Source organism: Microtus pennsylvanicus, chromosome 6 (assembly GCF_037038515.1).
Source record: "Microtus pennsylvanicus isolate mMicPen1 chromosome 6, mMicPen1.hap1, whole genome shotgun sequence".
NCBI lineage: Eukaryota > Metazoa > Chordata > Mammalia > Rodentia > Cricetidae > Microtus > Microtus pennsylvanicus.
The window spans coordinates 53,423,766-53,701,116 of NC_134584.1; the positions used below are offsets into that span (position 1 = coordinate 53,423,766).

General features: G+C 41.5%; 2 protein-coding genes across 3 annotated transcripts; both read right to left on the bottom strand.

Annotated features, from left to right (window-relative positions):
• Positions 1-46,045: 46,045 nt before the first annotated feature.
• On the bottom strand, positions 46,046-72,877 carry Gcnt4 (glucosaminyl (N-acetyl) transferase 4). Of its 2 annotated transcripts, none has more exons than XM_075976262.1 (3): positions 72,744-72,877; positions 58,321-58,437; positions 46,046-48,346 (listed from the first exon to the last, which is right to left on the bottom strand). In XM_075976262.1, the coding sequence occupies exon 3, from the start codon at positions 48,343-48,345 to the stop codon at positions 46,936-46,938; it is 1,410 nt and encodes a 469-aa protein (XP_075832377.1). In that variant the 5' UTR covers position 48,346; positions 58,321-58,437; positions 72,744-72,877; the 3' UTR covers positions 46,046-46,935. The 2 variants fall into 2 exon arrangements, with proteins under 2 accessions (XP_075832377.1, XP_075832378.1); XM_075976263.1 differs by lacking the exon at positions 72,744-72,877 and adding an exon at positions 72,135-72,589.
• A 15,020-nt stretch (positions 72,878-87,897) lies between these two features.
• Ankrd31 (ankyrin repeat domain 31) lies at positions 87,898-240,600 on the bottom strand. The gene is made up of 26 exons (XM_075976264.1): positions 240,275-240,600; positions 231,555-231,628; positions 225,758-225,873; positions 218,339-218,379; positions 204,063-204,070; positions 196,141-196,209; positions 188,459-188,502; positions 182,983-183,570; positions 180,316-180,593; positions 179,702-179,778; positions 173,281-173,436; positions 163,704-163,846; positions 160,078-160,222; positions 159,755-159,807; positions 157,747-159,220; positions 157,047-157,217; positions 149,610-149,747; positions 148,689-148,831; positions 132,791-132,953; positions 130,024-130,139; positions 127,957-128,044; positions 121,559-121,655; positions 113,010-113,925; positions 105,018-105,158; positions 99,584-99,686; positions 87,898-88,193 (listed from the first exon to the last, which is right to left on the bottom strand). The coding sequence occupies exons 1-26, from the start codon at positions 240,376-240,378 to the stop codon at positions 88,048-88,050; spliced, it is 5,592 nt and encodes a 1,863-aa protein (XP_075832379.1). The 5' UTR covers positions 240,379-240,600; the 3' UTR covers positions 87,898-88,047.
• Positions 240,601-277,351: the final 36,751 nt, after the last annotated feature.

Sequence of the window (277,351 nt, forward strand, 5' to 3'; positions counted from 1 at the left end):
CAGATGACGAAGTCTCTCCATCTTTACTGAGGTATACCCTGCCTGGTCCCCCTGTTTACTTACGTTTTTGTCTCTAAATTCCTCTTGCTGACTCTGTTGCATGTGTGTTTTGAGCAGTGGCATACCTTTGGTGGGGCCCACCAAGAGCATCCACCCAATTCCTGCTCACTCTGTGTGTGTTTGTGTGTTCATACATGTAACTTAAATTTAATTATTAAAAACTTTTCATAACAAAAAGAGACAGGTTGGCTCCTAGCAGCAGCACCCTACTTCCTCCAAAGAAGACAGAAGCCAAATGGGCACAAAACAACCAACACCATCCACAATTCGCTTCAACTGCCAAGCGCTGACCACTGGGGAAAACTGCCTTTCATTTAAACGGAATTTCTCCAGATGTGGACAGAATCTCTGGAATCGATAGCCTAGCTGCTCAGGTCAAGGTAGGCTTATTTTCCTACAGATTTCTTAGCCCACAGGATCTTCTGGAGCCTGGCAGGCCCTGCGCTAAACAACAAAAGACAACTATGCCTTCAGCGACCATGGAGGACCCTGAGGAGTCCAACCAAGTAAGGTCTCTGTTGTTTTTTAATCAATAACTCAAGTAAAATTTCATCCTTCTCAAAGATCTCTGATGCAGTTTGACAGCTGAGAGGTTTTGTCAGTTTAAAAGGACAATCTCATCAAACAAATTTCAGTAAAATACAAATATAAGACCTGCAAGTTATAAAGGTGTGAGGACAAATACAGGCTGCCTTCCTAGTCTTAAAAATACTTTTCATTGTGCAAAAACATCTGTCACAGTTATTCTGACATAAATATGCTACTGTTTATATAATGTATATGTCTAAAATTTCTGTTTTCACAAACCCAAAAAATTATTGTGAGTTCCAGGGAGCTGAATTGAAGGATCCACCTTAAACAGATCAGATACATCCCCTCAATTCCCTGGCCCTAAAATTTTTTTTCCTAAACTTAACTTTATCCTCTGTTCTGCCAATACTTTAAACAGGTGTAAGAGACACCAGACATTTCCATACCACAAACACTGGACAGGAACAAACAGACCAGCTATGTCAGGATGTGACTAGCACCCAGATTTCTAAGGTTCCCCCCACCAAGATGACACCCACAAATAAGCAGGAAGCAGTCTTGAGAATCCACTGCCCCAATACCTTTATCCTGTTGTGCCTAAACTTCTGCCTTTTTATTATAAAAAAGAGATGGGAATGTAATGGTCTGCTCTGTTCCTTTAAGAGACAAGTCACCCCTCCCCCTGTTTGCCGAGGCAAACTGATCTTCAGCTTCCAGCCTGAGTCCCTACCTTTTCTGTCTCCCTCTGGAAGAGGCAGCTTCTGTCTCTCTCCATTTCTTCCCTTTCCCCCTTCTGTTTCTCTCTTTTTCTCTCTGCCCCTCTCTCTGCTCTTCTCCCTTCTCCTCTTCCTTTCCATAACCCAGTAACTAAATATCCAACCTCACTCTGCATGGTGGTGTCTGTCTCCCCGCCTGGGACCAGCTGCCTTCGGAGACCTGTGGCGTGATCTCCTGACTCATTGCCCCTCATGGCCCACTGCAGACACTTGGGGAACTGCCGTCCCTGCCTGGAACTGGCTGCTCTTGGGACCCGCTGCGTGCCCCTGCTCGGGGAACCTGCGGCATGGTCTCATGACCCGCTGCCTGCTGCAGCCACTTGGGAACCTGTAGCATTTTACTTAATCCATTACAAATGTCCTAGTCAAATACTTTGCCCCAAGGGGTGCCCCATCACTGAATTTTCTCCTTGGAGCCAACAGATCAGCTGTATCTTTCCTGCTTGTTGCCTCTTTTCCTCATATTTCGGGAACTTTTGCAGTATTGTTTTCCTTTATTTCTTTTTCTTTCTTTTTTCTTCTCTTTTCTTTCTTTTTTTTTGAGATGGGGTGTCTCTGTAGCTTTGGAGCCTGTACTGGAACTAACTCTTGTAGACCAGGCTGGCCTTGAACTCACAGAAATCTGCCTCCCGAGTGCTGGGATTAAAGGCGTGTGACACTGTGTGACACTACCCCCTGGCTTTCTTTTTTAAAAACACATTTATGGTCTGCAGAGATGGCTCAGCGCTTAAGAGCACTGACTACTCTTCTGGAGGTCCTGAGTTCAATTCCCAGCAACCACATGGTGGCTCACAACCATCTGTAATGAGATCTGGTGTCCCCTTCTGGCCTGCAGGCATAACACAGTATATAAAATAAATAAATATTAAAATATTAAAAAAATAAAAACACATTTGTTTTTATTATTATTTTTAAGTGTGTGTGTGAGTGCATGTGTATATGCGTGTGTGCACATGCATGTGTGTGCACGTGTGTAGTGTGTGTGCGCATACATGCATGTGTGTGTGTATGTGTGTAGATATGTGCAAACCTACCTCAGGTCCCAGTAGAGGTCAGAAGAGTTGAAAGTTAAATCCCTCCCCTGTAGCTAGAGTTACAGACAGTTGTGAGCCACCTGGCATCCATATTAGGAACTGAATCTGGAAGAGCAGTGTGGATGTACTCTTCACCACCCTCCCCACCCTTTTCTTTTTGAGAGGGTCTCACTCTGCAGCCCTGGTTGGGACTCACTTTAAAAACAAACCAGGCAGGATTCCACTCATTGTGTTGTGCCTGCTTGTGCCTCCTGAGTGTGAGGATTAAAGGGCCGGCCAGCCTGGCACGGTATTGTGTTTCAGTAGAAAAGGAACCTTGACCCATCAACATCTCTTCAGTGGCGCCTGGTGGCTTGTTCTTTACTTTGGGGCATAATAAACACAAGTCAGCACAAATGAGCTAACGGATGTCACATTTCTTTGTTTTTGTTCCTGGAGGACTAGGTGTGGCTGGCACCACTGGAGACTTCCCTAGGCTTCCGGAATCAGCTATTACCACCAACGTAACCACTTCAGTGGTCCAGGAAATGCTTGATACAAGGTGCTGACTCTGAAGGGAACGGCAGTTACTGCTGGTTTCTCAGCAGCAGCGCTCTTCTGCCTAGCGACCTTAGAGTAGGGACCAACAGCAGGGAGTTAGCTTTCAACTGAACATTTCAGCCACTGCTTTGGTGTTTAAAGACATCCACGGCCTAACTGTCGCCCAGAAAAATAAGGAATTAATTATCCCTCCCACTGAAGCTGGTGGGCACCTAAAGTAGTCATTTCCTGATAGAAACCATGACCACAAAACAAAGTCAATTGATTCCTGCCCACTCCTCCCGATTCACTGCTAATCTTAAAGAACAAAACCGTTCCAAAAGCTGGACCAAAGGTTCCTGCAGAAGGGCTCCAATTTGTCCACTTCTGGGAGCCGGAGGGTGCTCAGGGTACCAGTGGAACCTCGAGTTCCCCTCTCTGGGCTGTCTCCTCTGCTCACCCTTTAGGAAGATGTCCGTTCTACCAGTCCCTCGACGTTCCAGCCCTTCTGAGCGTTTATGCAGTGGTCACATCGATGCTAAACTATAAGTAAGCCTTGCTGCCTCAGACAGGGAACCGTCCCAGCGCTTTGCTAATGTCTGCCAGGAACCCAGAATGTAACATCCAGTCAATCAATGAACTGCCAGCAGGAGATACAGGAAGATTTTCCAAGATTTGGAGCAGAGGGGAGGTTACTCTTCCCTTCTTTCCTAGAGCCACATGCTTCTTCCCTTAGAAGATCTTCAAGGCAAGGTCAGAAATCACACAACCAATACTGGAAGGTTGGCAGTAGATCTAACAATAGGTTAGACTGTGCTTTAAAAAAAAATTATTTTTGATTGATTCTTTGGGAATTCCATATCATGCACCCCAATCCCACTCATCTCTCAGTTCCCCCACATCCACCCCTCACCCTTGTCGGGTCCCCCGCAAAGGAAAAAACTAACAAGGAAATAATAAAAACAAGATAAAAACAATCAAGAAGGAAATAATAAAAAAATATAAATAAGAATATCAACTTCAATTAAAAACAAACAAACAAAACAAAGGAGAAGAAAAACAACAACAAAAGAACAAACACTTTGCTCCGCAGTCTTTGCTTCTCGGTCCCCTTCATTCCTCTTCGCGGCCCTGGGAGCCGCTGTGTGCCATGCAGTAGACCCTGTTGTCCACACAGTTGCCTTGCAAGTGTGCATTGTACGTACAAGGTGCTGTTGGTCAGGTTCACGGCCTTTGGCTTCCACAGATTATACTTTCATTTTGATAGAAACCCCCACTGACTGTAACGTCCACAAAAAAAGAAATATACACACAGTAACCAGTTGCTATCTAAAAACTGAAATTATGGCAGACAGTTAAGTGACAGATAAAGGCATATAGTTTGCGTTATGCCCAGATCTGAGAAGCCCCCCCAAAACCAACAAGGAGAATAAGTCCCGTATGTAAAAACAAAGAGCCTTTATTCTATACAAGTTTGCAGACTCGGACTCTCCATATATTCAGCATGTTGGAGTGATCAGAGAGCCCCGAGCTCAGTTAGAGTTGGGTTTTTATAGTAGTAAAGGTGGGAGCGAGGGATTTCTAAGGTTCAGGACCCCTGATTGGCTGACATTTGTCTAGAGGTGTCCTGGTGAGTGTGTGCTGGCAGGTGATCCTATCTACAAAGGCTGGAAGGTTAGGATTTTCCTTTGGATGATCTGTTCTTGGGTGATACCTGGGAAATCTCAGTTAGTGGTCCTTCCTGCAACCAGGTATTGCCTCAGGGCAAACTACTGAGACTCCGGCCTCTATTAAGCTTATCATGGCTGGGTCCTACACTGACAGGTGATAATGGCTGGATAAAGAGCTTCCTTTGGATGGTCTGTTTCTATTAAGCTTATTATGGTTGGGTCCTACAGATTGCACCCACTTGAAAAACATTACAAAGCCAACAGATCTGTAATCGCAATCTTCTGGAGGTTGAAGCAGGAGACTATTGTAAATCTGAGGTCAGCCAGAACTAGCATAGCAAGACTGTTTTTCAAAATAATAACAACAAAGAAACAAATAAATATCAGCTAATATACAATTAAAACCACAACCTAATAAACAACGTAATAATCATGGCCTCTGAGACACAGGATTTTCCTTGCAGTTGGGTTTGACAAGGATTATTGAATGGCTTCTTCACCACCTCTGCAATAAATCCAATTGAGCCAAATTGAAGGGTAAAAGGCAGGTTTATTCAAGGGATTAGTTGCGAGTCCAAGGCCCCTACCTAGTAGGAGGTTCCTGAAGGTGTGAGGCTGGACGTGCTTAGGGCTTTTGGTTGGAGTTTGGTGAGGTATTAGAATGTTGGCTGGGGTTGGGGGCCTGGTAGGTGTTTGCTGACTCCAGTAGTCACTCTGGAATCTGGAAATAAGTGTCTTTATCCAGCGTTTTGTGCGGACGTTTTGTAAATGCGAGTTTCAGGCAGGAATCCTTTTGTCTTTTTGTGGGTTTAAGCAGGCACTGGCTTCTGGCTGGAAGTGGGGCAGGGACCTTTTTGTCCTGAAACCTCCATCATAACAATTATGACTCTCAAGGATGCTACAATTTGGATCTTGACCACCCCCAAAAGTCCATATATTGAAGTCTTAGTCTCTAGGATGGTGAGCCTCTGTCAAGAAGTAGAGGTCCAGTGGGAGGGGCTATGCCACACGTACCTTGCCAAAGACATGCCCAAGAGACTGATTTCCTTCATTCAGGCCCACCTCCCACATATCCATCACCTCTCAATGGTCTAGGCACAGTTTGGATAAACCACTGAATTAAACCATCCATTAGGTCAGAACCATTAGCATCTGCTTGTCTCTGGACACACCTGTGCAGACACACTCGGAATTGTAACTTACAAGTCTCCTAGGAACTTCTTAGCCCACTCATGCAGACCCTGAGAATTCAGCATCACAGTCCACAAAGTCTTGTCTATTCAAATCTCCCCAGACCTCTGCACTAGCCTTCATTCCTTGGGGTAGAAGGCAGAAGAACATCTGTCATCTTAGAGTATTTTGGGCACAAGAAAGCCACAGTGGCATTTCTCATTTTTTGTGGCTTGCTTCTGCAAGAAGGAATTCTAAGCCCTGACCTACCCGAGAAGGAGGAAATGTGATTTTTGTGACTCCTTTTGAAGGCGAAGAGGTGGAAAGTGAAAGCTGTTGGGAGGTCCCTTCCCCTATCCTCGAAGGTTCTTGGCTGTATCTAAGACCAATCTAACAGGAGAAACACACACACACACACACACACACACACACACACACACACACTAGAAGGGGGGAGAAGATGGGTGGGGAGAGGATTCAGATTGATTTCAGTTTTGTATGGTGTGATGGCTTGAATGAGAAATGTCCCCATAGGCTCAGGTGTCTGGGCACTTGGTCCCCATTTGGTGGCGCTGTTTGGGGGACGGTTGAGCAATGTAGCCATTTCTATTATTTTATATTTTACCACGAGGCTTGTGGCCTACCCGTAAGGTTCCAGCTGGTGGATTGTGTCTTTCTCCTCTTGTGGCTCATGGCTTCTCTCTGTCTCTGCCTTTTTTCTCCCAGCATTCAGTTTAGTTTTCCCACCTAGTTCTATTTCTGTTAAGCCACTGGCCAAAACAGATTTATTTATTAACCAATAAAAGCAACACATATACAGAAGGACTTTCCACACCAAGCCTGGAGGACAGTAAGAAATGCTGAGAGCAAATCCTGCCGTAGAGGCCCCAACTCAAGAGGTTTTAGTAAGAAGCGAGGATTTTTACAGCAACTGGGCTAGAGGCCATTCCTGTGATATTTTGGCAAATAACCAGGCTGACTTCTGCCCTTATTCTAAAAACCTGCAAAAGGCCAAATTGAAAAGCAATGGATTGGCTGAATGACACAGTCTTTAAAGCCAGCACTCTAGAGGCAGAGGCAGGCAGATCTCTGTGAGTTAGAGACCAGCATAGTCTCCTTAGGTTATATAGCGAGATGCTTCTCAAACCAAAATAAAATAACAACAACAAAATAGTAATGGGCCAATTTCTTTGGTGGAGGAAATTTCAAGACAGCATTATACTGGACCTGTGATTACTGATAATGTTTATATAGTTCTCCAATGAGAAAGACCAAGTAGAACAGAAGGAAATACTAAACATACCACTGGGAGAACAAAGAGCACACTAGAAGGCTTAGTGCTGCAGCCAAGGCTTGTACTGAGAGAGGCTGCCGGTTGGGAAGAGAATAACTATAATTCCTGAGAGGCCCCCTGCTCTGCACTAGAATAAAGAGAAGGGCACCTCAGGGTCACACCGCACCCAGCTAAGCTTCCAACTTGTGAAAGAGCCTAAGATGTTTTTTGTTCCTAGGAAGCAAGGAAATAAAATATGTGCTGCGAGTGTGTTTCAAGGAGGCTGGGGTGCATTCCAAGCTAACACTCAGAGTTGGCAGTGTGGTCCATTCAATGCTGGCTTTAGAGGCATGAAGAATGTAAGGGCGAGGTGGGCAGCAGTTGCGGATTCTCTTTCTGTGGTTTCGGAGAGTCACTGAGGGTCACCAGGCAATGTGTGGCAGACGAGACCCTGCTAAAAGAGTCGGAGGCCCTGAGTGGTCACTCTGTGAGGTTATGAAAGTGAAGCCTGGGATGTAGTGGTGATTCCAGGGTGCTGGGGTGCTGGAGCCATCTGCCAAGGAGAGCTGAATACGGGATTAGAACCAGCCTGAGAGAGAGATGTATGTTTCAGGCAGCAAAGCTGGAAAGGTGGAGCCATTGACAATAAGCCCGAGGTGGACCTAGAGGACTTGGTATTTGCCCTGCTGGGCTTTGGTCTGGTATTTTCTCACTGTGCCCCTTCCATCCAGTTAGAATGGTAATGCATATTCTGTGCCTTTGGATGCTGGAGGTGTGTCATTTTTAAAAAAAAATATTTTATTTATTTTTCTTTTTTAAATTTTTTTTTAAAAATTCTATGTGCATTGATATTTTGACTACATGTATGTCTGTGTGAGAGTGTCAACTCTTGGAGTCACAGACAGGTGTGAGCTGCCATGTAGGTGCTGGGAATTGAACACTGGTCCTCTGGAAGAACAGTCAGTGCTCTTAACCACTAAGCCATCTCTCCACTCCCATAATTTTTTTTTTAAACAAGAGGTTACAATTAAAAAATTGATTTGAGTCTCGGAAAAGATTTTTGAACTTAAGAATAGTTTTGTTTTATGTGTATTGAGTGTTTTGATTGCAGGTGTTTGAGTACCAATGTGTGTGGTACCTGTGGAGATCAAAAGATGGTATTGGGTTTCTAGAATTGGAGCACGATGCCATGCAGATGCTAGGAATTGAACCCAGGTCCCCTGGAAGAGAAGCCAGTGCGTTTAACTATTGAACTTTGGATTTTCAAACAGTGTTGAGACTGTGGGAGACTTTTGAATTTGGATTAAACGCACATTGTGTTATGATGTGGCCACAAGCCTTTGGTGGCCAGGGAGTGGAAAATGGTTTGAATAAAATGTCCCCATATGCTCACGTGTTTGGGGAGGCTTAGGTGGTGCAGCCTTGCTGGGTAAAATAGGGCACTGGAGGTGGGCTTTGGGCCTCTTACAGTTCACTTTCTCCGCTTCACACTGTGCTTGAGAAGGTCAGCTCACAGCTCCAGCTGCCGTGCCTGCAGCTTGCTGCTATGTCTCTTCTTCTGGGGTGGACTTTCAGCCCTCTTGAACCTAAACAAAAATAAACTTCTTCCAAAAGTGGCTTTGGCCATGGTGTTTTTCAGTTGCATCAATAGAGAAGAAACGAAGACACATGGCACAGGAGTCCTCACAGAAGAACAAGGTCCCAGGAAGCAGTTAAAACAGGAAGTTACACTGAATTGAACAAAGAACAGTCAGTTGTGTAGAAGCCACTATGCGTGGGGAGGGCTGAAAGAGCAGCTCTTTTCTTATCAAGGACCTTGCACAGCTCTCTGGGTCTCAATAGCTCATCCAGGGAGATGAAAGTTTCTTCTCTTTCTAGAAAAGGGCAAGTGTCTTTCCCACGGGGCTTCATCTGTTGTTAAAAGAAAAAAAGAAAGAAGCAACAAAGTTCAGGATGATCTTGCATCTACTGGGTTTCTGATGCATTTGAAGCCTTAAGTTGTTGACACACCAGAACAGCACATGCTCATCTCCAGTGTGAGGCCCTCCCAACCACAACAGTCCAAAGTGCTCAGCCTGCTGGAGGGCCACACCCTGAGGGTTCAGATTCTGAGCCCAATACTACTACTGTTTCTTTTCTTCTTCTTCCTCTTCCTCCTCCTCCTCCTTTTCCTCCTCTCCTTCTCCTCCTCTTCCTCCTCCTCCTCCTCTTCCTCCTCTTCTTCCTCTTCTCCTTTTTCTCCTCCTTCTAGATTTATTTATTTTAATTTTATGTGTATGAGTGTTTTCTTGCATGTTTGTGTATATGCCATGTGCATGCCCAGCGCCTGTGGGTAGGAGGAGGGGGCACCAGGCTTCTAGAACCAGGGAGTACATACTGTTATGAGCTGTCATGTGGTTTCTGGGGACTAGACCAGGGTCCTTGCAAGAGTAAACACAGCTCTTAACCACTGAGCCATCTCTCCAGTCATTCCACTTAAATGTAGTGATAGCCATTTTAAAAGCTTGCGTTATTTTTATAAAAACTAAAAAATATAAGCTTTAGCGGGTATGGTGGCACATGCCTTTACTCCCAAGCTCTCAGAAGGTAGGTAGCTTTCTGTGGGCTTGAGGCCAGCCTGGTCTACATAGCAAGTTCCAGGCCAACCAAGGCTACACATTGAGACCCTCTCTCAAAAATAAATAAGTAAGCAAAAATAATAACAAGAAAGAAAAACCAGAAAAATCTATGCTTTAAGAAATTTGCTTGTTTGTTTTGATTCTTTTTTTTTTTCAGCATCCTCATCACAATTTTTATTTGTTTTTTTTGTTTTTTTTTGCCTTTTTTTTTACATTTATTTATTTATTAAAGATTTCTGTTTCTTCCCCGCCACCGCCTCCCATTTCCCTCCCTCTCCCCCAATTAAGTCTCCCCCCAGCCCGAAAAGCAATCAGGGTTCCCTGGCCTGTCCTACTGTTTTGATTCTTTGAGACAGGGTTTCCTCTGTAACCCTGACTGTCCTGCAACTCTGTAGATCAGCCTGGCCTCAGAGATCCACCTGCCTCTGCCTAAAAAAGATCATTTTTTATATGTTGATCTGTTTGATATGTTCATCACTTGGGGGCAGAGAAAAGAAATATCAAAGATGAAAACCAAATGTTGAAATGTGTTAGGGACTCTTTTGAAGAATTTTTGAAAGTATATAAAAAAATTGAGAAGCTTAATTTATTTTCTAGTAATCGACAAATCTAAAAAAACAATTAGAAGACAGAATAAGATCTGGAAGACAATGACGAAACCATAGAGAACGAAAGGGAGCCAGTAGTCCAAGTGTGCCCCTGACTGGGACTTTTGGGGTCTTGAGTGGCAGCAAGCAGCGTGAGAGTCACAAAGTTAGCTTAGTGGTCTTGAGAGGTTTTAAAGAGTCACAGGAGGCTGAAAATCAGAACGGCCATGCGCAGACCCCTGGAAATTTGTTTCGGGCATGGAGGAGGCGTGCTGAGCTACCGTACAACCAATCAACAGACTTCAAACTTGGAGTTGAGGTCAGAAGCGTGTCATTGTCCTGATAGGAACTGAGATCTTATTGAGGGAGGCTCCAGAGAACAGAACAACCAGCACAAAGAGGAGGAGCCACACTCAGATGTGATGACCATTCCTTCAAAGGGGAATAAGAAGAAATCGTTACATCTAATCAAGAACTTTATGCTCTGATGCCAAATTGGCATGGCTAGGCTGATGGAGGTGTTTGACCCGTGGCGTGTTCAATACACTATGAATACTTCAGAACCTCCATGTGCCCCACTCCCAAGGAACTGCTCTCCTGCCAAGGCCTTCCCACATCTTCCCACTCTAGCATCGGTTGGAATGTTTTGCTTGGGCTCCACAGGGAGCCCATATGCCTTGCGACCTTGACTGAAAATGACCTTAGGTTTAAAAGTGTTGATGGGTCATTCCCCTTGGGTCAGTGATTCTAGGTAATCCAGCTGAGATAAAATTAAATCATGGGGGGGGCAAGCTATAGGGTTATGGGGGCAGACTATAGGGCTATGGAGGAGGAAGGCAGCTAGTGGTTTGAAATAGAAAACCCAATGTTTTATTAAAACACACATAGCAAGAACACATGGTCTGCTTGAGAAACACTGTAGAAACCGTGGCAGAAACAGGTGAGCTGGGGGCAGAGGGCGGGGTGAATGCAAACCACTGAGTCCTGGAGAGCCCAGGTCACAGGCTGTGATGGAAGGGCAGCCCTGATCTCTGTCGTTAATTAGTGACCAGGACTCTGGAATGCTGCCATGTGTCAGCACCTCACTTCCCAAGAGCATCATGAGGTGGACACACTGAGAGAGAGGGGTGGGTGGGACCACGTGAGAAGAGCAAAATGGGAAGTGTGACAGTCACTTCTGTGCTTCAGGTGTACCTGATATTGATCTCCAAGTCACTGCTGGAAAACAAAGAAGCAAAACACAAAGTTTATGCCTTCCTCAGTTTCTTCTTTGTTCAAGAACACGGGGAAGGAAAATGAGCCTCAAAAAATGCTCAAGTGTGGTATTAGCCGTGCGGGGGCCACAAAAGGAGGGCGCATGCATCTATCTAGAGGAATACAAACGTTTCAGATGGCTAAGAGGGAGATCTGGTGACAGAGGCCTCATCCGCAAGCTCATTTTCCTTCCTTATCTCATCCCTGTTGGTTGGTGGCCACAGGAGCCCGGGGCTGCTGCCTGTCAGGTTCCAAATCTTCCACACTTCAAGCGTCTCTCTCCCTAGGGACACAGGCGCTCAGCCATCCAGTTCTAGGGAGGGATGGGGACTGAGAAGCATTCTGCTCCTTCATTCCCTTGTAGCTCTGAGCCTTGAAAGGAAGGACAGCCTACATGGTAGACAGGGCAGAGAGATTCTAAAACCCCCCAGGGGGTGCCAGACTCACAGACAACATCTGTCCAATATATATTACATGGCTTCTCTCTGCCTATGTTTCCTACATATGCACAAAAGCTTAACAATAGCTAAATGGAGCCGTTATAACACTGGAGAGCGGGTGACATTCTCTCTCCTCCCTCTCTCTCTATTTTGTGCTCTGCTCACCTGGTGCTCACGTGGTGTTGTGATGTCATGCAGTATTTGTGTGATGAGGTGACTTAGGGATGGCGATGTAGCGTTAGAGTATTGTTGGCCTTCTGACAGCCACTTCTCTCTGAAATCTTCCATTTAGTTTTTTTTTGTTTTTTTTGTTTTGGTTTTTCGAGACAGGGTTTCTCTGTGGTTTTGGAGCCTGTCCTGGAACTAGCTGTTGTAGACCAGGCTGGTCTCGAACTCACAGAGATCCGCCTGCCTCTGCCTCCCGAGTGCTGGGATTAAAGGTGTGCGCCACCACCGCCCGGCTAGTTTTTTTTTTTTTTTTTTTAGATCAAATTTAAATGGGTATAACTGAAACCACAGAAAAGAAAATGGAGGATATGGGTTGGGAACCTCCATGAAGCATCCTGTTCAGCCATTAAAAACATCCCCTTCTCTCCATCCCTCCCTCCCTCTCTCTCCTTCATTTCTACAATCAGAGCTTTCTGTCCTCACAAGCGCCTTCAGAAAAGGGCCAGAGTTTCTGCTGACAGGGCCCCAGCATCCCTGCTTGTCACATGAGTGACTTAGAGGATTTGAAAGATCAAAAGCAATTCTAAGCTGGATAGAATCTAGAAGTTTCTAAGGCATGTATAAAATAAAGGAAGTTCCCGGAGGGTTACAGATCTTGGCAGGTATGAAGCATAAACTTCCTTTCAGTGCTGATTGTAGTTGTACGGTTATCTAACCCCCATCCCTTATTCTCTTCCGTTCTTGGCGAAGCGTTTATTCCTGGGCCAAAGTTGAACTGACAAACTCCAGCGCACCTTAGCAAGCAGCCCACAGCTGCATCTACCCCTGGTCTGAGAGCACAGAAGCAGCAGTCAGGGGTGCTCCCTACCCCCACCAAGGAGAAAGCGCCGCAGGAGCTCAGAGCCTGCAGCATCCTGCTGGCCAGAGTTTCCGGGCGCTGTGAGAACTCTTAGGTCTCAAGACACTTTTCTCTGCAAACGGATCATTGCCGAGGTCAAATGGCTTCCATCATATTGCAGCAACTCAGAAGCTCCACCAGAAATAGAAGTACTCCCGAAACCCAGGCAGGAACTTGAACCACCGCAAACCCTAGGAGCAGGAGGAGGGCAGCACCGGCAGAGTCCCTTTTTACAGCACCTGGTAAAATACAAAAGTTCACTCTGGATGTTTAAGAGTGATTCCGGCAACTCGCAATGTGCCACCATTTCCCCCAAGTCCACTGCAACTCTGAAAAGCGCTCCGTCGGAAGCTAAAGATTGCGAAGAATAGGCTAGGGAGCTATGCATTTGCTCAGTGGATCCGCGTGGTTACCTAAATTCCTCAAGCCCAACCGGCCAGGGTGAGAAGGGCTCCAGGCAGCAGGGGTTCTGATGATGAATGAGGGCTTGCAAGTGTTCCCACGAGCTGAATGGTTCACCTGCAGAGACGCTGGGCTCCAAGGGTGGTTGCCTAGTTGTTAGTGGGAGCTGAGGTAAAGCAACAGCAGGACACCGTGGGGGCAAAAAACGCTGCGGAAGCCGGCTGCTGGATTTTGCATTATGTGCGATCTGTGGGACACTGGACAGCTTCATTCTTGTTGCTTGTTTTCCTTGTCTCTAAAAGGACAAACGGGAAAAGCGCCCCGTTTTTGGCGTACAATAAGCGCCATGTAGCTGAACTGTGTTATCTCCTCAGAGGGCTGCTAGGTGACCTTTTAAAGAGGTGGTTATAAATAGCAAGGGCTGGTCACTGTTTAACAGCCAGCTCTCTGGAGAGAGAGCTCTGGGTACAGTGCTGGCTAATTTTCAAGGTTCAAACATTCCCTTCTCGACTGATACCAGGCTACTAATGTGAATGCATTTGTCGCTTACTGTTCCGATATGAAATACAGTGGGGAAGAAGTGATCACAACTGGCACGGGAGAGCTGGTATGCAACAGGTGACAACACACAGGTGCTAAAGGAAAGATGAGATGGGAGGGGCAAGGAGACTGAAGTGGAGACCAGGCCTGAGGAATTGCTGAGTGGACAAAACCAATCAAGTCCCTAGGCGACCTGAGCTCTGATTTGCAGACATAGTGGGAAACTGACCTGAGCTAGTTCTTGCAGACGTTCCCATTGAAGAGAAGCAGGACGTGGGGCTGAGAAGATGGCTCAGAGGATAAAGCGATTGCCACAGAAGGATGAAGAAAGGAGTCAGTTTCACAGAACCCAGGTAAATACCAGTTGGAGATGGCGAGCTACCTGAAATCTCAACACTTGGGGAGTGGACCCAGGGGATCCCTGGAGCAGGCTGGCTGGCTGGACAAGCTGAATCTGTAAGGCTTGGACTCAATATATAAGAGAGGGCTACTGAGGACGACACTGATACCAACTCTGGCCTCTCCAGGCATGAGTACATATGTGCATGCATATGCACACACATATAGATATGCCCACACTGTAGGCTCATATTTCTATATGGTGTGGCAGCCGGGCTCTAAAGCCATAGGCCCCACCTGAGGTGGTCACTTAGCCTTCCAGACAGGCTGCCGCTGCCCTAACAAAAGGTCAGGATGTTGTTCTGCTCTTTTCTTTGTAATTTGGAGGATGCCTGATAGAGTTGCTGATTAAGCCTATGTGACAGCTAACATACAGCTAGCACACAGGTTGTTGTGGATGTGACTAAAAGCCATTCACCTGGTTACCTAGGAGACAGAATGCTAAGGTATTTCCCCTAAGTTACGAAAAGAATTATTTGGGCTGGAGAGATGGCTCAGTGGTTAAGAGCATTGCCTGTTCTTCCAAAGGTCCTGAGTTCAATTCCCAGCTACCACATGGTGGCTCACAACCATTTGTAATGAGGTCTGGTGCCCTCTTCTGGCCTGCAGACATACACACAGACAGAACACTGCATACATAATAAATAAATAAATAAAAGAAAAGAATTAAAAAAAAAGAATTTCTTCAGGATGTAAACTCAGGATTACATGGGGGCTCACTGAGAATCTCCCCCCCGACAAAGCCACGTGAGTTGTGTCTTTATGTGCTTTTACGCCGGACCAGAGAGATAGTTGAAATAATTGAGGGTCTGGGCTAGCACCAGACCCCGACACCACACCACACACAATTGCATGCAAAATAGTTTAACAAACCAGAAGCAGTCAATAAATTTATAATTCTATCACTGGGGCATTTTCCAAATAAACATGCCGTGTAACTGTAGCCCAGCAAGTGTCTCTTTATTTCTGTTTAGTCGTTTTAGCAGTGGGAGGCCTTTAAACCACTGACTTCTGTGGTTCTATTCTTGGAAGTTTGCTCAATGTCCTTCCTACCGCTCCCAGCTTTGTGTGTTGGTACTCTCTTCATGGGAACACAATCCTCAGAGTTCAGCCTAGCTGGGGTGATGGCTAGTGTCAGGACATGGAGAACCAGGCCCTGGAGACTTCCTGCTCTGTCTGGAAGCCCCAAACCTTTGTCCTGTTGGGCTGTGACAATTCCAGAAAGATCAAGGATCACAGGGCAGAGACAGCGGTTACAGGGTTTACCTGGGACATTTCTTTGCATACAAACCGCCTTTACCTGCTGAACCATCTTGCTCTCCCTGTTCTGAGGTCTCCGAGTGTGTGTTTTTGGATGAGTTTAACACTTAACACAAACAGCTGAGTAAAACTATCCTGCCTCAGTGGGTGGTCCTCATCCAGTTAGCTCTGAATAGGGCCAAAGGCTGGCTCTGCCCCAAATAAGAGATAATTCTTCCGTTTTTGGCTCCTTTTCAGCTAACATATAGCTTTCCCGCTGCCTTTGGACTTTGTCTTTGATAGGGTTTCTATGGCTGTGATAAGACACCATGACCAAAACCAACTTGAGGAGGAGATGGTTTATTTTGCTTACATTTCCACAGTCCATCCTGGAAAGAAGGAAGAGTAAGGGAACTGGACAGGAGCCTGGGAGCGGGATTCTGGGGGCGGGGAGTCTGGAGGCGGGAGCCTGGAGGTGGGCTCTGAAGCAGAGGCCATGGAGGAGAGCTGCTTACTGCCTTGCTCAGCCTGTGTGTGCTCACAGGTGTGGCACTGCCTCCCGGGGGATGCCCCCCACCCACATCAATCACTAATTAAAAATTTGCACCAGATGCTTGCTTACAGGCCAGTCTAGCCGGGGACGTTTTCTCAGTTGAGGTTCACTCTTTCCGTAGCCAGCACAGACCTTGAACCGAAGCATCAGCTCTTCCTGGGTCTCAAGCCTGGCCAACTCCCGAGGCACACACCATCACCAGCTATCCTGGGTCTCCATCTTGCTCTGGCAACCCTGTTAGTGTTATGGCTATAGAAGCTGATCGGGTATAAGCCCAGTCTCACCCCTTGCCCCCACTTAAGGCACATACTGTGGCTAGCATATATGATGAGGATCCCATGGAAGGGCTGAGGAAGCCCCAGTTCTAGCCCCTCCTTGTAGCACCACGTCACGGACATGCCTGCAGTGACACAGACAAGCTCCTGCGCTGTCAGTCATTGTATATATATATTACACGGTTCTGTACGCGATAACATATGTAATTCCTGATAAGGATAATAAGTGACTGTGTTAATAGTTTATATAGTTACTAGGCTTTATCTTTATTGTTTTTTAATTACACTTATTTTTAATATTGTTTGAAATCCTACACCTGGAAGCCTGAAGCAGGAAGATTGTAAATTCTAGGCCTCCCCTGGCTACATAACAGTAGCCTGTCTCAAAAAGAAAGAAAGGGAGAAATAGAAAAGAAAACTAAAGGAGGGAGGGAGAGAGGGAGGAAGGGAGGGAGGGAGAGAGGGAGGAAGGGAGGGAGGGAGGGAGAGAGGGAGGGAGGGAAGTAGGAAGGAAGGAGGGAAAGGATAGCTCCTGGTACAGCTGGAACACAGTTTGCATTTGAAAGCCAACAAATTGGGTGACTTAAGATTTCCTTCAGTTTAGAGAGATAGTGATAACATGATATGCTGACTTCTTCGTACCTCAGGAGCCAGAGTTCTGAAAACTTCATTTTATAGGTCATAAGATAAATGGCATTTGTTTCTTTCTGCTGTTACAATCACTACTGCAAATAAATATTATTGTAATCTACTTGTTGGCATTCATTATAAATGTGTATTTGGCACAAGTTCTTAGATTTGGAATTTCAAAGATGTTTTAAACATTACCAACATACATTTATGTCATTAATTATATACAACACTTCCTAGTCAGGCATATTGATTCATGTCTACACTCCTAGCATTTGGGAGGCTGAATGTTCATAAATTCAAGGCCACCTCTGGTTTCTACCCTTCATCCCACATTCTGCTAAAATCTCACTCTTTCTTAGTGTACAATATAGTGACTTTGACAAATGGATTTAGCTGTGTGATGACATCAAGACACAGGACCAGGGAATCACTCCAAAATTTCCCTCACACTCTTCGCTGTCAATCATTGAGATGATTTTATTTCTCATTGAGCCTGCAGGCTCTGTTCCTCCTCTTAGTTAACTAGTGAGATTAGGAGACTTTGTTCACTAAGAAGACTAGTGACCCCAGTCTTTCAGGAGTGGGGACAGAGTCCTAGTTAAGCTTTCTACTGCTGTGAAGAGACACTATGACCACGACAACTCATACAAAGGAAAGCGTTTAGTTGAGGTGACAGTTCACAGTTCCGGAGGTTCAGTCTGTTTTTATCATGGCAGGGAGCGTGGCACCTTACAGGTAGATGTGGTGCTGGAGAAGTAGCTGAGAGTCCTACATCTTGCAGGCAACAAGAAGTGGTCTGAAAAATCACATTAAGGAAAGCTTGAGCAGAAGAGACCTCAAAGCCTGCCCACACAGTGACACACTTCCTCCAGAAAGACTACACTTACTTCAGCAATGCACACCTCCTAACAGTGCTGTTCTCTATGGGCTTATTGGGGACAATACATTCAAACTACCACAGAAGGTCTTTCTCCCTAGAGAAAGAAATGGGCTTTTTTTTTTTTACTGTACCCTGGAGGACTAGAGAGTTCATCAGAAGAAACTGGATGTGCAGTTCGGTGGTGATCAGCCTTCTTCGAGAGCTACAATATGACAAGCCCCTTTAAGGCCACCAGTGTGTGCATATCTCTCAATACTTACGCCAACTCCCTTTAGAGTCTGCACAGATGTCTTTGTTTAGCCGTTGGGAATACTTGAACTTTCTCTGCAGGTACAAACATTAAAAAAGTATGCATGAGTGCGTGTGTGCGTGTGTGTGTGTGTGTGTGAGTGTGTGAGTATGTGTGTTTGTTCAGGTTCCTGTGTTGTTCATGTGTGAAGAGGCAGAGGTGTTTTTCCTCAGGGATGCCACCTACCTTTGAGACAGGGCTCACATTGACCTGTAGTTTACAAAGCATGTATCACTGTGCCAGAGTTTTAATAAGGGTTCTGGGGAGTGAAATCAGGTCCTCAGGCTTGCAAGGCAAATGCTTTGCTGAATGAACCAATGGACCATCCTCCCAGGGCCAGTTTGAACTTTAAAGTCTGAAGTCCATGGTGTGGATGTCTGTGCAGGACATTCCTCCAACAGGTACTTTAAACTGTCATGTGTTTCAGGGCTTTGAAAGAACAGACACTGTAAAACCAACAGATGACTCTGGCCTATGGAAACCCTAACAGAAAGAGCTCCAGAGAGGTTTTCTTTAATTTAGGCAGAGCTGTTGTAAGTGTTGAAGTTTAGGGCTTAGCTGTGGGCTCAGCTGCCATGCAGAGGTGGTAAGGAAACATTAGCCATGGCTCTCACTTCTCCTCCTCTTCCTTTTTCTTATGTTTTTTGAAACAGGGTTTTTCTGTGTATTCCTGGCTGTCCTGGAACTCACTTTGTAGACCAGGCTGGCCTCAAACTCAGAGCTCCACCTGCCTGTCTCCTGAGTGCTGGGATTAAAGGTGTGCACCATCACTGCCTACCGGCTTTCTCTCCTTGCTGGGTACTGCCAAACAATCACTATCCACATTGCAAAAGTTTCAAATGAAGACACACCAGTCAAAAGTGTCACATTCTGGTCGTCAGGGTTTAAAGAGTATTTTGGGAAAAAAGTAAATAAAAATAGGAGTGACTCACTTGAAGGGAATCAGAGCTCTAACTAGGGAGTCTTAGCAGAGAAGGTAGGGAAGGTCTGTCTGTCAGAGACCAGCTCAGGGAACACTGAAGACAAATTCATTTATTGCCTGTTTCCACCAGGCAGAGTTGTAAAACATCACTGGTCTATGTGAGCAAGGCAGATGGAGTCTCGCAAGGACAAAAAACACAGCACCAGCAACTGGCTGATTGCCATATTTGGCAGATTGGAAAATGGTTTCCAAACCCACCTGGATAAGAAACACCTCCCTGTGGGTCCTTATGAGATTTGATTTCTGATTTCCAGGGTGCCAAGAGGCTCTCGGCGGAGAGGGGAAGGGAAAGGTCTGACTGCCCGTCTTCCTGTCTGACCTGCTTCTGTATTGATTGACCTGAGTACTTAGCGCCATTTCCCCACTGAGGAAACTGTAATTGCCCTCGCTCAGCACTCTGAGTCCACTGCTCTCTCAGACAGAGCGGACTGTCTCACTCCTAATTGGAGGTGAACTCCGGGGGAGGCAGCAGGAATCTAATTTATTGGTTTTGCTTTTCCGGTTGCTTTTCTGAGAAGATACATTACTACAATGCAGGACGGCAGTTGCTGATGAGTGATAACAGAGGTGGAAGTAAGAGCAGCCCAGGCTGAGGTACCATGGAGGAGGTGTCTCTCTGTACTGTATCCCATTGGTGCTTGCCCATTGGGGACTTTAGCTGTTGCCACATATCCATGTGGCCACTGTCACGTTAAGAGTACTTATGATGACGCTGTGATACTGGAAGGGTGGGGGTGGGTAGAATTGGAGGATTCTCCGCACTCACACGGAGCCTCCTTTAGCATCTCTCCCAGTTGCCTGAAGAGCATCGGCCTATATAAATATTGTTTCCTGCTATCCTGTTATGCTAATGCAGTTCAGGTCCCTTAGCACCTCTTCCAACCCTGAAGGTTGCCCCATCCCTTCTAGAAAGAAGTTCTGAGGATTGGCACAGACCCCACCCTCACCCCAGGGCTATGATTTAGAGTAGGTTGCTTATTACAGTTATCAGCTAGATGTGGTTATCTTCCAGTTGGAGGCAGATGGATGCCCGCTGCTCAGTCGCGTTCTCTTTTCATCTCTGTTGCTGTGATAAAACACTCACCAAAAGCAATTTAAGGAAGGAAGGAGTTTACTTCAGTTTAGAGGTTGCAGCCTATCGCTGAGGAAAGACTGGGCAGGAACTCGGGCAGGAACCGTGAGGAACACTGCTTGCTGGCTTGCTCAGATTCATGTTTATATATATATAAATCTTTAATCCCAGCACTCAGGAGGCAGAGGAAGAAGGATCTCTGTGAGTTTGAGGCCAGTCTACAGGGTGAGTTCCAGGACAGCCAAGGCTATGCAAAGTTAAACCAAAAAGAAAAAGAAATCTGCTGAGTAAAGTTTAGTTAAGAGAAGTAGATATGGCCTGACTGATGTTCACTGACCAGGCGAACTTTCCTTAGGAGCCTCCACATAGAAACACTCCCCACAGAGGCCTAACGGGTTTGTAGTGTGGTTGATGACGTCAGTTTGAGATTCTAGAGCTTCAGAGATTGCCCTTCAGATGCAATGTCACCCTTGAGGACACCAGCTTAACCATATCCCACGGGACACAGGGACTGTTCTCTGAAATGAAAAGGGGAGAAAGCAGACTATCACAAAAGCCATGGTGGGTTGCATGCAGGGCCAAGAAGAAGTCCTTGAGGAGAGGTAAGCTGATTTTATGCTTCTGAGGAGGGCACTGTTGGCTGTTCGGGCATCTTCCTGTTAGCTATCTATAGAACATCCCATATCACCAATCTTCTTCTCTAGTTTTTGGGGTGATGTAACTGGGGCTGGTGAGGTCACTCATGACAACACTGTTTCTTGCTTCTGCAGACTCCTTTACAAGTGAGGATAGACAGCTGACCTTACTGTGGTCACATGTGCTGGGGGACTTTGGGAAAAGAGTATCCATTGGTAAGGAAATAGACAACAAGCATGTGGTGTTGAGTGCTGAGCAAGATTAAACAGAATTCTCCGTGATACAGCCCTGTCTGTTGGCTATTAAGACCTAAGCACGATGTGAGGTTCCCCTGTGTATGCTGTGAATGTGTTATTGCCATTGGTTAAGGACATTGCTTTGACATTGCCTATGACAGGGTAGAACGTAGCAAGGTGGGAAATCCAAGCAGAGATAGAGGAGGAAAGAAGGTGGAGTGAGGGAGACACCATGTAGCTGCTGAAGGAGAAAGATGCCAGAACCTTACCAGTAAGCCGCAGCCTTGTGGTGATAGACAGATTAATAGAAATGGGTTAATTTAAGATATAAGAGTAGGCTAGGAATATGTCTGAGCCATTGGCCAGACAGTATTGTAATTAACAAAGTTTTTGTCTGATTATTTGGGTCTGGGTAGCCAGAAAATGAAAGAACAGTTTCTGCTTACAGAAAGTGAATTTGTTACTTGCCTCATCAAACACCTTGACCAAATACCTGGTAAACATTGGTAAGCAGCAATGTAGAAGAGAAAAGACTGCTCTGTTCTATGGGTTAAGAGGATATATCCATCACAGGGGAAAGCAGACAGCCGAAGCCACTTGTGGGTGTGGTAGCAGAAACTTGGTAACATCTGGGCAGATGATGAAGCAGGGCAAGGTGGGAGCAAGGCCAGCCTCACACTCAAGGCCTGGCCTCCAGTGGCCCATTTTCTCCATCAAGGCCCTATTTCCTAAAGGTCCCAAAGTGCCTCCCTAAGACATCACCAGCTAGGGACCAAATGTTCAAACATTCAAGATTGTGGGAGAGCCAGGCGGTGGTGGTACACGCCTTTAATCCTAGCACTCGGGAGGTAGAGGCAGGCAGATCTCTGTGAGTTCGAGGCCAGCTTGGTCTACAAGAGCTAGTTCCAGGACAGGAACCAAAAAGCTATGGAGAAACCCTGTCTCGAAAAAATAAAATAAAATAAAATAAACAAATCAAGACTGTGGGAGACATTCCATGTTTAAGCTATGCTATTCCACCCATGGTGCACATAGACTCATGGACATCTTTTTCTTTTAAATAAACTGATTTATTTATTTTATATCCTGGTTGCAGCCCCCCCATCTCCTCCCAGTTTCTTCCCCAACTCCCCTTTGTTTCCACTCTCCAATCTATTCCTCCTCTGTTCTGTTCAGGAAAGGGCAGGTCTCCCATGAGCATCAACAAAACATAGCATATCAAGTTGTAGTAAGACTAAGAACCTCCCCTTGTATTAAGGCTGGACAAGGTATGGGGAGTAGGGTCCCAAAAGTCAGTAAAAGAGTCATAGACAGCCCCTCTTTCCTCTGTGAGGAGTCCCATAAGACAAAGCTACACAACACTGATACACATACCGAAGGCCTATGTCAGTCCCATGCAGGATCCCTGGTTGTTGGTTCAGTCTCTATGAGCCCCTATGAGCCCAGGTTAGTTGATTCTCTGAGTGTTCTTGTGTTGTCCTTGACCCCTCTGACTCCATTAATCCTTTCCCCCGTCTTCTGCAGGATTCTTGAGTTCTGCCTAATGTTTGGCTGTGGGTCTGCAACTGTCTCCATCAGCTGCTGGGTGATGCCTCTCTGATGACCACTAGGCTAGGTACCACTCTGGTCACAGGAGATGGCCAGTTCAGGCTATATGTCTGCTATTGCTAGGACTCTTAGCTGGGGTCATCCTTGTAGACTTCTGGGAGATTCCCTTGCACCAGGTTTTTACCTGATCCCCAAATGCCCCCCTCTTTCCAGTAGTCTCTTTCAGTATTCTCCCTCTCCGTGCCCCCCATAACCTGATCCTTCCTGTTCCCATCTCCACCTGCCCTCAGTCCACTCACAAAAGCTCTTCTATTTCCCCTTCCAGGGAGATCTAGAGATCTGTTTCCCATGAGCACTCCTTGTTCCCTAGTCTCTCTGGGTCTATGGATTGTAGCATAGCTACCTGTTCTTAAAGTCCATGACCTGCTTGGTCAGCAATGGCCCCATTTCTTGGTAACAATTTACTATGATGTCTGTGACCAAATATATGATAAGACACAACTTCATGGAGGAAAAATTTATCTGGGCTCATGATTTAAGGGGATACAGTCATCGTGCTAGGAAAGCCAAGACAGCTGGAGGAGCTCATGGTTGTTACAGCAGAAATCTAATCCATCTAGGCAGATCAGGAAGCAGAAGAGGGTGCTGGAAGCAAGGATGAGTTATAAGCCTCAAGGCCCCTCTAGTTACCCATTTTTCCCAGCTAGGTACTTCCTCCTAAAGGTTTCACAGCCTCCTCAAACACCACCACCAGACAGGGGAAAAAATGTTCACACACATGAGGTTCACAGAATATTTCATACTCAAACCATAATAAAGGTTTTTCCAGAGGTAGATTAAGATTCCAGGCCCTTCGCTGACTTCGGTTTCTAGTCAAAATGAGATAAAAGGTACTTTTTGTTAAAATAAACATAAGCTAAAAAAATACAGGAAATGATAGTTTTTTTTAAAGATACCAAGACATCAGATAGTAAAGAACAGTGATACCAAGAAGCTGTGTGAGAAAAAGATGCTCACCCTGTATGACTGAAGATTCCAAGTCATGAGTGACTTACTGCAGTTCTTCATTAGAGATGATGGTTATTATTAATGAATCATTAAAGATGATTCATTAGGGATAGAGAGATGGTTTCCAGGGCAGAAGAAGCACTGGAGAAGAGGCTGCTGTACTAAAAGAACAGCAGGAAGCTGCAGAGGGCTCTCCTTGGGTTTCAGCCAACCAGCAAGGCATGTTTGCAAAGCACCAGAGGCCAGGAAGAGTCTTCCAGATGGACCACAGTATGCTGTTTGATTGCAGCAGAATCAAAATAGAGACTAATAACAGAAAGCTCTGGAAATTCACCCAAGTATACGGGAACTAAATACCCATAATAAAAGAATTTAAAAAATTGAAAGTAATTTAAACAACAACAACAACACACACAGAAGAAGAGAGAGAGAGATACAATAAGAACATATTGAATGTTGCATAATATCACATAAACATTAGTCATAAGAAACTCATAACACTAAACATACATTTTACCAAAAAAGAAGCTTTTGAAGTAAATATCTCAATTTTTATTGGGTCTCAAAGTGCAGTATCCCAAAAATATGATATGGAAAATGTAACTACACTGCCCCCCCACATACTTCTTTAATAAAGGGTGAACAGATTATTTTGAAAAACTGAGGACCCCAGTACCTCTGAAACGCTGTCCCTCTGTAAAAGAAATACACTCATAAAGGAAGCCTACACCGCGGGTGTTCTGCCACCAGAGATGGCTTTTGTTCACCAAGCATTTCCTTCCTTCTTCCTACAACTCATTTCTGTCACCCCCAGAAGTTCCCAGCCCTTCCTCTTTTTAGTGGTTCAAAATGGTGATATAAGCTTCAGTCATCTGCCCTTTCTCTTGGCCTCATCATTTTGTAGAACTCCTGTGTATACATTCACAGCTTATTCTGTTTTTCCTGTTATTTTATGTCAGTTTAATTCCTAGCCCAACTAAAAGAACCCGAGGCTGCACCCAATCAAAAGATTTTTTTTTCTCTTCCTAATTTATAGTGTTAACTGTTTTTTTTTCCCCACACCCTGATCTATGTCTAATGAGTAACTACACTGGCCCTTTCCCCTGCTAAGTTAGGAGAAAGGCTTCAATGGAAATGGCTGTGATGGAAACTGGCCACACACAAACCAAACATAAACCTCGGCACAGATATGGTTTCTTAGATTCACTGGTTTGGGGTGACTCCATGTCCTCCAGACCAAGATAACATACACAGAGCCCGTGTTCCAGAAGTGTCCATGCCTGAAGACTAGTGAATCACCCTGGTGCCCACCTGCCTGAGACTAAGACAACCTTTCCCCCAAAGCTGCTATATATAACTCATTATGCCAGAAGAACACAAGTTGTGATGGCCATTCTTGGTTATCAAGTTGACTACACCTGGACTTATCAAAACCCCAAGCAGTTGGGTACACCTGTGAGAGATTTTTTTTATTAATTAAATCATGTGAACTATGAAGACCAGATCTTTTCTTGCATTTCTTTATTGTTTTTATTGATCTATACATTTTTCTCCACTCCCCTTTCCCCTTCTGTTCTTTCCTGTGATCCTTATGCTCCCAATTTACTCAGGAGATCTTGTCTTTCCCACCTTCTTATGTAGATCCATGTATGTCTCTCTTAGGGTCCTCTTCGTTGTCTAGGTTCTCTGGGGTTGTGGCCTGTAGGCTGGTTTTTCTTTGCTTTATGAAGACCAGATCTTTTGAGGTGGGAAGCTCCACCTTTAATCTTGGCCACATCTTCTGCTGTCAGCCCATATAAGAGACATGCAAGAAGGAAGCTCTCTCATCTGCTTGCTCGTGCTCTGTCTAGCAAGTCCATTCCTTCACTGGTGTTAGAGCCTCCATCTATGGGATTAGGGTGTATGCTGAGACATTCAGCCTCGCGGATTGAACAACTACTGGAGTTTTTTTGGACCTTCTGTTGGTAGACAGCCATTGCTAGACTAGCTGGACTACAGCTGGTAAGCCATTCTAATAATTTCCATATATATAAAGGCAGGGTCTCTCTATGTGACTGTTCTGAAGTCACTGTGTAGACCAGGATAGCTTTAAACTCACAGAGATCTGCCCACCTCTGTCCTCCAAATGCTGGGATTAAAGGTATGCAGTATGTGTAGAGATTAAAGTTGACAAATTGATTCTAAAACACACTGTAACACAAAAGACTGTGAACAGTTAATCAAACTTTGTGTAAACGGTTTGACTTAATTTATTTTGAGACTTATACAGCTACAACTAGAACAGGAAAATATGAATAAAGCTGGACAAATGGAACTATTTGAATGGAAGGAGAATCTCAGTGTGCACTGACAACTGCTTTCTCATGAAAATACAGAAGGAATTCAATTGAAAAAGCAGTTTTTCTTCAGGACGATGGTGGTGCACACCTTTAATCCCAGCTCTCAGAGGCAGAGGCGGGCGGATCTCTGTGAGTTCAAGGCCAACCTGGTCTACAGAGCTAGTTCCAGGTTGGCCAGAGCTACACAGAGAAACCCTGTCTCAAAAACAAACAAACAAACAAACAAAAAGACCAAGGTAGTTTTTTTAAACAAAAAAATGCTGCATATTCATCTTAAAAAAAAGGAAGGGGGTGGGCACTGTATAAATGGCTCAAGGGTTAAGAGTGTGTTGTGCAATCATGAGAACCGCTGTTTAGATCCTAGCGCAGAGACATAAGCTGGTGTTTCACAAGTGCCTGTTGTCCAGCTCCAACGCAGGGGTGGCAATAGAAGGATGGTTGGAGCTTGCTGGCTTTCAGCCTAGCCGAGAAAACTCAGTCCCCAGGTAGAAAGATTGACCAGCCTCAAAGGAATATGTAGAGTGACAGAGGAGGACCCCGGATGCCCTATTTGGCCCCTCTATGCATATACAAATGCGTGCACTCCACATATGATCACACACTCACATATTAATAAATAAATGACAGGCTGATTCATACCACACTCCATCTACAAAATCGATAGATAAAAACGTGAAGTCTGAACCTCTGAAACTTCCAAGGAAAGATGTAGAGCTTTTGTAATGTGCACCACGAGATTTCTCAGCCACAACAATACAAGCATGGCGCTTCAAGGAAGAGACTGACAAACTGACCCTTTCAAAACCGTGTTTTGAGTGTTTGGGATGTAGCTCAGTGGTAGAGCAATTTCCTAGTAAGTCCAAGGCCCTGGGTTTGGTCCTCAACTCAATAACAACAACAATAACATCAACAATAATAATAAATAACAACAAACAAATTCCCCTTTTGAAAGGTACAATCAAAACACTGTCATATATTAGGAAGCAATATTGCAAATCCTATATCTTATATTAAAGAATTTATGACTCTTAAAACTTGATAGCAATGGACAACAATCAAATACAAACAAGATATTAAAAAGTGGGCAAAGTTTTGGGTAGTCACTTTTCTGAGAAAATGCTCAATGCCCAGCTTGAGAATGGTTAGAGAGAAAGTGTTGGCAAGGATGTAGAACTGGAATTCTAAAGCAGCTGCTGGGGGGATGGAAAATGGCAGAATCAGTTCAGGGGTGCTGTATAGTCCAGGCATCCTTCTCCTAGATACCAAGAAGGAGAAAAGGGATTCTGTGCCCTGACTTTTACCCACATCTATAGCAGGGAAAGACAAGACGCTCCAAACACTCTCCAGTAAAGATACTAGTTACCTCTCTTGCTGCGATAAAACACTGTGACCAAAGGTGACTTGCTGTGGAATATTGCTTTACCTTGTGTGAATACATATTGTTATGATTGGTTTAACAAACAAGCTCACTGACCAATAGCTGAACAGGATGAAGTTAGGTGGGAAAGCCAAACTGCGAATGATAGGATGAGGAAGAGTGGGCAGTCAGATGCAGAGGGAGCAGGAGAGGAACGTGCCATGGGGAAAGAAGATACTACCATGTGGCAGAGAGTAAATAAGGAATATGGGTTAATTTAAATGTAGGAGCTAGTTAGTAACAAGCCTGAGCTACTGGTTGAACATTTATAAGTATAAGATTTAGAGTGGTAATTTGGAAGTGGTTGGTGGGATGGGAAAACTCGCCTACAGCAACTTATGGGAGAGTTTATTTTTGCTAAGGATTCCACAGTGACAAGAAAGTCATGGTAGCTATCAGGCCCCTGCAGCAGAAAGTTGAGAGATTACATCTTCATCTGTAAATAAGCAGAGCGAGTGAAATGGGGGTGTGGTGACATCTTCCTCCATCAAGGCTCCCCTTCATAAATGTTGCATAGGCTCTCCAAACAGCACCCCAAGCTGGAGACCAATGCTTAAATACATAAGCGGATGTGGGACATTCTCATTCAAACCAGCACAATGAATGAATGAACAGATTGCAACATATCCAAAGAACAAAACAGTCTACAAAGCAACCCATTGATACATACCACAGTGCAGATAAAGCTTAACTATGTTGAATGAAAAAGCCAGACAGACTGGAGTACACCCTCTTCATCCCAAATACCTAAAATCCTAGAAGATTTGAACTATTCATACACCTGGTTCCTGAATTTCCTTGATTTGGTATAGGCTGTTCCCCCCCCCCGCCCCCTCAATTTTATGGCGGTACAAAAGTGGTGTGAACTGGCCAAGCTGCCACTCAGATACACAATCGCAAGGTGACCAGCGGAGCTGCAGAGCCCCGCTTGCTAACAGTGAGGTTCATCAGGTTAGGTATAGTGAAAAATTATTGTCTTGCCACAGGCTTAAGTTGAGGCAGGCCTGCAGAAGCGAAAGGCGGGCTCATGGTTGCCTAGGAAGTATAAGGAAAGATGGGAGACTACGCGGGGCAATGAGGGGTTTTTACTGTTTCTACTGTTGTGTTGTTTTCATGCTTATATAAAGGGTCAAAATTTATCAAATTGTACACTTCAACCATGTGAAGTTTACTATCTGCCAATTATACCTATTTAATTATTTAAAAAACTATTTAACACCTGTAGCCATGTTGATGTCATAGGCAGTGCTGCTGGGGGGCCTCGTTAGGGTCCATGGTCCTGTTGCAGAGGGGGGTTATGCTGATGTCTGTGTCCTGTGTTGCCACCTAAGGCCTTGTGGGTGTTGGTGGCCTTTGCTGCAGTCTGAAGTCACCTTGCAATCCATGGCCGGGCTGTGGCTTGTGTTGGCCCAGAAGCCATGTTGACATCCTTGGCCTGTGCTGTGGCAGAGGGCTGTGTTGATGTCTACGGTCAGCACTGGCACTGGAGACCATGTTGAGGTCTGTGGTATGTGCCGACTCCACAGTGGAAGAGCATGGTCCGTGCTCCCCCTGATTGCAAAGGGCAAGGAAGCTACTTTTGCATTGTGTTGGTGACTGCAGACTCACAGTTGAAATAGAGGGACATAGAAGGCTTCTCAAAAAAAGAGTAACAGCTTAAGCAGAAAGTCATTGAAGAGAACTCTTAAAAATTGTGATAAGGGGGGAAACGGTGTGTGTGTGTGTGAAAAGAGGGGTGGGGGGAGAACTGTGGATGGAATGAAAAATGAAATTTAAAAAATAAAATAAATTGTGATAAGGATGCTGAGGTGTAGCCCTCCACAATTGCTGACTTCTAGGGAGGTGGGGATGGGGTGGGGTGGGGTGGAGAAGGACTGAATTTTCTTCAAGGGGTGGCCACTGGGAATTTGACCACACTCCAGTGAGTATATAGGCAATACAAATTGGATTCTTTTTTTCTCTTCTTCCTCCCTCCCTCCCTCCCTCCCTCCCTCCCTCCCTTCCTTTCTTTCCTTCCTTTTCTTTCTTTTCTTTTTTTTTTTTAGTGGGGTGGGGAGGTCATAAGGGAGTGGTGTGGACTGGGAACATTTGGAAGTGGGTGTGATTGGGGTTTAATATGTGAGATTCCCATAAAATTAATAAAAAGTTATGTTGGAAAAAGCTACCTAAAAAAAGACGAAGAATTTATTATTCCTGGCATGGTTGAACCAATAAATCGATGGCATAGCTAGCTCCAAATCCTTTCATTACAAAGAAATCCTCAATAAGCTGGGCAGTGGTGGCGCACACCTTTAATCCCAGGAGGCAGAGGCAGGCGGATCTCTGTGAGTTCGAGACCAGCTTGGTCTACAAGAGCTAGTTCCAAGACAGGCTCCAAAGCTGCAGAGAAACCCTGTCTCCAAAAACCAAAAAAAAAAAAAAAAAAAAAAAAAAAAAGAAATCCTCAATAGTAAAGTCATAGGAAGTCATGTTGTTTTTCTGTTGCTTAAAGCTGGAAGCATAAACTTCTGCTAGGTATGACATCTTGTTCACATACCGAAAACCATAGAATGTTAAAATTTGGCATCCAAAGTCTTCCTCGTGGGTCTGCGACCCATTTAAATAAACACCACATTTATTCATTTGCACACGTGTGTGGATGCACGTGAGTGCTTGCTACAGCACCTGTGGGAAGGTCAGAGGACAACCTGTGGGAGTCCGCTCTCTTCATCTACCGTGTGGGTCCCGGGCTCACACTTGGGTGTTGAACCTCGGAGGCATGCGCTGTCACCTGCTGTGCTATTTGGCCAGCTCTCTTAGGATGGAAACTCCATGCCCGTGATCTTCTCTGTTCTACAGATACAGAAGCAGACACCTAGAGAAATGGAAGGGCTCGCCCAGGGTACACAGTCCCAAAGCCTCAGAGTCCTGACTCCCAAAGCTGGGCGCTTTCCAGTGTGTCTCCCTGAGGTGTGGGTTGTTTTTTTTTTTTTTTTTATCAGTTTTTCATTTCTAACTTTTATTTCTTTCAGATAGCAGAGAGAACACAGGCAGAGTGGGAACTTAATGCGTACAGCTGGAATTACCTACAGAGCCTCTCTCATGTTTTATGAATGAGACAGCAGAGCTGGAGAGTAGCTAGGAGATGGGTATTTTCTCTCAGAGTCACAAAGCCAACACTAAACACCGTTCTCCCGAAACAAAGAAGAGTGACCCTATTTGCCATAAATAATTCTCAGATGTATGACTTACTTAATATACGTGCATTAACTTCAACCAGTCTCTCTCTCTCTCTGCATGTGGGCATGCCTGGAATAGCAACTTTACAGTTTCCCTGGCGTGTGCTAAAAATGAAATGTTGAATTTGTTTTAGGTTAGGCTTACTCATGAGGAACTGTGAGGTTCTTTTTATTTCCGTGATGTTCCCAACTTTGAGCAGCAGCCAAGCAATGAAAATTCTAGCTGAGGCACTAAACGAAAGTTAATATCACTGAGTCAGGGCAGTGGACGCTTTCCCAGTTCCATGTGCTATTAATATCCCATGTGTCAAACAAAGGTTAGGGATTCTTAAGGAAAAAAAATGTCACGGATGCTAGCTAACGCAGGGCAGGAAGACGTGATTCAGGATCATTGCAAGAGGTAAAGCCCGTTACAATAACCTTGCAACCTTGCGGCAGAAGAGAGAGGTTGAGCTTGACATGAGCTGGTAGGAATTGTGACCAAGGAGCAAGGTGGGTGCTGGTGGATGGGAGATTACTAAGAGGAAACATTAGGGATAGGTGCGGGACTGTAGCGAAACTGATTTAACAGATTCTTGATGAAGACAGATGTCTCCTGGGGGAGGTAAGAGTTGAGGAAACTGATCCCATATGGATGGCGATCAAATGTTGGGAGGGTGTTTTGTTATACTCACTTAATTGGGCTCTTATGGACCCTGGATCTTTCCAAGAAATGCTCAGATTGCTCGGGCGTTATATAAACTTGATGATAATTTGGCAAAGACTCTGTCAGAGCCTGTCAGTAAGTGAGATCCTCAAAAATACCCGGGAGCCCACGGGGAGCTGGAAGTCTATGGGGAGCAGGGCATGCAGATTAGTGCCTGTCTGGATGTCTTTTGGCCACCCAAAGGCCAGTCTGTGGACAGACTAGCGCTTCTCTGTATGCCCCTTAGTGTCAGGGGTAGCTTGATGTTGGTTCTGGTGTGAGCACTGGGGCAAAGGTTCCACATCAGGGTAGTATGGGTTTAGGTTTCTGTTTTTAATGTTTTAGAGATGAGGTATTAACACACATGCTGGTCAGAAAGTCAGACAGCATGAAGAAGTCAAATTCTCTGTTTTAAACATAGCGGGGTTGATGACAGGGATTCATCAAGAGTATAACATGAAGATACAGCATCTCCCCTTCACTCACTGGCCAGCTCTGAGAATTTGAAAATTGATGACCATTTAATCACATTCAGGGTTTCTCAGGCTCCAACACTGTGTTGATGTCTGTCTAATTACGTGGAAACTGAAGGCCGCTTTCCTTGGCTGGCTTCACAGGCTTATCTTGTGTATTAAATTCCAAGGGCTGCCACAAGGAAGGGAGCCTCACAAACTGGATAGCTCAAGACCAAAGAAATGTATTCTTTCATTGCCTTAGAGAACAGAAATCTGCAGTCAAAGCACCAGAAGGGCCAGGCTCCCCTTTCTTGCTTCAAGACTCTAGAATGATAACTAAATCTATTTACAATGACCCTGTTTAACTAAATCTTAACTAAATCTATTCACAATGACCCTGCTTCCAAGTGAGTTCACATTCTGAGTTACCAGAGGATGGAATTTTGAGCTATCATTTCTGGGAGCACAACTCACTTGACCATAGCTGCAAGCAGTCTGTTTCCTGCAATGCATGAGCAGTGTGTGCAACTGACCAGAGCCAGCAGCGCCAACCTCGCCTACGGTAATCAGTCTAGACGGCGCTGTACTTTTTCTGGTTCCAGAACTTGTCTTAATGAGTCAAGGAGGAGGAGCACTCCAGAACCTTATAAAGGCTGATGGTCAACTATTTTTATCTTTTGTTTTGACTGAGGACTTAAAGCAAAACAATTCGTGAGCTACAAGTGTCAGGTGTCAGAAGTTGGCATCAGGCACAAGGAATTATTTTCTGGTCTAATGCACCCAAGAAGAGGATGCTAGAATTTATTCAATCCTACCTAACTATATTCATGTCAGAAATGGTCACAGCCTCCCAGACACTACCAGTGAAGGACGTGGCTGGCACAGAACCAGACCTTCCAATTCCTTCTGATTGCTGTATTGGAATTGATACAGCAGCATATTATATTTTTACTTGTTTTTGGGGATATTATGGTTTCGATATGAAGTGTTCTCCAAAGGCTCACGTGTTAATAGCTTAGCTCCTACCTGGCAGGGTCAGTTGTTGAGAGGTGATCAATGAATTAATCCATTGATGGATTAAATCGACTTCTCTGTTAGTAGGTTGCAGGAACTGTGAAAGATGGGGGGGGACGTAGGTCACTAAGGGTGTGGGGGTGGTTTTCTTCTTTTTAGGTTTATTTATTTTATTTATTTATTTTATATTTTGCCTACATATATGTATGTGCACCATGTGTGTGCTTGGTGCCTAAGAGGTCAGAAAAGGGTTGTAGAATCTCATGGAATTTGGGTTAGGGATAGTTGTGAACTCTCATATGGCTGCTGGGAATCAAACCCTGGTCATCTGGAAAAATAGCTAGGACTTTTAACCACTGAACCATCTCTCCAGTCCCAGGTTGGTTTTCTTCAAAGGGTATATCTTGTGCCAGCCCTTTGGCCTCTCTGTAAGGTAAAAAGCTCTGTTTAACCATGTGCTTATTCTGTGGTTCTCTGTCTCACCACAGGCCTAGACATAATGGAGCCAACTGGCCATGGAATGGAACTTCTGAAAACCATGGCAAAGATAGCTCTCTCTCTTGGGTGTTTTTCACAGAAGAAACTATTTGCTTTTAATAGACATTTGTGTAAATTTCATAGTTTAGAACTTATTTGGACTACTTGTTTGTGTGTGTGTGTGGGGGGGGGTGGCAAGCAGCCCAGAGTGGTGGCTTGTGTCACCCTGAATCACCAGGAAAGTACAGAATAATCAGCCTCCAAGGGTGCCTTCCAGAGGGGATCAAAAGAACTGTAGCTGGCCTGTTTTATGTGTGGTTCCTTTCTCCTTGGATTCAACCAACCACAGTTAAAAAATATGTTCTAAAAATGGTATCCGTATATAGACAGTTTTTATAATTACATCCTAAGTAATACAATATAGCAACTATTTATATACATCTACACTGTATTTTATATGAGTAATCTATAAATTATTTAAAGCATCTAAGATGATATCTGCCATTAAAGTTTAAATATTATATCATTTTGTGTAAGAGACTTGGATATATGCAGATTTTCTGTCTCTGGGGGTGGCTGAAATCAATCTTCCACAGATAAGAGGAAGGAATATAGGAAAATAAGTAATAGGGGTGGAGATGCCTAGCATGGATGCTGCGTTCCGTCCCCAGCATTACTTAAAACAACAACAACAAAAAGCTAAAGACATGGTGAAAAGGGTTGCGGATGGGTAGTAAGGTCTTTGGGAAGCAGCATTTTCAGTCTTGTACCCATTTGTTTTTATTCATAAATTACTTTGATTTAAAAATTAAGACATACTAAAGAGAAAAAAGTCTCGAAATTTAGAGTAACAAACACCAAAGACTTACCTTATTTCCCAAAGGATACAATATAACTACCCCACATGCTCTGGTTCCATTGGGCTCTGACAATGTGGGGTCATCCCACATCCACAGCATCGTCTTTCTACCCTGTAGATCTGGACCAGTGGCAGGTAGATGCTAGGGATGCTGGAGCTGTTGAGGTCTGGGGAGCTGTGTATGAATCTGTGGAACTGTATTGCAAGGCCAATCAGCCATTTACAGGGAAGAACACAGCCGTCCAGGATCGTGGGGGAACTCTCATTAACAAACCCAAGGATTTTCTTAATAAGAAAGCATACGTCAGAAATACAATTACATTTAGAGGGCTACTTGCCACAGAGGGAATCAAAACAAAAAAGAGCCTTGTAGATTCCTCAGAAATATTTCATCCAGACCACAAGAGTCTGGGTAGTTAAAGATTTCCTTGAGGAACTTCCAAAGCTCAGCGAATGTTTTCTTTAAAGATCATTCAATACTTCCAGCTTTGTAGGCTGTCTCTGGAAACTATTGACTGTGAACCCTGATATCTATCTCAGACTGGGCACAGATGCTATGTCCTGAACAAGTATGGTTTCCACGGAAGCTTTTCTGGATCCTGTGTACACAGGATTAGGAGCTGATTGCCAGAACTCTTACACCCTGCATGGAGAAATTCTCCTCTCAACACCCTTTCTCGAACTTTTTTCAGTCTGCAATACTTTTAGAAATATTTAGCTTTGAAAATTTTGTGTGTATGTATGTGTGTATGCCTGAGTGTATGTGGTGTGTGCAGTGGCCACAGAGGCCAGAAGAGAGCATCAGGTCCCCTGCAATTAGGGTTAGAGCCAGTTGTGAGCTATTGCATGGGTGCTGGGAACTGAATCCAGTTCTCTGGCAGACCGTCAATCTAATCCTCCCTCCATTTTATAATTTTTTAAATTATACCTTCAGACTTGGAGGAAAGAATTCCTCAGATCTTAGTTCTAAATGGCACCATTTGGGTTAAAGAAAGAAAACTATCTTAAAACCCATATAGTGGATCAGCCTCTGGGATCACCCTGTGGAAATTTATCTAGGGGGGTTACTCATACCTGTGTCTTTTCAGAGAATAGGAATTCTTCTCTCCTCTGCCCCTCCCTCCTTCCCTCCCTCCCTCCCTCCCTCCCTCCCTCCCTCCCTCCCTCCCTGCCTCCTGTCTTGGCCACAGGCCTCTGTATTCCCAGTCATTACCACCACATCTTCTTTGTCTTTACTGTAGATTAGTGGTTCTCAACCTGTGGGGCACAACCTCTCTGGTGGTTGAATGACCCTTTCACAGGGATCACCTAAGATCATCTAAAAACACAGATATTTGTATTATGATTCATAACAGTAGCAAAACTACAATTATGAAGTAGCAACAAAATGATTGTATGGTTTGGGAAACCGTGTTAAAGGGTCGCAGCACTAGGAAGGTTGAGAGCCACTGTTGTAGTAGATGTTATACAAGATGGTACCCAGCCCTTAGGAGACATTTAGATAGGCACATGGTGGTGCCCAGCATTCATTTGCAAGGCATTTGCTGCACATAGGAGAAGGGCTCCCTGGAGGAGCATCACTGTGTGGAACTGTGCTGCGCTGCGAAGTGGCACCAGCAGAGACAGACACGGTAGTCTCCATCTGCACACACTACAACGTCTGTGATTGCACTTGCAAAAAACGCTTCCCAGCCTGTCCTTCACCCTCACAAGAGGATATGTACGGCCTCGAGGTGATAAATTAAAGTGCTTCCCTTATCCCCTTAGAATCACAAGAGCCCATGTTCAAAGCAGGCAAGTGTTCAGAGTCGGGGCTTCTGGCTAGATTACTCAAAGATGGTAAGTGCTCTTCCTCAATTCCCAGGAGTCTCAGAATTGATTCCATGAGCCTGCTTGCCCGGGATTTTATCCCGGGATCACCCAGGATATGTTTTTGAAGCACTTACTTGCTTTTAGAAATTCACATCATATTGATCCAGAGACCTGGCCTCTTGCATATATGTCCAACTCCAACAAGAGGCATCAATCCGAGGGAGAAGCAGATGGTTCAGATGCTTATAAGTGAGCCAGGTACTCTGCGTGAGGGAAGTTTGTTCATTAAAAACATATGTTTTTAATGCCTCCTATCTTCTCAGTGATCGGACCCTAGGAACTAGCAGAACAACAGTAACAGCTGTGAATCTATACTTTATCCTAACGACGTTTAGGCTGTGCGGTGAGGAATACAGCATCACACAGAATAGGCAAAGAAACAGAGTTCAAGGTGATGGGAGGGATGAGGGGAGACAGAGTGGGCCAAGGAGGTTGAGGCCCTTAGAGGCGGGGGAGGGCCGTGGAGTCAGACAGTAGCCAGGGAAGGCTGCTCTGTGTTACTCATGCATTCAAATCCTGTCTTTGGGTTTTTAGGTGGGATCTATGTTCCTGCTTTAGGCAAAGGTCTTTGGTTGTTTTCAGAATCAGAATTGCTATTTATTAGAATAAACAAATTGACACTCTACTTCATAAGTAAGAGATTATAGTTGAGACACATCAATAAATCAATATAGCTCCCAGACATAGAGATTTGTAATATATGAACAGCAATCAATTTAAAAAAATCCATCCCTTTCAGGACTGCACTTTGCATCTTAGAAATGCAGAATTAGGAAACTGGGTGGGAGTCAAATATCCATATGCCAGTCCTGGACGCTTTAGCCTGGGCCTGGGAGAGAATACACGGCCATCACAAGGTGCTGGGAGATGAGCTTGTCTATGGTGAGCAAATGTATGGTGGGGGGGGGGGGAGAGAGAGAGAGAGAGAGAGAGAGAGAGAGAGAGAGAGAGAGAGAGAGAGAGAGAGAGAACAGTTCATGTCCTGTGGATAGAGGCAGATATGAAGGTGAAGACAGTGAGGAGTGGGCTGACCTGGGCAACCTGCATGCCACTCAAGGCCATGGTGCCATCCAGGATGAGCTGCAGCCAACGGCCATGTCTGTGCCCATGGACCCGCCACAGCTGTGGTTGTGTTGATGTCTGTGGCTCCTGTTACCACCAAAAGGCCAAGAGGACAGAGCTGCACAGAGTTGGACCTGCCCCCCATTGACTGCAACACTAGGGAGAACTGGTCCACCCTTCATCAGCTGTAGCCCTGGAGAAAGTGAGCAGGTCCTGCACCTCCCTGGGCATCATGACAGAGCTTATTTTGTTGGGGGTAGGGGTGGGGAGGGAGCTTGGGCTCCTCATCTTCCACATGGTGGTATAGGCAAGGGAAAGATTCCCTCCTCCTCCTCCTCTCTCACTACCTGTGGTAGGCAAGAGAGCTGATCCAGGCCCTCTGTTAGGGAATATTAGTTGAAGATGTGTTATATTTGTTTATGCTGTGGAATATTTGTTCCATGATGCAAAGATGTGTTGCATTCTTTTATGTTGCATTTGTTTAACTCTGTGAAGCTGTGTTACTTTGCCTGCCTAAAACACCTGATTGGTCTAATAAAGATCTGAATGACCAATATCCAGGCAGGAGAGAGATAGGCAGGGCTGCCAGGCAGAGAGGATAAATAGGAGGAGAACGAGAGAAAAGAGGATGAAGAAAAGGAAGAGAGGAGGAAGCAAGGGGGCCAGCTATCCAGCAACATAGCAAGACACTGAATAAGAAGAAAAAAGAAACACAGAAATAGAAAAAGGTAAAAGCCCAGAGCAAAAGGTAGATGGGATAGCTAAAGTTAAGAAAAGCTTGCTAGAAACAAACCAAGGTAAGGCCAGGCATTTAGTAATAATAAGCCTCTGTGTATTTGTTTGGGAGCAGGGTGGTGGGCCCCCAAAGAGTAAAAATTAAAAAACCCAACCACCTACACCCTCACCAACTGCAGCACCAGGGAGATTAGGCCCTGTACCTCACCTAGGCAGCATGGTGCAGATGACCCCGTTGCCAAGGGTGCACCTCATCGGCCATTTGATGGCATGAGTGAGGGAGAGATGTCCCCCCTCCAGCCTCACCACCTATGGCAGGTGGGAGAGCTGGCCCTGAGGTCATGAAAACTGGTGAAGGAAGATGGTCCAGAATCTTACTGGCTGCAGCACCGGAGAGAGCAGGCCCTGTACCTCACCCGAGCCACACAGTAGAGCTGATGCTCCTGGCAATGGCGCGGGGGAGTGTGGGAGAGTTAGCCTCACTGCTGGTCTGTCATGCGCAGGCGCAGGCAGGGGAGCGATATGTTCACTTACCCTTGGCCCCTCACTGCCTACAGCAGAGGGAGAGCTGGCTCCGGGTCATGAGGGTGGAATAGCTGGTCCTACCCCTCGCCAGCAGCTGCACTCAGAAGAGCAGTCCTTGCGCCTCTCCTCAGCACCACAGTCGTGCTGGCCCGGCTGGAGGGGACGTGGGTGAACCTGCCCTGAGGTCGTGAGAGTGAGAGAGCTGGTCCTACATCCCTCCACTGCCATGTGGTGGCGAGGGCGAGGGAAAAATTTACTCCCGGCTCCCTGTTTGTGACCTGTAGCAGACAGAGAGCTGACCCTGCTTCTCACCACACGCAGCAGGCCCTGCACCTTGCCTGGGTAACACAGTAGAGCGGAACCCATTAGCAGGGGTGTGGGTGAGCAGGCTTGAAAATGTAAGCGTGAGACATCCGTCCCGTCCCCTCATTGCCATATGTTGCTGTGGGCAAAGGAGAAGAGCCCCTACCCTATCGCTGCTCAAGGCCTGTGGTAGGTGGAAGAGCTGTCCTGAGGTTACGAGAGTGAAAGAGCTGGCCCGGCCTCTCACAAGTGGTGTTACTGAGCGGAGTGGCCCCTACACCTCCTCTGGGCAACACAGTAGAGCTGGCCCTGCTGGTGTAGGTGTGGGCAAGTTAGCCCTAGGACAGGAGAGCGGAATTGACTCCACTCCTTGCTGCTTACTATATAGGGCTAGATAGACAGAGTGGGGCTGGAGAGCTCACCCTGGTGTTGAGGATGAGGGAGAGCTGGCGGAACGACCAACCCAGCAACCACCAAGACCCCAAACCAGAGCTAGGAACCAGAGCGGGCTGGTCCTGCAGACCCAAAGTAGCAGGAACTCCATGGCATAGGACAACAACAGTCTATCCAAGAGGAGTCCCAGTGAGGGCCCAGTAGCGACAGTGTAGCAAAAACCAGAGACTTCAAACCAGACCAACGACTCATTGCAGTAAACACTGACAAATTATGATGTATGAACTACAGGTGCGCCGTATGACTTGCGACTCACTATGTCACATTACAGCTTCCACGACGAGATTTCTCTTTTCTTTTAAATTTTATTTTGTTTTATCCTTGTTGGGGCGGTTGCTGCAAGGGTAGAGGGCAGATAGGAAGGGATGGGGAGATGAATGGGATCGAGAGGCATGATGTGAAATTCACCAAGAGTCAATAAAAAGTTAAACTGGAAAAAATACATAATTAGGAAATAACTAAAAAAGGAGAAGCTGAATTTGCAAAGCTGTTTACATTACTGCTATCTATGATAGCAAAAAGAAAAAATCAGGTGGTTTACAGCCTAAATGACCGACAACCAAAGAAAGCCTGAATGAATTATATCATAACTGTTATATAGCCGTAAAGGCTGTGAAGCCGCATAGTGAAGTGGGGTCAATATATGGGCAGTGGGGAGAGACATCAGAAGTCTATGTGCCTCAGACTAGAAGAGCATTTAGAGAGGAATAACAGGAATTGAAGAAAGAGAAGTCCAGCTCAAAGGCACAGAAAATATACTCAACAAAATCACAGAAAAATTTTCCAGCCTAAAGAAGGACAAGCCTATGAAAATACAGGAAGCTTACAGAACACCAAATAAACTGGACCAAAAAAATAAAGTCCCCTCACTACATAATAATCAAAACACTAAACATACAGAATAAAGAAAGAATATTAAGAGCTGTAAAGAAAAAAGGTCAAGTAACATATAAAGGCAGACCTATCAGAAGTACACTGACTCCTCAATAGAAACAATGAGAGCCAGAAGGTCCTGGTTAGGCATTATGAGACACTAAGAGACCACAGATGTCAGCCCAAACTACTATGTTCAGCAAAGTTTTCAATCAACATAGTTGGAGAAAACAAGATTTTCCTTGACAAAACTGTATTTAATCAGTATCTACCCACAAATCCAGCCCTACAGAAAGTACTAGAAGGAAAACTCCAACCCAAGGATTAGCTACACCCACAAAAACCACAGGCAATAGATAATCCCACATCAGCAAATCCAAAAGAAGAGAAACACATGCACACACAATACTGTCACCACCAACAAAAACAAAACTAATAGAAACTAGCAATCATTGGTCATTAATATCCCTTAATATCAACGGATTCAATTCACCTATAAAAAGACACAGGCAAACAGATTGGACACAAAACCAAAATCCATCCTTCTGCTGCATACAAGAAACACAACTCAACTACAAAGACAGACATTACCTCAGAGTAAAGGAATTGGAAAAGACTTTTCCAATCAAATGGACCTAAGAAACAAGTTGGGGTAGCTATCCTAATATCTAACAAAATAGACTTCAAACTAAAATTATTCAAAAGAGATGAAGAAGGTCATTTTATATTCATCATAGGAAAAATCCGTTAATATGAAATTCCAGTACTGAACACCTATGCCTTAAATACAAAGGCACCCACATTTGTAAAAAAAAAATATTACTAAAGCTTAAATCACATATCAAGTCCCACACACTAACAGTGGGAGACTTCAACACCCCACTCTCACCACTGAACAGGACAGGTCTGCCAGATAGAAACTTAACAGAAATAAAGGATCTAACAAATATTATGACTCAAATGGGCTTAACAGATAGTTATAGAACATTTCACCCAGACACGAAAGAATATACTTCTCAGTACCTCATGGAACCGTCTCTAAAACTGACCATATACTCAGTAACAAAACAAAGCTCAACAGATACCAAAAAATTGGAATAACCCCCTCCCTGTATCTTAACAGATCACCATGGCTTAAAGTTAGAATTCAACAACACTAGTTGCAGAAAATCCACAAACTCATGAAAACTGAACAATGCTCAACTATATCACCACAGGGCTAAGGAGGAAATAAAGAAATTAAAGACATCCTAAAATTCAATGAAAATGACTACACAACATACTCAAACCTATAAAACATAATGAAAGCAGTGCTAAGAGCAAAGTTCATAGCACGAAATGCCTACATAAAAAAGCTGAAAAAAAATCCCACACTAGTGAATTAACAGAACACCTGAAAACTCTAGAACAAAAAGATGCAAACTCATCCAGAAGGACTAAATGATAGGAAATAATTAAACTGAGAGCTGAATTAGCAAATAGAAACAACAACAACAACAAAACCAATACAAAGAATCAACGAGACAAAGAGTTGATTCTTTGAGAATATCAACAAAATAGATAAACCTTTATCCAAACTAACCAAAAGGCAGAGAGAGAATTTCCAAATTAACATAATCAGGAATGGAAAAGGGGACATAACAACAGACACAAAGGAAGTCCAGAGACTCAACAGGTCATACTTCAAAAACCTATACTCCACAAAAAGAAAAACTTAAAGGAAATGGACAATTTTCTGGATAAGTGACACATACAAAAATTAAATCAAGACCAGCTAAGCAAATTAAATAGACCTATAAGTGCTAAAGAAATAGAAACAGTCGTCAAAAGTCTTCTAAACAGAAAAAGCCCAGTACCAGATGGTTTCAGTGAAGAATTCTTCCAGATTTTCAAAGAAGAACTAATACCAATATTCCTCAAATTGTTTCAAACAATAGAAACAGAAGGAATATTGCCAAACTCTTTTTATGAGGCTACAGGTACACTGATACTCAAACCGCACAATAACACAACTAAGAGAATTACAGACCAATCTCACTCATGAACATTGATGAAAAATACTCAGTAAAATACTGGCAAATCGAATCCAAGAACATCAGAAAAATCACCCATCATGACCAAGGAGGCTTCATCCTAGAGATGCAGGGATGGTTCAACATACTAAAATCTGTCAACATAATCCATCATATAAACAAACTGAAAGAAAAAAAAATCACACAATCAACTCATTAGATGCTGAAAAAGCCTTCAACAAAATTCAACACCCCTTCATGATAAAAGTCTTAAACAGAACAGGTATATAGGAACATACCTAAACATAATTAAGGCAATGTACAGCAAACAAACAGCCAACATCAAACTCAATGGAGAGAAAATCAAAGTGATCCTACTGAAATCAGGAATAAGACAAGGCTGTCAACCGTCTCCATATCTATTAGATATGATTCTTGAGGTCCTAGCTAAAGAAATAGGACAACAAAAGGAAATCAAGGGGATACAAATTAGAAAAGAATAAGTTAAATTTTAACTATTTGCTGATGATATGATAGTATACATAAGTGACGCCAAAAATTCCACCAGGGAAACCCCTGTGGGTACAGTATTAACTCAAAAAACAAAATCAGTAAACTTCTACATACAGATGACAAATGGTCTGAAAAAGAAATTAGAGAAACATCTTCATGCCAGGGTCTCCTCATAACTAGTGTCAGGAAACTATAATTTTCTAATGTGGATACAGATCTATGGATGGCAAGGAGAACAAAAGTGTTTGGAACTTCCCATAGAAATCCAAACATAGTACCTTTTCCTTGTGCATTTGAGATAGTCTCACCATGAAGTGACCAGGCTGGCCACGGAAACTTGCAGTCCTACAGCCTCTGCCTTCCAAGTGCTGGAAATACAGACATACATCACAACCTCTAGCTTAGAGCTTTCGTGATTCTGTACCCACCCACCAGCAAACATGCCCAACATTTCCTGAAGTTCCGATGATTGCATTTGGCGAGAGTTAGACCTACCTTTGGGGGCAGCAGAATGTTTATTTCTCTTCTGTTGATGGTTCCTAAAATGGTCTTGTTGAAAAGGTTCATAATCTATGTGCAGGATATACAAAACCCTTGGGGATTTACAGAAAAGCTAGGTGTGTGACTATTACTGCATTAGCAAAGCCTGCAGACACTGGTGTTGTAGAATATTATTTTAACAAGGTATAGATGTGTTACATATATTTATGCTGTGGAATATTACTTTAGCTATGTGAAGGTGTGTTGCATTTGTTTAATTATGTACAGATGCGTTGCATTTGTTTTACCTTGTCTGTCTTAGGCACCTGATTGGTTTAATAAAAAGCTGAATGGTGATTAGCTAGCCGGGTGAGGAATAGGTGGGGCTGGTGGGCAGAGGGAATAAACAGGAGAAATCTAGGCTCAAGTGAATGAAGAGAACGTGGGGGAAATTGAGGGATACACCTGGGGCTGAAAGCCAGGTAACTGCTAACCAGACATGAAGCAGTGAAAGTAAGACATACAGAAAAAAAGAAAGGTAAAAAGCCCTGGGTCAAAATGTAGATGAAGAGAAACAGTTTAAGTTATAATAGCTGGTGGGAGAAGCATAAGGTAAGGCTGAACATCCATAACTAATAACAAGCGTCATGAGCATCCATAACTAATAAGAAGTGTCATGATTTGGGAGCTGGTTGTTGGCCTAAAAGAAAACATTTGGTCCACACCAGTGGTGGCCAGCCCTGCTTCTCTATGAACTTTCAACGATGATAAGAACTCTTCCAAGGGAAAAAAGTTCCCTTTCTCCAGTGATTAAGGGGCTAAAAAGTGAGCGCTCTTTCCAGAACTTCTGGAAAGTTATTAGGCAAACAAGATAATTAATCTCAGAAACCTAGATAATTAATCTTAGGAGAGGAACCAAAGTGGAGAACGATGACAGGCAAGCCTGGAGGGTTCTTTTGAGCCTTCATCAAATGAAGCGATTGAGTTCCTGGGTCTGTCTCCCGAGTGTGATGCCCTGCAAACCCTTCTCACCTGAGAGAAAAGAGCTCCGCTCTTCACCTGCTAGGCCAGGGAGACCAACCGTGGGGGCCAGCATGTGCACAGACAGGAAAGTGCAACCGCTCACGGAGCTTGATTGGAAGAGCACATTTTATTTTGCAGTGTCAGAGAACCAGCACATACTAGCAGCATAATTAGAACAATAAATCGCTATTTCAAACGCATCCATGGGAAATTTATTACTGAAATGGTAAACACGCACAACACAATCGAAGGAGTTCAGAGAGAGATAAGAAAACAACTGAAGAACACCAGCAACAGAAACGATTTTAATTTACTTAACAACACATTCACTTTACAGTCTCCAGACTGTCATTTTATTTTCTATGAAATATAGAAGCATGTAAATATTCACATTCAGGAAGTCAAGAGAAATCTTTAAGTTTCACCTCATTATGCTATGTGCATGAGTGTTTTGCCTGCATGTATGTCATGTCCATGCGTCATGTGTGTGCCTGGTGCCAGGCCAGAAGAGGATGTTGGATCCCCTGGAACTAGAGTTACAGACAGTTGTGAGCTGCCACGAGGGTGCTGGGAATTGAACTTGGGTCCTCTGGAGGAGCAGCCTGCGCTCTTAACTGCTAGGCATCTCTCCAGCTCTAAAATTTTAACTTTCAATGATATTTTTATTTAAGATAGATGAAACAAAAATAGCAATTCTGGCTTTTCAGTACACACACATCTATGGTACAGTAGCTTGATCACATAATATATTGTGAAGGCTTTCATTATTCTTCTAATATTCACACATGATTTGTAAACTCTCATCTTGGAGTAAATTAGAGTCTAAATTCAATAAATACTATACAAAGAACAATTACAAAGCAGCGTTGAGCAGGCTCAGACTGGGGAAGGGCTTGTATAGCAAAAGGTTTCTGTAAGAATCAGTTCTGAAGGCGAACAGGGAACGTGCAAAGTTCCCAAGACTTTGTTCCCTGTGCTTTGGCAAGTTCCCCAAAACGTGAGCAGCTAATGTTTCTGGGTCCGGAAAAGCATGTCCACAGGGAAAAGAAGGCATTGCCATGTCTTTGTCTGACCACGTCCACTTTCTAATAAACAGGAAGCGGGGCCTTTCTCTCTAGAAAGACAAGGGGCCACGTAGTTGCTTCTCATCTGTTGTACTTACATTCTGTTTGACTAAAGTCATAAAAACAAAAAGAGAATCTTTTTCTTTTTAAACCAAGACCTTTGGAGTTTGACCCTGGATGGCTAGTGAAGTGTATCTTATCCTCATTCCCTGTGTAAACTAGCCAGCCAGCATGTCAATGCTACTGGCTGTAGAAGAAACTCCCATGCCCTGGCAGGGCTTTTTCTCAGACCTGAATTTGGTGACAGAGGTTCCCTCACGGCAGAGGCCTCTCTTTGTGTTTAAGTCTCACAGTAAAGTTGGGACCTGTGTTTGTCTTATACTCTTATCACACTGATATTTCAACATTTCTCTCCACTTTATGTGGCATTTCCCTGGAGTCGCACAAAAACCTGTTAGGAAGCCACAAGTATTTGTGTGCTCAGTGCACAGAAGCCCAGGGAGAGTGGAATGATAGCTTCTTCAGGCCTCACCCTCCAACAGACTTGGGCAGGTTCTCTGCAAAACTCAAACTCAATAAAAATGTATAATTTATTTTTGTGTGTATGTGTGTGTGTGTATGTGTATGCAGATAGGTGTAGGTGCCCTTGGAGGCCAGAAGAGGGCACTCTATTCTCTAGAGCTGGAATTACAGGCAGTTGTGAGCTATCTGGTATTGGGTCTTCTGCAAAAGCAGCAGTTAAGAGCTCTTAACTGTCAAGACACCCTCCAGTTCCCCTGAAACTTATCTGTGTGTGCCCATTAAATGATTCTCTTAAGTGCTAGTATTTGTAAAATAAAGAAAACAATACCCCCTTTGATGCTCAGTTGAGAAAAAGACTACACTAACTTGGAGTGTTTATTATTTTGAATTGAATTTGGATTCCATTTTGCTGAAAAAGAAAAATGTGTAAGCAATCACAATAACTCCCTGGCTGAGTTACCTAAGAAAGAACTAGCAACTCCATCAGAAGCGTGGTACTGTGGCAAGGGCGCCATCACATCCACAATGCCAACCTATCAATGTCAACCTACCTTAGGCCTGAGGTTCTGCTGGGTGACAGTTTGAACTAGTAGTCAGTTTGATTTTCATTAGTATGTGTGCTATAAAGAACAAATGAATTAGAAAGACACCGTTGTGCAAAGGATGAGTAAAGAGGCCCTTTGCTCCTCTTCCGGACATCACCGGTCCCAACCCACCTACCACCCGGGCCCTCTGCCTTCTCAGACAGTCACACCCGACGAATATCACACCAGCAGCATTCCGTCTGCCCTGAATCAAAAAGTGAGGCACCGAAAGGTAAGTTACACTTTGGCAAGCAGGCGATCAGACAATTCTTTGCGTTTCTCTGAGGTAGTGGAATCCTAATAGTCTAACAGTTCAAAAGTGTCTCGGTTGCTGGACTAAGAAACAGGTAGAGAGCTGGCCTCGCACTCACACCCTTTCAGAGACTAGTGGCTGTGATTAGCACATACTCCAAAGTCCTCTCCAGTAGTACCCTCATTGTTACATGGAAAACACGAAAACACCGCAGTTGCCACGTTAGGAGGGTGAGCATCGCTTCCTGAGGGCACAACTCATTATGACTTGAATTTAATCCCTGCATGTCTTTCCATAAAGTGCCTGGAGCAGTGTCAGGTGCTCAATAAATGTGATATCACTAAACATTTGAGATCTCTGACTCAGTAGGAGAACAAGCAAAACCAACATTCAAAACCCAACCAACTGCAGGCTCACAGTCCATGCATGGAATTCTAGAGAAGGTCCAACCTTGGAAAGCATTAAGTTCTGATGTTGTTGGGCAAGGCTTGGGTCCACAATTCCATCTTAACTCTTTGTGTTAGACATTCCCAGCTCCATGGTGCTTTTACGATGGTGTGTGACTCTGGGTTTTCTACCTGTAATGAACTTTTGTGAAGACAAAGTGATGAGCTTTCTCTGTTGTTCTTCAAGTTTTTCTGCTAGACATTTAACCAAGACGGGGTCCACTTTAGAATCAAATTTATTAGCAAACCAATGCCCCTGTTTTATAAGCCATCGTAATTCTGCAGCGCCATAGATACACACACTTCGAAGGTGCGAGCCAGTGCAATTGGGATAGAAGAAGCCTTCATAATAATTCCATTTGACCAGGCGGGTCTTACTCTGTAGGTCAGATACATCCTGGGCCGATCTGGAAATTTCTCCCGGTATTCCTGGTATCCGGGTCAAGGTAGCCCAAAAGTGTTCATCGGGAGAGTATGTATCTTTAGACCAGGCAAAAAAGTCTTCAACGAGGGAGCTATTGAAGATATATTTAACAAATGCCTGACTTAGAACAAAATAGGCACTGCCTACGAACACCTCAATGTTATGAGGTGGAGCCTCCTTGGAGATGTTTGTCCTTACTGGGAGCTTCATGTATTCGTAAGGCACCGATCTGAGCTCATGATGGTAGGTAAACCTTTCCATTTTGCCAGTAGGAGGTTTCACCGTCTCTAACATATTCTGGCCTTGGAGTTTTTTCAGCTCTGACACTAATTCGAAATTTGACTTGAGGGGAAAGTCTTGCCCACACAGGTTGATGACATACTTCCACTGAACTGAAGATTTGAGAAGGTCTGATAGGCAATTCAAGTCAGCCTGGAGCCTGGATATGTGGGCATACTCCACAGCCTCCAGTCTGGAAGCGATGAAGATATTGGAGAAGCACTTAGCTAAGTTGTTCATGGCGGTTTTGAACTCGTTTGGTGACTTCAGGTCATAGTGGATGCAGTAAAGATTGTGCTTGTTGTAAATAGCGTGAATTAGCCTCTCAACCATAATCGCATCTTTGTGGACGACCAGCGAGTAGGCTATTGGGAAGCTCTTTTCCTCTCTTGAAACAAGCTTCTCATGGTACCGTCTGAGGGTCTGATAAATATCACAGTCGCTGGTCATCGCCACAACGTCGCCATCCTCCAGGTCGATGATGTTTTGTCTTCTGATTTCCAAACTCTTGCCGATCTCCAAAGGCTCCTGCTCGTAGATCCCTGAGCAGTTAACTTCATACCTGACTTCATCCCGAATGGGGGGGAACCTGTTCCTCACAAAAGGGGAGGTACTTAGGGAATATTCAACTAAGTAAATGTCTCTTTGAGGGAAGAGGAGCCGGCCCACATTCAGAAGCTTTAACAAGGAGAGCAGCCATAGTGTTAAGAAGAGGACGAAGAGCTTCTGCTGGAGTGTGTATTTAGAGCAACATCTGAATATCTTCATTCTGCAGAGGAGAAAGGGATGGCAGCTGTTATTAACTAATATGAGGAGAAAAATTCAGCTTAATCTAAAGTTTATTGGGTACCACCTACTACATGCCACACAGAGGGCTGAATCCAAAGATAAAGGAAGCAAAGTCCTGAGCAAATCCAGAAATAATGAAATAGAACTATATTGTCAGGGAACTTTGTGAAGGTCGGTGTTAACTGACATTAGCTCATTTAGAGAGATGCTGGTTATCAACCAGAGCGGATGATAATAACCAGCCGTTCACTGGTACAGTGGAGGGCTGGCTCCAGGACTTCCAGGTGATGGGCAAGATCCGCAGAAGCCCAAGTTCCTGAGATAAAATAACTTAATATTTGCATATAACCTATACACAATTTCCTACATGCCTTTCTCTGTTTCTAGGCAACCTACGATACCTAATGCGGAACCCACGCAATGCTTGTTCACGAGGATTCATCACAACACTGGGTTCAGGGCAAATTCAAGTTTTGCTTCTAGGAACTCCCTATAATTTCCCTTTTCAGGTTTTCTAATGAGTTTTGCTGAATTTGCAGACAAGTGGCCCACAGATACGAAAGGTTGATTACACACTGCGTCTCGTACAGTCTGCATCTCGTCTTAGCATATTTGAGGCAGGGTTACCGTGGTTTGGGTAGCAGCTGAGAGAACTAGATGAATCAAGAGACTCTCAGAGATGCAGTGACTCACTTGAAGCCCAAACGATCATTGAGCTTCATCCAACCTTTGGATGTTGACGATGGAGGCCAGAGGTCAGTTAGGAAAAGTTCAGAAAAACCCCACTTCAGGAGTCACATCAGACAGACTGTAAAAACTGCATAAACCTTCTTTCTTTACTTGTTAGTCCCCATTTCCTCATAGGAATTAGCAATATAACCTTCAGATTGGGAAAGGGTCAACACTCGTTCAGGGTAGAGTTATAAAAGTGGCCTTGGATTTACAGTGTGTTGCCTTGAAGCTGAAAGAGTCAGCCCCCCCCCCCCCACAGCTTTGTAATAGTAGGCAGAAACGACCTTGAGCCAGAGTGACCAAGACTCAATTACTGTGTGTATTTGGAAGAGCAAAAACTAAGACCTGACAGTAGACCAAGACCCCCGAGCTGAGGCCCTCATTCAACAAAGATGCTGTCTGGACCTGGCAGTGGCGTGGAGAAGATGGGATAAATCTGAAGCGTGTTTACCACCCGATCTGTGAATGCACACGTGAGCTGAATGGAAGGCGATTACTCTCTCACTAGATTCCGAGTGGATGGCCTCACCATGTGTGGAGACGGACACCAGGACAGCAAGCAGGGCAAGCCCCGTTCTGACTGCACTGATCCCGAGTGCCTTCAGAATTTCCACACGGACATGCCCACCAGGGGACCAGAACGGCCACCACCTAAGTTTGGGTGGGAGGTGAGGGCTGGAGAGAAATGGAGTTGAAAACCGTGGTAGTCAGGCTGAGTACGGAGGAGACAGCAGTGAGCTGAGAAAGGGCCTCCAGGCAGCCGCAGAGCATAGGCTGGGAAGCGGCTCGAGGAAATGGAACCCTGCAGCACAGATGAAGGGCACCAAGTTGCAGACTCGGAAGTCTGAACACACATGTGCAGAGATGCTGTGCTGTGATGAACTGAGACAGGAGATGAGTCGATTCCCAGTGTGCTTTGAGGGTCCCGGCTCTTAATTAGCATAAATTAATCTTTCCCTTGGCCAAGTGAGATGTTTAAAGAGACTGACACAGGCTCCCAGAGCTAGCATGCAGTGGTTGGTTAACCTAACAACCAGCTTCAGATTTACATAAAGAGATAAGGGCCAGCTGTCTGCCTGTTGCCAGGGCCTCAGCATCTACGTTCCTGCCTTTCTTGGGTTCAGTGAGTTTGAGCTGCCAGGAAGCCAGGCAAAACAGGCCAGTCCCAGAGGACTGGGCAATGGCAGGTGGGGTGTGTGTGCTCTAAAAAGCCCTCTGGAACTGGCTCTTACTCTCTGCTCTGGCCTTTTCTGGTCAGGGACAGGGGTGAGTTCCAAAAGAGAAAGGGGAGGCACTGGGACAGCCCAGGCCTGTCCTGGCTCTCTGAATGTCTGTCTGCTCCCCAGAGATCTTTCAGGAAGATAAGCTTGTCTGGCTAGGGCCAGACAAGAGGCACCTTCCAGTATTAGTAACCTGTCCCAAGTCAAAATAAAACTATTCTTATCCCAACCATGGTCCTTTAACTAAAAGCGCCTCAGTGTGGGGGGAAGGACACAAAGCTGGGTGGCTAGGGAAGAGGGGGGACCTGGGAAGAATTGGGGGAAGGAAGGAGAATATGATCAAAGCATGTGGTATAAAATTCACAAAGAACAAGGAAGGAGCTTGCAAAAAGAGGAATTAAGAAAAAAAAAGTAAAAGGCCGCGGAGGTGGCATGCCCTCAGATTTAATGAGTTCCTGCCAGTTCCTAAACAGGGACACTGGCCTGTTTCCAAGCTGCTGGCCGTGCTGAGAAAGCAGTCCTGTATCCTGGGCCCCAGCCGAGGGAAAGCTCCTCTAGGAGGCCCAAGGAGACTAAAATCCCCAGCTTTGGCTTGGCCTTGGCCTTCTCCTGCTCCTGCACTCAGTGAGCTTGAGCTTAGCCAGTGGGCTCTGCAGAGGACAGCATGATCCCACTCGCAGCTGCAGGGGTGAAGGTGAACAGCACCTATAAATTACAGTCCCCCATCCTCCTGTCACCTGCAGCCCAGACCTGGGAGACCCTGGCACCTCAGGTACTGAGGATGTAAAGGAGCCCTGAGACCCTACCTGAGGCTGAAGGGTGGGCTCAGCTAAGCTGTCCCCACCGCTCTCCACTGCTCCCCACTGATCAGGATTCAGTACCTCCTGTAAACAATACGCTGGCCACCTTCCTCTCTAGGCTGGTGGGCAGGCAGCAGCTTGCTGGCTGAGAGTATAAAACAGTTACATTCTGAATGACTTCCAGTAGAAGAAGAGAATGTCCCTTCTTACCTGGGCGGACAAGGAAGTTGTCTTGTGAAGTCTGTCACCATAAAGACATGAGTTCCTAGCCATGACAATCAAACCGGAAAAAGAAAATGACAGCAAGGTTCCTATAATGATTCCGAAGGAGATCATTCCTTACTAAAGTCCCAACAGGAAAAACATGAAGCCTTTCCTCAATCCGCACTCTCCCCAGCTCTCCTGGCATTGCTAGAGCTAGGAGGCAGCAACATTGAGTAACAGGATGCACAGAGTCTAAGAACCAATGCTTGCATGCAGGGCCAAAGGTTACAGTCACCAGCAGCTGTCCAGCCATCTTTGGAGCCCAGGGCCATCGGAGCAAGAGGATGCGCCTTCCTCTGGTGAGGAAGGGGACTAGTAGATCAGGAACAACAGTAAGATGACAGGAGAGAAAAGTACTGAGTAAGTTACAGCTTTTAGGGACCAAGAACTGAGGATTGAAAAGACGGCTCAGTGGTTAAGAACGCGGGCTGCTCTTCCAGAGGACCCAGGTTAGAGCCCCAGCATCCACATGGGAGCTCACAACCATCTGTGACTCTATGTCCAGAGGATTCAATATCCTCTTCTGGCCTCCGAGGGCACTTCACACATGTGGAGCACAGACATGCATATGGGAAAACACCCACGCACATAAAATAAAATAAACAAAGAATTTCATTCTTATAGAGCTTCTCAGGAGCTTACCAGACACGAGAGAGAGAGAGAGAGAGAGAGAGAGAGAGAGAGAGAGAGAGAAGAGAGAGAGAGAAGAGAGAGAAGAGAGAGAGAGAAAGAAAAGAGGAGAGGAGGGAGAGAGAGAAGAGACAGGGGGAGAGAGAGAGAGACAGAGAGACAGAGAGAGAGAGGAGGGAGAGAGAGAAGAGACAGGGAGAGAGAGACAGAGAGAGAGAGAGAGACAGAGAGAGAGAGAAAGAGAGAGAGAGGAGGGAGAGGAGGGAGAGGAGGGAGAGGAGGGAGAGAGAGGAGAGAGAGAGAGAGGGAGGGAGAGAGAAGTGGTGGGTTTTAGGATGTCACGGAGTTTAGCTTGAGGACCCTGGGGAACTCAGTAGCTAGCTGTGTCTAGCTAACCTCTCTGAAGGTCAGCTGTTTTTGCTCAGGACAGGATTTAGAAAGTCAGCCCTCCAGCCCCCAGGGTCTTAAACTGTGTGCTGCATATGGGGGCCCATAGCTGAGTATGGAGCTGAGTATGGAGTTCATGAAACATTTAGTAAAATAAAAGCCTTCCCTTGTTTTCCTGTAAGGCTTCTTCTAACTCATGACCAGCTTGCTTAACACATCTTGGAGCGTTTTCGGTTCTCTCATTATACAGGATTCACTGTGTGTATCTATCTTAAAAGCTTGACTTCTATTTTGTAGTCATGTGTATGCATGTGCACCTGTGTGGGGAAATGTGCCCACCGAGGCCCGAGGAGGGCCTTGGATCTCCTGGAGCCGGAGTTACAGGAGGTTGAGAGCCACCTGACATGGGTGCTGGGAATTGAACTCAGGTCCTCTGCAAGGGCAGTATATGCCCTTAACCACGGAGCCATCTCACCAGCCCCCGGGCTTTTAAAAGCAGAATCTGTAAGGCCATTTTATGTGGACAATGTTAAGAACATGAATGCCCTATTCCTGAACAAGGTAGGAGGTAGCAATGCCACAAGGATGAGTGGCAAACCCTTCCCAAAGCCTAGACTCACAGTTAATGCCTTTTACCTGGGTTTGCAGCACTAGAGACGGAACCCAGAGCCCCATGTAAGCTAGGCCTGTTCCACTGCACCTCCATCTTTTGCCTATCTTCTCAACCTACCCCTGAAGCTTCAATACAAGCCCAGTATTTTAAAGTCAGTGCCCCACAACCTCCAGCTCAAACTCTTTGTTAATTCAATAGCATTGCTCTGGAGGTGGACTTACTCAACGTGGTTCCGGATTTCTATCTGCGTAACTCAATCCCTTCAACAGACTTTATAATGAGATGGTAACTGCCAATATCCATCTTTTTAAAGAAAAGAAACCGAGGCATATGAGACAAATGAAAAACTACCCAAGAACAGGGGTTGAAAGCTCTCCTCCCACAGAGGGGGCCTTTTCCATGATGGTGGTTGCAAAGCTTCTCTGGTCATGGCTGGGTAAGCAGGGATGTCCCTTCCTTGGGCTTTCTCCTTATGTTAAGTCTCCCTGACTCTAAACTCAGTTTTACTAATGTCTCAAATTTAAAAGAAAATCTCCAAAAACAAAAAACAAAACAAAACCCCACATTGTCCAAGAACCAGATATGGAAAGTGTAGTGTTGGAGCTTAGAGCCAGGAAGTCTCGGCACACACAACCCCATCACCTGGATATGAGGAGGAACAGTCTCCAGCTTTCCCATAATAGTTTAGCCCTTGAATGACGTTCCAACTGGAAGTCTTGCATAACTGTCCTAAAGCAGAGATAAATGGATTCCACTCATAAGACACTATACCTGTCTGAGCCAGAACCTGCATGGAGAAGTAACCTTTGGGGACCTAGGTGGTGTCTCCTGAAGCCCCAGGCCCAGGCATCAGTGAGCTGATGAAGATGTTAGCTAGTTTCCAGTCAGTAGGACCCTTTAAAGGAAGAGGAGGGTGCTCACCTAGGATTTAGTCAGGGACGCCTGGCTCAGAGCTTGTCGCTATGCAGTTGGGGCTGTCTGAGAATTCCTGAGTGTTTTTTCAGACTTTCTAGATGAAATCTCTCTCTAGGAAGAGAACATTCCCTCCATGCACGCACCTTTGAGTCTTTACACTTTGTTTTATTATGTGTCAGCTTGAAAAATAGGGCATGAGAAGCTTGTTAAGTTGGGAATGTCAAGATTTGTTTTTTTTTTTTTTCTAAAGCCTTACAAAGTAGAGCCATCATTCATCACACAGGACAGAAATAAAAAAAAAAAATGAGCACATTTAAAAAAAAAAACAAAAGTAAATAAAAACCCAGATCTCCTCCTAGACAGAGGGAATCCGGTGTGCAATGGCCGGATGAGCTAAGGCGCTACCCAGGCGTTTGATCTCAATGAGGCCATGATCCTCATTACCTCACTCATCACCTACCACAGAAAGTTCTGGACTGCGGCCCTCGGGTGGGAGGATGACTCAGCTCCAGCGCGTTTCTGCAACGCCCCCACAGTAACTCAGAGTTGTGCAAAGGAGTTGGAGGACAAGTTTCTCTCCGAGTTTACTCGCTCTTTGTTCTAGTCTAGAAAGAACATGGCAAAGGCCAATGCCTGTCCCAGTGTGGAGCAGGTAAATACAGTACCTATGCAAAACACAAGCGCCTAAAAAACTCCAGGTACATGAAGACAGCCCTGGAAAGGCAAGACCTCATTCTCATTTCATTAAAACAAAACAAAACAAAAAACAACAACTCAGGAAGTCAGAAAAGCCAGTAGTAGGGAACAAAGCTTGCAGTGATCCATAACTTGGCATGACATTCTGCAGACACCATTGGTGTAGGAGGTTCTTCTGTTTATGTGTTGCTTTCATTGGTTAATCAATAAAGAAACTGCTTGGCCTGATAGGGCAGAACTTAGGTAGGCGGAGAAGGCAGAACTGAATTCTGGGAGAAAGAAAGTAGAGAGGGAGAGCCACCATAGAGATGCCAGGTCAGACATGCTAAATCTTTCCTGGTAAGCCACGACCTAGTGGTTATATACAGATTAAAAGAAATGGGTTAAATCAAGATGTGAGAGTTAGCCAATAAGAAGTTAAAGCTAATGGGCCAAGAAGTAATTTAATGAATACAGTTTCTGTGTGATTATTTTGGGTGTAAGCTAGCCGGGCGGCCAAAACACGGGGCCCCGCTCTCCCTACAACACACCATGTCCTTCCAGCCTGGTTTTAAGATGTCCTCCGTGCTCCCCAGGCCCTTAAGGGTGGCTTCACTATACAGGCACTGTCCTACCCTTTTTTTTCACCCACGATAGATACTATGCTTTTCAACAGGAACAAAAACATGCAATCATAGTTTCTTTTTCTAGGTCTTTCCCACCAGTGCTTAATTAACAAATGCACAGTTCCCAAAGAAACCCAAATGAAAAAATCTTGAGACTGAAAAGACTTTCAAGGTGACAGAGACTCCAGTCCTCCAAAGGTGGCTGCCCATCACAGACCCTCACTTCAGGGCTGGGATGCTGGGAACACGTTTTCTCCACTACACATGTGGCTTAGTTTGCTCCCACTGCTATGACAAAATACCATAAATTGGGGAGTTTACCAACAACTGAAACTTCTTTCTCATGGTCCTGGAAGTTGGGAAGCTAAGCTCAAAGTGCAGATCATATCTAGGGCTGGCTCACTCCAACTTTCAAGAGGGTCCCTTATTACTGTGTCGCCCCATGGCAGAGGGCAGGAAGGCATAGGTGTGGGAGAGGTGAGCCACTCCCTCACACCTCCGAGAAGTTCTCTAATTCCCTCCGTGACAGCTCAACCCATTGCATGATGAACTTCCTAGACATCTTCTGTCACACTGGCAGTTAAGTTGTAACACAAATTTTAAGAGGACACATTCAGATTGTAGTGATTTGCGTTTAGCTAACTGTTGCTGGCCATCAAGGGACTCAACAGGGGGCAGGATCCCCTGTCCCTTATGTAGGCTCCTCATGGTGGCATCTAGCACAGTTTGGCTTGACCAGTCACTAAGATGGTCCTTACCAGACAACAAATATCTTCATACTGTCAGAGTCCATGGACTCAGGCCTGTCCCTTCTTAATGGTCTTTGCAGAATGTCAGTGTTAATTGTATGTACTTCCTGGCAGATTGATGGGTTGGGCACTATCACTCTTCCTGCTTTTTCAGATGAGGAAATGAGTCACAGAAGATACACAACCTACTTTGGGTTACAGTGTGTAGAGGAGCCAGGACTTTTCCATCATGACCCAATTATTACAACCACAACCCAACCCTGCCCTTCCAGCCGCTCAGTGGTCTAGCGGAACTGGGACTAATAAATGGCTGATATACGGGTCTACTAAGTGTGCTCAGGAAATGCTAAACTATACAAAGTAGACCCTAGCTAAAGGACCGTCCCTGGTCTTCTCCTCAGGAAGAGTGTGATCCTGCCCAGCAGGCAGGGTGACCCTGTGTGGAGAAAGCAGCAAGGTCTGTGTTGGGATAACTGTGACAATATTTTACATTAGAAACCTCCCCAGTTGTCCAAGAAACCACACTTAGAATTTCTGTCTCTGTGAAACATGTTTAATTGTCCAAAGTGTAGCTTGGGGCCACGAAACTGATGGGGGATTTCAGCTCAGGGCTAGTTCCCTTTGATGCATTAGCCAGAACCAGTCATGTGCTACTATTGAAGATATTTTGTTTATTAATCTCTGAGATTTCATACTGGGAAGGCATATTAGTCCTATACTATAGGAGCCCTTGGTTCTCTTTCCCACTCTGATGGAGTCTCTCTAACCTAAGCCACATCAACTTTGCCTGCATGAGAAACAGCCTCCTACATGGATGGCTTCCTTGTTTCTTCTAGTCCATTCTTATGTCCCTGTGTGCCAAACCCTTCACTGGGTTGCCATTTAACGTATAAAGCCAGAATTCCTTTCCTGTGCCTGCTTTTCTCTAGAAGTCCAGTTTATTCTTTCTCTCTCTCATTGAGCTTCAGGTGACAACCGTCTTCTGAGACCTTCTAGAACCCCTGTCTCTTCATGGCCTCAGGACCGACCTGTGTGATTGTTCCTTAATCTAGACCACCTTTCCCTGGACCCTAGCCTGCTGGGGTTCTCACACTGTAGAAAGACAAAGATATCATTCCCTGGGGTTCTCTCTGATTACCTTTTTCAATTCTCTCTCCAGCCTACCCACACTCATGCACTTTTTCCTGAGCCATCGCCACAGACAATACTCCATTTGCACTTGTTTGTAATCTGTCTTTAGACAGGGACACAAGGACCTCAAAGGCTTTGGCTGTCTGTCCATCCATGTCGTCTCCCCCACCCCCCTGCTCCAGCACCAAGCACATTCATCCTAGTACACTGCAGCTGATCAACAGGACAAAGCCCAAAGACCCAAATTCTAGTCTGGGCTCTCCTATCTAAAGCTTCCTCAAGTGACCCAGCAAGCTATTAATCACAGGTATGTTTTTATGCCCAAAGTGTTAAGCTATTAAGCAGGATAACAGGTTCTCTATTTTACACAGTGATTGTGAAAGTCCTATGATACAGTGCATGCAAAAGCACTATAGGAAAAAGATGTTGGTCTGCAAACATCAGATTTTAGGCTCTCTGTAAGAAGAGTGGGTCTCCAGGGAAACCCAGAGCCAATACTTAGTTCCCTTCTGTCTTCCTGAAGCAGCACGTTCATTGTCACCCCTGTCCTCGCTATCCTAAATGATTCTCCATTCTTTATTCTTCAGCAACATGTTTCTGCTGACAGGAATTTGAACTTAGGTTCAGAATTCTCCCTGGGGTTTCGCAGCCATGTAGACGCAGACCTGCCCCGACTATGAGAGACAGGAGAGAGTAGCTCTAGTTCAGGTTTTGAGGTGGTTCCCCATTTCCTTTGAAACACTGGCTGCCGAGGGATTTCTTCCGAAGGCACCTAGGAGTGCACTGGAGCCCTCCCGAGCAGAGCCTCGGTGGTTCTAGCGCCCCATAGAGCGGTGGTTCTAGCGCCCCATAGAGCGGTGGTTCTAGCGCCCCATAGAGCGGTGCTGGCCATGTTCTATGTAGCAGAAGCTTTAGATCTCTGCTCTCAGCCCCTCCCTAGTCTTTTAGGGGTGACTCTCTGCAGTGGTTCTGTGTTGGCCTCGGTTTGGAAAAGTCATCCCTAAGGACCACATAACCAACAAAACCGTCCCTAGTCTTTTACAGCATTGTGAACACACAAAACACTCACAGACAGGGCCTTTGCTGTACCCTGTCGCAAGGATCACAGCCAGTGCCACTGTCTCAGCATGGTTAACTAGGCTGTCATCCAAAGGGGCGCTTGCCAGGCGAGCTACCACCGACAACTTTCTCGCTATAAAATAGTTACGTTACCTGCAGAGCAACAAGAACAGAGGCCTCAGTGGAAATGCGGGACGTGAAAGTCATTCTCCACACTGCTTCTTTAGAGCACGATTCTTCCTGCAGTGCCTCTTCCGGAGTCTTTCAGGTCTAGGGAGAGTCACAAGATGTGTAAGGTTACATGGGAAATGAGTAATTCATACCAAGATGTTTTGATCACACTGATAGCGGTCCCTTGAGGTTGTGGGATATCTGGGTCGTAGTAATGGAACAGAAAGGCACAGAAACCAGCTACTATTCTGTAGTTACAGCAACCTGGGGAGCCGACTTGATTCTTGGCTTCTCTTATATGGTCTCAAGGTAAATAACAGAAGTAGTTCATGATCCAGCCAGCAAGGTCACCTCAATGCCAAGAGGTCCTAGCAGGAGTCAAAAATGCCAGAGGCTGTGAAGCCAATGAGATTCCCAGTTCATAGCATTCCATGGCCCTTATCATGGAGTAAACTATTGAGTTTTTCCTCCAAAAATTTTTTTAAAAAGGACAGATTCCCCAAATCTATATGCCCTCAAATGTTAAGATTGTTGGGGGCTTGTGTGCCATGCCTTCCTGTCTGGCCACAAGGGACTGCAGAAGAGGAATGGATGGATGCATTAAACCTTTACCCTTGAATTCCTTCCTTCCTTCCTTCCTTCCTTCCTTCCTTCCTTCCTTCCTTCCTTCCTTCCTTTTTTCCTTCCTTCCTTTTTTCCTTCCTTCCTTTTTTCCTTCCTTCCTTTTTTCCTTCCTTCCTTTTTTCCTTCCTTCCTTCCTTCCTTCCTTCCTTCCTTCCTTCCTTCCTTCCTTCCTTCCTTCCTCCACCTCTGTCCATCTCATTTAGCTTAGGTACCAAGAAAATCAAGCTGTGTTTGAAGTTTCATGTTTTAACCTTAAAATGTGGGTCAAGAATATTTTCAATTCCTTGTTCTATAAAGTAGAAAAACAGAATCAAAAAAGCATTAGTTGTGTGTGCGCATGCATTCTTGCATGTGCAGGCAAAGGCCAGAGCAGGAGGGCAGGTGTCTTCCTCCATGGCACTCTCTTTTACTGCCTGGATACAGGATTTCTTTCTTTCTTTCTTTCTTTCTTTCTTTCTTTCTTTCTTTCTTTCTTTCTTTCTTTCTTTCTTTCTTTCTTTCTTTCTTCGGATGCGGGATTTCTCACTGAGCTGGAAGCCCGCTACTTCAACTAGACTGATTGGTCACTGAACACTTGGAATCCAACTATCTCTGCCTCCCAGTGCTAGTTACAGGTACACACAGTCATGTCTGGCTTATTTGGTTTCCAAACGAATGTTGTCAAACTCAGGTCTTCATGTTTTTATACAGCACCTGCTTACCCATTGAGCCACCTCCCCAGCCCTTGCCTATTTTATTAAAATGAACTTTATTGTGTTAGAAAGAAAAGAACTTCCCTCAGCTAATGTGTGCAGGTGTGATGGTTTCTCTCCCCTTATATCTCTGGAAGCATTTATTTTTTGTCATAGAATCAATTCCCTACTTAAAAAACATTTTAAAGCTCTTTGTTTATTCCTATTTTATGTGCATTGGTGCTTTGCTTGCATGCATGTCTGTGTGAGGGTCTCAGATCCTCTAGAACTGCAGTCACAGACATTGTGAGCTGTCATGTGGGTACTGGGAATCGAACCCGGATCTCCTGGAAGATCTCCCAGTGCTCTTAACCACTGAGCCATCTCTCCAACCCCTCAACTCTATATTTTTCTCCTGGAATTAATTCCCCAAAAGCTCTGTAGCTCGCTGAAGACGTGTGAGTGACTGATTTCTGCATGTTCATTTATGTCCTGAAATAACTGCATGGAGGGGAAAGCCCGGGACAAACAGATGTGAATCAGGGTATCTCCATCAGAAATGGCGGAGGCCCAGGCCTTGCCGCTAATGGCTGGCACGAACACACTCTATTTCAAGTTAGAAGAGTTTGCCCGTTTGTTCTCGGGGTTCAGTCTAAACAGTAGGAATCAATGGACATTACTACTGCTTCTGTACTAATCAAGTCAAGATCATCTCGGCACGGTGGCCCACATATGTAATTCTAGCACCCAGGCATCTGAGGCAGCAGGATCATGAGTGAGAGGCCAGCCTAGGCTACACTGTGAGGTTCTCAAAATAAACACACACACCACACACAGGCATCCGTGCACACATTTGTGCATGCACTGGTAAACACCACAGACACACCAACACACATGTGCACCCACATGCACATTCCCATACACTCACAGGCACACACAGACATAGACACGCACATACACATGTGCACACAGACAGAGACACATGTATACTTCTAGGCATGCACACATACACGTATGCGCATATAGAAAGAGAGACACACACATGAGCACACACAATACATGTGCACCAGGAGGGGTCCTTCTGTCATGACTGTACTGTTTAGTCAAAGATGTCGGCTCAGAAGATGCAAACTGCCTTGGAGTCTTGTGTACACACAGAATACTGAGTTAAAACCCAGGAGCTCAAAATTAAGTGGGAGAGATAGAAGAAGATCCGCAGCGGCTGAGTCGATATTGCCAAGATAGGAACTTCCAAAGCAGGGATTTTTAATCTTTGCCGAAGTCCAATCCAGAAAACCCTGTGGTCACTGTGCAGCAGGCATCTCTGGCAAGGGTGCATTGGAACCACAGTTCCCACTTAGACAGTGCCCTGGAACACGCAGGTGGTGAGACAGATGAACACGGGCTTGCTTAGCTTACTAAATGTCTAAGTGAGCCTACACGCCAGTTGCAGAAAGAGCAGAAATCAACAGCCGGAGCCAGTTGTCTGATGGACAGATGTGCTAGAACAGAGGTGTGGTGACATCAGAAACAGCAGGTTAGGGGGGACCTTTCAAACCCACCCTCCCTTTGGTCTCTCAGAGAGTCCCTCTGTGGCTGGTAACAGAAATGAGCAACTTTGAAGACTTTCTTCCCACCTCCCATGCAGAAGAGCCAGAAATGGAAAGACTGAAAGCGGGGAGGTGTGGCTCTCTGTAGGAAGGATGTCCAATTTCTGTCCTTTTCTGGCTTTCTATTTTTCTGCCTGGAACCTAACATGACGCCTAGAGCCATTTTTAAAGAGATGGTACAAGCATACAGACGTACATATGAAAGACGGTTGGTCTCAGCCTACCACGCCTCAAGCCACCGAGCCAATAACAGCAAACACCCCCTGCACTGAGCATTGGTTACATGAGAAAAGCAAGCCCTGACATATTTAGGCAACTTGCACTTTGAAGGATGAACACCGGAAAAGGGTAATGATGCGTCTTGCTCTCTCAAATAGCAAAATTAAATTTAAATCAGGTTGAAGTGAGTACTTGCTCAACAGCACAATTCTGTCCACAGTCAAGTGCAAAAATATGTCTCAAATATGCTGAACTTCTCATCTGTCTAAATTTGGAGGTAGATGGAGGCTTTAGGTAAACATCTGAAGGATGGCAGCCGGCAAGATTTACCAAATTAACTTCAGTGCCGGCGAGAGCTGCAGCTGACTGACTAGACTTCTCTGAGGCACCCTTCACCACATGGCAAGCTTGGTCTCCATGATCACCAGGCAAGGGAGCGGTCCACACAAAGTCCCAGCATCACCCTGTAGGGCTCCCTTCTTGAAAGGCTCTTCTCATACGGGGACTTTAGAGGCAGGTTTTCAATAAAAAGATGTCAGTACCATGTGACTCAAAACCACTCTGAGCAGTTCAGGTCACAGGTGTGCCCCTCACCCTGCCTTCTGGCTGCGTCTCCCTTTTTGCCACCCACTTGCGCCCTCCATCTGACCTTTGGGTACATCCTACAAGTTTGGACCTGGAAATCAATGGTTCTAAATTTGAGTTCCAAGTCTGTCACCAAGGAGATGTCATGACTAGATGGCCTCTCCCTCTTGGGCTAGGGAGGAGCAATAAGAGCTCTGGTTCCCATGGCGATGAGATGGTGAGTTGAGTTGACACCCTTGGTGTGCCGTGACAGGAAAACCAGATAGCTGATGGTTAGGTTAGGTTAAGGCATTTAAAGCAGCTGGTCCAGTGACCAGAACAGGGAGTCCTGCTCAGGGCGCCCTGCCCACTCCATACCCAGAAACTGAATTTGAGAGGTGACCACCATGGGCTCTACAGGCAGCTGAGGCCAAAGTCACAACAAAGGTTTCTACGCTTCTTGTGGTCCAGGGCTGTCAGATAGGGGTCCACAGCTGTATGTACAGCTATCTCTGCAAGCCTGAAAGTTTGAAAATACATTTTTATAAAGTAATCATAGGGATCATGGGAAAGGCAGAATAGACAGGATTAAAACCCTGTTAAAGACCCTGCCCCATGCTGCGACGTGTTTGGTGCCTTGGTTATAAGTCTACTATCATTGCTTCTTTCTCAGTAATTCACGTGGTTATTCCTTCTTTTACTCTAAAACTTCCATTATTCTCTATTTATAAAGTAATTGAGGACCATAATGATCCTTTTTTTTTTTTTTGGAGCTGGCTAGGTCATCTGCTACAGGCACTTGCTATCAAGCTGATGACCTAAGTTCAATACCCAGAATCTACATGACAGAAGGAGAAAAGTGACTGCCACAAACTGTCCTCTGGTCTCCACATGTGCGAACACACACACACACACACACACACACGCACATACACACACAGCACACTAAATGTCATAATTTTAAAAAAGATATGCTTTCTAATTTTGGTGGTAAAATATAGAGAACACAAAATTGATCACTTTAACCATTTTAAAATGCTCAGTTACATGTGAAATTTACATCTTTACATTAGAGACAGTTACTGCTGTTGATGGGGTTAAGCATGCTGCACCTATATACACAGGCACCAAGCATGAGCGGGTGACTTTAGCCAGAGCACAGCTCTGCAGCAGCAAAGACTCCCGTGTGCTGTGCAGCCATCAGCACTATCCGTTTCTGAACTGCATCCCTTCCCAGAGGGACTTCGTGCCTACTGGATACGAGCTCCCAGTTCTCCCGTATGCCCAGCCCATGGGCACCATCCTCCCACTGTTTCTAGGACTTTAACCACTCAAGAATTCACACAACAGGACTCATGCAGCATTTGGCCCAACGTAATGTTTTCAAGATTCACCCATGTTGAAGCATGTGCCCAAACGTCTTCCCTTTTGGAGCCTGAATAATCCCCCCCTGTAGGCCATGACATAGTTCGCTCACTCATTCCAGTCAGTACCTATTGGGCATGCTTCCATGTTGCTGTGACATGGCTGCATGAATAATTTCAGTTACAGCCTTCTTTAGAATATACACCTTATTCCTTGCTTTTCCTAAGGGAGCTTTTAATCAATTTTTGAGATACCATCTTACACCTGTCAGAATAGCTAAAATCAAAAACACCAATGATAGCCTTTGCTGGAGAGGATGTGGAGTAAGGGAAACACTCATCCATTGCTGGTGGAAATGTAGACTTGTACAACCACTCTGGAAATCAGTGTGGTGGTTTCTCAGGAAATTTGGGATCAACCTACCCCAAGATCCAGCAATACCACTCTTGGGAATATACCCAAGAGATGTCCTATCATACTACAAAAGCAGTAGTATGAATAGCCAGAACCTGGAAAAAACCTAGATGCCCGTCAATGGAAGAATGGATGAAGAAAGTATGGAATATATACACATTAGAGTACTACTGAACGGTAAAAAAAACAATGACAATTTTTTTTTATTTTTATGCCATGCACTTTGATCACATTTACCCCTAACTCAGCCCCATTAAGATTAACCTCCACTTCCCCATTTGTCCAGTTTTGTGTCTTTTTTTTTTAATCCAGCTCTCCTATGTGCTGTTCACATATTTTTGGATCTGTGGTTTTTCCATTGCAGTGTGGAAATTACCAGGGGCCACACCCCAAAAGAAAACTGACCCTCCCTCTCTTGGCAGCAATCAACTGCCCCATCATCTCATTGCCCGCCCACCCAAGGAACACATCCTGTGTGCCTACCACACGGTCAGAGGCACCGTGTAGACACATCTGTTTGCTGCGCTGCCTTGAACTTGGAAATGGGAGTGAGGTCCTGGACACACACACCCACGATAAAAGGGACATAAAACAAGCACATACGATGGGGGTGAAGTAGTTAATGAGGGCCATTTGCAAGCTGGAGAGCTGGGGAGCATCCCGGTCCAGTCCTGGTCTGGCTGGGAGACTGGACGTGCCCTGAAGAGCGGCTGGTATTGAGAAAGTCCAAGAGGCTGGAGTCTGGAATCAGCAGAGAATACAGCAGCAAAAGCTGCACTTGTTTAGGGGAGAGAGGAACGGATAGAGCCCTGCTCTGACCTGAGCCCCTTCATCTGGAAGGATCAAGGTGATGGCCGCCCTGAAGATGTGCCATTGCCCCCCATGTCGGTCCTTTTTAAAGATGCATCCACTTTCACAGTTCAGATGACCTCCTCAGTTCAGTCAGTGGCCGACCGAGACCAAGCATCACAGGTAGCAGAGACAAGTTTTACAGACACGTTGGTAGATGGCATTTGGAAATGTCTCTCATGGGTATTTTTCTTGCCGTGGTGTTGACTTTCTTAGGATCCTTTCTCAGGCTCTCTTGTCCCATCCCACACTCTTCCTTCGGCTCTGCCAGCTCCTTATCATCTTGGCCGCATCCCCCGTGTTTTGTCTAGTCTTGGCAGCCTAAACCATGTCCGTCCTGTGTACCATCCCACATCTCTGTTCAGACCCATCTGCTGAAAGTCTCCGAATCTGGCAGTGGGGGGGGGGGCAGGATGGTGCCGGGGGAGAGCCAGGCCCTTAGTCTGCCAGGGTGGAATGTGGGGTGGATGCAGTCAGCCTAGTCTCTCGGCTGTGCCACCTCCATACAGGCAAGCAGAAGGAAGGAAGGAAGGCAGGGAAGCTTGGTGTGCTTTCTGTGCCATTGCCAAGGGTCTGCCATAGCTGCTTCCCCACTGCCCCCACCAGGCGCTGCTCAGTCCTGAATCCTCTCCATCTTGCAGACCGCCAGGAGAAACGACAAGGCTTGCTGACCCCTGAAACAGATCTAAGCTGTGGCTGTAATTCTGGGATGAATGTCTATGCCAAACCCTTCTAACCACAGAACAGGGCTGCTTTCTCAAAACAAGCCATGGCACAGAGCAAGGCCCCGCGCTACCCATGCGCAGGACCAGAAAGGGTTAGCCTTAAAGAGTGTGTTAGCTGCAATCTGTTTTCGACCTTCAGAACACACTGAAGAGAGTCCTAGGCTTTAATGAGCAGCTCAGTCCATCAGGAGTTAGACCCTTAGTGGCTCACGCTACACTGCACAGACAGCCAATCCCATGGAGAGATAACCCATACTAGAAAGCAAAATAATGACACATCCAGATATGAGCCCCACACAGACATCCACCTGATAAGCCCCAGGGCACAGTCACGTTGAAACACTGCTTCAATAGAATCCACGTTTAACTGTAGTCCCTAGGATGCCTTTGTGTAGAGAGTGTCTCTCTACTGTCTTGCTCGCTATAGTTACGCCAGAGTGTATCTAATAAATTCTATTCCTGTCTTTGTTTTGCCTTGTCTTGAATTCTTTCACCACCCACACATCATTGGCCTGTCACCAAAGTCCCCACACAGCATAACCCATCCAAGATAACAGACAGGCTGGTGGGACAAGCCTAAGTGCAATTAGGAGATCTCGGTCAAAGGGACAACCACATTTAACTTCCCTTTCTAGATGAGAAGAAAAAGGTAAAACCTGGATAGCAGAGAGGATTGCCAAGTACAAGAAATAGAAGTTAAGAGCAGTCATGTTTAGGACACAATACGCCACCATCAAATGTCACTCGTTTGGGACCTAATGCACTTGACAGTCAGAGGGGCAAGATCTCTTTAGCCTTCATACTCTTAAAAGCAGGAGGCAAGGGGACTGAAGAGATGGGCAGTGGTTAAAAGCTCTGACTGCTCTTGCAGGGGACCAGGGTCAGGTTCCCAGCATCTCCACAGCAGTTCCAGGGATCTGGCGCCCTCTTCTGGCCTCTGTGGACATCAGGCAGGCATGTGGTATACAGCGTGCGTTCATAACATAAAATAAAAACAACTACTTTTTTTTTTTAAGTTTAGGAGACAAAGTTCCCACACAAAACAAGCAAGTGCCCCGCTTCTTGTGGAAACCACGCAAAGCCTGCTGTGCTCGCTCCTCCTCCACACCGGACATTTTCCTACTCCACCCACCACCTGAGGCCAACTCTCTTGCCTTCGTCCTGTTCTCATAGCTGGAAAGAGTCTGTCAGTTTTTCCTCTCCGCTCTTCCTTTCCTTATGGGATCTCCCTCGCCACATAAGTCTCCTATTGCACGCAGCCATAGCTACTGATCATGCAACAGGGATTCAATCTTAAGGCCTGCAAACCTAAGAGAACAGAAGCGACAAGCCTGACTCCTGCACAGGGGAGATTTACTTCAAATACTAGAAAACTCCATCACCACCAGGTACTTTTCTTTTTGTCTGTTTGTTTTGTTTCGTCTTCTCATCCCAGAAGTAAGGAAGACAGTCCTATCCCAAGAGGTTTAGCGGCAGCTGGGGTGAAGTTTACTGGCAGGGCATGAGTCCAGCATGCCCAAGACTGCACGTTCATCCCAAGCACACAAGACAAAAACAAACAAACCAGAAACAAGGGGGTGGAGGTGGTAGCATCTTGGAGGGAAAACGGAAGCTTGACTTTGGGGATTCTAGATTTTGGTTTAAGTGGAAGTTTTACTGCAAGCAAGGGGAGACTAGCAGGGGGTAAGAACTTCATTACCACGGTGCAGAACTCCAGGCATGGCCATACTCTAGAGAGCCTGGCTAAATGCATTCCTGCTATACAGCTGTTCTGCTGTTTGCCTTTTGAAACTTTATCATTGCTTTTGAGAAAGGATCTCGCTCGCTACTAGTCCTAGTCCTGGCTGCCCTGGCACTCACGACGCAGACCTGAGTGGCCTTGACTCCTGGAGTGCTGGGATTAAAGGCGTGTACCACCACACCCAGCAACCTTAGGATCTTTAAAATGCGTTTTATCATCTAATTGCCCTCCTTTAAGGATCATAGAGGAGCACAGTTTTACACTTAAAATCCTGGATCGTCTGAGACACCCAACTCAATCTAGAGTCCAGCAGAGACACCGAGGCAACACACAGAGGGATTCCAAGGCACGAGTTTCACTTCCTGGATTCACTTTCGCGCCCCGCAGATTCACCCTCCCCCATAGGCCCTAAGCCTATGTAGAGACACTAGCAAGAGAAGCAAGCTGCTCTCACTGGCAGTTGCCCACCAGTGTGACCAGTGGGTACCGGGATGGGGTTACATCAGCAGGGCGGACACAAAAGGAGGACTTTCAGAACAGCAGAGAGACTCAGAGGCAGCTACTGCCAGGACCGACCACAGCCATTCTTCTCGTGCTGGCTCCACAGGACTGCAAAAGAGGCCCTAGTTTTGTGTCGTATTAGTTGTGAGGAGGGCCACTCACAAAGACACTCACATGTCATTAATTCATTGGCCTGGACCTCAGTGACCCAACTGGCAGAGGACACCGGCGTTAGGCGTGGTTTACAGGTCAGCTGATAGGAGCGAGACCCAGACGGTTTTGTGGCACCTGGATCTGGAATGATGAGATTTAAACGCAAGGAGTAAGGCATGGGCCCCAAACATCAGCTGCGCTCCCTCCACGGACCAGCGCTCACTGCAGGGGCATCCGTGGGCGGGCGGGTTGTTCTTTGTTTTGGCTGACTGCATTTGGCATGAGTCACTGTTCAGAATGAAGTTGCCAAAGGGGGAAGAGAAAAAGGTAGCAATACAAAACCGCCATTGCCCTGGATGGCTGAGAACCACAGGCTTGCAGAAGGCTGCCGCCCTAAGGGATCTGAGAAAGCATTCCTCAGGAGGTCGGACCTAGACACCAGGGAGGGACAGCCCACGCTGCTCCGCACTGTCCTGAGCAAATGACCCTAAGGAGTGGCTTTGTGTCTCTCCGTTCAATCCTCGCCAAAGATGGTAAAGGAGGGACCCGAAAGAGCCTATCATGGAGCTGGTGATCCTCAGCAGGGAAACCGGAAGATGAAGAGCCAATGAGTAAAAAAATCAAGAGAAACAAAAGCTGCTGGGAGAATCTAAAGAGTCCATGAAAGCTGGCAGCTGGGCCAGTCACCTGCAGAGGTTCTCACACAGCCCCCGGGCAGTCACAGAAGTCCTGTTTCTCAGTGCTCAGACCACACGGAAGCAGCTGGCCCAGGTCGTGAGCACTGCTCCAACTAAAAGTATCTTTTGTTTTTCAGGCTGTTTATCAGGGTTTTCCTGTGTAGCCCTTGCTGTCCTGGAACTCACTCTGTAGCCGGAGCTGGCCTTGAACTCAGGGATCCCCGCCCCCCCCCCCCCCCCCCCAGTGCTGGAGTGTTGGGATAAGAGGCGCGTGCAGCGATGTCCAGCACAATCCTCATACATTTACATCTAAGATTATAAACTCTCTAACATTCAGAGTGTCCAGCAGAAATCCAGCCTTTCCCTTCCGACCACCTTAGGATTCCTTGTCAGCCCCGCCTCTTAAACAGACCTGCTCTGTTTGTGCGGCACTGCCTGGCATTTTATATAACTCACTTTCCCTCTTCTTTTACGGTTTCCTATATTCTTTTCACTACATGCTCGGCAGAACAAGTTTCATAACATATTAAGGAGTGACCTGCTTTTACCAAATGATATCTGGCTTCCCCACTTCTGAAACCGTAAATACAAACCTAATACTTCCCCCACCCTAAACCCACCATGAACCCACCACTCCTGTCTATTAGGACTGAACTACATTTAATTAAACTGCAGTTAGTTCCCAATTAATTTTATTTTTCCTCTTATCCCTGAAGTTTCAGACTTCAGAGCCTGCTAAGAAAATTACCAGCATATGGGAATGCATATCAAATGACATGCAAAGAGATGCAAATTAATACCCGGTGTAGATGTCTAAAAGGTTTGGGCAAAGTTTGTAAGCCCCCACTAAACCGATGACCTGTCTCACCTGCAGTGGATCCTGTTACCTTCCTTCTTCTTCCTCTTCTTCCTCTTCTTCTTCTTCTTCTCCTCCTTCTTTCTCCTCCTCGTCCTCCTCCTCTTCTTCCTACTCCTCTTCCTCTCCTCCTTCTTTTCTTCCTCCTCCTCCTCCTTCTCCTCCTCCTCTTTTTTGTACTCTAGACTATTCTGGAGCTTTGTAACCCAGCTAGCCGTGACTCCTCCTGCCTCAGCCTCCCGAGTACTGAAGCTACAGATAAGTGTACCGTGTCTGGCTTGGATTCTCTTCTTGCAGCTGTCTCCAGCCACATTCAGTATCTTGACACTGACATGCTGGGGAAAGCACCATGGCTTGGAAACCGTCCAAAGGGACACACAGGCTTTAGCTTGCTGCTTGATGGTTCTGTGGCCTTTGTCATCTCAGAATTCTCCAGGTCTCTGATTATGTATTTGGAAATGATAGTTAAGACAGCATAGGAAGTACATTATCACCATATTTGAATCAGCAGCACAGGGCTTACCGAGTGCTTGCTGTATGCCAGCTACCACACACACGCACGTGCACACACACACGGCACACACTACACATGTGTGCTGTAAACATGAAATCCTTGCAAACAGTCCATGAGGAAGAACAGAGCCCTTAGGTGTGGGGTCACTTCAGAGCCAGGACAAGGAATCACAGAAGCCAGGAAACTTGAGCTAGGAAGCAAGCATGGGACTAACAAAGCCAAGAGACAAGCTGTCACAGCCTCACTCCAGGGACTTTGTCCCCTATCACAGTACAGCTGTGTTCTGCAATCACCTCTGTATTTCTGCCATTATTAAACTTGGATGATCTACAATGTCAAATTGCAGTCACACTTGCTTCAAAACACTGTCTCTTTAAGGCACTGACTGTTGATAGAGTTTGTTTAAACTACCATCACCATAAAACTTTTTTTTTAACTTGCTATTCCAAGAGTAATTCCCACTCTTCTGGGCGCCATTAAATAGCTGCAAAAAGTCATTCCAGCCAGGTGGTGGTGGTGGCGCACGCCGTTAACCCCAGCACTTGGGAGACAGGGGCAGGCGGATCTCTGTGAGTTAGAGGCCAGCCTGGTCTACAAGAGCTAGTTCCAGGACAGGCTCCAAAGCTACAGAGAAACCCTGTCTCGAAAAACCAAAATAAAAAAGTCATTCCTTGGCTTCCTTCTCACCTTGGAAGCAGCCAGCAGAGCTGGCTACCACCTCTCTAGATGCTCTGCCCTCAGGATCCACTCTTCCACCTCTTCATCTCCACTCCTTCCTCTCCACACTTTATCCTGATTGCGGAGCAGCCATCTTGGAAAAATATCCAGATTCTGCTCTATTGGCCACAGGGGCTGCAGGGCTCCTTTCCAGCCTCCGGGGCTGCTCAGACTCAGCAAAACTGAATGTGTCCTCCTTCCTGGAACCTGCTCCCTCTCCGGTGCTCCCTGTTTCTGGAATAGCAGCACCCCAAGTTAAGAACCCTTTCTGCACTCACATCCTCCACAGATGTCCTGCGTGACACGCCCCAGTCCACCCACCAAGTCATCACTACCTCAGTCCCTGCGCCATCTGAGCTCCAACAATTCTCCCACCTCAGCCTCCTGGAGGCTGGGCCTGGAGGTATCTCCACCTGGCCGGGTTTATGAGGAGACTCACAGGTGTGAAGCCTTTAGGAGATCCACCTACCCTATGTGGCTGGCCCCACATTCCACCAGATCTCAGCAGCAGCCGTCTGCACTGTCCCTTCCGGCCCTTGTGGGACTTTCCCAGCACAGCCGGCTCCTGTTCTCTGCTCAGAGGATACACTGACCCCTTTACTTCCCCAATTCCTGAGTTTCAACAGTTCCTACTCATCCTTAGCCCACCTTCCATTCCCCAGTAAGGGGCCTGCACCCCCAAAAGATGAGCTATGCCCATCTGTGCCCCACAGCAAGAGCCCAGCTCACAATAAGTGCACAAGACTTCGGTTTATCCAACTGACTTTATGACCCCAGTGTTGCTCAATTTTTTATTGTCTCAAGGCGGTGTTCCTGCCCAAGTCTAAGAAAAATCTCTGAAGCTTATTCAGCTTAACTCACACAATGCAGGGCTAGTGATAAGCCCCAGGAAACCAGGACGTGCCCAACAACAGTGTGTCCTCAGGTCAGAGCTGAACAGACAGTGTCACATGGAGACTTCCCAGTTCCTTCTGCCTGGAGTATTTCCAGCCTGCCTAGGCCGATGGAACTTACTCACTATCGGGCTAATTTCACCCCTTACCCTGCCCACCTCTGCGGAGTGCATAGCCAGTGTTTAACGAGTAAACCTTTTCTCTCAAAGGAAAGAGGGAGACTCCTTCCCAAGGGAACTCTCCTTCCAGTCTTCGCTGGGCCACACACTTCTTCAGCCATTTCTCTCCGAACACCAATACGCGGTATCCAGCACCATCTGAATCCAGCCCCCTCACAGATCTGGATACTCGTTAAGTGCAACACAGACAGTTCTCCGCAATAACTCACTTTTAAAGACTACTTCCTCCAGGCACTATCAACGGAAGCTGCCAAAACAGACTATTAGTTTCTAGACTAGGCTTTTACGTGGCTTAATAAGTAACAAGGGCACATTATATGCATATAAGATAAAAGGTGATTTCTATGTCTCTCAAACCATGCAATAGACTTTAATTTTATTTCATCTCTCCTTAATTTTCTTGTTTATTGCTCTTAAGTTTTAAAGGTTAAAAAAGGCGTGGAGCATGTGCCCCCACACTGGCATCACCCCTCCACTTGCCTGGCACAGGGACAAACACGTTAAGATTTCTTCCCAGCCTCTACCTGGAAGCTTGGCGGTTTCATTAGCACACCGTGCCCACCCGGGAGGCACGCCCACGTCCTTCGCTCTGGAGTCCCTTCCCTCCGTCTGGGATTCCCCCAGAGGTTCCCAGGCCTCCAGCAAGACGCCTCCACTTTGCAGGGGGGTACGATATCTGGCCCGCACCGCAGCACGAAAACTTGACCTTAAAACACGCAGAAGCTTGTCCCTGCAGTGGCCGTGGGTTGGGACACGAGACCTGAAGCTTGACTTCCCCGGGACCTCTGTCCCCGCCACTCTACGGAGAAGCAGCGCGAGGAGCGGGTCTCGGTGGCCAAAGCCGGGGAGACTCCCACGCGGGAACTTTGCGGCGTCCTACTCCCGGCTGCAGCTGCCGCGTGGGGCTGCGAAGCATCTGCTGGGCGCCCGCTGCAGCCGCCCTTGCCTACTCCAGGGGGGCCCAACGGGCTCCGCCGCCAAGAAGCCTAAACCCAGCTAGTTCCGGATCGCGCCGCCCCCGCCCCATAGCGACAAAGTTTCCCACGAGGGAAAGTGAAAGTGGCGGGCAGGAGGGGTCGCCCCCGCCCCCACCCCAGCGCCCCTCGCTTGCCTATGTGTCCAAGCCGACCTACCGGGGAGCGGGGGCCCGGGGCGGAGATCACCGCCACTGCGCTACACCGGCGCTCCGAGACCGGTTCTCCTCTGCCACGCGCGCTACCCCGGAGTCGCTCTCCCCGGATCAGCGGGACAGCGCGGAGGTCCCCGTGACGCCGGAGAAAGGAGGAGCGCCACCACCACGCTCCCGCAGGGGAAGCTCCGCGCCCTGCTCTAGGGGTCCCCGCGTAAGTTCCGTGGCGCGAACGCCGGCAGGTCGTGGCTCTTGGGCCCCGGTACCGGTTTTCTGCAGCTGCCCCGCCCGCAGGACACACACCAGATGCCGGAGGAACGGGAATGCTAAGTAATTTTGCCCAAAGTCGCCGAGAGGGCGGTGACAAAGCAACTCACGTCTGCTACTCCGGGCTGTCCCCAGCACGCTGGGTTCCGGGCCGGCTGGAGTCTCCTAGATGTAAGTGGGCTCTGAGGGCGAGGCCAGCAATGGCCTGAGCTGCCTGGCGAGCGTTATCAGCAGCGTGGGAAGGTGGAGTCTTGCAGGATAATTAGAGTACAAAGTTGTGTTTTAATCAGTGCCTACATGCGGAGTATGCTTCCTCTTTCCCCTCCAGCGGACGTGAGGGTGGCAGGGGTGATGCTGTATGGGGCTCACAGAATAACTGCATCAAAGAATGGTACACGCCCATTAAATCAGCCGGGCGGGGTCTTTGTAAGGGGTCCTGTGAGTATGCTCACTTTGTAAAGTCTTCTGCGTGGGGTGGGGGTGGGGGTGGGGGTGGACGTGGGGGTAGAGGACTGTTCCTGGAATCTGCCCTAGAGGGCAAGGAGTAACATAAGCAAGTCAGCCCCAACAGGTTTATTCTTTGTTCCATGTTTTGAAACGGACTGAAAGCCTGCAGTATGCTCGGCAGGAGGAGAGGAGCTGAGCAGGACCTAGAATCTAGATCCAGTCAGTTCCAGAGTGCCCACATCAGCAGAGAGCCTCAGTTTCTCTGCCTTGGCTTTAAAAAGTGTTCTGTGTTCAGTGTGCAAGTGTCTTCATGTTCATTTAAAGAGTTACCGAGAGGCAAATAGGCCGGCTTTGCCCACCTCTCCTTCCTGGTGGGACCTCTACTTTCTGGAGAAGTCATTAAATTGGCTCCACAATTCATCTCCCCAATAATTCACCTTTTCCAAGCTGGCGTCATCTGTGAGATTAAGGAGAAGAAAACCAAGGCTTCTAATCGTCCCCGGTTCTGTGCCCCGTTCTCAGCTTTAATGCAGTCTAAGTAGATCGTCACGACCTTATGAAGGGGGAAGAACGGCTTTTACTCCGATTTTTCAGATGAGAAGTGGGGCTCAAGTAACGTGGGTGGGGGTGAGGGTGAGGGGTGGGGTTGGAGAGGCGAGAGCCAGAATGTAGACTTCGTGGTCTTTTGGGTGTGTGCCTTTAACCACAGAGGAACTCACGCTAACAGGGCTGGAATTCATAAGAACCAGCAGCCATCCTCAGGCCCAGCTCAAACCACAGGAGCCTCCAGTGATCTCAGGCAAGGAAGGCATACTAGGAACACACACATGTCTGTTTTTATTATTTTGAACATATCAAAATGGAAACCCATTTACTCCCTAGGTCTCCTAGCCCCAGATCTTTCACCAATCATTTTACTGTAACGCAAGTGGTTTCTATGATGCGCCCTTTGTCTTTTATTTTTTTACATTTATCTATTTGTTTGGGACAAAGAAGTCAGAGGACTACTTTCAGGAATCAGTTCCCTCCCCATACCATGCAGATCCTGGAGATGGACCTCAGGTTGTAAGACTTAGTGGTGAATGCCCCTCCCTGTGAACCATGTCAACAGCCCAGTGATCAAACCTTTGGTTCTAACTTCCTTTCTGTTGCGGTCATAAATACCATGAAAAAGCAACCTGGGGAAGAAAGGGTTTATTTGGCTTATACATTCCCATCACACCCCATGGTTGAGGGAAGTAACAAACAGGAACCGTGGAGGAAAGCTGTTTCTTGGTTGCTTCTATACTACGGACAGTTAGCCTTCTTCTACAGCCTTTCCCAACCTGCCTAGGGATGGTACTGCCCAGAGTGGGCTGTGCCCTTCTGCATCAACTAGAATCAAGAAAGTACCCTACAGATATGCCCACAGGCCAATCCAATGGCAGCATTTCTTCACCTGAGGCTCCTCTGTGGGTGTGCCAAGTTGAAAATCAAAATTAGCCATCAAGGCCATTCAAAAATACCCTTAACTTCATCTTCCTAAACTTTGTTTTAGATTATTGTTATAAATTATTTGGATTATTATTATTTCTACTCAGGTCACAGCCAGTGTTATCTTTCTCTCCATCCATTTCTTTCAGTGACTTAAAAATCTTATTGCAAACAGTCCCCCCAGATCTGAAAGTGGGCTGCCCTAGTGACCTCCAAGGGGGAGTGTCCCTTTCACTTGTATGTCTTATATGCCTACAAACGAGGTGCCTTAACACTCCGCCAGTGTTTTATAGCAGGGCTGTGACTCCTCTGCAGGTTCTGGGTGGAGAATCCTCTGACTCCTCCTGGTGGCCAGGAATCCTTGCTGGTGCTTGGCTCCAAGCTGTAGCCCTCCGATTCTGCCTCCACTGTACTCTGTCTGGCCTTCCTTCTAAGGTTTCTTCTGCTTCCAAATTCCTCTTTGATTTAAGAACAGCAGACATTGGATTGGGAGGCGACTCTAATCCAATACAACCTTGTGTTAACTGGATTACATCTGTGCAGCTTCTCTTTGCAAGCAAGGGTCCATTCATGGGGTTCAAGAGGACACAGATTTGGGGGAAACACTAACCTGGTACAATTCACAAAAGTCAGTTAATGATTCAGTGTTTGAGCTGAGGATGCAAAGGGGCATAAATGAGATGCTGGCTGCCCTCAAAGAAACTCTGGCTACAGAGGTAGGCCTTGCACTAACAACATAAATAACCAAGGAAGGAGATACTAAGAGCCAAAGGACTGGGGCCAAATGACAATCTACGGGCCAAATAACAGCTGTAGGACGGCGGCTAGGGATACCACCAGGAACCTTACTCTAAGGCTAGAGTAATCCAAGCACATTCTCAAAGGGAAAAAGCAAAACAATCAAGGGAAGCTTACTGATGCACACCTCCAAGGGCAAAGTGTGCCTGGCCGCACCCCATGTCTGCAGCACACCCAGAAGTGAGGGGCCGAGGGAACGCAAGCGCTTACTGCACAGAGAGGAAGAACTCCATGAGTTACTGCCATAATAGCATGCTGTGGCATCAGAGTGCTTAAGGTCAGGCCCAAAGGTCCCTCCAATGTCCCACACTCCAAAAGGCATTGGGCTATTCAGAAATGAACTCAGCCTGGGCTATAGGAAGGTTTCTAGTGATTAGCTAAAGCCCAGTGTTCCTATCTACCAAAGGAGTCATTTCCTTTACCTCTAGCAAAAGGGATATAGGGCTCTTCAGTTCACAGACACACCAAGGTCACTGTAGCCTCCAGGCCCCCATCCCTACTCACTTGTTACCCATTTCTGTGAGAGCCCACGACTGTGAGCCTATTCCACCTTGACTGGAGGTCACAGAATTTGCTCTTTCACAGTTGCTGACAACAGACGTGGCTACCAACAAGAGATCCTGACCTAGAGTGAGGTTAATTAGTATTTTGGGTATAAAGGTGTATCGATTCCACCTGGACCAAAGGTCGGAGAATTCAAGTTTATTCCTTATATCATGTTAATGAAGTCTGTTACCTCCCCGGCCCCTTTTGGAGTGAAGTATATTAAGTGTGTGGAAAATAAACGAGGTGGATTCGTATTCACTGAATGTCCCTCCTGATGCTGTTCTGCCTCTCAGTCTCTCATAGCTCTGTTCCTTTTGCTTAATAGTTAGAATCCTCGTGCTCCTACCCTGGAATGTACGAATTCCACCGAGGCTGGTCTTTAACACATTTCACCCTTCTGTGCAGAGGCTTCCAGCAGCTACTTCCTTACAACCCTCGCTGCTCTCACTCTGCTCGCTATTCTCAGCTCCTGCTTCTGTTTTCTCTGTTCTCCACCTCTGGCTGTTCTCCCTTCCCTACACAAAGCCCTGGCCACCTCCAGTCTACTTCTCTCTCTCTGCTCTGAACTCTGCCTACGCCTCTGGCTATGCTCTCTTATTTATAATAAAACCCTTATCCATATAGTGGGGTGCTCATGTCGGCAGCTTTTTAACTGCATCCCCTAGCATATATTGCTCCCTGGACTGAAGGTACAACTCAGCAGCAGAGTGCTGGTTTAGACTCACAAGGCCCTGAGTTCATTCTACAGGATCGGGTAGGGCAAGGGATGGGGAAGCACCCTCAATGCTTTGCTCTTTTAGAAAGTCCTGAGAACTGTCAAAGAGAGAAATGCCATCTCTTATAATCAAGGACCTCAAGGCTTGAAGGAGTTGCATAACTTGCCCGGGCTAAGTCACAGACAGGTCCTAGAATTCTTGTGTGATGCCACTCTGGAGATTGCTTCATCAGGAACCCTGCCACACCTCTCTGCCACACAGGATGATGTTGCTTCCTGGGTTGCTTTCCCAGTACTGACTGTACTGCTCTTGCTCCAAGGAAAAGTCCCTGGAGAAAACACAGACAGCCTCTTATGTGGCATGAGTTCCAGTCGGGAAAGGGACAAGCCTTCCTAGAGACCTGAGCAGGCTTCACCCGAGTGTACTGAAGAGTCCCCATGGGCCTTGCCACTCGGGATAGGATCCTTTCTGCAGAACTTAGTTGCCTTAAGGAAGTGGGGCTGAAGGCGCACAGAGACAGTGGAAGAAGCTGAGCACAGAGGGCGAGAAGACAAGCACTCACTTTCAGTAGTTCCATGGGATCTTCTGACGGTCCAGAGCACTGTTAGAGAGAACAGTGTGTCCTATAATCCAGGATCCCAAGGCCCAAAGGAGTCAGCTGACTAGCCCAGGCTGAACACCGGATCAGAGGTGGTGTGAAACAGCCTGGATGATCCTGTTCAGGACCCTCCACTCTGGAAGGATGTGAGCCAGCAGAACTTGGTGTTCACACCCTAGCGTCTAGTCTTACCCAGGTGAAGCAGCACCCACACAAACAGACCTTGGTGTGACCTTGGTGCAGTTTGAAGATTTTTTCGGAGAGTCTGCAACCATGCCAAGCAGCTGTGGCTAAGCAGAAAGTCTAGCCTGAGGCTGCGGATCTTGTGTATGGTTTTCTGGGTTTTCCTGGATTTTCTTTTACTTAGCAAGCCAGTGACCTGCTGGGCCCCTGCAGGCTGTCTTCACAGAAACAGGCAGGTGAGGTTGACACACTTTTGAGTCTGCTGCTAGCCACTGCATTCTTGCTCCTGCACTGATTCACTGGTTGTTACAAGAGAATATAGAAATATAAAAGACAGTCCCTAACTTTAAGAAAAAACCCTCATTTAATCCAGGAGGCACGAGATAGTTAGACAACATTCTATGTGTATTTGTAAAAGAATTTGTAAGCAGATTCTGTTTCTCAAAATCAGGCTTTCCTTGGCTGCCCTTTAAAATGATTTTTAAAGTGTTTTTGCCATTCTCCTCCACTCTTTTGTTTTGTTTTGAGACAGGGCATTATGTAGCCCAGGTTGGCCTTGAATTCCTGTTTCCACTTTTGGGATTATAGGTGTTCTATACCACGTCCTGGTTTGATTAGCTTCTTAAGTCATGGCCTCCTTCATCCTTGTATCACCTTGGTCCGTTTTTCATGCTTCCTTCACCTTCAGGGCACATAGGTCAAACTAAGTCTGACCTGAGTGTAGCTCTGCAGGGAATTAAGTCAGTACTTACACTGTGAACTGCAGCTTAACCGAGAATGTGAACACCTGGGCATTTGCTTTTGCAAAAAATAGTTGGGTCTCAGCCAACTACAACAGTGAACTATTTAGGCTATATTTAAAAAAGACAAATGCCAAGTTGTGATTGATCCAGGTACTTCTCACTTCTGTTTTCTGCTTGCTGCTTTTGTTTCTCTGGCTGGAAGCGAATGTGCACCTGCAGTGGTATGTGGCTTTCTAAAGGATCATTGTTCTTGGTTTGGACCACTGCCTGACTGGATCTAGGTAAGAGGCAATTGATATCTGCAAATCTGACCTAGGCAGGGTGGTTCTCCTCTCTAATCCCAGCACTGGGGAAGCAGAGGCAGACTAACGTTAGTTCGAAGCCAGGCTGAGCCATATGGCAAATTCCAGGCCAGCCTAGGATACAAAGTGAGTTACTATCTCAGGGTTTCTATTGCTGTGATAAAACACCACAGCCATAAGCAACATGGGGATGAGAGGACTTATTTCACCTTACAGCTTGTGGTCCATCATCTGAACAAGTTAGGACAGGAAGGGACTCCAGGTAAGAACTGAAGCAGAGGCCATGGAGGAGTGCTGCTTACTGGCTTGCTCCCCATGGCTTGTTCAGCCTGCTTCCTTACACAGCTTGGGAAACACTGCACAGGGACGGCACCACCCACAATGGACTGAGCCCTCCTAAAGCAATCACAAATCAAGGAAATGTCCCGAAGACTTACTCACTGGCCAATTGGGTGGGGATATTTTCTCATTCGGGGTTCCCTCTTCCCAAATGACTCTAGATTATGTCAAGTTAACAAAACCCTAGCCAGCACAGGTACCTCCTCTCTGGCCCTTCACCTGTACCCCAAACAACGCCTAAGCCAGGTATTTTGCAATTTCATCTTTTTAAATCTTTATTTTTGAGACAGAGTCTGTGTATGCCAGTCTGGCCTTTAATATACAATGTGGGTGATGACATTGAACTTCTGATCCTTTTGCCCCCACCTCCTGAATGCAAGGGTCCAAGGGATGTATCTCTGTTGAAGAGAGAGGGGGGCCCTTTGTTCCATCCCGCCTGGCTAGGTTACACCAGAAATAACCACACAGAAATTGTATTAATTAAATTACTGCCTGGCCCATTATCTCTAACCTCTTATTGGATAACTCTCACATCTTGATTCAACCCATTTTTAATAATCTGTATGTCACCATGAGGTCGTGGCTTACCAGAAAAGATTCAACATGTCTGACCTGACAGCTCCATAGTGGCTCTCTGTCTGCCTTCTTCCTCCCAGCATTCTGTTCTGTCTACTCTGCCCACCTAAGTGCTTGGCCCTATCAAAAGGCCAAGGCAGTTTCTTTATTCAACCAATGAAAACAACACAAATACAAAAGGACCTCCTGCACCATATCTCACCCCAAAGAGCTGTGATTTTTGTCTAAGAGACACTAAAAATCAGTTGTTTGCTTGTTTCAAGCTTCTTGACATAATACCCACAAGCATATAAACTTTGTCTTGCTCTTGACTCTGTTTCTATAACTTAACACAAGGTTCAGCACATTGTAGATGCGAGCTTAGTAAGTGAATGAATTACAAGTTACTCAACTAAAAATGGTTAATACTTGGGTTCCTGTTTTCATCAGGGCGCAGAACAGTGGCCACTAGAGGCCAGGAAGGAGAGGGGAATGAGGACAGAGGGTTGAGAAATGAAGGCATTCTGCATCTCTCTCCAGAGCCTGGAATAAGGTGGCTACACGCTCACTCAGAAAAGAGAGTGGAGTAAGCCAGAGGGATCTAGAGCACAGTTTCCAACCTGGCTGCATGTTATAACCATCTGGGAAGCTTAAGAAACTAATGATACACAGGCTCATTCTCAAAAATTCTTCTGTACAGGGACAGAATTTCTGTAAAGGAAAAGAATTTGTGTGTATATGTGTGTGTGTAGTGTGGTATGTATCATGTGTGGTATGTGTATGGTGTGTGTGTGGTGTGTCTGTGTGTGCGTGTGTGTGTGTGTGTAGTGTGGTATGTGTGTGGTATGTATCATGTGTGGTATGTGTATGGTGTGTGTGGTGTGTATATGTGTGTGTCTGAGTGTGTGTGTGTGTGCGTGTGTGTGTGTGTGTCTGTGTGTGTGTGTGCATATGTGTGTGTGTGCATATGTGTGTGTGTGCGTGCATACTGTAATACAGCAGACTTCTTTTTCAGGGCTTTAGGAAGAGGGAAGCCAAGGCACATAATTTAATGTCACCCTCATAAGGACAACTATCCTTGAGCAGTTGCTGTGTGTCTGCTACTGAGGCCTACTTCCTAAAGACTCCCTGCAGGACCTCTATGGCTCCATTTACAGACACTGAGCCCCGAGATAAGGGAGAGTTGCAGGCTCTGTAGCTAGCAACTGCAGAGGCCAGGTGCCAGCCTAAAGGCTGTATTCACACCCAGGTGCCAGTCGGCTTCATCAACCAAAGGCAGGTCTGGAAAGGAGCACTGTCTTAGGATGAAACACTATGGCCAAAAGCAAGTTGGGGAGGAAAGGGTTTATTAGGTTCACACTTCCACCTTACTGTTCATCATCAAAGGAAGTCAGGACAGGCACTCAAGCAGGGCAGGAACCTAGAGGCAGGAGCTGATGCAGAGGCCATGGAGGGGTGTTGCTTACTGGCTTACTCCCCATATCTTGGTCAGCCTGGTTTCTTATAGAACCCAGGAGCCCATGCATGGCAGCACCCACAATGGGTTTGGTCCTGTCAAACCCAATCACTAATGCCCTATAGGCTTGCATACAGCTAGCTCTTATGGAAGCCCTCCTTCCCTCCCTCCCTCCTTCCCTCCCTCCCTCCCTCCTACCTTCCCTCCCTTCCTCCTTCCCTCCCTCCCTCCCTCCCTCCCTTCTTCCCTTCTGGTGATTTGTACACTGGTGATTTGCCTGCACATATGTCTGTGTGAGGGTGCTAGATTCCCCGGAACTGGACTTACAGACAGTTGTGAGCTGCCATGTGAGAGCTGAGAATCAACCTGGGTCACCTGGAAGAGCAATCAGTGCTCTTAACCTCTGAGCCATCTCTCCAGCCCCTGAAGGCATTTTCTTAATTGAGGTTCCCTCCTCTCAGATGACTTTGACTAAGTCAAGTTGATGTAAACCTGGCCAGGATGGACACCAAGGAAGAGCTCCTGGAGGAGGTCACATGGCAGAGTTCGCAACCTGCTTTCTGTTGTTGGCTGGGCTGTGTGCTGTATAACTTCTTATCCTTTACCAGCAAACTGGCAATGAAACCTGCTTCATGCAGTTAGGGGCTGGGTGGGAAGATGGCCAAGTGGAGCGAGGCATGAGTGAGGCACCAAGGCAGAGCTGATGGCACCAATGGGACCAGGAACCAGGCTGAGCATCAGGCCAATGGAATGGGAACGCACAGAAGAACAAGGGTGGGACAAGTACGTTGTGGGGCTGGTTGGCTTTGTCCTCTGTGTGGATGGAGAGGCTCACCTCAAACCACCCTACTTGGCTTCTAGAGGAAAAGGACACCCACAATCCCAGGGGCTAGGAGTTCTCTGGGTTTGTACTGTTGAAGAGCGTATCTTTTGTGGCACAGAGCTGGCATCTTCTAAATTGGGTGGGCTATTCTTTTTATGTTTTGCCTAAGAACCACCATTTCTCTTCAGCTGTATCATTTTATCAGCAGTATATTTCTTTTGGGGACACACACATACAAAGACAATTTCGGCTTGTTCTGTTGGCTCAGTTCACAGCAGTTACTGTATAGACCATGGTATGGGGAACGCTCTGCCTGACAATGCCAGCTGACTGGCAAGGCTCAACGACCAGCTAGGAACTTGCTTTACCATTTCCCTGCCTTCAGCTCTGAAGGACATGACCCAAATTCCTATCTCAGACAAACTGTCAGACATCATGGAACTTAGAGGTGTCCTGTGGAAACACAAAAAGCCGCTGCTTTGCCACCAACAAGCGCTTTATTGACATTGCAGCATTTTAAGTGTGCACCTGCTGGGCTTCCCTTTAAACTCCTGGAAAAGGAGGACTGGGCTACAGCTCATTTGATAAGAGTGTTTGCTTGGCATGCACCCCAGCACCACACAAATGGGGTGCTGTGGCATACCTGTAAGGTCAACATCTGGGAGGTAGAGGGAGGGAGATTTAAGGTCATATCCCCAACTACAAGGTGATTTTAAGGCCAGACTACTCGAAAGCAAAACAAAAACTCCTGGTAAAGTAGTACCAAATGAAAGAATATAAACTTACAAGGGCGCTAAGGGATTTAGTAGTTAACCATAGCCCTGCACTTGGGGATTAAATGAAGTCAGGCAAGCTGACTTTGCATGGCCTCCACTCTGATCCTCTTATTTAGTATGTGAGAACACAATGGTTTCAGTGGGACGAAATCACAGTTCTTGGCTTTTACGTGTTTAAGGATAATAAGATTTCTTGTGTTAAATAGGCTTTAACAAACACCACTAAAGCAACAACAACAAAAAAAATTAGGACCAGAATCCAAAAATACATGGGAGGTTAAGTGCTGTTAGTTTCCAATAGACAAGAAATCCAGTATCTTGCAAGCCAGGGCCTATGGGTGCAATCATTCCAAGCAGCAAGACAGTTCTACACAGATTAGTTTGTTCCTATCGAGAACTCTGCATGACAGGAAAACAAAGAACTTCAAGAGCAGATACCAATGCGCTTGTATTAGAACTGGTCAGCTGGAGTGCTGCACTCCCTTGGCTAACAGTGAGAATCAGTCTGTGCTCCTGCGGTGAGCAAATGGACTCCCACAGAATGTGTAGGCAGCAGGAGCCAATGAAATGACCATCACGAGGGTGACACTGTTCCAATAGCCTACTGTGCATTTTGAATTCGGCAACTTTGGTGGAGAGAACAGACACACGGCACATAACGTGAGCTCTGAAGCCAGACTCCTAGGTTTGGTTTCTAGTTCTACCTCTTCGAAGCTGCTCTAACTCTTGGCCAAGTGACATGGTTCTTTCCTCAGTTCACTCATCTCAAAATGAGTGACAACATTTCCTATCTCATATGGTGTGGTGAGGATTATGTGCATGAATATATCAAAAGTGCTTGTAATGTCCACTGTATGAATTATTAATGACATATTGGTTCTTATTCCAACCACTTACACCTACCACCAACTACACTTCCTGTCTCCCCTCCCCTTTGTTTCCTGACCGGTACAGTGGATGATTTGTGCAACTTTCCCACACTTGGGCATGCCTTTCTGTCAGCAAATCAAGGTACCATCACTTCTCCAGGGAGTGACCTACTGAGGAATGGCTGGTGATTCACTGTGGTTGAGGAAAAGCAATTTTCTAAAAAGGTTATATTTATTTGTGTGTGTGCACATGTGTGTGCACATGTTTGTGTGTGCACATGTGTGTGTGTGCATGCCATGAAGGATCACTTGCGGCACTCTGTTCTCTCCTTCACCCACGGAATCTCTAACTCACGTTGCCAGGCTTGTTGGTAAGCACCTGTCTCACCGAGCCATCTTGCCAGACCGTAATACAACTTCCTTGAAATGGCAGTGTTCAGGAGAGCTACTTCCCAAAAGAAGTGCACCGGAAGATACTCGTTTCATTTCAAATGACAGTTTTCTAACTGTAGCAGCAGAACCCCTGTGATGGGAGCGTGGAGAACAAATAATGACGGCATTGCTCAACCAAAACACAGCCATTCCCACGTCCCCACCCCTTGGCTTGTTGAAGTGAAGCTTCCTTACTGCTTAAGCCATTTTTAGTAGGATTCTTCGTTACCGACTTCAAAGTACTGTAACTGACAGGAAGTTCTTAAGTGTCTGCTGTGCTTGAGTTACTTTACAGGAAGCATGAACTATACAGCTGTGAACTGGATTCTCAATAAGGTTTTTGAAATACTTCAGGGAGACAAACTATGAAAACTCAAACTAGGAATAGCAGGCACCAACTATTAAGGGCTTGGATTAAAGATAAACTGACAAGACAATATAGGAGCTCATAAATGAGGAGTGGCCTCATATGTAAACTATATGATGAACTATACGATGACGAACTATACAATGAACTATATAATGTCATAGACAAACTACATGAATTATATGATGAAGTATATGACAAACTATATGATGAACTATATTACAAACTAGATGAACTATATGATGAACTACATGATGAACTATATGATGAAAGCTATAGATGGTCAGGGGAGAGGAGCACAGGGGAGTGAAGGAAGCCCCGAGTGAATTGTGCTGTTGACACAGGCATGTCCATGTGAAGGACTCCAGAGCCTCAGCACCTTGGAGGGATGGCAAAACCTCCCTGCCACCTGGGAGGCTCAGAAGGAAATGGCAGTGCCTTTCTTGAGGAACCAAGTGTGAGTGTTGACAGTGTGTACAGAAAAATGCCCACCATAGCTTCTTCCCTCCCCAGACAGGTATGTCCTGAAGACTGCTCCACAACAGAGATCACTCCTACAGAGAAGAGCTAAGCCTGTCCCCTTGATCTGGCTGTCGACCATAACCCTGTCATTGTTCAACTCTATATACTGAACACTCTGAGCTTCTGGGTGCTGAGGCTTTCCCAGCCGAGAGCCCAGACCACCTGACCCAGCTTCTCCATCTGCCATTTTTTTTTCATTTATTCACCGCCTCAGTTAGATTCAAGTCCTGGGAGCCATGCTGGATGCAGAAGAGAGGGAATGTTCTAGGTGGGGGAAACTGTAAATGAGGGAGAGGGGATTCAGGTTGTATTCATTTCTAGGGTCAACAGCGTGAAAACAGCATATATGGGGTGACTGAAAACAACAGAAATTCATCTTTCAAAATCGTGGTCTACAGTCAGTATCGCTGCTGTCTACTCTGTGCTGGGGCCACTTGTTCACAGACGGATGCCTATTGCTGTGCTCTTACATCCCTGGTGTCTCTCGAGGAAGACGGATCAGAGCCCGCCTTAATTACTTTATCTGACTTAACCAACCTTTTAAAGGCCCTATCTACAAACACAAAATTTGAGAAATTGGGGACTAGAGATTTAACACATCATCTTGAGGGACACAATTCAGTTCAAAACAGGGACCAAAAAGAAAAAAAGGATATTTAAGAGTTAGAGATTATTGGGAGATGAAATTGGAAGACTACATTAGGATTTGAATTGTTGGCCTAGATTTTGTTGTGAGGTATCCATGGGAGAAGACCACTTAGCTGTGGGTTCAAGTCAATAGAAAGCCTTTATTAGCTGGCTGGTGACTACACTGGATGTTTGGGACCTGAGTACAGTCTCAGGGTGAGCTTTTAATTAAGCACAAATCCAAATCCTAGATTAACATACTAAGTCATCAAGAACAGTTAGCCAAAAGTGGACTACAGAAGCCAGAAAGCAAGGTCAGTACACTGAGGGAGTCTCCCAGAACCATGAACTGTGGTGGATGAGGTCTGTGATTCCGGCAGGTGCTGCTCCTATGCGCTGGTTGGTACTAAGGCTGGAGTGGTCTTCCACCACACTGTCAGTGGTGCTAAGGTCTGGGGCCATTACACTTTCACTCTTGCAGCAGTAAAGGGGGCAATGTAGATACTCGAGAATAATTTGTCAGCAGCAGTGCTCACCAACAACCAGCGTAACTGGTTAGAACTGCTGCTGTATAAATAGTCTACACTGGTGCTGATGAGGGCTGAAGTGAGGGGAACGGAGGGCTCAGGTCAACGCATCATAAAAATATTTCAAGAGCCATGTTTATTGCATCACTGTCCACAATAGCAGGTACCCAACGGCAGAAGAATGGGTAAAGAAAATGTACATAGCCACAATGAAAGTGTTTTCAGCTATAAAGAACAAAGTTATACCAATCACAGGTAAATGGAAGTAACCGAAAATAAGGAAATTAAATAAATATGTCTCCTCTCATGAATAGTTTCTATATATTTTAAATAGGTAAAATAATGTTATATAAATATGAAGGGGGAGGCAAGACTCTCTAGGAAAAAGGGGGACTAATGGGAGAGGGGAAGAGGGAAAAAGAGGAAAGAGGCATATGAAAGGTAAAATACCCAATGTCCATCATATTTTTATATGAAAATATCCTTATATAATACAGTACTATGTGCAATGAATATATGCAGTGAATTATTAATAGCAGTCTCACAGAAAGAGCACAAAGATCAAGTAGACTGGATCACTGGACAGTCTTCAGTGTACTGTGTATGGCTGAGGGTCAGAAGCTTGCGAGCTTCACTGAGAACCCAGAATAGACAGAACAGCTTGTAAATGCCCTACACTGTCCTGTGGTCTCTCAGAAGAGTCACGGCAGAGCAGCTCTTGCCAGCTCTGGGTGCAGCAGATCCTCCTGTTCCAAGTTGCCCAGATCTGTGTCCCAGCATCTCAGAGTCAGTTCTCCGCTGCATAGTACAAAGATTTTTTCTAAATGTTCTATGCATTTGAAGAAAGACATCCAAAGCCTATACCATATTCCCCAAACATGGTCTGCTCATTAAAAATGTTGAACAATTATTTTATGTGTATTGGTGTTTTGTGTACATGCATGCCTGTGCAATGCATGCCCAGTGCCCACAGAAGCCAGAGAGCACTGGATCTCCAGGAACTGGAGCTGGAGAGAGGGCTGCAAGCTGCCACATAGGTACTGGAATTCCGCTGAACCATCTCTCCAGCCTTCTAGTGATTTTTATAGCAATTTCCACTTTTCTACATGAGAGAGAAGCAACAGTATAAGAATGTCAGGCCAAAGATTATTTGGGAGCCAGAGAGAATGAAGGATGAGAATAATTTGGTTACCAAAATAGTAAGGAGTTTGGGAAAACTGATAAAGCTCTTGAGTTCTTCCAAATGCTCATGGCAGTGTAGACGTCAAAGGCACATCCTTCAGGGACAGTCAGCCCCAGTCAGCACTGGTCAGTTCTGTTCTAAGATTTAGCACTGTCTATACTAATCTTTTTTTTTTAAGATTTATTTATTTATTATGTGTACAACATTCTGCCTCCATGTGTGCCCACATGCCAGAAGAGGGCGCCAGATCTCATTACAGATGGTTGTGAGCCACCATGTGGTTGCTGGGAATTGAACTCATGACCTCTGGAAGAGCAGCTAGCGCTCTTAACCACTGAGCCATCTCTCCAGCCCCTGCCTATATTAATCTTATATAGAACTTAAATTTCCTTCATAATTATATATATATATTTTTTGATCTAGAGTTCAGAGTAACTGGGGAAAACAACCCAGGGTCTCTTAGGGGATAATTACCTGTGAACCACTTTTACGTGTATCTTCACTTCCCTCACAAGAATTGTTACTCACGCAGAGGCAGACGTGCCGAATGCAAAGTTAGTTTTAAGTTTCTGTCAATAAAACTAAAGCAAGAGACTCACCAGTCTTCTTCAGGAATGCCTTTATTTCACTGGCACGAAAGCACTACCTGGCCTAGCAGTTTTCTTATCACAGTGAATACACAGCTCCCGCCACACAAGATGGGATGGCTGGCTGCTGATTAGAAGAACAATACGAAATAGGCTACCAAGAACCCAGGCTTCAGAATGGTAGTGTCTTACATTCCACATAGAACTTCCAGTGCTGCTCCATTACATGGCTTGGCAGAAGCTCTTGGTCGCTGATTGCAAGTATTTCTTTTATCTGTAGATAATGAGGGAAACTTTGCACTGACTTTCCAGAAGTGCCTGTTAAAACAGGAATCAAAATTAAAGCCAGCCTTTTATAATGTAAGAGTTAAACACAGTTATTACATATTCTAGAATCCAGTCAGTCCATACCCGAACATAGTTGATAAGTTTTCTGACCAGGACGTTCATCATTCCACTTTCTATACCTGAGACAAACCTATGGGAGGGAGGAAAGGAGCATGCACTGGTGGGATCAGAGAGAGGAGGGTAAGAAGGAGGAGAGAGCTGTTTGCAATCTAAAATTATAGCAGAAAAAGCATGAAGGAAACTTTGGAGGGCAGCTGAATAAGGCTTCTTGGCCCTCAATTTCCAATAAGTTGTGAATAAAACAGATGTGAAGACTAAATGAAACTTTGCATGTATACTTGTTACTTGGCAGATGACAAACAAAAAATAACTGTTGCCATTATAATGATCACTATTGACTACTGATTAATTATTAATTAGGCTGTTTCAGAATAGAAGACAGATGACCAATGTTCTAGTCCTTCATCCACCATATATGTGGAGTGTGGTCTCAAGGCAATGATATCACTTCTATAGCTCTTTGATAAGGAAGAGGGTTCTTTTGCCTCTGCTTCTTGAAAGGGTGAATGATGTCAAACTGGTTGCTTCAATCTCCAGTAGTCTCCGAGTTTGGTTATTTGAGTCACTTGTCAATTCCAAATCAAATTTTTCTCCACAGAGATGGTCAGTGTGTTAAAACTTTACCAAGGCAGTTTTAGCTAGACACACCAAGTAGTCCATTGATTTTATCCATATCCTATGGCTACATATGTTTCATAAAGTCAGGTATTTTAGGGGCAGTGGTGCTTCTGATGACCAGTGCCCATCTATATTTCCCCCAGAACTTGCCTGTCTGTGACTTTCCCTTTCACCTGACTTGGCTCATGTGCCTTGGGCTGTATTTATTCTAAACTTCTTGATTCATTTAAATCTGTACAAAATCAGGAGCTAACTCAGTGACAGGAGCACAATCCCTTCAGAGGGAGGTGGGATACAATGAGATCTCTGCCGAGTCTTTGGGGAAGAGTCACAGATAAGTCTCCCTTCTAGACTTGAGCCAACAGGCAGACAGCCTTGGGTAAGGAGAGGCTGTCATTTTTAAAAGTGGTTTCATGCATCCCAGGCTAGCCTGAATTCACCACAAAACAGGATGACCCCAAACTTCTGATTTCCCCTGCATTAACCTCCTGAATGGTAGGATCACGGGTATTTATCACTATACCAGGTTTCTGGGATTGCATTTAGAAGTTGAAAGAGGAAAATTCTGTTTAGTGATGCTGTCTGAAACCTCAATAAAGCCTGTAGATCTTCCCTGGCCTTTACTGACATGTACATGTATCAATAAAATTCCAACTTTAGTGGTTTAGGTCAGTCTGAGTGGGGTTTTAAACTGTCACTTATAGACTGCGGACAGCTCAGTCAGTAACGTTCTCATTTGACTATTGTCATAAAGACCTAAGCTTGATTCCCCAGAACTCAGGGGAAGAAAAGAAAGAAAAGCAAACAAACAAAGCCCCCCATACCAGTCAGAGAGGGCAGTGGTAAATCTTTGTAATCCCAGCAGAGAGGGGGCAGTGATGGCAGGTGGATCCCTACATTGGCCACCCAGCTTAGCTTTCTTGGTAAGTTTCAGGCCAATGAGAATTTGTTGCAAAAGCAAAAACAAACAAACAACAAAAAAACCAAACAACCCAAAACAAAATAAAGCAAAATAAATGAAGGAAAAAAATTAAACAAAATAAAAACTAAGGTAGACAGCAACTGAAGAACAGTAGCCAGGCTAACTTTTAATAAAGACTAAGGTAGACAGCAACTGAAGAACAGTAGCCAGGCTAACTTTTAATAAAGACTAAGGTAGACAGCAGCTGAAGAACAGTAGCCAGGCTAACTTTTACTAAAGACTAAGGTAGACAGCAGCTGAAGAACAGTAGCCAGGCTAACTTTTACTAAAGACTAAGGTAGACAGCAGCTGAAGAACAGTAGCCAGGCTAACTTTTGGCGGCCACATGTGCACACATCTACACACATCTGAGCACACAACCTTACAACAATCGAATGCTTTTTACATTTTAAAATACGTTCCTTATATAAATATATAATTCTCATATTAATTGTAGAGGGCAAAAATACATAGATAAGCACTGGGGAAGCCAGGAAAGTTAAACTCACAGGCATCCTTAAAAGGAAAGAGATGTAGTTTACAACCTGGTGATCCTTTGCTGCCTGATGAGCCAGACTCTGCCTGTATCTCCCAGAATTAATGTTTTATTTATCCCAGATCCTTTCCCTATAAATCCTGAGCACTACTTCTAAGACATAAAACTCATCCTTGGGAGAGATGTTACTTGTACTCTACGACAACCCAAGTGACTTCTATGTCATCTTACGGCCAGGCCGGCCTGACACCTACAGGGATTGTGTTCACCTCAGTCACGCTCCCTACACCCTTATTTTGAACAATGTTTTAAAGTCAACAGAACCCATCTTACAAAGCTGTACGTCCTTTCAAAGAGCTTCAATGTAAACAAGTCTTAAGCTCTGTTGCACTCACCGGTCTGAGTTAACTGTTACATGAAAGCTTCTTCCCAAAATTGTGCCGTGCTTAAATGTGCAAAAACATACAACCTGACATCTGACTCTTGAAGTCTTGGTCCAGCACTGGTTTTCTAAATTGGGCTGAACCGAGTTTCATTCTTCCCTCACCCAGACTGTTTCCCTGCTGGCTGTAAAGCTGTGTTTTCATAGATCTCCAACGGAACAGATGGGCTTTGGGAATCCGGCTCAAGCTCCTAAGTAATTGAGACTTTGGGCATGTATCAACAAACCCCGTTTCCAGAAACAAGGTATCCCACAAAACTTGAGGATGGGAGATATTTCTAAGCTTGTAAAATTCACAACAGTACGGCACTGCCCGTCCTTGTCTCTACAGACAGACACTGCACCTACGTTAGTTATGTTCTGAGTGTTCAAAACATCTGTGACAGTCTGTTTCTAATCTATACTTTATTTCAGTCATGTGCAATTACTTCTGCAGGACTGCTATTTGTAAGCTAAGTGACTAGGCTGTGGATGTGTACATACTTCATATTTCAGACATGTCTGCCAGTGTCCACCTAAAGTCCTCATTTACATCTGCCAGCATATAAGTTATCTATGACGATGCCTATTTTCTTCTCCAAATCCTTATGGACACTGCATAGTATGAATTTTTAAAAGCTATCCCTCTCTGGTTATACAAAATAAAACTACTGTTTTCATTGATACCTTCCTGATGGCTAGCATGAGCATCTTTTACATGAACTTAGTGCCCTTTAAAATCTGTAGACCTAGGAAGGTGCCTGCTAAAGTTTCTGTTGGCAGTGGCTAAGTAGATAGCAAACCAGAGTATGTCGGGAATTTAATCTGTATATGGATCAAAATTCTGCTTTAAAACTGTATTCTCTGCTCACTGGGCATGAGTACAATGCTTAGTTAAATCTGGTGTTTCAAGAGGGAGAAACTTGTTGCATGTCTGCTAACAAGAGACTTGATGCAGCTCTATATACAAGAACAGTTCCAGAGACTCTGTCTCGTGCTCTCATTCTATGGACACTAAAATAAAGGGGGTTTTATTTGTTTATTTTGAGATGAGATCTCATTATACTGCTCAGGCTGGTCTTGAACTTATGGGAGAAACAGGGATCTACTGGTACACCAAACTTGGGGATTCCTGTATGTGGCTTTAAAGGGGCAGAGCAGCAAGGCCCCAGCTGAGAGAACACATACTGATGCCGATGCACAATACCCTACGACCTCAGGCCAAGACTCCTTTATTGACTCAAGCTCTTTACAACTGGTCCAACTCTTAATTATAACATCCTTTAAAAAAATCCAGTGTTCAGACAGGCCCACTGCTTCAATTTCCAGTGTAAAGTTTTTTGTAATATGTGAAATTATCCAACATAATTTGCTGTGTCTAAACTAGTATTTTCTCTATTTACAGTGTTGTGGTGGCTCTCATTTTGAAGAGTTGGTCGCTAGCTGGCAGTGCTAATTTGGGAGGAGCCCTGGTGATGAAGTAGTCACTGAAGGAAGGTCCTAGAGCACATGTCACCCTGGCTACCTCCTCTCCTGCTTGCTGATTCCTGGTCAGCTATGAAGGGACATTTCGGAACCATCGTGTCTTTCTAAAGCACATGGAACTAAGCAGCCATGGACTTGAAACTGTGAGTGGAAAGAAAGCTTGCTCCTCCCCAGCTGTTTCTTTCAGCATTTTACTTCAGTGACATTAAAAGTGACAGGTGTATTTTGCTACCTTAAGAACGCTTTTGGCAGAAACTATTGGTTCGTTCCTTTTTGGCTTTTTCTTCCGCCAGCTGACAGAATGCTGGCTAATACGTTATATGGAAAACTTTCCTGGCAGCTATGTGTGGAATTTGATTAAATCCTGGCCGATGAAGTGTACGCCACAGTTCTGGGTTAGACTTTTGGCACAATTCCTTAAGGTTGCCTCCTAATGTCTAGAGTTCAGATGTGATGGCTCCAGTTGAGCTAAGAACATAGCAAAGACGACAGAGCAGAAATGGTGACTGTGTTGCCATTATACTTGCTGTACATTGCCAATATACAAACTTCCCTCTGACAGACTGTATATATTTTGTGTGTGTGTGTGGTGGGGGCAGGGCATGCAGAAGCCACAGAGCACATGGGGACCATTTCTGGATGTTAGCTCTCTCCTTCTACCCTGTGGGTGTCAGAGATTGAACTCAACTAGTCAGGCTTAGCAGAAAGTACTATCTGGTGAGCCATCACACCAACCAAAAAAATTCCCCTGCCCACTGCCAGTTATATTTTTTCTTTTCCGAAAAAAATGCATATGTAGTTTTGAATGCCTATTTTGAAACAGTCTTTTGAAAAGTAAGTAGTCAGAAACACAGTTCCAGAATTAATGTTTCTTCTGGGACTCCAGTTCGGGCTTGTTCCTATCCTAACACCTACTGTTTTCTGGGATTTTGTTGCTGAGTTTTCAGCTTTAAAAAAACCTTTTTATGGAAAAAAGTTTCATACAGTATTTTGGTCATGTTTTCCCCTTTCCTAATTCCTTCCATGTCTTCCTCACCTCTCTAACCACCCAAATTTATGTTCTTTTTTCTCTTTAGAAAAATAAAACAGAACAAAAACAAAATGACAAAGCCCCAAGAAACACACACAATCCCTACAAACCACACAAATGAAGATAAACATAAACAAAAAAGTGTTCAAACAGAGAAAAATGAGACAAAAAGTCCACAAAAATAAGACTGAGTTCATTTTGTATTGGCCAACTACTCCCGAGCATGGGTCTGCCCTGAAGTGGTTAACTACTCAGTGAGACTCCATCGGTAAAAAGGTAAAAAGGACCCCGTCTGGTGGAAGTCCACGTCCGCTTCCCCCTCTCAGTGCTGGGACCCTGTCTGGTGGAAGTCCACATCCACTTCTCCTTCTCAGTGCTGGGACTCCGTCTGGCTTGAACCTGTGTGGGTCCCGTGAGTGAGGTGCTGCCACAGTCTCTGTGAGACCGAGTGCTCCCAAGTTTCTCACTCTCTGCACATTATCTAGTGATGGATCTCTATGTCAGCTCCTATCTCCTGAAAGGTTCTCTGACGAGGGCCAACCAAGCAAAGCACTGGTTTATGAATATAGGATGTGGTGTCAGGAGTAATTTTATCACCATATTCCTTTAGCAGAATAATATTTTGGGTTTCCTCTAGGTCCATGACCTACCTAGTCTCATGTCCATGGTCATGTTCGCCGTGTCAGGTATAGGTTCCACCTCATCAAGCGGGCCTTAAATCCAACCAGAAAGTTGTTGGTAGCTCCCACACTATTACACCAGTTTATCTTGCAAGCAGGTCACTGTTGCAGGTTGCAGGGATTGTAGCTGGGAGTCACTGTTAATTACTTTTCTCCTCTGGCAATGTGCAGAGTACCTTCCAGGATCATGAATGCTAGTCAACAGGGCTGAGATTTCTAGTCAGGGACCGCATCAACTTTTCCGTGTTCTGCACATGGTTTAGTTTCGGGTCTTTGTGTTAGCTTTCATCTATGGCAAGAAGCTTCTCTGATGAGGGCTGAGGAAGGTTCTGGTCTAGGAGTATAGTGGCCTAACTATACTTGGGGGTTTCCATGGATCTCCTATGTTTAATGACTCAAGATATAACCCATTATTAAATAAAAAAGAAGAACCTCCCTTCTTATCTTATGTCTGTGCGAGGGACAAATTATCAAGAAGTGTTAGTGAAGGATTAAAGAAGAAATTCTGTCTCTGAGAGAATTTTTGTGAATAAAGAGAGGAAGTTAGGACCCTGAGAAGGGATTCAATCCCTTCTTGAGTCAGATGTTGAATATTTTTGTAGTGATGGCCACAACGTTTGCACTGATAGCTGAATTAAGGCAATCATTTGGTTGATAGGTAGAAACACCTTGTCCTTTAATTTTCATTGTTACTGAGGTATAATTCTTAACAGGACTGTTGCGTCCGAGGCCTATAAACAAACAGTAGCACATGCAAGTGAACGCTTAATACTCTTGTCATGCTCCCTTTCCAACAAGGACTGTGCAGGCAAGGACCTGTTACGTCCATGAATTGGGTGGGGAGAAATAAATCTTCCTCAGGTAACAGTACCAGATGCTATTTATTTTACAAGTATATTCAAACTGAATTGCTAGGTTCACTAACTAGGCAAAATAATATAAAGGCAACTTTCATGTTAACTAGTTACCAGAATTAGTAAGTACTTCAGCAGATACGTTAATTTGGTTAGGTTAATGTAATTTTTATTTTTGGCTTTTCCCCCACATGTTTTAGTGTTTTTCACTTGATAGAACAAAAATAAAAATAATCAGATTTGTTTTCCCACCTCAGCTTACTTCTGAAACCTCACTAATCTATCAGTCCTTTTCAATTAACCTAGTTTACCTCTCTAGTTCTTAGACTTATTATCTGTATAGCAGGCCCCAAGTTCATATTTGCATATGGTGAAGTTTAACTCAGACTTCCAGGACTTGGTCTTACGAGATAAGCACTACATTGCATTAGGATTTTGGAATGAAACTTGACTCAGTCTGGTTCTAAATGGAAAACACCGTATTAGACCTACGGATGGATTTCATTCTAATGAGCTCTATTTACCCCCAGCACTTTAGATATTTTGACTTTTGTTATTTTTCCCTCATATCAACTGACCAACTGTCTGACAGCAACTCGATAGCTCTTGTAGTTTGATTCTTGAAGGTCTTCCACAGGCCTTTATGTTGACAGTTCGACTCTACGTAATGGTGTTGAGAGGTGGGGGTGAAACCTCTGAAAAGTGGGGAGTACGTTAAGTAAGGTTCCTAGGATACTGAAGACATGCCCCTGGATCCAGCAGGACCATACCTCCTCTCTCCTTTGCTTCTTGGCAAGCTAGCTATGAGGTAAAAGGGGTTACCCCATGTTCCTGCTATAGCATAACTACCTTTTCACAGGCCTAAAGTAACTGGTTAAATCACTGGCCACTAGTGGTTAACTCAATATTAGCTCTTCTCTTTCATAAAGCCTGAAGATAGAGTTGAAGGCTCTAAGTTTCCAATCAAAGCTTGGTCTCTCTGAAGATCAGCTCCCCTCTTGAAGCTATCCAGGAACCAGTCACAATCCATCTCAGAAAAAGACATTACCATCATCCTTTTCATTTGAGAAATTCCAAAGGCTTAACGAGTTCTGCACCAGGAACCAGAGACAAACCAAATTCTTCCCATGACAAATGTAATTTCTATCACTGACAAATGATCAACAATTATTTCAACAGGTTGCAGGATGCTTGGTGTTCACTGTGAACTTGACAGGATAAAGAGAGAGAGACAGATTGGAGTAATTGATTTGAAATGTAAATTGTTTAGGTTTTTGTCCATTTGATCAAATAGAAAAAAGAAACCCAGAATTACTATAAAGAAGTAAGAGATTTAATATATATACTTCTCAGAGGCTTGTAGACAAGGCAAACCTTCATGTTTGTTCTCTCTCTCTCTGTCTCTCTCTCCAACTTATGAGTTAGGTTCAAGTAGAGTTAATCATGATGTCTGAATGAGAAACTATGATTAAAACAATGAAAAAATTTAGAGTTGTAAATAAGAGCCGGAATAAACAACCTTGGTACTGCTGCTAGGTACTAATCTTCCTTGAGGCTTTGGTTCTTAAGCACACAAAGCAGGAACCCCCCTGACTGTATCAGCGCTCTCACAGACACTTACAGAGAAAGAAAGAAAACCAGCAGCACTGGCATGACTGTCTTCTCGAGTCATTTTTGATAACCTTACCAGTAGATCAACGATCATTTTGTTATAATCTGGAAAAGCACGTTATGATATTTTTCCTGGAAAAGCACATTGTTTCTAAGAGACAAACAAGACATCAGAACTCTATAATACATAATTAGTATGTTAAAGTGATGGCTTCTAAAACATCTATCTCAATGTTCTTTCTCTTTCCTATACATGATTAGCTTAATGTTGATGTATTTTGAGTATCTCAGTACTATACCGACAGGAAACACAAATACATAAAATGGGCCTGCACTTTTTGAGACAGGATCTCACTCCATAGCACAGTCTGGTTTAGAGTTTGCAATCCTCCTGCCTTGGCCTCCTGTGTGCTAGAATTATAAGTTTGCACCACATTCCATATGGCTTCAAGAAAGTCTTAAGATGGCCAGATTAAAAACTTAGAATCTTATTATTTCCATGATTTAAGATTCTCTTGATACAAGTTAAATGATACATACATATATGCACACATGCATGTATACATACATTAAGGAAGATGCTGTGTGTTCTGTAAAATGTTATAGATGTCATCTGATTGTTTTAAATTTAAGAAACAATGATGAACGAAGCTGAAAAGACTTCTCATGAAGAGGAAGAGAGGGAATACAACAGTGAATGTGTGTGCTCTCTAATTTCTGACTGAAAAGATAGGAAGGACCATTACCTCTACCACCCCACAATTAGAGGCAGAAAGAGAAGATACTAACTATGCTGGCAGGATGTGCCAGTAGGTAAAGGACCAGTGTTTGATCCTCTGAACCACATGGTTGATGAAGTGAACTGACTGCTGCTAGCTGTCCATTGACCTCCACATGCACACCATGGCATGCTTGTTATGTGCACAAGTGTACACACACACACACACACACACACACACACACACACACACACACTGAGAGAGAGAATAAATAAATGTTTTAAAAGAGGTAATAGTAACTAAAATTCCATTTACCATTTGTTGAATTCCTTCAAATTCTATTACAGTCTTTGAGATCTTGACATGCTTACTTATTAAGATCATCCAACTAAATCCTGTTTTAACAAAGAGTTCTTTGGATCATATTCATGCTTACATTCATCTATTCATACATTCAATGAATATTAGTTAATAGATATTTATTTGAAGCTAAGGTGTGGTAAACATGGGAGTATATGAAATAAGAGCCTATAAAAATCTTTTTGAACTCGAAGACTTCTTCAATCTCTCAGAAGGATAAAAGCTAGGCAATCAGCAATGATTGATAATAAGAATGACAGGCATAAGGTCTGACACTCTATTTGCAATGTTTTAAGGTCTATATACACTACTTATAAAAGAAGGTGAAAACAGTCTCAGCTTCCCTTCTTCCAGATTTTATTTTCTTAAACAGCAATTTATTTGTCTTTTATACTGAGTCATTGAAGCAATACACTTCTATAATAGTTTTTGTAGCTTAGATATTGCTTTGGTCAAACCTAAATAGATGACCATCTGTTGTGGAATATTCTTTTAGGATGTGATACATTTGTTTATGCTGTGGAATATCTGTTTAATGATGCAAAGATGTGTTGCATTCTTTTATGTTGCATTTGTTTAACTCTGTGAAGCTGTGATTCTTTGCCTGCCTTATACACCTGATGGTCTAATAAAGAGCTGAACGGCCAACAGCTAGGCAGGAGAGAATGATAGGTGGGGCTGGCAGGCAGAGAGAACAAACATAAGGAGAAATCTGAGGGAAGAAGAAGAAAGAGATATCAAGTAGCAAGAAAAGAAGGGGCCAACCACCCAGTCAGCCACCGAGTAAAAGTGAAAGAGTAAGATACACAGAAGTAAGGAAAGTTAAAAGCCCAGGGGCAAAAGATAGATGGGATGATCTAAGTTAAGAAAAGCTGGTTTGGAATAAGCCAAGCTAAGGTTGGGCATTTATAAGAAAGAATAAGACTCCATGTGTGATTAATTTGGGGGCTGGTTGCTGTTCTCTCCCCCCCCAAAAAAAAACCTCAAAAGAATAAGAAGAGCAAATCAACCACCAACAGCTGTCCTAGCTGTAAGAGGTGTAAAATGCTCTTTCTACCTCCCCCTTTTCCTCATTTCTCCAAAAAAAAAAACCACTCTGAAGAATGGTCACTGGAAAGATAAGAGAACAGATTTGGGTTATGGTCTGGGGTGGGCTCATGAGTCCCCACACAGGGTGGTTGGTCTCTACAGTGTCAGAGACAAGTCTTTATTTCCCTAACTTAATGTGCAAGGAAAGAGAAATATTCTCTCTTCAATGTTTCTCTTGCAGTTGGGTTAAAGCATTTTATATTTTTTTTTAAACTTAAACTGTCAGGTATAAAATGAAAAATGTATAGCTCAATAAAATCAATAAAAAAAGAAAACTGAAATGCAACTCCAACAGCAGCCTGTGGCATCTATTAAGGGTCTGTCTGAATTTACAGGCTTAGATCAAGCAGAGAGAAGTTGGATGCCCTGCTGGTACAGCTACAGCTTTCAAATTAGCACACACATTTCTGAAGTATCTGAAGTATCTGAAGTAAAGAAAAATCAGAATTTTTGGAAAGAAATTAATAGTAAGAAATTGTTTATATTATAAGAAATATGGGAACAAATGAGGAGCAGATAGCCATCATGATATAAACAAAAATATACATCTAGCTCTTTTTTGATTTCCAGGTTAGAAAGTAGGAGGAGAAAGGTTTGCTGGACTTTCCTAGACATAGCTGTGGGTGTGATGTGTGTTATAAAAATGACTTGAGAAGATGTCACACCATGGTGCATTAGTCCACTTTATAAAACATTTAGAAGAGCACATCCATTCATGGAAAGCAGCTCCTAGGGATGGGGGATGTGGAGGATGGGGATGTGAGGGATGGGGAGTGACTGCTGACTTGGAAGAGGAGTCTTTGGAGACCACAACAGTGTTCTGAAACTACACAGAGGCAGTGGTTGCTCGCACTGTGAATACACTAAGTATCATTTGATTTTTACGTTAAAATTGGGGAGAAAGAAGTAGGACTTCTCTTGTCAGTTTGGATACTCGCATGCTACAACTACAAAATAGGTATTGGGCTAAATGTACCTGGGAGGCAAGGCTGCTGCTGCTGAGGTGTGTTACATGGCTCTGGAGGAACAGACTCTTCTTCGGAAACATACTTCAAAAGCTCCTTTCCAAGGTATGTTACCTGTGAGGAGTTGAAAACGGAATTTAAAAATCATATATTCTATAAGAGGCAAATATACTTATTTCATGAAAAAGTGTGATTTTTTGTAAACTATTTATTGTTTCATAATATCACAGATCACAGCCATGTCTAACCCGTCCCCTTTATTTTTATTAAAATATTTTGTTGGGATATAGTTCTCATTCATCTGCTTAACATCTCTGGCTTCTTTGGAGCAGCTAGGAGAGAGTTAAGCTCTTGTGGCAGAAATCATGTGTCGGTGAAGCCTGATTATCATCACTATCTGCTCCTGTACAGAAAAAAGTCTGTCAACCTTTGTTTACCACCAATTCTCTCATCACTCACGAGTGTCCAACAGCCAGTAATCTAGTACCTGCTGCTTTATAACCTAAACATGATCATTATAATAAAACCAATCCATGAAACTGAAGTTTTCAAGAAATGAGATAGCTAATTGATCACATTAATAACATTTTTAATATCTAGTTCATTTAATCCTTATAGAAAACCTATGAGGTAGTACAATGGATTAAATGCTTGCAGGCTTTGCCTGGAAGCACTTTCAGTGTCTCATAGAAAGCTGGGTAATCACTAGCCTTTCTCCTTCCTTCCTTCCCGTTTCTCCCCCTTCCTTCCCCCATTTTTTTCTTTTTCTTTTTTGGCTATTATTGTCTTCTCAGATTGGTAGGAAACATATAAAAATTTCCAGAGAGCCAATTGTATAGGGATTGCATTTCATTCTTATTCTATAGCAAAACACTATCCATGTGACTTTTCTTTTTGAGTTAAAAGAATAGACAATTAGACTAAGGAAAAAGAATATATTTTAGTAAGAAAGTAAATAAGCTGGAGAAAAATCATTTTGGTGAAGCTGTGGATTCCCATCAGTCAGTGAGGGTGAGGAACAAGTGTTGACAGAATGACTGTGTGCTGGGGGAAATATCGAAATGAAATGTGGTTAGGTAAGGGGTGTAACCAATGTTGCCTCAAGTATAGTCAGTAATTTTTAAACTGTGACTGATAACATAACAAGCAGTTAAAAATTAAATATGATATAGCTAAAAAAAAGAGACTTGTGTAAATTCTATTAGTAAATTAGTAAAAGCCAACCTGGTCCAGTCAACCTCCCCAGGTTCTTATAAAACCAAAAACAAAATATGCTTCACTACAATATAAATGCTACAAACCAGATTTTTAAATTTGCTTTTTTATTCTCTGTGTATGAGCCTGTGGCCTGCATGCACACATGGCACCACTTTTGTGCTCATGTCCTCGGAGGTTAGAGGGCACTGATTCCCAGACCTGCTTATGAACAGTTGTGAGCAGCCATGTGGGTGCTGTGCATAGAACCTGTGTCTTCTGGAGAGCAGCCAGGGCTCTGAACTACTGAGCCATCTCTCCAGTGACCAAAGCAGATTGTTTAGGGCTGTGAATCTTTCTTTAAAGTGTGAATTTTCAAAATTGCTTTATTGTATTGAACTCAGAAATGATATCACATGGCTGTATTACAGTACCACTCAAGCAAACACTGCCTCGCTCTAAACTATGCATCCCAGAGACCTCTGCACAGTCAGAATGGCCTTCTCAAGGAGCGCTGCTCAGGGTTTTAGACTTCCACTATCAATTAGAAGAAAAAACTATGATGAAGTTAAGGCTGGAAAAACAACTAGCTTTGCATCTTCTCTCGCAGCTCACGTGTCCTGCCTGCATCCCGTAACGTCACCGGAGTCCCCTTTCTTAGTCTCGTGCCATATGCATTTTTTCTTTCTGAATCTGAGTGAGATCAAATAATAACAATAATATTATAATAATATGTATACTCTATCTACTCTGCTTCTACTTTCCTGACTCATTTTTCTTTACAGTTCAATAACAGTCCCTTTGTATGTGCACATTTTCATTATTGAGCCATTTGCTGGTTTCCATCTGTGTTGATTGCATTCCCTTGCTATCTTTAGCAGTGCAGCATTGAACACGAATATGTAGCTGTCTCTATTGGTGGATGTGGAGTGCTCAGAGTATGTGTGCCCAGGAAACAGTGGGGTCACATGGTAGTTCTTTTTAATTTTCTGAGGAAACTCTAAATTGATTTCCACACTGGTCATATTAATTTGAACTCTCACCAGCAGAGAATAAGGGCTCCTCTTCTCCTACATCCTCTCCACATCTGCTTTCAGATGTCCTGACAACAGCACTCTGATTAGAGTAGGAATCATTTCACAGTAGTTGATTTGCATTTCCTGATGACTAGGGATGGCGAACACTTAAAAAATAGTATTGGTCATTTGTGTTTCTTCTTTTGAAAATGGTGTGTTTATGTCGTTAGTCCATTTGTTAACTAGCAATTAGAGGGTATTTCTTTTGGTGTTTAATTTTTGCAGTTCTTTGTAAATTATGGAGATCATCCCTCTGTCTGGAAGCACAGTTCACGGAGATTTTCTCCTATTCTGTGGGCTGTTTGTGTGCTTGCTGAGTTCCATTGGCTGCACAGACCTTTCCTTTCAAGCAGACCATCTCCTGCTACTCTGGCTACTTCCTACACTGCTGGTGCTCTATTCTTGCCGACCCCACTGTCTTGAAGAATATGCTTTATGTTTTCCTTCAATGTTTTAGACATTTCAGGTTTAAATTAAGGTTTCTGATCTATTTCAAACTGACTTTTGTACAAGGTGAAAAACATGTATCTAATTTTATTCTTCTGCAGTTAGATATCCAGTTTCGTTAACACCATATAGTGTGGTCACTGACGCTCATGGTCTGTGGCAAGTGCCCCTCCCCTAATACCACTTCCTGGGCCCTGCAAAGGTTATCAGATCAGAAGCTATGGAACTGGGTCTGGCAGTTTTTATTTTTTGCTTGTTTTGGTTCTTTTGAGGCAAGGTCTAGCTATATAGCTCTACTTGCCCTGAAACTTTCTGTGTAGACCAAAATGACCTCAAATTTATAGAGATCCCCTTGTCTCTGCTTCCCAAGTGCTAAGACTAAGGGTATGAGGCACCACACCTAGCCACTTCTGATTTTTAAAGTGATTAATGTATGGCTGTTGTAAAAACTGTTGCTCTGATCATAACTTAAGAAGAATGGATGAACCAGGCACTAGGGTGATCTGGTCTCTTACCAGAGGTGCCTCTGCCCATTGGAACGAACTAGTCTACCCTCTGTGTGGGAGGTAGAATCAGCTCTGTGCAGTGGCTCTGCCACACTGCGCACGCAGAACAAGCCTTAGTTTCCCGGTGTTTGTACTGGCCAGCTAATCATCCCTGGTTGTATACCATCACCATTCTCAGAACTAGTCAACAGAAATACATACAATTAATTACAAACACAGCAAAAAATCCCTGGCATCCAGAAGTGACTGTGACTTTAGGAGTTCTCCTAAAGTCCAAAGAAGCAAGTTTTATGGTTAAACTTTTATAAACACTTGTAAAACAACAAAAACACCCAACCTCAGAGATGCCATGTTTCTTAGCCTTGAGCATTTACTAAAAGTGCACGAGTGCCCCGTAGGAAGTGTTAAAGCTCTGCTTTCTTCTCTTTTAACAATTTTTAAAGAGTAATACTCTAAGGCTGCTCATACCTGGATAGGTATCTCACATCAAGAACTGTCCTATTTTTAGGGCCCACATTTGCATTTGCTTCACTACCATATAGGTGCTAAAACCACAGGTCTAGCTGACATGAAATTATCAGAAGCAAGATGATACATTAACGAGGCACTAGTATAGCAGAAGAGCCATATGTTATAATCAGTTACTCAAAGGCAGGAAACACAGTAGTAGTTCCAATGCAGGAAAAAAGAGGAGACAGTAAGTCCTCACTGGGTTCACTGTAACATGAGTACGCTGAAGTCAAATGACCTAAAGCAAGCAATCTGCCAGATTCACAACATGAGGAAACAGTCTGTGTCAGCAGAGTATAATCTATCATAATTTTTAAAAATATTGCAATGAAAGGGACTATTATTAAATTATTATTAATATCAAATTATTAAGATGTTGATTGCTAACATTTGTAATGAATTATACATCCATGAAAAGGACTTGGCAAACAAACTAAGGATGAACTGAAAGTAGATATGTGATACCCAAAGGAGGGAGGTGGGTATCCTTTGGTGGAGAGGGGAGTGGAAGGCATGGAAGACAAACTACATAAGGTACAAAATCAAAAATATGCTGATACAAGTGAAGGAGCTAAAATACATTACTAAAACTACTCTGGTAACTGTTTAGAAAAATGCAGAGTTGGGGGCAGAGCAGGAGCTAGGAGGGTGTAAGCAGAGCTAGGCTGGCCAACCTCTGTTAATTTGTGCTTTGAGGCTTGCTGAAGGGGCTAGTGGAATTTAAGTGTATCATCTATTCTTTGAAATGACAATGGCAGTGTTTTAGTTAGGGTTTTTATGGCTGGGATGGCCAAAAAGCAATTTAGGGAGAAAAGGGTTTATTTGACTTACACTTCCATATCACTGTTCATCATCAAAGGAAGTCAGGACAGGAGCTCAAACAGGAGCTGATGCGGAGTCCCAAGACTAGCTTGCTCCCCATGGCTTGCTCAGCCTGTTTTCTTATAGAACCCAGGACCACCAGCCTAGGGATGGTACCACCTACCATGGGCTGGGCCCTCCTGCATTGATCACTAACTGAGAAAATGCCCTACAGGCCTGCCCACAACTAGATCTCATGGAGGCATTTTCTTAATTGAGGTTCCTGCCTCTCAGATGAGTTGAGCTAATGTTGAGTTGACGTAAAACTATCCAGCACAGATGGATTTGATGATGCATGCTTGTCTGGGCCAACTATGGTATAAGATGGTTCTTAAAGTAGTGAGATCTTAGCTGAGTTTGTAATTCAGAAGACAGGACTGAATTAGTAGCCAGGCTACTTAGTCTTAGAGTAAGTGAAAATGAGAAAAATAATCGTGGAGTGATTTGAGGATAGTGCCATGTTCAAAAGGGAAAGTGTAATGGAATGTCTGTAAGCCTCAGGGTTCTCGCCCATCCCCTTTGTACTTAGGGAATTTATTTCATGATACTAGTAAGAACACAGCTACTTTATGATCCCTATTTTCTATATGGATTCAGAAACTTGAAGCTTCTTGGGAGAAAAAAAAGAGGTGCACAGGTGTGATGACGTTTCTGAGAGTAGATAAAAACAAGGAGGGGTGCAGCCAGCTGTGCTACATGCCCTGGGCACTGTGGAAAACAAGTAGCACATCACAGGAGACACACACAGGGCACAAACCAAATCAGCGATCATCCACATTTCTTGTAGAGATGTTTGAAAGTAAAAAATAAACATTTCCTATTTCATTATGAAGTTAAATTTTAAGAATTACCTTACTCCAAGCATAATTCCAGGTCACATAATTGCCACCTCCCAGAAGATCCTTGAGCCAGGTAACTGGGTTCTGATAAATCTGACCGTTTTCTACCTTAAGTTTACCACTCAGTAAAATACTGGCTTTGTGGGTAGTCTCCTGAAGAAAAACAAAAATAAAGATAAACAATTGCTGAAATATATAAACTTTTGTTTCTGGCCATGATGAAATATGAGAGATCGGATTTACACCTGACTCCCCCACCTCCCAAAACCCAACAAAACATACAAAACAATGGCTTGTAAAATGCCAAGTACCGGGCAAAATAACATCCACTGAACACTGAGAAGAACTAAATGTGGGGCCTCCACTGCCTCAGCCTCCTGTCCCAGAGTCCAGATCCCAGGCCTGGCAAGGAAGGGGAATCCAGGCAGGAGTCTAGATTCCCAGGGTCACAGCAGGATGAAGTGCTGCAGAGTCAGATGAAGAGCAATTGTTAGCTCTTCATCGGGGCCTCCTGAAGGGTTCAGCTAAGCAGTGACCGACATCTATATGAGAGGAGATTATCACACTGGCTGAGAATGGAAGAAGAAGAAGCATGTGAAGGGACTGGAAGGCGACACTGGCACTCTCACAGGACAGGGACCAGTGCTTTCTCCACCGTAAAACTAGAAACCCCAAGACTAATGGTGTCATCAAAAAAACTTCGTCAAAAAGTCTTGATTCAGTAGGAAAAAATAATTAGCTCTAAATTTGACACTGCTCAAACAAAACTTAAAAAACAACCTCAAAAGGCCAAAGACTCTCTAAGCAACTTACTTATATTATGGAACAAATATATCAAATAATTGAAAGGATGTAAATATATCCAGCATTCATGAGGCAAGTTTCAGGATGGGATCCAATTAATTTTATTAAAATTAACAGGTGCAAATCCAACAATATTAATAAATTCTTGTTTACTATCTTGTTTAAGTAGCTCATCAAAAGGCAAATGTTGTCAGACTAGACTAAATAAATAAGACCCAACTATATAATATATACAAGAGGCAGACTTTATATTAAAAGAAGTAAGTAAATTGACAATTAAAAGATGGCTAAGCATATCATACAAACAAAAAGCACAAGAAAAATGAACTGGTTATACTAATAGCAGAAATACTTTAAACCAAAAGTTACTAGAAATAGACATTATACAATACTAAAAAGGGTTACTGCATCAGGCAGATACAACAATTATAGACACACGTGTGTGGAAATCCAGAACTCCAAAACACAGGAAAAAAACTTAAGGGAAAAAACAGACAAACCAATATGAAATGTTGGAGACTTCAATGTCTTACTTTCAACAAGGAGGTATAATGATCACATAGGCAAAACAGCAATGCGAGAAGACAAGACTCAACCACTATAAAATTGAACACTAAGCAAGAATATACAGAAATCTCTACGTAAGTGGATTATAGATATACATCTATACTCCCAGCACCCGGGAGGCTGAGAAAGAAGGATTGTGAGTTTAAGGCCAGCCTGGGCTGAAAGCAAAATAACAAAATTATGTATTAAAAACACCAAAGGCTGGTGATATAGCTCAGTGAAATATTATTTTCCTTGCATATACGAGGTTCTCAGCACTGCAAACGAAAATTAGCAAAAAAGAAAGGCAAACCAGTTAACAATAAAATAGTAATTCCTTGTACTGCCTGTGGAATATTATTTAGGAGAGGACACTTGCTAGGTAAGCCATAAAATTAGCCTTACAAAGTTTCAAAAGGAGTGAGACAGTGTAAGGTAGGTTCTCTAACCACAATACAATATGAGTAGGAATTATTAACAGATAATAATAGGAAGCTCACCATTATATAAAAATTAAACATACTCCTAAGTAACCAGTGAATCAAAGACGAAACCAAATTACAAATTAGAAAATACTTGGGATAATGCCCAGTGGATACACAAAGATCCCAGCATCCACATAAAAGCCAGTTGTATCTTTAACACAGCACGGTGTGGGGGCAGATGGATCCTAAGTGCTCTCTGGCCAGATAGCCTAGAAGAGACAGTAAACTCCAGGTCCAGGGACAGACCAGTCTTTTAGAAAAGATGATGGCAATAGAGGAAACACCTGACACTGACTCCTGACACCTACAGTTGCACACACACAAGTACACATACATACAACACACACACACACAGAGATAACTCTAAAATGGATGAAAATGTCTAATATTTTGAATTGTAGAGATGCAGCAAAAGCAGCAGACAACAGGGTGTTCTTTTTTGGTGCAGGGTGGAGTTGGACACAGTTTCAGTATGTAGTTCAAGTTAGCTTAGACTATACCATCCTCCTGCTTCAGTCTACTGTGATTCTACTGGAATCACAAACATGTGCTACCTCACCTAGCTTTAGAATAATGTTTGCAACTGTAAATACAATAATAATACTAAAAAAGAAAATCTCAATCTGATGGTTTAACCTTTAAGGTACTTGAAAAAAACAAAGCAGAAGGAAACAAGTAACTAAAAAAGTAACAAACAGTAAAAACAAAGCAGACAATAAAAAAGCAGTTGAGAAAAAGCAATAGAAAGGTTTTTTAAAAAACATGGACAAAATTGACAAACCTGTAAGCTAGATGACTAAGAAAATCAAGTGAGACAACTCAAATAACGTCAGTCAAAAGAGAAGGAGATACTAATATTGATATTACAGAAATAAGTTGTAAGGGAATACTATTAATAATTATACACTGATAAATTAGATTAGCAAATTCCTCGAAATAAATGAACTGTCAAAACTGACTCAAGAAGAAACAGACATTCTAAAAATACCTGAAGCAAACAAATTAGTAACGAGCATTACAAAGAAAAGCCCAGGTACAAATGGCTTCACTGCTTAATACTGTGAAAATGCTAAAGAAGACTTCACAAACTTTTCCAAAAGTCAGGAGAGAGGAGTGTTTGTGAGCTCATTCTGTTAGGCTAGTGTACTCCTGACACCAAAACCATAGCAGTTCAGTACTCTGGTGCATGCGGATAGAGAAAATCTTTAACATATGCTGGAAAATCAAATTCAACATCACGGAAGAATCCTACACCACAACCAAGTGGAATTTATCTCTGGGATGCAAGGGTTAACACCCAAAAGTCAACTAATGCTGTCTACCATATTGTGTGAACACCCAAAAGTCAACTAATGCTGTCTACCATATGGTGTGAACACCCAAAAGTCAACTAATGCTGTCTACCATATGGTGTGAACACCCAAAAGTCAACTAATGCTGTCTACCATATGGTGTGAACACCCAAAAGTCAACTAATGCTGTCTACCATATGGTGTGAACACCCAAAAGTCAACTAATGCTGTCTACCATATGGTGTGAACACCCAAAAGTCAACTAATGCTGTCTACCATATGGTGTGAACACCCAAAAGTCAACTAATGCTGTCTACCATATGGTGTGAACACCCAAAAGTCAACTAATGCTGTCTACCATATGGTGTGAACACCCAAAAGTCAACTAATGCTGTCTACCATATGGTGTGTCTAGACGAGAAGCTGTGTGTGTAGGGACTGACTGATTAGACGGCAGTGATGTGGACAAGATGGAATGTTGACGGTCCAAAGGACTAATTACCATCATCTTGGGTTAGCTTTAGGCCCTGGGTAGCCATTCATTGTGCACCTCTATGTCAGAACCAAGACCCTGTGACTAATGGATAAAAACCTCTAAAAATCTATTGACTTAGCAGATCACTAGCCTCCACCAACCCAAAACCTCAGACGGCATCTTGGGCCTATAGAAAGCTCCCCCATCCTGCTGTGCCTGCCTTTCTGACACACCCACCCATGTGTTTTTAAACTTGACTTGATTTGTGGCTTTCTTGGTCTGCAAAACTAACAAACTTCCCAAAGCTGCTTCCACGTTGGGACATGGAATTTGAGTTAACCTAAATCTGTGTTTCTGGGCCATGGGCATTTAAAATGACTCCAGAATAAACTGTCTTAGTCCCTTAGATGAAAGATGTGGATTCTGTTTGTTTTCCTGCATTGTAATATCAACAGAACAAAAATAACCCACGGAATCCTCCCAATAAATTAATATAAAGCATCAACAAAATCCCACATCCTTCCTGATAAAAATACCCAATGAACTATGAGTAAAAGAGAACTTTTTCAGGCTGATAAAAAACATCTTTGAAAAATCTAGAGCTAACATATTCTTAATTGTGAAACTAGCTTAGGAAACAGAAGACTGGTTGCTTTTATTCTACCCAATTTGGTCTCTGCAGTAAGGTAACCCCCCCCCCAAAAGGAAGAAAGTTCAGTAAAATTTCCAAACACATTCTATAACTAGTAAGCTTAGAAAAGTTGTAGGAAAATATTTCAATACCCAAAAGTCAATTTCTTGAAACTAGTAATAAGCAACTAGAAATTGAAATTTAAAAACAGATAACTGATGTTATTAAAATATGAAACATTAGCCAGAGGGTGATGGAGTACACCTTTAATCCCTGCATGTGGAAAGCAGAGGTAGAAGGACTTCTATAAATTTGATGCCAGCCTGGTCTACAGAGCGAGTTCCAGGATAGCCATGACAATTACACAGAAAAACTGTCTCAAAAAAAAAAAAACCAAAAAAGATACGAAATATTTATAGACAAATCTAATAAAAGATAAGAAAGACTTGAAAAGTGAGTTACCCCTACACTGCTGAGAAAAATCAAAGACCAAAGTAAATGGATGGACATCATTCATGGGCTTAACAAGACAATATTGCTCAGCTGCCATTTCCTTCCCAACTAATCCACATATGTAATGAAATATCAATGAAAATAATAGCCTTTTTTTATAGTAGAAAAACTCATTCTAAACTTCATATGTGACATAAAATAGCCAAACATGTTTGTAAAAGAACATGATCAGAAGGCTAGCATTAACTTAATTTCAAGGTCTACTATGCAGCAACAATAATCAAGGCAGTTTAATACTGATGTAAATGTAGACAAATAAATAATGAAACAATAGGGAGTCCAGGAATAGAAACACATATGAGCAGCTGATATTTTAAGAGACTCATAGGCAACTCATTGAAACAAAGATGCCTCTTTAAACATACGCTGCTGGACCAACTAGTTATCCAAATTAGGAAATATGAATGGGCCTGGGCATAGTGGGTCACACATGTAATTCCAGAACTTGGAGGGCTAAGACAGGAGGGTCACTGTATGCTAGCCTTGGCTACATAAAGAGTTCCAGGCCAACCTGGGATACAGAATCCTAAAAATAGATAAAATAAAAATTAATTTAGGATGGATCCTAGCCCCAAACTGTAAGAATTATGCTTAATCTTTACCCTGGTGGTAAATTATATCCTTTGAGAAGTATAATTTATGAAGTCATAAGGTCATAAGCACTCACTGTGAAGACACCTACGCACCACCGTCACATCCCCATAACTGCAGCTACTCAATATATTAACTCACTGATTTTGCTTTAAGAAAAAAACTGCCAGAATTCTATGAAAAAACCTTTGTCACTTTGAGTCAGACAAATCATTTTTTTTCACTTTCATTTGGAACACAGATTTTTAAAGAAAATTTTAATTAAAATATAATTCCATCATTTCCTCCCTCCAACCCGTCCTCTCTCTCCATCGTCTTCCACATTTCCTCCCCTATTCCCTCTCAAGTTCATGGTTCCTTTTCTTACATGTGCATGTGATGGCTCATCTTCATTGTCAACTTGATGATGTCTGGAATCAACTAGAGCCCAAATACTGGGCATGCTGTGAGGGACTTTCTTAATTTGATTAAAGTTAAAATCTTACGAACTCATCCTAATCAAATTATTCTTTGATTAAACATAATTTGAGGTAGGAAGAGATACTCAAAATTTGGCCACAGCTTCTAGTGGTGGCCCACAAAAAAGGACAATGAAGAAGAAGCTTCACTTTTTGCCTGTTTGCCTTCACTCTGACTAGCAAATAAATTTGTCTCCTCCTCGGTTGCTGTGCCAAGTATTAAATCCAACTTTTCCAGGACTCCAATGTAGACTGAAAACCAGAAATTCTCCAGGAATCCTCCAGGATTCCAGTACCAGACTGGGAGTGCTAAGGCGTTGAGTTTCATGGACTGAACAATTATAAATTCTTGGTCTTTCTGTTATGAGGCAACAACCATTGTTGGACTATCTAGCAGCATCCTATAGCCAGTCTAGTAAATCTCTTCCATGTCAAGTCTATCAGTTCTGTACCTCTAGAGAACCCTACATACGGCAATGCATAAATACATAAATAAAACCTGATGAATGTTGCTTTTTATGTACATTATTTCAGTGTTGACCATCTGGGGTACCTATCCAAATCTTCAGATGTGAATATATAACCTGGAAACCAGAGAATAAAAAAAAAAAAGAATGACGGGGAGGGGTTTCTAGAGAGGGACTAGCAGAATACAAGCAATATGAAAAGGATATAGGGAAAATGGGGAGGTGGCCTTTAGTTAGGAAGCAGGGAGGGAGGTCAATACAGAAGGAAAAGAAGTAGGGAGGGATAAATAACACACATGCTCACTTTGAATGAAATCTTTTTTTGAGTTGTTTGTTGGTCAGGGAAGTTCAAGACACTCTCAAAACAATGTTTCCTACGACTGTTGCCTTTAGTTGCCTCCCAGAGGTTGGCAGTAAGTCCCTATCACTGAAGACACTATGTACTTGAACTGGCTCTGACCTGAAAGCCCGCTCCCCGAGGACTAGCTTTCACAGTACCAGAAGGTGCTGTGCAAGCTGATGGGGGTGGGGGTGGGGACGACAACCACTAGCCCTAGACGGCTGTGACGCCTCTGAGTCACACAGTGACCAACTGCTAAAGATAACTAAAGAGACGGGGTAGGGTGGGAAAAAGGTTGGGGAGTGGAAGTTTGGTAGGGAGGGGGATCTGGGACGGGTATGTAAAGTAAAAAAGATTGTTTAAAAAAAGAAGAAAAAAAGAAAGCAGGTATTAGAAGTTTCTGGAGCAGATGGATGGTTTATTATTTATGGCAGAATTTCACAGATAATACACACGTCAAACTTGTCAAATACTACACTTTGAGTATGGATAGTGCAACTTCTACAAATTATACCCCAATAAAGATGTTTAAAATGGCTACAATTATGAAAAACTCTACTGAAGATTTATTAAGCTGACCCAGTAACTACACTGTCAAAAATCTGAGGAAACAGAACTAATCTACTAAAAACGGATGTGCTCTGGTCACTGTAAGGCAGGCATTGCTTAATGAATGGGCTGCAGGCAAACTGGAGCACTGAAGGAAATGAGAGCACTGAACTCTAATTGAAATTGTACCATTACACTCTTTTGTTCTTAACTTAGAAGTAAAGCTTCTGAAGTAGGAAAAGTCAGAGTCTAGAAATGGGAAGAGTAGGAAACACAACCATTTAAGTTAAATTCCAGTTAGGCTGGGCTGATTTCTCGAATATTAGTCTACAAGCAAAGAAGCATATTCAATGACTTGGTAATCTTTGCCACTTCTAAATTCCTCTTTAAAAAAGTGGGAATATATGAAGTATTTTAATAGGTATATCTAACAGACCTTTTTCTCATAATTCACTTTTATGCATATATTATATTTTTAACTGAGTTTCTTACTGAAACTTCAAGTCTGTCTTAAACTGAACATCTATGGAAGACAAATTAATACATCCCTAGGAATGGCTTAGCAGTACACTGATAGCTCTTGAACCTAGTGTAGAACTAATAACAGCTCCTATGTCCCGTCTCTGCTCTGAAACCCCTCCTGCTACAAAATAACTGACAGGAGCTGAGAACCAAAAGGTGCTTATAACTGAAACCTATCAAGGAAATTCCAGAATAAGGTGTGGATTTTCTTCCTAAGAATATCATATGTTCCTACATTTAGAAAACAGTCAAATCTTATTTTCCATTTGCCTCTACTATGCTACACCAACACTGCTTATAAATTTTGCAAGACTTTAGAGAAAAAAAATACCTGTGTTTTGAATTCCAGAATGTCCTTTCCTGTATTAATTCTTCCACGTACTAGCAAATCTTTCAGCTGCATATTTTTCTTTTTAGGAGCTGTGCTGTGGTGAGGCGGCTTTTTAATAGGTTGTTGACGAACAGACCCAGAGGAAGGAGGGATCGGAACGCTATTCACATGCTGCACAGTATCAGTGTCTAAGACAGTAACCGCTTGATGAGCCAGAGGTTCTGATGTTCCTACAGATGGTTGATTGGAAGCTACTTTCTTGTTTCTTCTTTTTGGATTACAACGGGAAAGGTCCAAATTCTGAGAAACAGCTGGTGGACAGGCATCATTTTGGGAAAGCACACTTTTATCTTCTGAAATACTTACAGTGCCAGTCACTGCAGGAGAGCCATCAGGTTCATAGCCTTTGACCAGAGTTTCTGTTAAACTACTTTCTGCTTGTGAATTTCCTGCTTGAGGAAAAAAAGCAACAGGCTGGGATGATAATTCAGTTTTCTCAGTGCCATCTGTGAGTCTGGATTTCAACAGTCCATCCAAGGCACAATCCTGGATATTTTGTTTAGAATTCATCTCATTTCCAGAGAGTTCTCTTTCCATTTCCATCGACAATGGTATTTCTTCCATGTTTCTATTGACAGGAGAAATAGCAGAAAGACTGACAGGAGAAAGTAAGTCTGACTGGGGATATACTGAGTTTTTCATACTAGGAGACTCTTGGCTCTTCTTCTCACTAGAGATGTCTGAGCTACATGTACGCTTCCTAATACCAGACAATGGCTTGGAATTCTTATAGTTTTGAATTTTCAGTCTTATCTTTTTCTGTTTCTTTGCCACAACTAAAAGCTTCTTTTGTCTTGTGGCCAAGTTAGACAGTTGTTCTCTCAGGGCCCCATGCTTAAATGACTCCATGGATACCCTATAAGAAAAAGAAAATGAATATTAATGGAAAATTTTCTTCACACACTGTTAATATTAAAGATACTCCCTCAGAGGGAGCAACCACCACGTGAGTAGGCCTGAGCCAGGGACACAGAAGCATGGCCAAGTCAGCAACCTCCACCAGAGCAGGTACGCGAGAGTGATCTCTGAGGGATCAGGCCTGAGACAGTGTCCTCCATGGGACCAGTACTGAGCCAGCGACCTCCACTAGAGCAGACCCAAGCCAGCAACCTCCATGGGACCAGGCCTGAGCCAGACACCTCCTCCACAGGACCAGGCCCCAGTCAGCAACCTGGAGAGGGAGCAGGCCTGAAGATCTCTGGGACTGTAGAGTGACCCCAGGAGTGCCGTGTGACCTCTAGGGTAACTGAAACCATGGCTCCGACTGCACCACAAGGAACAACCATCTAAGACTTGGATCCACTGGCACCAGAGACACAGCCCCAGCTATATAAATCAGAGGGAAAATATTAGTAGACAAGGTAAGAACACACCACAAAGAGCAACACAACACCAACAAAAACTAGTGGCCCTACAACAGCAAGACTTGAACACCCCAATATAGATGAAGCAGAAGAAATGACCTAAAAAATAACTTTAGGAGAATGTTAGAGACCCTAAAAGAGAAAATAAACAATTCCCTCAAAGAAATGGAGAAAAAGACAAGCAAAAAATTGAAAGATATAAATAAACCTTTAAAGAAACAGATGAAAGAAATAATTCAAGACTTGAAAACTAAAATAGAGACAATAAAGAAAACACGAATCAAGAGAATTCTGGAGCTGGAAAATATGGGGAAACTATCAGGAACCACAAATGCAAGCATAAACAGCAAAATACAAGAGATGGAAGAGAAAATTTCAAGTGTTGAAGATACAATAGTCAAAGAAAACATTAAATCTAACAAAAGTTTAACACAAAATATACAGGATATATGGGACACCATGAAAAGACCAAACTTAAGAATAATAGGGATAGAAGTTCAACTCAAAAGCACAGAAAATATATTCTACAAAGTCATAGAAGAAAACATTTCCAACCTAAAGAAAGATATGCATATGAAGATACAAGAAGCATACAGAACACCAAATAGACTGGCTCAAATAAAATCCCCTTGCCACATAATAAGCAAAACACTAAACATACAGAATAAAGAAAAAATATTAAGAGCTGCAAAGGAAAAAGGCCAAGTAACATATAAAGGCAGACCTATCAGATTACATCTGACTTCTTAATGGAAACAATGAAAGCCAGAAGGTCCTGGTCAAGTGTTATGCAGACATTAAGGGACCATGGATGCCAGCCCAGACTACTATACACAGTACTACTTTCTATCACCAAGATATTCCATGACAGAACCATATTTAACCAATACCTAGCCACAAACCCAGCCCTACACAAAGTACTAGAAGGAAAACTTCAACCAAGGAAGTTAGCTACATCCACAAAAACACAGACAATAGAGGATCACACAGCAACAAATCCCAGAGAAGTGAAAAACATAGACAATAACATCACCAGCAATGAAAACTAAAATAACAGGAACTAGCAATCACTGGTCATTAATATCCTTTAATATAAATGAACTCAACCTCACCTATAAAAAGATATAGGCTAACAGATTGGATATGAAAACATAATCCATTCTTCTGCTGCATTCAAGAAACACACTTAGACAATGGGGATATTCTACTGGGAACTCACCAAGACCAGCTGGCCTGGGTCTGGAAAAGCCTGGGATAAAACTGGACTCTCTGAACATAGCAGACAATGAGGACTACTGACAACTCAAGAACAATGGCAATGGGTTTCTGATTCTACTGCACGCACTGGCTTTGTGGGAGCCTAGGCAGTTTGGATGCTCAACTTACTAGACCTGGATGGAGGTGGGGGTTCCTTGGACTTCCCACAGGACAGGGAACCCTGACTGCTTTTCGGGCTGGGGGGGGGACTTAATTGGGGGAGGGGGGAAGGAAATGGGAGGCGGTGGCGGGGAAGAGACAGAAATCTTTAATAAATAAATAAATTTAAAAAAAAAAGAAACACACTTAAACCTCAAAGACAGACATCGCCTCAGATTAAAGGGTTGGGAAAAAATTTCCCTATCAAATGGACCTAAGAAACAGCAGGTGTAGCTATCCACATATCTAACAAAGTAGACTTCAAACTAAAATGAATCAAAAGAGATAAAAAAGATTTCACATTAGTCACAGGAAAAATCCATCAAGAGGAAATCTCAATACTGAACATCTATGCCCCAAATACAAGGGCACCCCCATATGTAAAAGAAACACTACTAAAGCTTAAATCACACATTAAACCCCACAAACTAATAGGAGGAGATTTCAACACCCCATTCTCACCACTGGACAGACATGCCAGACAGAAACTTAACAGAGAAATAAGGGAACTAACAGATGTTATGAATCAAATGAACTTAACAGACATTTATAGAACATTCCACCCAAACATAAAAGAATATAGCTTCTTCTCAGCACCTCATGGAACCTTCTCAAAATTAACCACATACTACTAACAAAGCAAACCTCAACAGATAAAAAAAATGGAATAACCCCATGTATCTTCTCGGATCACCATGGCTTAAAATTAGAATTCAACAGTAACACTAATTTCAGAAAGTCCACAAACACATGGAAATTAAACAATGCTCACTTGAAGCATCAATGGGTTAAGGAAGAAATAAAGGAAGAAATTAAAGATTTACTAAAATTCAATGAAAATGACCATACAACATACCAAAATTCACGGGACACAATAAAAGCAGTGTTAAGGGGAAAGTCCATAGCACTAAATGCCTATATAAAGAAGCTGGAAAAATCCCACACTAGTGCGTTAACACCTGAAAACTCTGGAACAAAACGAAGCAAACTCACCCAGGAGGACTAGAAATAGGCAGGAAATAATCAAATTGAGAGATGAAAGCAACAAAATTGAAAAAAGAAAGCAATACAAAGAATCAATGAGACAAAGAGTTGGTTTTTTGAGAAAATCAACAAAATAGACAAACCTTTATTCAAACTAACCAAAAGGCAGAGAGAGAATATCCAAATTAACAAAATCAGAAATGAAAAGGGGGACATAACAACAGACACAGAGGAAACCTAGAGAATCATCAGGTCATGCTATGAAAACCTGTACTCCACAAAATTGGAAAACTTAAAAGAAATGGACAACTTTCTGGATAAATATCACTTACCAAAATTAAATACCAGATTAGCAAATTAAATAAACCTATAAGAAACAGAAACTGTCATCAAAATTCTCCTAAAAAAAATCCCAGAACCAGATGGTTTCACTCAGAATTCTACCAGAATTTTAAAGAACTAATACTCCTCAAATTGTTCCAAACAATAGAAACAATAGAAACTGCAGGAACATTGCCAAACTCATTTTATGAGGCTACAGGTACCCTGATACCAAAACCAAACAAAGACACAACTGAGAAATAGAATTACAGACCAATCTCACTCATGAATATTGATACAAAAACAATCGAAAAAATACTGGCAACCCAAATCCAAGAACATATCAGAAAAATCATCCACCATGACCAAGTAGTCTTCATCTCAGAGATGCAGGGATGATTCAACATACAAAAATCCATCTATGTAATCTACCATATAAATAAACTGAAAAAACCTACATGATCATTTCATTATATGCTGAAAAAGTCTTTGACAAAATACAACGTCCCTTCATGATAAAGGTCTTGAAGACAGCAGAAATACAGTGAACATATCTGAACATAATAAAGGCAATATACAGCAAGCCAACAGCCAACATCAAACTAAATTGAGAGAAACTCAAAGCAGTCCCACTGAAATCAGGAACAAGACAAGGTTGTCTACTCTCTCCATATCTATTCAATATAGTACTTGAGGTTCTAGCTAGAGCAGTAAGACAACAAAAGGAGATCAAGGGGGTAAAACTTGGGGAAGAAAAAAGAAGTCAAACTCTCACTATTTGCTGATGATATGATAGTTTATATGAGCGACCCCAAAAATTCTACCAAGGAACTTCTACAACTTATAAAAACCTTCAGTAATGTAGCAGGATACAAGATTAACTCAAAATAAACATGAGTAGCTCTTATTTATACAGATGATAAATGGGCTGAGAGAGAAATTAGAGGAACATCACTTTTCACAATAACCACAAATAACATAAAATATTTTGGAGTGATTCTAACCAAATAAGTGGAAGACCTGTATGACAAGAACTTTAAATCTTTGAAGAAAGAAATTGAAGAAGACATCAGAAAATGGAAAGATCTCCCATGCTCTTGGGTAGGTAGAGTTCACATAGTAAAAATGACAATCATACCAAAAGTAATCAACAGATTCAATGCAATGCCTATAAAAATCCCATCAAAATTCTTCATAGACCTTAAAAGAACAATACTCAACTTCATATGGAAAAGCAAAAAACCCAGGATAGCCAAAACAATCCTATACAATAAAAGAACTTCTGAAGGCATCATTACCTCTGACTTCAAACTCTACTACAGAGCTATAGCTCTGAAAACAGCCTACTGTTGGAATCAAAGACCCGAGGACCAATGAAACCAAATCGAAGACTAGGGTATCAATCCACATACCGATGAACACCTGACAAAGAAGCAGAAAATATCAAATGGAAAAAAGCATATTCAATAAATGGTGCTTGCATAACTGGATCTCATTATGTGGAATGAAAATAGATCCATATCTATTGCCATGCACAAAACTCAAATCCAAGTGGATCAAAGACCTCAACATAAAACCAACCATGCTGAAGCTCATGAAAGAGAAAGTGGGAAGTACACTTGAATTCATTGGTACAGGGAACCACTTCCTAAATATAACCCCAGCATCACAGACACTGAGAGAAACAATTAATAAATGGGACCTCCTGAAACTGAAAAGCTTCTGTAAAGCAAAGGACATAGTCAACAAAACAAAACGATAGCCTACAGAATGGGAAAAGATCTTCACTAACCCCACATCAGACAGAGGTCTGATCTCCAAAATATACAAAGAACTCAAGAAATTGGTCATCAAAAGAACAAATAATTTAATAAAAAAATGGATACAGACTTAAACAAAGAACTCTCAACAGAGGAATCTAAAATGGCTGAAAGACACTTAAGGAAATGCTCAACATCCTTAGCCACCAGAGAAATGCAAATCAAGACAACTCTGAGAGTCTATTTTACACCTGTAATAATGGCCAAGATCAAAAACACTGATGACAACTTATGCTGCAGAGGTTGTGAGGTAAAGGGAACACTCCTGCATTGCTGGTGGGAGCGCAAACTGGTACAGCCACTATGGAAATCAGTATTGCGATTTCTCAGAAAATTAGGAAACAACCTACCCCAAGACCTTGATAAACCACTTTTGTGTATATACCCAAAGGATGCTCAATCATACCATAAGGACATGTGCTCAACTATGTTCATAGCAGCATTACTTATCATAGCCAGAACCTGGAAATAACTTAAATGTCCCTGACCAAAGAATGGATAAAAAAGATGCAGTACATTTACACAATGGAGTACAGTGGTAAAAATAATGACATCTTGAAATTTGTGCGGATGGATCTAGAAAACATATTGAGTAAGGTAACCCAGACCTAGAAAGACAAATATCATATTTACTCACTCATAATTGACTTTTAGACACAAAGCAAAGTAAAACAATCCTACAGTTCACAATCTCAGAGAACCTAGACAACAAGAGGATCCGAAGAGAGACATACATAGATATAATCTACATAGGAAGTAGAAAAAGACAAGATCTTTTGAGTAAATTGGAAGCGTGGGGATCATGGGAGAGGGCAGAAGGGGAGGTGAATCTCTGTGAGTTTGAGGCCAGCCTGGTCTACAGAGTGAGTTCCAGGACAGCTAGGGCTACACAGAGAAGCTCTGTCTCAATAACAAAAACAAACAAACAAAAACCTTGAAATTGAATTAATGAAAATTTCAGTAGCTTAGTTAATTTGACCAGTAACCAGACCAAAGACAACACAGGAAAGAAAAGGGTTTATTCAGTTTACAATTCTAAGTTATAATACTCGGAAAACTCACTGAGGCATGAGCTTGGGACAGTTGATCCCACCACTTATGCAGCAAATGGCAGAAAGAAGAGCACGCACCCATGGTTTTCATTAGCATTCTCCTCTCATATAATGCAGGGCCCATCCTCTAAAATGGTGTTGCCTGCCCTGAGCTTGATCCTCCTACATCAATTAACAATCAAGATAATCCCTCACATACATGCCCACAGGCTAACCTGATCTAGATAATTCCTCTGTGAGGCTTTCTTCCCAGGTGACTCCACACTGAGTCAGTTTGATGAAATTAACCATCACATGTAGGAAAGAAACTTAACTCCAGAATTCATGACCAGAAAAAAATTCACAAGCCCATGTAACTTCAGCTACCTCATCTTTGCCAAAGATACTCATTGGAGAGAAGACAGCATGTTCAAGGAATTAATGCTAGAAAAGCTAGATGTCTGTGTGTAGAAGAAGGAAACTAGATCCCCTTTCTCTACTCTACACAAAAATCACCTCCAAGTTTATCAAAGACTACAACATAAAACTCTGAAACTTCTAGAGAAAACATGGGAATAACAGAAATAGAGAAAGACTGTTTAACAGGATTGCAGTCCTTCAGAAAATACATCCAATAACAGACAAATGATAGCTGATGAAATTCAAAACCTTCTGTCCAGCAAGGGAGATTAAGTAGGTGAACAGGCATCCCATACAATAAGAGAAATATCTGCCATCTATATATCCAACAGAGGATTAATTCTACAATATACAAGGAGGAAATAAGCCAAGCATCAAGAAGACAACCTATTTTTTTTAAAAAAATGTACCATGTGTTGGAACAGAGAATTCTCAAAAGAAGAAATACAAATGGCTAATAAACATTTCTAACAAAGTTAAAACACATTTCCTACCAGGGAAATGAAAATTAAAACACTTTTGAGATTCCATCTCACCCTAGTTAGAAAAACAATCTTCAAAAATGACAACCAATACAGGAGAAGATATAGGGACAGAGGAATCCTTGTGTATTACTGTTGGGAGTGAAAACTGGTGCAACCACTATGGGCACTAGTGAGAAGCTTTCTCAAAAGCGAGAAGCTAGAAACTGAAATAATGCTGTCAGAAAACAGATTTAATCAGAGATTTAAAAAAGATATCTCAGCCTAACTACTAATATCACCCAGCTTTCAGTGGCTGTAACAAATCCCCAAATTTGTTTTGGGGTCAGACTTCTAGAGGTTTCAGTCATCACCAGCTTACTATTCTTGTCCTGTGGTGAGGCCACACACCATGGCAAGAGTGTGTGACAAAACAAAGCTATTCACCTTATGGTCAAGATGCAAAAGAGAGGAAGAAGGGGCCAGGGTTCCATCATACAAAAGGTGTCTGTACCCCCAACAAACGGAAAACTTCCTTCTGGGTCCCACCACCTTCTGATAGAGCCAACCTTGAAACTACATTTTTAATACATGGGCCTTTGGGAAACGTTCCAAATCTAAACTCTGGCATTATAATAATTTAAATGGCTCCAAGTCCTTTTCCCTACTCACCTGTATTTTTTAGCTAGATCATCCCTTTCTGTCTTCTGTTGAGCAAGTATATCATCCATAATTTCTTTTATCTCTAACATCTTTCCAATGTATTGTTCTAGAAACACAGTGATAAAATAAAAGGTCAGTTAATTGAAGAACAGTTAAATGCTTAATCTGAATCTGGTCATCCAAGGTTTTTTTTTTTTTTGTTGTTTTTTTTTTTTTTTGAGACAGGGTTTTTCTGTAGCTTTGGAGCCTGTACTGGAACTAGCTCTGTAGATCAGGCTGGTCTCAAACTCACAGAAATCCATCTGCTTCTGCCTCCCAAGTGCTGGGATTAAAGGCATGTGCCACCACCACTCGGCTCAACATCTGTTTTTTGAGTTAGGGTTTAAACTCATTATTCCCAGCCAACTTTCTAACATAAGTGGCCTACATAGTCAAATCAAGGCTTATCTGATTATATCATCCTTATGAAATGCATTGAGGTACTCAGATAACACTGTACCAAGAGAGAGCAGTCCATCTTACATTCTAATTCTGCTGGACCCTATTGACTTACGGTCTAGGAGCTGGGATTCATGGGCTCTCTATGATCAGCTATCTTTTCTTCTTGTCTGTCTTGCATGTGGTGATGTTGTATATATGTGATATATGTAGATGTCTATGTGCAGACAGACAGATACACACACCATACATAGGCATGTGGAGGACAGATGGAATTCAGGTTGCCAGACTTGTGCAACAAGCCCTGAGGGAATTCATTGGATTTCACCTTTTTTTTTTGAGACACGGTCCCTCACTAAAACAAAAGCTTCGACTCCTTACTGAAACTGAAGCTCACTATTTTGGCTAAAATGACTGAATATTAATTTTCCATAAATAAAATGTTATGCACTATAATTTGGAACTCCCAACTATTTTTCAAAAGCATATGAATATCATAAAACAAGGCATTCCCAAACAATCCTCAAGCAAACCACATACAGTGAAAACAAGACAAGGTATTCAGTCTACAGATGAAAGTGATGCATGATGTCAATACATCACGTTTATTATTTCTAGAACAAAGACCATGCTCTCTGAGGAAAATAATGACCACTTCTATGGGAAGCAACTTTCTTTCTAGTTTTTGCAAAAAGACTGATAGTTTATCTATCAGCCTGGAAACATGGCTTAATTAAAGGTCAAAGTTCCATCATTCTTCTTTTTATCCTTCAAGAATTCAACTTTTCTTCAAAGTTTCAAATAATTACACTAACTCTTCTTTTATTTTTAAAGATTATTTTCTACACTACAGAATGGTGACCATGAAAGAGGATAAAAGCATCTTGGATCTATGTTCCTGAGACATTACTTTGGCCCCTGGTCTCAAGGAGCGGACACTGATGATGTATAAAGTGCATTTTCTGGAAGGAGAAAAATGGTACCCAAAGAAAGACAGCAACACAGTATCTCTGGTAGGAGTCTGACTCACATACATAAATGTGGATTATGCCCAAATCCATATTCCCAAGAACTGAAAGGCTGAAATTAATGCATGGCATTCCCACTAATCTACCTGCCATTGATTTAACTTTTGTATTTGTTTCTTAAGATCTTTGTCAATGTTTTTTGAACCGCTGCCCTTTTCTCTTAGATAACTAAACTTAAAATCATTATTTTAAGATGTGTTGCTTTTTTATACTGCATTTAACTGCATGAAGCTGTGATCACCTGATGGTACTAATAAAGAGCTGAATGGCCAATAGTGAGGCAGGAGCATGAATAGGTGGGGCTGGCAGGCAGGGAGTATAAATAGAAGGAGAAACAAGGAAAAGGAAGAAAACAAAAGAACAAAGGGTGGAGGATGTCAGGGACCAGTCACCAAGCCACCCAGCCAGTCATGAATTAAGAAGGATATAAGATATATAGAAGTAAGAAAAGGAAAAAAAATCAAGAGGTAAAAGGTAGTCATGACAATTTAAGTTAATAAAAGCTGGCAAGAAACAAGCCAAGCTAAGGTTGGGCACTTATAATTAAGAATAAGCCTCTGTGTGTGGTTTACTTGGAAGCTGGGTGGTACTCCCCTCTCCCAGCTAAAAGAATAAAAATATCAAAAACAACCAACAACATTTTGGTGCTCAATGTGAGGCTGTATCTCCATGTAGGGCCTAAGAAAACCAAAAAAGTTTAAAAAAAAATTATACAGCTCATTTAAGAGTTTGTGTCTGCTGGCCAGCCCTTGACCAGCCAGTAGATTAAGTAGGAACAACAACAACAACAAAAGAAGTAAAAATGCCTGTGGCATCGCAAGCATCAGCATTCTAGAGCTCTAGGAAGGTTGAATGCAGTTCCTGGTCATGCAACTCCAACTTGGCACAAGCTTTAGGCTTGCCTTTCATGACCTGATCCAAGAGTGGCAGAGCCAGCTGTTATGGCAAGTGGAGGATCAGGTGTTTCTTAACAGTCTAATGTTTGCTCATGCAGTCAAAAAAGACTAAGAGATACGCACCAAAAAGGTCCAGATGGAAAAACCTTTAATCAGTGTGTTTTACAGTGACTTAAGAAAGAGAGACAAAGGGTATGGACAGTTATAGAAAGAAAAAAGTTTAAAATTAAAAAATTAAAGTCTTTAAAGAGAGAGTAAAAGTAATAAAAAAAACAATAAGCCACTCAGAGATGGGAAATACACAGGGAATCTGGATCTTGTAGGCTATTGTGTTGATTTTGAATCTTTTGAATGCTGATAAGCAAAGAACAGCTGCTAAGAGACATGGGATTGAAAGGAACTGTGGAAGTAAACCAATCTATATACTTTAGGAATGCCTTAACTTTAAAATAGAAGTCAAAAAGTGTATTTGTAAAATGGAACTTAAAAGATGCTTTACTTTGGAGAAGTGTTTGTTTGTTTTGTTTTGTTTTCACAGGAAACAGGAGGCTGTGAATTTGTTCCAGATTGATATATATCAGGGGAGACTTGACAAGTTATATCTATCAACAAAGGTTACTGCTGGTCTTCCTAGGACTTGGTCATTAACTCAAATTTTCTCAGGGACCCTAAAAAAAGTCGTCACCCACAGTCAGCAGAAAGCAGTATGGAGAGGTCTGCACCCACATTTCCAAGAGAAAAGGGAGTATGGGAGGTCTTTGGTTATTTTGTGGGTCCTATATGTTTGCTGTCATTTAGGGGAATGTAGGAATATAGGATAAAAATATCACTATTAATCTCAGATATTTTGTCTTGGCATGGATTTTGGTATATGAATACAAATTCAAAGTCAATTTTGTTATACTGTATATATGTTTTTACTCTTGTTTAAAGGACTTTTGTATAATGATACAAATTTAAGGCAATTTTTATTATAACACACTGTATATGTTTCTATTCTTGAAACAAGGTTTCTATTTTTTTTTTCCCAGACAGGGTTTCTCTGTAGCTTTGGTGCCCGTCCTGGAACTAGCTCTTGAAGACCAGGCTGGCCTCGAACTCCCAGAGATCCGCCTGCCTCTGCCTCCCGAGTGCTGGGATTAAAGGTGTGTGCCACCACTGCCCGACAAGGTTTATATTTTTTAAACAAGGATTTTTGTGTATTGATACCAATTTAAGGTTATTATGTTACAATATATTGTATGCATGTTTCTACTTTTGTTTAAGGTATTGTACTTAGGCAATTCATTTAAAAATGTAAGCTAAAATCCTTGTTTTTGATAGCTATAATTATGAACTATTTAGGATAATCAACAAACACAGGTCAGTAGTTAGTCCTCTATAATAATAAAAATTATAGATATGTTAGGTATGTTTTCCATATCATATAGAGATATATTTTAGGTAGATAGATGGTCTTTAAACCTTTCAAATACCTACAGAATATGGCATTTAAAATGTTTTGTTAATTTAGGGATTTTTATGATAATGAGACACATCTGCTCCTGGCAGCACCAATTTACTTCAGAAAATTACATCAGGCATCAAAGAAACTCCTTATGTAGTTTTCTTTCAATGTGGCTAGCCATTCGGGCAAGAAGCTGCTCTTGCCTGGACTGCTTGACAATATGTTGTATAAACTAGGCATGCAGAACTCACAGGAAAGTGACTGCTAAACTTCGCCAAAACAAGGCAGGATGATCCTTCAGGGATACTACTTCACAGAAGAAACTGTCAGACATTCTGCAGGACACAGAGTAAAGTGACTGACAAACTGCCAATATAGGTGGGACAGTCTGTCAAATTTTCTGCTTCATTGAAAAGTCTCTCAGATACTTTGGGCCTGAAGGCTGAAGATGGATGCCCCAATGTTGCAAAGAAATTTGGGATGACTGTCGAGGCAGACAGATATTTATGTCATCTCTTGAGTTTGTGGAGTTGTTTGTAATGCACTTTTTTTCTTACTTAAATAACATATCCTCCTGGTGCCTTTGATGGAATTGGAGATTAGACAGCTATAGATATAGTTTTTCTTAAATATGATAAAAAGTAAGTTAAGTATAAAATTTTGGATTTACCAAGATAGGATAGATTATGAATTATTTTCTTAAAATTTACCAGACACAAATAATTTGCAATTCAGTACACTGTGAATGTAATCTTTATTTGGTAATTGTCTTATTTTATACAATCTTACTCTGTTAAAGTTAAAACTTTTCATGTTTGTTTAGAAAAACAAAATGGGGAAACATTGGGGAAATTATTTTAAGATGTGTTGCTTTTTTATGCTGCATTTGATTAACTTTGTGAAGTTGTGATTCTTTGCCTGTCTAAAACACCTGATGGTCTAATAAAGAGCTGAATGGCCAATAGTGAGGCAGGAGCATGAATAGGTGGGACTGGTAGGCAGAGAGTATAAATAGAAGGAGAAACAAGGAAAAGGGGAACAGCAAGAGAACAAAGGGACGAGGATGGTAGGGGCCAGTCACCAAGCTACCCAGCCAGCCATGCAGTTAAGAAAAACTATAATATATAGAAGCAAGAAAAGAAAAAGGCCCGGGCAAAAGGAAGCTGGGATAATTTAAGCGAAGAAAAGCTGGTTTGGAACAAGCCAAGCTAAGGCTGGGCACTCTTAATTAAGAATAAGTCAGTCAGGCAGTGTTAGCACATGCTTTTAACCTCAGCACTTGGGAGGCAGAGGCAGGATCTCAGTGAGTTTGAGGCCACAGCCTGGTCTACAGACTGAGTTCTAGGACAGCTAGGACTGTTTCACAGAGAAACTCTGTCTTGAAAAACAAACAAACAAAAAAGCAAAAACAAAACCAAACCAAACACCAAAAAAAAAAAAAAACTAGTAAAAAAGATAAGACTCTGTGGCTCTGTGTGTGGTTTACTGAAAGCTGGGTAGTGGGCCTTCCCCCAAAAGAGCCAAAATAATAAAAAGATCAAAAATAACCAACAGCACCATTAATTGGATGCCTGAGCTTCACAGAATCTCCATGTGCAAACCAAATGACTGGAAAAATCTAGGGTCAGTGTCCTCAGGGGAGTTTCTATCTTTCTAATATTATGGTGAAGAATTAGTTTTGGTATGAAGTATATGCTAACAACAGAGCAAAATGTGTGAAATCATTAAAAATTTAGAAATAAATTTGCTTATACACACATCCTTAACATTGGGTTTTCTAACTGAATTTTCAATTTCAGATATTAAAAATAATACCACAGTAGCACAATGCAGTCTGCTGCTGGAAGAAAGGTCATGAAGATATTTCACAGGTAAATTGTGTACTTATTTATCAGAGACAATACTTCAGGGGATAAGCGTGCTTTCATCACAGTAGTAGGAAAGCTAAGACAGCATCAAAAAGCAGCAAGCTCAACACTCCTTAATTCTGGGCTTAAGGATGAAGCCACACCTTCATCTGAACATATCCTTAGTAGCTGTTTACCTCTTATTATGGTCCAGAACGCCTCTCACATGATGCATGATATTTTGACTTTGTACAGAAATGTCTGTGTCAAAAATTCCAGAAATTACTTGTTTGCATTACTGACTCACGTTAAAATTTGAGCACCTTAGATACTGTCATATTTTTTAAAAGTCTGTGTAGGGCTGGAGAAATGGCTCAGTCGGTGAAGGAACCTGCCATATATGAGGAACCAAGTACAAATCCCTAGAGTCCACATAAACCCAGGTGTGGGTATATGTGTCTACAACCCCAGTGCACCCAAGGAGAGATGGGGGGGAGTGCAGACAGGAGAATTCCAGGAAACTCCTGGGTTACTTAGCCTGGTAGGCATAACTCAGCAGCAAATCACACAGAGACCTTGTGTCAACAAGATGGAAGATGAAGACCAACACACCTGAGGTTGTCTTCTGATCTCCATCCATGCGCCATGGCCTGACTGCCTGAACACACACACACACACACACACACACACACACACACAAAGTCCACACTTTCAGCTATAATGAACTTTGAAATAAGAAGTACATATTTACCTGCATCTTCAGAGTCTCTTATTTCAAGCTTTAATAAGTTTTCTTGTTTTTCTTCTAAGTCTTGTAAAATAGCACTGATGGTCTGATGCTGCCAGATAAAAACGTTAGGAATTCCATTATAAGAAGGAACATGTTTCTGGGTGGTGGTGGCACACCAGCACTCGGGAGGCAGAGTTCGAGGCCAGCATGGTCTATAGAGCAAGTTCCAGGATAAGCTACACAGAGAAAACCTGTCTCAAAAAATCCAAATAACAAAAAAAAGGAAAGATGTACATTTAGATAGTCTGATAAATACAAATAAAACATAGCTTAAAAGCTCATCTGTCTTTGCTCTCAAAATGCACTTATGTTTTATGTAACTTTAAATAAATGAATGTTGAAGACATAAACAATTTAAATATATCTTGATTTATATAGAGCTCTACTGAAAAACAGAAGAAAAGGAGTAACTATACAAGGAATTATATCATTTTTTTTTACTTCATTTGAAATTATAGCTATAGGAGAAAAAACCCCAATCCAACATATACTATTTTATGATCACATATGCAAAAGTTCACTTTAAGACTTCATGACTGTCTCTGTATATTATTAAAATCCCAAACACAGTCCTAGATATATCAAACACTACTCTGAAAAGGCACAAGAAATGGTTTAGCTCTATGACTTTGTGAGCGTGGCGATATGAATTCCTGCCTGAATGCACTCAGCTCACTCTGCCTAGTTCCCTCTTTCTTGTAAGAACCATACAGTGGGCTCCAGAGTCAGGCTGCCTGTGTGTGCTCCTGGCCCCGCTTCGTCCCAGCTGACTGACTGCAACAGGTTCTTCCTCCTATCCCTGAGCTGAGAGGATCTATTCATGTAAAATGTGAACAACAACAGTATTATAAACTAAGAACTCAAAAAAATTGGTTATTATTGTTCCATAAAATCCATCTCATACAGAAAACCTCTGATAAACATAATCCTTATGATTATCTTTTGGTAAGTTAATATATTATTTCACCACGTAATGCCTTTTACAAAACACTTTCTCATTAGTTCTTAGAAGCAGAAACATGTTTTTTTTATGTTTGTGTATGCTTTCCAAAATCCTGTGTACATAACTGTCATGCATAAGTAATGATTCGTGGGCTGACTCATACGATCTATCTTTTCATAAATTCTCAATAAATATTTATGATTTTTATTATGTGTCACAGCCTCCTAAAGTATACTGCCCCAAACTCTTACTCTGGTGTTTACAAGGAATGTGGAATATACAAAGAATAAAATCATTTGGTAATTTATAGACAAATTTCTACATTTATTTGTGTGTGTTTGCATGCCGGAAGACAACTTTCAGAGGTTGGTCCTGTCTTTCTACATGTGGATTTTAGGGATGGAACTCAAGTTGTCAGACTAGGTGGGAAGTGCCTTCACCCAGTGAGGTGTCTTACTAGACCCGAGAAAGCAATCTTTGAGCTGCCATTTATTAAATGCATCACAGTAAAACTACAAAATATGAAACTAAAAAAAAAACCAAAAACCATAAGGTCTATTGGTAAAGTGTTTATGATTACAGAGGCAAACAGAAGGTCTAAATTTGTGTCCTGGCTAAACATCTACAAAAAGGTATTATCTGTGCAAGACTTTCCTATCTTGCTTATATTGCAGATGTACCCAATCTTCAACACAACGGACTAAGTCATATCCAAAATAATATTGAAGATGGTACCTTAATTAAGTTTGTGGAATAAACTTAGTGGTTTTCCACTGAAAATATCATGATTATTAAACCGATCCATTTGTAAATATGAACTACATGTCATAGTTTGGGGAGTGAATGATGACACAATGTACAGGAGCAATTTCTGTGGACCAAGAAACAGTCAAATAACTTGAGCAGGATGGAAGGAGAGCAGCTAATTTATACTCCCCTAGACAGAGTTAATCAGAGTATATCTTCTTAACCCATTCTGTTCCATCGACATGAAAACCCATGACTGCTGTCAAGGCCCAATGGCTGGCTAGTCAAAGGAATGGTATTTCTAGGCTGAGGAATCAAAGAACTTCAATGCCACTCACCGCAGGGAGGTTTTCACTTCTCTTCGCTTTATGTAAGGGGGAAGGAGGAGCAATGGTTTTTCCATCATCACAAGGACATGGCTTATATCTTTTTGGTCGGAGAGCAGGATGTTTTACTTTAAAGAAAATGAAGTTGGAAAGTAAGACTGTTCAAAATATTGTTCTATCAGTTTTAACTGTCATAAGGATGAAAAGGATAAATTAAGACTACAATTACTGTTTTATTCTAGGTAGCTTCTCATTACTATTAACTATGGCAACATTTTATGAGCTCTTATCACATACTAGATTATTTTTTAGTGTAACATCTTAGCAAATATTCAATGAACCCTTTGAGATAGGTAGTTTGTTACAAATGTTATAGAAGTTAAATGTCAGAAAAGTTCAGGAAATTGTGCGGTATCACAGTTGGTTACTGTAAATAGATGTTATCTGAATCCAAGTCCATGCTTTCAACTGCTCGGACTCATTGCTCTGTGGTGCTCTCCTGGGCTCTTCCCCTATTATGGGTTCCTTTGCCCTATGCTCTATTACTTTATGCTCCTTATTCCTCTGGGAATCTGACCAAGAAAGAATACATTCAAGAAACAATACACATAGGGACTGAGAAAGCGCTTTACAGCAGAGTCCTAAAATCTCCAGGTGTGACTGTAGAAAGGAGGAGAAAACACTAGGGACCCAAGAGATAGAAGAGTTTTAGTAATTCCAACCTTGATCTTCATGTGATCTATATCACTAACAAATTATTACATATTGAATATTCTTGGTTTTAACCAATCACATCAGCAAGTCATCTATTCTTGAAAATTCAGTTGGTGAGGAGCATGGTAGGCTGGGAAGACATGTTCTCACTACTGCATTCTCCAGAGCAAGAGCAGACACATTACTGAGTTTCTTCTGAGTCAAGGTTTAATCAAGAGGAAAAGGGAAAACAATTCTCTTTCAACACTATAAAGAAGGAACTACTGCATCACAATTCCATAGCTATACATCTTCTTGAAATATTCTATTCATTATGAATCTAACAAATTCAGGAATTATTACAATTTTAAGGTAATAAAATCTTAGCTGCAAGGGCTTTCAAACAATGTCACATTTCCCGGCCCTTCTACAAGTAAATCAGCAGCTTGGTCTCAATTATCTGTCTCATAACAAAGGTAGGGAGGTTAATGTTTAACAGTTGGTGTGTGTTTCACTCCAACAACCCCAAACCAACAGCATCATATGGGCTTGGTAATGCAGCTTAGTAATAAAGGCTTTCCTAACATCCACACGCACAATCCCTGGTTCAATCCCTAACACTACACTTACGAACTCCAGGCCCTGGAGATGGGAATTGTAGGAGAAAAAGCTTATCTATGGAAGACACAATTTAAAATGTGTAATATTTGATAACAGGATGAATCTGCCTTTCATTTAAGTACCTTACTGCTCCTTTCTCACACAGCACACACCAAGTTCATCTGCCCTGTGCTTCTAGCGCTCATTCCTCATTCACACTGTCTTGTATCCACAGGGTTCTTCACTGACTTCCTTTCTCCATATCCAGGCTCTATTTGCCCTTCAATCTTCAACATACACATACTAGTTCTTAAATCTCCAATTTCTTCCAGAATTTAACACCACTAGTTTATACTGTTTGGGTAATAAAAATATTAATAGCTGCTTATTATTTATTTTACCAATAAATTATAGTTATGACATCACTTGTCTATTATTGCTTCTTCCAGTCAGAGATAGCCCAGACTTAATAATGTTTTGACTTGCATGGGTTTTAGCTTTATGATGGCGCAGGAGTAGGACACATTCTGGAGAAATCAATTTGGATTTGGTTCTCTCCCCTAGCAAGCAGTATGTGCTGATCCATTTTCTTGGTGTATAGGATACAAACAGCTTCCAGTCATCTAGGCAACCCTCAGATGAATAGCTGATGCTCCACGGCGTTCTGCATTGCTAGGTTATGTGTTCAATGGCCAGTTGGGTGTCTTTCTGAATAAAAATGTGCAAAGATAGAGAAGTACAAAACCTCCAGCAAGTCCCACAGATATTCAAACAGGTGGTTTCTGATGACATTCTAGGATACTCTTTCTAGAAGACCAGTAACAACAAATGTAACCATCCAGTGGGTCACAGAAGAGTTTGTGAACCTAGAGACAGATCTTCCAAAATGATTGTAAGATTCAAGCATGAGGAAAATGTCTAACTGCACTGCCCCTCAGGAGAAATTTGTATAAAAAAATTTAAAATTAAGGGAAAAAATTTGATATAATACTATGACAGTATTAATAAAATAGCATCCTTTGAACTAAAACTTAAAAATGTAAAAGGAAGGTGGGGAAGGAAAACTAGTAGTTATAAAAGATCTATAAATCTTACTATTTTTAGAGATTTATTTATTTTTATTTTATGTGTATGGGTGTTTGCCTACGTGTATACAGCCTACAGTGGCCAGAAGAGCGCATCAGAGACCCTGGAACTGGAGTTATAGATGGTTGTGAGCCACCATGTGGTTGCTGGGAATCGAACCTGGGTCCTTTGGAAGAGCATCTAGTACTTTTAACTGCTGAGCCATCTCTCCAGCCCCTAAATCAAATTTTACAATACTGATTCCTAGAAATAAATGATGAATATTTAAGAATTCAATGAACACAGAGAAACATCTACCCCCAAGTTAGGAAATAACATCATATTTCATATGCAAAGGTTTTCTTTTACTAAGCAGAGACATACACCTCTATAAAACAGAAAGTAATGCCGAAGTGTGTACCAGCCGCTGTAGAGCCAATCTCATCTCCATTACTGGTTTCAACAGCACCATAAGATCTTAGTAGGTCTTTCATTTTGTCATCATCTGCTTCCTCCAAAGCAGTTCTCTCTTTCTGATCTTTCTGATTAGGGTTTGCTCCATGTTCTAGGAGTGTCTCAGCTGCCTGGAAGGTAATCATTCAGTTATGTCTACATATCTGCTTTTATCTTAAGACTCCACCACCAAGCACATCTCTTCAAAGTATGAACAATAAACATTTCAATTACATTTGATATGGACACTGCAACTTTGATTTGACTTGACTGGCCTCGTAGGGAAACACAAACAACAGTACTAAACACAGTATGCTGCTTCCCTGCAGTAAAGAGGTAAGCATAGGTAATACCACTTATAGATCACATCTGCCCAGAATTGCACTTCTTCTGTTCCCCAAAAGTAGCTGCAAACCATGTATGCCCTGCTGAAACACAGTGAGTATGACTAAGTAACAGGATTCTTTATTAAATTAATTCAAATTCAAACAGCAAAATATAGCTCACAGCTACTGTACTGGACAGCAAAGGTTTACCCTGCAGATTCAGCCACTTGTATGGAAATGTGGAGTCTCTGATACTGTCCCACTGTTTTTCCCACCATGCTGGAGGACAGAGTAAAGATGGCAAGTCTTGCTTCAGGACCAATTCAGTGTAGTTTAATAAAGTCCTAAAATTCTCCCTATAGAAATATGTCACCTAATAATTATGATCACAAGATATCAAAGATGGAGGTGGTATTTTAACAAGTCAAAAAGGTTGTGACTTTTGGAGAGAAAGCATTTCTATTATGAATAAGGTTACTCAGAGTAACTCAAAGTTGAATGTTAGAGGGGCTAGGGAGTTGCCTCAGTGATGAAAGGTACTTGCTACCAAACCTGATAACCTGAGTTTGATACGTGGAATCAACATGGTAGAAAAAGAGAATCAACTACCACAGGTTGTGCTCGGATATCTGCACATGCCATAAGTAACCTACAATTGCCCATACATAAAAAAGCGAATATAATAAAAACTAAAATAAACTAAAACAAAAAGTCACATGTTAGTATGGTGGCTCACAACTGTCTGTAGCTCTAGTTCCAGGTGATCTATTTGACTTCCACAGGTTCACACATGTGGTACACATATACACTCAGACACACTCAGACAGACACACACATACACACATGCACACACACACACACAAAATAAAATGAAAAAAGTTGAAAGAAGTTGTGTGTTATAGTTAAGTTTGAAAATGACCAAAATTAAGAACAGCTAACAATTTGATTTTAGTATGCGTCAAGCTGTCCAATAGCCAGTGATCCTACAGAGAAGCAGTGACTCAGACCATGAAGAACACTGATGGCAAAAATACGGTCAGATTTGGGTAAAGTGGAGGCAAACCATGTGACAATAGATATTTACTTTTCTGCTTAGTAGATGTAAAGGAGACAGTTAGAAGCCACTGAGCCAGCAAAAAATTCTCCTTAGGAAATACAGCTTCTCCTAATCTGAGAACCTTGTTCTTTTATTTTGCTCATGTCTTTGAAGAATGTTTATTAATTTTCATAGTTTAACTCACCATAGCCAGTCATTAAGCTCATGTCTATTTAAGAAATATTTGCCTATCTGAAAAATCAAATTTTCTTTTGTTTTCTTTTAGGAGGTTGTCTTAACTCTTTCATGTAGCTTATGACACATTTTAAATTAATTTTGATACATAGTAAAAGATTAAAGGATTTTAAAAGTCTACAACAGAAATCTAAAGATTTCAACTCCTTATCCAAACCTTTGTATCAGTGTCAAAAGTCAACTGACCACATTTGTGGGTCTATTTCTACATGCTGTTTTCTGTTCAACTGATTTGTATACAAAACTCAGTGGTTCTTAGTTGGGACTGATTTTGTCCTCAGGATGTATTCAGCAGGATATATTCGGCAGTGTTTGTGGAGACATTTTTGGTTATCACAAATGGAGGTTGTGGAGGCTATCAGCATTGAGTAGGTAGAAGTCAGTGATGCTGTTCAACAGCCTATTCATGTACATGGTGGCATTCGATGACAAAGGAACATTCAGTTTTAAATGTCAGTAGTACTGATATTGAGATACCCTGACCTGAAGTACATTCCTCTATTATTACAGGTATAGAAAAGTATCTACACTCCATAGACAGTGTTGAACCATTTAAGATTGCATTTTCAAAACTGTCTACGGTATTTCAATCTTTTCATTTCCACATAAATTTTAAAATAAGCTTAACAATTTCTTTCTTTTATTGTTTTTATTGAGCTATATAGTTTTCTCCACTCCCCCCACTTTCTCCCCTCTTCCCTACTACCTTCTCCCATGATCTCCATGCTCCCAATTTACTCAGGATATCTTGTTTTTTCTACTTCCATGTAGATTAGATCCATGTATGTCTCTCTTAGGGTCCTCTTTGTTGTCTAGGTTCTCTGGGATTGTGAATTTTAGGTTTGTTTTTCTTTATGTCTAAAAGCCACTTATGAGTGAATACATATCATATTTATCTTTCTGGTTCTGGGTTACCTTACTCAATATGTAGCTGGTCAATTTCTATGAGAATCTTTGTTGAGATTTTGAATTTCATTAAATCTATGTGCTAATTTAGTTAGAACAAACATAAAGGCAATAGTAAGTCTTTTAAGGCATGGACATGGTACAACTTTCCAAATAATCAGGCATTTTCTGTTTTCAGTCTATTAATTAGGTAAATTACATTTATCTTCAAACACAGATTAATCTCACATTCCTGATATAATTCCATTTGGTCTAGATTATTGTATATAATCTAGAGTCAACATTCTATTTTAACAAATATGTTCTTTCTATTAGCTTAAGTTTGCTTATTTAATTGTAGTCAATATAGCATTACTTTTTATTAAGAGATGTTTCTTTATTAAAATGATGCTTTAATTTTTAGGCATGTTTGTTATAGTTTCAGAGAAGTTACTGATCATAGGGTTTGTAATTTTGTTTTCCTAATTTAAATTAATTTTTTGGATAAATACAAGTAATGCATTTCATTATGAAATTATCATGCATATATATTATTGTACCTTGTACACACACACACACACATACACACACACACACATACACACACACAAAAACACCCAAACATGCACACCACGAATCTTCCTCTTTGTTTCCTCTCTCTAGCTATTTTTCTTCTTCCTCCATAATAGTCGTCCATACATATAATTAAATCTAGATTCTGCATAGTAGATAAAATGGGATTTTTAAAAATTTCTTTTCCATTACTTTACCTTGTTCCCTCACCTTCCCCCATATTGGACTTCTTCTACTTTCACGTGCTGTGAATATATGCACATACATATATGCATGAGTGTATATATGTATGTACGTATATTAAATCTAGAATCTATATAGGAGAGAAAAGATGCAATATTTGTCTTTCTGAGTAAACAATTTCTATTTCTATGTACACAAAACAATTTCATTCTTCTTTACAGTTGAATAAAATTCTACTGAGTGTGTACACTACATCATCTCTATCCTCTGTTGCTGGATATGCAGCCTGGTCTCTTATATGACTATTGTGAATAGCACATCAATAAACATGTACTTACATTCTAGAGCAAGCTGACTGAAGCTCCCTTGGAATATGCAACAGAAGTAGTTGCTGCATTTGTGTAATATTTCGTAAGAGATGTTAATTTGTATTTTTGTTTACTTACAATTCCTTTGCCTGTTGCTTGGACTGGTGTGAAAATCACACGAGACTTGTAAACCTGTTAGGAACTATTTATTTTTTTCTGGAAGAGTTTGTCTACTAAAACTAGTATCATTTTCCCCTCTAAGTGAGGAAGTTAAGCTACCTGAACCTGACACCTCTACTGTGAGGTATTGGGTTTGCTTATCTTTTTTTTTATTTAACTTTATTTCATATGCATTGACATCAGATCCCCAGAACCTGGAGTTATAGACTGTTGTGAGTTGCTATGTGGGTGCTGGGAATTGAACCTGGGCTTATTTTTTTTAAACATAAATTCATTTTTCCCAGATGTAGAGTTCTAAGGATTATTTCAGTCTTTGTTTGTAAGCTTTGGTAGTTTGTGTCAAGGGAACAGCTTGTTTTATTTAAGTTGTTAAACTTAGTAGAGTAAGATTTTAACAACAGTCCCTTACCAGCCTCTTAATGTCTGTCATGTTTAAAATCTGGCCAGAAAAAAACTTCTAGAATTTTGTCAACTTTCTCAGAGAATAAGCTTTCCTTTTGTTAATTTTATTGTTTGCTTTGTTTTACTAATACTATTGTCTTTACTTTGGTCTTTTTGTTATTTTTAGAGTTTAAGAGGAATCTGAAGTCACTCAAGTTGTTTTCTTTTTGCTAATGCAAAATTTGAAGTTGTGAAAAATTAAAGTTCTAGATTTCATTAGACTGGGTATATAACTTTATTTGTTGAGCATTCTCTATCATGCTAAAACTCTGAATTCATTACTCCACACATGAGATAAAGGCAGGGGAATCCAGAGCTCAAGGTCATCCTCAGCTATAAGCAAGTTAGAGGCCATCCTGGAATACATGAGACTCCTTAGTAGAAACTCTAATATTGGTGGAAAGTCTTCCAGCTACTGGGAATATACATGGTATGTCTTTTCCTCACTTTCGCTTTATTTAACCATGCACTTTCTGACACTATTCTATACACCACAGGCCTAAGGCAATAGGGCCCCAATCAGCTGCAGACGAAAATCTCCAATACCATAAATTAAAATAAAGGTTTTCTCTTTATAAGATGTTAAGTATCTGTTACAGCAATAGAAAGCTATCAGTGATTGGATCATTTACATTGGAAATTATAATTACCAAGTCTGGGTTTGTTTGTCTGTTTATTTCTGTGAGACAGAGTCTTAGCAAGGGGGAAACATCACATGAGGGCGATGCAGAGGGGTACATAACTGAACAGACTAGGGCAGCACTGATCATTCTCTTGCTGCTCCTGCAAGCACGCTCTCGCCCCCTCCCTCATCTTTACATGACAGCTCTATGAAGGGATCAGAAACAACCATGCCTTGGTGCTTTTTCAATGATATATTGTTAGGTTGTTACCTATTTCTTCAAGTAGTAAATAATTTTCTTTATTATATGGATTTTACAATAGAATATTTCAATTTCTCATAACTATTTTGGCTATTCATATCTTTCATTTTACTTGAACACATTATTTCTACAGTGCAGTATTATTTTATTCCAAGCATTTAAAATTTCTTTTAAAGATATTTATAAAGTAAAAAAAATTCTTTTTCAAATCTATATAATTATCACATGTAGAATTTCATTCTTTTATAAATATGAATTTCCTTGAGTATAATCTTTCTTCTAGATTATTCTAACAATTCCTAACATTACAAATTACTTTGTTGTACATATATCAGAACTTTGCTGCATATTATTTTTTATGTGTACTAACTAGTATTTTGTTATATCTATGTACCCTATGCATGCATACCCTCAGAAGACATATAGGGCATCTGATCCCCTGAAACTGGAGTAACAGACAGTTGTGAACTGCCATGTGAGTAACCAGGTCCTTTGGAAGGTGTAGCCGTGTCTTAATATGGAACCATATATGCAGTCTCATGCTTTATTATTTTAATGCAACAATAAAGGAAATGAATTCCCTTAGCCATTGCTAATTTCAAAAAAGTTTGTGTTCCATATTCATTGTCTAAAAATTTTAAAATAGGGCTGGAGAGATGGGCCATTAAAGACTAGACTCAACCAAAAGGAACAAATTAAGATATATAACCATCTATAACTCAAGTTCTAGAAGATCTGATGCTTTCTTCTGGCTTCAGTGGGCATTGCATGTATATGACGCACAGATACACATGGAAGGCAAAACATTAAAACACATAAAACAAAGGAAATCTCAAAAGGGAGTGGTAACAAAGATTCCTGTGTTATTCTTGCCAGTTAGTTTATCTCAGTAAGTAAATGCAAGGTCCACTGAGAGAACCTGTCTCAAAACCTACACAAAGAGTGACTGAGCAAGAAACCTGTTGCTGACCTCTGGGTCCCATGGGCATGCACATGCATCTAAACACACACACACACACACACACACACACACACACACACACACACACACACACACACACACACACACAATGAAGTTTCAGCTTCAGTATTAATTTTTGCTACATGCTAAAAAGTTATCTAAAGTAAAAATACTGTATGCTGAGTCATCTAAAGAGCTTTCCTAAGCAGAAACATTGCATTTATATTCATACATTTCATTGTTGACGAAGAGAAGACTTTGTGTGGTGTCTTGAGAAGAATAGAACAGAAGACAATCCCACATAGATACCACCACATTACACCTGTCTTTTCCTTATGAACCACAGGTATATCCTTAATACAGTGATGTGATAAACTACTATACATACTGCAGTGTCCTGTGACATGTCTACTATACTGCAGTGTCCTGTGACATGTCTACTATACTGCAGTGTCCTGTGGAATGTCTACTATACTGCAGTGTCCTGTGACATGTCTACTATACTGCAGTGTCCTGTGACATGTCTACTATACTGCAGTGTCCTGTGGAATGTCTACTATACTGCAGTGTCCTGTGACATGTCTACTATACTGCAGTGTCCTGTGACATGTCTACTATACTGCAGTGTCCTGTGGAATGTCTACCACAGTGCAGTGTCCTGTGACATGTCTACTATACTGCAGTGTCCTGTGGAATGTCTACTATACTGCAGTGTCCTGTGACATGTCTACTATACTGCAGTGTCCTGTGACATGTCTACTATACTGCAGTGTCCTGTGGAATGTCTACTACACTGCAGTGTCCTGTGACATGTCTACTACACTGCAGTGTCCTGTGACATGTCTACTACACTGCAGTGTCCTGTGGAATGTCTACTATACTGCAGTGTCCTGTGACATGTCTACTATACTGCAGTGTCCTGTGGAATGTCTACTATACTGCAGTGTCCTGTGACATGTCTACTATACTGCAGTGTCCTGTGGAATGTCTACTATACTGCAGTGTCCTGTGACATGTCTACTATACTGCAGTGTCCTGTGACATGTCTACTATACTGCAGTGTCCTGTGGAATGTCTACTACACTGCAGTGTCCTGTGACATGTCTACTACACTGCAGTGTCCTGTGACATGTCTACTACACTGCAGTGTCCTGTGGAATGTCTACTATACTGCAGTGTCCTGTGACATGTCTACTATACTGCAGTGTCCTGTGGAATGTCTACTATACTGCAGTGTCCTGTGACATGTCTACTACACTGCAGTGTCCTGTGACATGTCTACTATACTGCAGTGTCCTGTGACATGTCTACTATACTGCAGTGTCCTGTGACATGTCTACTATACTGCAGTGTCCTGTGACATGTCTACTACACTGCAGTGTCCTGTGACATGTCTACTATACTGCAGTGTCCTGTGACATGTCTACTATACTGCAGTGTCCTGTGGAATGTCTACTACACTGCAGTGTCCTGTGACATGTCTACTATACTGCAGTGTCCTGTGGAATGTCTACTATACTGCAGTGTCCTGTGACATGTCTACTATACTGCAGTGTCCTGTGGAATGTCCCCTATACTGCAGTGTCCTGTGACATGTCTACTATACTGCAGTGTCCTGTGGATTGTCTACTACACTGCAGTGTCCTGTAGAATGTCTACTATACTGCAGTGTCCTGTGACATGTCTACTATACTGCAGTGTCCTGTGGAATGTCTACTATACTGCAGTGTCCTGTGACATGTCTACTATACTGCAGTGTCCTGTGGAATGTCATCTATACTGCAGTGTCCTGTGACATGTCTACTATACTGCAGTGTCCTGTGGATTGTCTACTACACTGCAGTGTCCTGTGACATGTCTACTATACTGCAGTGTCCTGTGACATGTCTACTATACTGCAGTGTCCTGTGGAATGTCTCCTATACTGCAGTGTCCTGTGACATGTCTACTATACTGCAGTGTCCTGTGGAATGTCTCCTATACTGCAGTGTCCTGTGACATGTCTACTATACTGCAGTGTCCTGTGACATGTCTACTATACTGCAGTGTCCTGTGGAATGTCTCCTATACTGCAGTGTCCTGTGACATGTCTCCTATACTGCAGTGTCCTGTGACATGTCTACCATACTGCAGTGTCCTGTGGAATGTCTACTACACTGCAGTGTCCTGTGACATGTCTACTATACTGCAGTGTCCTGTGACATGTCTACTATACTGCAGTGCCCTGTGGAATGTCTACTATACTGCAGTGTCCTGTGGAATGTCTACTATACTGCAGTGTCCTGTGACATGTCTACTATACTGCAGTGTCCTGTTGAATGTCTACTACACTGCAGTGTCCTGTGGAATGTCTACTATACTGCAGTGTCCTGTGGAATGTCATCTATACTGCAGTGTCCTGTGACATGTCTACTATACTGCAGTGTCCTGTGACATGTCTACTACACTGCAGTGTCCTGTGACATGTCTACTATACTGCAGTGTCCTGTGACATGTCTACTATACTGCAGTGTCCTGTGACATGTCTACTATACTGCAGTGTCCTGTGACATGTCTCCTATACTGCAGTGTCCTGTGACATGTCTACTATACTGCAGTGTCCTGTGGAATGTCTACTATACTGCAGTGTCCTGTGACATGTCTACTATACTGCAGTGTCCTGTGACATGTCTACTATACTGCAGTGTCCTGTGACATGTCTACTATACTGCAGTGTCCTGTGACATGTCTACTATACTGCAGTGTCCTGTGACATGTCTACTATACTGCAGTGTCCTGTTGAATGTCTACTACACTGCAGTGTCCTGTGGAATGTCTACTATACTGCAGTGTCCTGTGGAATGTCTACTACACTGCAGTGTCCTGTGACATGTCTCCTATACTGCAGTGTCCTGTGGAATGTCTACTATACTGCAGTGTCCTGTGACATGTCTACTATACTGCAGTGTCCTGTGACATGTCTACTATACTGCAGTGTCCTGTGACATGTCTACTATACTGCAGTGTCCTGTGACATGTCTACTATACTGCAGTGTCCTGTGGAATGTCTACTATACTGCAGTGTCCTGTGGAATGTCATCTATACTGCAGTGTCCTGTGACATGTCTACTATACTGCAGTGTCCTGTGACATGTCTACTATACTGCAGTGTCCTGTGACATGTCATCTATACTGCAGTGTCCTGTGGAATGTCTACTATACTGCAGTGTCCTGTGGAATGTCTCCTATACTGCAGTGTCCTGTGACATGTCTACCATACTGCAGTGTCCTGTGGAATGTCTACTATACTGCAGTGTCCTGTGACATGTCTACTATACTGCAGTGTCCTGTGGAATGTCTACTATACTGCAGTGTCCTGTGGAATGTCTCCTATACTGCAGTGTCCTGTGCAATGTCTACCATACTGCAGTGTCCTGTGACATGTCTACTATACTGCAGTGTCCTGTGACATGTCTACCATACTGCAGTGTCCTGTGACATGTCTACTATACTGCAGTGTCCTGTGACATGTCTACCATACTGCAGTGTCCTGTGACATGTCTACTATACTGCAGTGTCCTGTGACATGTCTACTACACTGCAGTGTCCTGTGGAATGTCTCCTATACTGCAGTGTCCTGTGACATGTCTACTATACTGCAGTGTCCTGTGACATGTCTACTATACTGCAGTGTCCTGTGGAATGTCTACTACACTGCAGTGTCCTGTGACATGTCTACTATACTGCAGTGTCCTGTGACATGTCTACTACACTGCAGTGTCCTGTGACATGTCTACTATACTGCAGTGTCCTGTGACATGTCTACTACACTGCAGTGTCCTGTGACATGTCTACTATACTGCAGTGTCCTGTGACATGTCTACTATACTGCAGTGTCCTGTGGAATGTCTACTACACTGCAGTGTCCTGTGACATGTCTACTACACTGCAGTGTCCTGTGACATGTCTACCACAGTGCAGTGTCCTGTGACATGTCTACTATACTGCAGTGTCCTGTGACATGTCTACTACACTGCAGTGTCCTGTGACATGTCTACTATACTGCAGTGTCCTGTGGAATGTCTACTATACTGCAGTGTCCTGTGACATGTCTACTATACTGCAGTGTCCTGTGACATGTCTACTATACTGCAGTGTCCTGTGGAATGTCTACTACACTGCAGTGTCCTGTGACATGTCTACTACACTGCAGTGTCCTGTGGAATGTCTCCTATACTGCAGTGTCCTGTGACATGTCTACTATACTGCAGTGTCCTGTGACATGTCTACTATACTGCAGTGTCCTGTGGAATGTCTACTATACTGCAGTGTCCTGTGACATGTCTACTATACTGCAGTGTCCTGTGACATGTCTACTATACTGCAGTGTCCTGTGACATGTCTACTATACTGCAGTGTCCTGTGACATGTCTACTATACTGCAGTGTCCTGTGACATGTCTACTATACTGCAGTGTCCTGTGACATGTCTACTATACTGCAGTGTCCTGTGGAATGTCTCCTATACTGCAGTGTCCTGTGACATGTCTACTATACTGCAGTGTCCTGTGACATGTCTACTATACTGCAGTGTCCTGTGGAATGTCTATTATACTGCAGTGTCCTGTGGAATGTTACTATTCTGCAGTGTCCTGTGACATGTCTACTATACTGCAGTGTCCTGTGACATGTCTACTATACTGCAGTGTCCTGTGACATGTCTACTATACTGCAGTGTCCTGTGACATGTCTCCTATACTGCAGTGTCCTGTGACATGTCTCCTATACTGCAGTGTCCTGTGGAATGTCTCCTATACTGCAGTGTCCTTTGGAATGTCTACTACACTGCAGTGTCCTGTAGAATGTCTACTATACTGCAGTGTCCTGTGACATGTCTACTATACTGCAGTGTCCTGTGACATGTCTACTATACTGCAGTGTCCTGTAGAATGTCTACTATACTGCAGTGTCCTGTGACATGTCTACTATACTGCAGTGTCCTGTGACATGTCTACTATACTGCAGTGTCCTGTGGAATGTCTACTATACTGCAGTGTCCTGTAGAATGTCTACTATACTGCAGTGTCCTGTGACATGTCTACTATACTGCAGTGTCCTGTGACATGTCTAATATACTGCAGTGTCCTGTGACATGTCTACTATACTGCAGTGTCCTGTGACATGTCTACTATACTGCAGTGTCCTGTGACATGTCTACTATACTGCAGTGTCCTGTGGAATGTCTACTATACTGCAGTGTCCTGTGACATGTCTACTATACTGCAGTGTCCTGTGACATGTCTACTATACTGCAGTGTCCTGTGACATGTCTACTATACTGCAGTGTCCTGTGACATGTCTACTACACTGCAGTGTCCTGTGACATGTCTACTACACTGCAGTTTCCTGTGACATGTCTACTACACTGCAGTGTCCTGTGACATGTCTACTACACTGCAGTGTCCTGTGACATGTCTACTATACTGCAGTGTCCTGTGGAATGTCTACTATACTGCAGTGTCCTGTGGAATGTCTACTACACTGCAGTGTCCTGTGGAATGTCTACTACACTGCAGTGTCCTGTGACATGTCTACCGTACTGCAGTGTCCTGTGGAATGTCTCCTATACTGCAGTGTCCTGTGACATGTCTACTATACTGCAGTGTCCTGTGACATGTCTACTATACTGCAGTGTCCTGTGACATGTCTACTATACTGCAGTGTCCTGTGACATGTCTACTATACTGCAGTGTCCTGTGACATGTCTACTACACTGCAGTGTCCTGTGGAATGTCTACTATACTGCAGTGTCCTGTGACATGTCTACTATACTGCAGTGTCCTGTGACATGTCTACTATACTGCAGTGTCCTGTGACATGTCTACTATACTGCAGTGTCCTGTGACATGTCTACTATACTGCAGTGTCCTGTGACATGTCTACTATACTGCAGTGTCCTGTGACATGTCTACTACACTGCAGTGTCCTGTGACATGTCTACTACACTGCAGTGTCCTGTGACATGTCTACTATACTGCAGTGTCCTGTGACATGTCTACTATACTGCAGTGTCCTGTGACATGTCTACTACACTGCAGTGTCCTGTGACATGTCTACTACACTGCAGTGTCCTGTGACATGTCTACTATACTGCAGTGTCCTGTGACATGTCTACTATACTGCAGTGTCCTGTGACATGTCTACTATACTGCAGTGTCCTGTGACATGTCTACTATACTGCAGTGTCCTGTGACATGTCATCTATACTGCAGTGTCCTGTGGAATGTCTACTATACTGCAGTGTCCTGTGACATGTCTACCACAGTGCAGTGTCCTGTGACATGTCTACTATACTGCAGTGTCCTGTGACATGTCTACCACAGTGCAGTGTCCTGTGACATGTCTACTATACCGCAGTGTCCTGTGACATGTCTACCACAGTGCAGTGTCCTGTGACATGTCTACTACACTGCAGTGTCCTGTGACATGTCTACTATACTGCAGTGTCCTGTGACATGTCTACTATACTGCAGTGTCCTGTGGAATGTCTACTATACTGCAGTGTCCTGTGACATGTCTACTACACTGCAGTGTCCTGTGACATGTCTACTATACTGCAGTGTCCTGTGACATGTCTACCACAGTGCAGTGTCCTGTGACATGTCTACTACACTGCAGTGTCCTGTGACATGTCTACTATACTGCAGTGTCCTGTGACATGTCTACTATACTGCAGTGTCCTGTGACATGTCTACTATACCGCAGTGTCCTGTGACATGTCTACCACAGTGCAGTGTCCTGTGACATGTCTACTACACTGCAGTGTCCTGTGACATGTCTACTATACTGCAGTGTCCTGTGACATGTCTACTATACTGCAGTGTCCTGTGGAATGTCTACTATACTGCAGTGTCCTGTGACATGTCTACTACACTGCAGTGTCCTGTGACATGTCTACTATACTGCAGTGTCCTGTGACATGTCTACCACAGTGCAGTGTCCTGTGACATGTCTACTACACTGCAGTGTCCTGTGACATGTCTACTATACTGCAGTGTCCTGTGACATGTCTACTATACTGCAGTGTCCTGTGACATGTCTACTATACTGCAGTGTCCTGTGGAATGTCTACTATACTGCAGTGTCCTGTGACATGTCTACTACACTGCAGTGTCCTGTGACATGTCTACTATACTGCAGTGTCCTGTGGAATGTCTACCATACTGCAGTGTCCTGTGACATGTCTACTATACTGCAGTGTCCTGTGACATGTCTACTATACTGCAGTGTCCTGTGACATGTCTACTATACTGCAGTGTCCTGTGACATGTCTACTATACTGCAGTGTCCTGTGGAATGTCTACTATACTGCAGTGTCCTGTGACATGTCTACTATACTGCAGTGTCCTGTGACATGTCTACTACACTGCAGTGTCCTGTGACATGTCTACTACACTGCAGTGTCCTGTGGAATGTCATCTATACTGCAGTGTCCTGTGACATGTCTACTATACTGCAGTGTCCTGTGGAATGTCATCTATACTGCAGTGTCCTGTGACATGTCTACTATACTGCAGTGCCCTGTGGAATGTCTACTATACTGCAGTGTCCTGTGACATGTCTACTATACTGCAGTGCCCTGTGGAATGTCTACTATACTGCAGTGTCCTGTGACATGTCTACTATACTGCAGTGTCCTGTGACATGTCTACTATACTGCAGTGTCCTGTGACATGTCTACTACACTGCAGTGTCCTGTGGAATGTCTACTATACTGCAGTGTCCTGTGACATGTCTACTATACTGCAGTGTCCTGTGACATGTCTACTATACTGCAGTGTCCTGTGGAATGTCATCTATACTGCAGTGTCCTGTGACATGTCTACTATACTGCAGTGTCCTATGGAATGTCTACTATACTGCAGTGTCCTGTGGAATGTCTACTATACTGCAGTGTCCTGTGACATGTCTACTATACTGCAGTGTCCTGTGACATGTCTACTATACTGCAGTGTCCTGTGACATGTCTACTATACTGCAGTGTCCTGTGACATGTCTACTATACTGCAGTGTCCTGTGACATGTCTACTATACTGCAGTGTCCTGTGGAATGTCTACTATACTGCAGTGTCCTGTGACATGTCTACTATACTGCAGTGTCCTGTGACATGTCTACTACACTGCAGTGTCCTGTGACATGTCTACTATACTGCAGTGTCCTGTGACATGTCTACTATACTGCAGTGTCCTGTGGAATGTCTACTATACTGCAGTGTCCTGTGGAATGTCTACTATACTGCAGTGTCCTGTGACATGTCTACTATACTGCAGTGTCCTGTGGAATGTCTACTATACTGCAGTGTCCTGTGACATGTCTACTATACTGCAGTGTCCTGTGACATGTCTACTATACTGCAGTGTCCTGTGACATGTCTACTATACTGCAGTGTCCTGTGGAATGTCTACTACACTGCAGTGTCCTGTGGAATGTCTACTATACTGCAGTGTCCTGTGGAATGTCTACTATACTGCAGTGTCCTGTGACATGTCTACTATACTGCAGTGTCCTGTGGAATGTCTACTATACTGCAGTGTCCTGTGACATGTCTACTATACTGCAGTGTCCTGTGACATGTCTACTATACTGCAGTGTCCTGTGACATGTCTACTATACTGCAGTGTCCTGTGGAATGTCTACTACACTGCAGTGTCCTGTGGAATGTCTACTATACTGCAGTGTCCTGTGGAATGTCTACTATACTGCAGTGTCCTGTGACATGTCTACTATACTGCAGTGTCCTGTGGAATGTCTACTATACTGCAGTGTCCTGTGACATGTCTACTATACTGCAGTGTCCTGTGGAATGTCTACTATACTGCAGTGTCCTGTGACATGTCTACTATACTGCAGTGTCCTGTGACATGTCTACTATACTGCAGTGTCCTGTGACATGTCTACTATACTGCAGTGTCCTGTGGAATGTCTACTATACTGCAGTGTCCTGTGACATGTCTACTATACTGCAGTGTCCTGTGACATGTCTACTATACTGCAGTGTCCTGTGGAATGTCTACTATACTGCAGTGTCCTGTGACATGTCTACCATACTGCAGTGTCCTGTGACATGTCTACTACACTGCAGTGTCCTGTGACATGTCTACTATACTGCAGTGTCCTGTGACATGTCTACTATACTGCAGTGTCCTGTGGAATGTCTACTATACTGCAGTGTCCTGTGACATGTCTACTACACTGCAGTGTCCTGTGGAATGTCTACTATACTGCAGTGTCCTGTGACATGTCTACCACAGTGCAGTGTCCTGTGACATGTCTACTACACTGCCTGGCAGAGGAAGGTAAAGTAAGTGACAATAAGCTTCCAGGCAGCAATCACTTCATGCCATCCCCTCACCCAGGTCAGAAAAGAACACCTTGGGTGGGTGTGGGGCTCATGCTGCCTCCCAGTACGCAGGACGTTGAGGTAGAAGCCTTTTAAGTTTGAAGCCGGTGTCAGTTATATGTTAAGATCCTGTCTCAGAAAATAAAATAATTATTATATGTATCAACACTAATATTAGACCCTTTATGCAAATCACTTTAGACAACTGAAAAGATTTACAGAATGTTATCTTCTGACCTACATGACATACATGCTAAGCAATGAAAAAATGAGTTATTAAAATATTTACTGATTTTCTAATCAACACACAACATTCTAACTTCATTCATAATTTTAGCAGGCTTTAAAACCATGTATTAGTATAAGCAATCACGTTAGTTCTGACTTTAAAATACTTTCATTTCTTCCACTGTGTCCCTAAGCAAACAGAAGCCTAATGTGACAAGTGCCATTACCTTTAAATGATTGCCCACAGCAGCGCCATGTAAAGGCGGCATTCCATCTACATTTTCACAGTTTACATTTGCACCAGCTTTTAATAGCTCAATAATTACATCATTAAATCCCTCACTAGATGCCTCATGAAGGGGTGTCCAACCTGGAAAAGATAAAAAGGAGAAATAATAAAGCTGTTCCATACCTACTGAGATTCATGTAATATGTGTTTAGGGGCTCTTGTGTTAGTGGACTGAATGACTCTACCGAAATATATGTACATGTACTAAATATTGAACAAGAAATAGTATTAACATTACTGCTTTAAGACATACAGGATTCATTTTGGAGAAAAATATTATGCCATCATAAATGCTGTTGATAGAGGCATGCTAATCAGTTCAACCTGCTTCAGCTCAGGTTTGACAGTATTTAGCTTCATATCTCGGGTTTGCGTGGCGACATTTCTATTTAAAGGGCACCTTATTCTGTAAACCTTTCAATTCCCTTCTTTATTTATACAAGACTATTTTATGTATAAGCAAAATGTCACAAAATCAACTCTTTAGAACAGGGTTAGAATAAGAAATAGACAGGAAAGGAGTGATATAAAGGGAGCAGGGAGAAGAATGGGCAGAGAGCTGGGTCAGTGCATTTTCTCTGGAGTCAGGGCATGGGACTAAGGCTTCCAAGGAAAAGCCTGACAACACCCTTTACCCCCATTCCGTGCACCCTCTGAATGAATGTTCCCTGTTATAAGAACTGCTTCAAACAAGACAGTCATTTCAACAGTGAGAAATCTTATTCACCAAATTAAAATATGGTATAAAAAGACAGTTCAAAGTTAGTCAATTACCAGCCAGCATCAAAATTGGGGGCAAAGGAAAAAACAGTATTTCAGTGAGTTAAAATTAAAAACACAACAGTTAAGAGGACCCAACCTGTATTATCTTTTAGATTTACATCTGCTCCAGATGCTATTAGAACCTTCACTAGGGACAGATCTCCTCCTCTGGAAGCCACATGCAGCAGGCTCTTTCCTTTGGCATTCCTCTTCCGGATTCTAGCTGTGTTCACTTCTGCAACTGTATCAAGCAAATCTGAGACTTATTTTATGCAAGATGCTCATTGTTAAAAATGACTTTAGAAAATATAGTTCTACTGTCTAACAATATCTCAACAGGATGCACCACACCAAACACGTGTAACACTGCTTTAAAAAAGAAAGAAAGAGAAAGTGTTTGTTTTAGGTCAAATTTCAGGTAAGAGTCCATCACCACTGGGGGGGGGGGGGGACATACAGGAACAGGAGTTTGAAAGAACTGGTTAATAATCTTGTAAACTGACTATATTTAAGTATTCAGAAGGGATATAAGAGATAAAACTTCTGAAACGCTAGAACACTTTAATGATAAAATTGATACTGCCTACTGGATACCATGTATCATTTTGCTAGTTGCCCTCTCCTCTAAGGTGCTTCTAAACTGGGAACCTATATGTTAACATTCAGAGTTAGTTCACAGTAGCTGAGTTATAAAGAAATAATTTATTTTTAAAACTGTATCTTGATTTTTTGGGCATATATCAGAGGACTGAGAAAATTGTTTGCTGCTTTTGGTTTAATCCCAGTTTGAGCAGAAATCATAGTGTTTTGCGCTCATTCTAGCAACTGTCAGTCAAGCACAGCCAGACACACTTGTTTCCGTTCTGCGCTCATCTCACTCTGTTATCCTCTAACAACCGGTACACCCTTTTCTTAAGATAACCAAGCTCTGGTTTTATGGAAACTTTCAGGATGTGTATATTAGTGCACACCTGGTATCCCAACACTCAGTGGGAGGCCGAGGCATCAGAATCATGAGTTCTAAGTCAATTTGGGCTATATAGTAAAACCCTTCTCAAAAACCAAACCAAACCCCTCTTCCTATAGCTGTTTCTCAATGTATGTGTCCCTGCCACACATGGTACCAAGTAACAAGGTGGCCTTTGAGGTTCTCTACTTTTTTTATATAAAAAATTCAGTACAAAATCATTTTCTAAAGAATCCCTTTAAAGTCATTTCTTTGCAGTGTAAATTACAGAGATTAAGTGGGAACTAAACCAATGAACAGATCTGTTTTCCCCGTTTCCTCCCCATACTTGCTACACTGCAGTGATGGGTATTTTTTTTTTTTTAACTATCAAAGAAAATACAGGAGAAAAGAACAGAGGATAGATTTGAACAGATTTGGGAAGCAGAACTGAAAAGTCACTGATAAAGAATGAATTGCCTTAGCAGAGTGTGGCATGGCCTGCAAGGAGAATCATGGAAAAAGCCGTTCTGAACCCAGGCAATGAGCACCTGGAGTCATAAGTTACCCTGGAAGAAATATGTGTGAACACAGGAAAACTGACCAAAAGCTAACACAGAGTAAAGTTGGGACTCTGAGTTGACTGGCAACCACACACTTTATCTTATACACCCACCCAAAATCCAGAAACCTAGAGGTTTATTTTCCACATTAAACACACCAGATAAGAAGGAGACAGATATAAAAGCAAAACAGAGAGTTAGGGTAAGAAACAAAGAACATTCATTAGTGCCACTTAGTAAATCTGCCACAAAGACAGATGCTCCAGGTCAAACCTAGAGAGAAAACTCTAAAACCTCCTCTTACAGATTTCTATCTTCTCATCTTTGTGGTTTTGTGGAATTATCTCCCTTGAATAATTTCTTCCAACCAAAAGAACACTTCAACACTGTTAAGAGTATAATATTAACTTCTTTCATGAGGTCACCAAAGATTACAATGCTTGCTATCTTCCTACAGACTCATTCCCTTGCCTTCAGCTTTCACTTTCTGATGAAGAAGAATCTATATTGGAGAAATCCATTCAGCAAGAAATTGAAGATGGCCCCCCGTCCACAGGAACTGATGCCTTCAGTACAACATGTTTAAGGAACTGTTTCCTCAATCGCATGACCTTGGAAGTCCTTCCCTACTCTGAGCTGCAGGTGAGAGCCAGTCCCAACAGCATCTCTACTGAAGCCCTGTGAAAGTTACTGATAGGACCTGGCAAAGTGGTGTCAATTCCTGATCTATGACACTGGGAGACAAAAAACTGCTGCTTAAAAAAAAAACTATTAAGTTTGTAATAGCATCTCACTTACTGAAGCAGACTCTCTAAGGCAGGACCAGGAAATCTGTGCTTTAACAAGCCGTCTGATGCAAGTGAAAGTTAGAGAACTACCACATTAAGCATGAGACTCTTCCTACTATTTGTCAAACATCAGCAATTAAACATGTAACTTTAAGGTAACAGATAAAAGATAATTCTCTCCATCAACCAAAGAATGGATAAAGAAATTGTGGCATATTTATTTACACATTTGAGTATTACTCAGCTGTTAAAAATAATGACATAATGAAATCTGCAGGCAAATAAACAGAACCAAAAAAAAATCATCCTGAGTGAGGTAAGCCAGATCCTGAAAGACAAAATGGTATGTTCTCATTTATAAGTGGACATTAGCTATAAATCATGCTACAACCCATAACCACGAAGAGGCTAAATAACAAGGAGGGCTCAAGTGGGGACACATGGATTTCCCTGGGAAGGGGAAATAGAACAGATTTTGTGGATGGGCTGGGAACAGGATGGTCCAGGCATGGGGAGGGAGGAATGGAGAGAGTACTGGAAGAGATGACTAGAACTGGGAGACACTTGCTGGGGTGATATAGAAACCAACACAGTAAAAGCTCCCTGGAATCTATGAGAGTGATCCTAGCTAAATCTAGTAAAGGGGGATACAGGGCCAGAACTGGCCATCTTCTTTAACCAGACAAGGCTCCCAGCAGTGAAACGGGGACATCAACCTAGCCACAAAATGTTCAACCCATATGTCCAGCCTGCAAGATGTCTTGGGGTAATGGTGGCACAGAACTTGTGGGAGTGGCCAACCAATGACCAGTCCAACTTGAGGCCTACATCATGAGAGGAAGACCATGTCTGACACTTCATGGATGGCCACGAACCAGAGATTGGGAAGCCTAGAGACCCAGGGGAGAACCAAATATGACTGCCAAAACAAACAAGAAAACAAAACACCCAACCAAATAAACATACACAAGCCAACAACACAAAACCCCTCCAAACTCAATGAAACGATTCCTAATGATATTCTGCTATACTCATAGATTAGTGACTAGCCAGTTGTCAACAGAGAAGCACTGTCCAGCAACTGATGGCAAAAGATGCAATAACCCACAGCCAAACACTAGGTGAAGAGGGGGAAGAAGGATTCTAGGAACCAGAGGAGTCAAGGACACCATGAGAACATGACTCACAGCCTCAACTAAGCAGGGCTCATAGAGACTGAAGCAACAATCATGGACCCTGTATGGATCTGACCGAGGTCCTCTGTATATGCATTATGGTTGTATAGCTTGGTGTTTGTATGGGACTCTGAACAGTGAAGTGGGGCATATCTGATGCTTTTGCCTACTCGTGGAATCCTTATCCTCCTACGGGGTCACCTTTTCCAGTTAGCCTTTGTGTCTAGTCTTAATGTAATTTGTTATGCCATGTTTGGTTTAAACCCATGGGAGGCCTGTTTGTTTGTTTCTGAAGGGAAATGGAGGAGTGGATCTGAGTGACTGTAAGTAGTAGAGGTAGGGGAAACTGCAGTCAGGATACAACTTATGTAAAAAATAAAATTGAAAAAAAAGATTATTCTCTATAAAATAGGTTCTTGAGTTACAGGGATTATAATATTTTCAAAGCTATTTTCATGTATGCTAGTCTGGAACTTGCTGTGTAGACCTGACTGGTGTAACATGAGGGCCTACCCCGCTGAAAAAGGTACTGAGCCATGTGGCTAACATATACTAGAATAATGGGCTAATATAAGTTATAAGAGTTAATACAAAGCCTGAGCTAATTGGTCAATCAGTTTATAACTTATGGAAAATCTCTGTGTGATTTCTTTGGGGCCAAACGGCTGTGGGACTTGGTGGGAGGACAGAAATCCCAACAAGCAGGTCCTCATGTTACAAATAGCTCCAACATGTGGACAACTATATCCACATAAAACCTGAGACAGCTTGCTTGGGTCTGCTCTGCTTGCTAAAGGCAAGTGCTCTCATTTAAGAGAGGCTTCCTGACTCAGCTTTAGCTGCAAAACCCTGCAGCTCTTTTAAAAGGTCCTGCCACAAAACATTTAAATGGTGTTGATGAAAAGCTGACCGCTTGCTTTTCGATTTTCAGCTGTAGCATGAAAAAAAGCCATGCTGTTTTAAAATGTGGGCTTTCTGGGCAGTCTTGCCAGGGCAATCTTTGACTCTTTCAGGCAGGTGGTCCAACTATGGAACATTTGAGTGTAGTTTGCTACAGCTTGCTTGCTGGCAGGGACCTTGAAACGCCACAGAGTTGTGGCAATAAACATGGCTCCAGCGGTTCTGAGGCTGAAATCTCAGAAAGCTAAGAAATGGCTATATTCAGCCGTCAAAGCCATGGCTTTAATCCTACCCATATTGCTTAACAAATTAAAGACTTATGTGGTCAGAAAAAGAGAGAGAGAGATACAGTAAAGAGAGATTCAAAGGTGAATAAAACCTATAAATGGTTTACAGTATGTTAAAAATATATGCAGGCAAAAGGTTAAGGTCCTTAAAATAAAAAAGAAAGAAAGAGTAGTTGGGTATGGTGGTACACAACTTTAATCCCAACACTTGGGAGACAGAGGCAGGTAGACCTCTGTGAATTCAAGGTGTGAGGGTACACACCTTTAATCCTAGCAGGTAGATCTCTGTGAGTTCAAGGACAGCCTGGTCTATAGAGGGAGTACCAGGACAGCCAAAGTTACACAGAGAACCTATCTCAAAAACCCAAAAGTTAAAGTAAAAATAAAAAAATAGAGTTTAAAATAAAGCCGCATATAGATGGAAAACACACAGAGAATCTTGATACTGTATGTTATTATGCTCTCTTTGAATTGTTTGAATGCCGAGGAAGGAGCAACAGCTGCTAAAAGATATTTGCTTATAAATGCTGCTGAATTAATCCAAGATAGGTATTTTGAAAATAACTTGACTTCAAAATTGAAGTCAAAAGGTATGTTACTTTGGAGAAGAGATTTTGCTTTTGTTTCCACAGGAAATGAGAGGCTGTGGATTCATTCTGAGTTAAGAAAAATCAGGTTTGATCAAGGAAGACCACCTGAGAAACCTCCAGTAGGAACAGATGGCCCAGATGTCTGAGTTCTACATCCAGAACAGATTCAAGACTGCTGCCTGAGATGATGTAGCCTCACAGGATACTCCAGTCATTACTTGAGGATAATTATAAATTTTCTTTAGGTCCCCATAAGATTATCAGTGCCCCCAACCAGCAGGAAGTAGCCTGGAAAACTACGCCCACATTCCCCAAAAAATAAACTATGGATATTTTCCTTTGTTAAAAAAAAGATGGGGAAGTGGTAATGGAGAATTGTCTATATTCTGTCAATTATAAATAAACGCTGATTGGCCAGTAGCCAGACAGGAAGTACAGGGAAGACAACCAGACAGGAAGTAGAGGTGGGTCAAGGAGAAGAGGAGAATTCTGGGAAGAAGGAAGCCCATTCCTCCGCAGTCCTGCCCAGACACGGAAGAAGGAAGATGTGACCTGCCCTGCTGAAAAAGTTACCAAGCCATTTGGCTAACATATACTAAAATGGGCTAATATAAGTTATAAGAGCCAATACAAAGCCTGAGCTTATGGAGACTCTCTGTGTGATTTCTTTGGGGCCAAACGACTGTGGGACCTGGTGGGAGGACAGAAACTCCAACAAGCTGGCCCTCATGTTACAGACTGGCCTGGAACTCAGAGAGATCTGCTTGTCTCTGCCTCCTGAGTTCTGGGGTTAAAGGCGTGCACGTTCAGTCTCAGCTATGCCATTACATTTTCAACATCTAAAACTCTGTATTGTTGTGATAATTCCTTCTCTTTTTCTATTTAAAAATGAAATATTCTTGAATTCTGCTTCACTGGTATATGTTAGATCTGTGTAGTTTACTTTGATGTTTCTTTCATATTGGAGCACTTCATAAATAGCTGGTGATCTTTGTCTATATTTAAGTGAGGGAAATTAAAATACAGATTGGAAAGCTGTGGCTGGTAAGAGTGCAGTAGAAGAGAAGGCATGGTTAAATTCACTGCTGGACAGTTGGGGGATAAGCTAGTATTAGGGAATCTCCTGAGGTCAATATCGAGAATTCTCAATCCCCTGTCCAAGTTACTTATAATTTAGTGGAAGGATATACATAAACAAAATTATACTTAACATGATTACATGCTACTAAGGAAGTATATTAGTTTCTTGGGTCAGCTTTAACATCTTATAAGCCAGTTGCATTTAAGCAACATAAATTTATTTTGTTATCTGAAATCTAGAATCAAGGTACCAGCAAGGACATAACTGGAAGCACTAGGGTACAAGTCTTCCTTGCCTCTTCTAAATTCTGGTGGCTGTTGACATTCTTTGGCTTTCCCAACTTGAGGTTACATGAACTCCTTTACTTGATCTATGTGTCAAATTTTCCTCTTTCTCTTATAAAGAAGTGTTTGATTAGATTTAGGGTTCATCTAGATCATTCAGAATGGTTTCACTCCAAAGATATTAATTTGATTATTTTTATAAGTATTCCTTTTCTAAAGAAGATAATAATACTCAGTCATTTACCATAGAGATGTTATTCACTAGTTCCAGAGCCTCATTATGGAAGGCTCATCACTCAACATGTAGAAATGTATAAAATATGCCCACAAAGGTCTTCAATTTAAACAAGAGAGGGAAAATAAAAGAAGGCTCACACAGAAAATGCCTTGTCCAGCACCTTTTCTACCTCATAACAACATATAAACTGACTTTTCAGTACTTAATACTTAACCTGAGGTGGTCCAGGTTGTTGTTCATCACAGGATTAGCTCTAAGAACCACTAGAGAGGAGGTAGTTTGCCAGACAAATATACAGTTGATTAACGTGACAAAAATAGTGTCCATACTTCTTTAACAATCCTTAAAGGGCTAAATAGATGTGTCTTAAAAATCTGAGATATTACACAATCCTAATCCTCCCACTGAATATTCTTTTTGTCTTTGCTGTTCATCTCCTCTAATGTCACAAACTGAAAGCCATAGTCAGCAATATGACCAAAACGTATCTGGAGACTACTGGCTATACTCAAGTGGAACTTTAACAACAAATATAACTGAAATAATCTCACATCTAAATGAATGTTCTCCAGCATAAAAAACAAACAACTACCCACCAATTTAATTAAACATAGGAATTCTTTGAAGTAAAGTAGATAATGAGGTTTAATTATAAAACTTTGGTATAAATATTTATACAAACCTTGGCTGCAGGGAGCTTTCAAGGAACCTTTTCTTTCTCTGAAATTCTGGTCTCTTCCATGGTCTTGGGTATCACAAGGCATTTGAGTTGCTGAACCCACATTTTCCTTTTCCTCCCTGCAATTTCTTACAGTCCTTTCAGCTCTACTGGTATTTGTAGTTAACTCCTCATCTGAAACACAACCATTTAGATTATTAGTCTTGTAGTTCCGCTTACTTACCTTATGACAGGAAAATAAAACTCCTGTTCTCCCAGTTTCTGTTTCAAGAAGAACTCCTTGTGAGAAGCTTTTAGAATGTTTTCACAGAGTAGACTAAGTGTGCTGGTTGTAGTGATAATGGAGACACAATGAACACCAATTTTCTGCTATGAAAATGATATTAGGGTTTAAATACTAAATTAGTGCCATATTAAAAAGAGATAAAAAAATTGTAGACATTAAGTTTCGCTGGTATCAGTTTAGTAACGATCTTTGATAACAGTTTGACTTTCCAGGTAAGTGCTAGTCATCTGGGTAGCCCCGATGACAGAGCATACACCTCAACATCAGTCAAGCACAAATACCTTACTGAGCCTATCCACTTCCCAAATCACAACCTGTATGGTGGCCTCATCAGCTGGGTCACAGGGTAAATGGAGTTCAGCTGTAAATTTCTACAGGAGAGGTAAAAGTAATGTACAAATTGAGAAATATTAATACCTGATTTGTGAGCAATTTCCTTCTCTTCTCCTTGATCAAGGTGTATAGAGTTGGTCAATTCTTTATTCACATTGACAGTGGAATGAAAATCTGTGTTGTTCACGAGCTCATTCTCTGGAAGGTCTTGACTCCTTTCTTTAGCTTTAGTTACTTCTATTACTTGAGAATGAGTGTGTAAAGGACTATGTGAAGAACTTGGCTTTTGGCCTTCTATGGTATAATTCCTCTCAGTGTCTTGCTTCTTTTCCACATTATATGTATTAACTTGATTAACTAACAGAGTTGGCTCACTGTGGGAATTATTCTGGAATACTTTTAATAGCTCCACTTGACCAGTCAACTGTGAAACTTGCTGTTTTGAAGGTGATCTTGTACAAGACGTAGAATTGTGCTCAGAAATTGCATATGATTGATCTAAAGAAATCCCATATGTACACTGTTTACGATTTGGAATAGGTTGTTCATAAATTAATGTATCATTCAAATCACAATAATTAACAGATTTCTCCTGTGGATATGTAGTTTGGCTACCTGCTTTTAGCTCATTTTCTTGTAAAGAATAGTTTTCAGAAGATAAAAACCATCGAGAGTTCATTTTTTCTCCATCTGTTGTGGTTTCTTCATTATGACAGACGGCCATGCACTCTTCCTGAGATGCCGCAGACTTGACAGAGTTGTGGCAATCACTATCACTGTCAGCAAAGCGTCCTTTTATGAAGGAGAGGAAAGAATCTTCCCATTCATTAAGGTTCTTGCCTTTTTCATCTGAGCTATGGTTTTCAGGGGGCTTACATGGGCTACTGCATTGCTCTTGGTTAGTGTGAGGTTGTTGATCTACAGTTACATGTGGTAATTTTATTTCTTTATATAATGAAAGTTCGGAAAAGGAAACAGCTTTAGTTTGATCAATGGACTCTAAGAATTGCATTTCTTGACTATCTGATGAATCCAGATTGCTGGTATTTGGATTTTTGGAATTTAAACAAGCCTCATTATTGTTATCTGCATCATTTTTCAAGCTTGGTAGAGCTGGGGTAGAAAGTTCACAAGACTCTTTTGGAAGGTCATCAAGGGTTAGAGCGATATGCTGCTGCTGAGTGACTAATTTATCCATTCCCTTGGAAGAGGAAATAGCTGTTCCCTGACTTAAACTGCAGTCTCTGTCATCTGCTTGAGTCTTTTTATGTTGTGTATTTCTTCCTCTTTTACTTTTAGACATATTGGTTCTGCTGTCTTTCACACTGCGGACTCTGCTCCTTCTGAGTCCTGTAGAGTCTATTTGGTTAATAGTTGATTGCCTAGGCTTGGAATTTCCAAATTCGATGGTATTTTTCTGGCAATGTTCATATACATATTCTTTATTTACAGGTAAATTGTTTCTTTCTTTATTGATTTCTACATGTTCTGGTTCCTGTCTATTAGAATTTTCACTACAAATAAACTCAGTGTGATTATTAGAACTTAATTTTGGTTTCTATAAAAAAAACCAAAAAAATGATTAATTTCAATTTCAGATGTATATCTATACACTCTGTGATACACTTTTAAGGGAGCATTACAGGAGTATTTTCAAGACTAGAATCAGGCCAGTTTCTTCCTTTCCTCTCTAGAAGAATTATGGGTAAAGCCATGACTGAAATAGCAGATGAATCATAATCACCTAATGTAAACTTTACTGGACTGACAAGGGTAATTTTTACTCTTGTATTACTCTTAAATCAGAAAAATTTTGACATGGTTGAAAAATCCCAGACTCCATAAAGAACAAAAGAAAGGAAACTGCTTACAGTACATTACTGTGGTGTGCTACATTTACCTAATTGCTTCTCAGATTAACAGGCTAGAACCTTTTGGTATCTCATGCAATTATTTCAAAATGTCTTAAACCAAAGGTGAAGTTCCTAGCCTGACGAATGCTTCACTAATCTTTCTTTCCCTCAGCTAATCTATAAAAACAACCAGCAGATGCAAACCTGCAAAAACAGTTTATTGCTAAAGACATATATACCTTGTACTGGAATATATCGTCTACATTTGCTGGGTCAGTGCTCTTCCTTTGAGCTGCAAACAAAAGGAGAAAATGAAAGTAAACATCTTCCAGTTGTTAAGACTCTAAACTTTTAAAACCTACAAGTCTTTTGATTTGAGGGGCCTCTTCTCATGTACAATTGCAACAAGCAGTGAGTTTTATTAAAAAGATGAAACAAAGGTATCATTGAATGTACTTTCTCAAAACTTGTGTGGGAAACTAATTCAGTTTCTACAATCCTAAATTCAGTTTTTCTAACTCTATCAACATGATCAAAGTACAACAGAGTGGCTCAATCTTACCTGACAGGTGATGGTTTTTATGTTTAGGAATGTATTTCCTAAGGAGATTCTCCATAAAGGAATCCTTGGCCTCATCTAAAGCACATGTTCCATGGTCACTTTTAAGTAATGGGTCAGCTCCATTCAGAAGAAGTAACTCCGCCACCTAGATAAAGATTGTTCACATAAAGGAGCCCAGACAGAGAGTGTATTATTTCAACAACGCAGAGTCAGGCGTTACCTATAAAATCTTTGTCCAGTAAGAGCAATTAGTAATTGCCCCGAGTTATAATTAGTTTAAAAAGAAAATCCTTTCTCTTATAAAACAACAAAACAAGCAAACAAACAAAACAAGAAAAAGGGAGAGAAGAGAAGGAAGGGAAAAGAGAAAGGGACAGTGTGCTGTGAAGGGAACGTCCTTCATCCTCTTCCCCATGCCCACAGCTTTGGTCTAATCAGTAGAGACAGCAGCTAAATGGGTTCTTAGGCTTGGAAGACTTGGGGGTCAATAGGAAGTACCAGCTAAAGTAAATTGCCTTTTAAAATTCATTGGGCAAATACTGCCGTAGTTAAGCTAATGCTCCTCAGGACTCAGTATTTACCCTTTAGCCAAGAGCAATGATTTTAAAGGAAATAAAGAAGTGACAAATATAACGCCATCTTGTCCTGACTCCATTTTGTGTGCTTAGAAAATTCTCAGCCCTCTATCCCCCACCCTCAATGGTCACATCGGCCTTGGCAACACATTTGGGTTTTCCATGTCCTTGGCCATGGTCCAGATGTACTAACCAAAATAACTAGCAAGTTATGTTTAAAATAATTACCACTCTCTGGAGGAATGAATGCTTCAAGGTTACTCTGACCCTCATCTAACTTTGATGTAAACTACAGTCTTTGTGGGTTTTGCCTTTTAAAACTGCATCCCTGAGCGTGGGCACCAAGAGACTTGAGAGGCACAAACTTGCTCTTGGTCTGACCATCAATAAAAAGGACCTAATCTTTTAATGAGCTTAATCAGCATGATTGTCAATAACATCTGATGTGAATCACTTCAGTTTAAACAATAAAGTTGTATAAAATTTACAGTGAAAGTGTAAGACTTGAAGTTCCAACAGAGGAGACATTCTCCTAGAAAAAGAGGTAGTGTGTGCAGGACAAAAACAGATCCTTTAAAAATTACTAAGAATCAGCAATGTGGTGCTTTACAATGGGGATTTAATGTTAGATACAAAACAAAGCAACAGTAGGTAAAATTAAGATTACACATATGGCAGTCAGAGGAAGAAGTCAAAGAATATGTATTTCCATACAGTTCAGCAAAGAAAGCACAGAGCACACTGTATTCTTTCAGGAAGAGTGCTCTGACATGCAACAGACTGTGCTGCTCAGCTATTGAGATTTGGTGTCCAATAACAAGATATATAACATGAGAAGATGGAGGAAGAAAAAGGTGACTGGGTTAGACAGGGAAGTCAGGTGACCTTGTGGAATCTGGGTTGAGACAAGGACTGAATACACTACTTTGACAAGATTTGTTGTGGATAAGAGATAGTCTGCCTTACTAAATGTCTACGTGCAGCAATTCCCTCCCCCCGCCAGGGTCCTGAACCCAGAACCTCACAAAAGCTAACAATGTTCTATCACTGAGCTATACTTTTATTCCAGATAGGAACTTTGAAGGGTGGCAAATTAAGCAAACTTTCCCTGAGTGTTCTTTCTACTTTCAATCTACATTTGGATTATCTATTCAGTAACTGCTGCTACAAAAGAAAAAACAAAAACCTCAAAATTTGGCTTAAGAGCCTGGAATTTGAGAATGGCCTAGGTAGATGGTTCTGTCCAATAGTTTCTCATGTAGTCAGGCTGTTGGCTGGACACATAGTCATATTATACTTAGACAAGGGCTGGAAGATATTTTTCTAAAATGGTTAGGTAACCTGGCTATAGGCAGAAACAATAATCACTGCCACGTGGGCTACTCTAATAGCTGCTTGGGTGTCTATATGATAAACAGTTACCCCTCTCTAGTTAATGAGTCAAGAGAAAGAACTGAAAGTTCCAGTATCTTCTAACATAACCTTAGAAACCACATGCTGCCACATCTTATTTGCTAGAAGCAAGCCATCACAATGTCATCCTTTATTCCTTGGGGGGGGGGGGATTAGGCTCTATGCTTTGAGAGAGGAGTATTAAGGAATTTGTAGACTGATTTTAAAACTTTCCTAAGTATTTTCTGTATTCTGTCATTCTATTTTGAGCACTGATAGAAGCTTTACATGTAATAGCAAAATCTACAATCCTGGTGATCTTGGAGCGGAATATTACTCAAGAATAAAGAGATATCAATTATTTAATATCATATAACAGAGAAGAATGTTAAAAGCATTATGCTGTTTTAAAAGGTAAACACAAAAGGAAATATTCTGATATTTCTGAAAAAGATAGAATTACAATAGAAATCAGATAATCTGCATGAAGGGCTGGGTTGGGAGAAAGGAGATTGATTGACGGCAATCTTTGAAACAATGGTGAAGGACTGGGACTGTCTTAGAGTCATTCTTCTAACATTAACTATGTCCCATGTGGAATTCTCTTTCCCCAGGTTTTCACAAATGGTGTCCCCATCCACCATCATTATCAAATACATTATCGAAATAAGCAAAACTGTCTAAATTCTTCTTAAGCACTCTTCCACACCATAAATAAGTCTGCCCATAACTCCCAGAAGCCTCTTTAGTCTCTCTCTGCTAGGTATTTGTTCTAAACATATGAAGAAAAGATCATACCAGGGTCAGTTGATTTAGCTCATTTGTACCTCAGGAGCTTTTAACCCATAAGTTCTCATCCCTAAAATCAACAGTAAAATATCTTCAGGGAGTGGCGGTATAGCTCAGTGATAACGTGCTTTACTACCATGGGCACCCCCAGATTAGATGTAAAGCACTACAGAAAGGAGGAAGGGGAAAAAAGGGGAAAGGGGTGGAGAAAGAGGGCAGGGAGGGCAAATAGGAGGAGCAGGAAAAGGAGCAACATCTTCAGCAAAGCTTCAATTCACTAATATAGTGCCTGTAGTTCCTGAGATAAATCATGGACACTGGATTCATTACCTTCCTTAATATTTTCCTGCACTAGAATGGAATTATAACCATGAGGGCAACTGTGGCTAACTCTGGCATTCTCCCACCCTGTTCTGAATGTTCCACTGCAGTCCATGAGGTTGCTGGTTTCCTACTGGACTGAACATCACTGTTATAGAAGGAAACATCCTTTGAAAGTGTGAATCACTGTATAAAAAGAGCTTTAAAGGAGTACACACCGAAAACCATACTATGCAAAAAAATGTTTTGTATGACTATATACAAATAGTAAGTTAAATGGCAAGTTCCTGTAATCTCAGCTACTCAGGAGGCTGAGGCAGGAAGAGCCCTTGAGCCCAGGAGCTCAAGGCCAGCCTGGATAATAGTATTAAGTAAACAAATAAAAAAATGTCACCAAAAAAGTATACAATGACATCCATCATATTGGGACTAATGGTAAGTATCATAAGGTGAATTATATTACAAATTCTGAGCATTCATTAGCAAATGAACTGAAAGTAAAGCTTGCTTTCCTGCTGTGTTTATTCTATAACCAGAAGCAGCGAGTACCTGGTAATGTCCATTCATCACAGCATCGTGCAGGGGAGTAATCTGGTACTTTCCCTTGACATTCACTTCTGCTCCACCCTCTAATAGCGCACTTACTGTCTGATAGTATCCTCCTACACTAGCTTCATGAAGTGCTGTCCAACCTATTATACAAAAAGACATTTTTATTTGACATCTTAATAATAGCTCATGCGTAAATCTTTTAAAAAAATCAAAACAATTCTAGGAGTTAGAGAGATGCCTAGGCTGTCAATAGCATATACTAATGTTGCAGAGGACCTGTGTTTGGTTCCCAGCACTCACACTGGGTAGCTCACAACTATCTGTAACTCCAGGTCTAGGGGGTGCGACACCCCATCTGGTCTCTACAGGCACTTACATTTACATTCACATACCCTCACCACAGAACACACACACACATACATACATACATACATACATGTAATTAAAACTAATACATATTTTAAAACACTCTAATTTTATATAGTTTCCTTAAAAGTATTCTGATTACATGAGCACACATAACATCTACATCAAACTATTTTGTATTATTTAGTGAATTCAAGGAGGGCTGGGAATGTATCTTAGTTTATACTATGTGCCTAGCTTGCACAAGGACCTGGGTTTAAGAACAGGTTCTACCGAAAGCTAGTCACGGTTCTGCATGCCTGGTAATCCTTGCACATGGAAGGTGAGGACAGGAGAATATAAAGTCCAAAGTCATCCTCTGCTACTCAGCAAGTTTGAAGCCAAACTAAGCTACCTTGTCTTTTTTTGAAAAAAAAAAAAGGAAAAAGAAGAAAATCAAATTTTTAACCCTTAGCCCTGCTATAGCAAAAATATAAAAGGAAGACCATAAATATTTTTTATTTTTAATTATATATGTACATATGTCTTTTTGTGAGAATGTACATACAAATGCAGTGCCCATGGAGGTCAAAGGAATGAATATCCCTGGACCTAGAGTTATGGCAGCGGTGAGCGCCTGATTGGGTGCTAGGAAGCGAACTTGAGTCCTGTGCAAGAGCGTTATGAACTCAGCACTGGTGAGTCACCACGCCAAACAAGAAAGCAAGTGTTCTGCAGTATTCGTAAAACCCTTCCAGGTCAGCTTTCAAGGGTAGAGAATGCTGGTTACAGGCTGCTTCTGCAGGGAAGCAGGAAGCTTTATTTCTAATTCAAGGGATAGCCATTAAAGCACCTCAGCCAGCAGACCACATACACAGGCGTTAACAGACTTATTTCCCTTTTACTTACACAAACAATGTTTATATTTGCAGCAATTCAACCAACAAACCATATACCATGTCTTTATACAAATATCATCTTCTTCATTAGTCAGAGGTAACAGTACACTGTTAACAATTACTAAATTCAATACATATGATAGGTTTAATTAAGTTCAAAAACTCATGTAAAATCATATTTAACTTACACTTTAGGACTCAATCTAAGCATTGACATTTTTAGGCTAGAAAATTCATTTTTGTTCTGAGCATCATAGAATATTTAACAGCTTTCTCAATCTCCTGGACTGAAGAGACACTCTTATTTCAGAAATACCATTAAAAATGTTTACAAGGGCTAGAGAAAAGGCTTGGACACTAAAGGCTAGGCTCACAACTAAAAATGTTTGTAAATATTCTCTAGTGTTCCCTTGGGAGGAAAGTCAGCTCAATTGAGGAACCATTAACACAAACTCAAAGCAATTCCAATAAAATCAGAAACAAGACAAGGCTGTGCACTTTCTCCATACCTATTCAATATAGTGCCAGAAGTCTGAGCTAGTGCAGTAAGACAGCTGAAGGAGACCAAGGGCACACAAACTGGAAAGGAGTCAAAGTATTTTTACTTGCAGATGATATGGTAGTATACATAAGTTAACCTAAAAAGCCCACCAAGGAACTCCTACAGCAGATAAAAACTTTCAGTAAAGTAGCTGAATACAAAATTAACTCACAAATGTCAGTAGGCCTCCTGCACACAAATGACAATTAGACTGAGAAAGAAATCAGGGAAACAATACCTTTCATGATAGCCTCAAATAATATAAAATATCTTGGAGTAACTCTAACCAAATGAAAGCTTTACATGATTAGAAACTTCAAGTTTTTGAAGAAAGAAATTAAGGAAGGTATCAGAAGATAGAGAGATCTCCCATGCTCACAGATCTGTAGGATTAACATAGTAAAAATGGCCATCCTATCAAAAGCAATCTACAGATTCACTGCAATCCCCTTCAAAATTCCAACACAATTCTTCACAGATCTTGAAAGGACGGTTTCAGCTTTATATGAAAACACACACACACACACACACACACACACACACACACACACGAAAGCTAAAATAGTCCCAAATAATAAAAGAATTTCTGGAGGCATTATTTCCCCAGTTTTAAACAGTGTGATATTGGCCAAAAACAAACAAAAATAAAGCAAAAAAAAAACAAACAAAAAACAGACATATTTACCAACAGAATCAAATTAAAAACACAGAAACAAATCCACACACCTATAGACACCTGATTTTTTTTTATAAATAAATCAGAGATATACACTGGAAAAATGACAGCATCTTCAACAAATGGTGCTAGTCAGACTGCATGGCTACGTGTAGAAAAATCCAAATAGATCCACTTATCACCCTGCACAAAACTCAACTCCAAATTGATCAAAGACATCAATATAAGACCAGACAAACTGAATCTGGTAGAAGAGAAAGTAGGGAATAACCTTGAGATTATTAGCAAGGAAAAGACTTTCAGAACAGAATAGTGTTACACCACCACGAAGATCAACAATTAACAAATGGGATCTCATGAAACTGAAAAGATTCTGCATTGCAAAGGACACCATCATTAGACAAAATGGCAGCCTACAAATTAGAAAAAGATTTTTTTACCAACTACATGGCTGGTAAATAGCTAATATCCAAAATATATAAAGAAGTCAAGAAACTAGACATCAAGAAAACAAATAACTCAATAAAAATGAGGTATAGATCTAAACAATGAATTCCTATTGCAGAATATTAGTTTAAGATGTGTTACATTTGCTTATGCTGTAGAATATTTGTTGAATGATGCAAAGATGTGTTGCATTCCTTTATGTTGCATTTGTTTAACTCTGAAGCCGTGTTAGCTTGCCTGCCTAAAACATCTGATTGGTTTAACAAAGAGCTGAATGGTTAATAGCTAGAGGAGAGGGATAGGCGGTGCTGCCAAGTAGAGAGAATAAACAGAAGGAGAAAAAGAGAAGAAGAGGAGCTAGAAAATGAGGAGAGGAAGACATCAGGGTCCAGCCACCCAGCAACAGGGCTAGTCACAGAAATACAGTATAGAGAAAGATAAAAGTCCAGAGGCAAAAGGTAGATAGGATAATTAAAGGTTAAGAAGAGCTGGCTAGAAACAAACCAAGCTAAGGCTGGGCATTCATAAGTAAGAATAAGTCTTTGTGTATTTATTTTGGAGTTGGGTGGTGGGCTCCCCAAAGAGTAAAGGTAAAAAAGTCAACTGCAAATTCCCATATCGCTAATAAGCACTTGAAGAAAGGTTTAACATCTTTAGTTATCAGGGAAATGCAAATCAAAAAACTACTTTGAGATTTCATCTTATACCTGTCAGAGTGGGTAAGATCAAAAAAACAAGTGACAGCTCATGCTGGCAAGGATGTGGAGTAAGAGGAACACTGTGCATTGCTGGTGGGAGTGCAAACTTGAACAGCAAAGCTGTTCAATCTATCTGAAGATCCAGATATTCCACTCTTGGCCATATACCCACAGAGACACTTGCTTGAACATGTTCATTACTGCTCTAGTCTTACTAGGCAGAAATTGGAAATAACCTAGATGTTCCTCAACAGAGGAATGAATAAAGAAAATGCAGCAGGGAATCCTGGAGTCGGCCTCGGTTAGCTGCCCTGAGAGGTATGTGCTGTAAGTTTTTGGAGTCCATGGCTCCTGGGGCACTGTATGCCTTTTGGTTCCTGAGAAACCCAGGCATTCCCTCAGGCAGTGAAGCATTCATGCCACTCTACTTCTCTGTGTTCCTAGAAATCAATGAGCATACAGAAGATTGGCCAGATAATTGGTCTTAGACATTAATCCTGTGTGCCCTGTATAGCCTGAAAACATCACTGTATTCTGGCAACTACCATTATATTGATCCTGGCCCTCACCATTATATTGTTTCTGAAAGGGACTAAAAAGTCTGATTGCTTGCAATTAACTTGTCATAGCCTCAGTCTTGCTGTGACCCCTTGAGCCTGGTCAAGATTTATTTCTCACCAGATTTATCAGGTAACCTTGGCCTGGTAGGTAAGCACTGGTGCTTAAAGCCGTACATTTACACAATGGAGTATTATTCAGCTCTTAAAAAGGTAACATCATTAAATTTGCTGGTAAATAGACAGAGCCAGAAAAAAATCATCCTGAGTGAGGTATCTCAGACCCAGAAAGACAAATTTGGTATGAATTTGGTTATAGGTGGGTATTAGCTCATAAGTCAATGATAACAAAGCTACAATCTGTAGAACCACAGAGGGTAGATATAGAGTAAGGGGCCAGAAGGAACAGAAAAATCTAGTAAAAAAAGGGAAATAGAATAATTACAGATGGAATACAAAAATGAAGTGCAGAATGGGGAGAGGCAATTGAGAGAAGAAATAATGGGAGAAGTTGTTACAAGGAGAGCGGGTGGCCCTTTATTCATCCTGTCCAGCTAGCTTGCACCCAAAATAACCAGAAATAATCACACAGAAATTGTATTAATTAAATCATTGCCTGGCCCATTATCTCTAGCCTCTTACTGGCTCTCACATCTTTTTTTTTATTAATTAATTAATTAATTTTTTTTGATTTTTCGAGACAGGGTTTCTCTGTAGCTTTTGGTTCCTGTCCTGGAACTAGCTTATTAAAGATTTCTGTCTCTTCCCCGCCACCACCTCCCATTTCCCTCCCCCTCCCCCAATCAAGTCCCCGTCCCTCGTCAGCCCAAAGAGCGATCAGGGTTCCCTGCCCTGTGGGAAGTCCAAGGACCACCCACCTCCATCCAAATCTAGTACATAGTGGACAATGAAGACTACTGAGAACTCAAGAACAATGGCAATGGGTTTTTTTTTTAGAAGCAATTGGTAATAAAGACTTTATTCTCCCAATTCATCAGATACATATTAAAATTATTACTTTAGTTTTAAAAGTCACATGATTTAGTTCTTAATTTACTATTCTGATTTTGTGGTCTCACTTTATAAGAGTGTTGTTCCCTTTCTTTCTTTCTTTCTTTCTTTCTTTCTTTCTTTCTTTCTTTCTGCCTCCTCCCCTCATCCGCCTCCCATTTCCCTCCCCCTCCCCCATCAAGTCACCCTCCCTCATCTGCTCGAAGAGCAATCAGGGTTCCCTGACCTGTGGGAAGCCCAAGGACCGCCCACCTCTATCCAGGTCTCCAAAGGTGAGCATCCAAACTGCCTAGGCTCCCCCAAAGCCAGTACATGCAGTAGGATCAAAAACCCACTGCGATTGTTCCTGAGTTCTCAGTATTCCTCATTGTCCTCTATGTTCAGCTAGTCCGGATTTATCCCATGCTTTTTCAGACCCAGGCCAGCTGGCCTTGGTGAGTTCCCGATAGAACATCCCCATTGTCTCAGTGTGTGGGTGCACCCCTCGCGGTCCTGAGGTCCTTGCTCGTGCTCCGTCTCCTTCTGCTCCTGATTTGGACCTTGAGATTTCTGTCCCGTGCTCCTCTGTCTCTGTCTCCTTTCATCACCTGATGAAGGTTAATATTCATGAGGATGACTATGTGTTTGTCTTTGGGTTAGACCGTAAAAGGCTAATCAATCCAATTATAAAATGGGGCACGGAGCTGAACAGAGAATTCTCAACAGAAGAACTTCAAATGGCCAAAAGACACTTAAGGTCATGCTCAACTTCCCTAGCGATCAGGGAAATGCAAATCAAGACAACTTTAAGATACCATCTTACACCTGTCAGAATGGCTAAAATAAAAAACACCAATGATAGCCTTTGCTGGAGAGGTTGTGGAGAAAGGGGGACACTCACCCATTGCTGGTGGGAATGCAAACTTGTGCAACCACTCTGGAAAGCAGTGTTTCGGTTTCTCAGGAAATTCAGAATCAACCTACCCCTGGATCCAGCAATACCACTCTTGGGAATATACCCAAGAGAGGCCCTATCATACAACAAAAGTATATGTTCAACTATGTTCATGGCAGCATTGTTTGTAATAGCCAGAACCTGGAAACAACCTAGATGCCCTTCAACGGAAGAATGGATGAAGAAAGTATGGAATATATACATATTAGAGTATTACTCAGCAGTAAAAAACAAGGACTTCTTGAATTTTGCATACAAATGGATGGAAATAGAAAACACTATCCTGAGTGAGGTAAGCCAGACCCAAAAAGAGGAACATGAGATGTACTCACTCATATTTGGTTTCTAGCCATAAATAAAGGACATTGAGCTTATAATGCATGTTCCTAGAGAAGCTAAGTAAGAAGGTGAACCCAAAGGCAATGGGTTTTTGATCCTACTGCACGTACTGGCTTTGTGGGAGCCTAGGCAGTTTGGATGCTCACCTAACTCTCACATCTTGATTTAACCCATTTCTAATAATCTGTATAACACCACGAGGTCATGGCTTACCAGGAAAGATTCAGCACATCTGACCTGGCAGCTCCATGGCAGCTCTCCACCTGCCCTTCTTCCCAACATTCAGTTCTGTTTACTCCGCCTACCTAAGTGTTGCCCTATCAAAAGGCCAAGGCAGTTTCTTTATTCAACCAATGAAAGCAACACAGAGACAGAAAAATCTCCTACACTAAGAAGTAGTTAAAATTAAAGGCCATTTGAGGGTTAGTATGGAAACCTAACAGAGTAGAAGGTTCCTAAAATATATACATCTATAAAGATAATCTATATGAAATTGCCAAATAATGGGCAAAGCAGAATTTCAACTGGCCATCTCTTGCCACCAAACAAAGTTTACAGTATCTAGACAGTTGAGCTGTTGGCCAACAGGTTCCAACAAACACTTCATCCTTGCTGCCAGGAATAGTATACCCACCTAGACCAAAATAATGGCCCAACAGAGCAGATCTACCTTTAAAAGTTCTCAGAAAGTGACATACACCTTTCCTATTCTACTGTGACAGTCACCCACAACCAGACACTGCCTGTGACATCTACATTCCTAAGCACATGGTAGGCAGTTTCGTTTTAAGGCACTCAACATTGATTTCCATCATGTTGTGTTACTAGCTCTTGTTTTATTAGATAAACATAGTCTGATCAACTTGCTAAACTACAGATTTGTGTGTTCCACACACACACGAGGGGGGGGAGAGGGAGGAGAGAGAGATTAGTATTTTTAAACAGATGTAGTTAATTTCTGATGAAAATGGCTTGTTGACTACTTTGTGGAAACACCGTTCTCTGACTCTAAAAACATATTGACAGCAAACAATAAAAACAGAGGTATGATGCACAACAGAGAGCAAAGATGAATAATAAGAGTCTGAGAAGCTTGGAAAATAAAATAATGATAATTAATTCAGGAAGGTCATGGAAGTGTCTGGGGACGTGAGGAAACTGGCTGAAGATACATAGGGAACAGCCAGAAAGGTTGTTAACACTGTCCCAAGGAAAGGGGGAATGAAAAAATACATTGAGACGTAATTGAAACTCATAGAGTCAAATCTGGCTGCATGTAGAGATACTTTTGAACTCAAGAAACACTAAGTACTGAAGAAGGACTACAAATCCCTTAAAAATCAAGAGAGTAAATGTGAGGGTCAGGGCTCAGAGGCTGGGCAGTCCAGAGATCCAGGATAGAATCAAATACAACTGACAAAAGACAAGTCCATGAAATTATCTCTAATGATATTCTGCTATGCTCATAGTCTGGTGCCTAGTCCACCTGCCATCAGAGAGGCTTCAACAAGCACATGATGGATATAGATACAGAGACCCATTGCCAAACATTTAGTGAACCTCTGGAAATCCTGTACAAGAGGGGAAGGATGGATTATGAAAGTCAGAGGGGCCAAGAACACCATGGAAAAGCACACAGAGTCAAATGACCTGGGCTTATGGTGACTCAAAGAGACTGAACCACCAACCAGAGAACTTGCATGGGACTGACCTGGACCCTCTGCACATAGGTTACACTTGTGTGGCTTGGTCTCCTTGTGGGACACCTAACAGTGGAAGCAGGGACTATCTCTGACTCTTTTATCTGATTTTGGGACCCTTTCCTCCTACTGGGTTGCCTTATCCAGCCTTAATAGGAGAAGAGATGCCTAGTCTTGCTGTAACTTTGTATGCCATGGCTGCCTGGCATACATGGGAGACCTGCACTTTTATGAAGAGAAAGGAGGAGTGGATGGTGGGAGGAGGATGAGGAAAGAGACTGGGAGAAGAGGCAGGGAAACTCTGAATAAGCTGGGAAAATTGGCTAGTTAATTAAAAAATTTAAAGAGTAAATCTCTTGCAAGCAGAGTAGTAAGGTTTATAGAATCTTAGTTATTAATCTAAGTGTATGATTTAAGGGCTAGGGAGACAGTTCAGCAGATAAAGGTGCTTGCTGCTAACCTTGATAACCTGAGTTCAATCCTGGGATCCCACAGGGTAGAAGGAGAGAACTGACTTTCACAAATTTTCCTCTCATGTCCACACATGTGCTGCTACAGTGTGCATGCACACCCACGCTCATGCATACATGCACACTGAATCAATCAATCTAAATAAAAATCAATCATTTCAAAAATCATTTTAAACTATGACCACATTGCAAAACCAGGCCTTCATATTCTAAGTACTGGAGCAGTACCTGCTCAACCATGGATTGCACTATGCCATCATTTATGCACCAGAGATTTTGCACTGTTTGATAAATAGGCAATCTAGAAACTAAAGGAACAGTATAGATACTCCAAAGCACCCGCAGACTGGCCCACTGTTGTTCACATAAGTATCTTTATACACTAACACACAAGTTATCTTTACAATCAGTCCTATCTAGAAAACATGTAAGATTCTCCACAGAAGGAAGTACTGCAGAACCGGCCACAAGGGAAGACTGCTTCCTTCCTTAGTAATCTATCCACCTTCTACCTCATATTCTATTCTGCCTGTTTCCCTGGTCTTACACCTTCTGTATCCCTGCCATTACTACAAAATTTCCCTTGAGATTTGGTTAACATTAGTTACTTCCAGTTTTGGTCTCATCTTACCTCCATTCAAGGTTAAGTCTCACATTGGCACTCTTGTAAAGTGAGCACCAGGAACCAGCCTTCCTTCTGTATAATGTAAAGTGAGCACCAGGAACCAGCCTTCCTTCTGTATAATGCACTGCACACGGCCTACCTGACATCTTTAATGAGAAATGCAGTGTTCTTCCACCACTCAACTAATTCTCTTCCTTGAGAAATAATGAGGAGCCAGAAAGTTACTGGAGAGCATACTGCCTTCGTCTCACTTTGTCATACTCTCATGTGGGCAGTTCAGCTGAGACTGCAGATGGCTCCCTAGACAACTGTGGGTAGTAACCTTGACTTACCAGCATAACTCGGCTGATTGACATTTCCACCATTTTTTATGCAACAGCGAACCAGATCAACATCATTATGGAGAGTAGCTTTATACAGTAAATTCTCTCCAAAAACGTTTCTCCGGTTTATACTACAAGGACACATTTTATTCATCTTCCCTTTTCCTAAAATGAGAGAAAGAACAAAGGTGCACACCTTTAATCCCAGCACCCAAGGAGGCAGGGGCAGGTGGATCTAAATTCAAGGACAACCTGGTCTATAAAGTGAGTTCCAGGACAGCCAGGGCTACACAGAGAAACCTTTGTCAAAATGGGGCAGAGGACGGGGGACAGACTATGATTAATCTAGTCAATATTAAAAGTGGGTATATTACATTATTAAAGAGTATTTTATCCATTAGCCTTACTGTAATTTTATCTAAATATAAAAAATGTAAAGATGTGTTAGTTTTTAAATATTTGTAGTAAACTAAAACTCATGATATAGAATATACATTGATTAAAACCTTACAAAAGTGCTCATAATAGATGACAGATTTTCTTAAAAATTCTAAGCAAAGGATTACTTAAATCTAGAATTATTTACTGTCTGCTATATTATCTATCTGCATGTCTCTGCAGGTCCATGAGGTAAAAGCTTAGTTTGTTAGTTACTAGGAGATAGTAGAGCTTTTAAGAGGTTGGGTCTACTAAGAGGAAGTTAGGTTAACTGGAGGTATATTGGCAAAGGAGACCTTCTCTTATGCTTTCTGCTCATAACATAAGCAGATTTGTCCCCCAGGTGCTTCTGCCATTATTACAGGTCCAATCATCCATGGACTGCACCCTCTAAATCTAGAATCCAAAATAATCTGGTGTAGGACAATTCTGTATTCTGTCAATTATGTTTTAAATAAATGCTGATTGGCCAGTAGTCAGGCAGGAAGTATAGGCAAGACAACCAGACAGGAAGTAGAGGTGGGGCAAGGAGAATAGGAGTATTCTGGGAAGAAGGAAGCTCTCCTCCCCATTCCTATCCAGACACTGAAAAAGCAGGATGTGACCTGCCCCGCTAAAAAAGGTACTGAGCCATGTGGCTAACATATACTAGAATAATGGGCTAATATAAAATATAAGAGTTAATAAGAAGCCTGAGCTAATGGACCAAGCAGTGTTTTAATGAATACAGTTTCTGTGTGGTTATTTTGGGTGTAAAAAAACTGGGTGGCTGGGATGACAAGTAGCCCACTCCTCCTGTTACAGAATGGCACCCAGAAATTTTCCTGACTCAGCGCCGTAGCAGGAAAAAGGCCGCATGGTTTTAAAATGTTGCTTCCTGGAATGTGCTGCCAGTACAAATGCCAATTATTAAGCATTTCAATGGCATTTGTGGACCCGGGGTGTTTCTGTTCCCACTTGGGGTAGAGAACATGCCCGTGGCTCGGCTCTTCCTGCCTGGGAAGATGGCAGATCAGTCTACTAGGCCCCGGGCAGCCAGGAGAGCATGGCGGATTCCTGCCACCATACACAGAAATGTTTCCAGCTCCACAGTGCTCTGCATGGCAGATTTGGCTGTAATTCAGATAAAAAGGGTTTATGTGCTACACGCTCAATCTTGGTGCTGGAGAGATGGCTCAGTGGTTAAGAGCACTGGCTGTTCTTCCTAGAATTCCTTTTTAAGCCCTCTTACATAAGTTTTACACGGAGTTAGTTGGCCATATTGGGTGCCAAATGTTGATAGAGAGAGTGCCCTTTGTTTGTTCCGGCCGCCTGGCTAGCTTACACCTGAAATAACCACATAGAAATTATATTAATTAAATCATTGCCTGGCCCATTATCTCTAGCCTCTTACTGGCTAACTCTCACATCTTGATTTAACCCATTTCTAATAATCTGTTTATCACCACGAGGTCATGGCTTACCAGGAAAGATTCAGCATGTCTGACTAGGCAGCTCCATGGCGGCTCTCTGACTCTGCTTTCTTCCTCCCAGCATTCAGTTCTGTCTTCTCTGCCTACCTAAGTTCTGCCCTATCAGGCCAAAGCCGTTTCTTTATTGATTAACCAATGAAAGCAACACATAAACAGAAGGGCCTCCTACACCATAAGAAAATTGGCAATTTAGATCTATGACCCTGCACGTAGAGAAACGAATGCAGTGAGCCCCAAGGTCCTTATGACTTTTGTTCAGATGAACTTTCAGAGAATATTGGTACAGTGGAAAGGTGTTACAAAGTAAGGTAACCCCATTAATCTTAGAAACAGAATCAGAGTTTGGTGAGACAGTTGTATCTAGAACTTAATGTGACAAGTGGGGTACCACAGAAAAGGAAATAAAGAAAAGGTATCAAAAATCTACATGGGTGTCCTTGAGTCATTGGTTAAGTAAATTGCTCGCATATAAGAGTAATCTTGGGCTGGGGAGATGGCTCAATGAGTACAGTGCTTGCTAAGCAAGTGTAAGAACCTGAGTTTGGATCCCCAGCACCCATGTAAAGGCCAGGCACAGCAGCATGTGCCTGACCCCAGAGGTGGGGAGGTACAGACTAGCTAGTTGGTTATCAGAAACAAAAACCTCAAAGTAAGTGAAAAAATAACGCGGGGAACAATAGGAATAGATACATACATCAGCATCTGGTCTCCACGTGCATACACACAGACAGGCATACCTGCACAGACACATGCATATAGCCCACATAAACACAAAGAGGAGCCTCTTCCATAAGGCTAAGCAAGAACAACTAATGAGTAAGTAGAGAATCGCCAGCTCTCACACAGGGCTAGGAGACATTTGCATTCCTAGGAGTCTGAGTATACAGACCTTGCTCATGACCTCCCTTCTCCAGGGCCCAACACTACACATGCCTTTCAAAATCTTTATACTGAAAAGTTAATCTTCACGTAACTTGTCAGCCAAAGTAAAATTCAACACTACTTTTAAAACACACAAGTAGAAATATTTTGTTGCATATGAATATTGACTCATTTTCCACATTGTCTTTTCACTTCAGAAAAGCAGTTTTGCATGTTTATTTCCAGACTGTATTTAATTTCCTTGACCTATTTTCCTACTGATACCAGGGTCATGCTATTTTTTATTATGATAGCTACAAAATTCCTAAAGCTTGATCAGAATAGTTCTCAAATTTTATTTCCAGTCACTTTGCTGTTGTAGGTCCTTTGCATTTAAAAATAAATTGACTAATAGTAATCTTATAAAAAGAAAGGAAAAGAGAGAGATGAGGGAGGAAGGGGAATGGAGTGGAGAGAAGGCTGGAGTGATGGCTCAGTCAGCAGTGCTTGCCTAGCAAGCATAAGAACCTGAGTTAGACCCAAGACAGAGACCAGTTTGTTCCCCATGAGTGCATTTAAACCATTGTGTCACATCACTAGCAGTTCTGTTTCACGTTGGGTCTTCTTTAGAATGTATTTCGACAAATGTTGAAATGTATATAGTCAGTATTATCATTCTTTTCCCTTATACCTTAGTTTTTGTTTGAATAATTAGTTAAAAGGCTTTTGGACTTTTCAATATTAAGATGTTAAAAAGATTTACATCTGTTCTCTTCCAGAATGTTTTCATTTAAACCTCTGACCAGCCAGAAATTCAATTTGAATGGGGGATATTATATGTAATGCTTAGTTCTTGCCAACACTTTGAGATATGAATGGTTGTTATCAGTCATTATGCTCATATTTCCATTGTATCTGCTTTCCAAATCTAAAACCTCTTTTCTATTTCACTGATTTATCTGTTGGTCCTATGCCATGACAAATTACTTTAATTTCAGTGGTTTTCTAAAATATTATGATTTACACAGAACAAATTCTTACACTAGCTCTGCTTTAATTTTTCTGAATATTTTTGCTAGTTTTTTATACTTACTTTTCTACCTGAAACTTAGTGTCATTTTGTAGTGATCTCATAGCTACCCTCCAGCCCTGTTAAAATAATAGAAAATAAACAAGCAGACAGAACTCTGTATATGGAGGACTAGAGAGATTATTCAACGGGGAAGAGCACTTGTTCTGCAGTCATGAAAACCTAAGTTCAAATCCTTAGCACCCACATAAAAAGACAGGCAGAGCTGCACAAGGCAGAAACCCTAGCAGTAGGAGGCAAGAGAAGGTAATCTGGTAGCCATCCAGTCTAGTGAAACAGCAAGCTTCCAGACCAGTGAGGGTTCTGTCTCAGGAAATATGGACAATGGTGAAGCAAGGCACCCAGTGTCCTGCTCTGGCTTCTGCACGCACAGGCATGCATACCAACATACTCATATGCATGCAATGCATACATACATGTGCGTGCGTTCACACACACACACATATGGTTTTATGTGGGTGTGTATGCAAGTGTGATATATGAGCAGATATAGGTGTGTATGGAGGCCAGACAGAGGTCAATGTCAAGGGTCCTTGCTCAATCACTCAGTTTTGGGACAGGGTTTCTCACTGATTTCTCATGGATTTGACAAATCTAGCTGGCCACCAATACATACAAATCTTCCTTCCCTGCCTCCTCAAGTGCTAGGATTACAAGAATGTGCTGCTGTTTCTCTCTTTATTGATGTGTTTGTCTTAGTCACTACTGTATTGCTGTGATACTATGAATAAGACAACACTTATAAAACCAAGCATTTAATTGGGGACTCCAATTTCAGAGGCTTAGTTCATTACCATCATGAAGCATGGCAACATCCAAGGCACTGGAGCAGCAGGTGAGAGCTACATCTTGCCCCTCAAGTGGAGGTGGAGGACTGTGCCTGCCATGGGCATCTGAAACCTCAAAGCCCACCCCATCAACACACTTCCTCCAACACAGCCGTCCCTATTCAAACAAGGTCACTTCTCCTAATCCTTCTAATCCCTTCCAACAGTTCCACTCCCTGGTGAATCAGCATTCAATATATGAGGCTGTGAGGACCACTCTTACTCATACCACCACAGTGCTGGAAATTAAACTGAGGCCATTGTTATTCGCTTGGCAAGCACTTACTGTTTCAATTACCTCCCCAGGTTCCAAACCTACTTTTGATTGAGATCCCATGCACTTATTAAGTAACTGAGAGAGATTTCTTAAGTTTGAAATCTAACTGAGAACTAGTCTCTTGTTTCCATTTGTTCAAGTCACCTTTTTGTTTTAAACCCTCTTTGTACAGGTGTGACAGGTTTTATTGTCACAGATGTATTTTCCTTATTTTTATAGCATTATAATTATTATAATTCTATATAATTATAATTATATAAAATTGTATTTTATATTGCTTATCTAGTTAATATATGAGATACTATATTTTTCAGTTTATTCAATTTTTTTATACTTTATTTTGAAATAATTTCAGGCTCTCAGAAAAAGTATGTAAAAAGAATAAAGGGTCTAAGGATATAGCCTAGTGGTGGAGTGCTTGCCTAGCATGTGTGAAGCCCTGAGTTTGATCTGAGTAGAGAAGAAAAATAAGCAAAGGAGTCAATGGTAACATTTTCTCACAACTTTAAATCATTTTCATCTATCCTATCTATTATCTATCTATCTATATCTGTATATCTATCTACCTATTTATCTGTTGTGCATATACAGATGGGATGATAGTTTGTAACTTTTAGATACCGTACATTTTATAACTAATACTTAACATGCATTTTCTAAGAATATAAACATTCTCTTATACAATTAAAAGTATTATTTTCACCACGGCAGAGGCAGGCAGATATCTGTGAGTTCGAGGCCAGCCTGGTCTAGAAGAGCTAGTTCCAGGACAGGAACCAAAAAAAAGCTACAGAGAAATCCTGTCTCAAAAATCAAAAAAAAAGTATTATTTTCAGATTCAGAAAATTCAAGCAGATGCAATCTATTGCCCATATTTCAATTTTGTCAAGTTCACTATGACTTTTAACTGAGTTTCTATATTATTTTATTGTAATAGAACTTTTTTTTTCAAGACAAAATTTTTCTGCAGCTTTGGAGCTTGTCCTGAAACGAGATCGTGTAGACCAGGATGGCCTTGAACTCACAGATATCTGTGCGCCTCTGCCTCTCGAGTGCTGGGATTAAAGGCGTGCGCCACCACCACCCTGATTGTAACACAACTTTTTAATTCAATCTTACAGCTTATATAGAAACAGCAATTTGCCCTCTCATGTCTCTACTCCTGTTTTTGGTATGCAATGTCAGTCTTTTGCTGTGTTAGCCATATATTCAAATATGAAATTATCATCTAGCTGTTCTCTATAGTGGAAAGTATAGAAACCAATACTACCCTGGCAGCCATTTAATTTCAAATCCCATTTATGCTACTAAGAAGTTATGTGTGCTAGTAGGTAAAGTCTTACTTACCATCACTAAAATGGTTAACTCATCAATAAAACTGAGGTAATATTATAAATTGTTCTACTTCAATTCTGTTTCTATAAGCTATGTAAAGAAATAAAAAAATATTCAAAAAATGTCTCACCATTTTTTATTTTAAGTTGTTCATTTTTCTTTCTCTGTTCACTCTTGAATCTGGATAAATGCATATTCTTCCTCTTACTGTCAGTCTTTAAGACAGAACCCTGCATTCTTTAAAAAATTGACTTATTAAATAATTGCAATTTTTATAAGCAGTCATGGAGAATCAAATAAAACTTTGACAACTATTGAAAACCAAAGATAGTTACTGAGTTATTCTCAACTGACAAAGCAACTTAAACATGGGATGGGGCCCTAAGTGAGCTATAGATACCCCCGTGAGAGACAAGCCCATGCCAGTCTTTTAGTTACTTTCAGTGTAGTTCCCTACAAATATGAGGATTCTCAGGCTCCTGCACTCCACTCCCAAGCTGACATGTCACTATCCACTCTATTCACCGCATACGGGAAGGAGGGAGGCTCTCCGCAGGAGTGTGAGGGGTGAAGGAACCTGCTATGTAGTGGGGGACTAATTAAAAATTGCAAAATTAAAAACAGCAATAGAAAAATGCTTTTTACTTATGGGTAAGTTGACACTGCCTCTAACATCCTCCAGCACCCAATTATCGATTAGATTTTCAGAATATCTGGTGAGAAAGATACAATGTAACAACACACCTGAAATTCTCAGTTGCAAATATGTTATGTATTTGATCCTCACAACTAAGTGGTTTTGATGAAATATTTTCTGGCATTTTCAACACATCTGTATGTGCCACATCTCTGCTTGCTTTCAGTTTTTCCAGTCTAGATGATCTTCTGAGTACATGGGGTGTTTCCTGGACAGAGGTATTTTTCACGGTATCTGAATTTCCCTTATCATTTAGTTGCTCATAAGACGTGGTATTTTCATGAGTCCTTGTTTGCAATCTAAATGGTTTTGGGTCTTCTATAGTCTATAAAGATATACACATATCCATAAATAATTATAACATTAAACCAAAAAATTACATTTATCTTCTCTGATAAAATTGTCTTTGAGATTAAAGTGTGACAATTCTCACAAGCATATATGAACATAATGCTACAATTGTATTTTGAAAAAACAATGTAGATTTTAAGCTTATGAAAACACATAAGCAGCTAGTCTTGGTAATGCATGTCTATAATCCCACTACTTAGAAAACTAAGGCAGGAGAACTGAGTTTGAGGCCAGCCTGGACTTCATAGAGAGACCTGGGGGAGAGGAGGTAGTGAAAAGACTTTAAAATTATTTTCATCAATATTTAACTTTAAAATTCACAGGAAAATATAAGATCACTTTTGGTGCATTAATTTGGCAGGAAGTAAGTTGTTGGGAATAAGACACCCACATAAGAACATTCTACATTTACTCACAGTCCTTCTGTTATCGTTTTCTGTCTCTTTAAGAGATAAGCCACGCCCACTCCCTCCCCCATCCGCTGAGGCAGGCTGATCTTCAGCTCCAGCCTGAGCTCGCTCTCTTTTCCATCTTCCTCTCAGAGAGGCAGCTTTGCTTCTACCTGTCTCCCCACTTCTTCGCTTCCCCCTTCTCTCTTTTTCCACCTCTTTCTCTCTCCCTCTCTCTCTGCCCCCCCTTCACCCTTCCTCCTCCATAACCCCCTGAATAAATATTCAACCTCACCCTGCATGTCATGTCTATCCATGTCTCTGTCTCCTGCCCGCCTGCCATGTATCTCCCTGCCTGGGACCAGCCACTGCTCGGGGACGGGCAGCCATCTCTGCCTGGGACTGGCTGCTCCCAGAGCCCGCTGCCTGCCACCACATGGCCTGCTACCACCATTTGGGACCTACAGCATTTCTGCTGCCTACTGCTGCGGGGATCTTGCAGTATTTTTTTTAAAAAAAACAACACCTTCTCTTTATCCTAGAACATGTAAATGTTTAATCACCTTTAACACTCCATAATTAATGTGTCTTTTTCTGAGTTTTTCTCTTTTTGGTGGGGGGGAGTCAGTTTTTGGAGACAGGGTCTCCCTGTGTAACCTTGGTTGTTCTGGAACTTCCTCTATAGACCAGGCTGAACTCACAGAGATCCACCTGCCACTGCCTCCAGAGTTCTGGGATTAAAGGTATCTGGCCTTTTTTGTTTGTTTGTTTTCCTAAACCTATAATGTCTATCTGAAATTTGCAAGCAGGATTACATCAGTATTACTCTAGGTGTGTACGCTGCAACATACACTCAAGTTTTCTCTAAATCTTCCTGGGGATATATATGGAATATTTTGTTAATTGCCAAGATTAAATAAAAAGGGTATCTAAGTTTCCCTTATTATGAATTGATTAAACTATAACAATAAATTATTTTTATAATGCATTTATGTCATTTAGTAACCTAAAAGATTGAAAAGTGCTACATTTCCTGACACTAAAAAAAAGCAACATGCATTAGATTTAAAAAATAGGTTGCAAAGCAACTTGCATTATACAGTTTCATTTGAATAAAATAAATATACATGGACTAAAAGTAATTAAAGCTACACCAAACTGTTAACAATGTTTAGAAATTATATTTTGGGGGAACTTTGTTATCATACTGTTATATAATCTTATCATGTTTGATTTTGTTCTTTCGGTTTTGGTTCATCTGAAACAGGGTGTTGCTATGGTCACATGCTAACTTTGAACTCCTGAACTGATCCTGCTGCCTCAGCCTCTCCAGTGCTGGAATTGCAAGTATACATCAACATAGTTGCCTGTAATTTTATAATAAGAAGAATACAAACACGAAAAGGGAACTTGGCTCCTGTTGCACATCTGTAGGGCCTCTGGGCATAATGCTGTAGGAATTCTAAAGCTACAAGTTATGTCTGGCAATCCACTCAGATACTAAAGGCAAACAGGGCTTAGCAAAGGCTTAATTCTTCCTCCATCCCACATTAGAAGCCCAAATTACTCTGTCCAACTACAGTGTTCTGTATCTACTCTGAATTCAGTTAACAGAGTATTCTAAACAACAGGGAAATTTCTGGTAATAAATACTTTCCTATATAATAAAAAACTAACAATATGCCTTTTATGTATGTTGGGGATGAAACAATTTTAACTTAATCCCTTGTAAACTCTACCCAGCACTTCTAAAAAAAGCAATCTATGTGTGAAAGTTACACAATATCTTCCAGATGTTGGTATTTGATGAGATGATTTAAACTTAATACAATGACAATTGTTACCAATCACTACAAAAATTATACCTATATACTTAAACTGTGCACATCCACTTGTCCTACTAACAGATGTTGTCCCACAACTAGGATAACCTGAACTGTTTATATGGTAGGGTAGAAAAGAGACTGAATTCACCTGTACTATTTGTGTGCAGTCTTCATCTATCTGAGACATGGTAGGTTGCACTTCTAAACATCCGTTTCCACCACTAACACTGCTGCTTTTCTCTTGTCCTTGACAGATGGGTCCTACAGGTCCAGGTTCTACATTGTCACCTGGTAGCATGTTGATGGTTGCCAGCAATTCAGCAGGCAATGCATCATCATTCTTCGTGTTTTCTAGTACATCTCTACAACATGCTGACAAGGCATTCAAAGGGACTGACACAGAACTCAAGGAGTTGCTCAATGGGTTCTTCAATTCTTGAGGATTGAAATCATTCGCTATTTCAAGCAGTGTTTCTTCTTGGTTGCCTTCTGGTGATTCTAGTAATCTTTCTAAAGCAGACACAAATGTTTCAAGAGAGCTTTCTTCATCTTTGGTTTCTTTAGATGTCATGGTCAGTGTTACTTCCTGTTCAGGCTCAAAAAATGTATTTGGTACAGCTAAGGTCTTCACTGGCTTTGCAAATGATTTCTCCTTTGGTGTAACCAAATCAGATGCCATAAGTGAAGTACCAGAGAGAAGACTAATTTCAGGGGAATCTGTGTTTTCACTTAGTTCCTGTGTATTACAGAAAACACAAGCAACATTTAAAATTAAAAACTGGTTTTATAACTCATTTTGTCAGTAATTTATTTTTACCAACTGTCTACCTTCATCCATAAATAAAAAGAAAACTTCTCACTATAAATGAAAGTTATAAAAAGAAGTAAATTGTTTTAAAAAATAAAACAAAGTCTTTAAAGAGACAGAGTAAACTTGTAGAAAAAGTAATAGAAATAAAGAAAAATAAGCCACATAAAGACAGAATATACACAGAGAGTCTGGATTATGTATATTATTGTGTTTTCTTTAAATTTATTGATTGTGAATGAGCTAAGTACAGAGAGACATTTCATTGTATGGGTTGCTAAGCTAAATCAATATACATATTTTTAAGATATCTCAACTTCAAAATTTGGGTATAAGGATTTGTTTCTTTGGAAAAGAGGTTCTTCTTTTGTTTCCACAAAAGATGAGAACCTATGGATTCATCCCAGACTAATGTGGTTTGATGGACCACGACCCCCTGAAAGGTCATCGTGAACACCCCCAAAAATTACTCCAACTAACAAAAAGCAGGAAGCAGTTTGAAGAGAACGACACCTAAATTCCCTAAATGACAATTTAAATTGTTTGTTTATATTTAAAGGTTGATACGCTATAGAGATGGATACTTTGCACTGGTATGGATCTTGGTCTATAGATACCAATTTTATTATATGTATATTTCTGCTCTTGATTAAGGTATTGAGTTTGTGCAGCTCATTTTAAAATGTAATGTATAATTAAGAAATATAGGTTAATAGAGAGTCATCTATAATAGTCAAGCTTGTGGTCATCTTAGTTAGGTTTTCTAGATGCACAGAGATGTATTTCAGATGGATAGGTAGTCTTCAGATCTTTCAAAGATTACAGAGTATGGCATTTAAAATGTTTTAAGCCTTTTCATGACAGTAAGACACATCTGCTTCTGGCAGCAACAATCTACTTCAAGAGGATGATGGGCATTAAAGAGGCTCCTTATTGAGTTTGCTAGCCATTTGGGTAAGAAACTACTCTTGCCTGGACTGCTTGATGTTATGCTGTATGAACTGGACATGCAGGACCCACAGAGAAATAACTGATGGACTTGCCTAAAGGTGAGATGTCCTTCAGGGTTCCTGCTTCATGAAAGAGTCTGCTAGACATCCTGCAGGACACACAAAAAATGTGACTGACAAACTGACAATATAGGTGGAAATGTCTTTGAAATTTCTTGCTTCATGGAATAGTCTGCTGGACACTATGGGCCTGTAGGCTGAAGATGGGTGCCCCAATGTTACAGAAGAACTTTGGGTGACTGTCCAGGAAGCAAGATGTCTCTGTCAATTCTAGAGTTTTGAAAGTTGTTTACAATGCACTTCCTGTTTACTTAGTTAATATTATATACTTCTAGAGTCTTTGATGGAGTAGAACAGTTATAGTTTTCCTTAGTTATGATAAAAAGATAAAGTAGATATAAATATTTTAACTATAATTCTTGTTTGATATCTGTTTTGTTATATGTAATCTTGCTGTGTTAAAGTTAAACCCTTCCTTTTTATTAAGACAGAAAAGGGAGGTGATGTATGCTATGAATATGTTTTATTGCCATTGGCTAATAAAGAAGCTGCTTTCAGCCAATGGCTTAACAATATAACCAGGCTGGAAGAAATAGAGAGAGAGAGTAGGCAGAGTCAAGGAGAAGCCAGTAGGTCACAACCTCATGGTGATGCACAGATTAATGGAGATGGGTTAGTTTTAGCTAGAAATATACTTAAGCTACTGGCCAAACAGTTTTTCAAATATTATAGTTTCTGTGTGATTATTTTAATCAAATTTATAATCATTATAGTATGTGTGAGCTGAAAACGAACTAGTGGTCTCTGCCAACAAATAAAGGAACAATTCTATGAAATTTTATGAGTCCCAACTCTGGATTTTTGTTAAACAGAAAAATACAAACCCTACTTTCCCAGTACGTTATTTTCAAAGGTGCTCGTTTTCAGTGCCAAAATATTAGAATCCCTCTCAAAGTTGCTATCCAGATCAACTGCTGTGCAACTTAGGAAAACAACATACATTACAGGTATTGAAATTTATAGTTTTCTATCATTTTGACTATTCCCCACAACTCCACTACCTCTCTGGAAGGATAGATTATCGTCTCCTAAGCCTGCTAATAATTTGTTCTAAATTGAATAAAAGAAGTAAAAAAATTAACATATTCGATCTGCCACCATTTATCCCCTATCTATAGCATATAGAGCCTAAGAAAATGCCTTTATTTATCTGTAATACTAACTATAATTTTCTTCTAAGATAAATTAGAAGAAATCTAAGATCTGTATCTTACTCATTGAGTCACATCTAAAGGGTTCCCTGCTATTAAAAATCCTTTTATGTTTATAAAATTCAAGATATGAAGGTGTACCTAGCAACAATCCCACAAAACCTCATATGCAAGAGTCACTAACCCTCAGGGAAGAACAGGCAATAGAGAGCTTCCTGACTTTGCTGAAATTATTTGGTGAGACAAAATTAAACAAGTTACTTTCCTACAAATTTTTTAAATATATAAATATCTGACACAATGCTCTCCAACCATTTCATTAAATATTTTTCAGATGCTCTATTAGGAAATATTGACATATCCAGGGAAAAATAAGTATCAGAGAAGAAGCAATTTGGCCACTATTACCAGTCACCAGACACAGACCCAAAAACAAGGAAGGAGGTGAGACATGAGTGAATGATTTGTGAAGTAGGGAAAGGACAAGTTATTTATTCCAACATGACTAGGTGCCAGCCAGGCCAGAAGTCATCGCTGCTCTGGTCCTCACAGCAACTCTTTGCAACATCCACCTCTCCGCACACTACAGATGTAAACAAGAGTTACCCTTGAAGTCATATCCAGTCTAAATTTTATGCCAACTTCCCTGCCTTCTAGCTACTAACTTCAGCAGAAAAACTTGGTAACTGCATAGATAGAAGATACAGCTGAAATGATATGGTCAGGTAAGATAGGGTGGGCCTGGGAAGGTCTATTACTATTTGATATCCTGAAGGAGAGTATGAGTCCACTGTGGGCAGAGCCAGTTCACAACACCAGATGGAAAACAAAGACAAAGCAGGGCCCTTGGTGGTGTGGGAGAATTGTCTGTATTCTGTCAATCATGTTTTAAATAAACGCTGATTGACCAGGCAGGAAGTATAGGCAGGACAACCAGACAGGAAGTAGAGGCGGGGAAATGAGAAGAGGAGTACACTGGGAAGGAGGAAGCCCATTCCTCCCCAGTCCTGCCCAGACCACCAAAGAAGCAGGATGTGACCTGCCCCGCTGAAAAAGGTACTGAGCCCTGTGGCTAACATAGACAAGAGTAAGTGATAAGAGCTAATAAGAGTTCTGAGCTAATGGGCCAATCAGTTTATATCTAATGTAGACTTCTGTGTGATTCTTTGGGGCTAAACAGCTGTGGGAACTGGGCAAGACAGAAACCCCAACAAGCAGGCCCACATGTTACACCTTGGTAAACATTAGCAACAGGACAGTGAGAAAGCAAGCTTGAAATATTAAAGAAATGAGGTTGACATTAAAAACAATGTCCCATCATAGGCATATGTATACTTCTACACAAAAAGAATAAGAGACTTGTCGTAATGGGTAAGAAACACAGATCAGAAAATTACAAAATTATTAAAGACAAGGAAGAATAAATATATGAATAGATTTTTAGACAATATTTTTCCTCCCTGGAGACTTTCTTTCATGGTACTAGATGGCATCATGTAAAATTACAAAGCATGGAAGGAACTAGCAATCCTACCCAGCTATGACACCTATGAACCATAACAATGACCAGTATGGCACAATAATCCTAAGGGTGCAGTAGTGGCATTCACACCTTGGTAGTAACCAACAGTTCTCTGGTTGGACATAAGACAAGAGGGAAACCATGCCTGGTACTGGAAACCTAGCCAACTACCTATAGCTACTGAGGATCTTATATGAGAACCTACAACTTCCACTTCACTAAACCAGAATAATTCATAACTATATTCTAAATATTTAACTTATACATGTAATTCTCACCCCTCATCAAAGAAATTTCTTTTGCAACAGAGGAAAAAGTTAAAAAACAAAATTAATCAAATAGCAGTCAACAAGAGATCGCGTGTACCCAGCTCCAACCAATAGGTCTACAAGACAACTCCTGCACTTAAGGCTCATGGATCACTGCAGAAGAGGGGACAGAAAGATTATAAAAGCCAGAGCAACAGAAGTTTTCTGTGAGAATGTGTCTCCTAGAAATGTCAGAGTCCACACCCATGAATTCTTATCAAGAAGACCTGAACAATGATGACATTACTGAGTATGTTAACATGGAAGGGGGCAGTTTGTGGGGTCTCAACCCTAAACAAGGCACTACAGACAACTGGGGAAGGCTGACAGTGGAAGAAATGGCCTTCCCCAGGGTGGTTATCTCTGAAGTCATATACCTATAGGTTACATTATATGAACTGAGCAAGCTACATTTAGGAATATATACACAGGAATATACACATATGATTTAGAACTTTGAACTTTGGAGTGTTGGGACTACAGACCTGCACATATAATGTAAAACAATTTTTTTTAACAAAGATGCCATGAATTTGAAAGAAAGTAAGTGGAGTGCATGGGAGAGGTTAAAGGGAGGAAAATGAAGGAGAAATAATGTAATTATAATTTCAAAAAATATAAAATAAATAGGTTTCTAGTTAATGATATGATTTAGTCAGATTACTGCCTAGCAGGCAGTCTAAATGAGTATGAAACTTTAATCAACGTGATGTTTAAAATCTAAATCCACAATCTACACAGTCAATCTTGGCTATATAAACCAACCTTTCCTGGATGTGGTAAATTTTCACCATTTTCAACTTCAGGACCTAGAACAATATATATATTTATTATAGCTTTATTAAACCACAAAGTATATCCTTCTCAATCAGCATTTTATAATAATAAAAGTTGAGCTTTCTTAAATGATTCAACAGACACAGCAGAGATTTTATAAATATATCCATCTATTGCTATAAACTTATTATTATTTAGAAAATAATAAAATTCTTCATTTCTTGGGCTGGGGTTGTAGCTTAGCTGGCAGACTGTCTCCTGGTTCTAGCCCTATTACCCCTTAAATTGGAATGGCAGTGCCAGCTCATATTCCAGCACTCAGGAGAGGGCTCAGAAGTTCAAAGTCATCCCAGGCTACTCAGTGAGTTCAGCTAACCAGGGTTACATCAGACACTTTCGGTTTTCATTTCTAAAATAAAATAAAATTCTAAAGTGAGAAAAAGAAAAAATTACGTGCTATCAGAATACAGTCCAAGAACGCATTAGTTTGAGAAGAATTATGAGTGCCTGAGAGAAAACAAGACAACAGTTTGTGACCTCTGTTTCTTCAAAAACACAGAATTGTTCTTCAAATATGCTTCCGTGGCCCTCCGAGGTGTAGCAGATAACAGTGAGTTTACTTCAGATTATTCATTACAACTGGCTATAGTTTGTTTCTATGCCTCTTTGGAAAAGCATGGTTTTCCACGTGTGGCTTGTCCTTGTGTGCACAGCTTGAACTCATGAGAACTTTCCTCCTGTGACCTTTCCTAACCCCCAGGTACAAACTGCTGGTGCTCTGAATAAAGTTGGCTATTACACGAGACCTCAGTCCATCCCACTTTTAGACTCCACTCTCTCAGTTTAACCACCAATTCGAGCGGTAAACAATGACAGTCCAAGCAGGAATTGCAACTACTTGAAATTAATTTAGCTAGAAACAAACGTATTTCTGTTGCATTAGTCTAGGTTCTTATAATTACACACAAAGAATTTATAACTACATCATCTCCTCCGGATAGAGCTGAAATGAATAAGCTATCTGGAGTTGGATGTGAACACCTCATGTAGGGCTGAGAGGAATCAGGGAACTCATCTAGCCTCTGATTTCAACTCTATGATCTGTTCTCAGCCTACTTCCTCTAAGAGGAGCCGGATCAAAGCAATTCACACCAAGTTAGGTTGAGGAAAGATCAAGAAAAGGGTGAAGCTCCTATGCCACATCCCTTCTGTCTTCGACCTTTATTTTATCATCTAGACACAAGTAATCTGATATAGAATTTACAACTTACTGATGCTTCTAATAGTTGGGAGCAGTGAGACCCCAGATCCTGAATTTCTTGTAATCCCCTGATCTGAGTGCCTACAGCTGCTCTGAGCACGAGACCTTCAGGAGTTCCTGATGGCAGGAGAGTGGTTTCTGGTGGGTTTGGCTGGGGTGTGGCTATCTCTATATAATCTGCCCCTGAACATAATAAAGGGAGCATTCTTGGGGCTTTGTTATCAGTGTAAGAAGGTCTGCGTGTCGGTTTGTCTCTGCGTCTGTATTCTCAACCTCCAGCCCCTTGATCGAAGCTCACGAACTGGGTTCTAGCGCACAGAGCACAGACACGGTGGCGCGGTGCATGGTAATCTGATATAGAATTTACAGCTTACTGATGCTTCTAATAGTATTGAGTTTTTCTCTTGGTCTCCTTTGATTACAAATAAATCTCCACAGCTAACAAAAAACAGGAAGTCATTATCTGCTGAATCTTAGCATGCATCCTTGCAGGCAACACAGGTTTACAGAAAAGAAACTAAACATTAACATACCTGCTGAACATTACACCATTCAAAAATCTCAAGTTTTGGGGGGTAGTGTGTGTGCAGATAATGCGGGAGGAGGTTGTTTCGGTTGTTTTAGTCTTCGGTTTGTCATTTCACCTCGACATTTGATAGTGAAAGTGCAAAAATCAAGGAAGTAAAAATTCTAGAGGATGCAGGTTCAATTTCTAGCACTGACATGGCAGTTCACATCTATCTGTAACTACAGTCCTAGTATATCTGACACCCTCTTCTGGCCTCCATGGCCACCAGCCACACAAGGTACAGACATACATGCAGGCAAAATACCCATACACATAAAAACAAACAAATAAAAGCTTTAAAAGAAGGTCAAAATCATGATATTCAACTCCTTCACAGGAGTATCAGAAAAAAAAACCTATTTAATTTTATTGTTCTTTTAGAACCTGTCCTTTCAAGCAGCAATGATAAGTGTCTTAAGTCATTAAAATGATCAACACTGGGGTTGGAGAGACAACTCAGTGATTAAGAGCACTGACAGCTCTTTAAGAGAACCCAAGGCAGCTCGTGCAAGGTGATTCACAACCATCTGTAACTCCAGTAGCCAGGCATATGACGCCCTCTGCTGGCGTCTACAGGTACTGCATGTATATGGCACAAACATGCAGGCAAAACATCTGTACCCACAAAAATTTAAATGTTAACGAGCAAGGAACTCAGGACCGCAAGGGGTGCACCCACACACTGAGACAATGGGGATGTTCTATCGGGAACTCACCAAGGCCAGCTGGCCTGGGTCTGAAAAAGCACGGGATAAAACCGGACTTGCTGAACATAGTGAACAATGACTACTGAGAACTCAAGAACAATGGCAGTGGGTTTTTGATCCTACTGCACGTACTGGCTTTGGGGGAGCCCAGGCAGTTTGGATGCTCACCTTACTAGACCTGGATGGAGGTGGGTGGTCCTTGGACTTCCCACAGGTCAGGGAACCCTGATTGCTCTTCGGGCTGATGAGGGAGAGGGACTTGATCGGGGGAGGGGGAGGGAAATGGGAGGCTGTGGCGGGGAGGAGGCAGAAATCTTTAATAAATAAATAAATTTAAAAAATCAAGATATAGAAACAATAAAAGTCATATATGTGAAAAAAATTTAAATGTTAATTCTAATGAATGAAACACAGATTTAATTATCTTTAAAGGGAGGGTGCATTTTTCTTTTGTCTGTTTAAATGTTCAGATCCTTGGGAGTTAGAATTAGAAAAAATACTGAAAAATCGTGTATAATTCCTTTGAATAATAATAATAAAGGTAACTCAACAAAAATAATAGAGAAAAAATAAAAAGACATATTTCTTCATATTGTCTAACAGTCTCATCATCAAGATTATTATTTTATGATAATTTCATAAGCTTGAGAAACTAATTATCATATAGTAATTTTATTATCTTATTGAAAAACAGGTATTTTAAGGAAATAATATGGTTTGAGGGGCTGGGACTATATCTCAGTCAGTGAAGTACTTGTTACAGAAACATGAGGACCTAAGTTTGATTCCTGGCTTCTACATAAAAGCTGGTTGCAGATAGGGAGGTTCCTGGGGCTTGCTTGCTAGACCATCTAGCCAAACCTGCAAGTTCCTACATTCTGTGATTGGCCCAGTCTCCAACATAAGGCAAACAGTTACTGATAAGACACCTGCTAGCAACCTCTAACCTCAACATGCATGTGCGAACACACATGTACATACATACACACACATGTATCTCATGCATGAAAACCTGAAAATTATTGCCTCTTCATCATTTAAACGTTGATTACAAACTGAGATTTCTTTGGAAAATGAAAACTACAAATTTAATAGAATTAAATATTTTACAACATTGAACTTTTAAACTTGTTAGAGGGCATGCATGTTCATAGGGTTGCATGTGAGTGCACATGCCTTTGAGAACTAGAGTCGACCCAGAATGTCAATTCTTAGGAGGTATATACCTTGTTTTGCGACCAGGAACTCATAAAGTAGACTAGACTGGATGGTCAGTGAGCCCCTCAATCCTTAGAAGTCATCTACCTGTTTTTTTGAGACCAGGAGCTAATAAAGTAGGCTGGCCAAATAGCCAGTGAGCCCCAAAGATTCACTATAAACACTTCCTCAACACTGGAATTAAAGCATGTGCCAAATTCAGCTTTGTTTGTTTTCCATGAGTATGGATATTCTTCATGCATGTCTGTATACCATGTACATGCCTGGAGCATGCCGAGGCCAGAAGAAGTGTCAGATCTCCCTGTAATGAGAGTTACAGATGGTTATGAGCCATTATGTGGGTGATGGGAATTAAACCTAGGTACTATGGAAGAGCATCTAGTGCTGTTTACCACTACCAAGCTCTCCACTTCCAAATAGAGCTTTTTTACAGGGTTTCTGGGGATCAAACTCAGGTTCCCATACTTAAACAAACACTTTGCCCACTGAGCCCAACAGTAAACATCTTATACAATGGTTTCAAAACATCAATTATCTCCAACAAATTCTGATGCAACAAAGTTAATATAATTCACTCTTATTTATTTATGTTGCTGGAATTTGTTAATATTAAAGTAATATTTATTTTGAACTCTTTTACCAAGAGGACACAAAAAAGGAGTGGGGAGGAGGAAGAGGAAGAAGAGGAGGAGGAAGAGGAAAGACCAGTACCAAAGCCAAGACTTTGAAGGTCAAGAAGATAGCATTGAAAGGCATACACCATCCCCCCACCAAAGTCCACTCACCACCCATCAGCCACCTTCTAGTGACATGAGATACTATAGCTAGAGAGTTTAAGTGTTATCCTGGTATCCTGCAAGTCAGGAGCCAAGGAATACAACAAAATCACACCACACAACAAACCTCACACAGGAGATTTATTAGGAAAGACACAGGAGGGTAACTGCCTCTGCTCAGAGAGAAACAGCAAAGAACTGAGGAGGCAGGCTTTATACAGGATTTCTTGTGGTCAACACAGGTGGAGGGCTTCATGGGGGCAGCGTAGGCAGAAACCTTTATATATGATTTCCAGAGAGGCCTGGAATTGGTGGGATTCTGTAGCCTGACCCTGGTTTTTTTCCTTGCAGGGTGGAACTTGACCACCTGCATCTTAGGGCACTGGAAATGGCCCTTACAGTCCTTGGAGTAGTCAGGGGGTGGGACCTAACCACGTGTACCTCAAAGGGTGTATAAGAGAGGAACTCTGAACTTCTTCAAAACAGCCATCCTAGAGAAAATAAGCTTGGTTATTAAGCTATCGAGTTTTTCTGATCACTGATTCTGCCATGCAGACAGGAACACCACACTTGTGTTTACTGTGCATGATCAAATAGGCTATGAAGCTCGACAACAGTGGTTCTCAATCTTACTAACGCTGCGACCCTTCAATACGGTTCATGTTGTGACAACCCCCAACCATAAAATTTTGTTGCTGCTTTATAACTGTAATTTTGCAACTGTTATGAATTGTAATATAAATATCTGAATGCCAGATGTCTGATATATGACATATGTGAAAGGGTCATTTGATCCCTGGGATGGGAATCATTCCTCTACAACACTGATGAGGCCAAAGCCAATACCCTGGTCATGTCTGATACAGGAAACAGAATATGTTTAACTCTGGATTATGATGCTTTGAACGCTGCTAAAAACTTAGGATCTCCTACATTGAGTCCAGCCAGCTAATTCTATGGTTTTTTTTTTTTTTGTTTTGTTTTTTTTTTTTTTTTTGGTTTTTCGAGACAGGGTTTCTCTGTGGCTTTGGAGCCTGTACTGGAACTAGCTCTTGTAGACCAGGCTGGTCTCGAACTCACAGAGATCTGCCTGCCTCTGCCTCCCGAGTGCTAGGATTAAAGGGGTGCACCACCACCGCCCGGTGTAATTCTATGTTTTCTCATCATAAATATTACATACTTATTTTGATAACTTCAAGGCTTATAGAAACTGCATCAAACACAAAACAAATGTCTTTGACAACTGTGCCTCAGAGTCTGGGGTCCTGACTATCGACTCTTTTGCTGGGGCATGGGACTCTCAAGAGGATTTGAACCTGAATATTCCACTTTCTAGTTTGACTTATAACAGTTTGAACTTCACAAGGATTTTCTTTATAACTAATCATTTTGTCTCAGAATCTAGAAGTTTTACTTGCTCAGTGTTAGAAAAACGCCTCTTGTTATTATGTACTGACCTGCTAATATTAGTGCAACTCACACTTTCTATCAGCATCTGATAATGACAAAGCAGGCTTGTTTAAAGCTTTTACTTCCTATCAGTAGAGGATGCAGACTGTGGCAAAGTCTCTTTACCTTGGGGCATGGCTAGGCTTTACTGCTTACATAATCTTGTGTTTCAACATTGGTGCTATCTATGTGGCCTTTCCCTTTCTGGGTATAATTTATACTTTCTTCAAGACTTCCTGACATGCTCAGGTCTCTTCTTTTTCTACTTATAGCGATAACCAAAAATGTATTATGCTTTATGAGCTTATATATATTCAATAAAGAAACAAAAGGGGTTGGAATGTAGTTCAATGCCTGGCTAGGATATATGAGGCTCTGGATTCAATACCTAAGCAAAGAAGTAAAAGATGAAAAAGAAAAACTACACATGTATTAACAGGTGCCTACTTTCAAGTCATGGAAAACTTAAAGGGTCTTATTATACTCACTTTTGTCTTGAAACAAACATTTGTACATTTAACATTTTTGAGTGCTATTATGCACTTTAAAAAAAAATACACTTCCATGCACTAAAATCTGCCGCGCACACCGCGCCCCTGTGTCTGTGCTCTATGCACTGGCACCCAGTTCGCGAACTTCGGGCAAGGGGGCTGGAGATTAAAATACACAGACACACACAGACAGAGAGAAAGCGACACAGGTCATCCTTGAATTCCCCAAGAATGCCCCCTTTATTGTGTTTAGGGACAGATTATATAGAGATAGCCACGCCCCAGCCAAACCCACCAGAAACCACTCTCCTGCCATCAGGAACTCCTGAAGGTCTCGTGCTCAGAGCAGCTGTAGGCACTCAGATCAGGGGATTACAAGAAATTCAGGATCTGGGGTCTCACTGCTCCCAACAAAAGTCACTGTTTTCTTCCCTGTATTTAAATAGTGACAGCTTGGCTAGAAGAAACAAGGATAGACTAGGGTCTCAGCACTGTCCACAGAGATTCTGAAAAGTCCTTGCTTTTAAGCAATGGCATGTTTCAGATATATCTTGTTATCTTCATGTTTCAAGACAGATAAGTAATCCTATATTTAGAATTCATACACCCATAACATTCACACATCATTCAATAAATGTTAATTAGAAAAATAAAAAATAACATGGATTAAATAGATGTACTAGAAGTACATGTATGGGTAGGTAATAGCAGAAATAGTAATATAATACAGAAGTTTATAAACTCTAGCAGTTTTTATCATACCCTTGTGTACATTTGTTATAGCACAAGGTGTCACTGACCACTATGTTTACTCCACTGTGGAACAGTAGGCAAAATATTCACTCTGAGAAAGTCACTAGACAAAATACTGCAACACTGAAAAGGAAAAAAAAATAGTGAACTGAGTCTATGTGAGGCATAAATACATTTTAACAAGGTCATGAGGAGACAAGCGATTATTTTTCTCAACTAAGAATCCTCAAAATCAGAAGTGAAAATCGACATTTGTAACAACAGATACTGCTGCAACTGCCTTGTTTCTCCAATGGGCAGTTTAATCACCATCAAAGGTCAGCAACAACTTAATTTCATACTTGAAATGCATGCTACACAAGCCTAGTTGTAAACAAATCCATATCCAGGTGGTCTTCTACTGGTGAGGAAAGACACTCTTACGCACCGATGCTCATGAAAGCATACCTCCAGTCTTCTGGTGGCTCCAGGAAAATTCAGGGTGAGGAAACGGCAGAGAGAATGCTGGGAATTCTTCTCTAGTTATAAAAAAATTAACTAATTAATAAAAAACAGACTTTTAAATGGAAAAAAATTGGTTATACCATTCTATTATATATATAATATATATATTTTGCAATTACTATCAATTTGTTAAAGTAAATCCAAAATAGGAGTGTGCTAAAAAGGCTAACGGATAAATTCGGTGGCATAAACAATCTTAACTACATTCAGGCTTGAAAGTGACCTGAGAGGTGACTGACTACCAAATAAGGGTGGCAAGACCAAAGAAAATGGTTCTAAATTATGTGACTCAGCTACCTTCAAACACACCAAGAGTCTGGTATTGTACTTTACATACATGTGGGAGGCACGAGAGAGATTTCTCAGATATTTGCTTTTACTTTTCACAGTTACTTTAAAGGTGGGGAACAGAAAATCTTGAAATAAAGATCATGTGTAATCTGCAATTTTGATCCTCTACTTTGGGTATTAAAAGCTCACTGACAAATAAAGTTTATAATTGTTCTCTCAAGGTCTGTGAAGAATTTTGTTGGGATTTTAATGGGGATTGCATTGAATTTATAGATTGCCTTTGGTAGAATTGCCATTTTTACTATGTTGATCCTACCCATCCAAGAGCATGGGAGGTCTTTCCATTTTCTGGTGTCTTCTTCAATTTCTTTCTTTAGTGCCTTAAAGTTCTTGTCAAATAGATCTTTCACTTCCTTGGTTAGAGTTACCACAAGATACTTTATGATATTTGTGGCTATCGTAAAAGGTGAAGTTTCTCTGAATTCCCTCTCTGCTTCTCTGTCCTTTGTGTATAGGAGGGCTACTGATTTTTTTGAGTTGATCTTGTAGCCTGCCACTTCACTGAAGTTATTTATCAGCTGTAGGAGTTCTTTGGTAGAGGTTTGGGGGTCACTAATGTACACTATCATATCATCTGCAAATAACGAAAGTTTGACTTCTTCCTTTCCAATTCGAATCCCCTTGATCTCCTGATGTTGTCTTATTGCTATTGCTAGAACTTCAAGTCCAAATGGATTAAAGATCTCAATATCAATCTGAACACACTGAACCTGATAGAGGAGAAAGTGGGAAATAGTCTACAACATATGGGCACAGAAGACCCCTGTAGCACAGACAATAAGGGCAACATTGAATAAATGGGACCTCCTAAAACTGAGAAGCTTCTGTAAAGCAAAGGACACTGTCATTGAGACAAAAAGGCAACCTACTGATTGGGAGAAGATCTTCACCAACCCCGCAACAGACAAAGGTCTGATCTCCAAAATATATAAAGAACTCAAGAAACTAGACTTTAAAATGTTAATCAACCCAATTAAAAAATGGGGTACAAATCTGAACAGAAAATTCTCAACTGAAGAAGTTCAAATGGCCAAAAGACACTTAAGGTCATGCTCAACCTCCTTAGCAATCAGGGAAATGTGTAAATCAAAACAACTATGAGATACTATCTTACACCTGTCAGAATGGCTAAAATCAAAAACACCAATGATAGCCTTTGCTGGAGAGGATGTGGAGTAAGGGGAACACTCATCCATTGCTGGTGGGAATGCAAACTTGTGCAACCACTTTGGAAATCAGTGTGGCAGTTTCTCAGGAAATTTGGGATCAACCTACTCCAAGATCCAGCAATACCACTCCTGGGAATATACCCAAGAGATGCCCTATCATACTACAAAAGCATTTGTTCATATATGTTCATAGCAGCATTATTTGTAATAGCCAGAACCCAGAGACAACCTAGATGCCCCTCAATGGAAGAATGGATAAAGAAAGTGTGGAATATATACGCATTAGAGTACTACTCAGTGGTTAAAAAAAAATCTTGAATTTTGCATGCAAATGGATGGAAATAGAGAACACTATCTTGAGTCAGGTAACCCACACCCCAAAAGATGAATATGGTATGTACTCACTCATTAGTGGATTCTAGCCATAAATAAAGGACATTGAGCCTATAATTCACGATCCTAGAGAAGCTAAATAGGAAGGTGAGCCCCCCCCCAATATAGTTATCCTCCTGGATATTGGAAGTAGACAAGATTTCCAGGCAAACATTGAGAGCTTGGGGGTGGGAGTGGACGGGGGTAAGGGGAGATGGGGAGAGAGAAGTGAGAAGGGGTGGATGGGGAGATTGGGGGAATGGGACAGTTGGGATGGAGGAGGGGTGGATATGGGAGCAGGGAAGTATATATCTTAATTAAGGGAGCCATTTTAGTGTTGGCAAGAGACTTGACTCAGAGAGGTTCCCAGGTGTCCAAGGAGATGTCCCCAGCTTGTTCCTTGAGCAGCTGAGGAGAGGGCACCTGAACTGGCCCTATACTATAGCCACTCTGATGAATATCTTGCATATCACCATAGAACCTTCATCTGGCGATGGATGGAAATAGAGACAGAGACCCACACTGGAGCACTGGACTGAGCTCCCAAGGTCCAAATGAGGAGCAGAAGGAGAGAGAACATGAGCAAGAAAGTCAGGGCCGCGAGGGTTGTGCCCACCCACTGTAACGGTGGGGCCCATCTAATGGGAATTCACCAAGGCCAGCTGGACTGGGACTGATGGAGCATGTGAACAAATCGGACTCTCTGAATGTGGTTGGCATGGAGGGCTGACTGAGAAGCTAAGGACAATGGCACTGGGTTTTGATTCTACTCCATGTACTGGCTTTGTGGGAACCTAGTCTGTTTGGATCCTCACCTTCCTAGACCTGGATGGAGGGGGCAGGACCTTGGACTTCCCACAGGGCAGGGAACCCTGACTGCTCTTTGAACTGGAGAGGGACGGGGAGGGGGAATGGGGAGGGGGGAGGGAAATGGGAGGAGGGGAGGAGGTGAAAATTTGTAATAATAATAATAATAGCTAATATCCATATAAGAATGAAAAAAAAAGCTCACTGACAAAAGCAATCAGCCAACTATTTCACTTTTCAGAATACCTTACTGCATAAATGCAATAAAGGCATTTTCCTATTCAAAATAAAAAGTCCTCACGCTTCAGGATTTTAACAAGAGTTTTTAATGTATTGGGCATAGCTATCCAAATCCTAAGCAAATAACAAACACAGCATTTTCTTCTGTCCAAACTGAGTGTGGTCAATAGAAGTTACGCTGAAATGTAGACTAAGCTCTTAAAACAGATGATGATTTCTATGAGGTTGATAAAGAATGTCCAATTTGAGAATAAGCTAATTGAAGACAAAATAAAAGTTTGAATCAAAAGAACTTTTTTCTCTAATTACGAGAATTATATTAAAAGTGTTAAGACACAGCCTGAATACATAAAAGCCTCTCATAAATATTAAAACTAGTTTTGTTAAGCAAGACTACAAACAAGATAAATGTTCAATCTAAATTAATGATTCAGCAAATCATAAGTTAGACAATAAAGTATAACATGCTGAAAAGCACTTTAATTGTATAACATGGTAAATAATTTTGTGTATCTCTTTTAAAACAAAAGCAAACAGACACCATTTTATTTGTGAAATTTTAAAAATGCATGCTAAATATCAATATGAGAAAATAACTATGATGAAGTGTTGACTGAAAATTTAAAAGCACATCTGTAAAATGATCCCATCTCTATGGAAAATTTAACAAAAACATATGAATATATGTATATTCATATATATATTATATATATAATATATATTATATATATATACACACACACACACAACATAAAATAAGATGTTCCAAAATGTTAAAAGCATTTCTCTAAGCACTAGGTTATATGGTGTATTAGTCTTTCTTAGCCTTTTTTTTACTTCTATAAATGAAATACATCCTATTTGAGTAAAATTATTATTTATAATAATAGTTCTCAAAATTTTGGATATTTAAATTCTTACACTCTTGAGGATCCCAAAGAACTTATTTATGTGGCTTATATAGATTTATATTTAAATATAGAAATTTAAATTTTTTATTTGTTAAATTTTAAATGACAGTAATAATTCCATGAAGATGGATGCTATAAAGTTATCTCACACTATCACAGAATTGAGTATAATAAATAGTTATTTATTTAGGGGTGGGTAGACTCACAGATCACAGTCTTCTGCATAAAGGGGAGAAGAGGAACTGAGGCCAATAGAGGGGCAAGCTTTATGGTTGCATTTATACTATAAGAGACCACGTCTAAGTGGGTATCTTAAGTGGTATCTTAAAAACTGAAGAATGTTCTAGTGACCTTAGGGTAATCATGGATGCTATTAATTGATGTTATCTAGAATTAAGAGGTTATACTACTTCTACAAGTAGTAAGATTCTTTTCTGTTTAGAAAAGCTTTACTGTTGTGTTAATATTTCAGCAGATATTACAATAAGTTTAAAAGACAGAGAGACTACTACAGGCTTCAAAGTAACAAATGAAGTTTATACAATTATTACAAAATAAATTATTAAATGATGTTAGCAAGTATTAATAGGTTATACTACTTCTACAAATAGTAAGATTCTTTTCTGCTTAGAAAGGCTTTACTGTTGTGCTACTATTTCAGCAGATATCACAATAAGTTTAAAAGACAGAGAGACTACTACAGGCTTTAAAGTAACAAATGAAGTTTATACAATTAAACTATTACAGAAATCTATGAGATTTACTAAATAACTAAAAGGCCCAGAAACAAATTAATCTGAAAGATTAAATTCAGTATTACCATTTACAATGTCTTTAAAAATTAAACTTTAACTGCATCAGCCATTACTTATATTTCTTAACTTTCTTTTAAACACAGCGCTGTCAAACCCATAAAATACAAAGGACACAAATTAAAATCTTGAGAGCATAGAAATGGAGAAAATGGCTTGAAATTGTAAGTTTAATGTGGAAGTAGAACCTTTGTTCTTGAATGTATCTGGCTTTCTTCAGAACACCCTCAAACATAGTGAATTTGCATGCATAAGATGATAGTAAATAGTGTTAAACAAGCCAAACGGCCTCAGGATATGACTGACTTGCAAGATTCTCTGCTTTTGCATAAAGGTTATTCAGAGTCCAGATATCAAACTGCTGCCCATCAATCTCGTCCTCCAGGAGAACTTGTTCTGGAACTAGTAGTGTGTATCACTGTGCTCTCTCTGAATGAACCCTTCCTGAACTGCACCAGCACCTGCTGCAATTCATGGCAAGGAAACCACCCACCCACCACTCCTCCTCATTCCTCCAACAGCTGTCGCACCACCAGCGATAAGGTTCTTAAAAATTACTTAAATGTAGAAAGTGAAAGACAATGAACCTTTTGTTCTACACTACAACTGATTTGGGACACCTTACACTTTGACCACATCAGCTATTTGTGCATGATTCTATAACATTATGTATTAATATTTGTCCTACTTAGCTTCAGATGTCAACTTAGACAATTCAGATTTAAGAGGGAGTCTCAACTTAGGGATAGTCCAGATCAAACTGGCTGTGGCCACATCTGTGAGGGGTTGTTTGGTCTTAACTGATATACGAGTGCCCAGCCTACAGTGACCCATCAATTCTTAAGCAGGACGTCGTGGGCTGCATAAGAAAGCTACCGAATCACAAGCCTGTGAGTGAGCCAAAGAGCAAGCAGCATTCCTTCATGGTTTCTGGTTCAGGTTCTTTTTTTTTTTATTGAAAAAAAATTTCTGCCTCCTCCCAGCCTCCCATTTCCCTCTCCCTCCTCCCGCCCCTCTCCCCCTCCCCCCAATTCTCTCCCCCTCCCTCTCCAGTCCGAAGAGCAGTCAGGGTTCCCTGCCCTGTGGAAAGTCCAAGGTCTTCCCTGCTCCATCCAGGTCTAGGAAGGTGAACATCCAAACTGGCTAGGCTCCCACAAAGCCAGAACAATGGATGGAAATAGAAAACACTATCCTGAGTGAGGTAACCCAGACCCAAAAAGAGGATCATGGGATGTACTCACTCATAATTGGTTTCTAGCCATAAATAAAGGTCACTGAGTTTATAATTTGTGATCCTAAAGAAGCTAAATAAGAAGGTGAACCCAAAGAAAAACATATAGTTATTATCCCTGCTATGGGAAATAGACAAGATTGCTGGGCAAAAAATTGGGATCTTGGGGGTGGGTGGGATGGGGGTAAGGGGAGAAGGGGAGAGAAAAGTGAGAAGGGGAGGATGAGGGGAACTTGGGGAAACAGGATGATTGGGGATAAAACAAGGTTGGATAGAGGAGCAGGGAATAACATAACTTAATTAAGGGAACCACCTTAGGGTTGGTAAGAGACTTGAACCTAGAATGGCTCCCAGGTGCCCAGGGCAATGTCCCCAGTTAGTTCCCTGGTTCAGGTTCTTGCCTTGAGCTCCTGCCCCAAATGCCCTCTGATGACTGTGACCTGGAAGTGTGAGATAAACCCCTTCCTCTCCAAGATACTTTTGGTCAGAGTTTACTATCACAGCAACAAAAAGCAAACCAGAGCAGACTCATTAAATCATGTAAATCTCACACATCTCATTACAAAATACCAAAAAAAAATGTCATTAATTTTAGCAGTAGTTCCATCAGAAAAGCTTAAGTCATCAAGATCAAGAAAAAAAGATGATACACATTTTCTAAAACTGAAGCTTCGTATCACAGTCGGTAATAGTTAATGCCAGGGTACAATTGTAACATGAGGGTCTGCTTGTTGGGGTTTCTATCCTTCCCATATCCCACAGCCAGTAAGGTCCCAAAGAAAATCACACAGAGGTCTACATAAGTTATAAACTGATTGGCCCATTATCTTAGGCTTCTTATTAACTCTTATAACTTATAACTTATATTAACCCATTATTCTAGTATATGTTAGCCACATGGCTCGGTACCTTTTTCAGCGGGGCAGGTCACATCTTGCTTCTTTCGTGTCTGGAAAGGACTAGGGAGGAATGTGCTTCCTCCTTCCCAGAATTCTCCTGTTCTCATGGATCTGCCTCTACTTCCTGTCTGGTTGTCCTGCCTATACTTCCTGCCTGGCAACTGGCCAATCAGTGTTTATTGACAGAATACAGAATTGTCCCACACCATAATGTTCAAAATTGGGAAGAAGCAACTATCAACTCTCAGCCATGGATGCAATATCTATATCAGTGTACCCCACAAAGGCTCAGGGAATATCAACATTGAAATGATGTCCTCTGGATATGAAATGGCTGCCACACATATGAACCCACAACAACAGTGGTTACGTACACAAGATCAAGACGGTTTAAAATTCTAGCACAGAGGGAGGAGGGGCTACTGAAGTCTCATCCCCAGTTAGAGAGTTATTGGCAGGCAATGGCTCTGGGAGAGAGAGTCACTTTTCTTCAGGAGTGTGGACACTGGAAGGTTGTCCATGTCCCAGTTGCTGACCCCACACACATGCATATGGGCAGCACTAATGGACTCAGTGGGTTAGTTAGTTTTTAAATTATAAACAGAGGGCATGAAGTTGGGAGGGAGAAGCGTAGGGAATCCTGGAGGGAGTAGGACTGAGGGGTGGTATGACCAAGACACACTGTATATGTGCATGGAATTTTCATGAAAAAGATAAAAAATTTGAGCTTGTTTTTCATTAGCAACATCAGAGTTGTTTTATTGAAATGATTAACATATTTTATTCAGTATTAAAATAGTTACTTCTTATTATGTGTATGTATTTGTGTTTGGGTATGTACATGAATGCCAATCCCTACAAAGGCCAGAGAAGTCAGATCTCTTGAATCTGTCTTTACAGTCAGACATGGGCAGTCCAAGACAGGTGCTAGGAATTGAATGTGGGTTCTTTGAAAGAGTTGTATGCACTCTGAACCACTGAGCAATATAATCAATTGTGAATAACTGGCTTGTCAATTATTCTTTTGATTTTTTGAGTGGATTTTATGCTGTTTACAACTAAAGCAACTGCACTTGTGCTTCTCTCCTGACTGCTTCACATTGCACAGAAGTGTGTTACGCTACCTCATTTTATCACATAGAATACTGAAAAGATACACACATAAAAGTAGACACTTCATAAAACCCAGCATCTTTTCTATTTCATCAAACACATTCTTTTCTTTTTTATTCTTCTCTCATATATTACATCCTGACTGCAGTTTCCCCTTCCTCCCCTCTCCAGAGCCTCCTCCCCCTATCTATCCTCTCTTCCCAAGATCTCACCCTCTGTCTTCTTTCAGAAAAGAACAGGTCTCCCAGGGACATTAATCAAATATGGCATAAAATGCTACAATAAGACAAGTCCCATATCATTACATCAAGGATGGATAAGGGAACCCAGCAGAAGGAAAGGGTTCCACAAGCAGGCAGAAGAGCCAGAGACCACCTCTGCTCCCACTATAGAAGTCCCACAATAACACCAAGCTACTCAGTCATAATATAGACGCAGAACACCTAGGTCAGACCCCTGCTGGTTTCCTGATCTCTGAAGCCCTTGTGAGTCTCAGTTGATTCTGTGGGCCATGTTCTCATGGTGTCTTTGACCCCTGTAACTCCTCTGCTTCTTCCTCCCCCTCCTCTGCAGGACTCCTGAGCTCCACCTAATGTTTGGCTGTAGGATTCTGCATCTGCTCCCATCAGTTGCTGGATGAAGTCTCCCTGCTTTCTTTGATGATAATTCTCCCATGCTCCAGTTCCAAAACAATATGCAGGAAGGAAAGACTGTAGGTCAACCATTTGTGACTGAGTTAGTGTCCCAATCCCTCCACTCGAAGCCTTGTGGGGTTATAGAGTTCAGGTTCCATGTCCTCCATTACTAGGAGCTGTTGCTAGGGTTACTCTTGTAGATTCCAGGGAGTTTTCATTGCACTAGGTTTCTACCACAACCTCGAAATGCTTCCCAATTCCAGTAATATCTCCCAGTATTTTTTTCCTTCTAGACACATTTTATTCCTGTTCTTCCCAATCCCACCTATACCCAGGCAACCCACAAAATCTATTTCCCCTTCTCAGGGAGATCCTTAACATCACCCCTTAAGCCCTCCTTGTTATTTAGCCTCACTGGATCTGTGGACTGCAGCATGACTATCTTTTACTTTACAGTCATTATCTACTTATAAGTGAGTACACACCATTGTTTGTCTTTCTGGGTCTGGGTTACCTCACTACAGATGATGTTTTTCTAGTTCTATCCATTTGTCTGCAAATTTCTTATCATTGTTTTTACAGCTAAGAGATACACTCCATTGTGTAAATATACCATTTCCTTTACCCATTCTTTGAATTAGGGATATCTGGCTTGTCTCCAGTTTCTGGCTATTTTGAGTAAAGCTGCTATGAACACAGTGTCCATGTGGTGTGGTAAAGCACACTTTAGGTATATGCCCAGAAGTGGTATAGCTGGGTCTTGAGGTAGATTAATTCCCAGTTTTCTGAGAAACTGCCACATTGATTTCCAAAGTAGTTGTACAAATTTTCACTCACACCAGCAATGGAAGAGTGTTCCCCTTACTCAACATCCTATCCAGCATGAGCTGTCACTTGTGTTTTTGATATTAGCCATTCTGGCAGGTATAACATGAAATCTAAGTCAATTTAACTTTTATTATCCTGATTGCTAAGGACACTGAAAATTTCTTTAAGCATATCTCAGCCATTTGGGAGTCCTCTGTTGAGAAGTCTCTTTAGATCGGTATTCCATTTTTAATTGGATTATTTAGCTTGATGATGTCCAGTTTCTTGGGTTCTTCATATTTTGGATATTAGCCCTCTGTCATTTGTAGACTTGGTGAAAACTTTTCCCATTCTGTGAGTTGCCTTTTTGTCCTACTGACAGTGTCCTTTGCCTTACAGAAGTTTTTCAGTTTCATGAGGTCCCATTTAGTAATCTTAGGGACTGCATTATTGGTTTCTGTTCAGGAAATTGTCTTCTGTACCAATGGGTTCAAGGCTATTTCCCACTTTCTCTTCTATCAGGTTCAATGTATGTGGTTTTATGTTGAGATCTTTGATACTCTTGAAGGTTGTGCATAGCAACAGATATAGATCTACTTGCATTCTACAACATGCAGACATCAAAACAGACCAACACCATTTGTTAAAGATGCTTTCTTTTTTCCATTGCATATTATTGAGTTCTTTATCAAGAATCAAGAGTCCACAGGTGTTTGGATTTATGTCTGGGTCTTTGATTTGATTCCATTGACCAATGTGTCTACTTTTATGCCAATATCATGCAGTTTTAATTACTACAGCTCTGTAGTAAAGCTTGAAATCAGGGATGGTGATATCTCTGGAAGTTCTTTTATTGTATAAAATTGTTTTAGCTACCTTGGGTTTTTTGCTTTTCCATATGAAATTAAGTTTTGGTCTTTCAAGGTCTATAAAGAATTGTGTTGGAATTTTGATGGGGATTGATCTGAATCTGTAGATTGTTTTGGTAGAAAGGCCATTTTTACAATATTAATCTTGCTGATCCATGAGCATGAGAGATCTTTCCATCTTCTGTTATCTTCTCCGATTTCCTTCTTCAAAGACTTTAAGTTTTTAATCACACAGATCTTTCATTTGCTTTGTTAGAGTTACTAACCAACAAACTATTTTATATTATCTGTGGCTATTGTGAAGTATGTTGCTTCCCTGACTTCTTTCTCAGCCATTTATTATTTATACATAAGAGGGCTATTCATTTTTTTAAATTAATCTTGTAGCCAGTCACTTTGCTAAAGATGTTTATCTGCTGAAATTTCCTGGTGGAATTTTTGGGATCATTTATGTGTACTATTATATCATCTGCATATAGCAATACTTGACTTCTTTCTTTCCAATTTGTACCCCCTTTGATCGCCTTTAGTTGTCACATTGCTCTAGCTAGAACTTCAAGCACTATACTGAATAGGTATGGAGAGAGTGTACAGTCTCATTTTGTCCCTGATCTCAGTGGTACTGCTTTGAGTTTTTCTTCGTTTATTTGATATTGGCTACATATACAAATTTTCTATAATTTTCCAAAATTTTCTAAATTTTCTAAAATTTTTAAATTTGCCTTTATTATGTTTAGATATGACCCTTGCATCCCTAATCTCTCTAAGACTTTAATCATGAAGGGGTGTTGGTGGATTTTGTAAAAGGCTTTTTCAGCATCTAAAAAGATGATCATGTGGGGTTTTTTTTTCTTTCAATTTGTTTATATGGTAGATTAAATTGACACAATTTTCATATGTCAAACCATCTCTGCATCTCTGGAATAAAACCTACTTGATCATGATGGATGATATTTTTGATGTATTCTTAGATTCAGTTTGCAAGTATTTTATTGGGTACTTTTGCATTAATGTTCATGAGGGAAATTGGTCTGTATTTCTCTTTGTTGAAGCTTTGTGTGGTTTGGGTATCAGTGTGACTGTGGCCTCATAAAATATATTTGGCAATATTCCTTTGGGTTCTATTTTGTATAATAATTTAAGGAGTATTGGTATTAGCTCTCCATTGAAAGTCTGGTAGAATTCTGTACTAAAACCATCTGACCCTGGCCTTTCTTTGGTTGGGAGACTTTTAATGACTATTTCTGTTTCCTTAGGGATTATAGGTCTATTTAAGTTGTTTATCTGATCTTGATTTAACTTTGATAAGTGGTATCTATCAAGAAAATTGTCCATTTCTTTTAGATTTTCCAATTTTATGAAATACAGGTTTTTGAATTATGACCTAATGATTCTTGGATTTTCCTCTGTATCTGTTGCTATATCCACCTTTTTGTTTCTTACTTTGTTAATTAGAATATTGTTTCTCTTTTAATTAGTTTAGATAAGGGTTTGTGTATCTTGTTGATAAAGAACCAACTCTATTTCATCATTCTTTGTATTGTTCTCTTTATTTCTATTTTATTGATTTCAATCTTCATTTTAATTATTTCTTGCCATCTAATCTTCTTGGGTGTGTTTGCTTCTTTTTGTTCTAGAGCTTCCTGGTGTGCTCTTAAATTACTAATATGAGATCTCTTCAATTTGTTTCTTCAGGATTGTAGCACGAATTATAAAAACCTAGAGACAGATATTGGGGTTCAAGCTGAAGATCAGGAAAGCAAAACAGCCAAGCCACTAGGAAAGTCTTACCTCTACCAAGGCTGGGCATAGGCAGATTGAGTCCTGAGCCTCTGTCTCCTCCTATTTTATAATCCCCATTAGTTCTGGGATTAAATGTGTGTGCCTCCTAGTATTGGAATTAAAGGTGTGAGCCACGACTACCTGAATCTGTTTCTGCACTGATCCTATGTAGCACAGCGTGCCTTTGAACTCAGAGTTCCCTCTGATTCTATCTCCCAAATCCTGGGATTAAAGGTGTGTGGCACCATTGCCTGACCTCTAGTGGCTTACTTTTACCCTCTGATCTTCAGGTAAGCTTTATTTATTAAAACATAAATAAAATACCACTATACAGGACAAATATCCCTTCCCTCCTTCCTGTGTCCCCGTCCCTTTCTCCCTAGTCCTCTATCTCCTTTACCATCATACCCTACTCCATTCTAACACAAACCTCCCCTTCTTTTCCTCTTAGAATTACACCTGCAAGGTCATTTGCTGCTGGTTTTCTACCTGAGTCAGAAAACTTTTTCTCCATGCTTAATAAAGGATATCTTGCCAGGCAGTGGTGGCGCACACCTTTAATCCAGAACTCAGGAGGCAGAGGCAGACGGATCTCTGTGAGTTCAAGGCCAGCCTGGTCTACAAGAGCTAGTTCCAGGACAGGCCCGAAAACTACAGAGAAATCCTGTCCCCCCCAAAAAAGAAAAATCCCCCCAATAAAAAAGGATATACCTGTAAAAACAGGTGTGGGTATGGTTTGTACCTAATCTGGGGTCAAGAAGGGAGCCCCTGCTGTGCAGGAGTCCCCTTCAGAGAGCCAGCTTTAATTTGTGGTGGTCTGATAAAATACATAGAGTTATTTCAAATTTCTTGTATCTGTTGAAACTTACTTTGTGCCCAGGTATGCAGTCAATTTTGGAGAGTGTTTGTGAGGTTCTGAGAAGAAGATATATTCTTTTGTGTCTGGGTGAAAAGTTCTGTAGATATCTATTAGGTTCATGCGGTTCATAACACCTGTTAGCTTCATTATTTCTCTGTTTAGTTTTTGTCTGGATAACCTATCCACTGGTGAGAGTTGGGGAGGTTTGATGTGCAATTTAAGCTTTAGTAATGTTTCTTTTACAAATGTGGGTGTCCTTGCATTTGAGGCACAGATGTTGAGAAATGAGATGTCATCTTGGTGGATTTTTCCTTTGATGAAAATGAAATGTCCTTCTCCATCTCTTTTGTTTAATTTCAGTTTCAAGTCCATTTTGTTAGAGATTAGAATAGCTACACCAGCTTACTTCTTAGGTCCATTTTCTTGGAAAACCTTTTTCCAACACTTTATTCTGAGGTAATGTCTATCTTTGATGTTAAAGTGTGTTTCTCATATACAGCAGAAGGATAAATCCTGCATTGACATCCATTCTATTGCTTGTGTCTTTTTACTGCTAAATGGAGTTCATTGATATCAAGAGACATTAATGACCAATGATTGCTAATTCCTGTTATTTTATTATTGTTATTGTTGTTGGTGGTGGTGGTAGAGGGTGTGTGTGTGTGTGTCCCGATTTCTTAGGTTTTGCTGGTGTGCGATTATTTATTGCCTGTGCTTTCGTGGGTACAGTTAACTACCTTGGGTTGGAGTTTTTCCTCTGGTACCTTCTGTAGAGCTAGATTTATAGATATACATTATTTAAATTTGGCTTTGTCATGAAATATTCTCTTTTATCCAGCAATGGTGATTCAAAGTTTTGCTGGGTATAGTAGTCTGGGCTGGCATACATGGTCTCTTAAGAGTTTGCAAGACAAAAAGAGAGTAACTGGTAAAAGACCAGGCCTGAGCCAGAGACCTTTGCAGGACTGGGTGCTAGTCAGGAACCTCTGAAGGAACAGGCCTGAGACAGAGATCTCTGTGGGAAAGGGTATATGGACCTCCAAGGGAACAGGCCTGAGCCAGAGACCTCTTTGGGACCAGGAGTGAGTCAACAACCTCCAAGGGAACAGGCCCAAGCAAGCAAACTCCATAGAAGCAGGCCCGAACAACCTCCAGGAATGCAGAGCTACCCCTGGGAGCACAGAGCAACCTCCGGGAAACATGGCCATGACTACACCATGAGGAGCAACCATGTGAGCTTTGGATCCACTGGCACCTGGAAGACTGATCACCAGAGACACAGCCCTAACTACACCAATCAGAGAAAAAGATGGGTAGACAAGGTGAGAACACACTCAAAACCACAAAGAGCAACAGGTCATCAACAAAAACAAGTGGCTCTACAACAGCAAGACTTGAACACACAAATAGAGATAAAGCAGAAGAAAATGACCTAAAAAATAACTTTAGGAGAATGTTTGAGGCCTTTAAAGAGGAAATGAAGAATTCCCTCAAAGAAATGGAGGAAAAGACAAACAAAAAAATGGAAGACATCAATAAATCTCTAAAAGAAAATCAAGAAAAAGCAATCAAACAGATGAAAAAATGATACATGACTTGAAAACAAAAATAGAAACAATAAAGAAAACACAAACCAAGAGAATTATGGAAATGAAAAATATGAGAAAACAATCAGGAACCACAAACACAAGCATAAAAAGGACAATACAAGAGATGGAAGAGATAATCTCAAGCATTGATGATACAATATAGGAAATAGACTCATCAGTAAAAGAAAACATTAAATCTAGCAAAACTTAACACAAAATATCCAGGAAATATGGGACACCATGAAAAGACCAAACTTAATAATAGGGATAGAAGAAGGAGAAGTCCAACTCAAAAGCACAGAAAATAATTTAACAAAATCATAGAAGAAAACTTTCCCAACCTAAAGAAAGATATGGATATAAAGATACAAGAAGCTTACAAAACACCAAACAGACACCAAAAAGTCCACTTGCCACATAATAACCAAAACACTAAATATACAGAATAAAGAAGGGATATTAAGAGTTGCAAAGGAAAAAGGCTAAGTAAGATATAAAAGCAGACCTAGCAGAATCATACCTGACTTCTCAAGAAACAACGAAAGCCAGAAGGTCCTGGTCAAGCATTATGCAGACATTAAGTAACCACAGATGCCAGCCCAGACTACTATACCCAGCAAAACTTTCAATCACCACAGATATACAAAAAAAAAAGATATTCCATGACAGAAACAGATTTAACCAATACCTAGCCAAAAACCCAGCCCTATACAAAGTACTAGAAGGAAAACTCCAACCCAAGGAAGTTAGCTACATCCACAAAACACAGACAATTGATACAGACTTTGTATGCTGTGATTACCATTAATGAATAAAGAAACTGCTTTGGACCTAAAGCAGGGCAGAATTTAGGTAGGCAGAGAAAATTAAGCTGAATGCTGGGAGAGAGAAGGCAGAGTCAGAGAGAAGCTATGGAGCCACCACCAGAGACAGATGCGCTGAAATTTTGCTGGTAGGCCACGATCTTGTGGTGATGCACAGATTAATGGAGATGGGTTAAATTAAGATTTAGGAGTTATTCAATATGAAGCTAGAGCTAATGGACCAAGTAGTGATTTAATTAATACAGTTTCTATGAGATTATTTCAGGGCTAAGTGGCCGGAACCAACAAGCGGCCTTCCTACTGCAGACACTAGATGATCTCACAGCAGCAAATCCCACAGAAAGGAAAAAGTACATATAATAACATCATCAACAATGAAAACTAAAATAACAGGAACTAGTAATCACTGGTCATTAATATCCCTTAATATAAATGGACTCAACTCACCTATGAAAAGACACAGATTGGATAAGAGATTGAATATGATAACAGAATCCATTCTTCTGCTGCATATAAGAAACATTCCTCAACCTCAAAGACAGACATTGCCTCAGAGTAAAGGGTTGAGAAAAATTTTTCCAATTAAATGGACTTAAGAAACAAGCTGGTATAGCTATCCTAATAAGTAATAAAATAGACTTCAAACTAAAATCAATCACAAGAAACAAAGGAGATTTCATATTAGTCACAGGAAAAAAAATCCATCAAGAAGAAATCTTAATACTGAATGTTTATGCCCCAAATACAAAGGTACCCTCGTATGTAAAAGAAGCACTACTAAAGCTTAAATCACACATTAAACCCTAATCACACACTAATAGTGGGAGACTTTCAACACCCCATTCTCACCACTAGACATCTGTCAGACAAAAAATTAACAGAGAAATAAAGAAACTAACAGATGTTATGACTCAAATGGATTTAACAGACACATATGCTGGATAATTATCTGTCTTTATTTGTGCAGGTATACCCATGATGGCCATAACTTCTAATAAATGTGTGGTTACTAAATCAGCCTTTTCTGAGTTCAAGGCAGTTGCCCACTGAAAACCTGAATAAGTGTCAATGGTATGGTGTACATGTTTTAATTTTAATTTTCCAAATTCTGTAAAGTGGAACACATCCATCTGCCAGATCTCATTCATTTGAGTACCCTTTGGGGTACTCCCTGCTGGTAATGGTGTTTGACTATAGAAAAAGCAAGTACAACATCTCTTTGTAATCTCCTTAGCTTGTTGCCATGTAATAGAAATCTCTTTAAACATTTTCTATTGATACGATGTTTCTTATGAAATCGTGATGCCTTTAGCACACTTCCAATCAATAATCGATCAATTTCTGCATTACCTTGTGCTAGAGGACCTGGCAGACCCATATGGGATTGGATGTATGTTATATATATGGGACAAAGCCTAGTCCTGATTATATCTTGAACCTGAATGAATAATGAAGTCAATTCTGTATCATCTGGTATAAACTCAGCAGTTTCAATATGCCAGACAATTCTTTCTGCATACTACTAGTCAGTAACTATATTAAAAGGTTCTTTAAAATCCTTTAGTACCATGAGAATAACATATAATTCTGCCTTTTGGACAGAATTATAAGAGCTTTGTTTCACCTTATTTAATTCTTCTGATCTGTAACCTGCCTTTCCTGATTTATTTGCATCTGTATAAAATGTATGGGCTCCAGTTATTGGTACATCACGTACAATTCAGGGAAGAATTTAAGGTGTTCTCTTTATGAGGTTAATTCTATCACTTTCGGGATAATTGCTATTAATTTCTCTCATAAAATTAGCACAAGCTCTTTGCCAAGATTCATTGCCTTCTCTTAATTTTTTAATTTCACCAGCAGTAAAAGAAACTATAATCTCTGCTGGGTCTATTCCTGCTAGCTGATGAAATCTCAATTTTCCTTTTATAATTGATTCAAAGACTTTTTCACATAAGTTTTAATTTTTTTAACTTGGTTTATGTGATAAAAAAGATCCATTCTAAGATAATATCTTCTCTCTGCATTAAAATTCCTGTAGGGGAAGTTCTGGAAAGCAATATGACTAGAATACAATTAAGATTTGGATTTACTCTATCTACATGTGCCTCCTATAGTTTCTCTTAAATGACCATCAATTCTTTTTCCACTTCAGCTGTTAATTCTCTGAGACTATTTAAGTCTTTGTCACCATCAAAGGTCTTGTTTAAATGAACTATGAGGTCAAGTGTTATCCCAACAGCCAGTCGTTGACTGGAAATATCTCCTAACAATTTTTGAAAGTCATTAAGAGATCACAATTGGTCTCTCCAAATTTGTGCCTTTTGTGTTCTAATTTTCTGAAAACCTATTTTGTAACCTAGGTAACTGACAGAATCTCCTCTTTGTATTTTTTTCTGGAGCAATTTGTAATCCCCATTTAGGTAAAACTTTTTTCACTTCTTCAAACATTCTTTCTAAAGTATCTGAATTTGAGTCAAAAAACAAAATGTCATCCATTTAATGGTAGATTATAGACTTAGGAAACTGCTTACATGTTATTTCCAACAGCTGATTTAGCACAGGGTGGGACTACTGAGCATGCCCCGTTGGAAGATAGTCCATTGGTAACTCCTACTAGACTGAGAATTATTATAACTATGCACTGTGAAAGCAAATTTTCTTGATCCTTTCCTTGTAAAGGTATAAATGAAGAAATAACCCTTTAAATTAATAACTTTGAGAGGCCATCCTTTTGATAATAGAGAAGGCAGAGGAATTCCAGACTGTAGAGGGCCAATAGGTTGGATAACCTTCTTGATAGCTCTTGGATCTGTCACCATTCTCCATTTTCCAGATTTATTTTTAACAACTAATACAGGAGAATTCCAAGGGTGGGCTGATTCTTCAATATGGTGAGCATCTAATTGCTCCTGTACCAGCTGCTCTAAAGCCTGCAGTTTGTCTTCCATTAAAGGCCATTTTTTTAACCCATATGGGTTTCTCAGTTAACCATTTTAAAGGCAAGGCTGTTAGTACCTCTGAAGGTTTGCTAACTGCTTTGTGCTCTTGTACAGCCTGAATGGCTGGTGACCTTTATTTATAATATTATATAATATCCTTCCCAGAAACATGAGTTTTGGCGACTGCAGGAATGTTAACCTGGGTATTCCATTGCTGCAATATGTCACAGTCCCATAAATTCACTGCAATATTAGTTACATATGGCCTCAGCCTTCCTTTCTGTTCTTCTGGCCCTATGCATTCGACCCACCTCGTGCTTTGTTTTACTTGAAATAGGGTTCTAATTCCTAGGAATTGAGTATCTGCAACTTGAAGAGGCTAATCTGGATGCCAAGATTCTGGAGTAATGATAGTCATATCTGCACCTGTGTCTAGTAATCCCTCAATTACAGTGTCACTTCTATGCACTCTTAGCTTTGGTCTTTGATCATTTATAGAAGTCTGCTAAAATATACATTTCCTATTTCCTACTGGAATTTTTGACTCATCCCCCAGGTCTATTCCATCATCCAGAACAGTATGGTTTTTTACAGTAGGCACTGGACTGTTTAATTTTCCTGGTGAGACATGTTGTCCATAGTGACTGGGAATGACTGGGCCTTGTTTGACATCAGGGCCTGCGAGAGGCACCCCAAAGAGTTTCCTGGTGGTATCGGGTTGCCTTGTCTGTCTCTTTTTGACCTAGATTCATTAGTCCAACGCTAGCCTTTGCTATACCTCCTACATATACCAGAAGGCTAAGTCCTCCTATTCTTGTCATTCCTAGAGGAGACATTATTCCTAGGAATTCATTGTCTACTGTCCCTTCTTAAATGCTCTATTCTTCCACAATTAAAACATTTGGCATTTTGTTGTCTCCTCATACCATTGGAAATTGCATCTCCTACCCAAGCTTCAGTATTATAGTCAAATGTTTGAACATTCATTGTATGCAAGATCCATTCATCTATGGGTGTTGATCTGACCTTTACAGACCCAAGATCTTCTTACATTCTAAGTTGGCATTTTCAAAAGCCAAGAATTCAATTAGTATACATCTAGTTTCAGGGTCTGTCACTCCTAATTGTACAGCCTTAGTTAATCTTTGTAAGAAGTCAGTAAAGGGTTCTCTCTGGCCCTGTTTAACTCTAATATATGACTCAGTCTTTGAATCCTGTCCCAAGCATTTAAAGCTGCTGTGCTGCATAGGGACAAGGTGCATTCGTCATAGTGAGTCTGTTCCTGAGGATCAGAGTAATGACCCTTGCCAAGCCAATCGTGTGAGGTAGCTTAGTACTTGAAGCCCACGTTTTCACCATTTCCCTGACAAAAGGTAAATGTAGCCCATAAGAAACTATTGCTTGCTTTATTTCTTTTAAATCACTCATATGTATTGGTTCCCATGCATATTCTTTGACTACCTTAGGGTATTTTGTGCCAGATGGTTTTTCTGAGGAAATTACCAGATATGCACTTGAAACTCCATGTAAGTCATCTAGGGGTCTGGCACATACTGATGAGGCTAAATCCTGTCCTTGTACCTCCTGTCTCTGCTCATCAATTTCAATAAATTCCTCAATATTTTCAAATCTTTTTCTACTGGCTTTTTAAAAGTCTGAATCTCCTGTCCAGTGTTCTGTTCTAAGGTATGAAACTTGTACATTTAAGATAATGTCTTATCCTTGGACATATCATAACTTTACAACAGATTTTGATAGGTAGATTCAACAGCACAAATTCTTTCAGATAATTTTGTCAAACTGATGCTATCCCTCTCCATAATATTGAACCATTTTTTTTAATGAGATAATCTTGAAAGCAAAGCTAATTCCTAGAATCAAATAAAGGGAAGGAAAATAGTGTAAGTCTTGCACAACACCTTCCACAGTACAAGCAAAATAATTACTGAATTCCTGGATGCTATAAGTCATTTTTTTTTGTAGTTTGTCAGGTCTTACCTGTCATAAAGTAACTACAATGAATTGGAGTAGGTGTAATAATCGTTATGGGCCAGCAGGTATCGCAGTTGCAGCCATGTGGCTGAGAGATGCTAGCAGCAGCAAACAACACATGTTGCTTACTTAGGTACTAAAAAATATGCTTTATCTAATAAATTAAGAGCAGTTATTAAGTTGATCAAACAATTCTGAGAGTTGGGGCTCAAGGGAGTAAAAAAAAAACCAAAGTTTTTCGTCAATATGAGTTGCAGACTGTGTACACTGTGGGGATCACAGGCAGCAGTGTGTGGGCTGGTGTGTAACACACAGAGAGGTAGCATGGGGGAGTGAGCCAAGGAGTGCTAAGCAGTAGCCTGCTGTGTCTGAGGGCCAACTAGAGTAGTGGGCGGGAGTCAGTGCCCAATGTACCATGCAGCTGGCAGATCAATCCCAAAAAGTGTGGTCTGGTCCCCATGTTCAGGCACCATATGATGGCGAAAGTTACAAAATAATCCCACACTAGTTCAGAATTTGTATAATAAAGGGTTATTTATAAAAGGAGACTCACAGATCACTGTCCTAGATCACAGTCCTCTGCACGAATGGGGAATAGGAACAGAGTCTAGCAGCTGGAAGTGAGAGCAGGAAGCAAGAGAGCGAGTGCAGGCTTTACAGCTGCATTTCTAGTATAAGAGACTAAACCCAAGTTGACTGGTATTTTAAAGGCTATTTGCTGAAGGAGCAGAAGGGGCTCCCATGGTAGTTGTCTGTAAGGTTGCTTTCTTCAGGTCTTGCTGTCTTAGAATAGCTGGGCTCTGGTGGTGTCATATTGCCCTGGTTGTTGTTGACTGTAGTTTTACACTGGTGTTTAGACATCTGGGTTTAGGATGGTTATAGGTCTAGGTGCTGATTTCTGAACTGTCTTTGTTGTATGGGTATCTTGTTCCTTGGTTTCTCTTTCCTCTCTGGTCTTTGTGACACGGATTTCTGGTGGCCCATATGACCTCTGAACTAATAGGGAGTCTCTGTACAAGCTGGGGGCTGGTCTTCTAGTAGATCTTGGCCTTTGTTGCATCAGAGGGTCTCTGATCTGATTGGTGTGACCTGTACCTGTTCTTTTGATTGATGTTACCTACACCTGAGCAGCAGATGTCTTCCTGAGTTGGGGGCAAGGCCTGATGTTCTGATTGGTCCAGACCTGCTATCTTAATCAAACAATGTCCATAAAACTCTACCATCACACTGATATGAATTTCATCTACACCAAATTCCAGGGCCACTGGAGGGCAGAGAAAATGAAGAGCAATGTACAAAAGAATGTCTGTTGCCTCAAAGCAGCCACACTGGAAGGTCTCTTCCCAGAAGAGATGTCTCCCCAAACTCCTTACCCCTTCCTTTCCTACCTATATTCCTTAAACACATTCTTCAGTAAAATTAACATCATTTCCTTTTTACAATTAGCCCACAGCAGTTAAAAACAAAATGATTACAAGTACCATCTGCCACGGCTGCCTTGGTTCCTTGGTTACTGTTGGTGCAAATGTAAACCCCACGGAAAGAGTCAAATATGTTAATATTATTAATAAAATAGCTCTTAAGAGAATCTCAGGAACTACCAGGGAGTTTGCAAGCTGTGTTTTGAGAACCATTGTTTTTCAAGAACCGTAGGAATATAAAGTTTTGTTACACCAAAGACTCTACAAGATCTTCCTTTATGCTATGTTATAAATTCACTTTTTAAATACAATTAGCAGACAGAAAAAAGTTATTTTACTCTAAGTTTTCATATTAAATTAAATTTATCTTGAATGCTTATAAAACAATCTATTATTTACCCCACTAACATTCCAGAATATATAATTTTAAGTCCTATAAAAACAGATTCAGCTCTCCAAACAGTAACAAAATAAATACCCTATAATATAAAGAAGCCATAAGTCATTGTACTTAACTGTAACAGAACTTGATTTTGTGTTGCTTCATCTTGAGGATCCTAAGGGGGGAAAAGAGTAGGTTTTATTTTCCAAACTAAGGAATAATAATGAAGCAAATCAAAAGTGAAGCATTCCAGAGAATTCTTAAGTGTTTCTTAGCTCCTCATTTTTTCTTTTTGAGATCTTAATATAGTTATATCATTTCTCCTTATATTTTCTTCCTTCAGAATCTCCCTTATATGCCTCCTTCTGTACATTAAATGATCAGCAGTTTCTTTTATTCTCATATCAGACCAAAAAAACTGAAGCTACTGCATTCTGTTCAAAAAAAGATAAAATTCACTGATATAATTTTTCAGTTTAAGGTTTCACAGTATATTTGCCTTGCTCACTTTCAAAAGAACCTTGCCTTAAATATGGTGTCATCGTCAAAAAAATATTTTTTAAAAAATTGCTCTGGGAGTCCCCTACCTATTTCTATGATCTATAGTTATAGCTTTCTGAGAATAAAGCACTGGCCTTAATATACAAACATTTTAACAACAGAACAATACAATCCTATTTTTTTAGAAAAAGCACACAAACACATATAAATCATGGTATATGAGAGTCTCCAATTAATGTTCAGTGCATATCAAGCTAAAGTTCTGCTACTTGGGCTGATAATACTCTGCCCAAAACCCACAAACTATCTAACAAAAACTCCAAGACCAGGCACAGGAAATCTTCTTTGGAGTTGTTGGTCAGGGGAGTTCAAGAGACTTTCACAACTATATATAGAGACTATTACTGCTGCCCTTGGTTGTCTCCGAGGGGCTGGCAGTAAGTTCCTATTGCTGAAGACACCATGTACTTCAGACATAAGACCTGGAGGATCTAAACTGAATCTGACCTAAAAGCCTCTTCCCTAAGGACAAGTTTGCATAGTATCAGGAGGGGCAATGGAAGCTTCCAAGGTAGGAAGCAACCAACAGTCTTACCTAGTGCAATGCTTATGAACTACAATGACAACCAGCATAACAGGAAGGCCTAGGGGTGCAACAGTGGCCCTGAAGTTCCAGTGGTAACCAACAGCTCTCTAACTGAACTTAAGGCCACATAACAGGAAAGAAAACATGCCTGACAGTGAAAACCTAGTCAACCACCTATGGCTAGTGAGGTCATAGATCTTAGAAGAGAACCTAGTACTACCACTCTATAAAACCAGCCTAATTCCTAACTGCATTCTAAATATCTATCCTTATAACCATAAAAAAGTGTAACTTCCAACCCTCTTCAAAGAAACTTCTCTTTGCAACCAAAGAAGACCAACACAGAAAGCACAATTGATTAAAATATAGAGAAACAAATGACAGTGGGGTGCTCAGTCACAATCCACACACCTACAACACAGCTCTTGCACCTAAGGCTTGGGGAACATCACAGAAGAGATAGCAGAAAGACTGTAAGAGCCAGAGGACCAGGAAAGCTGCTGTGAGATTATATCTCCTAGATGGTAGGAATGCTTCACTTATGATACCTCAACAATACTGGTGTCTAAAGAAGACCCAAAGAAATACACCAATAGATGCATAGCATGGAAAGGGAAAATGTCATGGTGCCTCACCATTGACAAAGAACTATAGGCAACTGAGGAATGCTGAAAGAAGGATAAACAGTCCTCCTCAGGGAAGGGAGGAAATTATGTAGTATTATAATGTTATATGAGGAGCAGGCCTGCTTTGTCGTCCCGGCCACCCGGCTAGCTTAACCCCCGAAATAACCACACAGAAACTGTATTAATTAAATTACTGTCTGGCCCATTATCTCTAGCCTATTATTGGCTAACTCTCACATCTTGATTCAACCCATTTCTAATAATCTGTATAACACCACGAGGTCGTGGCTTACTGGGAAAGAGCCTAACCAGAGTCAATCTCAGGCAGGAACTTCATGGCGTCTGTCACTCTGTCCTTCTTCCCAGCATTCAGTTTAGTCTACTCCACCTACCTATGTTCTGCCCTATTAAAAGGCCAAGGTAGTTTTTTTATTCAACCAATGAAAGAAACACATAGAAGACCCTCCTACACCATTGTAATTTAAAAATAAAGTGAAATAAGCCAGGTGGTGGTGGCATATGTCTTTAATCCCAACACTCAGGAGGCAGAGATCAGCGGATCTCTGTGAGTTCAAGGCCAGCCTGATCTACAGAGCTAGTTCCAGGACAGGCTCCAATGCTACAGAAAAACCGTGTCTTGAAAAACAAAACAACAACAACAAAATACCTTAAAATTTTTTTGAGATAACAAATACAATTATAAGCATACTATAGCTAGCCAAAGGGGATCAAAATAAAATCTTTTCTCCCTTGTCCTATGACCATCTATTACTTCAAATAATATAAATATTTCAAAATTTGAAAATAAATCACCTCATCTTCTCCAATTAATGTTCATTCTATTCACTGATTATGGAGTCTACAGACATGGGAGTTACCCACCCATGTCCCATGTATATGTATATCCTTCTACGCAGGCTTTATAAAACTCAGAGACTCAAAGGTTATAAAACGAAACTAGCCTCACTCCAGAATCAGTTTACTAAGAATAGACCTACATACGTCTAGGCACTGCTATTGAGTAAATTAGAGTCCCTTCTTGTAGTTCTTAGTCTCATTAATAAAATAATTTAAGAATGACTCAAATGGAAACTTGAAAAAAATTATTAGCATTTAAAAGAAAAACCCTAGGGTAGACAAGCTGTAAATCTCAGCAGCTGACCAGAGCATGGGAGGGGGGGTTAGAGTCATGTTTTAAATAAGTTGGCATAGAGGTCACCCACACAGCATAAAAGGAACTTTTAGAGGAACAAGAGAGCTTAGAGCACAAAAACAAACAAACAACTGTCTGGGTGAAGGGTTCACCATAGCCCCTGGTAGCCAAATATCCAAAGAGTCCGGAATGTTTGGGTGGAGGCGTCACCCCAGCTCCTGGCATCCATGAGTCTGGAATGTTCAGGTGAGAGCTCCATCTTCAGGGGGCATCACTCCACACCCTTCCCCCCAATCCTCCCATCCCCAAACCCCTACCCTGAAGGCGTAAGTCACAAACAATGCCACACCAGTTTGGAATTATGATTAATAGGGTGGTATTTATTTAAAGGGGAAAAAACTTACAGATCACTGTCAGCCCTCTGCGTAACCAGGAAGGAAGTCAAGTCACCGGCGGAGCAGGAAGTGAAGAGAGTGAGGAGAGGGAAGTGGCCGCTTTTTTAAAGGGAGAGAGACCACACCCCAAGGGGCTGGTATCTCAGCGGCGATAGGCTGGAGGAGTGGGAGGACCTCCCGTAACACTACCCCCTTCCAGAAGGCCCACCATTGGTGGCTCGACCCCCACAGGGCATAAGAAGCCCCCACCTCATGGTTTCCCCTGGTGGTCTCCTCAACTTTTCCTAGGGTCACCTAGGAATGCTGTGCTCAGAATAAACTTGGATTTATTAATTCAGGTGGATTGGCTTATTACATCAGTGGTCGCAGATCTCCATTAACTGGGATTTAAACTTAACACAAACAAATAAATAAAGCATACTTAGGGGCTGAGAGAAAAAGACAGAAGTAAAGTTACACTGTTCTGAGTCAGACAGACTCAGACAAACTACATGGAAGCTCACAGGGGCCGTACCAGGAAGTGCAAATTCTGAGAAGGAAAAGTATAGTATTTCATTAAAATAATTCAGTATCCTGCTTATCTCTTCAGCATGGGTTAAGGTGAGCCCCCCTTCCTCGTGCTGGTTGTACGCCAGATGCCAGCCCAATTTGGATGAGCACTTATGTTTTGAGTAGTTTAGAATGCTGGGCCTCCACACAGGCCAGAGAAATAGCGTCCCTGATGGGCCTGCAGAAACTAGATTAAGGTTTATGTAACAATATATCTGCATCTCCACAAAACAATTCAATCAAATGACTATCTTGGCCATTTCACTTATCTTCATAAAAGGCCAGTGAACTTTCCTGTGGAGGGCAACTACTCATGATCATTTTCACATGAAGTAATTACAAAGACAGCTAGTTGTTTCCTTCATTTCCTTCTCCACAAGACACAATTCCACTCAAGAGCTAAAGACACTAATACAATGGTGGCTGGTGTTACTCATTGATCAGTTAATAAACTGAAGAACACACTTTCATCGTCTTTTTTCATAAAAGACCTGAATTGCTATCTATCTCTTTTATATACATGACTACATTTTTTTCTAGCTCCTACATCTTCATATTTTGACCAGACATTAAACTATATAGGTGTCTTACTATTTTATTTTTTGAAAGTACGATGTGAGAGATTAGGCTAACTGAATCAATTTGGAGGATCTAAAAAGAACCAAATCTGTTTATGTCTTTAAAGAAATTACTCTTTATTGTGTTATCACTCTCTTCAGCTCTTCAGATGGATTACTGAGATTGGCAAAGAAGCCAGGAAAAACAAACAAACAAAAATAAAATCAGAACAAACACCTTGGTTCTCTATGAAAACTTAGTATCTAACATAAACTACTTTCACATGCACTAAAGCATATTACTCATAACAAATATCTAGTGTTTTACTTATAAATTATTGATAACATTTCCTTAACACATACTTCTCTTGGACTAAGGAGCCTAGTTTTGTTTATACAATTTAAAAATATTAAATTATTCTACATATACACATGACTGCTCATTAGGGGCTGTCATATAGATAATACATAAAGTACCATCTATACATTACTTCAGTACTAACAAATGCTGAAAGAGTTGCTTGACATTTCACTTATTAGTATTTAAGAATAACTTAAACACAAAGTGATTGAATTAGAACTTTCTTGGCTCAAGTTGGGCCAAGTCCTAAGCCCTGTTTCAATCACACTACTTCCCAGAAATACTTCTAAACCACCAAAAGTTCTGCAAGGACAACTCCAGAACTGTAAGAATTAAATCAGAATGAGCTCCTGAATCAGTAAAGGGACACCAATAGTATTAGTGATCATCCCAGTAGAGTCGAAGTGTTCCCTGTGCCCTGAGCTTTGAAAACTCACCCCGTACTTGGGCATCTCAGCATTTTTACCTCAAAGCGGCAGATGGTAGGAAAGGTTGCTTGCTACCTGCTCACTGGAGCTTAAAAAGACAAAAGAAAGAAAGAGAAGGAAAAAAAGGCAAAAGAAGGGATGAGAGAAAAGAGGAAAAAGGAAGAGAAAAGAAAAGGAAAAAAATTCCTCTCCTTGACCTTGCTAATTCCTTTTGATTAAATGTTATCAAGCAAGCGTTGATCTATTCAGTGCCCTTTCTACATTCCTTTTGGGATTCAAGTTAGCCGATTCCACCTCCATGTATGCATAAAAGAGGAAGGAGGATGGACTGGAGAGACTGCTCAGAAGAAGAAGCACTTGCTGTTCTTGCAGAGGACCAGTTCCATTTCCATCACCCACATTATGGCTCACAGCCCCCTTCAACTCCAGTTCTGGCCTCTGTATACATATTTACACATAAACTAAAGAAACAGTTTTTTAAAGCGGAAGGAGGAAGCCTTCAATTTGGATTCATACTGCTTGAATACTGAGCTGTATTTCAAAGAGGAGATGTGGAGACCTGCCCTGCTGGTAATAACTGCAGGACTGAATAATCATTTCTTATCAAGCAAGCATCTTTTACAAATGACCAAGAAAAGGATTATGAGATTGATGCTACCCACTGCAATTAGTTAGGGTCACTCAGAAAAACAGACCCCAAAGGACAAATAAATAAATAAATAGTTTATTGTAAAGAGTTGAAACCCATGATTATAGAAATTATGTCCAAATCTGCAGTGCAAATTGTTGGGCTTGAGACCTAAAGAATTAATGACATAGCAGAGAAACTAGGAGAGCTGACAATGCAGATGATGTGTTAGAACCAACAAACAAAAACAAATTTGCATGTGCCCACAAATACACATATTACATAATCAATCAATTAATTAAAATAAAGGAACTAACAGTGTTGATAAAGTCCAAAGACAGTCAACTGAACCATTCTCTCTTTCTGGGAAAAGTAGACATCTTTCTTCAAACCAGGCTTTTTGATGCAGCCCATAGATAATATGGAGAACACAGACATCTTTACTCAAGTGCACACATTTAAATACTGAGGATGTGGATACAGCTCAATGACAGTTACTCAGCATGCACAGGGATATAGATTAAAAAGGAGAGAGAGAGAGAGAGAGAGAGAGAGAGAGAGAGAGAGAGAGAGAGAGAGAGAGAGAGAGAGTCAGGTGAGGTAGCTCCTATTTGCAGTCCCAGCACTTAAGAGGCAGAGGCAGCTTCCCCACCATGTTGTAAGGATCTCATTAGCGGTAAGCCAGAATAAACCCTTCTTTCTTAAACTGCACAGGTCAGGTATTTTCCCAGCAGTGAGAAATGTGTGTGTTGGCTCACTGTTCTTTGAGAGCAAAAACTCCCTGCAATGAGTAATCTCTAGGTCTGTTAACGCCCATTAACAGTTCCATTAGGCAAAATGGTGCCATGATAGACCCAGGCTGACCATCTAAGATAAAAATTCCTGCCCTGTGTGGAAGAGATGTCTTTTAGGAATCTAAAGCTAGCCCACTTCAACTCCAAGTAAAAAGACCTTAATAACCACCCAGACTTCAGAGACCCTCCATGCGGTGCTCCTTCTCTCACCGTCAGCTATCCGTGCCTGGACAATACACATGTGCTTGGTTCAAGTTGTTCCAATAAGCCTGTTTTGCTTTAAAAAGAAAAAAAGGGAGGGAGAGAGGGAGGGAGGGAGGGAGGGAGGGAGGGAGGGAGGGAGGGAGGGAAAAAAGAGGCAGAAAGACTTCCAAATTCAAGGCCAACCTGAGCTACTTAGCGAGTCCCAGGCAAACCTGTACTACAAAGTAAGATCTTATATGTAGCTTTTCAATTCTTTAAGACTTTGTAGCTAGGTATCCCTGGCTGGCTCACTTAATCAAGCCAAAGTGCTAACTAAATCATCCCATACTTTCCCCAATAGCTTTGCAATAGTCTATCTGCACACACACACACACATATACAAGACAACAATGGGTCTTTATCGCTGCTTATCTCAAATTACACCACATAGACTGGTATTTCCTTCACAAACTTTAAAATGAACTGATACAAAATCGAAATGAAAATCATAATTATTATATCCTATGTCTAACCTCTGTTATTTTACTACCTTATCTCCACTGAAAAAGAAAACTGGTAGAATAAAAAGGGAAATATTTGAAATTACCTGTCCTAAAATCAGTGTCCTTCATCAAATTTGCAACAAAGAAATTGAATGATTGCTTTTTAAAGGTATAACTGAACAAAGGAAGAGAAACAAACAGTAATAGACAACAAAACCTTATAATTAGTAATTTCTTAGCTAGCAGCCCCAGCTTTTGACAGGTATATGTTCAAATAACATCAACGTACCTGCAACACCAGGTCCTCACTAAGAGTCGGCATCACCTTATTTTTATTCTTTTGCTCTTCTGAGTCCTTTCTGGAAAGGAATTTGAGCCCAAGCTTGATCTCAGGAGAAGGCATGCCTGTAATGAAATATAATTAATCAATCACTTGCACTAATTTTATTATTCCACTTTTAGATGAATTAAGAATTTTATAAATATGGTAAAATATCATTTCACAAGGGACTAATGTTATATATTACTAAATGGCAAAGTAAATGTTTAGCATAAGTGAGGCCTGGGTTCACAGTCCAAAAGATTATGTATCATGGCTTCTTAACTGTGACTTTCATATGTCAATAGTGATTATTATTTCTTAGTAAGTGGTCATGCTGCACTGAACATAACAATGCTTGATTATTTCTTGGCCTCGGGTTGAAGGAATGCAATGAGTATGTATAGAAAATTTTATATCCTAGAACTGGGGAAATGTCTTGATGGATAAAGAGCTTTTTGTCATTTTGTTAAAGCAGCCCAAGATAAGACACACCTTGTCATTCAACATAAAAAGCTGCCTCAGAAGTAATTACATGATTTCTCACAAATGCACTGAGATCTTAATATACTAATATATTAATGACACAGAAATAATCACACATATTAATTTGCATACATGCACATAGAAATTTAATATATCATAGCCCACAGTAAGATGGCTTAGTGGGTAAAATTGTATCCTGCCAAGGTAGACCACCGAAGTTCAACCCCTAGGGCACACATGGTGGAAGGGAGAACCAGCTCTCACAGTTGTCCTCTGACACACACACAGCAATTTATAAATTAATGTAATAGATCAGGATCATAGTGTTTTAAACAGAATAAAATGGAATACTCAGTAAATCATATTGGGACAATTAGTTTGCTACTTGAAAAAATAAAATTAGAACTCTTCTTTTTTCCATATGCAAAAATACTCTACCTATATTAAGCATAGAAAAATGAAAGCAGGCTAGAGATACAGCTCAGCTAGTAGAGTACTTATTCACTCCAAAAGCACACGGACTTGAGTTTGGCCCTAAAACACTTGTCAAAATGCTGAGTGTAATGGCACATGCTTATAATCCCAGCATTGCAGAGGTAGAGACAAGATGATCTCTGGGCTTACTAGACAGCCAGTTTAGCCAGTAAGTGAGATCCAGGCTAATGAGAGATCCAGTCTGAAATGCAGACAGCATTTCATAAATGAGATCCAAGGCTATCCTCCAATATATATGGGCATATGTATATATACACACAAAGACACACAGAGGCACAAATAAATGAAGTTTAAAAAAGAGATACCACAGCCTATCACTCAGCCTGTGTAAAAACTCACTTCAAAACTGATTAAATATCTCAATGTAGGACCTAAAGCTGAAATTTCTAGAAAAAAAATACTTCAAGATATAGGCATAAGAAGTGATTTGTCTATAAAGGACACAAACAGCACAAGAAATAATCTCAAAAATAGTCAAACAAGATTACATGAAAATAAAAAGCTTCTGAAAATCAAAGGAAACAATGACCATCATGTGAAGACCACCTAGAGACTAGGAAAAACATCTCTGTCACATATCAGATATAGGACTGATATCTAGAGTATATAAAGTATATTCAAACACCAAGAAAAATCATCTAATTAGATATGGTGACAGATGCCTTTAAACTCAGGACTTAGGAGGGAGAGGCAGGTGGATTTCTGTTACTAGATTTCAGCCAGCCTGGTTTACAGAATGAGTTCCAAGATAGCCAGAGCTACACAGTGAGGCCCTGTCTCAAAAAAACAAAAAACAAACAAACAAACAAAAAAGTACTGATGAACTGGATAAGACAATTCTCAATAGAACAAACATAGAGAGCCAATAAATATTTGAAAAAATGTTCAACATCTTTAGCTGTCATAGACATGCAAATTAAAACTGCTGAGTTCTATCTCACCCTAGTTGTAATAATATCATCAAGAAAGCAAGTGTCAAATACTGGTGAGAATCTGAAAAAAAGGAACCCTTATACACTACTGGTGGTAATGTAAACTTTTAGTCACCATGGATGTTCCTTAAAAAATAAAAGTAGAAGCCGGGCAGTGGTGGTGTATGCCTTTAATCCCAGCACTCAGGAGGCAGAGGCAGGTGGAGTTATGTGAGTTTGAGGCCAGCCTGGTCTACAGAGCGAGTTCCAGGACAGGATCCAAAGCTACAGAGAAACCCTATCTCGTAAAACAAACAAACAAATAAACATAGAACTACTATATGACACAACTATCGCACTCCTAAGCATATACTCAAAGGACTCTATGTCAACAAAGCAGAGTTACTTACACATCCATACTTACCTCTGCCCTACTAACAACAGCCAGGAGCAGAAACAGCCTCCATGTCAAGAGATGAAGAAAATGCGATGCATACACAATGCAATGTCATGAATTCATAAATAAAAATCAAATTTTGGTATTTGCAGGAAAAATTAAAGGAAATAGAATCATGATTTTTTAAAAAAACAACACAGAAAGAAAGTCCTCAGCAGGTATAAGTTTTCTCAAAATGGAGGGATCCATCACAGGCTGCCTGAGGAAAAGCTTTAAACACCTCCCCCAGGCTCCTGAAGACTAGCTGTGGGAATCAAGTCTGATCCTGCTTAGAAACCTTCCTTAGCTCAACCTGGACTGGGTCTACTTCTGATACCCCATTGATCATTAACAATGAATTGCCTAAAGGCATCCCTAAGACCCCAAGGCCCATACAGTTGATCAAACATCTGAAAAGTTGGGGGCAAGAGGAAACATACCTCCAACACTCAGTAAACAGAGAAACTAGATTCTCATACCAAGAAACATTACCAATGACCTAATTCCCATTGCAAATGCAAAAGTACGAATAAACAAAAATATAGGTCTCCTCCAAAAATGATTCTCACATAGTAATGTACCCAAAGAAAAGTGACTTAGATGACATACAAGAAAATGATTTCAAAATAGCAATAATAAGCAGATCAAATAAATGCTGGAAAGAAAACATAAATAGATGAATAACAAAATCAACTCAATATATGAAAATGAAATTTAAAAAACAAAAAAGAAAAGCCAAAATAAAACAAAACTTGAAATAAAAAATTAGGAAATTCAAACAAAAATTAAAGAGTAAAGATTCACTGGATACATCAGATCAAACAGAAGAGAGAAAATCAGGTCTTGAAGACAAGTAAAGGAACTGGATTGGAGAGAATGCTGAATTACACAGACAGACAGACACACACAATCCATCTGAGAATGAAACTTGCAGGAAGTCAGGAACACTATAAAAAAGACCAAATCTATGAATAATAGAAAAAGAAAAATGAAATAAGGGGCTGAGATCAAATGCACAGAAAATATTTTCAACAAAACATAAACTTCCTTACTATAAGGAAAAGAAATGCCCATTGAAGTCCAAGGGGCATACAGAATACCTAACAGAACCAGGAAACACACTCCCCACACCATATCAAAACACTAAGTGGGGGCTGGAGAGATGGCTCAGAGGCTAAGAGCACTGGGTGCTCTTCCAGAAGACCTGGGTTCGATTCCCAACAACCAAATGGTAGCTTACATTTGGTGAGTTCTTCTGGTGTGCAGGTATACATACATACATAATAAATAAATAAATAAATCTTTTAAAAAAAACCACTAAGTGACAGAACAAAGAAAAGATACTGAAAGCACCAAGAGAGGAAGCTCAGGTCCCATAGAAAGACAGGCCCATCAGAATTAACAACTGATTTTTCAATGGAGACTGAAAGCCTGAAGGAATTGGACCAATGTTCTACAAGTTATTAAAGAGCACAAATATAACCCAGAAAAACTTCTGGTCATAGTGGAAGGAAAATAAAAACTTTCCAGATTTTAAAAAAACTATGACCACCATAGGATACAGAAAGGAATGCTTAGATCTGAAGATCGTAGAGCATGCTCAGGAAGACACAGGAAACAACATTTCCAGAACACGGAATCAAAGTGGTTTAACAAGGGTGGTAACAAACGTCAGTAACGCTTAATATCAACGGTCTCAATCCCCTAACACACAAAGACTAACAGATTAGATCAGAAAACAAGATCTAATAAATTTTTGTTTTTTGTTGTTGTTGTTGTTTTCAAGACAAGGTTTCTCTCTAGCTTTGGTGCCTGTCCTGAATTTTGCAGGCAAATGGATGGAGCTAGAAAACATCTTTTTGAGTGAGGTAACCCAGACAAAGAAAAACAATTATCACATGTACTTACTCATAAGTGGTTTTCAAACATAAAGAAAACAAAATCAGCCTACAAATCACAATCCCTGAGAACCTAGACAACAATGAGGACCCTAAAAGAGACATACATAGATCTAATCTACATGGGAAGTAGAAAAAGACAAGATCTCCTGAGTAAATTGGGTGCATGGGAATCTTGGGAGAGGGTTGAAGGTGAGGGGAGAGGCAGGGAGGGGAGCAGAGAAAAATGTAGAGCTCAATAAAAATCAATAAGATTTTTTTTAAAAAAGAAAAGATGGGAGAGACACTCTATACTCATTACAAGGAAAACAGCAGGATATCAGAACCCTAAACATATATGCACCAAGCAGGATCACTCAATTCATAAAAGAAACCCTATTAGGCTCAAGGCCACAGATCGGTTACAGCACAGTGAGAGTGGCGATTCAGTACTCCGACCCTCACCAGTGACGGGTAATTTGGGAAAAAAACTAAATAGAACTCTGTAGTTAAATCACATCATAACTCAAACAGACCTAACAGGTATTTACAGGACACTTAACACTAAAGAATACACATTCTTCTCAGCAGCCCATGGAACTTTCTCTAAAACAGACCACATGCTGGGACACACGAGTCTCAGCAGGAGGATTCCCTGGTGACAAGCAGTGTAACTTGATAAGTTCCAGGAAAAAAAGGTGTATGCCTGAGAGATGACACATGAAGTTGTCCTTCCAAATACATGCACATACATAGGCATGTATACTCAAACACATGCATATCTGTACACACACATACACGTGTGTCTTAGTGATGGGGGATTAAATAAGAACTTTAATAACATATATGTATGAAAATGCCATAAAGGAATTCATTACTCTGTGTGTTAAGTTGGGAGGACAGACCCCAGCCCTTCGAATCTATCCTAGCCCCCAGGCCTGACAGTTGTATTGGTCTGGACTCCAAATCCCAGCATGCCAGGTCCTGACCCCTCGCTGGGGGGATCAGGACCACTCCCACAGAGTATTTAAGTAAACTCCCAAAAGAGGATCACATGGTTCCTTTTCCTTCCTCCTGGTCAAGTTCGTGGCCTCCTGGTTCAGGAATCCCATTAAACCTGGATATTTCTTAATTTTGGTTTGTTTTGATTTGGCTTGACTGGGAATTTGCATAGGCAGAGAGCTTGTATTAGGAAAATTCCTAACACTGTGTTCTAAGCTTTAAAAATAAATAATAAACCATGGAAAATTTTTAAATGTTATTTTGTACTCTTACAACCTTTTAAAAATAGGTTTTAGAGTGAAGCTAGAGATTATAAGATGATGAGGAGAGCAGTCCAGGTCCACTCCAATGCTTTGCACCTTTTCTAGGAGTCCTACATGGCCCCTGGAAGCTACAGTTCCCACTGCTATTCCCATTCCAGATCTTAAGGGATCTTAGGATCTGTCATAAATCTATGTAAGAAGTTGTGCGACATTAATGAAGAAGAATAACATAAAATAAAGAGTTAACAGAATGATAATACTTGGAACACTGACAATATCTAGTAAAAGGTTTCTCACCTTTCCACATTCCATTTTCACCAGAATGAAGACAGAACTCAGATTTAAAAGATGGGTCTCGATTCAAGAGCAACCTTTCAAATGCAAAACAGAAAATACAGATTAATAAGATATTTCCAAATATAATAATATTTTATCATTTTTAGTAAAACTCAGATTGCTAAAATTCTTTTATACTACCATAAATATTTATATTTCAAACTACTAATTCAGAAACATTAACTTTAAAATAGAATTCATCCAAGAAGAAAAATGCTCACTAGTCATATTAATTTTTACTATTTTGTCATTATGTTTGATTTAGGGTGACAAGAAACAGAATACTAATAGCACTTAATTGTCTTAGTTAGGATTATCTTGGTTATTGCTGTGATAAAACACCATAACCCAATGCAGTTTTGTAAGAAAGGATTTATTTCAGCTTGTACTTCCACATCATAGTCCATGGTCAAAGGAAATCAGGGCAGGAATTCAAGAAAGACAAGACCCTGGAAGCAAAAATGGAAGCAGCGACCACCGAGGAGTGCTGCTTACTGGCTTGCTGTCCATGATTTGCTTCTTATACTATCCAGCAGCACGTACCCAGGACCAGTGCTGCACAGCGGACTAGGCCCTCCTAGTCATCTACGGTGCATGCACATCAATACATACACATGCACATACACAAACGCTTTTTTTTTTTTTTTTAGGAAGTGCCATTTCAAACTAGTAAACACCAAAGGAGAGTTTTCAAAAAAAATTCTTGAGACAAGAAAAAAAAATATGAAGGACTTTTTCATTCCTCTGATTGAATTAAATTCCTTTTAACTATATGACAAACTTCAAAAAAGTCAATCATCAAAAATCAGCTACTATGTATGGCTCACGCTTGTAATTCCAGCACTTGAGAGACTAATGTAGGCAGAGCTCTGAGAGGTCTGAGTCAGCCTGGGCTATGAAGTGAGTTATATTTTAGCCAGCCTGAAATAACAGTGAGACCCTGTTTTTAAAAACCAAATTCATAGCTGGGTGGTGGTGGCACATAACTTTAATTTCAGCACTCAGGAGGCAGAGGCAGGCAGATCTCTGTGAGTTCAAGGGCCACCCTGGTCTATAGACGTAGTTTCAGGATAAGTTCCAAAGCTACAGAGAAACCCTGTCTCGAAAAAAAAAACAAAAAAAAAAAAACAAAATCACAAATACTCCATGTATGAGGTATTTAAAAATGAACTATAACTTAATATTAGAAAGATGAGACACTGAAAAGTATTAGCCATTAAAAAGGGAAGGAATCTAACACACTGAACGAAAACGCAATTTTTCCGGTTAAAATCGGATTGGATATTTGAAACAATTTTTCACTGGTTATTAAAGTATAATGAATTTTTATTACAATAAAGGTTTTAATTTATATGTATAAAAACTTTAGCAATCAAGTTCTAACATCATATTGAGCTTTTAATTCAGTTAAAAATATCTAATTAAAACATGCTTTCAACATAATGGCCCCAAAACAGTGTTTGACAACATTCTATCTTCATCAGAGGTAGAACCCTATTTTGGTGTATATCTCAATCAAAACAGTTATTTCTGTGAGCTATTTATGTCTATGTCTGTTAATATTAATACTAAAGTGACTAGTTAAGCCTATGTCTCCTATGCTTTCTTCCTGGCTCCAACCTTCCCGCAGGTTATCTTGATCACCACATGAATACAGTGCTAGTGTGTCCTAACTTTCAGGCTAGTTCTGTCAAGTGAGGTATTCAATATACATAATGCGAGTGCTGGGGGCTAATGCCGGAGCACCTTGTGCTCAAAGCCAGCATATGGAAGACAGAAACACCTTGTTTTTTTTTAAGTGGGGGGTGTAAATAAACCTAAAGATACAGTATGAAAAACTATATGGTCTGATTCTCCAGGATAAAAAAAAAAAGAATAGAAGTTCAGAGATTTGAGAAACCATATGTCATCAAATGCACATCAAAAAGAGAGTGAAAGAAAAGATACTGGAGCTGGCAAAATAGCTCAGCAAGTCAAAGTGCCAGCAACATAAGCCTGCCGACCCTGAATTCCATCTCCAGAACTCAAGTAAAGGCACAAGGGAAAGATGGACTCCAAGAATTGTCCTCCAGCTTCCACACATCTGCCACAGCAAATGCACCCACACAGATATCATTTGCTCACATACATATACAATAACTTTAAAAAGGAAATTGGATTAGGATAGGAAAAGACTATTTAAAGAAACCATGATAGAGAAAACTTCCTAAATAGAGTGAGTGCATTTACATCTTCAAGAAGCTTGGATGACTGAAAACAAATAAACGGAAAATATCATAATGTACTGCTGAGAATCCAAGATAAGAAAAAGGATGGGAGGTGAAAAAATAGTTCATGTTAGAGAACAATAATCCAAAGAGATGGGGGCAACACAGCCAGTTAAGAGACAACACAAGCCACTTTTTAGGATGGCAGATTATGAAACTCCATGCATTTATTAAAATATTCCCTGTGTTCCAACAAGAGTAAATACTACTTGTGTATACATTTTAAAATGAGAGTGATGGTGCACATATGTAATCTCAGCAGAACCATTGTGAACTTAAGGCTAGCCTGGGCTATAAAGTGAGACCCTAGAAGATGAATGAAGAAGAAGAGAGGGGGGAAAGAGGGAGGAGAAGCAGCAGCAGCAATCTGGATATTATTCGTTACAGCCTTCACTCAGCGCCCCCACACCTCATCAGTCAGCATCTCCTACCAAACGTGTGCTGAGATTTTACAAAGGTGTACTATTCCAGCCATCCCCACTACACTACCTGGTCTCTCTCTCATCATCCCAGTCTGTAACTGGTCCTAAACCTAAGCTCTCCAACCTCGCTTAGCAGAAAGGAGTCCTTGCTTCATTAGTAATGAAGGAACAAAACCAACTGCATTTTGTGCTAGGCCCCAAGGTAGATATCAGGAGAGCGGGAAGTTCCCTAGACTGCAGCCCAGCTGCTCTGGGGTTGATTATCAGCAGAGTGGAGAGTCCCCTAGACTGGAGTGAATCAGAGAATCACCTGTACCTGTACCCTTTTTGCCAAAAACAATAGATCTGTGGTTTTCTGCCTTTATAAACCCTGTCTAAGAATGGTGGGGCACCTCTTCTGGCCCCTGCTGCATCGGTGTGTGAGAGAAGTGCCTATCGTGATTTGTACTACAGGATTAAACCTTGCTTTTTTCATTTCAGTGAGTCTGTATCTCTGGTGGTCTTCTTGGGGTCTCTGCGACTTGGGCACTACATTTGGGGGCTCGTCCCAGGTTCCCCAGAGACCCCAAGATCCCAAAGGTTTAAGCCAGCTAGAGGGGTGAGTTACAGAGCTTTCCCTGTCTTTTGTTTGTCTGTAACCTTTGATTTCAGAAGTGGCCACATTCAGCACAAAAGGCAGAGTTAATAGCCCTTCCAAAAGCCTTACAGATGGGGAAAGACAAAAAGCTAAACATCTACACAGACAGCAGGTATGCCTTTGCCACAGCCCACATCCACAGGGCTATCTACCAGGAGAGGGGGTTGCTAACAGCAGAAGGAAAAACTATTAAAAACAAACAGGAGATTCTCAATCTCCTACAAGCATTGCAGGGGCCCACAAAGTTGGCAATAATACACTGCCCCTACACCAAAAAGGCTCCAGAACAATACAACTGGGAAACAATCTGGCTGCTAAAACAGCAAAAGAGGTGGCTTCAGCCCTCAGGGATTTGGTGACTTTAACTGACCCAGGAGCCAGGGGCCTGGCACAGATCCCCAAGTCCACACCTGAAGATCTAGCCTGGATACACACTCTCCCCATGGTCAGCCAATAGAGGAATGGCGGAAAACTGCCGATGGGAGAGTCATCCTGCCCAAAGACTGGGACACGAGATACTGAAAAAATACACCACTCCTCACACTTGTGAACACGTAGAATGCAGGACCTATTGTGAAGGATTCAGGTCAAAATTCAAGATGGTGGCCAGGTTATTGAACAGATAGTGACACAAAGCCAGACATGCCAGCTGACAAATGTGGTGAGCACCCCCTCCAACCTAGGAACATGTCAGTGGGGAACTCTGACATTCCAGAACAGGTATGTGCTGGGATGTAGACGTTACTGAAATCAAACCTGGAAAATTTGGATACAAATATCTCTTAGTGTTTATAGACATTTTTTCAGGGTGGACTGAAGCGTTCCCCACCAAGCACAAAACAGCCACAGTGATGGCAAAGAAGCTATTGAAGAAATCTTGCTTAGACGTGGGTTCCCAGTCATGACAGGGTCATGGCCCTGCCGTCATCTCTCAGGTAAGCAGGGACTAGCCACTGTACTAGGGGCTGACTGGAAACTTCATTGTGCATATAGACCCCAGAGCTCAGGGTAGGTAGAAAGGATGAACAGAACCCTAAAAGAGACCTTGACTAAACTGGCCTTGGAGATTGGAGCTGGCTGGGCAACTCTCCATCCCTTTGCCCTTTTTAGAGTCAGAAATGCCCCTATCAAATGGGTCTGACCCCTTTTGAAATTATGTGTGGGCACACTCCCCCCGTGATTCCTAGCTTACAAACTGACCTGACTGCTGACTTAGATGATCAGGACTTGTTCAACGCCATGCAGCGGCTCCAATCGGTTCATAAAACCATATGGCCTAAGCTTAGGGTGATTTATCTGTTCCAACCCCTCCTAAATTCAGGCCTGGGGATTGGGGTTTTATCCGGAGGCATCACCCAAAATTGCTGGATTCAAGATAGAATGGGCCCTACGTGGTTGTTCCGACAACACCAACAGCCCTCAAGGCGGATGACATCACCTCTTGGGTCCATTATTCACATGCCCACCCAGTGATCCCTTCGCCTACAAGAGGACTATCGAAGTGAGACCTGGGAGGCATCCAAACACCCCACAAACCCCCTAAGGTCTGGCCCAAGCATCGTTCCTGATCCTGTTGATGTTCATGCTGGTTCCCTCTGCTCCTGCTAAAGAAGTCAACCCCCACGTACCCTTTAAACTGACTTGGGTTCTCGAGGATGGAGAATCATACAAAACTCTGTACCAGACTACCCGTGCGGCCCCACTGAACACCTGGTGGCCTGACCTAGATTTCTGCTTTCGTGACCTGAACCACATCTATAGAGCAGCAGGCTAGGCGGAGGCCAGGAAGTATGGTTTTTAGATGTGCCCAGGTCACATCAGGAATAGAAACAGTGTGGAGGCCTAGAATCCTCCTTCTGCAAAAGTCGGGACTGTGTCACCTCTAATGATAGGGAATGAAGATGGTCTGTAAGTAGACCAGACTTAGTCACTTTTAAATATGTAAGACCTATCTGGTATGTGTCCCCCCTCTTCCTCAGCCTGACAAACCCTGCTGGACAGGTGACCTAGACCAGATAAGATTACTTTCACTGTGAGGGAGGATGGGACACATGACGGTCATCAGGCCTACACTGGAGTGTAATATACTACAGATATGGGGAATATGCCCCGACCACCCTTGTAATTCGACTTAAGATAGAGCTAATAAAACCAGCAATAATAGGCCCCAATAAGGCACTGAACCCAAATCCTACTTCCTCACCCACAAAGAGACTCGTGCTCCAGCACTAACTCTAACCACACATTCACCTAAAACATGGGCCCCAGATGCTTTAGCTGTTACCAAGCCTTCGGTGCCAGAACAGCATCCCCTCCTGGAGCTTCTGACTAAGACTTATGTGGTTCTAAACTCCTCAAGGCCAACCCTAACCAACTCTTGTTGGCTCTGTTAAGACGTGGCTCTCCCTTATTATGAGGGAATTGCTGTCCAGGGCCTTATTCGAGAAGAGGCGAAGTCTGATGAATGTCACTGGTATTCACAACACACTCTAACCCTGGAACAGGTAACAGGACAAGGGCTTTGCATAGGTAAAGTTCCCACTGCCAAGCTTTTCTTTGCAATTCAACTCATCCCCCTCACAACCACTGCAGAGCACCTAATCCCCACAAGGACACCTGGTGGGCGTGCTCCTCTAGGTTAACTCCTTGTGCACACACTATAGTTCTAAAGGACTCCAAAGGATACTGTGTCCTCATCAGACTGGTACCCCAGCTCCTTTATCATGACTACCAAGGTTTCCTAGATAGAATGGGGCAGGATGCTGGTCTGACTAGAATAAAAAGGGAGCCCATGAGCACCCTTACACTCAGTATCCTCCTGGGGGCAAGCCTCGCTGGGTTGGGGACAAGAACTGCCTCTCTTCTGTCCCAAAGTGAACATTACTCTGCTTTGAGAGAAGCTTTAGATGCTGACATAGAACGCCTAGAGACCTCAGCCTCCCTCTCGCAGGACTCCCTCTCCTCACCAGTTGAAATGGTTTTACAAAACAGAAGGGGACTGGACCTAATCCTTTTACAACAGGGAGAATTGTGTGCAGCCCTGGAAGAAGAAGGCTGTTTCTATGTAGACCATTTGAAACTTCTAAGGGATATCATGGCCAATGTGTGGGAGGGACTTAAAAAGAGAAAGAGAGAAAGGAAAGCCAACCGAGGATGGTTTAAACCCTGGTTAACTACTTTCATCTCTACTCTGACGGGAACCCTGGTTATCTTGCTGTTACTGCTGACTTTCAGACCATGTACACTCAATAGACTAGTCCAATTTATGAAGGAATGATTGGGGACCATCCAACTTATGGTGCAGCACTCTCAGAACTATAGACCCCTCAGGACAGAAGATACCTATGAGCTAACTATAAAAGACCCATGTTTGGGTCAATCTACAAGAAGGGGATGGGGAAGAAGAGACAAAACCAACTCCATTTTGTGCTAGGCCCCAAGGTTTATAGCAGCAGAGCGGGAAATTCCCTAGACTGGAACCAATCAGAGAATCACCTGTACCCTTTATGCCCATAACAATGGATTTGTGGTTTTCTGCCTTTATAAACTCTGCCTAAGAACGGTGGGCCACCTCCTCTGGCTCCTGCTGCGTCAGTGTGCGAGATGAGGAGCCTATCACAATTTGTACCACAGAATTAAACCTTGCTTCTTGCATTTTGGTGAGTCTGAGTCTCTGGTGGTCTTCTTGGAGTCTCCACAACTCGGGCACTACAGTAAGAGCTTTAAATGGACGCATTATAAATACAGGATCTTAACCTACAACCTCAAGTCCTGAACTGGAATCTATAGTTGGTTTTTCTTACTGTTTTCTCTTTGGCACTTTGGGGGCGAATAAATCATACTGAGGCTTTTTCTTTCTTAGGAATGCCAGGCCTTAGTTTGACTTATTTCTAGCCAACTTTTCTTAACTTATATTATCCTGTCTACCTTTTGCCTCTGGGCTTTTATCTTTATCCTAAATACCTTTCATTACTTCTTACTAAGGGGCTTGCTGTATAGCTGGACCCTGGAGGTCTCCTCCTCTCAAGCCTAGATCTCTCTTCTTTCCAGATTTCTCCTATTTATTCTCTCTGCCTGCCAGCCTTGCCTATACTTTCTCCTGCCTAGCTATTAGCCGGTCAGCTCTTTATTAGACAGATCGGGTGTTTTAGACAGGCAAAGTAGCACAACTTCACAGAGTTAAACAAATCCAACATAAAAGAAAGCAAAACTCCTTTGTATCACTACAGGAATCTACAATTTAACAGGATCCAGGTGACTCAAAAGCACATGAAAATGTAAAGCCTTAGTCTAAAGCACACATGGTAAACAGAAATCTGACTAGGATAGTCCTCCACTTAAAACTGCCAAAGCATCCTACCAAGGTTAACCTCACCTGGATCCCCTCTTATCACTCCACGCCCATTCCACAATTCTGAAAGATATAACTGCCTATATATCTCAAAATGAATAACTCGATGCTATGTTCCACCTCTCTACACCTACATACCTCAGCTTCCTTACCCTGGAGTACCTTTTCGTCACATGGCAAACTCCTATGTCACCTTCAAGCTTCTACTCAGAAGTCAACCATAGTAAACTCTGATAAACAGCTACATTGCCTGAGGTAGGAGTTCCTCTGGCCTGCTAAACCCACACACTTAGACTCCACACATTATTATCAAGTTAGCTGTTCAAATGGTTCTCCGGGCCTAGTTTTCTCAAAGGTAGTGGCCTCGTTTTTTCCAACCTTTTTGTTCCTGCACCTAACACTGAGGATATGTTCAAGAAAGGTTCTGATAAGCTGAAATATTTTTTATTCTTCTTTTTTTAAAAAAAGTATTTCTACTTTTTATGTGCGGTGGTGTTTTGCCTGCATGTGTGTCTCCATGAGGGTGTCGGGTTCCCTGGAACTGGCGTTACAGACAGTCGTGAGCTGTCTGTGGGTACTGAGAATTGAACCTGGGTCCTCTTAACCACCCACTCACTCTCCAGCCCCGTACTTTCTTATTCTCATAACACGTTTCAGTTTGATACAAACCTGTTTCCCCGTTAGAGTTCTTAAAAGAAATTCTAAGAACCATCCCTTCGGCCAGAGATAAATTCAGGTTAAGGGGTCCTTGTCCAAAGTACTTAGCCCCAGTGCAAGGGAGGTTTTCTGTTTTTTTGGTTTTTGTTTTTGTTTTTTTTTTTTTTTGCCATAAAACCACTACCATCATTTTGTTTCCAGATATTTGTAAATTCTTAACACGGTTGTCCCCCAAGGCGCTAATCTCACCCACAAGCCGCATCCTGCTGGCGGCCATTTCCACTCAAACCTATAGAAAGCCTAGCCCGACGACAGCGTGCAAGGGTTCTAGCCCTAATGGCGGTCACCTTCTCCAGGGCAGCTCCTCATCTTCCAGTTCGTTCTCTGTCACCGACCCCTCAATCACTGTTTCATCACTGTCACACTCTGAAGCCTGGGCACCTTTCTCCATCTTCGCCCCTCACTCGAGGGTTATAGTAATCTCCTCCTCTAGTTTCCCCTTATCCGCACGCCTTTTGCTTGCTTTTCGCGGTAGGGAGTTTAAAACAACAAAACTAGAGCCAAGAGGAAAAGCCTCTCCGGGCCGCTGATGCCAAACGCCGCACGCGCAGCGTCGTCGTCGACGCACGGGCTAACGGGCGCTCGAGCTTGCGTGCGCCAGCAGAGCGCAGCCGCGAGCTACGCGTCAGCGTGCAATCCCAGGGGCCCGCCCCGCCCCCTCCCGAGGCTCCGCCTCTGACTCCTAAGCCCCGCCCCTAACCCCCAAAGCTCCTCCCCGGCCGTCAGTCCCCGCCCCAAGCTCCCGAGGCTCTTCCCCAACTCCTAGGAGGAATAAAGCGGCTCTTCAAAGAACGCGCTGGTGAGTTCCCGATAGAACATCCCCATTGTCTCAGTGTGTGGGTGCACCCCTCGCGGTCCTGAGTTCCTTGCTCGTGCTCCGTCTCCTTCTGCTCCTGATTTGGACCTTGAGATTTCTGTCCCGTGCTCCTCTGTCTCTGTCTCCTTTCATCGCCTGATGAAGGTTAATATTTATGAGGATGCCTATGTGTTTGTCTTTGGGTTCACCTTCTTACTTAGCTTCTCTAGGAACATGCATTATAAGCCCAATGTCCTTTAGTTATGGCTAGAAACCAAATATGAGTGAGTACATCCCATGTTCCTCTTTTTGGGTCTGGCTTACCTCACTCAGGATAGTGTTTTCTATTTCCATCCATTTGTATGCAAAATTCAAGAAGTCCTTGTTTTTTACTGCTGAGTAATACTCTAATATGTATATATTCCATACTTTCTTCATCCATTCTTCCGTTGAAGGGCATCTAGGTTGTTTCCAGGTTCTGGCTATTACAAACAATGCTGCCATGAACATAGTTGAGCATATACTTTTGTTGTATGATAGGGCCTCTCTTGGGTATATTCCCAAGAGTGGTATTGCTGGATCCAGGGGTAGGTTGATTCCGAATTTCCTGAGAAACCGAAAGGCCAGCTGGCCTGGGTCTGAAAAAGCATGGGATAAATCCGGACTGGCTGAATATAGAGGACAATGAGGAATACTGAGAACTCAAGAACAATCGCAGAGGGTTTTTGATCCTACTGCACGTACTGGCTTTGGGGGAGCCTAGGCAGTTTAGATGCTCACCTTAGGAGACCTGGATAGAGGTGGGCAGTCCTTGGGCTTCCCACAGGTCAGGGAACCCTGATTGCTCTTCGAGCAGATTAGGGAGGGTGACTTGATCGGGGGAGGGGGAGGGAAATGGGAGGCGGTTGCGGGGAGGAGGCAGAAATCCTTAATAAATAAATAAATAAATAAATAAATAAATAAATAAATAAATAAATAAATAAATAAATAAAAAACAAAGAACGCGCTGGTCGGCGCTGAGTTTCTGGTCCACCATAGCCAGTCCCCAAGGCTGGTTTGCTCATTTGCTAGAGACTCTGACTCAGTTCTCTACACTCCCTGCACGTCCCAGCAGCCATGGCTCCAGAACATTTTGAAGCCAGGATGTAATCTTAGGCGCAGAAGGCTTTGCAGTCTTTGCAGGCTCCTTACTTCTTAATTCCTTTGATGCAGCCTCCCTTAGTGTTGCCCTAAATAGGTAAAAGAAATGTTTATCAAAGGTTTTCAGATCCACTAATCCAATAGATACACATTTTGTATTTTTCTCACAACTTTGTAAATTACCCTGAAATATAGATTGTACAGGAAAAGAAGTATAAATGTTTTTCCCCTTTATCAAATGTTAGAATAGCGGTGCCTAGCAATACCTAGCAACACCCCAAAATTATTATTTTACCAATGAAGATCTAGGGTTTTTTTAGTTCATATGATGCTTTTTAAAATGTTTTACACACATTACCCTGTGTGTGTGTGCACGCATACACAAGCATATCACAGTGTGAGCGGGGCACTCGGAGGATAACGACTTGCAGGAACTGGTTCTCTCCTCAAGTTTGGCAAGTGCTTTGCCACCGCACCTCCCACTCTGAGGTGTCTTCTCACATTCCCTGTGATTCAAACTGCTCTTTGGGGTTCTGGAGATTGAAGTTTGGGGCCTGATGTACACTAGACAGGTGCTCTGCCCCCAGCACCATCTCCAGCCTTCCTTTTACTTTTTCAATCAAGGTGTCTCAAAGTTTCCTGGCCTGCCCTCCATGCATGCACTCTGGAGCCCAGGCTGGCTTCGGGTTTGACATCCTCCAGCCTTGCCCTTCTGAGTGGTTGGGATTACAAGCCTGCACCACGGGCCCAGTTTTATTTGAAGGTTTTAACTCAAACTACAGTTGTACAACACACGAGGACTTTTCAGCCAATAAAGACTATGATTGCCTGGTCATGTCCAAAGTCTTCGGTTGTGTAAGCTCTATCACTGATGTTAGCACAAAATAAAGTTCAGAGTCTCAGTGCAGGGCAGAAAAGCGAACGGGAGGGAGTCTATGCAAGACTCTGCTGCCTTGTGGTTCTTTGAGCTGCAAGCTGAGTCAGGGGACTGAACCCTCCAAGGAATCCCAAGCGTTTCCGAGATGACAGAAATCAGACACTCAGTGTCTAAGAAGAACTGGAACTCAGCTTTCATTTCAATTAGTTTGGATTAAAATAATTCAACGCTATTGAACTACATCAAATATATAAAAACTGGTATTCTCAATGAAAATTGGTCACTCTTAGAAATTGCTGAAATCTGTTTATTATAAAAATAAAGAGAGAAATAAAGCATTTATCCTGCTTTTCCTATCAAATCTATATTTTAAGATAACCGTGGTTGGTGAGAGAAAAATATTCTAATTTATAGCAATTATATAATATATATTTTTTCTTTTTTTGAGAAAGGGTCTTAAGTGAAGAAAATAAAATCTGATGGTTTATTTTCAAAGGTATCTTGAACTAGTGTATGTCCAGCTACAAATGAACAGAAAACACTAGACTCTTGGAAATTTAGGCTAGTTTGGCTATCCTCCCCACAAAATAAATAAATGAATAAATATACTAGAAGTTTAGAGTAGAAAATTACTAACAGCTAAGCTTGCCTGCAAGGTCATACTCATGATAAGCTTTAAAATAAACTGGATGTAAAATGTAGTGATGAAGCCACGCATAATTTTCGTTGCAGAAAGGACATATGTAATCGACAGAGGCTAAGTTAAGACCTAGATGTGTCTAACGTTATACCCTCCTGATTGCCCAGTTAATGAGGAGATGGAGAAGGGTCATGAATTCAGGGTTCACAAACCATTCTCTGTGCTCACCCACTGTGCCCACCACTCTGGGATGATGTCTGACATTGCAAAGTTGTAAGATAAACTGCCTTACTTTTATGCTCTGAATATCCATGGTTCTCAGAATGAAGAGAGAGTCTTTGTTTCTCATACTAGCCCACACGCATAGCCATCCTGTGACACATGGGGCTTAGCGTTGGAGAGATGGCTCAGTGGATAAAATGCTTCTTGTGCACAAACCTAAGGACCAAATTCCAGATCCCCAGCACCCACATAAAGCCTGGTGGAGTGGCAGCTTGCCTGCAATCCCAGTGCTCAGGAGGCAGAACTAGGGGATTCTACCTGGCAAGCTGGCTAGATAGACTAGCTGAACCGGTGAGTTCCAGGTTCGGTGAGAGACCCTGCCTCAGTAGATAAAATGTTCTTTGATTGAGGAAGATACCAGTCATCAAGTTATGAACATGAACACATACAAGCACACATGCACGGTATGTATGCTGACAGACATGCAAACACCCAGACATCAACTTCTGACCTAACATGAACACATACAAGTACACACACACCAACACATGCACTATATATATGCTTACAGACATGCAAACACACACATATGCATTTGCATCACATATACAAACACATACACAAAACAAGCAAGAAACCCTGTCTCAAAAAAAACACCACTAAAATAAATAAAATTGCTCTTTTAAAGGCTGACATTAAAAAGTAACAGAGGAGGCCATGGCAAGCTGTCAAATAATTAAAGAATAAAATGCAACATTCTTATGAAGCTAATTTGAAAAGTTCGATAAATTCTCTTTGCTGGCCTGTCCAAGCAAGGAGCACTCACCAATGACCTCAATGCAGAGAAATTTGTATATCTGTCTCTTTGCATCTTTCCACATCATTCTCCCCACTTTATAGTGATAACTGATTAAAATGTGTGTGTGTGTGTGTGTGTGTGTGTGTGTGTGTGTGTGTGTATTGAAGACACTAATGTAACTCAGGAAAGAAATGTTCATTAAAATAGCTAATGTGATATTTATTGGCTGATTTATTTAATTTGTTTGCTTGGAGGTGGGAGGACAGACTAACTCTGGGCAGAAGATGGCATGGGGAAATGAGAGTTCTCATATGCTCTTGGGAAAAGAAGAGATACATTTGACAATTTTTGATAGAATATCTTAGCAATGGATCTTTCACTTGTTTACACCTTCAGCATAGAGTTTCCACTCTCAGGAATTTATTTCTATATCGCTATCACATTCATGTTCTCTTTAATTTTAAAAAGCTAGAAGCGTCCTTAATGCCCATCAATAAAGGATTACTCAGTGGAGTGTCCTGCTGCCACGGAAGCAAATGGACCACGGATATACACGTGAATACACATCACTGGGCTGCTTTGTGAACGAACAGCAGTGACAGCTCTGGGACTTCACGTCAAAAGGCTCAAGTGAGCGTTCCCGAGAACGGTGACTGTGCTTGGCTAATAAACACGAGTTTCAGCTTATAGACTACAGAACACATCTGTGGCTTGATTTGTGGGTTGTTTAGGAGGGTTAAGCAAATAAAAGGGTGTAATAAAAACCTGCACACTTAACATTCTACACCTAACCTGCTATCGCGAAAAAAGTATAGTCTTTTCCATAGCTTCTTATATATATATAACTTACATGTAAATTATATTATAAATTAATTTATATATAAATGAATAAACAGGTCTTTAGTGCTCAGCTCAGTGTGTGTGTTTGAGTCATCATATATTTTTATATGTATTTCTTAGTACAACACAGATAATCCTACAGGAGAAAATGGAAGTGTTAGGTGGGTAGAAAGCAGTACGCAAGAGTTAGTTTTAGCCTTAAAAATAGAATTGGTCAGGCACAGGCCACACAGCCATAATCCCAGTACTCAAGGCAAGGCATGGTGGTAGCACTGGAGAGATATCTCAGTTGTTAAATGCACTTACTGCTCTCCCAGGGGACCCAAGTTCAGTTTCCAGCACCTTCATCAGGCAGTTGATCGACATGTAACTCTAGATCCTGGAGGGTTTGATGCTGCTGGCTCCCTTGCACTCCACATGCACAAGCACATCACCACGTACACACACAAATGCAGCACACACACAAAGTTAAAAAGAAAAAAAAAGAAATCTTTCTTTTAAAAAGGTAGAGAAAGCAGATCAGAAATTCAAGACCATCCCAGGATATATAGAAAATTTTCAGCCATGGATCACATGAGACTCGGTCTAAATAAAGAAGAAGGAAGAAGAAAATTAAAACTGATATAGATAAATAATATATAATAAAGCCAGCCGAATGGTGATGGCGCACGCCTTTAATCCCAGCACTCGGGAGGCAGAGGTAGGTGGATCTCTGTGAGTTCAAGGCCAGCCTGGTCTACAGAGTGAGTTCCAAGACAGCTAGGGCTACACAGGGAAACCCTGTCTCCAAAAACCAATAATTAAATAAATAAATGAATAAATAAATAAAATCCCAAATTTAATAGTTTCTGGACTGATGAGATTGCCAAAAGAACAACCTTCTATGTGTATAACTAAAATAACCACGTAAATAAAATTAAATTAATGTAACTTTGTATCCGCTGATAAAGAAAAAGAAACAAAACCAAAAAAGCTTAATCATAGTTTTGATGCCAGACAACACAATGTAATAATTTTTTTTTTTACAGTACAGTCATGTGTCACCCAAGGACAGGCAGTACTGAGAAATGTACTGTTAGTTGTGTTCCGTCACTCTGCAAACATCATAGACTGTCCTTACACAATCCAAGATGGTACAGGTCAGTCCCTTCACGTGGCCTCTTGACGCAATGAAGACTCAGCAATCAGGAGATGTCTGTGGTGGCTGGCAGCTGGAGGTACCGCCAGCAGTTCTTGGCACGCCTTTGCACGAAGGTCTACTGGGTTCTGCTTTCATTATACAAAGTTCTTTCTGGACGGCACTGTCTCGTGTGTCTCTTCTAAGGTGACCAAATGTATTAGGTGAGAGCCCATCCTACCTCCTCTAGGCTCATCTTGACTAGCTGTAAACACAACAGCTCTGTTTCCCAGAGAAATTACATCTGAAGTCTCAGGAAGAATGCCATCCAAGCAGAGCGCTCCTTCTTTTTAACATGAGAGTGCTTAACCCAAAGTCAAGACATTCTTCCCTCAAAAGTCATGAAGATGCTGGGTGTGGCAGGTTACATTTGAATCCCAGCACTGTGGAGGCAGAGGCTGGCAGATCTCTGTGAGGTTGAAGCCAGCTTGGCCTACATAGGGAAGCACTGTTAAAAAAAAAATACAGTAGCATATAATATCCTAGACTCGGACATTCACCTGTCTGACATCCACTGACTCCCACAGGGAAACTTCTAGACCTGGAGGGTCAGTCCATGGTGGATGCACTACATAGGTGTGCCATTGTGTGCCTTTATATTTTGTGTTTTCACTGCATTTTTCTATGTTTAGAAACACAAACACATTGCTGATAGTATTTAGTACAATCACTGACTATACAGGTTTGGGACCTTGACATAGACTATAATATAAAATGTAGGTTGTAGTGCAGACACTCTGTGGTAGTTGTACAAAAATGAAGCCACCTGCAGACACTTTCCTCAGACTGTGACTCCATTATTAAGTGTCCTACAGACTGACCCTTGAGGCACAGGTACTAAAAGTCATAAAACCAAAACTGATTGTCTAACAAAGAGCAATATCGTGAGTTTTTTTTTTTTTAATGGAAGGTCAGAGTTGAGACCTAGTTAATCAACTACAAGCTAGTTACACAAGTAAAGATCAAAAAGTCAATCAATGTTGGCAGGCCTTGGCTGGGACAGATAAAACACAAGCCATGCAATTAGGATGGTTATAAACCCAGCTATCGTGGGCATCGTGAACTGATTTGCAGTCTCCCCCTCCAACATTACCTCCAACATTCATTCTACTTCTGATTTTGCCTCCTCCACCAAGCCTTCTGCCCGGACACATTTTCTCTAGCATAACGCCAGTATTCTTAAATGGCAGACTATCTCGTTTGCCCCTTGAGAGTTGAGACATCCAAAATGTATTGTACATATTTTGTTTCCTTATTTCCAGTTTCTCTTCACTCTCTAACTAAACACAGACTCTGACCCCCTCCAGCTGACTTAGTAAGTGGGGAAGACACAGAGATGAAGGCAGGAAGGAATGAGTGTTAGATTTCAAAGATGTTTCAAAAATCAGTTGCTACATATATTCCTTAACGTATATATACTTATAATTAAGTAAATCATATTAAAAATAATGTCAATATGTACAAAAAACTCATTACTTTTTAGTTCTTTGGACACATTTTACTACAAAGTCAGTAGAAGAAAACCAGGAAACAAGAGATCCCAATACATAGAATACAACTGCTTTATAAATTATATATAACATATAATATGGCAGACTCTTCTAATGCTGCAAACCCTAGCTTTCCACCTAACAAAGACTCTGTCCTTGGCCAAATTTCAGTCAGGTTTCTCAACAGTTATAACTATAGCTGAGTTAGTACAGTTCCTTCAAATCTCTAGCTTTTCAAAGATCTCTGATAAACCTGCATAGCAAAACATCCCCAGTCCCGGACATCTGACCTCTCTCAACACCCGACCTAGCGCCTCTTCCTCCATCTCCCCACAGCTATGTGCTACCACACTGACCTATATTCAGTATGAATCCTAGTGCGCCAATTGCGTCATATCCTCCTTTACTCTTGCTACTTTAGTAATATTCTACCCACTGGCCCCTGCTGTCAATTCCCACTGTCCACGCTACACATATACCTGAGCCTAACCCGTGTTCTCCACTAGCAGAACCTGCAGCAAAGATTCCTGTGCCTATCAGAAAAAGAAAAAAGTCTACACAGCATTGCTACACAATATTGTAGCAAGTGTGATCAATGATTTTTTAACACAGTTCACCTCCACCTGGAGATGATTTGCAATCAAATGTTATGAATGAATTTCTGAGCACCTTTATCTTGAGGCATCTGTGTACGCCTGGGATCTGCCACTGTTCTCACGTTAGTTCTCCATAAGTGGTCTTGTAAGGATTTTGGAGACTTGACTCGCCACCGGGACCTGACATACACCTCAGTTCACGTGATCTTGGAGGATGTATCCTATTCTGACGATTCTTTAACCTTTGGAACTCAGAGTGGGGATATCCACTTCCTTCTTCTCTGCTGAGGCCTGTACACAGTTTACACCCTCTGGTCTAGATTTGCCAGGCTGCCTCCCTTTTGAACACAGTCTGTACCTAGGTCATCAGAAACATTTTTTTGTCTGAACAAATCTTAACAGTGCACACTGATCATTTCCTTTGCTCAATCATCAGAGACAATGGCTTTGCACCCCTTCTTTTTCCCAAGTGTCAATCAGATGCCAGTCTTCTGTGACCCTAAGTGCAAAGGACACAAGGCAAACCTCCAAGAAGTCCCTCTGAAGTCCTTCTGTCTAGACTTGGTTAGAGGACAGAAGCAAGTCGAAAGAAGGCATCACAAGATCCCCTGCACATCATCCTGTTCTCTGGCATTTAGCATCCTAAGTGTGGATGAAGTCTGCTGGTCAGCCTGTTATAGACTCCTATGCGGTGGTTGACACATGATTGTAGAACAACTTTAGCTATTCCTTCCCGCCGTATTCAAAACTTTCAATTTAAGGTAAGAAGATACTTTTATAAATTCAGGATAAGAAAAGGATTCTTGGGGCCAGCAATTCAGCTCAACAGGTGCGGGTGCCTTCTGCTGCCATCGCAGGGTAGGAGGAGAGCCTTGAGTGCAGCACGCTGACCTCTGACCTGCACAAACACGCGATGGCTTATGCAAGACCCCACACACACACACACAAATAAAGTAACAAAATTAAACTTTACAGAAGATTTCTTGAGACATCAAATTACCACACAAAAAAGATAGGAGTAAAATAACAAAATTAAGGATTTGCATTTATCCAGACACAATCTCAATTAGCAGATACTTAAAGCAGGTATAACTAGGAAAATATTCAAGTCTAGGATATAAAGAATAGCTAAGTATCAATAAGGAAACTATTAATGATTCAATTTAAAAGGGTTTACATGGGCATTTTGAAGAAGAAAAAATAAGACTGGAATCATTTAAAAAGGAGTAGGAGCAAGGGGCAGCTTACTGGAGAGACAGCTCAGAATTTAAGGGCACTGACTGCTCTCCCAAAGGATCCAATCTGCAGCATATATAGTGAGTAACAACCGTCTATAACTCCAGCTCCAGAGGATCTGACATCCTCTTCTGGCTTCTTCCAGCACCTGGTATGCAAGTGGTGCCCAGACATACATGCAGGCAAAATTACCACACACATAGAATTGATTATTCTATAGGTTCAAAGATGTAACACAATTTAAAGCCATAATAAAATGCAATTCCATACTCAGCAGATTCGCAACCACATAAAACTCAGGAACCAAGCCGCCAAGATCTCAAGAAGAGAGCAGCAGGAACTGGCACATGCCACTAGGGAGAATCTAAACTGATACCAAGCACTGTGAGAACACACTGGGAAGTGGTTCCTAAATACATCACACATGCTAAATTCCAGTAATCCCATTCCTAAAGAACTGCCCTCACATTAGCACAAGGACACAGGCAGAATGTTGCTTATAATTGCCCTGAAACACAAATAATCCAGTTGTCTTGCTATGAGGAAATAAACCTAACTGCCCATCAAAATAATTCATCCCACTGAGGTATTTCATGTGTAGTCTGTCTCATAACTAAGAAAAAGAATGAAGACATCAACACCAGTGAATCTTAGAAAGCATCTTAACAAAATCTCAGAACTCTGAACAATATATTATCGAAAATTTATTTGTATATGGCAAAACTCAAAATAAAATAAATTTAAAACCCGACTTTGTGCCTGGCGGTGGTGGCGCACGCCTTTAATCCCAGTACTTGAGAGGCAGAGTCAGGCGGATCTCTGTGAGTTCGAGGCCAGCCTGGTCTATAAGAGTGAGTTCCAGGATAGGTTCCAAAGCTACAGAGAAACCCTGTCTCAAAACAAACAAACAAACAAACAAAACTGGGAGTTGTTGGGGAAAACTTCTCAAGGACCCAAAAGCATTGGTATGCCACATGTCTTGAGCTGTGTAGTACATGACAAATGTCTATTTTGATACTATCTTCCTATCTTACATAGGATGAAGCTACATACATATAATCAATAATTAATGTCCTTGTGCTACATATGTTGCTTGTATATCATATAATTATCATCAGTACTATATAATTATAATCAATATGGAACATATTAACTACTACTACATATTCATAAATTGTACATGGCATATATTATATGCTATATACTGTAGCATATTCTATCACACTGTATATAAAATACATGGCATATATTATGTAATTGGTAATCATATATGTAATATATTATACTCAGAGCTCCCTAAGTGATAGTGCTGTGGATACTTTCTTCTGTTGTAATTTTCTTCATTTTCCTAATTATCTAATGGTAATATAAAATGATTGACCCTTGGCATCAAGTCCCTTAGATAAAATGGCATTCACTGAATTGCAAATATTTCTTCGAAAAGTATTTTATTGAGCTTAGGTGGCCTGGTGTTCACTGTGTGGACCAGGCTGGCCTTTCAGTCATAGAGATTTACTGCCTCTGCCTCTCAAGTGCTAGTATCCAACCATGCACCACCATACCTGGTCCTTACATCTATTTTAAATCAAGATTGGTCAAGTTCATGGGAAACAAAACTCACAGGCAAAGAGGGCCAACTGCACTTGCTTAATCAGAAAATGGTGATTTTCAAAAACACAAAATTTAAATTTTCGAATACTCAGAATAGGTGTATTGGTTTTTTTTGTTTAAGTTTTTAGTTAGCATTGGCACACAAAACAAGGATTTTGTTATGACATTCTCTTAATATGTCATTGTACCTTGCTCCTGTCCTCTGTTCAATACTACCTTTCTGTAACTCTGTTCTCATTCTACTGGTCCCTTTCCTCCCTCTTCCGATTTCATGGTGTGTGTGTGTGTGTGTGTGTGTGTGTGTGTGTGTGTGTGTGTGTGTGTGTAAACCCAGATTCTACATATAATAGAAAACAGACACTTTGGCTTTTCTCCCCTCCCATTACCCTCTCTTTGTGCTCTCCTCCCTTGTCTTTCAGACCTTCCCGTTGTTGTAGAATATTATTTTAAGGCGTTACTTTTGTTTATGTCGCATTTGTTTAACTCGTGAAGCTGTGTTACTTTGCCTGTCTAAAACACCTGATGGTCTAATAGAGGAGACTGGCCAATAGTGAGGCAGGAGGAAGGATGGGCAGGGCTGGCAGGCAGAGAGAATAAATGGAAGGAGAAATCTGGGAGGAGAAGAAGGAACGAGAGAGAAGGTGGAGGTTCTGGGGCCAGTCACCCAGCCACACAGCAAGCCACAAAGTAAGAAACAAAGAAATGTATACAAGAATAGAAATAGATAAAAGCCCAGAGGCCAAAAGTAGATGGGATAATTTAAAGTTAGGAAAAACTGTCAAGAAATAAGCCAAGCTAAGACAGGGCATTCATAAGTAATAATAAACCCCCACATGTGGTTTATTTGGGAGCTGGATAGCAGACTCCCCCCAAAGAGTAAGAAAGTAAACGGACAACAACACTTCTGCTTCTCTAAGAGTCCTTCCTTTTTCTTTGGAGTGGCTTGTTTCAGATTAACATGATGATCTTAGATTCCATCCATTTTTCTGCAAATGATATATATTCTCATTCTTTATGGCTAAATAAATGCCATATGTGTATATGCACCATATTTTCCCTATTCATATGTTGATGAGCACCTAGTCAATGTGTATATGCCATATGTGTATATGTATATATGTGTATATGCCACATGTGTGTATGTATATATGTGTATATGCCATATGTGTATATGTATATATGTGTATATGCCACATGTGTGTATGTATATATGTGTATATGCCATATGTGTATATGTATATATGTGTATATGCACCATATTTTCTCTATTCATATGTTGATGAGCACCTAGTCAATGTGTATATGCCATATGTGTATAGGTGTATATGCCATATGTGTATATGCCACATGTGTGTATGTATATATGTGTATATGCCACATGTGTGTATGTATATATGTGTATATTCACCATATTTCTCTATTCATATGTTGATGAGCACCTAGTCAATGTGTATATGCCATATGTGTATATGTATATATGTGTATATGCCACATGTGTGTATGTATATATGTGTATATGCCATGTGTGTATACGTATATATGTGTATATGTATATTGTGTATATGCACCATATTTTCTCTATTCACATGTTGATGGGCACGTAGTCATATGTGTATATGTATATATGTGTATATGCCATATGTGTATATGTATATTGTGTATATGCACCATATTTTCTCTATTCACATGTTGATGGGCACCTAGTCATATGTGTATATGTATATATGTGTATATGCCATATGTGTATATGTATATTGTGTATATGCACCATATTTTCTCTATTCACATGTTGATGGGCACCTAGTCATATGTGTATATGTATATATGTGTATATGCCATATGTGTATATGTATATTGTGTATATGCACCATATTTTCTCTATTCACATGTTGATGGGCACGTAGTCATATGTGTATATGTATATATGTGTATATGCCATATGTGTATATGTATATTGTGTATATGCACCATATTTTCTCTATTCACATGTTGATGGGCACCTAGTCATATGTGTATATGTATATATGTGTATATGCCATATGTGTATATGTATATTGTGTATACGCACCATATTTTCTCTATTCACATGTTGATGGGCACCTAGTCATATGTGTATATGTATATATGTGTATATGCCATATGTGTATATGTGTATATGCACCGTATTTTCTCTATTCACATGTTGATGGGCACGTAGTCATATGTGTATATGTATATATGTGTATATGTATATATGTGTATATGCCATATGTGTATATGTATATGTGTATATGCACCATATTTTCTCTATTCATATGTTGATGGGCACCTAGTCTGGTTCCATGTCTTTGTTATTGTGAATGGTTCATTGGTTTTCATGTTCACTTTCAGTGTAGTTTCTGATGATGTGGGAAAGGTAAGCTCCAAAGACTTAACATTGTTATTTAACTGACAAATAGCTGTCAAATCCCTTAAATGACCCTCAATATGCCAACGTCTCCTCTAAATATTCAATTATCTTTAGTACTAATCCCTTGCTGATTTTGTAGGATTTTTTTTCTGGTAAGTATGTTTAGACTGTACTGTTTGTAATGCCTCTGGAGTTCCCTTAAATTCTAATTCACCAGACTGAGATGAAGCCAGAAACAAAACAAAAGAAAAAAAAGAACTCCACAGCCTGTTAGTAGCGTCTAGTGGGTAGGGTATTTAGAGACAAGACATTTTCCTATGTGAATGGCAAATCTGATCTATGGGGAGAAAGATTTCCTTAAATCTTCAATCAAATGTCATCTGTGAGTGATTTCACACCCAAAGGAGCGTGCGTTAGCACCTAGGCGTCGTGGAGTCGTTCCTCACATAGTTCACCGTGAACACACACGGGATTTGTTACAGCGCCCTCCAAGAATCTTCACCTTAAGCCTGTTTGAGTTACCCGCTTCCTAAAGACCTTCCTGGTCCCCCTTAGCTTACTGGGTTTGCCCTTTTACCGCATTTTCACGGCATCTTCTGATTCTACTGGAGGTGATGGTAGCTAATCAGGGAAAGAAATGACACTCCCAATGTCTGCTTTACTAAGCTGAAGAACCCTGGCTAAAGCCTCTTTGATCTCCTCCAGAGCTTGAGCCCCACTGACAGCAATGCTCTCCTTTAAAAGCCTAGAGTTCAGTTCTAAAAAGGAATTTGCATTCTGATCTGTAAGATATAAGAGAAAAGGCTCTCATCAGTATTCCAGAATGAGGAGGGGACAGCCTGAGAATCTGGCACTTAAGCCTCATTTCTTCTTGATCGGATTAGGGACCATTTCTAACTTGTCTGTGCCTTAACTTCTCCATCTGCAATTAGATATGATTACTCTTGTCCTTGCAATCTTCATAGACAGTTCTCCATATCAGTTATTTATAAAAATGTTTTTACTCACAGAAAAAATCCATAAATTATTGTTGTTGTTATTATTATTATTATTGATGTGATAGAGCTCACAGTTCTGCCAGCAGTGAAAATTCAGAGCTAGGATGCACCATACCATGATGATGTCATCTATGTTAGCCAAGGTTTTCACAGCACACAATATGCATGTGAGATCCACTAGCCAGTGCATACAAAAGAGACCCAGGCCAAAGCAATGTGAGATACTTCATTATCAATCGACCTTGGAAGTAATAAATTCATTCTCAAACACCCCAAACTTCTCCTGAGAGGTGGATATTAGTCCTCACCAAAAGTGCCTCCCTCTAGGCTTTACCTGGTAATCCTGCCACTTGGAGAAATTCAGCTTAAATACTCATCAGTAGGGATAAACTGTTACCAGCCATAACGTGGCATCCTTTTGCTCTACCCAGATGGAAATCAGGTGCTGGCAGGGAGCTCTTCTATGTTGGCAGTTCCAGGCCTTTCAGTGCCCAAGGCCTCGGGGCTGGACTGGCAAACCCAGAGGTTTACAGTGTCAAGCCCCGAGAGTCAAAGGTCTATTGCTTCAGCCTTTAGCAGTGAGACTCAAAACTTTAGGCATTCAGGCTGAAGGCATATCAGGCTGGACTTTAACCATGAGCTGGCTGTTGTAGCAGCAGCTGGCTCTTCCAATCCCTGGTTTCCAGCTGTGGCAAATGGCGCCAGCAGGTAACATCACACAGGGCTTCCTGAAGTAATAGCTTCTGAGCAGGTCTCAAGTGTTTGGACCCCTAGCTCTTAGATGCTGGTGCTATAGCTCTTATACCTGGGGTGTTTGGCCCTTTGTCTTCGATGGCAACTATAGTTGTGTCTTCCAGGGTCAGGATGTAAGACACTTGCACCTTACGGCATGGCAGCTCCCAGCAGCTTTTCTAGTGACCAGGGCCTGCAGTGTCTTGTCTTCAACTTTTTGTCGCCTTCTCTGTCTCTGCTGACTGAGCTCCCTGCCCTGGTTGCTCTCCGGTGCTCTTCAGCTGTGTGCCTGCACCACCATCATGGCCTCTGTTACCCCCTCCTTTGGTGTTCCTGCCATCTTCTCTTGTCTTTAACAGGTCAGCCCATTTTCATGGCCTCTACTAATGATAAAGAACAAAAGCGGTCAAGAAAGTCTCACCCAAGAGAAGAGTTTTAATGGGCCTAATGCTGAGCCAGGCATGGTGCTGCACACTTGCAATCCAAGCCCTGGAGGAGTGGGAGGTGGAGGGATGAGGATCAGGAGTTCAAAGCCAGTCTTGGGTACATCAAGGAGTTTGAGACTAGCCTTGAATAAGATCCTGTCTCAACCATGCCCCTTCCTACAACCAAATAATAATATAATGATGGGCCTGATGTTGCCACACCATGAATGGCACGGAGGGTGTCTCCTAGCTAACTGGAAAAGTGAGCTTAACAGTCTAATTACATAGCCAGGAGGGGCTTGCTAATTACGATACTGTCATTTGCACAAATGAAAGATTGTGTTTGAACTAATTATGGGCATTCTTTTGGAAGTGCTACTCTCCGGCCTGACAGAATGGGTAATCAGGTTCATCTAGCATCCCCACAAGTCATTGGGGTTGTTACAGGCTGTCTGTAGTGGTCACAACAGGAGCCCGTGTGTCTTCATCCATGTCGTGATGGTCCTCTTCGGCTGCTAAGGTGTCCTCTGAGTGGAAGGACCTGTCAAAACACTTTTACTAATCCACAGAAAGCATTAAAAGGGCTTTTTCCCCCCCAAATAATAAGGACTTGTTGACAACTAAGAACTATGTTCCTAGAGAGTCCATCTAGTGTTTTCACTTATCTGCCTGTGGACATTTAGGTCGTTATTTTCCTAAGCGAGATGCACCAATCTTGTGTGCCTAAATCACTGGGGTATTTTGTTTAAAGATGAAAGTTACTCAAGCCTCTTTTTAGATCTCTTCAGTTGACCTCTGGGAAGAGGACAGAGGACTCTGTATTAAACAGCGTCTCCCCCAGTGTGTTTTGGGTACACTGAGCCCTGTTCTCTCTTTTCATTCTCTTAGCCATCGGGATCAGATTGCAGACTGGCTAAGTGCATACTGGCTAAGCACTTTGTGAATGAGCAATCCCCAACCCAAGCCCTGTTAATTTCAGCACGACCCACATAGGACCTACCTCCAGCTCCCCATGGATTTAGGCATTGTATCCACTAGATATGGAACAAAGAACGTAACTGCAAGAGATAAAAGATAGGAAAATTGATAAGGAGGTCTGTATGATGGCCTTCTGATTCAAGTTTTGGCTATCACAGTTTTATGCTGAATCCTAGTCATGCCTGACCAAAAAGGCCAGGGAATTTTGTTTTGTTATGTTTTAAGCAATAGCTCCAAATAATAATTAAGGTTAACTTTTCAATTTGTCCTGAAATACGTCTACTTATAGGTACCATAACATATATCCCTACTTTTGAACTTTTTAAGGAAGAGGTCTTATGTCTGGGCAGATTTTATGCCCTGACTCTGAAATACACAGAGGGTCAAGTGAACAGTTCGTAAACATCAACTAGATTTTTCATTTATTTTTCAAGTAAAGATGTAAGAAATAGAGGGTCATCCCACACTGAGACAAAAGCACAAGAGAAGCAGTCTCTCTCCCTCTCTTCCCATATTAAGACGTGGTGTGACTGAGTCTAACTTTGAGTCTTTAAGAGAGGGTAAAGGTAGGGGAGGTGGGACTTTTTTAGAGTGCCTTCATTGACTTTATGGTGGCCTTAAATGGTGGACTTTATGGTGGTTTTGAATAACCCTCTCAGTCACGTTACAAAACTTAGATCAGAGTAAAGCACCTAAAAATACAGAATTAGCTCTCCTACTTCAATGACTCCCAATTCAGCACAGGTGGGAACGCAGGGGGTCTCAACCCACTGCAGTTTTAGCAAGTATTCTACGTGATTTTTTTTTAACATCAAACACTTTAAAAAACACTGACCTAAATGTGGGAAAACCGGTGAATAAAATAACAATTTAAATAACTTTAAATAATAATTTCATGCTGAGTGTGGTGACACATGCCTTTAATCCCAGTCCTGGGAGGCAGAGGCAGGAGAATCTCTGTGAGTTCGAGGCCAGCCTTGTCTACAACTTGAGTTCCAGAACAGCCAAAGCTGTTACACAGAGAAACCCTGTTTGGGGGGAAAAATTTGCATCTACGTTGTATTCAGGTAAGAGTGGAGGCAAGAGTCCAAGTTTCCATTTCAACACAGATTTGCACATCTGTAAGATGCCTGCAAGTCAGATTTGAGTGTGATAAAAGAAATAACAGTGATGAGGTTGTTTGTACTTGCGTTTTCATCTGCTGGCGGCCAATGGTGAAACCCACCTTTCCCCAAGTCACACCAGGTAGGAGCACAGCTGATTGGCTGTAGCTAGGATTGCTTCACTTAACTCTCTCAGTAAACTATACCTCCCCATCTATTAGAATCCCTTTCAAATGATACATAAAATCATCTGAGATGGCTTTATCTGCCTTTTCTATAGGCTGAAGGGTCCTGGGCCGATTTTGACATTGTCGGCTATACTGCGGCTGCACTCCCGATTTCTGAAGTCATCTCAGGTTTTGGCTGACAACTGTACAGCTGTAACAACCACAGCTGGCATGTCCTTGACACATCCTGAACTCTCCTGTCACCTTACCTGTGTTTTACAGTTTAGGGGGTGGAGATGAAGTCAGCTAGAACTCTGTTTCTTCACCCTTCTCCCACAATTCCTCGGGCACAATCAGGTCAACGCATTTGTTGACTTTAGAACAACGCCTTCCCAAGAGGCCACATTCCTTCAGACCAAGTTCTAAAACCCTAATTCCTTTAGTGAGCTTTTTTTTTTTTAAATCAAAACTTCTTTAGTCCCTCAAGGCTCCATGCTCTATCACACAGGGTCATGCTTGAACCTGCAAATCAATGAACTTAACCCTCCCACTCCGGCTCTGGCTGTGCATGGACTAGTTTGAGATAACGTGTGGAAACATTGCTTGATTGAAAGATGTTAAATGTCTAGAGCGTAGAAGTTCTAAGACACAGTCACAGATGGCACGGATGGATGTGTCAACCACTTTACACATATCTTGCAACACCTTTGTGAGGTACACCGTAAGGCGTATCATGTGACTTTGCAGATGAGGAAAGGGGCTCAGACAAGTTAAGCAACTTGCCCCAAATGAGAGGGAGTAAGGGAGAGGGGACTAGGTTTCTCTTGGGGTGACTAAATCCCACTTTGAAGCTTGTGTCTTTAGAGCTCAGTACTGCCAGATCAAGGCCGTCTGAAGTGAAAAGGCTCTGACAGATCAAAGCAGGTGAGACGGCAGCAGATCAAGATTGTGCTTTAGTGTCCTTCTGGGGGAGTAAGCAGAGAAAAGGCTAGACAGCAAGAAAGGGCCCCAGAGACACATGAAAAATCTGTTTTCTGACCCCCAACACTATATACTGTTTTGAAATCCTTCCCTGAAATATTGTTTTAGAAATTAGTAAATGGGGCCATCAAGAGAGCTCAGTGATTAAGAGCACTTACTGCTCTTGCAAAAGACTGGGGCTCAGTTTGACACACACACACACACACACACACACACACACACACACACACACGGTAGCTCAAAACCTCCATAACTCCAGTTTCAGGAAAACCATGCCCTCTTCAGACTTCCTCGGGCATGAGGCATACATACGATGCACTTACATACGTGCAGGAAAACGTTCATGCACATAAGACAAATCTAAAAACAAAAGAAACGAAGTTCTGATATTACCCAAGCATCTTCTGAATTGTCTCTAGAAATAACCTTATTTGATGGCTAAAGAGTGAGTGGTAGACTGTAGCGTCTCAAAACCTGCAGTGTGGGAAGACATCGACTCAGAAATCCATCCAACCCCAGGGCTTTTCTACTGCTTGATTTCAAGGGTGTTATTCAACGATACAGGTTATAACACATGATGAATAGAGACGAGACTGACATATCTCCGGAACTGAGTGCTTCCAGTTCTTGCTCTCCCCAGCAGGGCTCTCCCATGGTTATTTGAACATCCACCCTCTAACTATCTAAGGCCTCTCTGATTCTATGGAGGGAAGTCATTCTTTTGGATCATGAACTTTACCCTTTGAATTGTCATTTCACCCTCCGAGTTGAATATGCTCCCAAGATGATTATGACACCTAACAAAGAAAGAAACAAACAAAACCACAAAACCTTTACATTGGTGTTCCAGGAAGCCCAACAAAAGACATTGTTTCCTTTAGTCATGTTATGAATATTTGAAGGATAAGACTTAGAGCTATGTTAGAAAACTTTAGTTACCACACATCACCCCCCTATTTTGTGGTGCTGGGAATCAAACACAGGGTCTTATGCAAGCAGGAACTTAAGCACTGAGCTATGACCCTAACTCAATGCCAGTTATTCTGGGAAAAATTATTTATGCTTCTGATGAGCAGGCTCCCTACATAAGGAAAAGAGTATTGACGATGGCCAGTTTAGGCTTCCTCATCCTAAATTACTGGGTCATTCCATCTTTCCTAGGAAAAGCCTAGAAGTGGGTTGAAAGAATAGCACGTGTCATACTGATAAAACTGTCACTACAAGAACATTTCAGAGAAATGAGGAAAAGACGGTCTCTCCCCTCTCAACCACCTACCTCAACACAAACACATGTGCACACATTCTACAAGCAAAGGCTACACGTTTAATATAAAACAGTAGATATATTAGAAAATATGAGAACCATTTTCATCAATTAAATACAGAAAAGATTTTTCTGGATGATGAAGATAAAGAAAAGAATAAAAATTTCTGATTATTTTTCTCAAAAGAGAATAGAGATATGAATTATTCTCCTTTATAGAAACCCACTGATAGATTTCCACAATCTACTTCTATAATCTAGTTCATGTATTATTTAGATAGATAATTGTTAATTGTGTGGAGCTTCACAGATTTTGAATATCAAGAGATAAAAGCTTCACTCTGTACATCAAATTAGTGAAGTGGATCCTGCCCTAGAAGAAACAGTCAATGTTGACTTCTAAGTTCATGAAGCATATAGCTGCCACAAAATAATACTTGTACTAAAAATACTGAAAGTATTGGCCATATCTTAACAATAATCACTCATTAGATTTTATCATAAGGAAGCATATCTAAGAGCAATTGACTCAAACTCTGATAACTAGTATTGTTTTTATGAAATTAAACATGATATTCTGATTATTCTTCTGTCAGTTCCTTATCATCGACTATTGACAATAGTTATTCATCACTACTAATTGCTGTGGGACAAGGGTCTGTACCCTGTCACTTGTATTTTAAATAAACACTGATTGGCCAGTAGCCAGGCAGGAAAAATAGGCAGAGAAAACAGGCGGGAAGTAGAGGCAGGGCAACAAGAATTCTGGGAAGAGGGAAGTTTCAGTCTGCAGTCATCACCCAGACACAGAGGAAGCTAGACACAGAGCAAGCAAGATGTGACTGCCTCGCCATGTGGCTAGCACAGACAAGAATTATGGGCTAATGTAAGTTATAAGAGTTAATAAGAATCCTGAGCTAATAGGCCAATCAGTTCATAATTAATGTAGACCTTTGTGTAATTCTTTGGGACTTAACGCTGTGGGAACCGGACAGGACAGAAAATTCAGTCAACAACTGATGTATAAGGAGTGTCAGTAAATCAGAATCTTCAAGGCCAGACTGATAGATTCTTTATTTGTTTTTGTTGGTGTTGTGATTGTGGTTGTTTTGCTTTGCATTTTGACATGGGGGTCTCCCTATGTAGCTGAAGACTGAAGCTAAAGACACTCTCTATGTAGCCCAGACACTATCTATATAGGCCGTGAGTATGGCCTCAAACTCATGGTCTTTCTTCCTCAACCTCCTGAGTCCTAAAATTACCTAGATTGTGCTAGAATATGCATCTAGGCAAACTGTTCCAAATGCCGCAGCAATCCCGGTGTTCCTATCCTTGTAAGTGCCCACCATGGCAATGTGAGTTGAACCTACTAGAATGGGACTGTGTTTACAGGGTGAATTATTGCAGAAATATAAGCACTCCACTTTTGCAAGCCAACTTTTTCCTTGCCCAGCTGCTTGCTCAGTCTGAGGGCACCCATACTGTATTATGAAATGCACCATAAAAGACTCACACGAAAAGGAATCAGAGAAAGCCTTCTTCAAGCAGCTAAAGAAACAAGCCTCAGACAATTATCAAAAAGCAACCCAACCCTGCCAGCAAGAGGAACTTAGAAGTGTCTCCTTCCATTCAAGCTTTGGAAGGACTGTATGCTGCTGATTCTTGGGTTGAGGCATTGTGAAAGGACCTAAGGTAAAAGCCACTACAATATAATTGCAGTGGCTTTGTCAGAGGTGCTGGTGGCTCCTCATCTAAGACACCTTTTACAAAGCTCTTTGTTCTTTTCCAACACTGTCTATCTTAAGGGACAGCCTAGCTGTGAGAGCTGCGTGTGAAATAACTTGGAGAATTGAAGACTGGACATCAAGAGCTTAAGTCAGAACCCAGCTTAGGGTAGACATCTGTGAACAAATCCAAGTTGGGGAGCCATATCAATCAGTATAAAGCAGACTCACATTTAAAGAGGTGCTCTGCAGTAAGCAAACACAGTGAATTCCACTATTTACTTTAGACAGCCAAAGACTATTAATAGGACTCAACTCAAACTATAAGACTCTATCTACTCTGCAATTTCTTACATCCTGGAAAAGTTCCAGAGATTCTCATACACTTAATTCTTAATTACTTTTCTCAAGCCTGACCCTAAATAGTTTCATTTTTCCTTTCTTTTTTCTTTTTTGATGACCGTAGTCTCCTTACCAAACAAGAAACTCAAATAATATAAGTGTAACATATTCCCATTTTATATGCAGTTTATATACCTAGCCTGTGGGTGACATTATATAATTTGTTAGCCTGCCTTTGGTCTATGGCCTGTTATATAAGGTTGGGTGTGAACTGTTTAATTTTGGAACACTTCACATTCCAGACTTTGATATTAAAGGTTTTCAACCTGTATGCAGGAATGAAATATACAGATGACTGCTAGATGGTTGTGGCACATGCCTTTAATCCCAGCACTCAGGAAGCAGAGGCAGGCGGGTCTCTGTGAGTTCAAGGCCAGCCTGATCTGTGGATTGAGTTCCAAGAAAGCCACGACTACAAAGAGAAACCCTGACTCAAACAATAACAACAATAAAGAATTATACAGATAGCCTAATGACATATTACTTCACGCAAAGCTCCAGGTCTGGTGACCAACGACCCAATTTGGATCAGCATCACCTCTCATCTACTTTGCAGAACAAATCTAGTTGTAGCTCAGAAGCCTTGAATAGAAGTGTAGGTTGGCTTCCTATGAGGAAAGAAACTGGAGCACAACCATGGACACATGTTCTAAACCTTCCACCAAGCCTTTCCCAAGAGGAACTGTATTCCAAGTGACTGCACACAACATCTCCACCCAGATTAATCTACATTCTCCTCTTAAGGTCTAACACAGTGAATGTCCCTTCCCTGAACCATATGTGCCTCCTCCAAGCTCTCCAGATCTAGCTTGTATCCTACATCTAAGGATCTAAGATGTAGGATCCTACATCCCAACTATGGCCTCTGCTGATCTATACGCTTTTTCTAAGAACCTGCCTACTTATTCTGTAATCCCCAGGACCCCTTCCTACCTATCCCGCAACTCAAAGACCCCTACCACACCACATCCAATATTGTATCTATCAGACCTACCCCTACACTCAAGTCCCCTCTGTACACCTGACTTTATTCCACTCAAGCCATTTCCAGCATCTAGGTCCAACCAACCCACACATCCTCTCTTCTGCTGCAAACTGCTCTATCCATATCAGACTTACAACTAACAAAAGGAGTCCACATGCCCAGATCTCATTGCAAAATACTAACAACATGAAAGATCAAGCTGTCATTACTCTCCAAAACTTACCAGTTCTGTGGAAATGTTTGGCAGTGAAAATTACCAAAAGGAATCCGAGGACAAAGGATTTAAAAGAACTATCATAAGCCTCAACAAAGATTTTAAGGAAATTAAGACAAAGAAATGGCTCAATAAAATTAAGGATAAAGAACTTAAAGAGAATAAACATCTGAATAAACACCCAAGAAAATACCAACCTACAGCTGATGGAAATGATTAAGGCTGATGGAAATTATAAGAATAATCCAAAACATGAGAATAGAATTCAATAAGAAAATAGAAACATTGAAGAAGACTCATGCTGAAATGAGGAACAAATTGAAAAACCCCAATAACCCAACCAGAAAACTCAAAGGAAAGCCTTAAAGTAGAAAGAATCAAGCAGAAAATAGAATGTTAGGATTCAAAGATAAAGTAGAAGCTCTAAACCAAATAATCAGGGAATATGAAAATTTTTAAATAGCAAGGTCCAAATCAGGAGCAGAAGGAGACGGAGCACGAGCAAGGAACCAAGGAACTCAGGACCGCGAGGGGTGCACCCACACACTGAGACAATGGGGATGTTCTATCGGGAACTCACCAAGGCCAGCTGGCCTGGGTCTGAAAAAGCATGGGATAAATCCGGACTGGCTGAATATAGAGGACAATGAGGAATACTGAGAACTCAAGAACAATCGCAGAGGGTTTTTGATCCTACTGCACGTACTGGCTTTGGGGGAGCCTAGGCAGTTTGGATGCTCACCTTAGGAGACCTGGATAGAGGTGGGCAGTCCTTGGGCTTCCCACAGGTCAGGGAACCCTGATTGCTCTTCGAGCAGACTAGGGAGGGTGACTTGATCGGGGGAGGGGGAGGGAAATGGGAGGCGGTTGCGGGGAGGAGGCAGAAATCCTTAATAAATAAATAAAAAAAAATAAAATAAAAAAAAAAAAAAAAAAAAAAAGAAATAATTGGACAAGGAGTTCTCATTTTGTGTTGCATGTTAAGGATTCAAAAGCTGTATGCTTTCCACATAAATTTCTAGAATTATATTTCAAAAAAAAAAAAAAAAAAAAAATAGTACAGGAAAGGAACACACAGGAAATGTGGGCCACTAAGAAAAAAAACCCTTCAAATTATATATGGACATAGATGAGGGATAAGAATCTGAAGTCAGGGGCATAGACCAGATCTTCAACATGATCATACAAGAAAAATTTCCGAAAGTAAGGAAAGACACACCAATGCAGATACAAAAAGCACACAGAACACAAAATAGACAAGACCAGAAAAGAAAATCTCCACAGTATGTTAGAGATAAAACACTAAGTATACACAACCAAGAAAGAATACTGAAAGTTTTGAGAGAAATGGCACAGGTCACATATAAAGGGAAATCCAACAGAATAAGAGAGCTGGATTATCAATGGAAATTTTGAAAGGCAGAAGAGCCTGGAGCAATGCATTTCAGGTCCTAAAAGACTATGATGGTCAGGCTAGACTAATATACCCAGCAAAACTATCTGCCAAAATTAAAAGAGAAAGAAAAAATTTCCATTGATGTAAACAGTCTAAAAATTTTGTATATAACAAACCAAACCTAAAGAAAGCACAGGAAAACAAAAGAAAGCACAGGAGTGTTATGTTGGCCTGAAGGGAAGAATAAGCACAGGAGAGACTGAGGAAAGAAATCAAAACTCATAATTATTCAAACGCAAAGTACCAATGAGAACACAAACAACAATACTAAAAGTCTACATCAACACAATAGCCACAATTAACATATACAGTTCAGTAATAACTTTAAATATCTGTGGCCTCCACCTAGTCCAGAGCAGCCATGAGGCAGCAAACTCCACAGGCACAAGACTGAGCCAGTGACCTGAGCCAGAACAGGCCTGAGGCAGTGAACTCCATAGGAGCAGGAGCAGATCCAGACCAGGGACATTTGTGGAAGCAGGACTGGGCCAGCGACCTAGGGTAGAGTAGGCCTGAGGCGGCGAGCTCCACAGAATTGGGACTGAACCTGTGACCTAAGCTAGAGCAGGCCTGAGATGGCAAGCTATGCAGGAGCAGGAGCAGATCCAGACCAGGGACATTTGCGGAGGCAGGATTCAACCTGAGACCTGGATGTTAGTAGTGCATGACCTTTAACCCCAGCACTCGAGAGGCAGAATCAGGTGGATCTCTGAGTTCTAGGCCAGCCTGGTCTACAGAGTGAGTTCTGGGACTGCCAGGACTGTTACATAAAAAACCCTGTCTCAAAAAAATTTCCCCAGAACTAAATGAAAATGAAAACACAACACAAGAAACACCCCTAGGATACATTGAAAGCAATCCTATGAGAAAAATTTATACCTATAAGTACCTGGCATTAAGTTAGAAAATAAATGACGATGATGGAATGACCCATCCATCAGGTCCAGTTATTTAGGGTCTGAAGAGGTTCTACCTGTATGAATCATGGGTGAGAGAAAAGAAGGAGACCAAGCAGAATTCAATTGTCAAGGTCTCCATTTATTAGGGTAATGGTTACAGCTTATTTAGCCCTTGAATGAGGAACTTGGCTTGGGGTGGGGGGTAGGGGGTAGCAAAGGTCACCAGTTAGCACACCTGGTGTAAGTGGAAACATTCTTTTTGTGGTTCTGTTAACAAACAGTTCTCAAGATAGTTGGGATGTGGGGCTCTCTGCAAACATCCTTAGGACAATGGTCCCTGCTATCATCTTTAGGACAATGGTCCCTGCATAGGATAGGGGGTAGCAAAAGTCACCAGTTAGCACACCTGGTGTAAATGGAAACATTCTTTTTGTTGTTCCCTTAACAAACAGTTCTCAAGATAGTTGGGATGTGGGGCTCTCTGCAAACATCCTTAGGACAATGGTCCCTGACAATGGAAAGACAAGAACAAACCAAATCCAAAACCAATAAATGGAAATAAATAATTTTTTAAAAAATCAGAGCTTGATTCAATTAAATGGAAACCAAGAAGCAATATAAAGAATCAATGAATCTTAAAGCTGGTTCTTTGGGAAGATAAACAAGATTGGCAGAAACTTAGCCCAACTTACCAAATAAAGACAAAGAGGACCTAAAATAACATAATCAGAAATGAGCAAAAAAGATTACAACAACAACAACAAAATAATAATAATAATAATAATAAGAAGAAGAAGAAGAAGAAGAAGAAGAAGAAGAAGAAGAGGAGGAGGAGGAGGAGGAGGAGGAGGAGGAGGAAGGAGGAGGAGGAAGGAGGAGGAGGAGGAGGAGGAGGAGGATATTATAAGGGAATATTTAAAAATCTGCACTCCATTAAACCAAAAACCTAAAAGAAATAATATACCTTTGAGTTTCAGCAAAAACAGAAAATCCTGAACTTGTAACCCAAACAGTATGTAGTCATTGTTTTATTGTTAATTAGTAGTATCTTATATTATTTTTTTTAAATCCCTAATGTTTATGAACTTTTATATCTTTAGATCTTTATATATAATGAGTTAACAAGCTGGCTATAGCTTTGTGTAAGGATTTGGATATCCTTTTTGCTCTTAAATTGATATTATAGCTGGCCTAGCCATTAATACAATCAGAGATCTTAGAAGGATAAATAAATTATACTTAAATACAGACAAAACAGAAAAATAACAGAGACTATCCATATACAGTCATACGCAGGTCTCCATAGCATTGGAGGCAGAAGTATCAGAACCGCAGGCTTTACCAGACCCATAAGGTGATTGGTTCCTGTGGAAGAGGGACATGGAAAAGACTGACCTTATTTTGTCTAGGCAAAAGTGGTGCAATCAATTCTCCAAGATCCTACCGTTTGTCCACAGTCTGGGCTGGGTCCTGGCGGCAGGTCGTAGCATCGGGGCATTTTGCCCAGTGGTCAGCGTCGCCATCATCCAGGTGGAGACATTGTGGTGTCTCGTAGTCTTCTTTGGAGACCTTGGGTCACTGTTAGGATCTCAGAGTCTCTTTCTGATATAAGCTTTTAAAACATTATTTTAAATGCCATTTTCTATAGACCTCTGAAGTATTTAGGGCTGTCCAGGTATCTCTGATTAGACAGACTTTATTATTAAAAATTATTTGTTTTAAGCTTTAAAACATATATAGGGGACTAAATAAGGCTTATCACTGTATTTATATCAGTACTTTGAGGATGACTGATTATTAAATTGTATTTTTAACAGTCCAGAACTATATACTTTTTGACAGATTGAACCTTTAATGATTTTAGCAAAGACAATGAGGCTAAAATCTAAATATTAACAATATGAAACATTTTATAAGCATATATGTTTTATAACCTACTTTATTATAGTTGACACTATTGGTGACTATTACCTGGCATTGGTGGGGTTTTTTTTTAAACTGTTTTTCCCCCGCTTTGGGAGTTTAATCCCAGCTACTTCCGGTGGTAACTGACTTTCCTGTATATCAATAAAGAACAGCATAAAACAGTTTTAACATTATCTATTTCAAAAAGACATCCAAATTTTTGTGAACCCGAATCTAATGACCAGAGCTCAGAGAAAAATTACAAGTACAAAACTTATAATTACCTAAGACTAATTTTTTAACAAATAAGCATATATAATTTTTAAAGAAATAACTATGACCCTTTAACAAGACAAACAAAACTTTTTAAAACCAGAATTAACTGTTAAACATTTAGGTACAAGAAATTATAGCAAACATCTTTTGGCCTTTTATAATTTTAAGTCTGGCTCTCTCTTTTAATTTTTTTTTATTGGTTTAGTCAGACATTTTTAGACAAACATTTTTATTATTATTATTTTAGTCTTTTGTGTCTTTTTTGTTTTTTGGACAATATAAAAACCTCTATTAAAAACCTTTTTAGACAGTATGTAAATTTCATCAAAGTCTTTTTTTGTGATTTTATTTAGCAGAACATTGTATAAAACAAAAGCAGAAATATGCATCTTAATTAAAGGTGATAAGTATTTGTAACCCATATATTTTTTTCCTGTGGAAACAAAATCATTTTTAAACATAATGTTATCTTTTGAATTTACTTTAAAATCAACATTTTTTAAAGTTACAGGTTGGTATAATTGAAATCTTCTTATAAGCAGTATCAGGACAGGAAAGGGTTAAGACGGGAAACTGCTGGCCAGTGTTATCACACTGAAGAACTTGGCTCAGAAAAGAAAAGAGGGGGCAGCAGCAGTGGGCACAGAGAGTGTCCTTGGCTGTCAATGCTTTTTTAAAAAGTTTTTTTGTTAACTTTTTTAGCACGATCTCAGATTTTTTATTTTACATTTGCAGTTTCTTAATTGCAAGAGGTCAATTCCCTGCCACCTGCGTGTAGGTCCCTCTCTCCTGCCTAAAGCAAAGACCCTCAAGACACAGAGAGAGAACAAGGGAGAGGGGGCTGCCCTGTTCTGCTGCAGCCAGCCTCTCTCAGTCACTAGCTCCACCGCCTGCCTTTTGAAGAGGCATTCCTCTGCCCTGAGCCGGTGCATGATGATTTTGCCACAGGCTCCATCTCAGGCGTCCTTGTTCCCTGGCCTCGGAGCCCCCCAGCCCTCACCCAGATCCTCTGTCACATTGCATTTCCCGCAGTCTCAAGGCTTAGCTCTTGGCACCCAGACAGTGTATTCTCTGCCATCAGACCTGGCTCAGGGCTAGGGATACAGACCCTTAGATGGGCTGCTGTCAAGTCATCTGCATTTTACATTTAAGTTTTGTCTTATTTATTTAATTATTTTTAGTTCTCGTCAGTCCAGTCTTAAACATAATAAACAAAGAGACAACAGTTTTCTGGAACTCCTGGGGATCACCATGTACCCAATGTAGTGGCCCCAGAGACATTCCAAGTCACAGGCATGTACTCCCTACCCTCTCTGCACCCAGTTCCTTTTGGGCACTCTTCAAAATTTTGTCTCTCTCCTCTCCATCCCTAATGGGCTCCATAGGAACCTCCAGGATAGAAGTCAGAGAGAGAGAGAGAGAGAGAGAGAGAGAGAGAGAGAGAGAGAGAGAGAGAGAGAGAGAGAAGCAACAATTACCATAACATAACATAAAAGCACTTTGACAAATTCCTGGGACAAGACACATTTTCTCCCATGGTGGGATGGGAGAAACCCAAACAGCTGTCTCTGAGGTAGCGGCAAATGACCCAGGGCCAGTAGGTAGAATGCCAGCCCCTGTCTAATGACCCGGGAGCAAAACTCCTTGTCTGAAAATGACCCAGAGCCAGCAAGGCCCCTGTCTGGAAATGACCCCAGAGTGGGAGAATTCCCATCCCTATCTGAAAATGACCCAGAGCCAGAAAGGCCCCTGTCTGAAAATAGAAGACAAGGCATCCCTTGCTTCTATGTACAAGCGCATCCACTTCAGAGAACACCTGTCAATACCAAAATCCCAAATCGGTGGACTGGTACAAAATCAAAGCAGCCATAGTCAGACAGACAAGACAAAATGACAGAGACAAAAGACAAAGAGCGCTCTCTCACCAGTAGATGCTAATAAACCTCTGGACTTCCATCATCCCAGTGGAATCTCTGGGGTTCCCGGCCAACGCACCATATGTTGTGCCCAGATTATGACCCCCAGAGAGAGACCACCAGAGAGGCCCAGACTGTAATAAGCAAGGTTTAATCAGCATAATACAAACATGTTTGGAACTCATCTCCACCCCCGTTACAACAAGGTAGAGAGGAGTTGTATCTCCTCTGTGGGGTAAGGTTTTAAAGACATAACTACAAAGAGAATCTTTAAAGATGCTTTGGCACGGGTACAAGGACTTTTGCTTCCTCCCATTCTGTTAATTAGCTTTTTCCTTGTTTGTAGAGCAAGGCCACTGTTCCTGAGTTAGGCCATCTTTATTAGCCTGTATCAGGTGGCTGGCTGGGCTGAGCTAAGTGACCTTGTGCTTGGAATCTCCTGGGTGGGAGAGGGGAAGGCCACTATCTTCCTGGGAAAACATTTTGCTAGGAAATTTCTTCTTGCCCCCCCCCACATGCACCATCACCTTAATTGTGTTCGTTATCTGGCATATAATACAGCAAGCACTTAAGGTACCGTGAGAAGGCAGATTGGACCGAGAAGACAGCATGGCATGTGCTAAGCAGATCTATTTACTAAAGGACTGGGAAATTTTCCTTGTTAAAATTTTTGTCACAATAACTTAAGTTGGCTGAATTTTCAACTACCCATCTCCACTGGGGAAAAAAAAACTTGTTTACCATATAGAACCAGGCTGTTTTAGGATCCTCTGGATGGAATTTTGTTGTATGGAGCGGAGCGGCGGGTTAGCTTTACACCCAAAATAATTACACGGAAATTGTATTCTTTTAAACACTGCTTGGCCCATTAGCTCTTACTGGCTAACTCTCACTTCTTGATTAACCCATTTCTAATAATCTGCATAGCACCACGAGGTGATGCCTTACTGGCAAGGATCTTAACCTGCGTCCATCTTGGAGAGGAGAGCTATAGCGACTGCCTGACTCGGCTTTCTTTCTCCCAGAATTCTGTTCTGTCTACTCCACCCACCTAAGGGCTGGCCTATCAAAGGCCAACCAGTTTCTTTATTAATTAACCAATGAAAGCAACAGATAGATGACACTCCCACATCAGAATTTCTTATGGACATTGAAACAAGATGCAGGGTACATGGCTCTTATTTTTCCTGGCTCACCTAGTTTTCTAGGTTCTTGCTCACGTTGTTTTACCTGTTTCTTGTGGGGAGGGTACGAGTGTCTTTGCAACTTTTCTGTTGCTGTCATAAAACACCACAATCAAAAGCAACTTGGGGAAGAGAGCGTTTATTTCAGCTACTAATCCACATTACAGTCCATCACTGAAGAAAGTCAGGGCAGGAGCCTAGAGGCCGGAAGTAACATCGAGACCAGAGAACAGTGCGGTTTACCAGCCGGCTCCTCAGGGCTTTCTCAGCCTGCTTCTTGTAGAACTCAGGCCACCAGTTCAAGGGTGACAACTGCCTGCAGTGATCTGGAACTCCCCACGTTAATCATCAATCAAGAAAAGATCCCACAGTCTTTCTAACAAGTCGATTTGGTCAGGGAATTTTCTGTTAAGGGTCCCGCTTCCAAAATAACTCTATCTTGTATCAAGTTGATATAAAAAAAAAACTAGTCAGCACAGGGGGTGTTTGTTTCTTATGTTATCTGGAACCTTTGAGTAGGTTGTGAAGGTGACTGAGTAATTGTCAACTTGACACACTATAGGATTACCTGGGAAGACAGTCTCAGTGAGGGATTGTCCACATTGGGTCATCCTGTAGACCTGTCTATGTGGGACTGCCTTAATTAAATGATGTGAGAAGACTTAGCCCACTGTGGGTGACACCATTCCCTAGGGAAGGGGTCCTAAAGTGTGTAAGAGTGGAGAAATCTCTCCAAGCACAAGCACACAAGTGTTTGTTTCTCTCTGTTTTGAACTGTGGTTATCATGTGTCCAGCTGTTTGAACTGTGGATGTGAGGTGTCAAGCTGATTGAAGTTCCTGTCTCAACTTGTTCTTGATGATGGGCTGCAACCTGGTCTTATAAATGGAAACCTGATTCTCACCTAAGTTGCTTTTTCTCATCGTGTTTTATCACAATAGGAGTGCAGGTAGAACATAGGTGATAAATCTATTTTACAGTACAAGTTTCTCTTCCACTTAGGCCTCGTGAACTTGATACTAATGACCGTGACACTTCAACTCTCTACTAGAATCTCTTCCAGGTGCCAAGAGATGTGGAAAACATTTCTAAGGATTGGGAGCAAATCCATGTCCTCTGTTGTGTATGACCATCTTTTGAGAAATAGACTCTTGGCTTGGTACTGGGTCCTGCGAGAGGCAAACTGCTTATAGGTCAAGTGATCTGAAATCTGAGTAAGGTCTTACACCAGTAACTAGATGTTATCTTGCCCATAAAAGCTAGGTATGCAGCAGCAATCTACCATTAAGTGAAATTACATGTAACAAATAAGAGTCAATGGAGTATCACAGCCTAGTAAAACTGTAGTCTAGATATATTAAAGGATTATGCCAGTAGCTCTATGTGTGCCAGACTGAGATGCTCCATATTGAGAGATTTTACTTGGGGATAATGAGATTTAAGCTATCAAATTAATGCTGTACTGGTGTTATAAACCTAGAACAATTTCAGAAAGGTGAATTTAATTTTTTATTGTATTTTACTTTTTTATTTGTAAGCACATGTTTATGTGTGTGAACATGTACATGCCACAGCGCATACATGGAAGTCAGAGGAAGTCAATTCTCCTTACACTGTGTGGGTCTCAGGGATTGAACTCAGGTCATTGGACTTGGAGGCAAGCACCTTTACCCTCTGAGTCATATCAGTAGCCCAATCTATTTTACACCTGAAAGGAAATAAAAGAGCTCAGGACAAAGTATAGTTGCAGGTAGAATTCTGAGCTGACCCTGATAATCTTGTTCTATAGTGAATGTGCTTTTCATAAACCTTTACCTTGAATGTTGGGGGGAAATTGTGAATATTATAATTATGTGCTAAAAGGAATTTTCTTCAGATTTTAATTCATATCGCTAATCAGTTGCTTTCAATTAATCAAAATGATTGTCTTGATAAGTGTGAACACATCAGAGGAGTCCCTCTGAAAGAAAGTCTGATACTCAGAGGCTCAAGAATGCAGAAGGATTTTAAGTGACAGACATCCCACTGGCCCCCTACCAAGGCAAACTGGTGTGTTACAGAGATGACCATATGGCAGGAAAGAGCAAGCAGTCTGTAGGAGCTTAAAACATGCTCTGCCTAATAGCCAGCAAGGAATCTAGGAAGCTAGTCAGACTACTCCAAGGAGAGAATTAGTCTAACCTGAACAAGCAAAGCTCATGCCAACATTGGAAGGAAGGGAGAGAGGGAAGGAGGGAGAGAGGAAAGGAGGGAGAGAGGGAAGGAAGGAGAGAGGGAAGGAGGGAGAAAGGGAAGGAGGAAGGAAGGAAGGAAGGAAAGAAGGAAGGAAGGAAGGAAGGAAGGAAGGAAGGAAGGAAGGAAGGAAGGAAAGAAGGAAGGAAAGAAGGAAGGAAAGAAGGAAGGAAAGAAGGAAGGAAAGAAGGAAGGAAAGGAGAGAGGGAAATGTGAGCCAAGTAGCCCTGAAGAGAGAGACCGGTTTCCTAAGAGGACTCCCTCCTTCATGTTGCTTCCTGACTCATCATCGCTTCCTCCTCCACCCACATCCTTCCTCCTCTGCCAGAAACAAGCAGGGATTGTCTCATTCCTATGTGTTGGTATTTACAATCTCTAAGGAAAATACAAAGCACCGGATTTATTTCAGGAATGTTTATTAATGATATGGAAAGTTAGCAAGTTGCTTTTACTGCTCCGTACTATGTGCTTAGATGCCTTTTAGTTCCTTTATCTTTCTTCTGTTTGGGGCATTAGTAATACTTTTTTAACACTCCCCCATCCTTTATGATTTTTATTTGTGACAGATCCTCAATCTGAAGCTCACTGTATCACCCAGGCTGACCTCAAACTAGCAGTGACTTTAGGTGTGAGTCACTACACCCAGCTCAAACACTTTCCTTAAATGCTAATCTGGTAACATTTCCCCCAGTTTTGAACCCTGATGTCCCTGTGAGTTACCTGACAGATGATACTAGAGAAAAACGGAGAGTAAAGAGGAAATGATCTTTCTGATAGCATTACTCCTTAGTTTTGTAAACTCCTGCTGGTTTCTCTCAAAGCTCAGAAGCTGCTCAGCCCTCAGTCTCAGGCCGGTCGTGAGCCTCCTCCTGTGAAAGCAGATTAGCTTGGTGGATTCCTAAAAACATCTTTAGTCTTCTTATCATAAATATAAAGTAGGTTTTCATTTTTTAAAAACTCAGCAATTACATGAAATGTAACATGGAAGGGGCAATCTTCCCCACTGCAGTCACAGATAATATCAGTAATAGCTGTGTATACATAGATTAGCTTCCAGTTTTAAATTTAGAAATGAGAACATGCTAAAATTACCCTGTTCTGAAATTTGTGGAAACCAGGACCCCACAAGAGAAGAGTGGGATTATTTAAAAGCAGTGAGGGCTATAGGCCAGACCAGGAACAGGAGTCTAAGCAGCCAAGGAGATGAGTCAATATTCAGGCCAGCAATCTCCTCTTCTTCCACTCCTCCAGGGCTCTCCTTCCTCTTCAGTCACTGTGTATCTGCCAGTGGTTTCACCATCTTATGTCTCCACCCAGCTGCCCTCCCTCCCTTATAGCTATATATATATATATATATATATATATATATATATATATACATACATAAATACACATATACTGTCCATACTAATCACAGTTGGTAGAGTACTGGCCTAGCATGTAAGAAACAGGGAGAAATGAGTGGTTAATACAAGCAAAATACATGATATTATAGACAAATAAAAATTCCACAAAGAAACCCATCGTCTTGAATACATGCTAATGAAAACACAAACGACTTCAATGCACAGAGGATGTCTTTCTTTTCCAGGTCAGTAGCTCTACCTCACCTTACCATCCAGAAGGAATCTGTAACACAATGTCGTTGATGTTACACATTGCACATGTAGCTAACACGTATGTACAGCTCACCATATGATAGTCACTGCGCCAAGTGCTCTACCACATCCACCAACTTCATTTCTAAACAGTGTTCTGAGATGGGTACTGTAATTTTAAAAATGTCACATGAGAGAAAGACACCATGAGACAAAGCTCAAGTGGAGGGGTTTTTCATTAAGAGAAAGGGAATGTAAAAGGAGGGGAAGGGAGGGGGAAGACCTGCCTCTGGGGGCAGGAGCAGCAGAAGAGAAGAGAGGGGCTGAGAGAGAGGAGGGGGAGTGGGCAAGGCCCACCTTTCCAAGGGAATGTAGCAAGTGTGTGCACAGGAGGTGCTCTTAGTGGAGGTGCCGGTGTGGATATATCACGTCAGGACCCCAAGGGCAGGCCAGAACAGATGCCCGAATACTAACAGGTAAGACTTACTATTATCCCTCTTTAAAAATCAGCGTTATACAAATATAATATGTACTCACTCATAAGTGGCTTTTAGACATAAAGCAAAGAGAAAACAGCCTACAGTTTACAATCCCAGGGAATCTAGACAACAAAGAGACATACATGGATCTAATCTACATGGGAAGTAGAAAAAGACAAGATCTCCTGAGGAAACTATGAGCGTGCGGATCATGGGAGAGGGTTTAAGGGGAGGGTGGAGGAAGGGAAGAGAGCAGAGAGAAATACATAGCTCAATTAAAAACAATTAAAAATCAGTGTTATAATGAATCAAATGACTTGTCTAGGGCCTGACAGCTGGACCATGGCCGAGCTGACACATGTCCCCTTGTGGTCTGAATTATGTAGGAGCCGTGCTATAATGCCTAAGCAATAAAACATGGTGTTTCAATTATGACCTTTGCCGTGTTTTAAACTATACCTGAACTGAAAATTAAGGAAGTTATTGGTACCCCGCACGACTCTGCAAAGTGTCTTGTACGTAAAGGCACTGTATTAAATGTTTTCACATTTCTTCCCAGAAGATGTGACATTGACATGGTCAGAGATAATGCTCAATTACTCAAGAAGGGTAGTGTCTGGTACTCAGGGTTCTATGGAGAAACAGAACAAAACGATACCTACTTATAAATGGGGATTTACTAAGTAAATTGAATTAGAGCTATATAGGATCTATACAGCCCTAGCTTTTCATTTGTTCTCTCTTGTCGTTCACAAGAGGTCTTCTATAACACGCAAGAACGAAAGGTGCCTCTCCTCTGTGGTCAAAGCCATCCGACTCTTCTGAAGCAATAAGACAGAAGTTGGAGAAGAACATAACAGCGGCTGGACCGGAATATAGTGTTGTGGGTGGAGGGCTTGCCTGGTATGCAGAAAGCCTCGGATTCCACCCCAGCACCACACAAAACGGGTGTGATAATACACACCTGTAGTCTCAGCTCTCACAACGTGGAGGCAGGAGAATCAGAAGTTCAAGGTGCACTGTAAGTTTGAGGCCAGCCTGGGTGAGTCATATCTCCAAAAACAAAAACAGAATAAAACACAAACAAATTCCAGAGACCTGTTGTAGGATTTTATTGTCACCTTTCCACCAGTTGTAGTGACAATCAATACCGTGCGTCAGTCAGGTTGTTCTTGCCTTCTGTCTAAAGGTGCAGTTCCTCGATTTTTGAGCTGTCTTCGAGATAAAAACCAGCAGTGACACAGTCAAGCTCTGTAAGTATAATGTGACCCCTAAACCACCAAGAGCAATAGTGTGAGATACAGCCTCACCCAGGACGTAAACTGTGCGCCCATGGTGGCATCTAAACAAGGTTCTGTTGTCTTCTTGTGGAGTCCAGCACTCAAACTCTTTACCTTCCGTGATGGAAAAGCAAGCACAATGTCTGACTTCTCAGCAAAGAAATTTTTAATGCAGGACTTAGAAGCTCTGCTGTGTATCCACACACCAGTGCAGATCTGAAAAGTGCTTTGCTTGAACAGTGGAAACCATCAATGTATTTATCCACTGTGAAATTCTGTATACCTAATGTGATTCTTGTTAAATATCTATTCCTGGGTATGAGATTGCCGGTTTAAAGTCAGGGGCCTGGAGCA

Bases quoted from the DNA above. Each gene is read 5' to 3' on its own strand.
- Ankrd31 (XM_075976264.1), bottom strand. From the start codon at position 240,378: ATGGAGAAAGGTGCCCAGGCTTCAGAGTGTGACAGTGATGAAACAGTG. The intron at 160,223-163,703 runs GTACTCGCTGCT...ATCTTTATCTAG, and splicing joins TGATGAATGGACATTACCAG to GTGGCGGAGTTACTTCTTCT. The intron at 121,656-127,956 runs GTAAATATGTAC...CTGTGTTTCTAG, and splicing joins AAGAGACTCTGAAGATGCAG to AACAATACATTGGAAAGATG.
- Gcnt4 (XM_075976262.1), bottom strand. From the start codon at position 48,345: ATGAAGATATTCAGATGTTGCTCTAAATACACACTCCAGCAGAAGCTC.